We start from the raw sequence: 233323 nt of genomic DNA on the forward strand, positions 1-233323 counted from the left end.
TGCTGATGGCACTGCATCTGGAGGTGTAGGGACAGGCTCTGTTACCACAGATGCTTGGGTTCTGCTCCTAAGAGCTTCCATTCTACCCCGGAGGGCTCACTGCTGATCTGTTGTCTCTCTTCCAAGAGTGGGCTTCAAAAATAGAAAAATCTGTCCACCTTGAACTGGGAAGCCAAGGAGAAATTTGTAAACACAAAATCTCCCAGAGTGGTCTTTCTGGAAGGATAAGTTCAAGGTGCCTTTGTCTTCCCTACACCTTTCCACCACTCTAGGCCTTGATCACCTCTCCATCTTTCTAGGACTGCTATTGAATATGGGCCTTATCGCAAGGGAAAAAGAACCGGTTCAACTCAACCACAGATGAGCCAATCACACACAGAGGGCAGAACGAAATCCACATAGGCACCAGCCACCCCACGATCCAACAGCAAGGCCTGAGGGCCCCTCCCTCTTTCTCGTCTTTCCCTTCAAGTCTCTTCTGGCACCATCTTTGTGACAACAGAGCTGGCTGACCTCTCTCTAGGATCTCATTTTGCCCTCTTAGGATTTTTTTTCTTCTGTCCTTGCTCCCCAGACAGGAGTGGAGTCCACCAGCCTGGCGCCTTGGCTGTGACTCTTGAACATGCCCTGATCCCTCCATGCTCTAGCTTCCCTTGGAATTCTGCTCAGATATGGATAGTGGCACCATCTCAACCCCTTTCTTGGAGGTGGTGGGGGTAGAAGGCAGGGGGGTCTGGCTGGGAGGAAGGCGGAGTCGGAGCTGACTAGAGGGCGCAGATTCAGCCCTGCTGTGGAGAACATCCTTGTGCTGCCCCACAGCAGGGCTCCACCCAGTACCTGGCACGCCCGTGTGCACCCCTCTCCCTGCCGCCAAGTGGCGGTCGTGAGCATGTTCAGTGGCTTTGGGTTTGCTGCAGTGCCAGGGTCTGGGATGCCGTTCACGTGCCAGTGCAGCGCTGCCAAGCGTGGCGGCATCTAGTTGGTTGGGTGCCAAGCGGTAGGACCCAGGTGGTGATGGAGATGAAATGGGGCTGGGGTGGAAGGAGGGGGGAGGGGCGGAGGGCACTAGGGAGAAGACCAGACATCTCACTTGTTAGAGTGGAGCATCCAAATGGGATCCACAGCAAGGTGCCCTTCTCATTCCAGACCCCGGCTAGCAAGCAAGCCCTTCCCTCCCCCGCCACGCCCGCAGAGTAACATATACAGACCAAGCGAGAGGATCTGGCCATCTTTAGCAGGAAGCTGGCTGGGGGCCAGGCGGGACTGCCAGCCTCTCCATCCTCCTTCCTTGGGGTCTTGGCAATGGCGTGCTTTCTCCTTTGTGTCCTCACGCCTCTCTCCGTCTGTCGCTCTACTCCCCATGCCTAAGAGGGAACGGGAAGGAGGTCCTGGCAGAAAAAAGTCTGTGTTCCCAAACAACTCTCTCTCTCTCTCTCACACACACACACACACACACACACTCTCACACTCTTACACCCAACATCTTGCCTCTTCCCTTCTCACTCCTGGCACAACAAGCCTCTCAACCAGATTGGCAAGAGGCACTGCCACCCTCCCCTGCTCCACACAACACCAGAGCCCGTGCCAGGCTCCCTGGGCATTGCCAGCACCTACCCGCCTCCTGCTGGGTCCCCTTGCCTCTCAAAGGCCGGCCTGCCAGCTCAAAGAGTCTCCCTGGGGAGCAGTGGCACAACCTCTCCTCTTGGCTCTTAGAAGCTCTCTGGGCACTTGCCTGGCCTCTCCCTCCACCACTTCACGTTCCCAGGCTGGAAGAGAACTAACCACCTCACAGTCCGACCAGTTCCCAGAGCTGAGCTCTAGATGGACAGCGACATCAGAAACATCCCTGCCCCTCCTCTCTGCCTCTTGGGGCCCGTTCCCGCGGCACCCGCTTGGAGCGCCAGACTGACGGATGTGATGCCAATGGCTCCTGGGTACCGAGCCTTCCTCCCAGAGCACCAGGACTCCCGCCACTGCCCCCTCCCCATTTGCCCCCTTCCATCTCCACAGGCACAAGGGTGGCAGCTGCAGGGCCATGCCTGTAAGCAGGCAGCATGGCAACTCAGGCACCTGCTTCTGCTCGCCCAGGCCCCAAACCTCTCCCCTCCTTCCACCCCATCCCTCTGTCCTTCGGGTGGGACACTAGACTGGCGACCGCAGTGCCAACCCCCACCCATGCCCAGGAGGCTCACATATAACACTCACTTCTGCGTACACATACGCACGCGCGCGCACACACACACACACACGGCCCCTTGAGTGCCAGGCAGCGGTGGCAGACACACAGCAATGCATAGTGACTGGTATACCCGAGGAGGCAGCCAGATTCGGCACCTGATCCAGCACCCATTTGGGATTGGGTGGGTAGGCAGGCAGGCGGGCGGGCGGAGGGGTGATGGAGGCAGGCGATGGCCCTAGGTTGGCAGCCGATGGAGCTGGGAGAATGGAGGGAACAGATGCTCTTTGCCCAGCCTCCCTCCCTCTCTCTCCGAGATCAGTGCCAAGCTGGGGGGATGGGGATAGGGAGGATGGGGGAAGGGTGGCATTTGGAGGCTGGCAGAGGGGGGAGCTGGGTCCGCCCAGGCTGGGCAGTGCCGGCACTGGCTGCTGCCTCTCCACTCTGCCATCTGTCTCGCTTCTCCCCCCACCCCCTTTCTCTCTCTTTCTCTCTCTCCTTCATCCACAGCAAAACGAAGAGAGGAAAACAGGGTCCTCATTCCGCCCACCCCCAACCTCTGCCGGACCCCTCTCATCCTCCCACAACTCACCACACTACACCACCACCAAGCCATCTGTGCTGTCTCCTTCTGGCTCGGTCACCTTCTTTCCTTCGCTTTCGCCCTCACACCAAGACGGGTGCAATGTTTTTAAAAAACAGATACATGTATATTTTACAAAGCAACTTAAAAGGAAAACTATTTTCTTTGGGAATGTCGTGTCCTTCTGAGTCTGGGTCCACAGTGCCAATGTTTATGGCAGGCAAAGGGAGGGCACCCTGTCCTCAGCTGGTGCCCATGAATCCCATGCCAGGGAGGAGGGGTGGCTGGGGTGGGGTGGGGGGGGGGGGGGGTACCGGGAGAGCTCTCTACTCTCTGCGCCTGTGGTGGTTTCTTTTTTTTTCCTCCTTTTCCACTTCCGGAGCAGATTCAAATAGATCTAGAGCCTTCCCCACCACCAGTTCCCAGGGCCCCTGTGCCCTTCTCTCCCTGCTTTTGATTTTATTCCTCGATCACCCTTTCCTTTTTGTGTATGAGTGTGTGCGTGTGCGTGCGCGTGAGTGTTTGCATCCATGGCGGTGGGCACCGTGCCAGCCACCGCACAGCCATCTGCGATGCCTTCTGCAGCCTCCGCTTTTCCTCCCTGCCACCTCCAGCCCCCAACTCCCCTGCACCCAAGCTCTCCACTCCCAGCCCCCAATCATTAATTAGCTACTGAATTAATTAAACCATGAATGCTAATTAACATTCCTAAAGGGCAGGCTGCCAGGCTGGGGGGACAGAAAGGGTGTGAAGAAGAGACTGGGATCGGGGAGGAGGAAAGAGAGCTTGTCTGCTTAGGAGCACCGTGGGGGCAGATGGAGAGAACCCAAAAGAAGAGGAAAGAGAAGGAGAACAGAATGATGAGACAGGGGCGTGGAAAATGGCATGGAAAACTGAGTCCAAGTGAGAGTGACCCAGGCTTTCCTGCCCGAATGAGACACAGCTTATTGCTCGTCCCCATCCAGCCTGGAGAAGGATCAGTATATATTCCTAGGGTGGGAGACTCTGGCTGCTTTTTTCCTGTCTCTTAGAGAAAACCAACTCCAAACCAGTCAACAGCTACTACCTGTCCATCCAACCACAATGACCCTCAGATTAGGTCACCAAGACGAGACTCCGGGCTCACAGGAGCCCTCTTGACTTGGCCTTCCCTACCCCTTGTCAAGGTGGGGGGCACCCTGTGAGCCTCTGCTGCTGGGAGACATGCAGCTGTATATGGGGACCCATGAGGGGTGTCAGTTTCACAGGAGTCAATGGCAGTTTGCTGAAGATAAATGACACTGCGTGCAGGAAGACTGTGACAAGGATTCCAGAGGAGGAAAAGTGGACACTCCTACCCACCTTGAAGACCAAGAATTTGGGGAAAAGACAGTAAGAATAATTTTGAGTTGTTGTTTTTAAAGAAAAAGAGATGCCAGTATAGCAAAACTCCTGAGGGTGCTCTATGACATGAGAATCTGATGAGATGCGCCTCAGAAAAATGGATCTTATGATCAAATTATTTGGGAAATACTCTATATTCTCCATCTTAAGAGATTCAAAATGTAGAGTGGTGTGTTAAAGGCGCTGAGAAATTCTGTTAAAAAAAAAAAGTGTTGAATGCTTTTAACCCCGACCTGGAACTCTGATTTAAAATCTTCCTAATGTAATGTACTTACTCCCACAGAAGCAGTGCCCCACTTTGGGGAAAGCTCTATCAAGTGCTCAGGGGTGGTCCTGGCCTGGAAGCCGGCAGCTGGACAAGCTGGCCCTAGGTGTGGCATTCCAGAAAGAAAGCACAGCGCCCAGGCTCCGGTCTTCCAAGTGCAGCGCAGCGAAGCACCAAACCAGCTCACGGAGGAGAAATGATATCACCCTTAGGGTCACAGACCTGTATCTTCAGAGCTGGAAAGACACCTCAGCAACCACTGAGTCTAATCCTTTCACTTTAGAGTAAGAGGAACCAAGACTCAGAGAGGTGAAGTGCTTTGTCCAAGGTAACAGAGTGTGTCCAAGGTCACTGAACATTTATGTTAGGACTGGGATTTTCTGACCTCTAGCTCTGCTCCTCTATTTTCTGCTGTTAAAATTTCAGGCAAGGCCAGCACAGGTTTTATCACAAACATGTTATCTAGAAGTTTGACCCAGACCCGCTTCTTCCTCTGTGACTAAGGCCTGGGCCTGTCTTTCCCACCCTGCCCTGGCCCTCATGGCTCCCTCTTCTAAACCCCGCCCCCGCCCGCTTGCCAGAACCCACAGCATCCACAGCCTTCAGAGAGTGTACTCCCTTGGGGGTGTGGATGGGTGGCGGGAGTTCACATTTTACAGACTCTCTCCAAGTGTTCCTGATACCCTGGGTTCACAACATCAGCTCTGAGCCATCTCTGCCCTCCCTTCCAGGACACCCCAACCCCACTACGCATCACTGGTATTGACCCCAAGCTTCTACTCCCATCACAGATTCCACCCTATCCTGGTCAGGAAATCTCAGATGTCTCTGGGACACCCCCTGCTATATTCCCAGCAACTTTCCCTCTTTCTGTCCTTCTCACTTCAGCACCTGCAGTCCCCAGGGTTGCTTGGCCTTGCCATCAGTCCTTAGGAGGATGGGCTGTCTTCAACCTGCAGGGACACATGACTCACGAGAGTGAGGAGACCCCAGAGCCAGCCTTGGAGACGTGCCAGGGCCCACAGCCCCCCGAGTTTCTGAACACCCATCCCTCTGCCACAGCATGGGCCTATCTTTTCCAGCATAGACCTTTGGGGAGCTGGCAGACAATGGAGATTGATGGGGTCAAGCACATCTCAAATGCTGAAGAACAGTATTAAACTGTGGGGTTTTTTTTTTGGCCACCCTGCATGGCTTGTGGGATCTTAGTTCCCCGACCACAGATTAAACCCGAGCCCTCGGCAGTGAAAGTAGGGAGTCCTAATCACTGGGCCTCCAGGAGAGTCTCACTATGTGAGAATATATAGGGGAATATGGGTCCTATTAAGGGCTTCCCCCGTGGCTCAGAAGGTAAAGAAACCCCTGCAATGCAGGAAACTCAGCTTCAATCCCTGGGTTGGGAAGATCCCTTGGAGAAGGAAATGGCAACCCACTCCAGTATTCTTGCCTGGAGAATTCCATGGACAGAGGAGCCTGGCATTGGGCTACAGTCCATGGGGTCACAAAGAGTTGGACACAACTGAGTGACTTTTACTTTCTTTCATGGGTCCTATTGTGTGAGTCTGGCCCAGTTCACAGCCACCCTTCCAAACTCCCCGATAACTGCACAAGAATGATGGCCCTCTTCACAAGATAACTCACCACACCATTTAAAGACAGAATAGCTTTGATAATTTTGATTTGCTTAAGAGATCGACATCCAAATTTGCACATCACAAGGTCCCTCGGAGCTCTAATCTCAGAATCTGTAAGTGCACGGGCTGACTCCTCTCCTCCTTCCCCCCACATGTGCCCAACAGGATGGCCTTTCGCCCCTGGGCTCACAGAGCCACTTCAGAGTGTGCCCCGCTGTCCAGCTGCTGGCTACGCCCCCAGCGGAAGAACGATGTGATAAAGGGGGTACAAAGTGGAGTCAACTATCCAACTAGGGTGGGCAGGAGGTAAGACCTAGACGTGGTCACGGGTCCCGTGGGCAGGAGGTAAGACCTAGATGTGGTCACGGGTACCCCCCACCTTTTTTTTACATTGTTTTATAGAAAGCATTTTAGGGCTGCTTTTATCCCTGGGGGACATCTCTGCTAAATTTTCCCCTTTCAGAGATCAGTGAGAGAGGCCAAAGTCCAACTTCCAGGGTCCTGGATCCCAAGCCAGTTCACTCTCCCTTCTAGTCTGTTTTATCTCCCCAACACCCAGGCACTGAGTCGCTGTCAGTAGCAGAGGCACTCCGAGCTGCAATATAAATGATGATTATTCTATTATCAAATAACATTGCCAAGCCTGGCCGGCTCCCTCCTACAGTGGCAGCAGAGGCAAGCTACAAAATTCAATATTGATAAAGCGTATATTGTCTTCTAGAACCATTATTCTGCCTGACAGCCACTCTCTAGGGCTCCCACCATTAGCAGCAAAGAAGGGAGAGAGATTGGTTAGCAATGGCCTCGGTTGGGGGGAGGACCCTCAGGAAAGATGAAAAGTCCTCTGAATCCACCACTTCCACAGCCAAACGTGAGGGTTAATCCCAAACAGAACTCCCCAGAAGAATCTAACACAGTGAACAGGAAGGGGGGGCCCCCAGCCTGGTCCCACCTCTGCCACTCCTTCAGCGCAGCCCTGGATGTCTGGTATTCTGGTAAGAAGAAGGGAATGAGCCAGAGGCTCCTTCCAGCACTGAGCTCCAATTCTGCAGCTTAGCCCACGCTTACTAAGGCTACTGTCGGTTTCCTTTTTGGTCCCAAGCATGAAAAGAATTAGGGTCACGGTAGTAAGTTTCCTAGGAAAAGGGCTTAAGACTTTGAGCCACAGACTGAAGGGCACACCCGATCTGCTCCCCACTGCAGGCCTGGGCACTGACTGTTCTCTGAGCCCTGTGCACTTCTTTACACAACTGCACAGCCAGCGGCCCATCCTCCTCCTGCCCTTTACTCAGGAGGTCTCCCATTCAATACTGACTCCTGACCCCACCCAAGCCCTTTACCCTGCTCTACTTTTCCCTTTATCCATTGCATTTGTTACCTTCTATCTGACTTATTATTTATTTTCTACTCTCACCTCCAGCAGGTAAACTCCACAAAGGTAGGGATCTTGGCTTTGTTCATGAGTGAACCCACCAATAACAGTGCCTGACACATAGGTGGAGCTCAAAAGGATTTGCTGAATGAATAAAGCTAAAGTTAGAAGGGTGCGTGTTTTAGTCAGCCCCATCTGACTAATTCCATCACTTGGGGTTGGGGACAGGGAGAGATGGGTCATCATTTCAGTGCTCTCTTACCTTCCGGCAAGATGGCTGGTGAATGCCCCACATCCTCCTGTCTCCATCACAGCCTCTAGAACATGCCACTCAGGAAAACCTGGATGTTTAAGTGGGATATTTTCTGCCAAACCCCAAGCACATTGCTATCTGGTGCTCAGTCAGGTTGCTAAGCCTTCCTCCCAAGACTAAACACCAACCTCTACAGCCCTGATTTTCCAGCTTGAGTAAGCACAGGAACCACCAGATAAGCTGGTTTACAGTGCTTATTCCCAAGCCACCTTCCTGGAGACTCTTGATTCAATAAGACAGGGGAAGGATCCAGAAATAATTAACAACACTCTCCACTCCCCAAGGTGATGGCAAGAACAGGTATTGTTTGGGCCACACCTTGAGGAACTCTGGTGCAGACTTACGCTATTAATAGATTAAGTGGGCTGTATTTCTGTTTCCTCTGCATCTCCCTAACTCCAGGATGTGGCTCTAACACCAGAAGAAATGGACCTGTGAGGTTGCTTGCCATTTTCTTTTCTACTAGAAACAAAGAATTAGCACGTTGGAGAAACATGGAAAGAAGGGAGGAAGTGGAGGAAGGAGCAGTGTGGAGTGTAGAGCTAAGGTAAAGCATGCCCACATCCCAGTGTGTTGACCCTGTACCTCACATCCTGCACAGCTTCTTTAGCAGTTAGGTTCGAAGTTTAAGTATCTTACCTTGGAAAGTAAGCAGGTAAAAATGAGCATGTCTAGAATGATGTAATCATCTGCCTCTGTCCATTTTATATGGAGAAATCCAGCAAATATACCATGGCAGTGGCCTGGGCCTGAGCTCAGCTGGAGTGCCTCCAATTACTGGGTCCAACATACACTCCTGCCCAACAGGCTCTAATGGACGGGGCTGAAAGGGACTCAGTATTCCAAACACTGAGGCCTCTGCTCCCTGGGGCAACTATGACTGTCCAGGAAGGGTAACTGCTAAGCACAAGCAATCAGACCTCAGCACAGAGACTCCTGGATTCTCTAGGATACAGGCCTGGGAGAAGAGAAACACGCCAGGAGCAAGAAGGGATATCATGGCCATCCCAGGGTCCGAGGAGCAGCATGAGGGCTCTGGGAGCCCAGGGTACAGCATCTAAGAGGAAGACGCAAACAGAGACAGGGGACACCCTAAGGGCTTCTTTAACCCCTGTTGTCTTTCTTCTACTCTTCAGGAACTTACTAGAGACAAGCATTACTCATGCCCATTCCACTGAGTCACTCAGACATGATCTGTTAGGTCAGACCCCAGGACTAGGGACTGAAAAGGAGCCCTCAGTTCCCTCTATACCTCTGCTAAGTTAAGCTCATAATTATCTGTCATCTGGAGGTCTCCTAAGGCCAAATATTAATATATTTCCTTCAATAACGACAACAATCATAGCAACCAACATTTATTTGGCACGCCCTCTACATCAGGAACTATATTAACTCATTTAATTTAACAGCTGTGTGAGATAGGGACTATTATCACACGCATTTTACAGATGGAGAAACTGAGGAAAGAAGAGGTTAATGATAGGGAGGAGCTCCAATCAGGCAGCTTGGACTCTGGAAATCATTCTCTTAGCTCCTTTGCTCACTCACTGCTTCTGGGCTTGGGGATGGGATGGGATTTGCCCCAGGTGACAGATTTAAGACTAGGTCTAAGGGTTCTGAATCCCAGAAAAGAGCTGAGACTCAAGTCCCGACCACAAAATCGAAAAGCAGAAAAGAATTTTACCGGGAGTTCCCTGGCAGCCCAGTGATTAAGACTTGGTGCTTTCACTGCTGTGGGCTGGGGTTCAATTCCTGGTTGGGGAACTAAGATCCCATAAGCTGTGTGGCACGATTTTCTAGTCAGTAGAGTCCACACACCCTCTCAGTTGGGGGAACTTTCGGGCTAAGTTGGTTCACTAGTATCCTATTCTAGAAGCTCCAACCCTGGGATACTTCTGGTTCAGTGGGTCCCATATTTATACTATTCACTATCATTTGACTAATGAGCACTTATTCTACTCCAGGCACTGGGCTACACCTGCAAAAAAGCAGCAGTGAGCGCATGGGACCAAGAGCAGATTGTTGCTGAGCAGCATAAAGTATAAGACGCAGACAGGAGAAGGTCCAGAGGTGTCCTGTGAACACCACATTAAAAAACATCAGTGTTACTCTGCAGCCTATTAAGAGCAACTGAAGGAGTTTAAGCAGGGGGATAATGGTAAGATTTGTGCTTCAGAGAGATGACTTTGGTATTTAATTGGAGGCTAGATTTGAATGATGCAGGGGTAACTGGAGGTTGTGGCTGGTAGAAGTTAGAGCTGATTAGGAACTGAAAGAGTGGAAACTGAAATAGGAAGGGGAAATAGTTACGGCTTTCCTTAACTGATGGCATACAGGGTAGAGTGGAGAGAAACATCCAGATGATGCTCAGGTTCTGTGATCAGGACCTGAGCTTGAGTGATCAAGAAGATAATGGAACCATCTCCTGGGAAAGTGAATACAAGAAGTAGATGAGATGGCAACATGACGAAGCTGGCTTTAGAAATGTTACGCTCAAGTCTGTTGGATCATCCAGACAGAGATACCCAACAATCAGATGAATGAATATAGGGGTTGGAAGCTCAATAAGACATATGAACTGAAGATAGAGATTTAGGAATTATTAGGAAATTCATGGAGTTGGAACCTTGGGAATGAATGATATCACTCTGGGAGAACATGTAAAGTAAGAAATGAAGAGGAGGACAGACTCTTTAAGATATCTTAACATAAAAGGGTGGGAGAAGTTGCTTGAGCCAAAAGAGACCAAGAAAGAACAAAGGGACAGAGACTAAGGGGAGAGTGTGGGTCACAGAAGCTGAGGGAGAAGCATTTCTAGGAGAAGCGATCAACAGGTCAAATGCTGGGGTCAACTGGGTTCGGGCAAAGCCCAAGATCTTCTAACCACTTTAATCTATACACGTCCCCAATCCCCAGCTGTTGACAAAGAACGCTGCTTAAGACTGCTGTGTTTCATGATCTCCATTTTAATACCACTAAATAACAAAACCTATTTATTTATTCATCTTGAAGCTCAGTAGAGAAGCAGTTGTGCCCCAAAGAACACCCAGGGCAGGGTCACCTGGAAGTCTCCTGAGGGCCAAGGCCCATGTCTGAGGAAGGAGCTCATGCAGCAGACCCAGAACCCTGAAAAGGTTCCTGACTGAGGACAAACCCCTGGGCCTCAGTTCCCTTGTCTGAAAAGTGGTTGTGAAGAATATCTGAGCTAATTCTCCCAATGAAAACATCTTATGCTGTGGCTGACACTTGTTTAGTTGCTAAGTCATGTCCGACTGGTCTTGCAATCCCGTGGACTGTAGGCCACCAGGCTCCTCTGTCCATGGGATTTCCATGGCTGACAGTTCAGATCAGATCAGATCAGTCGCTCAGTCGTGTCCGACTCTTTGCGACCCCATGAATCGCAGCATGCCAGGCCTCCCTGTCCATCACTAACTCCCAGAGTTCACTGAGACTCACGTCCATCGAGTCAGTGATGGCATCCAGCTATCTCATCCTTTGTCGTCCCCTTCTCCTCCTGCCCCCAATCCCTCCCAGCATCAGAGTCTTTTCCAATGAGTCAACTCCTCGCATGAGGTGGCCAAAGTACTGGAGTTTCAGCTTTAGCATCATTCCTTCCAAAGAAATCCCAGGGCTGATCTCCTTCAGAATGGACTGGTTGGATCTCCTTGCAGTCCAAGGGACTCTCAAGAGTCTTCTCCAACACCACAGTTCAAAAGCATCAATTCTTCGGCGCTCAGCCTTCTTCACAGTCCAACTCTCACATCCACACATGACCACAGGAAAAACCATAGCCTTGACTAGACGAACCTTTGTTGGCAAAGTAATGTCTCTGCTTTTGAATATGCTATCTAGGTTGGTCATAACTTTCCTTCCAAGGAGTAAGCGTCTTTTAATTTCATGGCTGCAGTCACCATCTGCAGTGATTTTGGAGCCCAGAAAAATAAAGTCTGACACTGTTTCCACTGTTTCCCCATCTATTTCCCATGAAGTGGTGGGACCAGATGCCATGATCTTAGTTTTCTGAATGTTGAGCTTTAAGCCAACTTTAGGAATCACCAAATAAGTGCTAATTAATATTCCTTGTCCTCCTTCCTTCAAAGGCCTTAAAGACCTTTAAACCTGTCATGATTCTTACAAGCTAAAGAGACACAGGGAAAGCCAGCCTTAGAGAACTGACGTGCCTTCCATAAAGCCACCCAGAAGATGAGCTGCCGAGCCAAGATGAGAGCCTGGGGCTGCTAAGTCTCAGTCGAGGATTCTGGCATCCACAGCACACAGACGCCCAGAATCCTTTCATGAGTAATCCCTCACTCAATAACCATCACATCTTACGTAGATCTGAAGTTTATCCATAACTGGACAAACCTGTAGACTTCACTCTAGAGAATCTGAGCCCTCAGAGCCCTCCTGGCCCCCCTCACCACAGCGGAGCCCAGGACCAAGCACAGGAGAAAAGGAACCCAAGAGTCCTACCACCCACATCACTTTTTCCATATGTTATCTACGATTAGCTTTGTCCATGACCTGAAGCTTAGCTTAGCTAAGCAGACTTCCAAGACCCTTCTGCTCATCAGAACCCCCTTTCAGACAGAAGACAAGGCCCAAGACTGACAATGTCTTGGCTCACTCTGATCACTGTATTCCTTCCTCAGTTTCTGAAATGCCAACCTAAAGTGTGCCATAAGGCAATGTTCAGTAGGCAAGCCCTCTCTGCTGCTGCTGCTAAGTCCCTTCAGTCGTGTCCGACTGCGCGACCCCATAGACGGCAGTCCAGCAGGCTCCGCCGCCCCTGGGATTCTCCAGGCAAGAACACTGGAGTGGGTTGCCATTTCCTTCTCCAATGCTGAAAGTGAAAAGTGAAAGTGAAGTCGCTCAGTCATGCCCGACTCTTAGTGACCCCATGGACTGTAGCTTACCAGGCTCCCCCATCCATATAAATGTTAGTTAGTGATAATGCTGTAGAGAAAAATAAAGCAGAGAAGGGGTGTTGGGGTCTCTACATAGAGAGAAGGGCAAGGGGCAATTTTGAATGGAGTGATCACAGAGAAGACAACATTTGCCCAAACATCTTTCTCAGAAATAAAGATAGAGTCAACTCAAAACATAATCTGGAAGTCACAGAGCCTTTCTTGGCCTCAGTTACTTCACCATGTACTGTTATGAGATGTGAGATGCCTATGTTTTCAGTTCAGGCCACATGGGGTAGAGAAAAGTGCCTTGGATCATGAATGACAGACAAGACCTGGGTTCCATGCACACTTCCACCACTTACCAGCTGGGTGAATTTGGGGGACTCAGCGCATTTTTCAGTTGCCTCATCTATAAAGAAGGACTAATATCTATCTACCTATCTATGTCTGTCTGTCTATCACAGGAGAAGCCTTTTTCAGTAGCATGGGCCAGACTAATGATGGCATTCTGCCTTTAGTTCACCATCTCCTCCCAAGGATCCTAAAGTTGAGGGAGATTTCTTTAATTTCAAGGGATGCAAATCACTTAACCAAGGTCCTCAGAAATGACTTTCCTATGGCACTTCCCTGGTGGTCCAGTGGTTAAGACTCCAAGATTCCAGTGCACGGGGTATGGGTTCAATCCCTTGTCCAGGAACTAAGATCCCATATCCTATGCGATGTAGCCAAAAAAAAGTATTAAAAAACACACACACAACTTATCTTTCATTGATCTTACTCAAACAACTATTTATTAAGAGCGTCCCTGGTGGCTCAGTGAAGAATCTGACTGCCAATGCAGGAGATGCAGGTTCAGTCCCTGGGTTGGGAAGATCCACTGAAGAAGGAAATAATAACCCACTCCAGGATTCTTGTCTGGAGAATCCCGTGGGCAGAGGAAGGAGCCTGGCGGGCTACAGTCCATGGGGTCGCAAAAGAGTTTACACGACTGAGCGACTAACACTTGCTCCAAGTAAAGAGCTACAGAGTACTTATTAAAAAAGAAAAAAAAAAAAAGGACATCATTATTTGTAACTCAATTCCTGCCATTAAGTTGTTTTAACAGTAATTACTAAACATTCACCCTTCCTTTTTAGGTCCTACAAGCTTTGCCCTGAACTGTGGCCATGGGCTTTTGGGGTCAAGGAAGGAGTTTGTATGTCTGATTCCCATATTCAATCTGCACACGACTGGGGCTCATTAAAAGTTATTCTCTAGGTAAGAGCTTCCCTGTAGCTCAGACAGTAAAGAATCCACCTGCAATGCAGGAGACCTAGGTTTGACCCCTGGGTGGAGAAGATCCCCTGGAAAAGGGCATGGCAACCCACTCCAGTATTCTTGCCTGGAGAATCCCATGAACAGAGGGGCCTGAAGGGCTACAGATCATGGGGTCGCAGAGAGTTGGACACGACTGAGCAACTAACACTACACTACTGCCACTAGGTAGGAGGCATGGATGAGAGCATGTGAAGACTGTCCCTACCCCTGGGTGTGACTGAACAATGCTATTAAGGCTTCTGCTCCACCAAGAAAATTCCTCTCAGATGCCAGGCTGTGCTTGTTCCAGCATAAACTGCCCTCAAGAGTTCTGCATCCACCACAGTATCAGGTCTTTGTAAGATTTTGAGTCCACAGACAGCTAAAATGAACCTCTCCATGGCTACCACCCAGGCCAGGACAGAGGCCCTGAGATCTCCCTGATTAATGGATCTGCTCAGTTCATCTCACATAAGGCCACATAGAAATGGTGTGCTCCAGCACACACTCTATACCACAGTGACCATTTTAGCATGCCTGCCTCCTTTTTTTTCCTTTAATAACTTTATTTATTTTTGGCTGTGCTGGGTCTTCATTGCTGTGTGGGCTTTTCTCTAGCTGAAGCGAGCAAGGGCTATTTTCTAGTTGCAGTCTGCGGACTTATTGCAGCGGCTTCTCTTGTAGAGCACAGGCTCTAGGGTGCACAGGCTAAGTAGTTGTGGCACACTGGCTTAGTTGCTCTGCAGCATGTGGGATCTTCCTGGATCAAGGATTGAACCCGTGTCTCCTGCACTGGCCGGAGGATTCTTTACCACTGAGCCACCAGGAGAGCCCCTGACTCCCTTCTAGACGTGAATTCCTCCATGAGGGCTGGTGTCTTCTCTCAGCACCTGACAATGCCGAATGGAAAAGACTGGCTGCACGCCTAGCAAATGCCGCCCACTGCAGACACCATCGGAGAAGGCAATGGCACCCACTCCAGTACTCTTGCCTGGAAAATCCCATGGATGGAAGAGCCTGGTGGGCCACAGTCCATGGGGTCACTAAGAGTCGGACACGACTGAGCGACTTCACTTTCACTTTTCATTTTCATGCATTGGAGAAGGCAATGGCAACCCACTCCAGTGTTCTTGCCTGGAGAATCCCAGGGATGGGGGAGCCTGGTGGGCTGCCGTCTATGGGGTCGCACAGAGTCAGACACGACTGAAGCGGCTTAGCAGCAGCAGCAGCAGACACCACACGCCCCAGTGGCCCAGGCCTGGAGTGTTCCCTCAGGCCTTCTGCAGGCAGATGCACTTCTCTTACCTAGGCTAGGTCATGGCATTTGGGACCTGGGAGGATACCATGAGAAAGCAAACTCATTAGCAGTGACTAGCTGATTTCATTGTTTCATTGTCTCCTAACAAAAATAAGGCTTTTTGAGAAGGGGGGTGGGTATGAAAAAATAAAATATGATCCAGAAAGGCAGGTAAAGGTCTAGAGCAGAGGGTGCCAGTGACGTGAGTTCTGGCAGCCATGCTAATCAGCACAGGATCCAACAGTCCCTGACACAAGCTCAAGAAGGAGAGTGGGTGAGCGTTCCCGACTCCCTTCATCCAGGGCAAGACCTGTGCAGAATCTGGCCATAAGGGAGCCATAGATTCCCAGGCTTAGCATCTTCTTGCTGAGACCAGAGCCTCAGCCTTGGACATTCCAGTTTCACCCCCTTGTACCATTTTTTCCCTCTGCAGATTGCAGAAAAATCTCAGAGTCCAACTGCACGTTTTCCTCTCAGCAGCTCCTGGTGAGCAGGAGACAGAGGTAGCCCATGGGACGCTGGCTCCAATCAGCCTCATCCATTTGGTCCCGGCCAAGCACAGCTGGCGGGAGCGTAACAGGAAAGAAGGGAGGCGCTCAAAGTGCATTCCTCACCCTCAGAGCTGGAGCTGGACCCAGCAACACCAGTTTGCTGCCAGTTTTGTTAAGCTAGTCAACGAAGCCCCTCCCACTGAATACCGCCTCTTGTCCTGTACTTCTGGAGGGTTTCTGCCCCAGTTTGTCTCTCTACACCCAAAGAAGAGCAAAGAATAAGTAATGGAGGGAGAGGGGAGAGGAGCATTGGTAGCATGTTTTTTTCTTTTTCTACTTAAAGAATGAATGGGTTTTCCCCAGTGGCTCAGTGGTAAAGAATCTGCCTGCCAATGCAGAAGACATAGGTTCAATCCCTGATCCGGGAAGATCCCACTTGCCTTGGAACAACCAAGCCTGTGTGCCACAACTATTGAGCCTGTGCTCTAGAGGCTGGGAACTACTGAGCCTGTACCACAATGAGAAGCCTGCACACCACAACTAGAGAAAAGCCCTTGCAGCAACGAAGACCCAGCACAGCAAAAAATTAATTAATTAATTAATTTTTGAAAAAAGACTACATTGTGTGGTGGTAGAAAGAAAACTGGGCTAAAAGTCTAGAAATCTAAATCTGGGGCCTGGTTCTGCTACTCACAAGCTCATGAACTTATGCCATCCACATCACTCCCTGAACCAGTCTCTGCATGCAAATGATGGTGCTGGTCCATGTGACAACCACATGTTCAAAGTACCTTCAATAAGCAAAGGAAGCAACTGAGGCTCAGAGCGACTTGCCAAAAGTATGCAGCGAGGGAGTGGTTGAATGTCAAGGTCAGGATTTTTCAGATCCCCAAACCCATTAAGCCACACGCCACTGTTAAACAACCTCTAAACTTCCTTTCAGCTCTAATGCTCTGGAATTTCTTGAATGACCCCTCCCTGTCACTTTTTTTTCCTTCATCAGTTCATGGCACCAAGAGTTGAAAGCTAAATTATCTAACTGCTGTATGGTCATTAAAGGCAAATACAATAAATTATTCAAGGACACCCCCTCACACACACACACACTAAGATCCCCAGGGCTGCAAGAGCGCCTACCCCCTCCATATACTTATACTTCCATTACTTACAAGGAAAATAATCATGGAAGGCCTTAAGGAACAGAAAGTGAAAGTCGCTCAGTCATGTCTGACTCTTTGTGAGTCCATGGAATTCTCCAGGCCAGAATCCTGGAGTGGGTAGCCTTTCCCGTCTCCAGGGCATCTTCCTCACCCAGGGATGGAACCCAGGTCTCCTGCATCGCAGGCGGATTCTTTACCAGCTGAGCTATCTGGGAAGGAACAGAAAGTTTCCTGAACTCACCTGTCTCCTTTCTTTTTTCCTCTAATAATTACTTAGGGCAACTACTAAGGAAGAGTGTAACGTAGCAACAATGTTTATTTCTCCTCATTTACCTTTAGAACTGTTTGTTTCTCTTTGTTGTCTACTAATGCCTACTTTATGATCCAAAAGTCAGTAGGGCAGGCACACTTTGAGTCTGGGTGCCAGCCAAAGGTACCATATAATCAGGAGGCCTTTAGACGAGCTGGTGATGATCTTACCCTTTGGTGGCTTCCACTCAAGGTAGCCCGACTCAGCCATTCTAAACAGATCACAAATAGCAAATAACAGCAGCTACCAAACAAAATAGTAAAGCAGAAAATAAGCCATGTGTTAAAATCAAGTGTCATGTAATTCTTCAACTCTCTTCTCCCTGTGCCAGTAGGTAGTTGAGAGAAGTTATTCTGGCTGTAAACAGCGTTATGCCTAAACCAGGCATGGTATTAGACTGCAAGAGGGAGATGCAGACAGGCAATGAGGATGTTCCAGAAGAGACACACGATTTAGACAATTAGACTCTTTAAAAAAAAGAAGTCTGTATCTCAGAGAACAGGCCCAGAGAACAGGACGGAGGTCAAAAATAATAGGGGAAAAGTTACCCTAGAGTTTAATCAAAAGAGATCTGTCAATATTTGGCTTGTTCTGCAAGAGACCATCCAGGAGAAGCAATTAACATAAAGCAAATTCAGGGGAAGAGCTGTGGTGTGTCCTGTACTGGCAAGGGAGCTGCCACTCTCAAGGACTGCTGGTAGAAGTATAAACTGGCTTACTATCCTTTTTGGAAAGCAACTTCAGTCTCCATTAACATTTAAAACTTCTATCCAGCAATTGTAGGCATTTATGAGAAAAACTCAACACTCTTTACAACAGCAGTATTTCCAATGACTCCCATCATTAGGGAAACAGTTACATAAACTATAGACATTACGGAGCAGCGAAAAAATTGAGAAAGATCTTTAGGCGGTGATATGGAAAGATTTTTCAAGATATATCATTAAGATAGAAAAGCAAGTTATAAAACCCTATGTATAGTGTGCTCTTATTCGTGTAAAAATAAAATAATAACTATAAGACCCTCACAAGGGCTTTCATGGTGGTTCGATGGGGAAGAATTTGCCTGCTCATGCAGGAGACACAGGTTTGATCCCTGGTCCCGGAAGATCCCACATGCCTCAGAGCAACTAAGCCACAGCAACTGAGGCTGTGCTTTAGAGCCCATGCTGTAGAGCCCCGGGGCATCTCACCACTGAGCTCATGTGATGCAGCTACTGAAGCCCGCACGCTTAGAGCTTGGGCTGCACAATGAGAGAAGCTACCACAAGAAGAAGTCTGTACACTGCAACTAGAGAACAGCCCCTGCTCAGCACAAGGAGAGAAAAGCCTGCACAGCAATGAAGACCCAGTACAGTCAAAAAAAAAATACACACAAAACCAAGAATCTAGAAGATATACATGAATTCGATTATAGTGGTTATAAAAACTGGGGGGTGAGGATCAAAGGGGGTTTCCCTTATCTGTATTATTTGAAATTTGTTTTAGAAATGTATTTTTGTGTAGTAAATAATGATTAAAAAAAAAAACCTACAAATGAGCTAAAGAATAAAAGCCACCTTTATGTATGAAACAAAAGATGTTCTAGACACATTTTTAGTGAAAAAAGCAAGTTACCAAACACCAGGTATGGTATAATTTAATGATAGTGAATGAACATCAGCTTGGAGAAGAGAGGCCTGAGTTCAAATCTTCACTCTGCCATTTAACAGTCCCTGGATCATGGGTAAGCTGCTTAATTTTTCCAAAGCCTTGGTTTAAGGATTACCTAGTTCATGAAGTTTAAATGAAAATGTATAAAAAGTACTTTTTACAGGGCATGGCATAGATAAGCACTCAGTAAATGGTAGCAATTATTTGTATTAACAATAATAAATTTAGTATCAAAAATTGGTTCTCAGGGAGCATTTCCAAGAGAATCTTTATGATATATGATGATTGAGTCTTAACATTAATCAATATTATTTTTCAAATGACTAATTCTGTGAGTTCTAGTCATTAAATTTTAGAGCTGAAGAGAATCCCAGAAATTCATTTAACTTGATGGTTCCTAAATCTGGCTGCCAACAAAGGTCCATATAGTCAAAGCTATGGTCTTTCCAGTGGTCACATACGATTCTGAGGGCTGGACAGTAAAGAAGACAGAACACCAAAGAATCGATGCCTTTGAACTGTGTTGCTGCAGAAGACTCCTGAAAGTCCCTCGGACAGCAAAGAGATCAAACCAGTCAATCTTAAAGGAGATCAACTCTGAATATTCACTGGCAGGACTGATGCTGAAGCTCCAGTATTTTGGTCATCTGATACAAACAGATGACTCACTGGAAAAGTCCCTGATGCTGGGAAAGACTGAAGGCAGAAGGAGAAGAGGGCATCAGAGGATGAGATGGCTGGACAGCATCACCGATGCAATGAACATGAACTTGGGCACAGTCCAGGAGATGGTGAGGGACAGGGAGGCCTGGTGTGCTGCAGTCAATGGGGTTGCAAAGAGTCGGACACGACTGGGCGACTGAACATTAACAACAAAAAATCTGGGTACACAGGAGAATTAGTGAGAAAGCTTTAGGGAGGAAAACAGACATTACAAGGACCCACTTCAGACCACATTAGAATTTCTGGGAGGTGGGACTGTGATCTCTGTATTTACAAACTTTCATCCATACACGTGCTTATACATGCACAGGACACCTCTGGGAGGGGAACTGAGGGATGAAGGCGGTAGGAAATTTCATTGTAGTACCTACTCTCTTTTGTAGTGTTTACTTTATTTACCTACTCAAAAAATAAGTTATTTGAAAAAATAAATAATAAGCTCCTCCAGGGGCAGTTACTCCAGAGACCAGAATGGTGTTCTTTATCCTTTGCCCCTGAAATTTCATTTCAGAAAATTGCAAAAGATTTCTGTATAAAGATGTGGGTGTCCATCATAGAAGGAAAATACAACAAACCTGCAAACATACTAAATGTCTAACAAAAAGAAATGGCTTTATAAATTATAGTATATCCATGATGAGACATTACATGTTCATTTAAGCGTTTTTTATGTTGAGAGAGATCTTTATTTGCTTTACACAACATTAAAAATTATATATTATACACTGCGTGTGTGTGGGCTCAGTCACTAACTCATGTCCAACTCTTTTGTAACCCCCTAGACTGTGGTCCACCAGGCTCTTCCGTCCATGGAATTTTCCAGGCAAGAATACTGGAGTGGGATGCCATTTCCTTCTCCACATTAAGCACTTTAATCTGATTTTTTAATTGCATAAGAAAATGCGATGCAATATGAAGTGAACAAAACAGGATACAAATGTGTACAAGTAGCCTAGGGGAGTGGGAAGATGGTGAGAAATGTCTATAAAAACATAAAAGGAAATACAGTACATATGAAAACAAGCCTGTGCCCTTTACTCTTCACTCCACCACCTCTCCTCAGCCCTTGCCCCTCTTCAGAAACTGGCTTCAAATCCTGTTGAGGAAGGACTCCCTGGTAGTCCAGTGGCTAAGACTCCATGCTCCCAATGCAAGGGGCCTGGGTTTGACTCCTGGTCAGAAAAACTAGATCCCACATGCTGCAGCTAAGAGTTCCTGTGCAGCAACTGAAGAACCTGCATGCTGCAATGAAGATCACTGCCACTGAGACCCAGCACAGCCAAATAAATAAACATGTATTAAACAACAAATCCTACTGAGAAGCCGACGCCACATTATACTGAGGAGTGACCTCCCTTAGTCATCATAGAATTATCTTACTCATCATACTTTTGTAACTTTCTGTGTCCTCCATCCAGAGGACAAATACTTGCCGCAACTGGGAATGTCCCTGACTCTAAAGCAACTCTGACACCTTGATACGTGGCTCTATGCCAATCAACACACTTGCTGAAGAGCTGGGAATTGTCAGGCTTTAGGCTAGCGCTATGTGTACTTCACTCTAAGACCTGGATTTCTGCCCTCATGGAGCTAGCATCTCATCTCTGTGGACAGCTAAGACACACATACTCAAGAAAGAATAAGTAACAGTCTTGTTATTATTGTTTAGTCATTAAGTTGCGTCTAACTCTTTTGCGACCCAGTGGATTACAGCCCTCCAAGGCTCCGCTGTCCATGGAATTCTCCAGGCAAGAATACTGGAGTGGGCAGCCATTTCCTTCTCCAGGGGATCTTCCTGACCCAGGGATTGAACCTGCATCTCCTGCATTAAAAAGCAGGATTCTTCACCACCGAGCCACCTGGGAAGCCCAAGTAACAAACAGTACAAAAAGACCCAAAAGCAGCACGGGAATAGGTGCTACAAGGAGTTTGCACAGAGACACAGAATAGTTTACTACCCTTTATCGGATATTCTTGTATATTCTGTTTTCCCCCTGAACCAAAATGTAAACCCTTTTGATGTAACAATTCTATCTCATCCCTTTTTTTCACATCTAAACCTAATGCCTTGTGTGTCTGGCAGATAGTAGGTGCTTAATAAATGTTTCTTAAATTTATGATACTCTATGCTCTGTATGCTGCTGCTGTTAAGTCGCTTCAGTCATGTCCGACTCTGTGCAACCCCATAGACAGCAGCCCACCAGGCTCCCCCGTCCCTGGGATTCTCCAGGCAAGAACACTGGAGTGGGTTGCCATTTCCTTCTCCAGTGCATGAAAGTGAAAAGTGAAAGTGAAGTCGCTCAGTCGTGTCCGACTCTGTGCGACCCCATGGACTGCAGCCTACCAGGCTCCTCCACCATGGGATTTTCCAGGCAAGAGTACTGGAGTGGGGTGCCATTGCCTTCTCCAATGCTCTGTATAGTGAATATGCAAATTTTTGAGTAAAGTAATTACTGCAGTATGAATAACAATGGGAAATACCATCTAAGTGCACAGTGGTTAGGAGAATAGATAAGATAGAACTTGCTGCTGGTATATTTCAGACTGAAGAAGGTTGGGAAATGTTGGGGTGGCTGCTGTCAGGAGGCTCTGCTCACCCAGTGGAGCCCTCACAGACTTCAGTTCTTTAGTGAAGGGCTAGACAGGGGAGTCTAGATCTGCCCTGAATATAGTTTCCTTCACTCTTCAAAGGAGAAAAACAATGACAAGCAAGTTGTCCCTCTTTTTTCCAGCTTGGACCATGGTAGTGACCTTAACAGAGTCCTTGGCACCAGCTACAACACACCCATGTCGATCCACACCCCAAACTCCCTTCTTCTGCTCCATATATATCTCCAGTTGTTCTCCTATTCTCCTCTCCAGCCCTCTGTCAAGGACAGAAGCCACGCTAGTCATCAGAGAGTCATCTCTTTGAAGTCTTAGCTAGGAATCAGTGCTCTAAACCCTCCAGAGAAGCAATTATCTTCTTTGAAGAGAAGTCCCATCCCTAAAATGTTGACAGACCACAAAGATCAAACTCAAAGTTCACCCTGAATGCAAAGAGGAAAGGGAACTGAGAATGCACCCTGAATTCTCCTATCCTGGATTTTCTTGGTTCTCCAGGACACAGTATATATTTAAGGATGACTATGTCTATCTAGATCTGGCTTGGGGCAAACTTTAACCACTCTAGACAGATACGCATCTATCTCCCAAAGAGTTCTTTCACTAGAGCATGTCACTGCCTTGCAAGGAGGAAGTTTTCCTTCATTTCTAACCTAAAGTACTCCCATTAAAATTGATATTTGTTACTTTAGAAGATATTCAGGGCAGCAAATCGGCATCCTCTGTATCATTATTTCCTAGGCTATTCAAGCATGCTAATGTTTGCAACCCACAGCTCTACCTCTAACCTTTAGAAGCTTCAAGATACTCTCATTTCTCCAATGCTACCAATTATTTTCCTCTTCAGTAAGTTCCGCTTTCCATGATTTCCCATCTCTGTCTCTTCACAGCTCCCTCAGATTTCTTTCCACTCTTAGGCTGTTCTTCCCTCTTCAACCCTTCAGCCTCCTTCCCCCTACCTGCCCATCCCTAAGATTCCCATCCTGAATGGACAGAAGCCCTGCTTTATCACCTCCTACTTTTCTGACCTAGCATTCTTCCCTGTAGGAATGTTAATTAGCATGTGGGATTTAATTAATTCAGCAGTTAATTAAAAATGGGAGAGAAAGAGTGGGTGAGGAGGTGGGCGGGAAAGGCAGAGCCCGTCTCAGTGCAGAAGGCACTGCAGATGGTTCTGGGTTGGTTGGCACCATGCCACCGCCCTCCAACCCCCGCCCCAACAGCACGCACAGTGAGGGGGAGGGGCAAAAGTGAGGGGCATAGCCTGGCAGAGCCTCTAGACAGACTCATTCAGTCCTGCCGCCGCTTTGTGCTGGGGAGAGATAGAAAGGGGGAGAAAGCGAGAGAAAGAGCGGGAGAAACGAGGACAAACCACAGTCAGGAAGAGCAAAAGAAGTGGGTGTCGGAGCCAAAGGACTGGGAGAAGCAGAGCGGTTGTTCATCCCCAAGAGAGGCAGCGTCTTGGGGCTCCCTGGCTCCTGAAGACCATTGAGGACAAGATGGGAAAAGACTGCCACTCATCCTCTGGAGAAAAAGGGATCGTCTATTCTGACAACCAGGGACCCACTCTGCAGCCATTCCGCCCCTCACATGCTGCTTCTTCAGTATGAGCAGGTGATGAGGAAGATAGCTAATGAAAATGAAAGATGGGGGTGTGGAGGGAGTGGGCACAGATGGGCAACGGTGAGCAAGTGGACGAGGAGATTTAAAGGAAGAGGAATGAAGGGTATTCGTGAAGGGAAGGCAGAAATGGGACTAGATGAAGGAGAAGAAATAATGGAAAAGAAAGAGGAGGAAGTCAGGGGCAGAGCCACGCTTTGTTTGCCAAGAAGGATGAAGAGGGCTGGAGTGTCTGTGCGGAGGACTTCCACACCTGATCTCGCTTAGCCTAGGTCAAGAGGAGGGACAGCGACACTGCAGGGAGGGGCGGGAGCAGATCCTCCTGAGGGTCAACTAAGGCACTGGAGACGGGGGACTAATCCCGAAAGATCTTCCTAAATTCTGGATACTTCTGCCAAACCAGGACATCATCAAAAGCAATGGAGAAAAGCTTCCAAGTGAACAGAAAAGGAGGCTAGGATGACAGGAGGCTGCAGAATCCGATTCCTGGAGCTCCAGCAGGGAGATGGGTGAGGAATGGGATTTTTAGCAGCACCCAACTGGCTCTTACAGGATCCATTTGAGGATCTGAGGGATGAGAAAGAGAGGGAAGGCTGGGTTTCAGAAAGCACCCTTTTGGTGGGAAGCATCTAGGAAGCTTTGGCACTTAAAGCCTTGGGAGGGAATAAAAGGGCAAGTGAAGTCTGCCATCAGTGATAGATTACTTAAGGCTTGACTGAAAGAGACTGAGAAGGAGGGTGTGAAGCCAGACGAAGCTTCTCTGGTGTTAACTGCCATAGAACTGAATGCAATGCCAGACAAGGGTCACTGTAACTAAGAGACAGGGTTTTCCTGGCTAGGAATTCTGATTTGATCTCTTTACCACCTAGGGCTTCCTGCAAGAGCTAGCAGTGACTGAATCGAAATTGGGAGAGAAGAAGTAGACATTCAAGGGCTTTTTATTCTCCAGAGTTCAGCCGTGGGGCTAAACTCAAGGCTGGCAGATGAGACAAAGCCAGTTCTCAGAGTAAGCTGCTACAGGCTCAGTCCAAGTGGAAATATGTGAATGCTTTCTGAGCTTATTTTTTTAGCCTAGGCTTTCATTAACAACACAAACTGTAAGAACATGTAATAGAGGCAGCGGTGATGGCTTTACAGTAGAAAAATTCTTTAAGATTGAAGATGATCAGCACTAGCAGGAGGAAGAGGGTGCGCCACAGAGCCTTTTATTTTATTGATACCAAACCCAAGAGTTAGTTGAAAAGGAGCAGGAAGGCGAAAACGGAGATGTCAGAGCTCCGGGGCCACCACCGTGTGCTATCCAGTCCTGAGATAATAAGGGGGAGAAGGCTTAGGGGAAGGAGTATATTAGCAGTAAAGTCGAATTAAAATCTGGAATGGGAAAGAGAAACCAGCAGTTTAGAAATTTTCTGCCTTTGGGAATGTCAAGGCCCCTCCAATAGGCTGCACTGTGCAATGCCTGAGGGAGTCCCAGCCCTTCCCAGGAGCCAGGCACCTGCTCTGCCCCACGCCACGCCTGCCCTCAGCAGTGGCCAAAACTGGCTTCACTACAAAACTTGTGTGGCTGGCTCCAAAGCGGTCAGTGAATTTGGGAATGAAATGGGAACACTGGTTTCTGTGAGGCAGTCAGCAAAAAGTCAGACCCAGATATCCAAAAGGATGTGGGTTCTAACACCAGCTCTGCTAATGACTTTACAGTTTTGGACAAACCACTTCTCCCTAAGTGAAAGAAAACAAAACTTTTAACCAACACAAATCTTAGCTGCAATAACCATAAGCACCTAGATAAGATATAGTTAAAAATTTATAACTCTTGGAGAAGGTACCAAAGCTGAAAAGTCCCTACCATTCAGGCAACAAATATTTACTGAGCCTTGCTTTTAAAAGAGGGACTTGGGAATTCCCTGGTGGTCCAGTCATTAGGACTCATCACTTTCACTTTTTGGGGGCCCAGGTTCAATTCCTCATTAGGGAACTAAGATTCCACAAGCTATGTAGCACAGACAGAAAAAAAAGAGAGAGAGAAAGAGGGACCTTAACGGGTTTCATCTTTCATCGTCTAAGTTACATGAGTCCACAACCCTAACTAGAGTCCCTCAGACAGGGTGAAGGTCTCTGAAAAGGACAGCATGAAAATCAGCTGAGGAAACAAAGAGACCACTGGTCTATTTGCCTCGATCGACATACACACCTCAGGAAGGCGGGAGAGGCAGGCAGAGGTTTCCATAGGTACCTCCAAATCTCAGGCAATAACGTGAAGGATGTGGAGTTTTGAATTGTGGCTCTTTCTAGGGCTCTACCTTGCAGGCAAACGCTGCCTGTCTCCACAGTCCAGGAGTCAGTCTTGACTCACACAAGCATGGGAAATAGAAACCAGTCATTCTGAGGGTGCCCATTTAAGCTAAGAAAGGTCTCTTCCCGCCCGGGAATGAAGGAAAGAAGCCACACCATCCATCTTGTGGACAATTCCTAGGTCATACACAAGGCAAAGACTCAATACTATTTTTCCAGGGAGCTACCAGGATGCTTTTAATCCACCAAAATAACTCAGTAAGTGCAAAATGAGCCATCCTAGAAACTGGGTAACCCTCCAACCAACAACAGCACTGGCTAGCTGAGGGACTGTTTTGGTCACACACTGAATGAGTGGTCTCCAGATAAAGCTGAGGAGCAAGGCGGTGCAAGAGTGAGGGGACTGTCTGGTGACTCTGGATTATATTCTGGAAAGGTTATGGCTGAGTGGGGCAACCCCATAAACTTGGCTGAGATAAAGGACAGACATGGAATGACAGGAGGAAGTAGTGGCAAGACAGAAAATGAGACCCTGCAGTCAGAATTGTGCTCAGTAGTGACCAGACAGCCAGGGTGCCCATCAAGTAGGCCCAACAGCTGCCCTGGTGAGGACAGGACTCAAAAGATCAAAAACAGGACATTTCCTAAGGACCACAGAACAGGTTTTAGGGTGTAGCCTTTCTCCAGATTCTATAAAATACAAGGTAACAAACACACAGCTATCCTTAGCCATCTAAACCAAAAGTTTTTGGATGAAGCCCTCATAATATGAATTTGTGTGACTCCCCATCTCCTTTTCCCAGCACGTGGAACCAAATTTTATAGATTGAGGTAACACAGTGTCCCTCGTCAGGTTAACTCTATTTAAAATCCAGGCACTGAACAGACCTGAACAGCACAGGGTATCTTTACTTTCCCTTTTCCATGCATTCTCCTGTCTCGGCCCTCTCCTGACCTCGCCCTCAACACTGACCCATGAGTTCCTTGATGCTGCCCTTTCCTAACCCAGCCTCACTATGGCCCCTTTTCATTAGGAGAGTCCTCTGAAAGATGCCCAGGGCAGAAGAGATAAAGAAAAATAAAGGGAGTAAGGAAGTGTGTGGTCTGAGATAGGGGAATGAGATGAAAATCCTGCAGACAGACAGAGAAAGAGAGAGAAATAGAGACAGAGAAAGCAAGGGAGTTGGAGCAGGGGGGAGGGGAAGAAGATGGCACTGCGGAAAAAGAGCGCCACAAAATTAATTTGAGGAAGGGAACAGTAGAGGAGACGCTGGTGGAATAACAATCAGGCAGTAGAGGGCTGGGGGAAGGGGGAGGGCGCCGTGGGTGGGGAGGACCCTCCGCGCAGAGCTACAGCAGCACCACCTATGGGCATGGCGGAGGGTTACAGACAGCAACAAAAGAGGCCCCCGCCTGGACACGCAAGCCTGGGGCGCAGGTGGGGAGGGAGAAGTCACGGCTTCCGCCCTTCAAGCCTCTCAGTAACACAACACGCAGGCTACAAGAATACATTCTATGCGGTTCTGGGAAGACAGGGATTTAACAAGGCGGGGGCCGGGTGGGCGGTGGGCACAGACAGAGAAAACTCCTGGCTTTTTCCATTCCAAGGTTTCCCTCTCAGAACTCAAACAGTAGACAAGAGAAGGGTAAGGAAGAGGAGGAAAGCCAGGTACTGAAGGCAGCGTGAGCACCTGCTTCTCCCTTCATTAGCTGGAGAGAGGGTTTTCTCTTTATTTCCAAGTGATTTCCTTTCCCCACTAGAGGCTGGAGTGCAGCTCCCTCCCTGGGGCACTGGCCGCCCCTCACTCAGCTGCTTCCTCCCAGCACTGCCCTGAAACTCCCAACCGTCATTAGAAACCCCCAGGGAGCACTGAGCTCTGAGAAGGGAAGGGAAGGGTCCCCCTACCCAACAGGCCTGGGTGGGGTGGGGGACCGCGGAAGGGTGGAAGAGAATGAGAGAGAATGCAAAAGCTCTGCAGAGGGAGGGGAGAGAGAAAACGTGGTCTGTTGTGCTTTCAGGGAGGAAGAATCCTTCATATTTTTAATAATAATAAATACATGAAGACAGATTTGCCAGCATTGCTCTGGCTCCTCGGGAAGTGTGGGGGAGGGGAGCCAATGCAGCGGCAGCACCGACCAGTATCTCCCTGCCCCTCCCCCACTACATAGGCTCAGTATTGCGGCTCCCCCTCCCCCTCCAACCGCAGTCCTCCCATCAGAGCCCACCCTTTCTGTGGTCCCTTCGCACAGCTCAGCCCCTCCCTCCTCCACCTCTCCCTACTCCCCTAGCCCTAGACTCAGTCCTTTCAGCACGCGTCCTCATTGAACACGGTCTCACTCTAGCTCTGAGACGCTCTAGTACCCACCTCACACTCCCCTAATCTGAGGCCCCGCTCTTTCCTACTAGTGCCCTTCACAGCTGATACACAACACCCCACAGAAGTAAGCCGGTACATTTCAGCCTTTCCCAGATCCCACCAAAAGGGATTGCTTTTCTCCCCATTTTTATTTCAATGTGACCTCCTTTCTCACAACCTTAAATATAATGGCCATCAAATGTGCTCAGGGGGTGTCAGGGCCTCGGGACTAGGTAGACTACTGCCACCTATTGACCCAAATTTGTTCAAGATAGACCTTTAATACGCTTCTTACACAGTGGCACTCTGTTATTTCAAAAGCATCAATAGCTTAAACATGCAAAGGCATGGCTCTTGGGGCTTCTCTGAGACCCTCTGAACAATGAGATCAAAGAAATACAAAAGCGAGACTGGGTAGAGAGCCAGAGCAACGATGCCTTTCTCCATGCAGAGGCAGAAAAAGAGCCTGAACCCAAGGAATGAAAAGCAACTTCAAGTCTCCTCAAGGGTCTGGAAGCAAAGAAAAGTAGGGGTGAGGGTTTTTCTCAAGGGCTGTTAAAAAACCTCGTGCATCACAATATGAATTATGTTACCAATAGAGCAGAAGGCAGGATTTCACTCACATGCCACCATCAAGCTGGACAAATCCTTGGGTAAGTCTCAACATGAATCTGAGGTTTACACACCTAATAGATTACAGGGAGTATGGGGACACTGAGGAATGCTGCTGCCTCTCACTGAATCCATACCAATCAGAACTGGAGATTGAGCAGATAAACTGGGCTATGCAAAAGGGCAGGTCTACACCAAGCAGCTCAGTGGATTGGTTCAGCTCTGTACCTTCCAACAACCCAAGGCAAGGAAAGGCTTGCGCTCTCCATGGTGCTGAAAAAGGATGTTATGGAGTCCTCATAAACATGTTCTCCTAATAAGTTAAGACTGCTGCATACTCCTGAAAGACATTTCCCAAGCCCTCATAAAATCATAAAAGCTTCAGAGGCAAGAAACAGGCCTTGATCAAACCCTCTTCCCTCCCCCTCAGATGACAATACTAAGGCAGAGATGCTAAAGTACTTATCAGTACTGGATAAGTAGTACTGATACGAGAGAGTAAGTACTCTATTGCTGGGGTACAGCTCCCTCCGTGGGGCAATGAACTCACTCAGCTGTTTCCACCCAGCACTGCCTTGAAATTTCCAACCCCCAGGGGTCCCCCCACCAAAGAGACCTGGAGGTCGGGTGGGAGATAGGGTAGAAAGAATGAGAAAGAATGCAAAAGGCATGCAGAAGGAGGGAAGAGAGATGTGATCAGTGGTATGTGCTGTGCTTCTGGGGAGGAAGGATCCTTCACATTTTTAACAGACACCACATGATAAAACTGAGCAAGTACTCGTGTGCACCAATGATATACCTTTTAGTGAATGTAGGAAGTGATGCATTCTTTGCACTCATGAGACCTGACATTCATGTGGTCTGACCAGAGAACTAAACCTGAATAGGAAGAAGCGAAAGAATAAAAGCGAATGACAGCCATAAAGAAACCCTGAAATCTTAATTCTTAGCTTCCTTGCCATACTACTGTGAAAGTGATTTTGAAACTACATGCTATGGAGTTCTAACAGTTCCTAGGAGCTCCTCAGAAATCACAGGAGAAGTGGGCCATGAGAACACGAAGCTCTAGGACCCCTCAGTCCCACTTCAAAGGAACCTCACTTGTCTGTTTTACAGGGTGAAAATCCAAGCAAAATTTTGTCAACAATGTACTTTAAACATTATTTGATTACTCTGGTGAAAATATTCTCAGAAATTACTCACTTTTTGGTTGGAAACCTCTTTCAAATAGCACCTGTCATCTAGAAGGCCAGGGATAACAAGATTTCCTGAGATTAAAGACTGGATTGAATTCATATAAGATCCACAAAGGCAGGGCTTCTGTCTGTTCAGTTCACTCTTATAACACAAAGAGGCCAGAACAGTGTCTGGAACTTGTGATTTCTTTGAAGGCAAGGTCTTGAATAGAAATGGTATAGTAAGGAGGAGAGAGCTAGAGGTCATAAACTACCATCTTTGTTTTAAGGAAAAAAGAAGAAAAACAAAACCCTGAAGACGTTCATAAACCCAGGACACTTGGCCACCCTCCTCCTCTATTTACCAAAGCACTGGCTCATTAGCAACATAACCTTGGACAAATAACCCAGTGTCTACAGTTGTCTCATGATGACGACATGTTTTATAAGGATTAAGTATAAAGCACTTAGTTCAGTATATAACACAAAGTAAGACCTTAAAAACAAACAAAAAAAGAGCACCTCCTTTCCCTTGGTAGTTCCCACAATCCAAAAACCTTAACAAATTAGAAGCAAATGCCATAGCTAGTCCTAAAAAAGAATGTAATGGTCATAACCTCTTGTCTGGTTAGTTCAGCCGCAAAGGAAAAAGGCAGGCCCTGGGTACATCAGGCTTGCTCAGACCTGCCAGGGACTAAGTCAGAGACCCCAGCAGTAAGTGCATCTTGGTATTACCCATAAGAAACTCCTCTAGGCTCCTTGGTTTGCAGGAAATCTCAGATTCAGTCTAATACATTTATTTTTCAACTGAGGAAAACTAAAGGCCAGAGATGTCAAACATTTACAGAAGATCACAGAGTTAACAGAAGACAGTACTAGACTGTCTTTCTACCAAGCTATAGCTGACTGAAAGCAGACCCTGCCCCAGACCAGTGTAAGTCCAAATTCACAGGACTTAGAATCAACAAGGTTTTAGTGACATAGTGATCCAAATTATATCCCTCTCCATGACACATCATTAATTCCAAGGAATTATTTCTACAGACTCAACTCCCTTCCTATTCCTCATTTTCTGTATTATCCAAGGCCAGAGGGATCTCTCACTAACAGAAGTCATTCTTTGAACCGAATATAAGATTGCAGACATGTAACTTCTACCAGTCTCCTGACTTGGGCTGATGACTGTGGGATTTTTATTCTTTGGTCTGTTGGAGTTTTCTGCCTGCCTGCTTGTTGGCATTATTTCACAAGGTCTTTGTAAAAGGACTGGCTTTTACTAACTGGTAACTGAAGCCTTTGTTGAAGGAGCGTCAGCAAGTCAGAAAACCATAAAACTAGCCTGATTCCTTACACTCCTCTTATTCACTCTATTTTCCCTAGATACACTCTCTCAATAACTGACCTAAAGACTGCCCTGTTTCCATGATGTTTTAAAGAAAAACATTCAGAGAAGTGGAAACAAGAGTAACTTGGTAATGAGGAAAGGTTCCATTGAATAGTATTTGATTCCAGTCAAAACCAAAGGTTTTCTGAACCACTAATGCCATCTGGTGGTCAAAAAGATACACTGCCTGCGTGCACAGTCGTGACAGACTCTTTTCCACCCCATGGACTGTGGCCCTCCAAGCTTCTCTGTCCATCCGATTTCTCAGGCAAAGATACTGGAGTGGGTTGCCATTTCCTCCTCCAGGGGATCTTTCCTGATGCAGGGATTGCACCTACATGTCCTGCATTGGCAGGCGGGTTCTTACCACTGAGCCACCGGGGGATTCCCGTAAGATACATAGTAAATCTTAAAATGTCCATATATTTCAGATTATCTGTATTATCATTACATAAACCACACAGGAACTTGGGGCAACATGGGGGTGAAAGAATGTTATTACACTACTCTAATCTCTCAATATTTTTTGACTAAATAGCCAATTTCTAGTTTCTGGGTAACATATTTATCAAAGAAAACCATATAAAGCCAAACTTTCTTATTCCCCTCAAGATCTCTTTCCCTTTTCCATCACCCTGTCACCAGAAATACCCACACCCAGAGATTCCAGTCATATAGTACATGTGCAAAAGGGGTTTGAATTTGTTAAGTAAAATCAATTTTATTAATAAAGATCTTTCCACATGTCCAGAGTAAATGATTAATGAATTCCAAAGAAAAAACCTACATACAATGAAATTAGAAGTATCCCGGATGACAAAAATAAATTAAGTATGTACACCCATAATCACCGCCGCCTCCGAAAACCTGAAAGGAAGGGAAACCAAGAATGAGGCAAAGGACAGTTGGGAAAAACCAAAGAGACAGACAAAAAGACCATCTAGAGAAAAGGGCTCCTTAGGAGTGGGTCCCCTCGGCAGTACTCTGTATCCCCCCAGGATGAAAGACTAGAAGTAGGAAGGAAACTGACATTGGATCGCAGTTCCTTCAAGTGATGCTTTTATATTTACGTAAGCAAGCCTGCACAGGAGCTATGGGGACTTCAGAGACAGAATCCAGAAGTCTCTTTTGTGAATGACACTGATTTTCATCTTGGAAAAGAAAAAAAAATAAAGGCCCACATCTAAAGAGATTAATGCCCAGTATGGAAGAGATACTATAAAAGTTGGTAAGAACTAGAATGACAAATCCAGAGCTGGTATCTCAATTTATAAAGCCCACGCTGCATTTGATCACCCAGGTCTGAGGCATTCACTAACCTTTCTTCTTCCGACCTTTCTTAGGTATCTTCTTCCGCTTCTTAGCAGGATTTTGATCCTGGAGATGCACGGAGAAGGGAAGGAATGGCTGTGCGCTTTCAAGTGTTAGTGTCCCCTTCCAAGTTCCTCGTGGTAATAAGCCCACGTACACTTAGCTGAAAGCATGAAGGTCACCTCCCACCACTGGATCAGCACCTCACCTCGTCAAGATGAGGGGTTCCTCCTGTCAGAGCACTGATGTCACTGAAGTGCGTGAGGGAATGAAGCTGTGAGCTCATGACATTTGCTCGTTTTCGCCGTCCTTTCTCCCGCTTGCTGACACTTAAACGCACCATCATGCTCTCCTCATAGTTAATCCTGCAAGAGAAACACAGACACTGTCTCCAGCATGCTCAGTCCCCTGAGGCAGAAAGCTGCAGCCAAGAACCTGGCCCAGGTGTTTACTCAGCCATCATGCAGACAGTTCTCGAGAAATTCATAGCTAGCCACTATAGTATTTGCTGACGTGATACTATATGCTCAGTACTCAATGTTCAATGAAATGCTTTTGCTAAAACTTCCCTCCTCCCCACAAATGAACTCACAGCCCATCCACAGGAATATTTAAATTATTATATAAGAAAATTCTTTGCATTCCAGCTTCATAAACAGGATCCCCTACACAGACCCTCTCACTGTTATCTATCGACTGCAGAGATAGATACCTAGGCAAAGTTGACAAATCTGTGTTCAACAATTGCTTTTCTACTTTTCTTCCCTGAACTTATCTAAAAACCTGATTTTCTTGCTTTCTTCACAAAATAAAGAACAGGGATAGTGAAAGAGAACTTTAAAGCCTTAGTCTGTGGCAATGCATATTTTTTCCTCCATGGAGTGTTTGCTTAGCTTGAACAGCTTGGGTCGGGAGTGGGGGTGGGGGACAACATTTTCCCCCTAGTCCCCATTCTGTACTTCAAAACTCTAATTCTTAGAAATCATTAACCCAAGTTTAGTACTCCATTTCCTACATAACATGGGTTCTCTTGGAATCAGATTAATCATATTCATTCAAAACAAAAGGACAAGTCCCTACAGCATAGTAACAACTTCTAACTGCACCTGTGTTGATCCTCCTGACTCTGGCGAGTAACATGAGGATGCCGAGCATCTCGGATTTCCTCTGGAGCATCCGAGTACTGCTCCTTTAGCTCACGAATGACAGAGCTGCTCAACGCCCGTCTCTTGGCTCGTTCTAGGCGCTTCTTCTCCCGCTCAGCTTCTGTTTCATCTATGTGATTAAAAATCAGCAAGGGTTATCCCAGAACAGAGAAGAGAAACACAATTCACACAGAGGAAGCAGCAGCCACAGTTCATACCATAATGCACTGGAACCAAGCGTGGTGGGACGTATTTCTTAGCTGTTCCTTTTCCAGATTTCTTCCCTGAAGCCCCAGACTGGCCTTCCTCTGCTTCATCTTCCTCCTCATCCTCAGAGCTCAACTATAAGAGGAATATAACATCCACAAACTTAGAAAGAGTTAGTCAAATAAGTGACAAGGAAATCGAAAGCTGAAGTAACTGGGAAAGTGGGAATACAAACCACAGGGAAAAAGGGGAATCTCACATTCAACACTCTTAGGCACAAGCTGGGAGTCAACAGTAGTAAGAGAAATCCCAGGAGATCCAGGAGCACAAGGCTCACCCACATTTAGATCCCCAGGAAAATCAGGGTACTGCAGCCTCTTACCTTGCTCATCATATTGCTAGGATGAGGCTTAAAACGGAGTGGGTCATTCTCACCTACAATAAAAGATGCAAGAGATTTTACAAGACTTGGAATTTTCTGAATGGTCCCCAGAAAACCTTACAGTTTCCCCTACTTACTGAGGCTGCCTGTCACTGCAGTCTTGACCAATTTGTCAATCTGATACTTCAATTTTTGGTCCAAAGGACGAAGCTTTTCCAAAACCTAAAATGTGGTTAAACACCATTACATGTCCTTCCCCTAAATAAGCACACACCAAAAGTTCCTATTTTAAGCTGCCGGACAAAGCTCCTAAAATATGCAAAAAGTAGAGGAAATGAAAACAAAAATGCTTTTTCTCCATTTGGTTTCCTCATTAAACATGAGAAAAATGAAAAAAAAAGTGTTAGTTGCTCAGTCCTGTCCGACTCTTTGCAATCCCATGGACTGTAGCTCATCAGGTTACTCTGTCCACGGAATTCTCCAGGCAAGAATACTGGAGTGGGTTGCTATTCCCTTCTCCAGGGGATCTTCCTGACCCAGGGAACATGAGAACACCCACTTAAATGAGAGCGATCATGTCACAGTCCTGGAGTTCAGGATTTAGCAACTTAGAGCCCGTAAGATGCCAAATGCTTTGTACCGTGCGAATCTCCACCAGTCTAAAAACTGCAGGATGTCCCTGAAGAGAACCTCCTGAGGCTTTGTCCAGGATGAGATGGCTCAAATCCATAAGGTACATGAGCAACAGCTGATCTTTTACTTCCAAAAGGCTGAGACCCTGCGTTGAATCATAAGAGAAGCAAATTCAGTTTTAACCAGAGAATGAGGAGAGAGCCTAGGGAAAACAGGATAATTTCTTTCCACATTCAAGTTTTTTCCAAGCAATTCATGTAAAGTACCTAGAGTAGTCTCAAGAAGTGACTATACCTAAAATGGCCACAGAGGAAATTATGCTAATATGACAGAAACAAAGCTCACAGAATTATGGAAGACAGAAGAGCAGGAAAATCAATAAAGTACCCCCAAAATCTCTATAGCAAGGTTTCTCGAACTCAAGGGCTACTGCTATTTGGGGACAGATAATTCTTTGCTGTGGAGCACTGTTCAATCTACAGTGAACAGAGGAGGACTAGAGGGCACTCCACAGCAGCCCTGACCTCCACCCCCGAGCCCACCCCTCAAGTTGTGACTATCAAAAGTATCTCCACACAGTGCTGAATCTTAAATTAATTTAACCAAAACAGTCATCATGATTTTATAGTGATTGCTGAGTCACTATAGTGAATATATATCACATATAGTGAATATATGATTTATCCCCATATGATGAAATTATACATTACAGGTAAAAACAAGGATCTATACACAGTGACATGGACTTAATTCTATGTCAACACACTTTCTACCTACGCAGAAAGAGTGAATAATGTGGTTCAAATTGAGGAGGTGAGAAGTATGATACACATATTTTACATGTATAGAAAAATGAAGATAATACAATTAGCAAGCGCTACCCCTGGGAACTGCGATGAGGAAAAGGAAGAAATAGAGTGTACTATAAAAGTGATTTTCCATCAAGCACATATTACTTTTACAACAAACAAAATTTGTAAATGTACCCCAGTGGTTATCTCAGAATGGTGATTACACTGATTTTTTAAATTTTCTTCTTTGTGATTTCATGTATCTTTTCAACTTTCTAAAAATTAAAATGTATTACAGGGACTTCCCTGGCGGTCTGTTGATTAAGACTCTGCGTTTCCACTGCAGGGGGCACGGGTTCAGTCCCTGGTCAGGGAACTAAGATTCCACATGCTGCACAGGTAGTCCACCACCAAAGAAGTGTATTACATTACAGTGTATTATGACTTGCTGCTGCTGCTGCTAAGTCACTTCAGTCGTGTCCGACTCTGTGCGACCCCAGAGACGGAAGCCCACCAAGCCCCCTCGTCCCTGGGATAATCCAGGCAGGAATACTGGAGTGGGTTGCCATTTCCTACTCCAATGCATCAAAATGAAAAGTGAAAGTCAAGTGCAACTCCATGGACTGCAGCCTACCAGGCTCCTCCGCCCATGGGATTTTCCAGGCAAGAGTACCAGAGTGGGGTGCCATTGCCTTCTCCGATATGATTTGCTAATCATAAATTATAAGTGCATTCTTTTAAATAAAAAAGGTAACTTGTGTAAGCAGACTTAGGGTATAGTTAGAGTCTCATATGAGACTCAGATAAAATGGGAAAGTACTTTATAGCCTATCAAACACCTGATAAAGGTCTTTGATTCTCAAAGTTACTAAATATCTGTTCAATGAATAAATATATAGTGATCTAAGATACATGTGAGCAGCAGGCATTAAAATGCATAAAGCATCATACCCAGAATAAAGACAGCCAAGAATGTGAGAAACAGGATCTTCTGACATGCTTGGGCATTATCAAGCTTATGACTTACAAGAGTATGGGTTACAAGCATATAAGACAAAAACAAAAACAAAACGAGAAGCGAAGATTAAAAATGAGAAGAGAACAAAAATGAATGAAGAGAAAGAAATGGCAAAAAGATACTTTAAAAATTCATTTAGCTATCTTCCTAAAGCACAAGTCTGCTGTAAATCTTGTGTTTTAAAAACCTTCAATGACTTTTATTAACCTACTATAATGATTTCCATACTTCTGCTGACCTATGGAATGTCATGCTTAAATAATATTTTAGAACAAAAGTTCAATACATAAAACAGGCAACACAGTTCAAGCAGGTATGAGGAATCCAGAGATCCCTCATTCCTTCTATACTGACCTACACCCAATAATTCCTTGGAAACTTCAAGACCTTAATTTGAAAATCACTGTATTTAAGATACACATCATTTTCATAGTCAGAATACATCTTTAAATCAACAGTATCTTAGTATGTCACAGATTAATAAGCAGCACTTTTTCTTAGAATATAAAATAAGCAATATGCTCCCAATTAGCAAAATTTTGGATTAAATGAATACAGTAGTAACTCCTTAGTTGGCCTACAAGGCTCTTCATAGAGTGACTACTTTTCCAGTCATATTTTCTAGCCCTGCCCCCAAAACGCACACAAAATGTACAAAAAAGCACACTACATGACATACCTCCTTTCCAGAATATCATCACGTGTTAGGTCTTCGTGTTTTTGCACATGCTATTTCTTTCCATCCCTCTGACCCTTGTTTATTCCTCACAATCCTGCCACCTCCTCTAAGACGCCTAACTCCCTTTGCTCCCTGCTGATCATTTAATCTCACTCCTCAGTTTTCACAGCCGCTCACCATGACTGCTACTGTTTATACCTACTGCTTTCAGCTGCCTTCTCTACTAGACTTCAGCACAGAAACTGGATCTTATTCATCTTCAGAGCTCCAGCACTGAGGACGCACAACACACTCAATAAGTCTACAATGGATGGAACTGTTGAGAATATTAAGTCAGGAGATGCTTACTCTTCAATATGTCTTACCTTCTCTGTAGGATACGCTTTAGCCTGAACTTTTTTGGTCAGAGTTTGCACTTGTGCTGTGACAGCCATCACCTGAAATTAATCCAAATAAAACCCCTGGTCAGAATACAATCACAGCTCTGTGAGCTGTGAAGGACGAAACCTAAACAAGCCACCTAAAAAATACTGATATCTGAGACACTGCCTAAAGTACACCATCATCTTCTTTTCAGTCCGGGAAAGCACAGGAGAGGCTGTTTCTGATACTTCTTCAAAAAGAAGAAACAACTTTCAACCTCTTCTTAAAGTTAAAGAGACTGACTTACCAAACTAGAGGTAGGGGATGGGAACTGGGACAGTGGTCCTGAGTGCACTGCAGCTTTGTGCAGTTGAACTTGCAATGTGAGATCTATTAGTATATAACCGTATATCAGCTGGGCACCCAAAGGGCAAGTCACCTTTCTCATCATTGGTTTCCTTATCTATAGGAATAAAGGAAATTGATTCAGATGCTTTTTTTTTCTGAAGTTTCCTATATTCCTTTGGATGCAAAAACCAATTACTCTGAATTGTTGCCTGAAAAGGTTTTCATTAGATCATCCTGCTTTTAAGGTATCTGGTCATTCAAATGTGTACTCAGTCACTATGTGGTATCCAATTATTTTCGACCCCATGGACTGTAGCCTACCAGGCTCCTCTGTCCATGGCATTTCCCAGACAAGAATACAGGAGTGGGTTGCCACTTCCTTCTCCAGGGGCTCTTCCTTACCCAGGGATCCAACCTGAGTCTCCTGCATTGGCAGGCGGGTTCTTTACCGCTGAGCCTCCAGGAAAACCACATGCCCCCAAATCACCAAACTTCAGAGGTAAGGCAAACAAAGTCAGAGCAGATTTGCAACTAATCTATTCCAAAAGAGGTGGCATTACTCACCTGCTCCTGGAGGTTTTTCAAAAGTGCCACAGCATTTGGCAGGTCTGACTCCAACACCTCCTATGGAAGGGAGAGTAAAGAAAAGTCATTTCTTTCCTCAGGATCATAAGATGGAAGGTGTGGGGTGGAAAAGTCCCCTCTTTCCTTCAAACAGCCCAGACTTCCTGCCTTCCCCACTCCGATGCCCATGCAGCCTCCTCTCACGGCCGGCCAGCCTTTCACGTTATTGGAAAGGAGTCCCAGTCCCGTCTCCTTACTACGGTTGTGGCTGGGAGGACGCCTCGGTAGAACTATTTTTATCACCATCCTTCCCCCGCGCCAATAATTTGCCTCGGAGGAGAAAGGAAACGTCCACAATAGCAAGCCAAGCAAACACACGAAACTCACCGGAGCCGCCATCTTCACAAAGCCTGCCCCTTCCGGAACTGTACTTCCTGAGAGCGGACGTTGTCATGATAGACTTGAGAGGTCACCGCCGCTTGCAAATCTAAACCAATACGAAGAGAGGCTCTCTCATTTCCGCTTCCGAACAGGATGTACGGGAGGAGGGGCCGGATCCAGCCAATGGAATAGAACAACCGGCTAAACTCGTCAGACTTAGGAGGAGCTTTACCAATATAAATATGCTCTTGGATAGAGCCATATGATTAGTAGATTCAGTAGAATGGGTGGAGTTAAGCCAGTAAAAACTCGGCAATTGGTTGATTGACACTTCTAAAGGCCCAATGGGAAAAAGGAGTTAACTGAGCGAACAGAGAGCGTATTGGCTCTTGGATGCCGCAGTACCCGGAGTCTCTTTCAAGACACTTCCCTTGCGTTGCCTGAGCCTGCCGCTAGGTGACGGGCCTCAGCTTATCTCTGAGAAGGTGGCCACGTTATGGAGTGGCCATTCCAGGCTGGTGTTCCAACGCAGGCCGTGCTAGATTCTTCATAGACCCTCAAGGCGTTTGTGTGATCTTGGAGAAGTCATTTGATCTCTGAGCTCTTTTCATCTATAAATAAGAGAGTTGGGCCAGAGAAGCCCAGAGCCAGAATTTAGGCACAGAAGATAAGCACATTCACCTGCATGGTGACCATCTGAGGGCAACGCGTAAAGACCCCCTCAGCTGCCTCCTTCTACCAGTTAGGGGATGTGAAGGGGAGGATGCTTTACAAAATAAGCCAGTTCAGGTTTACATGACTTGCTTCTGGTCACACAGATTCAAACCCAGCTTGTGCATACGTAGTATTTCATTATGCGCTGCCTCATCTTTTCTTCAGTTCAGTTCAGTTCAATCGCTCAGTCGTGTCGGACTCTTTGTGACCCCATGTACTGCAGCACGCCAGGCCTCACTGTCTATCACCAACTCCCGGAGTTTACCCAAACTCATGTCCATTGAGTCGGTGATGCCATCAAACCATCTCATCCTCTGTTCTCCTCTTCTCCTCCTGCCCTCAATCTTTCCCAACATCAGGGTCTTTTCAAATGAGTCAGCCCTTTGCATCAGGTGGCCAGAGTATTGGAGTTTCAGCTTCAGCATCAGTCCTTCCATGAATATTCAGGACTGATTTCCTTTAGCATGGACTGATTGAATCTCCTTGCTGTCAAAGGGACTCTCAAGAGTCTTCAACACCACAGTTCAAAAGCATCAATTTTTGGGGGCTGAGTCTTCTTTATGGTCCAACTCTCACATCCATACATGACTACTGAAAAAACCATAGCTTTGACTAGACAGATCTTTGTTGGCGAAGTAATGTCTTTGCTTTTTAATAAGCTGTCTAGGTTGGTCATAGCTTTTCTTCCAAGGAGCAAGCTTCTTTTAATTTCATGGCTGCAGTCACCATCTGCAGTGATTTTGGAGCCCCCCAAAATAGAGTTTGTCATTGTTTCCACTGTTTCCGCATCTATTTGCCATGAAGTGATGGGACCAGATGCCATGATCTTAGTTTTCTGAATGTTGAGTTTTAAGCCTCTTTTTTGTCTTTTCTTAATACTTTCAAATATATCAGCTCACTCCTGCTTTTTACAGTCTGGTAAAGTCAGCTGTTTGGGTATTAATTATTCCTGTCCTCTGCCTTGGACTTCCTGGGTGGTGCAGTGATAAAGAATCCACTGGTCAATGCAAGACACCCAGGTTCCGTTCCTGGGTCAGAAAGACTCCCTGGAGATGGAAGTGGAAATGGCAACCCATCTCAGTATTCTTGCCTGGAAAATTCCATGGACAGAGGAGCCTGAAAGGATATAGTCCATGGGGTCTCAAAGTGTCAAACACGACTGAGCAAGTATGTGCATCATCTGCCTTGGGAAATAAGCACTGCAAGAGGAAATAATGGTCTTGAATTTTCCCCACAACTGTCGAGTTGATCTAGGACTAGAAATTAGATTTCCTGACTTGTAGCAGTCTTCTGAAAGTAAACAATGAGTAACTCCCATATCTCGGCAACTAGGGTGGGAAAATTCTGGTTTCTAAATCTTCTGCTGGACTCCCGAGGAAGGCAGGAGTTAAGTATCCAGTCCCCTTGCCTCTGAATCTAACATTTATTTGCTGTTTCAGGCCCAGTGGAAGCTCAGGTGCTTGATAGCCTACTCAGTTGAACTCTTTTCATCTATAAATAAGAGAGTTGTTGTTCAGTCGCTCAGTTGTGTCTGACTCTTTGCAACCACATGGACTGCAGCATGCCTGGTTTCCCTGTCCTTCACCATCTCCTGGAGTTTGCCCTAACTCATGTCCATTGAGTCGGTGATGCCATCAAACCATCTCATCCTCTGTTGTCCCCTTCTCCTGCCTTCAGTGTTTCCCAGCATCAAGGTATTTTCCAATGAGTTGTCTCTTCACATCAGACGGCCAAAGTATTGGAGTTTCAGCTTCAGCATCAGTCCTTCCAATGAATATTCAGGACTGATTTCCTCTAGGATGGACTGGTTGGATCTCCTTGCAGTCCAAGAGACTCTCAAGAGTCTTCTCCAACACCACAGCTCAAAAGTATCAATTCTTCAGCACTCAGTCTTCTTTATGGTCCAACTCTCACATCCATGCATGACTACTGGAAAAACCATAGCTTTGACTATATGGACCCTTGTCAGCAAAGTAATGTCTTTGCTTTTTAATATCCTGTCTAGGTTTAACATAGCTTCTCTTCCAAGGAGCAAGCCTCTTTTAATTTCATGGCTGCAGTTACCATCTGCAGTGATTTTGGAGCCCCCCAAAATAAAGTCTGACACTGTTTCCCATTGCTTTCCCATCTATTTGCCATGAACTGATGGGACTGGATGCCATGATCTTCATTTTTTGAATGTTGAGTTTTAAACCACCTTTTTAACTCTCCTTTTTAAAAAAAATTTTTTTTTGAATTGTGGTGATATTTATTTTGATAACAGAACAGGTCTCCACTCACCGGACCCTGAGCTAGACCCTGAGTAGGATGAAGCCCAGGTCTGGGTGGTGTGGAGCAGGAGCCCCACCCACCTGCAAATTCACTCTCCTCTTTCACCTTCATCAAGAGGCTCTTTAGTTCCTCCTACTCAATTAACCAATAGATTTTATACCATTTATCAAGATTTGTATTATGAAAAATTTTCCATTTCAACATGAATTTATGAACTATTCAGATCCTCAGCCCATTTTTTAATCAGGTAATTTTTTGTTATTAAGTTGTATGATTTATATTTTGGGTAAACCCCTTATCAGATATATGATTAGCAAATATTTTCTCCCATTCTATAGGTTGCCTTTTCATTTTGTTGATGGCTTCCTTTGCTGTCCAGAGCTTTTTAGCTTGTAATCCCACTTGTTTATTTTGTTTTGTTACCTTTATTATTTGCTATCAGATTCAAAAAATTCTTTGTCAAGACTCCTGTTAAGAAGCTTACTGCCTATATTTTCTTCTAAAATTTTTAACGTTTCAGGTCTTCCATTGAAGTCTTTAATCCATTTTGAGCTATTTTGTTATAGTATAAGGTAAGAGTCTAGTTTCATTTTTTGGGGTGTAGCTGTTTAGTTTTGGTAACACCGTTTATTGAAGAGACTGTCCTTTCCCTATTGTAGTAAATTAATTGACCAAACAAGTGTGGTTTTATTTCTAGGCCTCTATTCTATCCCATTGATCTATGTGTTTGTTTTTGTGCCATTATGATGTTGTTTGGACTACTGTAGCTTTGTAATATAGTTTGAAATCATGGACAAAATTAACATTTAACCAATTATCTGGGCACTTCATGACTCAGTCAGTAATTATACATGAAAATACACAGGCTCATTGATTCAAAAATCTATTTCTTTGAATTTGTTCTGAGAAAAATCTTTAAAAAAAAAGGAACTATGTATATATGTTTACAGAGACATTATAAGTTCAAAAACCTGCAAAGAATTAGAGAGTGATTGTTAATGGAAGTGGGTTTCTTTTTGAGGTGATGAAAATGTTCTAAAGTTAGGTAGTGATGATGGTTACCAACTATGAATATACTAAAACAACTGAATTGTACACTATAAAAAGGTGAATTTTATGGTATATGAGTTATGTCTCAATAAAGATGTTATAATACTATAGGCAATCTAAATATCAAATAAGTAATATTTCTTATATTATCTCTGTAGTCCACCAGGTTCCTCTGTCCATGGAATTCTCCAGGCAAGAATACTGGAGTGGGTTGACATTTTCTTCTCCAGGGGATCTTCTCAACCAACCCAGGGATCAAACCCTTGGCTCCTGCATTGGCAGGCAAATTCTTTAGCCTCTGAGCCACTGGGGGAGCTTATATTATCTCAGAAATAACAAATAGCTCCATTTATTGAGTGCTTATCCTTCCCTGGTGGCTCAGACTGTAAAGAATTTGCCTGCAATGCAGGAGTTTGATCCCTGAGTTGGGAAGATCCCCTGGAGAGGGAAATGGCAACCCACTCCAGTATTCTTGCCTGGTGATTTCTGTGAACTGGGGAGCCTAGTGGGCTACAGTCCATGGGGTCACAAAGAGTCAGACACAACTGAGTGACTAAATTTCACTTTCAGTTTTCATTGAGTGCTTACTCTGTGCAAGGCATTATTCTGAACACTTTACACATACTAATTCAATGGTTTTTCAACGTGTCGTCCTTGATCTAGTAGCACCTGGAATACAAATTCAGGCCCCCCACCCTGTCCTACTGAATCAGATCTCTGAGGCCAAGGCCTAAAGCACAGTATTTTAATAAGCCTTCTTATTAAAGAAGTATGATTCTGCAACATGGTCAAGGTTGAGTGTCTCTGTTTTAACTTGTTGTTTCATACTCATAATAAACCCATAAGGTGGGCAATATTATTATCTCCATTTGATAGATAGTAGTGGAATGTCTGCAGTCATAAAAATTAGAAAATCTAAGATTGCAGAAATATGGAATTCTGATGGCTAGAGCATGATTATGTACATACTATGTGTACACATAGCAGCCCTATGTGCTATATATGTATTTTTGTATGTATATATAAAATAGAAACACAAGCACACCTTGGAAAGAAGTTGAGAATTGATTGGGTAGGAGATCTTGTGTGTCATTTCTGTACTTGCATAGTTTCAACAAAGTTTTGTTTGTGTTTCAGGAACAGCCCTACTGAATTGAAAAGTACGTTCATAGAAGAACCACTGAGACTACTATATACAAAATAGATAACAACAACAGCCTACTGTAAAGCACAAGGAACTATATTCAATATTTTTTTATATTCAATATTTTTTATTAATCTATACAAATATAGATTATGTATATGTATATATGTATTATCGAATCACTGATATACACCTGAAACTAACATGACATTGTAAATCAATTATACTTCAATTAAAAATGCAAATTAGAAAGAACCATCAGAGAATCTCATACATTCCATTAACATTTTTATTAGTTATATATATTGTAATATTGCTGAATCTTTAATCAGAGCTATTTAGGCCTTTAAAAACTTGAATTTCCACATTTGAAAATGGAAAAAATATCAATATGCTACTCAGTTTTGAGAATCTACTGAAACAATGTATGTATAAGATTATAATTTATTATGGGCTTTACAAGTGAATGATGTTTTTAAATGATTCTTGAATATATTATTGGTGATTTCTCTATTAATAGTGGAATAGCTTTTTGGGTTTTTTTGTTTGTTTTAAAAAGAAGAGCCACTGAGCAGTGCCTGGAGGGGGCAGGCAGGAGAAATTGCAACAACATTAGAGAGGTGGGAAGGTCCAGGCTGGGGTGAGGATGCTCTGGAGGACCAGTCAGACCAGGAAGTGAAGAGCTAAATTGGGACAATCTGGAGCCAGTTTACAAAGTATCTTTAGGTGCCAGTCAGAAGTATTCAGGCTTTGTCTCCAAGACAACATGGAGCCCTGGAAGTTTCTATGAATGATAGATATATTAGACGTGGCACCTTAGAAAACTGAGACTGCCAGTCATTTGTTGAGAAAAGCAGCTAGAAGACTAGGTAAGGTTCTATTGCAATTATCTAGGCATGAGAAGGAAAGAAGGAGGTAGGACCTTCTGAAGGTAGAGTCTATAGAGTAATAGAAATATTGTTGGGTGCCTTTCTCCTGAGGTCCCTTCCCTTTCTCATTTCTGTTTCCCAGCTTCTCAGAGTAGTTCCCTGCATTCCCGTGACCACAAGTCTAGAATCTCCTCTGCATATGAATCTGAAAACACAATGTCACTTTTCCCAAGAAAAGTTATACCACCAATTCTATAAAATCAGATAACATCACCACCACCACACATGCCAACACCACCTTAAAACACATTAATGAGGTTCCATGCCTGGTTAAAATCCAGACCCCCTTGATTTGGTTTATAAGGTTCTTTTTGACCAGTCTTCACCCACCTCCCAGGCTCTTCTACTTTGGTATTTCCCAGTTACTTCCATTCTTTAGCTACATTGTGTTCAGTCACTCAGCTGTGTCCGACTCTTTGCAACCCCATGGACTGTAGCCCTCCAGGTTCCTCTGTCCATGGGATTTTTCAGGCAAGAATACTGGAGTAGGTTGCCATTTCTTCCTCCAGGGAGGACCCAGGAATGGAACTGGTTTCTCCTGCATTGGCAGGTGGATTCTTTACCACTGAGCTACCTGGAAAGTCCTTAGCTACACTGAGTATGTTTCGATTCCTCTCAGGTTATTGGACAAGCTGGGCACTCTGCCCAGCTCCTCCTTTTCTTGACCTACTCCAGCTCAATGAGTAGCTCACTGAGCTCAGCTCATCCTTGAAGTCTGACCTTAAAAGTCATTTCCTCCATTGAACCTTTCCTGACCTCGCTCTGTGCTCGAGGATTTCTTCCATCACAGTGCCTGCTACTTCCTCTGTTATGATACCTCACACACTATTCTGTCACTGCCTGTTGCCCCTCCATAGTAATCTGTGAGCTCCTGAAGTCAGCACTGTGCCTGCCACAAAGTTGGGGCTTAATCAATATTAGTGGGAATGAATGTTCATTCCTGGACTGTGGTGAGGCCTGCACCCATTAACATTATCATTCTCATTAACATGAGCTGAACAATCAAACTGGAAGGAGCGGAATCTAGAATTGTTAGACAGGGCGCACTGAGATGGGGGCAGATTCTGGGGGACATTGTCATTGCAGATGCTGGAAGGAAGTCCAGACCAGGCTGGCAGCAGATAAAAGGAATCAGTCTATTAAAGCAGTCAGAATTAGAAAGATATTCTAACAAGAGGGCACTGGAAATCCAAGCAGGCAAGTGGAAGCAATAGATACAACTTATTGAGCAGTCACTGTTTGTTGGACACTGGGCCTATAACTCCATTTTTTCCCCTTCTTTATTGAGGAGTATTTGACAAATAAAATTTGTATATATTTTTACAAAATGATATTTTGATATATGTATATATCGATGTAGTATGTATACACAATCAAGTTGACAATCTAATTAATGTATCTACCACTTTACATAGTTACCCTTCCTTTTTTTTTTTTTTTTTTTTGTTAGAACAATAAAGATCTACTCTCATATCAAATTTCAAGTACACAAAACAGTACTTTTTTTTTCAAATGTTTATTTATTTGGTTGCTCCCAGGGTCTTAGGTGAGGCACTCGGGATCTTCGTTATAGCACGCAAGCTCTTCAGTTGCAGCATGTGGGATCTAATTCCTTGACCAGGGGTGGAACCTGGGCTCCTGTATTGGAGTTTTGCTTCCTGCACTGAAGCTCAGAGTCTTAACCACTGGACCACCAGGGAAGTCCCACAAAACAGTACTTTTAACTACAGTGACCATGCTGTACATTAGTAAGATGACCAGAATTTACATCCTTCATATCTGAAACTTTGTGCCCTTTGATCAACATTTCCCCTCCCTCCCCAACCGCTTCGAACCACCGTTCTATTCTTTGAGTCTAAAAGTTCATCTTTTTTAGATTCCATACATAAGTGAAATCATGCAGTATTTGTCTTTCTGTATCTGGTTTATTTCACTTAGCATAACACCCATCAGTGTTATCCATATTGTCACAAATGATAAGATTTCTTTCTTTTAGAGCTGGACCATATCCTTCATCCATTCATCTAACAGTGAATGCTTTGGTTGTTTCCATGTCTTGACTATTGTGAAGAACGCTACAGTGAATATGATGGTATCTCTTCAAGACAGTGATTTCATTCCCTTCGACTATATATCCAAAGAAGGGTTTTCTGGATAATATGGTATTTCTATTTTTAATTTTTTGAGGAACCTCCATATTGTTTTTCATAATAGTTGTACCAATTTTTTTTTTATAACTTCATATACATAATCCTTAGACTTCCCTGGTGGCTCAGACAGTAAAACATCTGTCTACAATGCAGGAGACCTGGGTTCGATCCCTGGATCAGGAAGATCCACTGGAGAAGGAAATGACAATCCACTCCAGTACTATTGCCTGGAAAATTCCATGGACAGAGGAGCCTGGTAGGCTACAGTCCATGGGGTCGCAAAGAGTCGGACATGACTGAGCGACTTCACTCACTTACTTAGTTATACATAATCCTTAAACCAAGTACATGGGGTAGGTATTACCATCCACATTTTACAGTTAAGACTGAGAGTTAGTGCTGGAATTCAATAATAGTTCTTCTTGGGCCTGCGCTCTTTTCTCTACATTAGTGCTTCCCCAACTTTAACGTACATTAAATGACCTGGGAGGTCTTGTAAAACTGCAGATTCTGTTAAAATGCAGAAAGGTAACTCAGGCCTGGATTGGGGCCTGAGATTCTGTAGTCCTAACAAACTCCCACTGATGAAGCTATATCAGTCCATTGGATCATACTTTGAGTCATAAGACTCTACACGGTACTTCACTTTTTTCTAAGAGGGGTTAAGTAACACCTAGGTCACACAGCTAGCCTATAAGCCAGGGGTTTTGACCATAGGCCTCTCTGGTCAAAACCAATGCTCAGGGCTTCCCTGGTGGCTCAGTGGAAAGAATCCGCCTGCCAGAGTTGGATCCCTGGGTCAGGAGGAACCCTTGGAGAAAGAAATGGCAACCCACTCCAGTACTCTTGCCTGGGAAATCCCATGGACAGAGGAGGTTGGCAGGCTAACATCCATGGGGTTGCAAAGAGTTGGACATGACAGCAACTAAACAATAACGACAACGTATTCCCACTTAATGAGGATGTATCAGTCCGTGGATCATACTTTGAGTTATACGACTCTGCACAATATTTCACTTTTTTTCTCAAAGGGATTAAATAACTCACCTAGGTCACACAGCTAGTCCATAAGCCAGGGTTATTGACCACAAGCCTAATTGATGTCAAAACCTATGCTCTTAGTGATTAAGATATGCTGGTGAGTATGTGTACTCAGTCATACTGACTCTTGGAGACCCCATGGACTGCAGCCTGCCAGGCTCCTCAGTCCACAGGATTTTCCAGCAAAAATGGAGTGGGTTGCCATTTCCTTCTCCAGGGGATCTTCCCGACCCAGGGATAGAACCCAAGCCTCTTCCATCTCCTCCACTGGCAGGCAGATTCTTGACCACTAGCGCCACCTGGGAAGTCCTTTAAGATATTCTGTCTCCCTCTATTTGCAGGAAACAGGACCCCCAGCTTCGAGTCTGGGACCAGGGGGAAAATCCAATCCCTGAGAAGTAGACAAGCACCAGAGAAACTAAGGGGGTTACCAAGACAGGGCCTTTGCCAGAGGGAACAAAACCAGGGCTCAGTTACCCGTCTGGGGCACAGGGTGGGGCCCAAGTCTCAGGAACAAGATAGAAGCTGAGTTCCCAGAACTACAGAACAGTGGGAAGGATGACTTGATAGTGATACACCAAACGTGGGCAATAGCTTGTTCTACCCCTCCTGCCTGGAGCCTAAAATGGAGTGAAAGCCCGGAGCCGGACAGATCCTGCCTATGTGACAAGGTCACGCAGGAGAGGAGAAAAAGCTCACAGGGGCGGGAGCCACATCACCTCCACACTCTCCTCCCTGGGATCCTCAGCATGGCCTGGAGAGGCTAGGCCTCCCCAGGGCTCGCCAGCATCCTTTGGAACCACTGACCCTAGCCCCTGCATGCTCCCTTTCCACCTTCTCTTCTCTTGATTTCAAGCCTTCTTCCCACCTCGATCCTCTACAAACTCCCTGTTTAAAAGACAGGATGTTTCAATATTTCAGATCCTTATCCTATGGACCTTGTTCTGTCAGGATTCATAAAAGTTACCTTAAATTTTTCTTTTTCCATCACCTTAAATTTTGCCTTGCTCCCTTTGAATGGCCAGGGTATAGGTGTCTGGGAAGAGGCAGAAGCCAGCGATGCTTAGTATTGGCTCAGTCTGGGGTGTTTGGTGGGAATGGGGGGCCTGCAGGAGTAGCACAGAGCAGGATGAGAATAGGTGCAGGGTATTTCGGATGCCTCCGGCCTTGTATTTTCATAGCAGGAATCCAGCCATCCATGCCACACCAGCTGTCGGATCAAGGGCTGCATCAGAGTCATCAACTATATTAGGATCTTGGTCAGAACTTTTGATTGGCTTCTGGCTAGAGGTCATTTCAGAACTTCCACAACAAAGGGCAGGTATAAGTGTGACCTAAAGGATAGGTTACAGATCCCCCAAACAGAAAAACAACCAGATACATTTCTGAGCATGAAAAATGTGACAATTCAGAATTGGCTTTGCAAAATAAATGATCAGACATCATTATATCATTGCTACAGTTGTAGGGGGAGAAAATCTCTTTTTTATAGCAGAGACAGATATAGCCTCTGCCGTATTAGGAAATTTCTCATGACTCCAAAGTCCACCTGTACTCCTGCACTTCTGCCCCCAGGGGGGGTCCCTCGGTACAGTGACCCCTCCTCCAAGAGGAGGATATGAGCTGAGACAAAAAGGGGATGTTTGTTGGCATCTGTTACACATCCTCCTGAGCCTCTTGGACTCATTTTTTTAATTCATTTTGGCTCTTTTTTGAGATTTTATTACTGTTTAGCCTCTAGAGAGACTGGTACTCATTCAAAATGCAAGTTACTTGAGGAGGGACCCCTGGAATCATCCATGACCTAAGGAGTCTCCAAAACTACAAACATTCCTTTTTTTTTATATCCCAGAAAAAGAAAAATCCCCAAATGTGTATTTTACACACATATATATAGCAGTATATCTGGATGGATACACTCCCAACTTGCAGAATAGGACTGTGAATAGGGGAGAAGCTTTACCTTGCTTGCCTGGTAGAAGATTTATTGTTTGTATTTTTGAAGTATTAATAACAAGCATACTTTTATAATATGGGAGGAGGGAAAAAACAGGAACGGAGGGAGGAAGAAATGAGAATGATTTGAGAGACAGAGGAAAAGTAGAAAGACCAAAAAAAAAAAAAAAGAGGGAGGGAAAGAGGGAGGAAGGAAGGAAAGGAGAGAAAGACAGAGATTAAAAAAAAAAAAAACAACAGGAACAGAAAGAAAGAAAGGCCTCCTCCACCCTCTCCCTGAATAAGATCCAGGGAATCTCATCTATGTCCCTTACTCTGCAGGAGCAATTGGAGCCCTCATAGGAACAGAGAACAGCAGCTGTTTACCCTTTTTGGCACATTATTCATCATGCATTTATTTTATTTAGATTCATCAGAGTTGAAAGACCTCAAGATAAAAATATACATAATCACTTCTGGCCATTTAAAATATCAAAACAATGAACAATATTTAGAGACCAGAGGCAAGAGGGAGGACAAGGGGAAAACAAAAAAAGAATATATTGGGCAAGAAAGAAGCAGTAGTGTCAAGTAAATATTGAGAAATAGCAGTCAGCCTAAAAATCCTGGAAGCTGCTGCTCCCTGTCAAGCTATGACAACCTTGTTCCCTGGAGGCTGGGCCCAAAAGGTCAACATAGGAGCCTCTGTCTCCCTTATTTCCCCCAGATGCACACAGCTCTGCACAGTGGCTGCTGGAGGGGTTGCTCAAGACCCAGCCCTTTCAGGACCCACGTCCAGCTCACTGGTGATACGCAGGAACCTTCCCTAATGGCCCTTCCCTCTCCCTGCCCTGCCTCTGCATTCCCACATTTGGAGACTCAAAACTTCAGCTATTTTACCCATGTTAAGTGTTGCCTCTCTGGACCTGTGATCACGTGGGCCATGTGTTCATTGATCTGAAAACTCTTTGAGAACGAAGGGGCCTCTGACTTGCCTCTTTCCCCCGTGGAGCCTAGGTGCTGCCTGGTCCAAAGGGTGTGCAGTGACCTTCCTGTCCTCCTCCCGCCTTCTCCAGTGACAGTGCCAGAAGGCAGGAGGACCCTGGTTAGCAGATGACCATGCAGGCATGCAGGCATGTCTGTCTAATTCTAGCCAAGGGCACGGGGGGAAGGACGGAGCCCAGGGACCTGTGGCCTCTCCGCTAAGAGGACAGAGGGCTAAGAATAGGACAGGAGATTAGGGAGGGATTGGAACTGCATTGTTATCTCACAGGAATGGCGTTTGTTCGGGAGCGTTTTTTTTCCAAGCTCTTCTATGAGCCACCCCACCCTCTCCTCTGCCCAGTATCTGTAGGAGCACCCACCACATGTCTCTCACCACTTCTCTTTCCATCTGCTCTGCTCTCCGAAAGTGAAATCACTCAGTTGTGTCCGAGTCTTTATGACCCCATGGACTATATAGCCTACCAGGTTCCTTCGTCCATGGGATTTTCCAGGCAAGAATACTGGAATGAGTTGCCATTTCCTTCTCCAGGAGATCTTCCTAACTCAGGGATTAAACCCGGGTCTCCCGCATTGTAGGCAGACGCTTTACCGTCTGAGCCACCAATGTCCATCCATTCCCGGCCCCTCCTCCTGTCCCCGGTTCCTCTCCAGCCCCATCCTAATTCCTCATCATAAATTAAATTCCTGCCCCTTCACCTATTTTCCCTCCTTCTCTGCCCGGATCCGCTTCTTTCCAACTCTTCCCATAAGTCCTTCCCATTCATCCTTTTCCCCACCTTTGTCTCCTGCCTGGCCCCTTTGCCCACCACCTCTCCGCCTAAGCTTCCCACACTCTTCAGCTTGGAGTACCAGGTTTTCCAGGCTGCTGGCCTTTGCCTCCCCTCTCCTAACTTTTTTGGACCAGTATTTTGTCCACTTCTCCCTCTGTCCTGTGTCTCCTCTCTCGAAGCTGAACTGGACAAGCAGAGGCTGAGGCGGGCTGACAGCCTCCACTCTCCTAACAGCTAGAAGCCATCAGCACCAGACACCAGGCAAAGGGACACCTCTGAGAACAAGACCCAGGACATGCAGGCCATAGGAGACACCTCCCCGAACTCAGCCACAGCTATTCTTAGGAACATAGTACCACAAAAGGGCCTTATGCTCTGTGTCACCCTCCCAACCCCCCACCCCCCTACACACACAAGGAGCTGCTCTTGGCAGAGGCTGTAATCTCAGAGAAAAGGGGCCCAGGCACGGGAGGCTGGGCTGGACACTCTGCCCCCTGCTCTGACTTCTCAGCGCCACGAGGCTCTGCCCTTGAGACAAGGTCACCTCCCACCACAGCGCACAGACATACAGCTCTGCCGCTCTGCTCTCTCTGCAGTCTGAAACACCAACAGAGGTGAACCTCATCTCTGCCACCTCACCCCTTACTCTTCCGTTGCCCACGCACCCTTTCCTGGCTCTTCCCCACTCCCAGCAAACCAACTCCCTCCCTGTCTTACTTCCTCCCCACTCTTCCTGCTCAGTATGGGTCAGGCTCTTTTTTTATCTAGTCAGTCCAAAGTCCCACAATAACTGTCTCTTCTTTCCTTGCTGCAGGTGGGAAGCTGAGACCCCAGCTCTGGTCCCTTGAGACATCAAGGAGCCTGACCAGCTCTCAATCCCTGGTCTGGTTCATGGATCTGGTGTGACCTGGCAGTCAGGTTGCCAGCTGCCCCTGAAAAGCTCCCTCGAGAGGAAACAGCAGCCCGCTCCATAGCTCCTTTGTTGCAAATCAGACCCAGGGAGGTTGCTCACCACCCTCCCCAAGGGCAGGAAGCACCTTCGTGATGTGTGTACCTCTCTGTGTTCTTAATGAGTTTCTAATATTTGGATAGAAGTTTCGGGTGTATGTAGCAGAGACAGGAATCAAAGCCCTGCACTAAAACCCAGGCTTGCAAACCCAGCAGCAGGAATGCTGCCCAGCATTGCACGGTGGGCAGAGAGAAGGCCTCCACCTTCCATACTCTCAGAACACCAGCGAGAGCCCCGCTCCTGAAGACCAGCCATTATCCCACGGCAGGTTACGGGTTCAGACAGGCAGGGATACCTGTATTGTCAAGCCAGGAACATCATCTTTCCAGGTGAAATAAAAATTCTGAGGCATAAGCAAGCAGAAGCAGCTGAGTCACGGGTACTACTCATGTTTTCAGATCACTTTGTAGAGCTACACTTCTGCCCTCCAGCCCTGGGCTGGTCCTCATGCCATGGAACACAGGAGGCCCAGACGTTTCTCAGGCCAGTCGGGGAGGGCCACAGGATGAGAGTGTGGCTGCCCCCATGTTCCGCTGTGATCTCCCTGCATGCATCTCTGGGGATAAGGAGTGAGCAGGATGAGAATCCTCCCATTTGCAAGCCCACTTCATGGAGGCGGGCACCTCAACCCTCCAAGTACTTCCAAACTACCCCTCTGGCTTCCAGAAGGAGAGAAGCAAAAAAAAGAAAAACAGAACCAGAAAATGTAAAAGGGACTGGAGAACGAAACAAGGGTCTATTTTATCATCCCCCTTCACAAGTACAGGATTGTCCGATTTTCAAAACAAAACAAATCATGTTATTTGGCCTCTTCCCCTTCTGGTTGCTATCTAATCTCTCAGCTCACTGCCAAGCTCCTCAAATGCAGGGCTCACACCCACTGCCTCCACTTCCTGTTCACTCATCCTTTTCTTAATACCTCTCTGCAGCCTGGATCTGTCCTGAGACTGCAGAAGGCGGTTGCTCCAGGATAACCCGAGTTCCTCCTCTCTGCCTCCCTGACATTCAGTCTGTCTTTGGCATCTGACACCATGGCCACCTGCTCCTCTTGAAGAACTTCTTCTGGCTTCGAGGAAACTGCCCTTTTCCTGTGCTCCTTGCCTTCTCCGTGCTCTCCAGTCTGACAGCCACCCCCCGAGGCAGTCGGTCTCACGTACCAGCCCTGCCCACCAGAATTCCAACTTCCTACAAGGATGCAAACCATCTTCATCAGATTCCCCACTGTTACCTCCAACTCCCCTGAACCAAATACTCTGTCCTCTTCCTGCTTGTCTAAAAGCCTGCTCCCCTTTGCTGCTGCTCCCATCCTTCCCAGGATCACACACTCATGAATCTTCCTTCCTCATTTCCTGCATCCGATCTGTCAGCAAGGCATTTGATTTCTTCCTTAGACACTACCGTGTGTAAAACGGCTATTGGAAACTGCTGTATAACAGTGATCTCAACTTGGTGCTCTGTGATGACCTAGAGAGGTGAGATTGGTAGGGGGTGGGGGGTGGAGGCAGCGAGGCTTAAGAGGGAGGGGAAATATATATACATATAGTTGCTTCACTTTGATATACAGCAGAAACTAACACAACATTATAAGGCAATTATACTCCAATAAAAAATCAATTTAAAAAAAGGAAACTCTTCCAGCCTCGCCCTTTCTTTCCTTTTTGCATCTGCTCTCCCCACTCTTCTCCTGACTTTGATGGTTATCCTAGCCTCCTCTCTGGTCTCCTTGCTTCCAGCCTCTTCTCCCACCAAGGAAGAATGAGACAGGCTAGCAGCTGGGAGAGAGGCATTCCTGGTGAGTTCATCAAACAGTCTTGGCACTGGCTACAGATACAGCTCTGACTGTACCACAGGTGTTTTGCAGAGATGTATACATACCCACCCTGGAGGAGGGGATGAAAACTCACTCCAGTGTTCTTGTCCGGAGAATTCTGTGGACAGGGGGAGTCTGGCAAGCTACATCCATGGGGCTGCAAAGAGTCAGTCACAACTGAGCAATTAGCACATATACACACACACGCCCATGTTTGTGTAAAGTGTGTAGGCACATGTGCTTGTGTTCACTCACTTGTGTTTATGTGGGAGTGGGGGTGGGGAGACAGGTGACCATCCCAGGGAGGCCTGCTGAAGGGGACTTCGGACCAAAAAACACAGAGAACACCTTTTCGCCTTGGGAAGGAGTGGCTGATTTCTCAGCCTTTTGGTTCCTCACTGAGAATTACCATACACTCCTATTAAATCCTACGGTCTGTCTATATCCTGGGCTGATTCAGGCCTGACAGCCCCAGGATACTGCCCCAGAGATGCCTGTGATCAGAGCAGAGGGCCTCGAGTAGGGGAGTGGGGGTCTGTGCTGGGTCCCCAACTGGGGTCTGGAGCAGAGCAGGCAGCGCTCAGGGCTCCAGGTCTAACACCAAAGTGCTCAGCAGGTGCGGCTCTCTTTAGTCGCGGTGAGTGGGGGCTGTTCTTTGTTTCAGCGTGTGGGCTTCTCATTGCGGTGGCTTCTCTAGCTGCGGAACTCAGGCTCTAGAGTGTGCAGGCTTCAGTAGTTGTGGCAAATGGGCTTAGTTGCTCCATGGTTTGTGGGATCTCCCGGGACCAGGGATCAAACCCATGTCCCCTGCATTGGCAGGTAGATTCCCAACCACTGGACAACCAGGGAAGTCCTGGTCTTTAGCCCCTGACTATCCCCATGTTACAGATGATGAAACTGACTCAGGGAGGTTCCATAACTGACATCAATCACACAGCTGGGAAACAGAGGGGCTGCGTTTCAAAGTGGACCTTTGTGACCGACTCCAAAGCTTGCCACGGTGGCCCTCGTAAGCTCTCTGACCTCCAGCCTGGATCCAAACTATTCACGCCCCATCAAGCGTCTCTTTTAGTGAGTTGTGCCCCTCTAAACACTCCCCGAGGGTAAGATCTACCTTTCCCAGCACCCCAAACTAAACAGGGCCAGCCTCAGCCCCTTCCAGCTGTCCACTGTCTGTCGGAAAGCAGAGACTCTGGACAAGGGGGTGGGGGCAGGGTGCAGAGGGGCGCAAAGATTTGGAAGCCAGCAGGAAGACAAAAGAATGACAAGAAGGAGCAGCTGTTTGCAAAGGGAAACCTGAGACGGGCACAAAGCTCAGGCCTTAAGCCCAGGCTCGTGTGCAGCCAGGGTAGGGGTCTCCCCAAGGTCAGAGACTCTGGGGGCAGGCAGATTGGAGTGCTGGGCCCCACTCCAGGCTGCGTCCCCCCTCCCAAATGCGCAGACAACCGTGCCCCCTTCCTCTTCCTGGTCGAAGACCCCTGCCTATTTCTGCCGCTCTCCTGCTCCCATCCCATGGGTTTGGGGGCTCCTTTCTTATTTCCCTCCTTTCACACCGAGGTCTCCTTTAACTTGCCCTGCTGCGCCCCTCCTCCTCCCATTCCTGGTAGTAATTTTAGCAACTTTTCCTCTGAACTCCCGCTGGCATGTTCACAGCAAATGGCCCCTGCTTGGGCCTGACACTTGATCAGGGTGGTGACAGAGCCCAGACAAAGCAGTCACAATGCTGGGGAGGGGAGGGCAGGGGAGGCAGATTACCTTCCTTCCACTCCAGGCCTTATTTGGTCTACCTTGGTGAAGCTGTCCGCCCTCCAGCCCCTCTTTATTTATAGCATTTTGCTCTGCTCTTCTTTGTCTTATCTGCTATCACTCTAACACACCCTGCACTCTCCCCATGCACCCCCACACAGGGGGCCCCTGGCCCCTCACTCCTCCCACCAGGAATGTGCATGTGAGCAAAGGCACTGGCTCTAAGTTCAGGCCTGGATTTCACGTCTTCAAACAGTTGAGTAGAGCTGTGCGGAGGAAGGATCTTTATATTGGTCACTGTCACATCCTGATCGACTGAAATAATGCCTGGCACGTAGGTGTTCAATAAACACTAGTTGAATGAAGGAGTCAGCAAAGCTGTGGTCTTCAAACTGTAGCGAATAGAAGGAAGAGAATCCAGATGGAGCTAAGTGTAGGTGCCAGAGGGCTGAAGAAAGAGTGGGGATATTTAAGGATGTCAGACCCTCCAATCTGGCTTCAAACTGGGGCACTGGGGCAGCAAGCCTAGAGACCCGCGAGTTCTCTTTCCCTCTTCATAAGCTCTCTTGAGAAGAGTAACACTGTAACACCAGTAGACCGGATCCCCCCAACTCAACAGGAGGGGAACAAAGTACCATTGATTTACTAACTGTAGAAAAGGCTTCCCAGTTCCACACCACAGATGCTGGCCCGTGATGAAGACACTGGCTTTAAAATGGCTCAGCTGGCTCCCAAGCATCCTTTGTGAATCTCAGTTGCCTGCATCTGTATCTGAGCCCTGGGAACTCAGGGAGGGGCAGCCACTTTCGCTTAGAAAGCTCGAGGGGGTGGATAAAAAGAAACTCTGCCCTTCGTGGCCAGTCCCTGAGGTCCCTACCAGTGGACCTAATCCCTCAGCACCTGGCAAGGCCTGGTCGGGACCCTCAGAGTTTGTTCTGCTGAGCAGTGCCTGTAGGGGCTGCCTCAGCGGCTGCACACCTTGGCACCTGGGAGCTGCGCTGCACTGGCTGCACAGCCCCTGCGTTTCATGGTCGGCCTCCCATAGCCCAACTAATGCCGCCCAGACTGAGTCGTGGTTACCAGGCAGCCCCCACCAAGGCCCCCACCTGGATCGCCCTTCCCTGCTGCACCCACCGCACCTTCAAAGTGCACCTGCGCCCCATCCCCCTGCCTGCAGCTCTCCTTCCAAGCGGACAGTAATCAGATGGATCAGTCCGCATGCGCTGAAGAGTTGTGACTGGGAGGGAGGGGGAGCTTCAAACCAGACCACGCAGTGGTTGCCTGGACACGGAGCCAGTGAAGCTTAAACACTGGAGGAGCGTGGCATCGGCTGTGTTCTGTGCTCACGGGCTGAGCCCCAACTCCCTTTGCTCCCCTCCCCTGTGAGTGCTCCTCAGGCCCTCAGGAAAGTGGGAGATCTTTCCAGTCCCTCTACCCACCTTGCCTGAACACTAATCTCACCAGAGCTGGAGAGAGGTCACCCCTACAGAACACAAGCGGGGTGCAGGCAGGCACAGCCCCTCCTAGATCACAGCAGCTGTGTTGTCTAGGCCCTGAGGTGGGGCATTTAGTGCCTGTGGTCTGGGCTAGGAAAACAGGCAAAAGGCTCCAACCAAAGACATCCAGAGCCAGCCCTCCACACACAGCCCTCCGCACACAGCAGCATCCTGGGCTGCTCGGACCCCCAGCCCTCTTTCTCAGGCTCCTTCCCCAGGCTGGGCTCCATCCCCATCTCCTGAGCTGCTCCCCATCCTCCTTGAATCTTGCTGCCCTGACTGGCTGCATGATCTCAGAGAAGGCTTTTCCTCTCCCCATGAAGTGAAGGACTTGGACCCATCACTAAGGCCTGTCTGGCTGAGGCTCAGTGACCTCACACGCTGCCTGGCTGTCCAAGGAAATCAGTGCCTGAGCCAGAGGCCCCATCTCTAAGCTCCCTGGTCGTACGACTTGCCATTTGGCTGGGAAGCCTCCTTCCAGCTGCCCCCACCTAGCCCCTACCCTGGGTCCAACTCTGCTCTGGGGTTGCTCGTTCTCACCCCATCCCATCTCACAGTTGAGTGCAGGACCCAGGCCAGGGAGCAGAAAGGGCACCATGCAAGGGACCAGGCTGGTCCTGGGGGCAGGGGCCCCGAGGGCAATAGTCCAAGAGGGCGTGGAGGTGGGGGGACAGCCTGCCTGAGGTCATGGTGGTCGTGGTCAGTTCCCCCTCCCTCCAGCTGTGGAATGTGAGGCCTGGCCTGGGAGATATTTTGGCTGTACTTGGAGCCCTCCCCGCCCCCTGGAATCAGACCCTGCTCACTCCATGCCATAACAATGACGACCACTTCCAATTGTTTCCTAGCTGGAGGGGGGGAGGGGAGCACGGTTTGGGAAAGGAGGGGGGAGCCTGGGGGAAATGCTTCTAGTGACAACAGTCCTTTCTAAATCCGGCTGGGGACTGGGTGCAGGTGGGGGTGGGGGTGCCCTGCTTCCCCATATATACAGCCCCCGCCTGGCCAGGTCGGCTCCACAGCTCTCTCCTGCGCTCCAGTCTTCTCTCCTTGCTGCTCTCAGGTAGGGGCTGGGAGCTGGCGGCCCTCCTCTGGGATAAGGGGCCCAGGTTTAGGAAGGGGCTCCTCTAGGAACAGCACACTACATTCAGGGCTTCATGCAAAGCGTCAGGTCTGGTCACGGAGCACACACGGGCAGGTCTAGACATGTGTGTACGTGCCAGGGGAAAGGGGGGTCATGAGTTACAGGGGGAGATGTCTGGGTCTGACTGCAAATGTGAGACCAGAAGTGTGTGTGTGTGTGTGTGTGTGTGTGTGTGTGTCTGAATGTTTGGTGAGGGAGGCTGTGTGCCTCACTGCCTGAGACACAGAAATATCAACTGAGAGACGAGTTTATGATCAGGCCCGAGGACAAGCAGGAAGCGGCAAGAGGATGGCAGAGAACAATTATTTCAGAAGTTTGTGTGTAAAAGCTAGTTCTGTGAGGTTTGCACTGGGTAACTACCCACATTCACATACACAGAATGGCTCGTGTGCGCAGCCGGGAGTCAAGCCGGTGGGAGTATGTGTCCTCCCTGCAAAAGTTGCTCCCGGGCACAGGAACATGGTGTCCTGTCTTCGTACCCTTGACACGGTCTCTGTGCTGGGCACAGACTGAATGTACAGCTCTCCCATGTCTGTCGTGGAGCGCGTTCAGCTGTGCCATGGGTGTGTCCATGAGAAGATGCCCACGGGGGCTCCTCTCTAACAACGTCCACCACAACTGACCATAGAATGGGGACAGGATGGATGAGAACTGGCTCCAGAGTCGTGAGACTTGGGTTCAAGTCCTGGCTCCACCACTTACTGTGATGTGTTTTTGGACAAGCAAGCTCATGAACCTAGATTTCCTCTGCAGAATGGGGTGAGGACTGAGGAGGAGGACTGGCATAAAAATGCTCTGTAGGCTATAAAGCCCCAACCGTGTGACCACTGGTTGAATGTCAGGTGGCTCAAAAAGGCAAGGCTCACTAGACGGGGGAGGCCAGGGCAGGGCCATCAGCCAGGAGTGAGGAGTGAGGGGCTCACTGAGGTGACATCAAGAACCTGGGTAGGAAAAGCGAGAGAAAGAGCAGGACCAGAGAAGCCCACCATCACCTCCACCCCTGTTCAGGCCTTGGGGCGGAGGGGTGCTGAAGGGCGGGACTGGGTGAGGCAGGGACACAGCCCTGACCAACCTCCTTCTCTCCAGGCCCCTGCCACCTTGAGCCCCTTTCCTCTCGAAGGCGCGTTTGAGAAGCCAAGGTAAGGAGAGCCGATCTGAGAAGACACACAACTCTAGTTTCTGCCTCGCCTTAGGGAGCACGGCCTGGTGGCCAGGAGTTCTTACCTGTGATTAGTGAAGGAGTCAGGTAGTGAAGAGGTTCAGAGATGTGCGTAGTGTGTATAGTTAGCTTCCTGCTCCCAGAACCCCCCAGGCTGGACCAAGTTAGCCTCCGCCTCTGCCCCAATAGATTTGCTAGGGCTAGGAGATGAGCTGAAGGAATGAGGGACTCTTGGTGACCCCTGCTGACCCCTGCGCACTGTGTTAGGCTTTGGGGCTCCTGCTGCAGGGGAGAAGAGTGGAGGGGAGGGCAGTCAGCTTCTTCTCCCTCCCTTTGCAGCCGCAGCCATGGTGGACGCGGAGATGGCCGCGTTTGGGGAGGCCGCCCCCTACCTGCGCAAGTCAGAGAAGGAGCGGCTGGAAGCCCAGACCAGGCCTTTCGACCTCAAGAAGGACGTCTTTGTGCCTGATGACAAAGAGGAGTTTGTCAAGGCCACAATTTTGTCTCGAGAGGGTGGCAAAGTCACCGCCGAGACAGAACATGGCAAGGTGGGTGGCGGGGCCAGCGTGAGAGGCCACCCTGGATGCCCTCCCATGCCTGGGGTGCCTGGCGGGTGCCACCAGGATGTACCCCACATAGTCCTGGTTCTCCCTTCCTCTGGGTAGGGATGTACTGTCTCCAAATAGCCCTTCTCATCCCCAACATCCTGTCTATCTTCTCTGGGACCCTGGATTCTTTTCTCATGAACACGGTTCTTCTATAACCTGCCTAACTCCCATCCCTGTCCGTGGGCTGTTGCAGACAGTGACCGTGAAGGAGGACCAGGTGTTGCAGCAAAACCCACCCAAGTTTGACAAGATCGAGGACATGGCCATGCTGACCTTCCTGCACGAGCCTGCAGTGCTCTACAACCTCAAGGAGCGCTACGCCTCCTGGATGATCTATGTGAGTGCACCCCCGGGCATCCCTCTGAATCTAGTGGCTTCCTGCTCCATGCATGTCCACCTCCTGGAGCCCAGCGTGTCTGTCCTTTGTGCCCAGGCAGTACTTCACTCTGTCATAATCCCTGCATCCTTGTGCATGCTAAGCTGCTTCAGTCATGTCTGGTTCTTTGTGAGCCTATGGGCTGTTGCCCACCAGGGTTCTCTGTCCATGGGATTTCCCAGGCAAGAATACTGGAGTGGGTTGCCATTTCCTTCTCCAGGGGATCTTTCCAACCCAGGGATCAAACTCCTGTCTCCTGCTCGGCAGGTGGATTCTTCACCACTAGCACTACCTGGGGGTGCAGCTCTAATGACCTGAGGGCTGGGACTGCTCAGATGGACTGCGTTCATACAGTTTCCTTTCTCTCCCTCTCCTAAGACCTTTCTCTAACTCCAAAAACTGCCACCCCTCCCACTTCATCATTGGCAACTCACTTCTTTTCCTCCCCTAGACCTACTCGGGCCTCTTCTGCGTCACCATCAACCCCTACAAGTGGCTGCCGGTGTACAATGCCGAGGTAGTAGCCGCCTACCGGGGCAAGAAGAGGAGCGAGGCGCCGCCCCACATCTTCTCCATCTCCGACAACGCCTACCAGTACATGCTGACAGGTGACAGGCCCCAAGTGAAGGGTTTCTTGAGGGCCCCTCCTCCCGAGGGGTTGAGGCCTCTGGGAGAGATGCAGGGAGCTGGGGCAGGGTGGGGAGATGACAAAGCATCCTGTGCAACTCCTGACTTGTCCTCCCCATCTTCTCCCCACAGACAGAGAAAACCAGTCCATCCTGATTACGTGAGTGTGGCTACTTCCTGTTCCCTTCCACAATCTCCTTGAGCCCACCCCCCCATCAGGACCCAAGCCCCCACACACAGACCCCCAGTTCTTTTTCCCTCCACCTTCTGGTGCCAGCTCTGATGTCTTCTCTGGCCTTGACCCTGGCCTTCTCCTTGCTCCTCCCCTTCCTTTCTCCTCCCCATCCCTCTTATTTTTCCTCTCCCATCTTCTTTACTCATGCCCCTCTAACTCATCACGCATCTATCCATAAGCCTGGGAACACCATGTCTTCTTCCCCTCTTCATTTTCCTTCATTTTTCCCTTCAGAAACCCTCCCCATTCTTCCAGCCCCGCCCATTCTTTTCCAAAATGGCCTGGGCCCATCTCCTTTAATTGACCTTGCCCAGCCAAGACCATATTGAGCTGTGCATAGTCACTCAGTTGTGTATGACTCTTTGCAACCCCAAGGACTGTAGCCCACCAGGCTCTTCTGTCCATGGGGATTCTCCAGGCAAGAATACTGGAGTGGGTTGCCATACCTTCCTCCAGGGGATCTTCCCAACTCAAAGATCAAATTCAGGTCTCCCACCTGCCCAAATCCGCTTCTTCTAGCACATCTTTCCTAGTTGCTACCCTTGACCCTGTGTATGTCAGAGCACAGCTTTGTGGCTGGGATGCATATTATCTGGTGGCTTCCTGCTGCAGGGCTCCCCCTGCCAAATAAAGCTCTCCTGACTCGAGGCTTGTGGTCTCAAATAATGTTTGTTCACTGCCTAATAAGCCCGACTGTCCCAACAGCGGAGAATCCGGGGCAGGGAAGACGGTCAACACCAAGAGAGTCATCCAATACTTCGCGGTCATTGCTGCCATTGGCGACCGCAGCAAAAAGGAGCAGGCCACAGGCAAGGTAGGCCTACTGTCCTCCAAGGGCCTGTACCGCAGAAAGGGAGGAGGAGGAGGAGGCCTCTCACCTGCCATCCTTCTTGACCTCCGCAGGGCACCCTGGAGGACCAGATCATCCAGGCCAACCCCGCCCTGGAGGCCTTTGGCAACGCCAAGACCGTCAGGAATGACAACTCCTCCCGCTTCGTGAGTGGGCCCTGCCTTTGGACTTGGGATTTGGGTTGGTCAAGGGATGTGTCAAACAGGAGCTCTCCCTCAACTCATCACCACTTTTCTCCATGTCTCCAGGGGAAATTCATTCGAATCCATTTTGGGGCGACCGGAAAGTTGGCGTCTGCAGACATCGAGACCTGTGAGTGTCACAGATCTGCTAGGGCTCATCCTGACCCTGCCCTCACTCTAACTGTCTCCATCTCTCTCTTGTGTCACTGGACAGCTCTGCCCCTCAGGCTCTCTTCCTCTCTCCCTGTCTCTGTGTCTCTAGGTCTACATATTCCTCTCCTTTTGAGACTTCCTCTGGTCTGTCTCCATCTCTGTCTCTGCTTGTCTGTGTGTCTTTCTCTGGGACCTTCCTCTGCTCCTGGGACTCCGTCTCCGTCTCTATATCTGTGTGTGATCTCTGTGCGTCTGTGGGTGCATTTATCTCCCTCTCTTGTCTCTCCCTTTCCCTCTGTCTTGTTCTCTATATTTATCATTCCTTTTTCTCTATTTCCTTATACTTAAACCCTAACTTTTTCTTCTTCTCTTTCTTCTCCCCTCCTATTCACAGACCTTCTGGAAAAATCCAGAGTTATTTTCCAGCTGAAAGCAGAGAGAGATTATCACATTTTCTACCAAATCCTGTCCAACAAAAAGCCTGAGCTGCTGGGTGAGTCACAGCTACCAATTGAGACCAACTATTTCCATGGCAACCTGGTCCCCTCCACTTGCAGCTGCTTGTTGACAGGCCCTGAGTTTATCGCACTGCTGGATTCAGTTCTGTGGGATGCAGGACCCCATTAAGCCTTGTCATATGCTCTTTTGCAGGTCATGTGTCATGGCAGATAGCCCCAGGGAGGGCCAGGGGTTTGTGCCCCCATTCTAACGTCTCTCCCCCCACCCCCCAGACATGCTGCTGATCACCAACAACCCCTATGACTATGCATTCATCTCCCAAGGAGAGACCACTGTGGCCTCAATTGATGACGCTGAAGAGCTCATGGCCACTGATGTAAGTATGTGAGGACCCAGCTGAGAGGCAAGGGGATTGGTGGTGAGGGGCAAATGGGTCCAGTTCCCTGGCCTAGAAATCGAGCTAAGACCCTGGCTGTCTGTTGTTCCTTTGTGAGGGCCAGAATGTGTCCTGTGACCTGGGTGTGCTGGGATACAGGTGAGATTAGACAGTGACTGGTATTTTCAATCAAACCAGAGGGTTGAAAGCCATGGACAGAGAAAAGAAACAGACAAGCCAAAAAACAAAGCATTACTAAGGGAAAGGGGCGGGTGGTGGTCATGCAGCTGCCGTGGGGCCAGAGCAGGCTGTTAGGTGAAGAACAGGTATAGACACATGAGAGATCCAGGCATGGATGTAAGGGAAGGGCCTAGAAGAGGGACAGTGGTAGGAAACGTGAGTGGGTCACCCAGAGCAGCTCCAGAGAACAGCCTAAATGCTGACACCCGGCCAAGGCAGCCCACACCCACCCGGCTATTATACTTCCCAGCTTAGTTTTGGGGTTCCCCACTGGGGATGGGAGTCTCAGCACCCACAGAGATTCAGGAGATAAGATCTCGCTCAACTGCAGAGGGGTCTCATTTACCTTCCTTATTCCCTTTTCTGGGGTCCACCACCACGGGTCCTGTCTACAGAATGCCTTTGACGTGCTGGGCTTCACTACAGAGGAGAAGAACTCCATGTACAAGCTGACGGGCGCCATCATGCACTTTGGAAACATGAAGTTCAAACTGAAGCAGCGAGAGGAGCAGGCCGAGCCTGACGGCACCGAAGGTGGGAGCCAGGGGTGCAGGGAGCAGCTATGGAGCCATGAAGCCTTCGTCTGGGAGGAGGCATCCCTTTTCCAATTCTCCCATCTGCCCTTTCCTTCCAGAGGCCGACAAGTCGGCCTACCTCATGGGGCTGAACTCGGCCGACCTGCTCAAGGGGCTGTGCCACCCTCGGGTGAAGGTGGGCAACGAGTACGTCACCAAGGGGCAGAATGTCCAGCAGGTGGGTCATCTTCAGATGTTAAATGGCAGAGGGGCTGGCCCGGTGCAGCCGTGGGAGCTTTGCAATTTACTCTTCCCACCACTCCCTCATTCGGGTTTCTCCCCCACCTTCCAGGTGGTGTATGCCAAAGGGGCGCTGGCCAAGGCTGTATATGAGAGGATGTTCAACTGGATGGTGACACGGATCAACACCACCCTGGAGACCAAGCAGCCTCGCCAGTACTTCATAGGTGTCCTGGACATTGCCGGCTTCGAGATCTTTGACGTGAGTGGGGAGCCTAGGGTCTGGGAGAACAGGAACTCACTGGTTCACAGGCAGCCGCCGTTGGCCAAGCCCTGGGGAAGGCCGTGGGCTCCGCAGGGGTGGAGACAGCCACGTGTCTTCAGGGGGCACTCCCTCCCTGCCCTGACCGGAGAGAAGCCAGCCACACCCATTGCCAGGCTGGACGCAGCCCTGGGCTGACCCCTCGGGCCACAGACCCCTGCCTTCGTGACCCACTCCTCCCCATCCCCACCCTGCAGTTCAACAGCTTTGAGCAGCTCTGCATCAACTTCACCAATGAGAAGCTGCAGCAGTTTTTCAACCACCACATGTTCGTGCTGGAGCAGGAGGAGTACAAGAAGGAGGGCATCGAGTGGGAGTTCATCGACTTCGGCATGGACCTGCAGGCCTGCATCGATCTCATCGAGAAGGTGCAGCCTCGGGCCCTCTGCCTGAACTCTCCATTCACGCCCCACAGACATGAATGCCCCAGAAGAATGGCCGCCCCACCCTTCTGGGCATCGTGATCTAGCTAACAGAAGAATCCCAAGCCCTAGTTTCCAGAGCCTTGTGCTATCCCGGCCACCCAGGACAGGGTGGTCCTGGAGAGCTGAGTTCCAAAGCTTGAGAGTGGATGCGCAGAGGATGGGCACTTCAGGGATGGCCTCCCACACCAGTGTGTTTAGCGACCCTGGTTTACCCATCAAGGAGCAGGAAGTCTGAGGGTGGCACGGGGAAGCATAAGAGAGCACTTCTTTTCAACCGCAACATCTCAGGGATCTGGGCAATGGAGTAGGGTGTAAAGCACCTATAGCGTCCATGTTCCCAGACTTTCACAAAGGTCCCTTTGAAATCAAAGTGCCACCTTGGGAAGGTCTGAACAGGTGCCAGTCAATAGGTAACTGCTCAGAGCTGAAGTATCAGCTAATAGCCAAAGGGGCATCTCCATCGACACTAGAGCAGGCAGGGTCCATCTCCATCTGCTTGAAGCAGGCTCAGTGACACTCTCCCCTCTACCCTCAGCCCATGGGCATCATGTCCATCCTGGAGGAGGAGTGCATGTTCCCCAAGGCCACCGACATGACCTTCAAGGCCAAACTGTTCGACAACCACCTGGGCAAGTCCAGCAACTTCCAGAAGCCACGCAACATCAAGGGGAAGCCGGAAGCCCACTTCTCCCTGATCCACTACGCCGGCACGGTGGACTACAACATCATAGGCTGGCTGCAGAAAAACAAAGACCCGCTCAACGAGACGGTGGTGGACTTGTACAAGAAGTCTTCCCTCAAGATGCTCAGCAGCCTCTTTGCCAACTATGCTGGGTTTGACACACGTAAGTGGAGACTGGGACCCAGGGACCAGGAGCAGGTTTCTACTGTGGTTCTGAGGCAGGTCAAGGGCTAGCCCCCCACCACTTCCATGTTGGGCTGGGCCCCAGGGTTTACAGATGCAGTGAGAGAATTGGGTGGAGAAGTTGGAGCAGCCACAGTGAAGATCATGGCCTGCAACCAAATGTGGGGAGAGGGTGGGATTCCTCACCCGCTGCCCTGACTCTGCACATGCCTTCTCGTCCCCTTTACTTGACTCTCTCTTCCACAGCTATTGAGAAGGGCAAAGGCAAGGCCAAGAAAGGCTCATCCTTTCAGACCGTATCAGCTCTGCACAGGGTGAGTGTGTGATCAGCGCCACCCCAGCCCTGCTTGTCCCCTGCTTGGCTCAGCCCTGACTCCTCCCACTCAGTCTTCTCAGGCCCTTCCTGACCGTCTCAGCCCTGTCTTCTCTCCCCTGTATCTGCTGGCCTCGGCTCTTGCTCCTTTCTCATCTCCCCTGGCTTCTTTATCCCTTCCGCCTCCCGCTATCTCCTCCTCCGTGTCTTACCCTAGCCCTCCTTCACTCTCCAGCTCCTTGCCTTCTCTCTTTCCCTTCCTTCCCCTCTGCTCCCTTTCTTACTTCTCTTTCACTTTCTTAACTTCTCCCTCTTGGGTTCTGGGCCACAGGAGAATCTGAACAAGCTGATGACCAACTTGCGCTCCACACACCCCCACTTCGTGCGGTGCATCATCCCCAATGAGACAAAGTCTCCAGGTGAGCCCAAGAAGCCAGGCCCAGCCCACTGCTGAGATGCACTGCGCCAAGGTCAGGGTCTTTTAGATCACCTCTTGAGCTCCCACCTCGGAGATTTCCAGATCACATTCTTCCCCTCCCATTCCCCAGAGAGGCTCACAGATAGCCTCCCACCCTGGCCCCAGCGCTGCCCTCCATTTAGAACGGGTAGCTCAGGGTAATGTGTAACTACTTTGATGGACACTCCCTCCTAAGTGCCTTATAGCCCCTGATGAGACATGTAAGGATTGTTGTTCCCTTTCTGAATCATAAGGAGATGGAGGAGTTCAGGTGTCTGGGTTCGGGTGCCTGGCTCTGCTAAGTTCAGTGACCTTGATCAAGTCCCTTAACCTAACCAGGGCTTAGAAAATGGTCTATATTGGCCCTGGCTACCACCTATGAAAATAGGCTTAAACCATATAAAATAAGGACTGTGAAAGACTTTTGGTTACTCTCAAAATTTATAGCAAGAAAAAAAAATACTGACTTGCTAAGGTTACAGGCCAGTCTGTGACAGAGCCAAGATCAGAACCCAGAACCCTCGGCTCTTAGCCCCATGCTGTCCCCACCCACTCCTCTCCCTTCCCTCCTGCCGCAGGGGTGATAGACAACCCCCTGGTCATGCACCAGCTGCGCTGCAACGGTGTGCTGGAGGGCATCCGCATCTGCAGGAAGGGCTTCCCCAACCGCATCCTCTACGGGGACTTCCGGCAGAGGTGGGTACCGGGTGCGGTAGGGCTCAGGGAACAGGGGGAGCCTGGGCAGCCTTGGCAGGACGCAGAAACTGCGAGTGGCCTTGGATTCTGTGGGCAGAGCCGATCACTGCAGAACATAGGTGACATGGGGCACCTCCCTCCCAGGTATCGAATCCTGAACCCAGCAGCCATCCCTGAGGGCCAGTTCATTGACAGCAGGAAAGGGGCAGAGAAGTTGCTGGGCTCCCTGGACATTGATCACAACCAGTATAAGTTCGGCCACACCAAGGTAAAGAAAAGGAGGAAACAAACTGACTACAAGGAGACCTCTCTTGTCCTTTTACTTTATGGCTCCTTTCCTTTTACCAACCATCTCACAAGCATTACTGAACCACGTGCTAGCCCTCCCCATGGACCAGACAGCCCTGCTCCCCCATTCTAGCTCCAGCTGCCACTGACCTCCTTCCTCCAGTTCTTCCCGGCCTTGTTACCCTCCCTAAGATAAGCCCCTCTTCATCCCCCTCCTGCCTGTCCAGTCATGTCCACACACAACTTCCCTGCAGGTGTTCTTCAAGGCGGGCCTGCTGGGGCTGCTGGAGGAGATGCGAGATGAAAGGCTGAGCCGCATCATCACCCGCATCCAGGCTCAGTCCCGAGGTGTGCTCTCCAGAATGGAGTTCAAGAAGCTGCTGGAACGTAGGTGAGAGATGTTAAAGGGAGGGTCTCAGGCCTCCAAGGCCCAGGTTGGCTCAGAGCAGTGGAAGGAGAAATAGCACCCTAGACCTTCAAGTGACAAAGGGCCACAACACAGCTACAAACACCAGTGGTGGGCGTGGGGGCGGGGGGTGCCTCGCTGTCACAGTGCAGGATGGATGGAGGAGCCAGGGCCTCTGGGCAGGAAGGAGGGAAGAGGCTATCTCAACGCCCTTCTCACTCGGCTCCTGCAGAGACTCCCTGCTGATTATCCAGTGGAATATTCGGGCCTTCATGGGGGTCAAGAACTGGCCCTGGATGAAGCTCTATTTCAAGATCAAACCACTGCTGAAGAGCGCAGAGACAGAGAAGGAAATAGCTCTCATGAAGGAGGAGTTTGGGCGCCTCAAAGAGGCTCTGGAGAAGTCAGAGGCTCGGCGCAAGGAGCTGGAGGAGAAGATGGTGTCCCTGCTGCAGGAGAAGAACGACCTGCAGCTCCAAGTGCAGGCGGTGAGACCCTCAGGCCTCTGCCCACATCTCCCACACACCCTGCACCTCCCTACCTGGGGGATCACCATCCTGTGCCCTCATAGGCAGAGGATTCTGGAATTAACACTTCCAAAGGCCTCCACAGAGGTCTCTAGAGAAAGAAAGGGAAGGGGAGAAAGCATTACCTTAAAAATATAGGTTTTCCATCAGGATTTAACCTGGATCCATAGCTTAATAATTCTGTGACTTTGGGCAAATGATGTGTTATCTCTGGGTCTCCATGTCCTCATTTGTAGACAGGGAATAAAGTTGCCCATGTCACCAGGCTATAAATATGTAAAGTGCTGGCATCAACAAATACAGTTCCTTCCCCTTTGATGGAGGCGACCAGAGGAAGAGGGCCAGATAAAGAGACTTCTGGTTCCCTTTCTCTCTGCTCTCGTTCCTCAGTGCTCCTGTCACATTGCCCTAAATCTCCTCCCCTCTCTATCCTTCTGAGGTTCTTCTCAGCTGGGGAGATCCTGGGGTTGCCCTCTTACAGTGAAGGTGAAGCCTGTCCCTCCATGCTTTTGCCATCCACCCCATCCACCGAATAGCTTCCCCTCTGCACCTTGCCCTCAGGAACAAGATAACCTGGCTGATGCAGAAGAACGCTGTGACCAGCTGATCAAGAACAAGATCCAGCTGGAGGCAAAGGTGAAGGAGATGACTGAGAGGTTGGAGGACGAGGAGGAGATGAACGCTGAGCTCACTGCCAAGAAGCGCAAGCTGGAAGATGAGTGCTCTGAGCTCAAGAGGGACATTGATGACCTGGAGCTGACACTGGCCAAGGTGGAGAAGGAGAAGCACGCAACAGAGAACAAGGTGAGGGCAGCTCCCTTTGAATCCAGACCAAGTCTCAGGATCCTCGGACCTGAGTGTGGTCCTGGCCCTTGGCTTTGGAGGTCTCCATAGATGTCTCCAGGTTGGTGATGTCTGACCCTAGAGGGGATGGGGTTCTTGGTCAACAGGTGAAGAACCTGACAGAGGAGATGGCTGGGCTGGATGAGATCATTGCCAAGCTGACCAAGGAGAAGAAAGCTCTGCAAGAGGCCCACCAGCAGGCCCTGGATGACCTTCAGGCTGAGGAGGACAAGGTCAACACCCTGACCAAGGCCAAGGTCAAGCTGGAACAGCATGTGGACGATGTAAGTAGACTATCACAAGGGCCTAGATGTACCAAGTCCATCAGTGTCTGTGTGTGCATGTGTGTGTTTGGGGATGTGGGGTTAGAGAGTGCTCTCTCTCCTGATACTTTTAGAAGGGAACTGGGGAATAGACAAGGAGAGGGGTGATCAATTCAGAGTTATGTATCTCACCTTGCTGATGTGATCAACAGTAGAGATGGGCTTCTTTATTTCACTTGAGGTTCAAGCCTATATGTCTCCGTTCAACCATGGAATTTAGAGGGTTATCTCATAAGAACATGATAAATTTCCTTGGGAATTTTGTGAAGATCCTCGAGGAGGATCTTTGGACTTCTATGTTTTAGCCAGGATCTGGTCCTCAGTGATCACTGCTCCCATAGGTAGTCCTTTGAGTATATCTCTACTGAATCATTCTTTATCGCTCTGTGTTATCATTATTGAAGTATTGGTCCCAGCCATAGACTGGAAGCTGCCTTTAGGTGGAACTTGGTTTTATTCAGTTTTGCATCTGCAGTGCCTAGGATACGGCCTGGAACCCACTAGGTGCTTACAGGGTGCAGATTAAATGAAAGTAGCTTTGGGATTTTACCCTATAGTCATTCATTCAGTAATTTATCATAGTTACTGAGCATCCCTCCATGCTAGGCACTCTCACAGTCCCCTGGCCACATTTGGCCAATTCTGGGGAAGTATTCCCAAGTCTTGACACCTCTAAGGATCCCTCAACCCCAGAAAGAACGAGCTCCTAAATTATCAAGTCAGGATACTTGGCCTAAGGTCACACTGGTCCTTCTCTTCTTCAGCTGGAGGGATCCCTGGAGCAGGAGAAGAAGGTGAGAATGGACCTGGAGCGAGCCAAGCGGAAGCTGGAGGGTGACCTGAAGCTGACCCAGGAGAGCATCATGGACCTGGAGAACGACAAGCAGCAGCTGGATGAGCGGCTCAAAAAGTAGCGTGTTCCCTGCCCCATCACCCATCCTCCTCCCCCACCCAGCATCCTGGTCCATGCATGGAAGTACTAGCTGACTCAACAGATCCATCCTCAGAGGCAACAGCCTCATGCAGCCTCCATAAGAGGGTGCAAAACTGTGGGCAGAGCCTCCAGGAAGAGAGCTTTCCTCCCCCAGACATGCACATCAGGCCCCAGCAGGCCTCCCTGGCAAAAGTCTAACCCGGATCCCTCCAGCCCTCTCTTCCTGCTGGGCACTCGCCCCCTTTATACACAAGTCTCTTTGGAGACCAGTTGCATAACACACAGGAAAGTTCCACACAAAAGCCTCTCAGGAAAGTCCTTTCAGGTCCTTCACAGAGAGCCCAGAGGACCACAGAGAAACGTGGTCAGCCACCACTTGTGAGCAGGGTCTGGCTACTTCTTTAATGGCCTTGTGGTTCCAATTCTTATTGCAAGACCTTCCAAAATGTGTAGATCCACATTTCACACTTGGCAAAGAGTGAGTCTGCCGCACATATTCAGATAATCAAAGATCTTCTGTTGCTTTAGGGTCAGGACTCTGAAAGGCTCTGAGACTCATCCTGATCAACAGCCTCCCCAGAAAGTCTTCACACTTCCCCAGGCACAGTACTTGTTGAATGAATGAATGTATGATCCCACTGATCCTCAAACGACCTTTTAAGAATGGTACTTTAACCCCACTTACCAAAGAGGAAAGGAAGGCTTGGAAAGGTTACCAAATTGCCCAGAGTAACAGAGAATTAAAGACCATCAGAGCTAAAAGGTGCCTTTGAGTCGATCTAGTCCAACGCCCTCGTTTTACAGACCAAAGAAGGGAGCATCTCGGAGCCCAGGTCCTGTCCCTCCACCTGCAGTGCTCTTCCTGTTGTACTTCCCATTGAACTTCAGTCCTCCAGCAGGTGTTACACTTTCAAGGAGCCTACAGCAGCCCTGGAAGCTGGTTTTGTTTTTTTTTTTTTTTCCCATGAAATCCTGCTCCTCATTTGTTTCATTACCATCTCCAACCACTGACAGCCCCTCCTTAAGCCCGATCAGCCTTCCTTGCCTCACGGTCCCTTCTTCCTCGCAGGAAGGACTTTGAACTGAATGCCCTCAATGCGAGAATTGAAGATGAGCAGGCCCTGGGCAGTCAGCTGCAGAAGAAGCTCAAGGAGCTTCAGGTAAGGCCCCTGGGCTGGTCCGCAGCCTCCCGACCCTCTTCCACGCCGTTCTCGCCCAGCATCACAGGCACTGGCTCTGTGTCTGTGAAGGGAGATGCTGGCTATCACAAATCTCCCGTGGAACACTTCCAGGAGGGCCGGCTGATCCAAGGATGACATAGGAAGAGATCTGGAAACACTCACTGGTCTGGGGACAGAAATCCTAGCTTCCTAGGTCAGCTCTGGTGTAGCTGGTGACCGTGGGGAGCGCACTGCCAGCCTCTGGATCTCTGTGTCCTCTGCTGTTCCCCATGGCTTTTCAGGCCCCTTCAGCCCAGCTGGGCTGTGACTTCAGTTCTTACCTCTAGAGTGGACACTGTGTTGGCTCTTTAGCTGTCCGGTCAGACGAACCTGGCTCTCTCATTCCAACTTCAATTATTTTTGCCACAAAACTGCCTAAACTATCCCTGGAACACTGGTCCCTTTGTCCTTCTTCAAGAGCAACCACTTTCCTTCCCATAAAGAGAATGTAGCATGTTTTGGCCCAAAGGCAGGCTAACTCAACTATCCAAACCATCTCACTGAGGTGATCCTTTTATTTCTACTTGTCCCCTGGTGGGACTAAGCTGACAAGCCAGGAGCCTTCTAGAGCCCCTGGAGGGGGCTCCGATGGAGGGGCCAAGGGGCTGGGTCTGAGCCCCCTCCGTGTCCCGCCCAGGCTCGTATAGAGGAGCTGGAGGAGGAGCTGGAGGCTGAGCGCACCGCCCGGGCCAAGGTGGAGAAGCTGCGCTCAGACCTGTCCCGGGAGCTGGAGGAGATCAGCGAGCGGCTGGAGGAGGCCGGCGGGGCCACGTCCGTGCAGATCGAGATGAACAAGAAGCGCGAGGCTGAGTTCCAGAAGATGAGGCGGGACCTGGAGGAGGCCACGCTGCAGCACGAGGCCACGGCGGCCGCCCTGCGCAAGAAGCACGCCGACAGCGTGGCTGAGCTGAGCGAGCAGATCGACAACCTGCAGCGCGTGAAGCAGAAGCTGGAGAAGGAGAAGAGCGAGTTCAAGCTGGAGCTGGACGACGTCACGTCCAACATGGAGCAGATCATCAAGGCCAAGGTGGGCCCAGCTCTCCTCTCCTCTCCTCCAATTCCCTCCACGCGCCTCTGCTTTCTGTCCACATCTCCTCTCTTTGTCTTGTTCAGTTTCCTGCTTTCCTCTTCTACCCTGTTCTTGGACTCTTCCTCTATGCCTTCCTCTTTCCCTGCTCCTTTAATTGCACCGCTCGCACCCCATCAGCCCCCTGCATACACCGTATAACTCTCCTTCCCTTCTCAGGCTAACCTGGAGAAGATGTGCCGGACCCTAGAGGACCAAATGAATGAGCACCGAAGCAAGGCTGAGGAGACCCAGCGTTCTGTCAATGACCTCACAAGCCAACGGGCCAAGCTGCAGACCGAGAACGGTGAGCCCTACCCTTGTCTTCTGAGTTCCTGAGCCAGTCCAGGCTTGGGTATGCACACATCTCTCCAGAGAATGGGGCCTGAGGGTTAGGGGAGGGGTGGAGGAGAGAGGAGTAACTGACCCTCGAGAGTTGAGTGTGCTTCGGTGCCTCTTCAGGTGAGCTGTCCCGGCAGCTGGATGAGAAGGAGGCGCTGATCTCCCAGCTGACCCGAGGCAAGCTCACCTATACCCAGCAACTGGAGGACCTCAAGAGGCAGCTGGAAGAGGAGGTTAAGGTAAGGCCCAGAGTCAGGCCACTCGTCCAGCGTACTGGCTGGCCTTGCATCCACCACTTCTTTCCCAAGAATGAGGCTTGCTGTCTACCCAGTATTTTCCCATTTTCCAAAAAGAAAATGCCGAGACCCTACCATGTGCGTGTGTATGTGTGTGCACACAGTCGAGTCCAGTCTTTGCAAAACCATGGACTGTAGCCCACCAGGCTCCTCTGTCCATTGGATTTTTCAGGCAAGAATACCAGAGTGGGTTGCCATTCCCTCCTCCAGGGGATCTTCCAGACCCAGTAATCAAACTTGTGTCTCCAGCATTAGCAGGCAGATTCTTTACCACTGAGCCCCCTGGGAATCCCAGGCTTTACCATATGCTTCCTAATTCTACCTCCCATTCAGAGGCCTTCTGCCTTTCTGCAGCCATCTCTGGAGGGCATGGAGTAAGAGGTGGGGCTGGGGGGAATGAGGTGAAGAGAGGAAATAAACTAGAGAGGTGCGATGGCCTTGGCTGGGCATAGGTATGGGATGCAGGAACTGTACAAGTGGTCCTGGGATTTGCAGGGCAATCTGAAAACTGGAGGAAGAAACTCAACTGGATCCTATTTCGAGCACTTTGCTGGGCTCATTAAAAAGGGGAAAGAATATGAATTTTTAAAAAGGTCAGGGCTCAAATCCTAATCTGCCTCTTAAGAGCTTGGTGATCTTGGGGAAATTGCCTAATATCTCTGAGCCTCCATCTCCTCCGCTGTAAAATGGCGGTGAGGATGATAAAGCCTGCTGCGTGAGAAGCATGAGGGGGATGGGCACAAAGCATTTTGTAAACAGTGAGGCCCTGTATGGACTTTCTTTGTTAACAGTACTCGGTAAACTGTTCCAGGTCCAGGGATTTAGAAACAGGTGAGACTGTGGGAGGATGTTGAAATTAGAGTGAGGAGTCAAGCAGTGCATCACAGGGTAAGCTGAGCCCACCCCTCGGTGCCACCCCTCCCAGGCGAAGAATGCCCTGGCCCACGCACTGCAGTCGGCCCGGCATGACTGTGACCTGCTGCGGGAGCAGTACGAGGAGGAGACTGAGGCCAAGGCCGAGCTACAGCGCGTCCTGTCCAAGGCCAACTCAGAGGTGGCCCAGTGGAGGACCAAGTACGAGACGGATGCCATCCAGAGGACGGAGGAGCTGGAGGAGGCCAAGTGAGTCCCGGGCAGCCTGTCTCTGGCAGGGGCCCCTGTGTCAGCAGGCCGCAGCCCAGCCCACTGCTCCCTGGGGCCGGCTGCGGGGATGGATGCTTAGCTAGCTTTTGACAATGCAGAGGACCCTGCCCCGGCCCCACCTCCTTCTCCTCTCAGGGAAGCTTTTTGCTCGCGTTATGTTTCTCATCCGAATATAAGACGAACAAAAGGTTTGTCTGAGGGCAGAGTGCACCCACCTGGGGCAGGGTGCCATGGCAGGTGAGAACGGGGGTGCTGGGACTGCATGTGTCCTCCAAGTCTGCAAGCCTAGAGGCTGGCCAAGGTGGGAGGGCTGCCTCACAGAAGGCCCCCTGGGCGCTGTGGGTCTTCACACCCTGTCCCCCAGACTCTCCAACTGCCTTGTTTTCTGCCCCTGGGCCTGTCCTCAGGCTTCCCCAACAACACTTCTGAGTTTTCGAAGACTGTTTTCCACAAGACTCACCATGTTTCCCCTTGTCCAAATCCACACCCTCCATCCTTCCCACCCTCTCCCACCACTACTCCCCGGCCCTCACCAACACGGTTAGGAAGAAGCTGGCCCAGCGGCTGCAGGACGCCGAGGAGGCCGTCGAGGCCGTCAACGCCAAGTGCTCCTCGCTGGAGAAGACCAAGCACCGCCTGCAGAACGAGATCGAGGACCTGATGGTGGACGTGGAGCGCTCCAATGCGGCCGCCGCCGCCCTGGACAAGAAGCAGAGGAACTTCGACAAGGTGGGCCCAGGCTGAGGGCCACAGCTAGGGGGCAGAGCAGGCCGGCAGGCGGGAGTCAGGAACATCCCCCCAGGAGGCTGAGGCTAGGGGAGGCTGGGCCTAGGAGGGGCACCTGGGTCCCGGAGGTGGGGCCGGGGCTGCCCCTTGAGCCTCTTCCGTCCGTTGGGTCCCCGCAGATCCTGGCCGAGTGGAAGCAAAAGTACGAGGAGTCGCAGTCGGAGCTGGAGTCCTCGCAGAAGGAGGCGCGCTCCCTCAGCACCGAGCTCTTCAAGCTCAAGAACGCCTACGAGGAGTCCCTGGAGCATCTGGAGACCTTCAAGCGCGAGAACAAGAATCTGCAGGGTGCGGGCGCGGGCCGGGAGGGGCGGGGCAGGGAGAGTCCGTACGTGGCGCCGCCCCGCAGCTCCTCGAGGCCTTCCGGCCCTGGAGCAGGCAGCCCCCGACTGAGCCGCCCACCCCTCCCACAGAGGAGATCTCCGACCTGACTGAGCAGCTGGGCTCCAGTGGCAAGACCATCCACGAGCTGGAGAAGGTCCGCAAGCAGCTGGAGGCCGAGAAGCTGGAGCTGCAGTCGGCCCTGGAGGAGGCCGAGGTGCGCACACAGAAGTGGAGGAGGTGCAAGGGGTGGGAGAAGAAGCTGAGGACTAGGCTATGGTCCCTGTTCTCATCTCCCCGTTCTTTTGTTCACGGGTCCACCCTCAGAGCCTAGAACAGTGCCTGACACTTAGTAGGCACTCAACAAATATTGTGGAACGAACAAACGAACCGGTCACTCACTTCCCTTCACACATTTTACCTATTACGTCTTAGACAAGATTTCCTGTTTCACTCCCCCTCTTTTCACCTCTGCCTCCCTCTTTTGAGCTTTTACATTCTGTGCCTGATTGCCTCTGTTTCCTTGGCAACACCACTCTCTTCATTTTCTTCTTTGTCTTTATAGCTCACTCTCCTCTGTGAGAGCCTGAATCACCTTCTCTTAGGCCTTTTTTTTTTTTTTCCTTTCAAGTTCTCTTTTCTTCTTCCTCCTCCTGCTTCTTTGACTGAACCACTTACACCACTCTTGAGCTCACTTTGTATTCACGATTCATGGACAGCGCCCTGGCCCCATCCTGTGCCCTGACTGCCTCACACCTTCTCTTCCCAACCCCCTCCAGGCCTCCCTGGAACACGAGGAGGGCAAGATCCTCCGGGCCCAGCTGGAGTTCAACCAGATCAAGGCAGAGATGGAGCGGAAGCTGGCAGAGAAGGACGAGGAGATGGAGCAGGCCAAGCGCAACCACCTGCGGGTGGTGGACTCGCTGCAGACCTCCCTGGACGCGGAGACGCGCAGCCGCAACGAGGCCCTGCGGGTGAAGAAGAAGATGGAGGGTGACCTCAACGAGATGGAAATCCAGCTCAGCCATGCCAACCGCTTGGCCGCCGAGGCCCAGAAGCAAGTCAAGAGCCTCCAGAGCTTACTGAAGGTACACGGTGACTTTTGGAAGCAGGAAGTTGCCTCATCCAGAGAGGGGCAGTGGCATCCCATCATCACAGCACCAGCTCCCTCCTGCCCCTGGGCCATCACTGACCCCTCCCACAGGCCCTGCCCGAGCCACCACCACAGGCTCACTGCAGCATCCAGTTCAGCTAACAGCCTTCTGATGTGTTGAGCTCAACTCCCTCTCTCATGCCAACTCTCCTGATGCACAGGACACCCAGATCCAGCTGGACGACGCTGTCCGTGCCAACGACGACCTGAAGGAGAACATCGCCATTGTGGAGCGGCGTAACAACCTGCTGCAGGCCGAGCTGGAGGAGCTGCGGGCCGTGGTGGAGCAGACAGAGCGGTCCCGGAAGCTGGCGGAGCAGGAGCTGATCGAGACCAGCGAGCGGGTGCAGCTGCTGCACTCCCAGGTGAGCAGCGCCCTAGGGCAGTCCCAGAGTGGAGCACAGGCAGGTCTCTGCAGGTGAGTTTCAGGAGACATGTGTGGATGCTCAATGCTGCTTTTCCTGCTCTGCCCACCCCAACCCTCAGAACACCAGCCTCATCAACCAGAAGAAGAAGATGGAGGCAGACCTGTCCCAGCTTCAGACTGAAGTGGAGGAGGCGGTGCAGGAGTGCAGGAATGCCGAGGAGAAGGCCAAGAAGGCCATCACGGATGTGAGTCCCCCAGCCTGGCCTGCCTACACCAAGCCAGGGTTTTCTTGGGCTGGAAGACTTAGACCGAGTATCACTTCTCTCCCGTGTGCAGGCCGCCATGATGGCGGAGGAGCTGAAGAAGGAGCAGGACACCAGTGCGCACCTGGAGCGCATGAAGAAGAACATGGAGCAGACCATCAAGGACCTGCAGCACCGGCTGGACGAGGCGGAGCAGATCGCCCTCAAGGGCGGCAAGAAGCAGCTGCAGAAGCTGGAGGCCCGGGTGCGGGAGCTGGAGAATGAGCTGGAGGCTGAGCAGAAGCGCAATGCGGAGTCGGTCAAGGGCATGAGGAAGAGCGAGCGGCGCATCAAGGAGCTCACGTACCAGGTGCGGGCCCAGCAGCTGCTCCCGGACCGGGCCTTCTGCATCATGGCCCGAAGCCAGAGTGACAACCACCCCAGAGGGATGAAGTGTTCTCTCTTAGCCTCTTAGAGGGCAAAGAGCCGGAGTACAGCCTATGGCTACCCTGTTTCTACTCTGCCCAGCCCTGTTTTACCCTGAATACCCCCTGGCTCAGGGGGCAGTCTCTGAGCCTTCTGGCCTTCAAGCTCCCCATCAACATTCACCATCAACCTGTCCCTTCAGGACACACCCGGAGCTCCAGCAGAGCTCACCCAGCACAGATGACCAGAAAGCAAATATGTAGCCAAATCTTAGCCTGGCATCATCACCACCAAAATACACCAAAGCCATTGGAGTGAATCTCAGAACTTTTCAGTTACTCTGGGAAGCATAGACTTTAGCTTTCACGGTGTTTTCCAGAATCAGACTATCAGTTAGATTTTGTTTCCATTCCAGTCCAGAAAGTCGCCATCCCTCTATGCATACTTGTCCTTAACCTAGATCAAGTCTATGTCATTTCCCAGCAGTCCAGGAAGTCCCATCAGGCCTGCAGTCCCAGAGTTCCTGCCAGCTCATGCTGGGTTTATCCTCCGTGGGGCCCCAGGACCCCCAGGGCCCACTTCCAGAACAAGGCCCATGCACAATTTTGTGTACAATTTCAGGAGGCCCATCAGCTCCTTAGACTCTTTCTTGGCACATACTATTAAAAGTATGTATATGTTTTTTGGTAAGAAATTGTAAGGAGAACACAAGTGTTTGGTGAGGATCAGAAAGTTGAATTGGGTCAGGATATTACCTTCAGGGTAAAGCCGATGAATGCAGGAAGGGCCATACTGCTTCTTATGACCATGCCACACTCACTGCTGCCCACCCCCTTCCCCATGACCCCCAGACTGAGGAAGACAGGAAGAACCTGCTGCGGCTGCAGGACCTGGTGGACAAGCTGCAGCTGAAGGTCAAGGCCTACAAGCGCCAGGCTGAGGAGGCGGTGAGTGATCCTGCTGGGGCCCAGGCCTGGAGGAGGGGACCAGGCAGTCTCATAACCCTGGCTCCTCACCTCATCCTCCCATCACCCTGAACCCCCACAGGAGGAACAGGCCAACACCAACCTGTCCAAGTTCCGCAAGGTGCAGCATGAGCTGGACGAGGCAGAGGAACGGGCGGACATCGCTGAATCCCAGGTCAACAAGCTGCGGGCCAAGAGCCGTGACATCGGCACCAAGGTGGGTTTCCCCCACGGCAGCAACCCCTCAGCCCCTCAGACATAGCCCCTCACACCAGGATTCCTCCCCTTCACATACTACTGCACCCGAACCCCACAGCCCCAGAGGTGAGGTAACTCAGTCCTCCATGATTTCTAAGGTTCTTCCCGCTCTCACTTTCAATGATTTTGTGATTCCCAGCCCTATGGTGGTCAGCAGAAACCCTAATTGACACACATTTAGTGTGTCCCATCTTCCCCCAACTGCTATTTCCACTTCTCTTCCACCTGCTTTAGGCCTTCAGTCTTGTAACTCCCACCTAAGATGTACGTCCCAGAGGACCTTGTCCTTGTTGAGGCAGCATCCCTCCATCTAAGCCCAGGGCCCTTCCCTCCAGAGCCCTCCCCTCCACACTGACCCCTAGGACCCATCTCCCACCACCTCGGGGCCTCCCTCAGGCCACACTGTGGTACTCCCCACCTCAGTGCCCATCCCTGCCCAACACCCACCTCTCTGGAGCTAGTGTGGACTGTGCTTCCTTCCCAAAGGGCTTGAATGAGGAGTAGCCGTGCCACATCTTGGTCTGCCCCATCCTGAGGGTGCAACTGAAGCTCCCACTCCCGGAGCCTGGAGAGCTGCCCCTTTGGAAGAAGCAGAATAAAGCAATTTTCCTTGAAGTGAGATCCTGCCTCTAGACTCTTCTTCACAGCCTGCCAGCCACAGGAACACGAGGACACGACCACGGGACGGGGAGGGGGGCTCCAGGGGAGGAGGCCACACCCAGGAGGCCTCCCTGGGGAGTCTGGGAGGCTTCGAGCATCCTTGGTGTGGCACTGCCATGGTCTCCTGTCACCTCCTCAGCAGATGACACCTCTCCCGTCAGCCCTCTCCCTGGCCCAGAGACCCTGGGGGTTACAGGAGATTTAGAGAAGCCCTTAAAGCTCTCCCAGAGCATGTGAGCCCATCTGTGTTGACCTACGCCCCTGATCTGATCAACACCGCCCCTCACTGCTGACAGTACCCGGGCTGGGCCATGGGGAGGAGGTTTAGTGTGTGAGGGTGCCCTCCAAGGCATGACCCACTTAGAGTAATGAGCCCCCAGGCCCCATCCGAGGTGAGTGTCTGAGAGGGCACAGGACTTTCACCCGTAGCTCCTCCCCCTTCCAGACACAGCCTCCACTGTCTCCAACTACCTTCCCATCATGACCAGGAGAACTGCACTCCAGCCCACCTCCCATCTCCTCCTGGGACCAGGCCCGTGGTCCAAGACACTCTATTCTTCTCCCTCATTACTTCCTACCATAGCTTTTGGTATTGCTGGAAGATGGAGGTTCTTTGGCCCATTTAGAGCAGGTCATCTGAGGGGGAGGCAGGCAAATGAGGGAAGAGTCACGATGAGCAGGACCCCGGGGAAAGAAGGGCTGAGGAGGATCACCAGAGGGCTGGAAAGTAGAGGAGTAAGCTCCCTCTCAACTAAACAAGCTCAGTCTTCCACCTCCCCCAGACTCACTGCCACACCTGGGCTGCTTAGGGAAGGCCTGGACCACAGAGCACGGGGGCTGAGGAGGCCCTGGCCTGAATCCTTCCCAATGTGCTACACATGGCCACTCCCAGCCCCTCAGGGCTCTGAGCTCCCAATGCAGCAGCTAGAGTAAGTGCCCGTTCCAGGGAGGAGAAGAAGAGGAAAGAAGGGCAACAGGGAAGGAAAAAGGAAAGTCCTAAGCAGGTGGGCAGTGGAGAGAGAGGGAGAAGGTTCAAGAACATGGAGGATGGTGAACAAGGAAACGAACAGAGAGAAAATATAGAGGAAGTGAGGTGGGTGCCCTTGAAAGACCCACAGGCTTTCTCTTCACATCCTCCTCCACTTTCCCTGCCTAGCACCAGTCTTCTTAGGAAAGACTTGGAGAACAATGAGGAAATAAGTGGAGGAAACAGGGACACGTGTGAAAAGGGAGATGCAGGGGATACTCAGAGAATCCAAGCTTCCAGAGCAGAAAACAGGCAGAGAGAACAGCCAGCGACCACGCAGCAGACAGGCCACCAAAGGAGGGTGCTGAGAGGGGATGGGAGAGGAGACAGAGAGGGCGAGCCTTGGATAGAGAAGCCGGAAGAGCCAAGGGTCTGGTACTGGTCACAGGAAAGAATCCTGGGTCACCCTCAGATGCTGGCAAAATCAGGAAAGCAGAGAACAGTTAGGTTCAAGAAGAGTGGATGAAGACCCAGGAGCAGGACGTGCAGGCTAAGATGGGACAAGTAGAGGGTGAGCAGAGGCTGGGCTCAGAGAAAGGCAGAGACGTGTGGAAATACAGGCATGTCAGACGGTGCAATGGGCAGAAATATGGAGCCAGGGAGAACGGGAGCCCAGGTCCAGCTTTGAGACAGGGAACCAGGCAGAGGGGAAGGGAGACAGACCCAGAGAAGGACAGACATACAGGGAGCCAGGCAAAAGCAGGGCTTCTCTCCTCGGCCCCTTACCTGTGGCAGCAGTGTCCAACCGGCACGCTCACCCTCCAGGACTCCTAGCAGAATGAGGAGCTGCTTCGGGAGGACAGAGAGTAGGGATGGATGTGAGAGGGGGCTAGGATAGGGAGAGGATGGCAAACCAGACCAGACGGGTGGGGCAGAACCCTGGAACCGTGTTAAGCCCTCCCCTCTTCCCCCTTCCATAGGAGACAGTGGGAACCGCCTGTCTACCCCTCACCACCCCCCGACTCCATCTATACCCAGTCTGGCTCGCTCAAGACATAGGGTTCCCTGAGGACAAAGCCTAGTCTTTGTCACCTGGTTCTGACCAAGCCTGACCTGATGTTCCCAGCCCCTTATCATGTCCCCAGGGCAATGGGTACTAGGCAGTGACGCACTGGACCGCAGACTAAACCCCCAGCTTGCGTACTAGGTCCTCGAGTGACCTGGAGATGGGGACAAGTAGCTTTCATGCCAGGGGGAAATGAGTTGGCATATGCACCTGCAGGAGATGGGAATGTGGGGTTGACTAGGATCCCCCCAAGGACATGGATATAGGGTACAAGTCCCCTGGAGACAGATGTGTATTCCTGAGTCCAACAATGGGGCAGTGGAGGGCCCTAGGGAGTTGGAGACCATGGGGGAGAGACCACATAATTGGTGGAAAGCAGAGAAGTCGTCCTACCCACCTCCACACTCTAGAGCTATATTGAGAGGCGACAGGAGATAGTTTGGGAGGGGGAGCTTGGGAGCATGTTCCTGGGTGTGAGGGTGTAGGGAAAGCCAGGGCAGCGGAGTCTGGCTTTGTTTCCTGAACACAATGTCCACTTAGTCATAACAGGCACGGCTACTGCCTCTGAGAGGTGGCATCACTGGAGGCGGGGAGGGGGCCACGAGGGCCTGGGGCGCTTGGGGACACCCACCAAGAAGGACATGTGAGTATGAGCCCCACGAGGGTTGAGAGGTGACACCAGGGTTCTACCTGGGAAGACGGGAGCTGACTGCAGAGCCCCCACCCTGTGGAATGCCAAGCTTGGGGCCCAGCTGGTGTAAATCCCGGGGATTGCCAGGGCCCCAGCCAGCCTCAGCAGCACCTGCACCCTCTGGCAGCCCAGGGAGGCGGAAGGGAACACCGCCACCCTCACCCCTCCTGCCTCAGGCCCCAGGGATTAACGCCTCTCCCACCCCCTTCCCATCCCACATGGGAGCAGAGGATGGCAGTGAAGGGTAAAAGCGTCTACGTGCAAATGTGTGTTTGGGTGTGCAAAACAATGCAGAGGAAAATCTGCAAACTGAAGTATGTAAGTGTGGAAAACCCTCATGTGTGTGTTAAGACTGGGCATGGACCCGTGGTGGTCAAGTCTGGACAGTAGATTGCTGGACTGCGGGTCTGCGTGCACATCTGCCATGGTGGCATGGGGGAACTCCGTCTTCTGCTTGACAGGTCAGACAGTGGCCACTGTATCAGGAGCGTCGGGGAGGGGCTGGGGGCTCCGGGTGTGTCCCTAACGTAATGCAACCTCACGTTCCCAGGAGGACACCTGCCTGCAGACAGGGGAACACACAGAGAGGGCAGCACGAAATTCTTTTCCTGACAAAGGGAAACTGAGTCAAGGACCCGGGCAGTGGAGCCCCTCCCTGGGCATCCTGGCTCCAGCTGCCAGGCCCCAGCACCATGGGGCTCCAGGTCCAGAGAGGGTGGGGAGTTGCTCCCAGCCTGGGGCCATGTGAGGACAGGCCAGGGAGGAAAGGAGGAGGGGAGCCTGTAGCTGGGAGACAGGGGACAAGCCTCTGGTCTGCAGGAGAAGGTGGCCCTCACCCCGTGTGCTCAACTCCCCCTTCAGATTAAAAATAACCAAGGTAAGGGCTTGATGAGGGGGCGGCGGGGAGGTGGTGTGAGAAGTCCTGTCTTGCCACTATCTGCCCATCAGTCCTTTGGAGGGGAGGAATGTGCCCAAGGACTAAAAAAAGGCCCTGGAGCCAGAGGGGCTGGGGCAACAGACCTTTCATGGGCAAATCTGGAGGCCCCGGTGTCCTCTTGTCACCTCCAGAGCCAAGGGATCAAGGGAGGAGGGGCTGGGAGGAGAGAGAGGTGGAAGGGAGGGTCCCTCCGGAAGGACTCCAAATTTAGGCAGGGGGTGGGGGCAGCAAAATATAAAGGAGCGCGCTCCAAGGACAGGCTGACACTCCTCTGAACCAGGTAAGTACGGGGCTCAGGGTGGGAGCCCCCATCTCAAAGGGAATGGGCTGAGATCAGTCAGAGGCCCGAGGGTTCTTGCTCCAGCCCTGGGAAGTTGCCCCCGACGGAGGGGAGGTTCCCAGGGGAAAACCAGAACCCTCTTTTCTTCTACCGGCATGGCCTCCCTGGCTTTCGTCTCTTCCGTACGCTTTCTTCCCCTTTGTCCTTCCTTGGATGGCTTCCCTCTTGCAGTCCAGTTTTTTGTTTTTTTTTTTTTTCAAAGGGAGGATGGTTACAATATTGTGGTGGTTCTTGCCATACATCAACATGAATCGGCCACGGGTGGCTCAGTTTTATTTTTCCTCTTGGTTTTTGTCAGCACGTGTCACTATCACACTTCCTGGTCTGTCTCTCTTCCTGCCCCTCTTGGCTGTGTGTTCTAATCTCCTTGCATCTCTCTGTTTCAAACGCAGATTCCACACCCCACTCCTTGCACTTTTACCAACTCTGCATCCTTTCTTTCCTGTCTCTCTGCCTCTCACCTGCCCCTGACTGCCCCTTTCAAGTCTGTCCCGCTCGGTTGACTCTCTGGCTTGAGACTCGCAGGTTACTTCTCCCCAAGTGCTGCCTGCCTTGTTCTTCATTCTCCTTGTCTCTTCTTCTCTCTGCCCGGCTGTACCTCTGTGGCTCATGGTCCAGGGTCTTCAGGATTCTCTGTGAAGAGGTCACCAGGTAAGAATCACCCCAATTTTCTCCTGGAAGCCAGGTTGCTGGACCAGGGGCTCCTGTCTCTCCTCTGAGTAGCTCAGCACCTTGCCTTAGCAATCTCCAGTCCGTTCCACCCCACGCAAACCCCTCACAGATTTCCCTTCAGCCTCATATCAGAGGACGAGAGAGGGCTGGAGGCAGGCCAGGTGCTTCTCAGCTGGGGAGGTGGGAGTGACAGGACCCAGGTGGTGAGGAGATGGGGCAGGGAATGGGGACTGCAGAGGGCAAGGCCACCACTGAGGCCCGGGCCCTCCTGTCTCGGCCGCAGAGGAACGACAAGATGACCGATGCCCAGATGGCCGATTTTGGGGCGGCAGCCCAGTACCTCCGCAAGTCAGAGAGGGAGCGACTGGAGGCCCAGACACGGCCTTTCGACATCCGCACCGAGTGCTTCGTGCCAGATGACAAGGAGGAGTTTGTCAAGGCCAAGATCCTGTCACGGGAGGGAGGCAAGATCACTGCCGAGACAGAGACTGGCAAGGTGCGTGGGACACAGCACAGGGTGGTGGGTGCAGGGGTGGAGCCACGTGCAGTGGCAGCTGAGGGGCTCTGGAAAAGAGCCAAAGCCAGCGGGGGCTCAGGACGATCTCCCCTCAAGTGGCCCAGCATCTGAGTGAGAACTGACCATTCTTGTTGGATCTGAGCAAGTGTAACAAGGCCACCCCAGGGATGCCCACCCCTTGCCAGGGAGGATGCTGCAGGCAAGGAACCTCAGCTGGTTTCCTCCCCAGATGGGTTATGTAGCTAAAGAGGGCACAGACCGCATCAAATGAAGCTCCCTTCTCAAACCTGCATCCCTCCACCCTGTGCCTTAGTTTTCTCCACGGACCAACTCTCCCCAGCGCGCCCCAACCATACCAAGAGCAAATTTACAGATGAACACAAAGCAGGAACTCTTGAGCAGAATGCTCAGTCCAGGGCTGACGACTAGCACTCAGAAGCCCACAGCCCCTGGTCCCTCATGCCAGCTGTGAGAACTGCCACCAGTCAACAGCAGTGGCTCTGAACCGTGTGCCCGGTAGACTGACTGTCTACGAGTCCGACTGTCTACACTGGCTGACTGTCTCGTCCCCTTGAGGTGTGCAGTAACAGGCCACAACCACTGGGGACTTTAACTATGACCCCAACTCTGCCACTAGCAGCCACCATATACTGACAAATCATTGATCATTTGCTCCACTGTAAAAAAAATGCTGGAATACCTACTCACAGGATCTCATGATGCAAGGGCATGACAAACTGGCCAGTGGCAGTCAAACCATTTGACAGTGACCAGTGAAGAGTGTAGAGTACATGGGTGAGATGTTTCTCCAGCAGCAGCAAGGTTTGCCCTTAGCAATTGATGCCCTCAAGCATGCCCCCAAGGGTCAGGGTAAGATCAGAGAGCTTCTGCCCCCAGACCCTCAGGGAGGGACTGAAAGGTGATGCTCATGGGCAGAGTCTGGGGAACTGGCAAGACACAGGGACTCTAGGACAATCCATAAGAAGGGACAGAGAGCAGGAAGGTAAATTATCTGGCGTCATAGGAAGCTATGGGGTAGGGCCCAGGCACTATGAGAAAAGAGCCAGGGGAACAAGGCCAGGTCACAGCCTGTGTTCTGGGAGGAGGTAAGTGGGCAAGTCTAGAGAGGGTCCTGGAAGAAATGTCTGTCCTACTGCCCCTCGCCTCCACAGACGGTGACCGTGAAGGAGGACGAGGTGTTGCAGCAGAACCCGCCCAAGTTCGACAAGATCGAGGACATGGCCATGCTGACCTTCCTGCACGAGCCTGCTGTGCTTTTCAACCTCAAAGAGCGATACGCAGCCTGGATGATCTATGTGAGTGCGCCCTACACGCGGCGGGGAGTCTTCTGCATGGGGTCCAAAGTCGGCCAGGGCAACTTTCTCAAGGGGAGGGGACTGGAACTCTCCCTCTGCTCCCTCCCCATCCCTGGTTAGCTGCAGGAAGACAGGAGCCAGCTGGCATAACCAGGGACGCCTCTGCCTAGCACCACGCCTATCCCAGGCTCTCCCCTCCAACTTCTCGTGACTGCCCTGTCTCTTGTTTCAGACCTACTCAGGCCTCTTCTGCGTCACTGTCAACCCCTACAAGTGGCTGCCCGTGTACAATGCCGAGGTGGTGGCCGCCTACCGGGGCAAGAAGAGGAGCGAGGCGCCTCCCCACATCTTTTCCATCTCCGACAACGCCTACCAGTACATGCTGACAGGTGGGCTGGCGGCCCTGACATGTGGCCCCTCAGCCCAACACCATAGACTGAGGCCCTGAGCCCTGACTCCTCTGCCTCTCCTCTTTTCTCTTCCAGATCGGGAAAACCAGTCCATCCTCATCACGTGAGTGAGCAGCACCCATCCACAGAGGGGCCTGGTGTGGGGGAGGCCGAGGCTGATTCCTGGGGTGCTAGAGATGGTTGAAGGCTGTGGCTGCCAGGAGCTGGGCTCTCTGAGGAGAGCCAGAGTGACCTACGGTGATGGGCAGATTCTGCAAGGAGCTAGGCCCTGGGGGAGGAGATTCGATGGCTGGTACTCTGAGGGAAGAGGGTGCAGTGCTGAGCTTCAAATGGAAAACTGGGAATCTGGGTTCTGATGGGTCCCTGTTGCCTCCAGTGGAGAATCCGGGGCAGGGAAGACTGTGAACACGAAACGTGTCATCCAGTACTTTGCCAGCATCGCAGCCATAGGTGACCGTGGCAAGAAGGACAATGTCAATGCAAACAAGGTACGAGGTGGGCTGCAGGCTCAACAGAGGGGGTTAGGGGGCAGGCTGACCAGATGACCCCTAGCCGTGCCCTGGGGAACAGTGCAGACAGCATCCCTGAGCCCAGTGCCCGAGACCTTCCCGGCAGGAGACACATGCTCTGAGGTCTGAATATGGCCCTCTAGAGCTGCAGACCACCAGCAGTCCATCCCACTCCGCCCCCACCCTCCCCAGCACCGCCTGGAAGTGAAGCCCCACGCTCTGCCCCCTCTGCAGGGCACCCTGGAGGACCAGATCATCCAGGCCAACCCCGCCCTGGAGGCCTTCGGCAACGCCAAGACCGTCAGGAATGACAACTCCTCCCGCTTCGTGAGTGCACCTGACCACTGCCCACAGGCTTCATGCAGCATTGATGAAAAAAGGGGGTGGAGGTGCAGTTTTGCCAACAGTCTCCACACGTGGCTGACCATCCTGCATTTGGTTTTGGGATATCAAGTAACACACATGCACACTCAAACCCTCCCTACTCAACCTGGCCCCTGAGTTCTGAGAACTCAAGAAAAGAGACCCAGGGCCACCAGAGCTGTTCGTTGCAGAACCAAGTCATCGGGCTGACTTGGGTCACATTCTATATTTTTTTTATGACTGTTCCCAAAGCTCTTCCACGCTGTAAGTGGAAGAGCTGGAAGGAGGACAGCAGGGCTTTTGAGCCAATTCCCCAGCCTTCCATCTGTCTAGCAAGTTCCCAACCCTCTCTGAGCCCCAGGTCCTTCATCTGTGAGACCGAGGTAGTAGTCTCTACCTTGCTGGTTATTGGGAGGATGATGTGAGAGCATATCAGAGGCACAAACAGGATGCATTCTATTTTGTTTATGATACTAAACTGGGGCTCCAGGGAAATCATTTACATTTCCAAAACCATCCAGGGCATTCTGGATTGCACTGAGGTCCAGGATTTCCATCTATCTCTTCTAGCCCCCTCCCTCACTCTTTGTCCCATCTACCCCCAGGGAAAATTCATCAGGATCCACTTTGGAGCCACTGGAAAGCTGGCTTCTGCAGACATAGAGACCTGTGAGTATGCAGGGAGCCTGGCCCCCTCCTCGAGTCCTTCACCTCTGCCTTCACTCCTCGCTGGGTGCCATCTTCTGTCGACATTTCCCCTCCATCTCCTGTCTCTGACTTTAGATAAAGTCTCCCAGCTTTATCATTCTTTTCTCTTTAAACCCAGTCTTCCCCTGTCTCTCTCCACTTGTCATGACAGCCTTTCTCCCCTGACCTCCACCCTTTCGCTGATTGGTTCTCTTCCTTCCCACCTGCCCTCCCCCCGCCTCTCCTACTCCAGATCTCCTGGAGAAGTCCCGGGTGATCTTCCAGCTGAAGGCTGAGAGGAACTACCACATCTTCTACCAGATCCTGTCCAACAAGAAGCCAGAGCTGTTGGGTGAGCCCCGTCAGAAGTCCCTGCTGCCCCTGGCACCCCCCGCAAGCCCAGCAGTGCAGGGCGGACCCCTCCTCCTCCTCACCCGCCCCGCCCCCCTGCTCACCTGTCCCCTCCCTCCATCTGCCCGGTACCTTTCTCTTCCTCCACCTTGGACCCACCTGTGTCAACTCTTGCCTCCTATTCACACCCTTCCTTGTCTTCTTTCTCCTCCCCTTTACTTCTTTTCTCCTTCTCCTCTGCATTTGTCTCCCCCTCTTCCACCTGTCACCCCCCACCATCCTCTCTCCCCATGTCCCCATCACCCACTTTTCCTTTTCTTCTGGATCCTTCCCTCGGCCTTTGCTGACTGTCCTCCTCTCTACCTGCTCCCGCTCCTCCCTTCTCCCCACCCCTTCCCCCACTGCGCCCCACTCCTGTCCCCTTGTCCCTGGCCCTGCCCCTCGCCTGGACAGACATGCTGCTGGTCACCAACAACCCCTACGACTACGCCTTCGTGTCTCAGGGGGAGGTGTCCGTGCCCTCCATCGACGACTCTGAGGAGCTCATGGCCACAGATGTGAGTGAGGAGGCAGTGGGAGGGCTCCAGGGGCTCCTGGGCCACCCGCCCCATCACCCACTCTGCGTCTCTCGCCCTGCCCCAGAACGCCTTCGATGTGCTGGGCTTCACTCCTGAGGAGAAAGCGGGTGTCTACAAGCTGACAGGCGCCATCATGCACTACGGAAACATGAAGTTCAAGCAGAAGCAGCGGGAGGAACAGGCGGAGCCGGATGGCACGGAAGGTTCGAGGACAGGAGGGCAGGCTGAGAAGGCCTGGGGGGCAGCGTGTCTGCCTCTCGTGCAGGGACAGCACTCTGGGGGCAGAGTCTCCTCCATGCCATGTCCAAACGGGGTGCCTTTCAGTGATTCTTAAGGAGCAGCATTCACAGCAGCAATGTTAGGACCACAATACAGAAAGTGGGAGGAAACCCAAAGCAGAAGCAGGTGGTCAGAAGGTGGTGCCTTTTCCCATGGTGGGCTCTCCCCACCTGATCTAGACTCGAGGCTTTCTGTTCTATTACAACCTAGCCAGACACCACCCTCCATCCCAAACAGGCTGGATCCCAGAGGACCTGAGGCTTATGGTGGGCGAGGGCAGGGACATGGGAGAAGTGGGAAGACAGGAGGCACCTCACAGTCCAGCTAGTTTCTCAACCCCAGCTGCACCGAGCAGAAGTGAAATGGAGAGATTTCCTCCTGTGCCCAAGACTCCGCCAGGCCCAGGAAAGCACAGACCTGAGTTCTGAGTATCCCCGTCACTAAGGCAGTGTGTATGTGAGAGTGCCCAGCCCTCGGGAGAGCTCCCCACAGGCTCCCTGCCATATTCTGCTGGGAGACAGGAGGCCAGGGGTCAGGACACAGCTCTGGGCATTGGCACATCACCCACATCACTGGGTCTCAGCTTCCGCCTCAGTGGAATGGAGCAGTAGCCCTTCCCAGCTCCCTCTGAGGCTGATTCGAGAATCCCTTGAGAAGTAGATGTGAAGGTGTAAACAGGGCTGGAGAAATGCCTGAGAATATTCCTCTTGACCTACCTTCAAGGATCCCTTCTCTGTATCTATCTAGATCAAGTGCCAAACCTGAGTTTCACAATAGCATGTCACCAGTTATCATAAAAACTCTCAAAATTAAACCAAGCAAGTCTCCTCTAAATAGAGATCATGGGGCTTTCCAGGTGGTTCAGTTGTAAAGAATCCACCTGCCAGTGCAGGAGACACAGGAGCTGCAGCTTCGATCCCTTGGTTGGGAAGATCCCCTGGAGGAGGAATGGCAACCCACTCCAGTATTCTTGCCTGAAAACTCCCATGGACAGAGGAGCCTGGTGGACTACAGTCCATAGGGTTGCAAAGAGTCAGACACAACTGAGCATGCACACACACACACAAATAGAGTTCGTATGCTGGATAGCACATTTGGAGAGCTGAGGGTTGGTGGGCTGACCCACACACTGTTAGGAACCCTGATTTCCCAGCGAGTCAATTTGATGGACACATAGATTCACTGTAGAGCATGCCCAGTCCTGGGCTAGATCCTGGGACTGGGGACAAAGACAGCAAGGAGCAGAGGACATCATCAGCCACAGTCCCTGCCCTGAGAGAGGAGAGGATGCATGAGGGCAGGGGACACGGCTACAGCTGTGCTGGCACTGGGCCGGGTCCAGAGACATGCAGGAGATGTAAAGATGGAGGTGAGCAGGCAGGGTGGTGGGAAGTCTAGGGTGATGGAGGGGTCTCAGGCACACAATGGCTGTGTCACCACGGCAAGCCCTGTGCCCTTCAGGCCTCAGTTTGCAGCTGTTTAATGAGAGGGTTAGGACCTAGTGGCCCTGAGCAGTGAAGGACAGTCTATGGAAAGTGCTTGTTTATCCCTTTCTTTCTCCACCAGATGCTGACAAGTCCGCCTACCTCATGGGGCTGAACTCAGCCGACCTGCTCAAGGGGCTGTGCCACCCTAGGGTGAAGGTGGGCAACGAGTACGTCACCAAGGGGCAGAATGTCCAGCAGGTGTACTACTCCATCGGGGCGCTGGGCAAGGCGGTGTACGAGAAGATGTTCAACTGGATGGTGACGCGGATCAACGCCACTCTGGAGACCAGGCAGCCTCGCCAGTACTTCATAGGCGTCCTGGACATCGCCGGCTTCGAGATCTTTGATGTGAGTGGGGAGCCCCAGGCCCGGGAGAACGGGAACTCACTGGTTCACACAGGCAGCCACCGCTGGCCAAGCCAACTACAGGCCAGCCCCGGGGAAGGCTCCCCAGGGGTGGAGACAGCCATGTGTCTTCAGGGGGTGCTCCCTCCCTGTTGCCTGGCTGGACGCAGCCCTGGGCCGACCCCTCGGGCCAAAGACCCCTGCCTGCCTGATCCACTCCTCCCCGTCCCCACCCTGCAGTTCAACAGCTTCGAGCAGCTCTGCATCAACTTCACCAATGAGAAGCTGCAGCAGTTCTTCAACCACCACATGTTCGTGCTGGAGCAGGAGGAGTACAAGAAGGAGGGCATCGAGTGGGAGTTCATCGACTTCGGCATGGACCTGCAGGCCTGCATCGACCTCATCGAGAAGGTGCTGCCTCGGCCCCTCCACCCAGGTCCCTGCACCTGCCATCCCAGACGAAGTGGCAGCCCTATCCCTCTACACCCAGGAAACTAGTCCCCAGATCCCCCAGCCTCCCTCCAGGCCCTGCTTCCCCTCACTGTGACACTGTGGGCATACACAGGTCCAGCCTTTCCTTCTCTCCCAGCACCCAGGACTTTGTCCCATATTGTGGACCTGAAGAGAGAGATGCAGTGAAGGAGGGGACTCCTAGCCCCTCTGACGCCCCATGAGAAGCATCATTCGTGGAAAGGACCTAGGCTGAAACTAGACACATTGGCTTCCTATCCTCTTCCAGTTGGCTGAGGATAAGCCTGTCTTCAGGCCCTCTTGTCTATGGAGCTTCCTCAGAGGACACTCCTTGTCCTGACTTGCTTTCAGTGAGCCTTTGCGGAGGGAGGCAGAGCCCACAGCAACTGATGGTCCCCCAGCCCAGCCACGACCAGTCAGAAATAGGGGCCTCCCCCCACAAGCTTTGCCTAGTGATCCAGGGCCCTGCTCTTCTGGAGGCCTCGGATTCCCCTGAGATTGTATGGAAAAATATGTGTGGACTGGTGGGGGGTGGTGCATACACAAGTATGTGTGTACACAAATTCTGGGGAGGAAGTCTTGGGGTTCACCAAATTCTCAGTAGGATCCCTGTCCCAGGAAAAGTCAAAAACTGCTACACTTTCTGAAGTGCAGGACATCGTGCAGAATCTGAATCCCTCTAACCATTCCTTGGAACACCGTTCCCTGACATACAGGCACAGGTCTGGCCTGCCCTGCAGTCTGGCACCTCCCATCCCTTCTGTCCTGTCCTCATCCCGCTCTGGGGCAGGGACATCCAGGAAGAAGGGGCTGTGCTGTGAGCCCTGGGGGTAGGGACTGGGAGTACAGGGCTCTTCTTTGGGGCCACTGGGGCAGGAAGAGGTTCCCTAGGCCAGATCTGAACGTACTCAGATTTAGGTTAACGTCAGGAATGTTGGCTTCCTGTACCAGGACATGAGGTGGCAGCACGGGCTCTCTATGGCTTGCCAGATACACGGCTGCAATTTCTCCTCAATTGGGGTGTGGGATTCTGCAAGCCTGGGGATGTGTCCAGTAACGCTCTCCTCTCCCCCCTCAGCCCATGGGCATCATGTCCATCCTGGAGGAGGAGTGCATGTTCCCCAAGGCCACCGACATGACCTTCAAGGCCAAGCTGTACGACAACCACCTGGGCAAGTCCAACAACTTCCAGAAGCCGCGCAACATCAAGGGGAAGCCGGAAGCCCACTTCTCCCTGATCCACTACGCCGGCACGGTGGACTACAACATCATAGGCTGGCTGGAGAAGAACAAAGACCCGCTCAACGAGACAGTGGTGGGCTTGTACCAGAAGTCTTCCCTCAAGCTCATGGCCACGCTCTTTTCCTCGTATGCCTCCGCTGATGTCGGTAAGAGGGCAGCCCTCCACTGCCAGAGCAGTTCTGGAGGTGCAAGGGGCCAGGGGCCCACTGCTTCAAAGCACGTGATTCCAAAGGCAGGAGGGAGACTTCCCTGGTGGTCCAGTGACTAAGACTTCAAGCTCCCAATGGCGGGGTTGGGAGTTCGATCCCTGGTCAGGAAACTAGATACCGCATGCCTCAACTAAGAGTTCACGTGCTGCGGCTAAAGAGCCCACATGCCGCAACTGAGACTGGCACAACCAAATTTTAATATATATATATATATACTTTTTTAAAATTAAAAAAATAAAGGCAGGAGGGAGCCATAAGAGGGGGACATCAAGAGAGCCCACAGCAGCGCATCTGTGCCGTTTCTGTGGGAGTGTGATTTTGCCCTCTGGGTTATGGATGTTGGTATACGTGTTCTGCGCCTCTTCAAGACTCAGAGCAACTGAAGATCGGTGCCAGAGGCACCCGCATCACTGCAGCAGGCCTGGCATAGAACCATCCTCTGCAGGAGGCCGCAGTGAATGTGTAGAGCTTCAGTGAATGTACGGTAGAACAAATGAGCCTCCCCTTCAGAGAAGGAAGAGAAAGGGTGTGGATTGAAATGAGGAGGGTAAAATACAAGAAGAAAAGTAGAAAGTGGAAAAATGTAAGCATGGTGCGGAAGGTTAGAAGAGAGAGGGAGGAGAAAGCACTAATGTTATTTCAAGACCTACTGTGTGCCAAACAGTGGAGAGGCAGCATGAAACTTTGATCTTTTCTAATCCTCTCTATACCATTTAAAGGGAATGACTCTCCTCCTCATGGGAAAACGGAGACTTGGAGATAAATTGTCCAAAGTCACACAGCTAGTGAGCAGCAGAGCCCTGCCCCTGCTCAAAGGGTCTCCGATTTCAAGCCCTGGTTCATCATTCCTTCTCTTGTTACTAGGGGACAGCAGTAAAGGCAAAGGAGGCAAGAAAAAGGGTTCATCATTTCAGACAGTGTCAGCCCTCCACCGGGTAAGAAGGGCCCAGAGATACCAACAGACCTGTGGTGGGCAGACCCAGCCCAGAGCATTTTGTCTGCACCACCCTTAACCTGATGCTCTGAGTCTGGGGAGAAAAGAAGCTAGAGTTATGTCGTTGTTTTTGGCATGTAAATTCTACACAAGCCTGAATTCACATCATAAGTTATATATCACCTCCCAATCCCTTAGAGGGCTCTGGTGACAGGTTTTCTGGGGCCCGGGGTCAGGACTAAAGGGATGGTCACTGTGGCTCCTGACCTCCACTTCTCATCTGCCTCCAGGAGAATCTGAACAAGCTGATGACCAACCTGAGGACCACTCATCCTCACTTTGTGCGCTGCATCATCCCCAATGAACGGAAGGCTCCCGGTGAGTGATGCACAAGGCTCTAGTCTGGAGAGGGCATTTGGCATCCACTTGTCCTGAGGCTGACCCCCTGCCTCTCCCTTCCTGCTGCAGGCGTGATGGACAACCCCCTGGTCATGCACCAGCTGCGCTGCAACGGCGTACTGGAGGGCATCCGCATCTGCAGGAAGGGTTTCCCCAACCGCATCCTCTACGGGGACTTCAGGCAGAGGTGGGTACTGGGGTGCCACAGGGCTCGGGGAACAGAGAAACCCTGGGCAGCCTTGTGGGGAGAGGAGTCTGCAGCTGGTCTCAGATTCTGTGACAAAGTGTTAGTCGTTCAGTTGTGTCTGATTCTTTGCAACCCCACGGACTGTAGCCTGCCAGTCTCCTCTGTCCGTGGAATTCTTCAGGCAAGAATACTGGAACGGGTAGCCATTCCCTTCTCTAGGGGATCTTCCCGACCCAGGGATCGAACCCAGGTCCCCAGCATTCCAGGCAGATTCTTTACTGTCTGAGCCACCAGGGAAGCCCCTTGATTCTGTGGGCAGAGCAAATCAGTGCAGAACGTGGGTAACTCCAGGCACCTCCTTCCAGGTATCGCATCCTGAACCCAGCGGCCATCCCCGAGGGTCAGTTCATTGATAGCAGGAAAGGGACAGAGAAGCTGCTGGGCTCCCTGGACATTGACCACAACCAGTACAAGTTCGGCCACACCAAGGTGAGTCTGGAGGCCCTTAGGGTGGAGGTGTAGGATACCCAGCCACACTGAGTGGAACAGCTGAGTTCGGAAGGCAGACCCTGACTCCTGGCTTCCCGTGTCAACCAAGAGTTGGAACCCAGCTTCTTTTCTGTCTTGTTTTTCACATTTCACTCCCAGGTCTAGGGTATGCAGGTGATGGGGCCCTGGGAAGCTCAGCCAGGGTCTCCCACACTCTCCCTCCACCTTGGCTACCCTTCTCTGAGGCTGTGGCCCCCTTGGCTCTACCCCTTGCCCCCAGGTGTTCTTCAAGGCGGGGCTGCTGGGGCTGCTGGAGGAGATGCGGGACGAGAGGCTGAGCCGCATCATCACCCGCATCCAGGCCCAAGCCCGGGGTCAGCTCATGCGCATTGAGTTCAAGAAGATCCTGGAGCGCAGGTGAGGCTGGAGGGAAAGGGAGACACACTCTCAGAAATGTAAGAGGTAGACAAGCAGAGCCCAGAGGTGTGGGCTGAAAGACCTAAGTTCAATCCTGGCTCCATCACTTACTAGCTGGTCTGGACAAGTGACTTGACCAGTCTGGGTCTCATTTTGAGTTCTTTTTAAAAAAAGAAAATTCCCTGTAGGAAATGAAAATTAAAACTCCAGTGAGATACCATTTTAAAACACTAGACTGTAGCCTGCCAGGCTCCTCCATCCATAGGATTTTCCAGGCAAGAATACTGGAGTGGGTTGCCATTTTCTTCTCCAGGCAATCTTCTGGATCCAGGGATCAAACTGGGGTCTCTCACATTGCAGGCAGAATCTTTACTGTCTGAGCCACCAGGGAAATGTGTGCAATCTCTTTGGAAAACAATTTATCATTTTCTTTGAAAGCTGAACAGTTACATAGCTTTCCACTCCTGAGTGCATTCCCACAAAGAAATACCTGCATGTGTTCACAACATGAGACAAAAATGAATCTTTATAGCAGCATTGGTCAAAATGGCAAAGATCTGGAAACAATTTGAATTTTCATCTGCAGGAGAACGGGTAAACAGTAGCATACTTATTTGGGGAATATTATCAAGTAATGAAAAGGAGGGGACTATAACTACATGGTACAAATTTGAGCCTTAAAATCATACTGCTGGGTTAACAGAAGCAAGTCACAGAAGGATACGTATAGTGTGATGCAATTTTTATAAAACTCAGTAATAATTTTAAAATAGCGTCCTCCTGCAATGCAGGAGGTGCACAGGAGACCCACCAACCCAGGGAAGTTCCCTGGGTTGGGAAGATACCTCATAGGAGGAAATGGAAACCCACTTCAGTATTCTTACCTGGAAAATTCCATGGACAGAGGAGCCTGGCAAGCTACAATCCATGGGGTCGCAAAGAGTTGGAAGTGACTGAGCACACACACACATTGTTTAAAAATACATACACATATGGTTTAAATATTTTTGAAAGAGTTAAGAAATGAAAAACACAAGATTCAAGGTAGTGACTACTTCTGGTGAAAGGACGGGAAAGGGGATGGAGTAGAATCAATGAAGGCAATGCTCTACTTCTTGTCTGGGTGATGAGTTCATAGATAAATCATTTTGCTTCATTCTTCATAACTTACACATACATTATATACATTCTTAAATGGAAAATACCACATTCTTAACATATTTGAGGTTCTTAGGAGATTAGAAACACTGAACACAGTAGAGGTGCTATAATTGGTCGCTTCCATAGCTACTACTACCCCAGAAAGGAAGATATAAACTGCCCTTTTGTTGAATTGATCAATTAATAAACATTTATAGACAACTCCATGTTCAGTGTGGTAATGTTGGGGTGGGGTTGCCTATCAAGCCTGCCAGAGCAGGTTCCTGCCCTCAGGTGCCCACACACTTGTTCAGATGTGCTGGGATCCCAGTGCAGCTGGCCCCATGACTGGAAAGTGCTCCTTCACAGTGCGGCTCCCTGCCTCCATGCTCCTTTGCCAGGGATGCCCTGCTGGTAATCCAGTGGAATATTCGGGCCTTCATGGGGGTCAAGAACTGGCCCTGGATGAAGCTCTATTTCAAGATCAAACCACTGCTGAAGAGCGCAGAGACTGAGAAGGAGATGGCCAACATGAAGGAGGAGTTTGGGCGCATCAAAGAGACACTGGAGAAGTCGGAGGCTCGGCGCAAGGAGCTGGAGGAGAAGATGGTGTCCCTGCTGCAGGAGAAGAACGACCTGCAGCTCCAAGTGCAGGCGGTAAGACCATCTCTCTTTCCCCCTCCCCTGTATCCTAACCCATCTCATCATCAGGGACTATGAGTCTCCAAGCTTCAGCTCTCTTTAAGGCTCTGGATCTCTCCTCTGTTTCATTACCAGCTCTCCTCTCTGTCCTCTTCTCTCAGGAACAAGACAACCTGAATGATGCGGAAGAGCGCTGTGACCAGCTGATCAAGAACAAGATCCAGCTGGAGGCAAAGGTGAAGGAGATGACCGAGAGGTTGGAGGACGAGGAGGAGATGAACGCTGAGCTCACTGCCAAGAAGCGCAAGCTGGAAGATGAATGCTCTGAGCTCAAGAAGGACATTGATGACCTGGAGCTGACACTGGCCAAGGTGGAGAAGGAGAAGCATGCAACAGAGAACAAGGTGAGGGCAGCTCCCTTTGAATCCAGACCAAGTCTCAGGATCCCCAGACCTGAGTGCCGTCCTGGCTCTTGGCCTTGGAGGTCTCCATATATGTCTCCAGGTTGGTGATGTCCAACCCTAGAGGGGATGGGGTTCTTGGTCAACAGGTGAAGAACCTGACAGAGGAGATGGCTGGGCTGGATGAGATCATTGCCAAGCTGACCAAGGAGAAGAAAGCTCTGCAAGAGGCCCACCAGCAGGCCCTGGATGACCTTCAGGCTGAGGAGGACAAGGTCAACACCCTGACCAAGTCTAAAGTCAAGTTGGAGCAGCAGGTGGATGATGTGAGTAGGAACAACCATGCTTCCTTTGTCTCTCTCAGGTCAGGATTTTGCAGGCAACGCCAATGGCAAGGGGTTTGCAATCCCTAAAACTAATTTCCATCCCACCCGGGGCCCTTTTCTTGCTGTCCATGCTAAGTCACTTCAGTTGTGTCTGACTCTTTGTGACCCTATGGACAGTAGCCCACTAGGCTCCTCTTGTCCATGAGATTCTCCAGGCAAGAATACTGGAGTGGGTTGCCGTGCCCTCCTCCAGGGGATCTTTCTGACCCCTGGAGATAGAACCTGCAGCTCCTGCATTGCAGGCGAATTCTATACCACTGAGCCACCTGTGAAAGCCCCTTTCTTTCTACAGTTCTTCACTAGGCTGGGTCTCTGAGTCCTTCATGTCTGCCGGGATGATTCTGCTGGCTTGACTTCCAGTCCCACCGGACTTTGGGTTTAGAAGGGAGCAGAGGGGATGTATTGTGGACCTCAGGTTTTCTACACCTTGTTCATTTTTACTTTCTCCACCAGCTGGAGGGATCCCTGGAACAGGAGAAGAAGGTACGCATGGACCTGGAGCGAGCTAAGCGGAAGCTGGAGGGTGACCTGAAGCTGACCCAGGAGAGCATCATGGACCTAGACAATGACAAACTGCAGCTGGAAGAAAAGCTCAAGAAGTAGGAGCCTACGGAGGCCGGGAGGGGCCCTGGGGGTGTCTTGCCTGAGGGTTAGAGCTCAGGGTGCTGCATAGCCTCTGGCCAAGGCTGCCCAGGGCACAGCGGGAGCAAGCAGGTCAACCACAGCCCTTCCCCTGCCTTCACTCTTGGGGGCCAGAGGGAGAGGAGTGGTCCTTGCATGCAGAGGCAGGAGGAGAGGATGAGGGCAGAGAAAAGAAAACTTCCTGTCCCCTCCTTCTTCTCCAGGAAGGAGTTTGACATTAATCAGCTGAACAGTAAGATTGAGGATGAGCAGGCACTGGCCCTTCAGCTGCAGAAGAAACTTAAGGAAAACCAGGTGAGGTTCTTCTGGGTGCGGCCACCGGGGAGCTCAATGGCGGTGAGACAGCTGGGACTGCAGGAGCTGCTTAGGGTTCTAGACAGTATCTAGAACTCTGAGCTACCCAGAGGCCCCGTGAGCCCTGACTTCCAGGCACCTGGGAACATCAGCCTTCCCCCATTAGACCAATAATGTCTTATTTCATCTAGGCTATCTGGGGAGGTGGGTGGGGATCACACTTAACTAAAACAGCTTCTCTTGCTGAGCTATACTCTGCCTAATGGGTTTTCTCGTGCTTAGTCGCTCAGTCATGTCCAACTCTTTGTGGCCCCATGGACTGTAGCCCGCCAGGCTCCTCTGTCCATGGGGATTCTCCCGGCAAGAATACTGGAGTGGGTTGCCATGCCCTCCTCCAGGGGACCTTCCCAATCCAGGGATTGAAACCAGGTCTCCTGCATTGCAGGCAGATTCTTTACCATCTGAGCCACCAGGGAAGCCCAGTGGCCTTTCTGCCCTGGGACCATTGGTAGGGCTTGGTTCTCTTCTAACCCTTCCTTTGGTGCTTCTTTCCCCTCATGGGGGTGAGAAAAGCCTTCATGGAGCCCCTTCTCATGGGGAGCTCTGTTCTTATTCTTCCCAGGTACTTGCCTTGCCACTAACGGGGGCTGAATCCCCACAGAGCACTTGAGTCAACTCCTGAGACCTTGAGCAAGTCACTTCCCCTCCTGCACCTCAGATTCTCCTCTCATCTGTAAAATGGGACTAATGACCCCTGCCTTGCAGAGGACCGGAAGAGATACTGTATAGGAACCCACTTTGTCAACCAGGAGGCTATGTATACATGTGATTTTAGTATAGCTCAGGTTACAGAAGTCAGCCAGCCCCTTGCAAGAAGATGTTCTTTTGTCTGCCCATGGCTTTCTCATCCCTCTGCAGGAGGAGACTGAATTAACAGCCAAAGTCTCCCTTGCCTTTCACGCACCCTGAATTTTAATGTGCTTTTAGTCCTGTGTTTGTCAGAAGAACCCTGGAGGCAAGGGAGGCAGGTACTCTCTTCCTCATTTCAAAGTTGCATGACCACATCTGGACACAGTGACTCCTAGGCCAAGGGGACTCAGCTATTGACCCCCTCATTTCCTGAAGAGATCGCAGCTGGTGGAGAGGGCCAATATCCCCTCCGCATTCAGGCTGAGGGTCCAGGCCGCAAGTGACACGTGAACACAGTTCCACTCCTCTCCTCTGGGGGCTGCTCAGGGGCTGGCCTCTCTTCAGTGATGCTCTTACTTCCCATCTTCTTGGATGCCCCTTCTGGGTTTTAGCCAGAGCATCCCCAGGTTCTTCTACCCTAGGTTTGGGCAGCCTCTTGGACCCAGAACAACAGTGTATTATCCTCATCCGATCTTGGCAATGCACTGTGGCTCCTTCTTCTTCCTGTCCAAGCTCTTGCCCCATCCTGGGAGCAGAGGTATGGTGGCCCTGTCTCTCCTGCTCCCAGGAGCCCCCATAACCACAGATGAAAGGACCCCACCAATCCTCCCTCTTTTGGACTTCCCTAGTGGCTCAGACGGTAAAGTGTCTGCTCACAATGCGGGAGACCTGGGTTCGATCCTTGGGTCGGGAAGATTCCGTGGAGAAGGAAATGGCAACCCACTCCAGTACTCTTTCCTGGAAAATTCCATGAACTGAAGAGCCTGATAGGCTACAGTCCATGGGGTCGCAAAGAGTCGGACACGACTGAGCAACTTCACTTTCACTTTCAAACCTCGTTTTTGCTCCTGGCTAGTCAGACAATAGATCAAAAGGTAGATGGGCCAAGGCTAAGGCCAAAAAAAATGAGGTGGGAACATGATACAAAAGAGGGCATCCTGCTAGCACCCTCCTGGCCTGGAAGGGAACAATCAAGCTGGAATCCAGCCATGGGCGTAAATACAGTAAGCTCCAGAGCTCGAGGAATAGGCTGATTAGAACTTGGTAGTTAACTCAGAAGATTATAAAAATTTTTAATTGAGGCATTTTGTTGTAAATATTTGTAAAACACAATCACCAGCTTTCCTGTCTTATCATTAGCAGAGTCTAGTGAATCTGTGGAATTCCTGAGATTCAGGATCTCAGGGGATCTCAAGATCCCTCTCTGAACACAGATTCTCAGGATTCAGGGCGAGAGATGCTCAGATTGGGTCTGAGATGCCCCTCCAGGAAATGCCTTAAAAGTATGGCTTCACCCAAATTCTTATTGGTAGTCTGTGCGTTATCAGATGTTTAGCAGCCTCCCTGGCCTTGCCCACTAAATGCCAGTAGCAACACCTCCTCTCCAAGTCATGACAATCAAAAATGTTTCCAGACCTTTTCAACTGTCCTCTGGGGCACAGAATGTCCCCTGGTGGGAACCACTGCTCCGCAGGACCTGGGCATCTTGGCCAACAGCCTTCTAGAGCCCTGGGAGGGGGCTCCAATGGAGGGGCCTAGGTGCTGGGTCTGAGCCCCCCGTGTCCTGCCTAGGCACGTATAGAGGAGCTGGAGGAGGAGCTGGAGGCTGAGCGCACCGCCCGGGCCAAGGTGGAGAAGCTGCGCTCAGACCTGTCCCGGGAGCTGGAGGAGATCAGCGAGCGGCTGGAGGAGGCCGGCGGGGCCACGTCCGTGCAGATCGAGATGAACAAGAAGCGCGAGGCTGAGTTCCAGAAGATGAGGCGGGACCTAGAGGAGGCCACGCTGCAGCACGAGGCCACGGCGGCCGCCCTGCGCAAGAAGCACGCCGACAGCGTGGCTGAGCTGGGCGAGCAGATTGACAACCTGCAGCGCGTGAAGCAGAAGCTGGAGAAGGAGAAGAGTGAGTTCAAGCTGGAGCTGGACGACGTCACGTCCAACATGGAGCAGATCATCAAGGCCAAGGTGGGCCCAGCTCTCCTCTCCTCACCCTCTCCTCCCTCACCGCCTCGCAGGGTACCTTCCCTCCACTTCGTCTCTCTGCCATCGCTCGTATTCTCACTCCCTTCACCACCCTCTGGTCTCTCTCCGTCTCACCCTTGCACCCACCTTGCCCTCCCTCTGCGTCTCCATCTCCTCACCACCTCTCCCTTCTTTAATTCATGCACCCTCTTCAGATTGTGGCCCTCTAGCCCCGCCCGTCGCCTCCCCTATCCCCCCACCTCTGTGTCCTCCCCCACCTTGGCCCACCTTTCCTCCAATCCACCCAACCCCTCCCACATTCACCTCTCCCGTGTCCCATACCGTCTGAAGGCCAACCTGGAGAAGATGTCCCGGACACTGGAGGACCAGGCCAATGAGTACCGGGCGAAGCTAGAAGAGGCCCAGCGCTCCCTCAATGACTTTTCCACCCAGCGAGCCAAGCTGCAGACCGAGAACGGTGGGTGCCCCTCACCAGGCCTTTGCCTGCCCCGGGGCAGAGCATCAGTTGCCCCCCTCCCTAGCCCACAAACCCTCCTTCCCACCTGCAGGTGAGCTGTCCCGGCAGCTGGAGGAAAAGGAGGCACTGATCTCCCAGCTGACCCGAGGGAAGCTGTCCTACACCCAGCAGCTGGAGGACCTCAAGAGGCAGCTGGAAGAGGAGGGCAAGGTGAGGCCAGCCGTGTGGGCAGTGGACAGGACTGAGAGCCACCCTGGGCAACCAACCTCAGGAATGGAGGCTGGAGTGAGGCTGGAGACTACAGATAGGCCTCCGAAATAGAAAGACTTTCAGGCCAGGTTCTTCTACTCTTCAGCTAAGCCACATTCAAACATCACTCCGTCCCTTAAAAAAAAAAAAAAACTTATTTGTTTGGCTGCACCAGGTCTTAGTTGAGGCATCTTTACTTGCGGCATAGGGAATCTTTTTTTTTTTTTTTTTTTTTGCACGTGGAATCTTTAGCTGTGGCATGTGAACTCTTAGCTATGGCATGTAGATCTAGTTTCCAGACCAGGGGTCAAACCCAGGCCCCCTGCACGGAAAGCACAGAGTCTTAGCCACTGGACCACCTGGGAAGTCCCCCTCCTTTCTTATGTGGGACGAGGTGGGCAAACTGGGAAGGTACCTCATGATGTTGAGATTCCACAACACCAGCCCTCTCACCCTGAAGGAGGCTGGGATTTGATTCAAGGTCATAGATACGAAAAGATCCGAAAAATGGGGAGAGGGTCTTCCCTCCCACCTTCCCAGAAGCTGAGCCCACTTGCTGGTTCCGCCCCTCCCAGGCGAAGAATGCCCTGGCTCACGCACTGCAGTCGGCCCGGCATGACTGTGACCTGCTGCGGGAGCAGTACGAGGAGGAGACTGAGGCCAAGGCCGAGCTACAGCGCGTCCTGTCCAAGGCCAACTCAGAGGTGGCCCAGTGGAGGACCAAGTACGAGACGGACGCCATCCAGAGGACCGAGGAGCTGGAGGAGGCCAAGTGAGTCCCTGGCAGCGCCCCACCCCAATTCTAAGAGAGGAAGGAGCAAGAGGACCTTGGTGGAGACAGGCAGAGTGGGCGTGGGAGGCAGATTTAAAAAGGCAGACAGGAAGTGGGGAGAAATGTGGTGGGCAACAGAGGTGCTTGGGAGGGAGCCTGGATCCTGCACTCTTGAGTGACCCCTGGCTGGCCCCAACTCACTTCCTGTGACGGGCGAGCTTTTGGCCCGGGTTATACCTGATGCTCACGTATAAGACGAGCAAAAAGCTTGTTGGTCAGAGGAGCTACCGCCGATCAGCCTGGGTGGGGAGGGGTGGAGACTGCCACCCAGAGGCCACCGCGGGTAGGGAGGAGAATCAGTTCACACGCAGCCTTGGCTCCCTGGAAGCTGGACTTCCAGAGCATCCCAAGGAGCTGTGGGGAGGGGCCTGGTTCTTCTCATCTGGCAGTTCTGGGAGGGGTGGTCCCAAGGCACCACCGTTTCCAGGTAGAGTCACACACACACACCCAACCACCCTGGGCAGGAAGAAGCTGGCCCAGCGGCTGCAGGACGCCGAGGAGGCCGTCGAGGCCGTCAACGCCAAGTGCTCCTCGCTGGAGAAGACCAAGCACCGCCTGCAGAACGAGATCGAGGACCTGATGGTGGACGTGGAGCGCTCCAATGCGGCCGCCGCCGCCCTGGACAAGAAGCAGAGGAACTTCGACAAGGTGGGCCCAGGCTGCGGGCCACAGCCAGGCGACAGAGCAGGCCGGCAGGCGGGAGTCAGGAACATCCCCCCAGGAGGCTGAGGCTAGGGGAGGCTGGGCCTAGGAGGGGCACCTGGGTCCCGGAGGTGGGGCCGGGGCTGCCCCTTGAGCCTCTTCCGTCCGTTGGGTCCCCGCAGATCCTGGCCGAGTGGAAGCAAAAGTACGAGGAGTCGCAGTCGGAGCTGGAGTCCTCGCAGAAGGAGGCGCGCTCCCTCAGCACCGAGCTCTTCAAGCTCAAGAACGCCTACGAGGAGTCCCTGGAGCATCTGGAGACCTTCAAGCGCGAGAACAAGAATCTGCAGGGTGCGGGCGCGGGCCGGGAGGGGCGGGGCAGGGAGAGTCCGTACGTGGCACCGCCCCGCAGCTCCTCGAGGCCTTCCCGCCCTGGAGCAGGCAGCCCCCGACTGAGCCGCCCGCCCCTCCCACAGAGGAGATCTCCGACCTGACTGAGCAGCTGGGAGAAGGAGGGAAGAATATGCACGAGCTGGAGAAGGTCCGCAAGCAGCTGGAGGTGGAAAAGCTGGAGCTGCAGTCGGCCCTGGAGGAGGCCGAGGTGAGGGCCTGGCTCTGCCTGGACCCCTGCCTCTGACCCTCTCCTACCCACCTACCATCACCCTCCTGTCTCTGACCCCCTACTCTCCCTCACCTGGGGGTGATGCTGACCGAAGACATACTCTATGAGATCATTTTCTTAGTCCGAAGTCATATACCCAGTACCCACTACTACCTCCAAAGCCAGAGTCTGCACAGAGGAAAATGCCACAGCTTGATCATGGATTTTTCTTTCCCACTGGGTTTATAAAGTTGAAACCTGGCCATCATAACAACTCCTCACACGGGGTGGGAGTGTCAGCTCCAGAGTCAAACAGATCTGAGTTTGAAACTTGGCTTGAGGACCTCCACTGTGTCATTGGGCAAGTTCCTTAACCTCTCTGTACCTCAGTTTTCTCATCTGTAAAATGGCATTAATTGTACGTACCTCGATCCCTGAGTTAGGAAGATCCCCCTGGAGAAGGGAATGTCTACCCACTCCAGTATTCTGGCCTGGAAATTTTCATGGACAGAGGAGACTGGTGGGCTACAGTTCATAGGGCCACAAAGAGTTGGACAAGACTGAGTGACTAACACTTTCATACTCTCATAAGATTTTTAGTTCAGTCACTCAGTCGTGTCCAACTCTTTGCGATCCCATGGACTGCAGCATGCCAGGCTTCCCTGTCCATCACCAATTCCCAGAGCTTACTCAAATTCACGTCCATTGAGTCGGTGATGCCATCCAACCATCTCATTCCCTGTTGTCCCCTTCTCCTGCCCCCAATCCCTCCCAGCATCAGGGTCTTTTCAAATGAGTCAGTTCTTCACATCAGGTGGCCAAAGTATTGGAGTTTCCGCTTCAGCATCAGTCCTTCCAATGAATATTCAGGACTGATTTCCTTTAGGATTGACTAGTTGGATCTTTTACGCATGACTATTATTAAACGAGGTAACGCACTTAAAAATTCAATATATATTAGCCATTGTTTACTGTTCATTTTTAAGAACCTGGGACTTCCCTGGTGGCTCAGATAAAGAATCTGCCTGCAATGCGGGAGATCTGGGTTCAATCCCTGGGTTGGAAAGATCCCCTGAAGGTGGGCATGGCAACCCACTCCAGTACTCTTGCCTGGAGAATCCCCATGGACAGAGGAGCCTGGTAGGCTAAGGTCCATGGGATCAGAGAGTCAAACACGACAGTGACAGTATAGCACAGCACAGGGATAGCCCTGAGATTTGGGGCTTCTGACTTTTTTCACTATAGGGTGAGGGACTTGGGAAACAAAGAGAAACATCTGAATTTGTAGTTGTAGAAATCCTTCCTTTTTCTATGATATTTTAGATGGGTCAGGATCATGCAATATTAATGTTGGAGCATCTTGGCAATTGTGAGGTCAAAACATTTCCTTGATGAAGGAACCCCAGGGTATCCAGCATGTCCTCCCCCACAGCACCCACGTGGCCTGGGATGCAGGTCCTGCCTCGCTGTCTCCAGCTGACACCTTGAACCCTCTCGGCCTCCCTCCCTGACGTGCCCTGTGCCCTGACTGCCTACTTTGGTCCCTCTCCCCTCCAGGCCTCCCTGGAGCATGAAGAGGGCAAGATCCTCCGGGCCCAGCTGGAGTTCAACCAGATCAAGGCAGAGATTGAGCGGAAGCTGGTAGAGAAGGATGAGGAGATGGAGCAGGCCAAGCGCAACCACCTGCGGGTGGTGGACTCGCTGCAGACCTCCCTGGACGCGGAGACGCGCAGCCGCAACGAGGCCCTGCGGGTGAAGAAGAAGATGGAGGGCGACCTCAACGAGATGGAAATCCAGCTCAGCCAGGCTAACAGGATAGCCTCAGAGGCCCAGAAGCACCTGAAAGTTGCCCAAGCCCATCTGAAGGTAAAAGAAGTGAGGGCTCTCAGAGAGGGATAAGTCAGGTTGCTCACAGGAGTGGTGAAGGCCGGAGGAAAGGGTCCTGGGCTAACAAATACGAGAGCATGGGGAGCACCAACCTCCTGGATTTGGAGGCTTGAAGGAGGAGAACTGATCAGGCCCTGGAGCGTGTTTTGGACCAATCCCGCCTGTGGGCCTGGAGACCTGAACGTGTCTCCTGAGGTTAACACGAGCTTTGTGACTATAGGGAAGGGTGTATCAGATCCCAAATGGAGGCCCTGATAGGGGCCTTCCCACATCACCCCATCCCTGGCAGGACACCCAGATCCAGCTGGACGACGCGGTCCGTGCCAACGACGACCTGAAGGAGAACATCGCCATTGTGGAGCGGCGTAACAACCTGCTGCAGGCCGAGCTGGAGGAGCTGCGGGCCGTGGTGGAGCAGACAGAGCGGTCCCGGAAGCTGGCGGAGCAGGAGCTGATCGAGACCAGCGAGCGGGTGCAGCTGCTGCACTCGCAGGTGAGGAAGCTAGGGGAAACCCGCTGAAGGCCAGAGATAGGATGTCTGGCAATGTTCTGAACTAGATGCCCAGAGAAAGCGTATGTCCAGCCAGGATCATACATTATTTCATCTCTTGGACCAACTTACATCTGTCAGTCATGGCTGCAGAACTACTACCTTGAGAAAGGGGTCTAAACGTAAAAGCCAGCCTCAATTTGCTCTATTAATGGGACTTTTGGAGTTTAAAGACAGCTTCCCTTGTGGCTCAGACGGTAAAGAATCTGACTGCAATGTGGGAGACCGAGGTTCCATCCCTGGGTCGGGAAGATCCCTTGGAGAAGGAAATAGCTATCCACTCCAGTATTCTTGCCTGGACAATTAATGAACAGAGTAGCCTTTAAGGCTACAGTCCATGGGGTCACAAAGAGTTGGACGACTGAGCGACTAACACACACATATATTTGCAAGTCAGATTCTCCGCAGAGCACCATTTTTCTGCAATCCCATATACACTGTTTTCAGCTATATTCAGCAATGAGTTTTTATGTCCATCTTATTGCACTGTCCTGTGGAATTCCGTTCCATAATCTAATACATATGGGAATGACATCACCCACTGACGTCATCCTCTCTTCCTTACCTCATTACATTCTTTCTATAACTACAATCTCTTCCAGGATACAGTCCTTTTAAAACAGTTGTACCTGTTTTTCTTGGAACTCCCTGCAGGGAGGGATTCCTTGGAATTTCCTTTCATTCCCCTACGTAGACATGTTACTAAAGAGCTCAGGAGTAGAACTACAGACTCTTTCCTGCTTGAAGTCTTCAGAGCTGAGTCATTTTACATAATGTCTACAGTACATATATTTTCATTGGAAAAAAAGAAAGCAGGTACAAAACAAGGAAAATACTAAAAGCAAGACTTTTTAAAAAAAGACTAGTTCTAATTTTCTCTGGATAAAGGTGTAGAATCATGTAACAAAAGTATATACATCCAACAGTTTTCTTTACCCTTATCTAGAACACCAGCCTTATCAACCAGAAGAAGAAGATGGAGTCAGATCTGACTCATCTCCAATCAGAAGTGGAAGAGGCAGTTCAGGAGTGCAGGAATGCCGAGGAGAAAGCCAAGAAGGCCATCACGGATGTGAGTCACTGCACCTTCCTGCCTCCCTGAAAGACTCAAACAGGGGCTCTGGGTCCAGGCCAGGGCACTGTGCTGTAACAACAGTGACTCTGCCATTCTGTGGGCTTGAGGGCCTCCAGGACCAAATGTCAGAATGAGAAAGAGGTGACTCTTATGGGAAAGAAGAGGCTCCCCCCGCCCCAGGCCCTGTTCTTTTACACTCTCTCCCGTTTGCAGGCCGCCATGATGGCGGAGGAGCTGAAGAAGGAGCAGGACACCAGTGCGCACCTGGAGCGCATGAAGAAGAACATGGAGCAGACCATCAAGGACCTGCAGCACCGGCTGGACGAGGCGGAGCAGATCGCCCTCAAGGGCGGCAAGAAGCAGCTGCAGAAGCTGGAGGCCCGGGTGCGGGAGCTGGAGAACGAGCTGGAGGCCGAGCAGAAGCGCAACGTGGAGTCGGTCAAGGGCATGAGGAAGAGCGAGCGGCGCATCAAGGAGCTCACGTACCAGGTGCGGGCGCTGTGGCCACGCCCTTAGAAGTAGACGTGAAAACGTATCCCTTGCCCCACCTCCTGACCCACATGGGCCCCACGCAGAGCCCTCCTGCCACCTGCCTCTTGAAAAGCTGTCTTGGGATTAGTTTTCTTTCACATTCTCTGAAGACAAGTTGGCTTGAGTCTATGAATTTTTTTTTAGCAAAGGGAGAATCTGCTTCTACTTCTTGAAAGCTCCTGAACCAGAATTTTCCCAGATGTTTAATAACCTGAAGTGCTACCATGAAGGCTTCAGAACCGTCCAAGGCATCTTTCCACCAGCCTCAGAGGCAGGGGCGTTGTGTGGCATTTAGTGATAAAATCAGGGATGGGAAAAGACTCAGATCTTCCATGGAACTCCTGGGACAACAGATAGAAGGCCTTAGAGAAAGAAGATTCCAGAATGTTCTAAGCCTTCCATCTGCATAGCTCAGGGCTTTTGTTCTTACTTTCCAATATGCCTGGGCAGGAAGGACAAAAAAAAAGAGGTGTTGGTTCATTTTGACAGCTGGATATGAGAGGCATGGGAAAGAGGTACAAATGGAGAACTGCAGGTGTGTTGTGTGGGTGTAAATAGAAATAGCATCCTAGCAGAAGCAGTGATCAGGAGTGATCAAACGACATAGGAACCACTGATCCTGGTGCTCAATACCTGACCCAGAACAATACATACTGGGTTGTGATAATTAGAATGATATGGATTATGATAATCCCTTCTTTCTGCTTTCCTCCTGGGTCCTCTCTGGTCACTCTAGACCCACTGCTGAGAGCATCTGTGGTGCTCCGGATTAGATCTGGAACAGCCCTGATGTCTCCACATTATCAAATGAAGAAATCCCGTTTGGTTCCAAGCCTCTCCTGTTTCTTACCTCAGGGCCACAGCCCTGTTTGCTTTTTAGATCCTGTTGTGAGACCTTTGGCCTATAAGTCTCATCAGAGATGAAGTTTGTGCACAACCTCTTCGGCCTGGCCCATGGGAGGGAGGGGCGGCTGAGGCATGGGAAGAGAATGGGGTCGTGAGGGAGGGAAAGATGATTGCTCTTGCTCCTTCCCCCAAACTGGCCTCCTCCACCCATCTGCCCCCAGACGGAGGAAGACAGGAAGAACCTGCTGAGGCTGCAGGACCTGGTGGACAAGCTGCAGCTGAAGGTCAAGGCCTATAAGCGCCAGGCTGAGGAGGCGGTGAGTTCATGGTTTTCTCTACTTCCTATGTGTCAGAGCCGACAAGCGTCCACCCCAGTGGACCCGGACGGAGGGATTGCTGTTCACTTTAACTCTCAAACTCAGAGCTGTGGCAGGCACTCCTGAGTTAACAAAAGCAAAGCTTATTCGACCCAGGACCTACCCACAAGCTACTTATAATCCATGTACCAGTGAGCCCAAGAGAAGGCAGTGCAGCTGCCAATGTAGCTTGCAGGGCCAGCCAGTGCTGAAAGCTGGATAGTGGCAGGGGAACTGGGCCTGGAAAGGGGCCTGAGCAGGTACAGCACGGTGGGGAAGACATTGGGTGAGCACAGAGGTGCGGACGTGAGTTGCTGATGAGCATACGTGTGCAGGACCCCCCCAGGGGTGGGGGAGCGTCTGTCAGGGTAGCAGTTGGACAGGGGCGGTCAAGCTAGATTCTGAGGGCGGGGACCAGGCAGCATGGGATTCCTTTTGGGCAGTGGGTAGCCTGGATTCTGAGCACTGGGTAAGTCTGTGGAGGGTGCCAAGCCAGAAGCAGGACACTTTTGTTGCAGGAACATGGGTGATAGATGACAGCGAGCCCCTGGATTAGGAGCCTGGGCACCCCCTCACCTCATCCTCCCATCCCCCTGAACCCCCACAGGAGGAACAGGCCAACACCAACCTGTCCAAGTTCCGCAAGGTGCAGCACGAGCTGGACGAGGCGGAGGAGCGGGCGGACATCGCCGAGTCCCAGGTCAACAAGCTGCGGGCCAAGAGCCGCGACATCGGCGCCAAGGTGGGTCCCTCCCCAGGCCCTGCTACTCACCCCCATGGCAGCACAGCCCCAACATCAGTGGCCCCCAGAGTGGGCACTGCATCCTGTATGTGGTTAGTCCTGAGGGTCCCGCACCCCCCACATCTGGGCATCCCCCTCCTGCTCAGACAAGCCCCGTACAGGCTGGAACCTCCTTAGAAAGTCCAGTCCCACCCCACCTATACCACAAAGACCTCTAAAGGGGACCCCAAGATTCCCAAGGCCTGAGCCTCTCCCCCTAAGGGCATCTCCCTTAGGCCCCTGAAAGCCCTGGAGATTTCTCCCCACACCCTTCCTTCCTGTTCCCTCACACCTTTTATTCTTTCTCAGCAAAAAATGCATGACGAGGAGTGACCCTGCCTCCGAACCTCACTCCAGCTGACCTCCAATAAACATGAGTACCAGACTTTGCCTGAGCCTCTGTCCTTCCCGCCGGCTGGCCAGGAGCCGTCCTGGACTCCTTGGGGGGTGGGTGGCCTGGCCCCTGCGTCAGAGCTGGAGGAACCAAGACACCCCACATCTCCAGAGGAGGAACTGAGGACCAGAGGGGTGCAGCAGCCTGCCCCACCTGAGTCCCCATACTGCTCATCAACCAGCCACTGGGGACGAGAGGGAGGAATTTCACAAATGAAGAGCACAAAGACACAGGAGGGCAATCGGACCCCAGACGCCTAGACACGGAGTTGCACTGCTGAAACTGAAGCCCTCCTCCACCTACCCCGCCTCTGAAGCCACGGGGGTTAAAAGTGTCTTGTTCCCTCCAAAATGATTTCCCCACTGATGCTAGGAGAGGCTCAAAGCTGGCTGGGGATGGAGATGGGATGGCACAGGTGGCTGGAGCCCGGGTGTGTGGGCCCTACCTTCCCATAGGGCATCCTGAGACTGGAGCCAGCTGATGCCAAGCTGAACTGAAGTGCAGTATGGACCAAACCTGGGCTTTACGTGCCTCACGTTGAACCCTCACACATGTGAGCAGAGCACACACAGGCGCACACCACAGAGCACATCTCTGCTCCTTCCAAGCTCCCACCAGGGACAGGCTGGCCTGGGTCACACAACTGCTCAAGGGACAGGGTGGGTCCTGAGCCCCGTCTGCTAGCAAACCCCTGCCCCCTGCAGTGCTTTACAGCCAGGCTCTCCTGACCACCTTCTCATCCCTTCACTGCCCCACCCCCATCTCCTGGACTCCCCAGCTAAGCCCTTCTGATCCCTCCCCTGAGGCCTTCACCACCTCCTGTCCAGGATGTCCACCACCACCTGTCTTGAGAATGGCCTGTACAGAAAGTCCTGAGAACCATGAGCAAAGACCAAAGAAACACAAAATTCAGTCGGTTCTAACCCTGGAAAGGCCACCAGCCATGGTGAGGATCCAGGATGTGAGGACAGAACAGGACGTAGGGGGCAGGAAAAGCCAGACCAAGAGAGGCAAGGTGGATAGCATCGAGGGTAGCAGAGTACCTCTACCAGAGCTCAGGTTCGGGCAGGTTTTGGGGACCAGGGCCTGCATCTGGACAGAGCACCCGAGAAGGAAGACATTTCAGGGCAGGAACATGCGAGTGTTGGAGAGGGGCTATGAGCAAGTCAGCTTGGAGGAGCTCAGCCATTTGGGGATCTGCAAGGCTGTGCAGGGTCATCCCGGCCACACTGGGCTCTCATGGGCCGGGAAGGGCTGACTTCAAACTCCCCCTGAGCTGTGACTACCCTTCACTAGCTGGTCTCCTTTTCCGTCTGTGAGGCTCAAGGATGGGGGGTCTGCCAGCCACCTCTGAGTCCCTGGGGCCCAGCACGGGGTCTGTACACAAGATGTTCAGGAAACATCCTGCTGGGGTGCTGGCAGCCTGGGAAGGTGGCCCTACTGATGGAGAGACCTGGAAATGAAGCTGGGCCGTTTTTAATGAGCTTCAAGGGACTCAGTATAATATCCAGAACACCTGTTTAGGCATTAGGAGTGCTGGGCTCCAGCCCTGTGTGTGCGTGCTCAGTCACTCGGTCTGTCCGACTCTTTGCGACCCCATGGACTGTAGCCCACCAAGCATCTCTGTCCATGGGATTCTCTCAGCAAGAATCCTGGAGTGGGTTGCCATTCCCTTCTCCAGGGATCCTCCCAACCCAGGGATTGAACCTGGGTCTCCTGCATTGCAGGCAGATTCTTTACCGCTGGGCCACCAGGGAAGCCCAGGATCCAGCCCTAACTCTGTCACAAATAAAGAGGTCACGTCCCCTAACTGGGTATGTCCTCTCTTATGTGAGATGAGGGCATTGAACCAGCTGATATCTGAAGGCTTGTCCAGCTCCAGCAACAAGGGAATCTCCCTCTTATATTGGATGCTGACCTCTCCCTGGTGACCTGTGGGTCAAGTCCTCCCCACACCACCAGGGGGAGCTCTACACATGCCCCAGGCAAGCAACCCACTAGAAGGACTGGACAGGTGGGCCTTCATTCACCTGGGGAAGGCTTGTGCTTTTTCATACACAGGACCCGGGGTGCCCAGCCACCAGGCTCACCACAAGGTAGCCTTGCACCCAAGAGTCATGGCATGGAAATTCTGTGTTGAAGGATATCCTCAGCATCTTCAGTCTAAAGCCCCACTTGCTCATTCATTGTTCAGACCTGGTCCCAGAGAAAGGACCATGACCTGCTCCACGCAACATTCCCATGAATGTTCCTAGCATTCCTGATCTGCCTAATTTCTGAGGAAGAAAGAGAATCACCAGTAGGATTTCAGTCTTTTAATTTGGGAATGACCAGCTTCCTCCTGCACCCTCCCCTTAGTCCACAAAACCCCCTCCCTGGCCGAGCTTCATCAAATGCCAGACTAGCCCCCACAGACAAGTCCACGTGACTTCTCTCTCAGACTTGGCTCCATCACTGTAGGCTGGGGCAGTAGACAGTAGGCTAGGGAGCTAGTGAATCCAAAGGAGATGAGTCTGGGCTCCCCTGTCCCACTTTCTGGCTGGGCTCAGAAGCCAGGTATCCCCAGGGTCACTGCTGGTCCCCTGTGAAGATGGAGCCAGGTGGGGTAGGGCATGGGGGGGGGTAGTTGGGTTGGGGGGCAGGGGGCATCTCCTCTCCCCAGAGGATAGGCACTCACCCTGGGCAGCCCTGGGCACCATCTCGGTCCGGTAGATCTTGAAGGCATCATAGGCAAAGACAGAAACCAGGATGATGCCAAATACCTGTGAGAGCAGGAGGAGGATGCCACAACAAAGGCCAGCCAGCCACTGGACACCAGGGAGAGGGAGGTGGGTGATACGGGGCAAGGTGTGAGCCAGGCCCTGGGCGCTGACTTGAGCTTGGGGTGGACAGAGGCACAGGAAGTGTGCGACCATCAGCCGGAGGTCCCTGGGGGATGGGGGAAGCCGGAGAATTCTGCAGGGCTGGACTCACAAAAGCAGCAATGGCAGCTCCGTCCCGGGAGGTCACAGCCGCGAAGGAGACCACCAGGAAGATGATGATGGCACTGACACAGCGGAGGAAGTCCTGGGGGTTGGGGGTGCAGGGTCAAAGGGAAGCAGAGGGCAGGCGGCATCAGCCTGAGGTTTTCCAGGCTAGTCAGCGGCTTGACCCTCAGGTACTGGGAATCCCTACATGGAGATGCCCTTGGACACAACATAAGGCACTTGAGAGACAGAAAGCAAGAGAGAGCTCACACAGCTCCCCAGAGGAGGGACGCAGATGGACACAGGGACAGGGACCAAGATGAGAAGCCAAGGGGCTGGGCTGGGGCTGGACCTGCATCGGGGAGCAGTCTGAAGGATGGGGTCAAAGCCATGTTTGAGTATAGGACATGGGGGCTGGATTCCTTGCTTACCCAGGAAAAGGAGAGAGGCTAGAAGAGGAAAATTCAATGTTGAAAGAAGGGCCCAGAGTGGTGGGGAGGGAGGCAGCACGGGGTGGGGACCCTCACCAGACAGGGCCAGTTCATCCGATCGAATCGCTGGTAGTACTGGGTGGCATAGAGGAAGAGGAAGGCTAGTGTGATGAAGAACTCCAGCAGCGCGGCAGCCATGTAGGCAGAGATGGAGGCCGTGAAGCAGATGAAGATGATGAAGGTCAGGGCCTGCAGGGCAGAGGGTGGGCAGTTTACCAGGAAGGGGACACAGGCCAGGACAGGCCTTTGCCTCCCTCTTTCCAGGAAGCTCCCCCAGCCAGCACACTGCCTGCCTTCAGAGGTCTCGCCAACCCTGGTGGCAGGAGCCATGCCCAGGGCCTTTGCCCATCAAGGGCCGACTCCAGCCTCCCACCTCTGCCAGCCCAGGCTCCCCCTGCTCCAGGGCCCCAGCAGCCCCAGCAGTTTAACCAAGCTTCACGGCTCTGGGGAACACCACTCTATGAAATCCAAAAGAGAGTGGGTCCCCCTTTAGCACTGGGAACACCAGCCCCTCGAGTGGTGGGACATCAGCCTGTGCCCCCAGGAGGTACCCCATGCCCCATAATAATTCCAGGATGCCTAAAACTCCTCTAATAAGGACTAGAGCCCCTGGTTCCATGCCAAGAGGCAAGGATTAGAAGGCAGATGCTCCAGAGTGGATGTGCGTCCCCTCAGCTCTCAAATGTAGGATAAGGTATATGCCGAAAACTCAGGTTTACACTGAGGTCTTGCTAAGCGAATAAGGGAAGGTACTTTCCTGAGGACAGATGTTCACAGGGAGCAGGCGACAAAGTGGGTCTGCAGAAAGGCTGCCCTTTGGGGTAACTGAACTTCTTGGACATGCCAAGAAGTGGCCATCTAAGAGCCCGGGGAGAGGCCGGCTCGTGTTACCCCCGTCCCATCCCATCCCTGTGCCTCACGCTCCCTCAGTGTCGTCTAGCTTCAATCCTTCCTAAAGTCAGTGAAAGCTGCTGTCACCGCCTCCAGGTGGAAGAGCAACAAGAAGGCAGGGGAGGAGATGTGGGGAGGGTCGCTGGGGCAAGCGGGGTGTCTGAGAGCCGGGGGAGGGAGGCTGCTGAGGGGTGAGCCCTGAGGGGCCCGGGGCTGGGAGGTGAAGCTCTAGGCTGGGGAGGCGGCTGTTACCAGCTCAGTTTCCAGCAGGATGCCTTTGAGGGAGGAGAGGAAGGTCTTGTCCACCGCGAAGCCGTCGAGCCCTGCAGCTGTCCTCTCCTCGGGGGGCCGGTCGCGACGACTCCAAGCATTGAACATCTCCACGAGGCCCACCGGGTACAGCCCGCGACTGCCACCAGCCCAAGATGGAAAACAGGAGGATGGGAACCTGGCAGGACGGGGAAGCAGACAGGAGCAGGAATGGCACTGCGAGAAACCTCAAAGTGAAGCGGGCAGACCTGCTGTGGGGCCCCGGAGAAGGCGGCCGCGGGGTGCGGGCGGGGGGTTGCTTGCCCAGATAGGCCTTCACCCAGCTGCCCAGAGTGCCCTGCTGGTGCCTGCACTGGTCCACAGGAGGCACGTGGAGGAGGGGGGCGGGGAAGAGGGGAGGGGTCAGCTCTCCTACTTGGAGCCTGACCCCGCCCACCCGCCGAGGGTGGGCGAAGGGAGGAGGGGAGAGGGGGCGGACTGCGGAGAAACCGGGAGGAGCTGGGAGGTGAGCCGAGAAATGTGCCAGGCTAGGAGCCCCCGAGAACCCAAGCCTGAGGCAGTTTTCGTCCTCCCTTCCCTAACCTTAACCCTCTTCCTCATCATCCTTTCTCTCTTTTCCTTTCAGGGAGGGTGGGAGCTGGATCCCGGCCCAGGCAGCACCCCTCAGGACCAAGCTGTAGCAGCCAAAACTGAGGACAAAGGCAGATTGTTGGGGGGACAAGGGGGCGCTGTGTGCCTGCTGCAGTGCCTCAATGGGCCTCTGTTTCTCCAGTATGCCAGGAGGGCAGCCTGACCCAGGGAGCCAGGGAAGGGGAGGGATTGGGGGACCACAGCGGAAACTCCGGAGGGCAGTAGGTGGGAGCTGACAGTGGGGAGGAAATGGGACCAGGCTGGGGACCACAAGATGCTCAGGCACCAGGGATGCCAAAGACAAATTAGGCCACTTTTAAGTACAGATTATTTATTTGAACAATTCTCTCCCTGCTCAATAACAGCCTCTTCCTTAGCAGCATTCATGTCAAAAGACTAGCAACTCCACCAGGAGGTTTAAGGTCGATGCTCCAAAGATGCTCCAAAGTCGATGCTCACTAAGTGTTTGATGAATGAAGGAAAGTGAAAGTCGAAAGTGAAGTCGCTCAGTCGTGCCCAACTCCTTGGGACCCCATGGACTGTAGCCTACCAGGCTCCTCTGTCCGTGGGATTTTCCAGGCAATAGTACTGGATTGGATTGCCATTTCCTTCTCCAGGGGATCTTCCCAACCCAGGGATTGAACCCAGGTCTCCTGCATTGTAGACATACGCTTTACCTTCTGAGCCACCAGGGAAGTCAGTGAACAAACTAATGAATTGAAGGGCTCTCCACTGGCGAAGGGAAAAATATCTGAAAGTGCCTGTGCTGCACCAGGGCAGCTGGGGGTGGGAGGAAAGAAGAGACAGACATAGCAGAGCTTTGAAGACCTTTCCCAGGAGGAAAGGACAGGATGCCAGTTTCCAGGGACCATAACCAGCCACTACTGCCTTGGATTTGCCCTGCATTTCTCACCCACTCCAAAAAGTGCAAAGTGCAGTCCCCCCATGGTCCCCCATCCTGTCCCAAGATCCTGCTGCTCCGAGTGGTCCTTTGGAGGGGCTGTGCCTTCAGGTGTCCTGGTTCACCACAGCAGGTGGTTGTCCAACCAGCTCCAGTGTTTGCCCAGGGACCAGCCATGGTCGGCACAGCTAGGCCATCACACGGGGCCGCACGCACACGCAAGCCAAGGAGACACGGTAGAGCCTGCGTTCCAGGCAGTAGCCATGGTGGTCGCCCTGCTGTCCAGGGCACGGCCGCCGGTAGAAGACGGTCTGGTTGTGGTAGAGCAGCTCTGAGTTTCCCAGGGGGTCCATGTGGGAGCCCGTCTGCAGGCTGACACAGTGTGGACACAGGCAACGTGCGTGGTACAGATCCTGCGGGAGCCGGTTCAAGTCTCTGTCCAACCTGTGGGGCGGCAAGAGTCAGGCCCTGGAGGGAGGCTGGCCAGGAGCCCGGGGGGCTGGCCAGGGGCAGAGAGGACCCAGAGTGGAAACACCAGGGCTGCTGTCAGTTCTGTGGCTTCGGTTCCAGCTCTGGTACCCACAAGCCAGGTGGCTGTGAACAAGTCACCCCCTCTCCCCTGGGATTTATTCTCCTGAACTATGAGGGTCGGGGATGGAAGAGTGACTTTCCAAATGGTCCTGGAGCCCTGAGGGAGGGGCCAGGTGGGGAGCTCCCCTGGGGCCTCTACCAGACCAGCTGTGGTTCCATGTGATACATATGCTGGGTTCTAGCATCAGGCTGCCTTGTGTGCTTGTTAGTATATATGTATTTTTTTAATTTTAAAATAAAAATTGCTCTTCTATCCAAGTATAAGAAAGCACGAAATGAAGGCTGACAGTCTGTCTCCCACCAGCCCCACTCCCCTGAGGGAGCCACTGTCTGCCATGTCCTGCCCGTCCTCCAGATTCCAACTGTGCATTATAATAAGCACATGTTTGGGTGTATGGTAAGACTTATTAACTTATTCTGAAAAGGTTTCATAGCCCCCAGAAGATGTGAAAAGTCAGTGCTCCAAAGGTCTGTGCTCCAGAAACTCAGTAGGAAACAGCCAATAGGTTGGAAAACCATCCTCCCAACAGACAGGCCTTCGCAAACTGGGGCTCAGCTAGTGTAGCATCTCCCAGAGTGGATTCCCTGATAAACGCACTGTAGCGGAAGGGGTCTGGGGTCAAATGATTCTAGGAAGCATTGAGTTTAATGGGGTCTTCTCTGCAGACTTCTCGCTGTGAATGTGCTGAGCACGCTGAGAACCTCTAAGGGGGTGGGGACTGCAGCATTTTTCCCCCCACTTACTCGACATCATCACTTTTTTTCTGAGGAACAGCTTGTGTGACACATGTTGCAAAGCATGTCGGGGAAGACCAGCCCAAGTGGTTATCAAGGGTTCACAGCCCAGGTGTCTAGACCCCGGCCAGGTCAGCCGTCTGGCACCCAGCCTCCCCAAAGGGGTTCCCAACCTCTTTAGATTTAGTCTAGAAGCTAGCCAGCCTACTGAGACCACTTCAAAGCGTAGTGGCCTGGAGTCTCCATCCTGGATCTAGTCTCAATCAAAGCTGGCCCCCTCCCTAGCCAATGACCTTCTCCTTTAATCCCCAAAGCCAAGGCTAAGCCAGAAATAGACTTACAGTGGGTGGAAACACAGATACCCCAAGAGAGTGCAAAACAGGAGGAGAAATATGTTTGGGACCCCTAGAATACTAATTTTTAGTATTTTAATTCATTGTCCCAATTTCAGTACTTTCTAATATTTGTTTACATCATGACATAAATAGAGAATTATAATATGTGGCAGCACATGGAGAAAGAATAAGACAGCTCATGATCAAAGACAACCAGCCTGGAGGTCCAGCCACCCAACTGTCCCCCCAGAGCAGAAAGAGGGTATAATTAGAACCCATTCATGGCTCAGAACACTAACATTTGGTATTGGGCTGCTTTGTTCCTATATTGTACATTATTCCCTGATATTTTTGTTAGAAAAACAAAGCCATTGTAGGGGAAGGAAAAGGAGAAGGGAGAGGAGGAGGAAAGATAGAAAGGGAGGAGGAGGGGGAGAAGAAGTAGAGGAAAAGGAGAAAGGAAGAAAACCTAAATTTTCTGTACTGTTTAGATTTTTCACTATTTCGTATGATCTGCATCATTAGGCTATAGAATATTATTTCATTTTACAGATTGAAAAAAAACTCAGCTTTGAACCCCTGAGCGATTGGCCCAAGGTCACCAAAAATGTGTCAGGGCTAGACCTTGTCTAACACCCAAACTTGATAACCTCCCTGAGGTAAAAGGGGGACAGATAGGCTGGAGTTGGCTGGAACTCCCCTGGTCCCTCACACACATCCTGACCAGCACATGAGCAGGCGTTTAGCAGGGGGCAGGGGCTGGCAGACTCACTCATATCTCCAGGGGGCGATGGAGCGGCTGTTGAGGGGTCCATCCCTGCTGGAACGGCAGGGTTCTGGGTGGTGGGCGAGGCTGGTGGTCTCTGGGGGAGGCATGAGCACACTGTTCCACTTCAGCCACTCCTCAGTGGAATTCTGTCCTTTGCTGGGGCAGCAGCTGGGCCAGTGGGTGCAACACCTCTGGGACCCCAAACAGAGGGTGTGGGTTCCCATGACCATTGCCAAGAATGCCATTGCCTGTAGGAAAAGGCTAGTGAGAAAACTGCTCCTGCCTAGTCTGGATGCCCCCTCCCCCAGCTGTTCTCTGAGATTCTAATTCATGCCCCATCTGGTCCGCAGCCCCAAAACTGAGAGCTCCCTCCATCCCCACCCACATCTCTGCTCCTGCCTCACTCAGCACCGTCCCGGCCAGGCCCCTGCACACTTACCTGGTACATGCTGGATGCTGCTTGCCAAGCCTCAGTGCCACGCTGGCTGGACAGTAAGCCCTTGTGGAAGCTGTTTGACTGGAGCAGTTTAGGAGTCCTGGTTTTATTTTCAGCAAACCTGTTTTGTTTATTCAAATTTATTTCCACTACCTTTTGGAGGGTGTGACTTGAGATTAAAAAACAAAACAAACCCCTAAAAAAAAAACTTGTAAGTCTTTCCAAAAGCTGCTTTAAATGCTAGACTCATGGAAGTTGTGATTAACATCATCGTAAGCCTATTGAGTAAACTTTGTTCTTTGCCCTTTACTGGGCGTGGGGTCAAAGTAATAGTATCCTGTTATCCCGTGCCTTGGGGAACAGGCATTATGAGAATTCTGTTGGGTCACTTAATACCCGATACTAGGGAACATCACTCGGACTCTCTCTAAGAGGCCTTGCTGCTATAATCCCTGCTGCTCCCACCCAGGGTCTTGTCTCTTCTCTTCCCTTTCTTCTCAGATGTCCTCAGGATCCTCCACCTTAGTAAACATTTCCCTCTGTCTGCTTGTTCTCTGACCCCTTCCTCATCCTCCACGAGCCCAACTTCTATGACCACAATCATCTATGACTTCCCAATGTCTGTTATTTCTCCCCAACTTCCCCTTGCCCTCCCCAAGGGCCACCCACTCCCATTTCTGTACATCCCCTGACCTCCTCTGGACTCAGGATACAGGCTTAATCCCATAGGCTGCCAGGAGGGCCTTGACTCCAACAATTTGTTGGCTGGATGTGCAGGGTCTGACGGAAGAAGTGCTGAGTGACTGTTCCCATGGTACAAATGAGAAGACAGAACCAAGAAGAGAGGCAAGGTGACAGCCTTAGCTAAGAGCCAACAGAAGTACCCAGCTCCCAGATCAGCCTGCCCCACCCCTACTCACTAGTTTAGGAGCATGGCAGGGGGAGCTGCTGCTCTCAGGCCGTGGGGTAAGGCCGTGCGGTCACAGGTCCATGGACCACTGTCGGCCAGGAGAGGGTATGTGTGCTCTGGCAAGGTTTCAGCTGGGCCTGGCCGCAAAGACACAGGTCAGTCAGGGGCCACCCATCCGGGGGGCTCTCTGCCTATTTTGCTCCAATCTTTTTCTCTGCATCCTTGTTCAACAACTCCCCTCACCCCCTCACCAACCCCGCCCCCGCCACTGCGGACTCCAACACACTCATATACAGACACCGTCTCTAGAGTGATGTTTCCTGATTTGCATGTGCTTTCCCTTAGAAAATACTCCTTTGGTAACCAACGACTCAGGAAATAAACAAAGGGAACCAGGAATAACTCAAATGGCAGAGCGATAAGGAATCTTTTGAATGCTTTAGGGCAAAGCAGCCCTAAAACAGAGGCATGATGAGGTCAGAGGGCATTCGGAAGTGGGACAAGCTGATCTGGTGAGTTCTGAGGGGCCTGGAAGTTGAAGGGCGGTGAGAGCTTAGGGTCAACAGGTGATGGCTAGGAGAGCAGGGCCACTTAGGAAGAGCAGTGGGGCCAGGAATACATTGCCCCACTCCCACTGGCCCACTCTCTGGCCCTGTGCTCCCACACCCTCTCACTTCCATCCGCCCCCTCAGCTCCTGAGATCATGTGCCAGGAGGGTGCCAAGCCCTGCACATGCATCAGCTAGTTTTACCTTTATAATAAAACCATGAGATGGAAATTACTGTCCCCATGTCAAGATGAAGAAACTGAGACCCAAAGAAATTGAGTAACCTCATCAAGTTTGCACAGTTAGGAGGAAGCCGAACTGGTTCCCTCCCAGCCCTGAAAAACTCCAAAGCTAAGTTCCTGGTATGGAAATGCCACACTGTGGTGACCTCTGGATGGAAGGGAAGCCCCTGCTGTAAGGGATTTCCTACTCACCCAGGTGTGGGCTGGACAGGTCTCACCTAAACCTGCTCAAGGCCACAGGGCATTCCTGCCCACTCAGGCATTCAGCCAGCTGGCTGGGATCCACAGCTCTGGCTACCTCTCCCCCAGCCTCAGGTCTGCCCCATGGCCCCCAGAGTGGCTTCTGGTGTTCCCAAACAACCCCCAGCCCCAACAAAGGCTTTGCGGGGACCTTCCAGAAGTGCTGGATCCCTCGGGTTTCCCCCAAGTCGAACAAAGTCTCAGAGGCTGACACAGGCCCAGACCTCCTGATCTTGGCCCCCATCCAGGACAGGATGCTTGAAAGCGCTCACTTGCTGATGCTGCAAACGACACACACTGATTGCATGGGATGTTTCCTCCAGGAGAGGCTTTTGGGTTGTCCCCCTGCCTCCGTACCATGACTTCCTCTAAGAAAACTGCTGAGGGACATTCTCCCCTGTGATGACCAGGCCTGACACACAACCTGTCCTTTGAGACACACACCCCTGCCCCCCCCCGCCCCCACCCCCGCCCCCGCCCACCTCCTTGCAGTTGCTCAGCCTCCACCCTTATCTCAGGAGCAGCTGTGGGTCTCCTCAGGGTGACTCCCTGCCATGAGAAACATTTTCCAGAGGGTTTTCCTCTTGGGGTGACTAAGAATCCCTGAGTCACTTCAGCTTCCAGGGAATCCCTGGGGGTGTAGAGAGATGGCGGTGGCCATGGGGAGAACGTGGAGGCAGAAGCAAAGTTCGTCCAGTACCTGATATCAGGGGTGCCTCCCTGCCTGGGGCTGACCTGGCAGCCACAGGGGAGATCTGAACATGCTACCCCAAGCCACTGACACGAGGTCAGCCCCTAGCAGGAAAGAACAGGGAAGATGTGAAAAGGGGCATCCCACCTGGGCCAAGAAAGCCTGAAAGATGCTACGATGGCTGTCCTTCCCTTCCTCAGAAAGTCATTTGAGTTCTCATCCACTGTCTTGAAGTCCTGCCCCTGCCTCTGATCCGCTCTTCACCGAGGGCCCTCTCTTCTCCTTGTTCATAGAGATGGGCATGCTTGGTGGGGAGGCTGAAGGGAAAAAGGGCAACAAGGATGACCGCAAAAGTATCTTCCTGGTGGCTCAGACAGTAAAGAATCTACATGCAATGTGGGAAACCTGGATTCAATCCCTGGGTTGGGAAGATCCCCTGGAGAAGGGCATGGCAACCCACTCCAGCATGGTTTCCTGGAGAATCCCACGGACAGAGGAGCCTGGTGGGCTACAGTCCATGGGGTCACAAAGAGCCAGACATGACTGAGCAACAAACACAAAAGTGCCAACCAGCTTAGCAGCCCCTGAAACAGTGCTGGAACCGAACCGCAGGGCTCAGCAGGGTCGTGGATGCTCAGGTGCACTCACCTGAGGGGCCGGTAGGGCTGCAGGGGGTTAAAATGCAGAAATACTTCTGCCCCCTGCTGGTAAATAGATGCTGTCCTCAGCCCTGGAGCACCCCTACACCTCAACCTCCCTGTGACCCCGCAACTGACGGGAGACTGCCTGGCCCAGATGGAGGCCTTCAGAACAGACTCCCATAACCTGATAGGGACACCATGATGGCACTGGTTGCTAATTATTTATCAGATCAGTTGCTCAGTCGTGTCCGACTCTTTGCGACCCCATGAATCGCAGCACGCCAGGCCTTCCTGTCCATCACCAACTCCCGGAGTTCACTCAGACTCACGTCCATCGAGTCAGTGATGCCATCCAGCCATCTCATCCTCTGTCGTCCCCTTCTCCTCTTGCCCCCAATCCCTCCCAGCATCAGAGTCTTCTCCAATGAGTCAACTCTTCGCATGAGGTGGCCAAAGTACTGGAGTTTCAGCTTTAGCATCATTCCTTCCAAAGAAATCCCAGGGCTGATCTCCTTCAGAATGGACTGGTTGGATCTCCTTGCAGTCCAAGGGACTCTCAAGAGTCTTCTCCAACACCACAGTTCAAAAGCATCAATTCTTCAGCGCTCAGCCTTCTTTACAGTCTAACTCTCACATCCATACATGACCACTGGAAAAACCATAGCCTTGACTAGACGAACGTTTGTTGGCAAAGTAATGTCTCTGCTTTTGAATATGCTATCTAGGTTGGTCATAACTTTCCTTCCAAGGAGCAAGCGTCTTTTAATTTCATGGCTGCAGTCACCATCTGCAGTGATTTTGGAGCTCAGAAAAATAAATTTATAGGATCACCTTTAGTTACAAAGATTCCCCTGCCTTCAAAAGGAGTCTGCCTTCAAAGAGAACCCATTCTTGCCTGGGAGACGTGCAGAGAATCAGAGTGAACAGGACAAAAAACTCAGCAACTCCCTCCCCTAGCCAAGGGCTGGTTCCTCCCCAGGTGGGCCTTTGCCTTTCTCAATCCTACAGTCATGGCTGCCCTGCTCATTCATCCATTTGCCAAGCATTTATTGAGCACCTACTAGATGCCAGACACCATTCTAAATGCTAGGAAGGCAGAGGAGGACAAGTCAGATAAGGCTCCTGCCTCATGTCTTAGGGGGAGAGGGATGGTAAATAAGGAAACAAGGTAATTTTTGATAATAGTAAGTGCTATGAAGAAAGTGAAACAATGTTAAGAGATAGGGAATTACTGGGGGTGGGGGATTGGTAGAGGAAGAGGGCAACTTTAACTTAAAAAGTCAGAGAAGGCCTTTCTGAAGATGTGGAATTTGACATGATGATGGAAAGGTTCTGGGGAAAGATGGTCCAGGCAGAGGAAAACAGGACAACAGAGTCCTAGAGGTGGAAGGTCTTGGCACATTTAAGAAACAGAAAGGACAATGTGGTTGGAAAACAAAAGCTAAGGAAGAGTGTAGAATGAGAGGAAGTGAAGAAGCAGGCAGGGGGATTTCAGTAGCTAAGACTCCTTGCTCCCAGTGCGGGGGACCTGGCTTCAATCCCTGGTCAGGGAACTAGATCCCATGTGTCACAATTAAAAATCTCAAGGATGAGGATGAGATCAGCTGGAGGGCTCTGCTGGGGAGGGACATGAGTGGGAGAGAAGACTGGGACCCAGAAAACCCAATGGAGGAGTTCCTTCCTTTCTACTCCATGAACAATGGCAAAGGCAAGGCCCGAAGTCAAGGGCCCCCATCTGAGTCAGCCGCCCACCCAGGGTCTTAGCTACCCATCCAGTCTGGGTTTTTTTCCATCCTAACCTGGGACCCAGAATCCTCCCTGAACAAGTTAGAATCACTTTAAACCTCTGTTTGCAAAGGAGAGGGCAGAGATGAGTCATAAGGACAAGGAGAAGACTCCACCTGCCATTGACACAGAAACGCTTGGAGCTTTCCTGAAGGTACAAGCTGGGGGTGGGGGTGGGGGTGGGGTCATGGGGAGCCAAGGTGAAGAGGGAAAGTCATCGTGATAAGCACTTCACATGTATTCACACCTCACCAAAGTCACTATTCCAGATGAATAACGGAGCTTCAGAGATGTTCCAGAACTTGACCAACTTCACACAGCTGACAAACCCCCCCACCCCCACCTCTCCCCAGGGCTTCCTGGTAGCTCAGCTGGTAAAGAATCGTCCTGCAAAGCAGGAGACCCCAGTTCAATCCCCGGGTTGGGAAGTTTCCCTGGAGAAGGGATAGGCTACCCACGCCAGCATTCTTAGGCTTCCCTGATGGCTCTCAGACAGTAAAGAATCTGCCTGCAATGTGGGAGACCTGGGTTTGATTCCCGGGTCAGGAAGATTCCCGGGAGAAGGGAATGGCTACCCACTCCAGTATTCTGGCCTGGAGAATTTCATGGACAGGGGAGCCTGTCAGCCCACAGTCCATGGCCTCGAAAAGGATCTGACAGGACTGAGCGACCTTCCACTTCACTTCACCTCTCCCCAAGTCTGACTGACTCCATTCCCTGCCTGGGCACTCCAGAAGCACAGATTCATTTTCCTGCAGGTTTGCACTCTGCTCCCCTCACCAGGGACTTCCCTGGTGGCTCAGATGGTAAAGCATCTGCCTATAATGCGGGACACCCGGGTTCAATCCCTGGGTTGGGAAGATCTCCTGGGGAAGGAAATGGCAACCCACTCCAGTATTCTTGCTGGGAAAATCTCACGGATGGAGGAGCTTGGTAGGCTACAGTCCATGGGGTCCCAAAGAGTCAGACACGACTGAGCAACTTCACTTTCACTTTCCCTTTTCCCTCACCTAGCTACAGGCACTAGCTAGACCCTCAGCTACAACGAAGGCAGTGAGCCTTCTTGCCCACCTCCCAAACCACCATTCTGCCAGGTCCCAGCACTTCCTTCCTGCTTAGTCTTTTCCAGTCTCTATTTCCCGAGCACCAGTCAGAGCATTCATCTTTAGAACTGTGTTTCTTACCCACCTCCATCTTGAGCCCCAATTTGCCTTGGCAGTCCTCTGGGCAGAGATTATACCCGTCACTCCCCAGTAGCTGACTATCTGTATTCCAGGCAGCTAGGCCCCTAGGGCTGGGGTCTGAAAGAGGCTGGACCAGGCTGGAGCTAGAAAAGGTGCATCTGAGAATGCATCTGAAAATTTAAAAGTTCCTCTCCCATCCCAAAGGAGTCTGAGTTTGTTCATAGGCGCCCAAGCAATAGGAAGAGGAGGGCGCTGGGGCAGGTGTCTCTCCCTCCCCTCCTGGCAAATGCCTGGACTTGTGGCTCTATGGAATGTGGAGGTGGGGTGGATGGGAGGGGAAGTAGGGAGCCTCTATCCAAGGCCTCACGTTCTCAAAGGGCCTTAAATTAGACTTCAGATATTATCTCTAAATGAGGCTATGCATAGAGCCATTGTCTATTGTATTTGAAGTGTTAATGCGTAAAACGTAAATATTGAAAATATGCTACAGCTTTTCAATCCAGATTGGCATCTCATTTTTTTTTTTTTAATTCTAGGAACCTCAAAAACAGAAGGCGGCTTTTCCAGCGTCCCTGAGGGGGCTTTGAAGTCTTCTTTCCAAGAGAAAGAACGCGGGGAGGGAGTGGGGAGCTGAAGGGATGCCGGCACGCAAAGGAGCAATAATAGGGCCGACAGGTGTGAGGACCAGAGCCTCGTCCTTTCAGCTCCTGGGGCTCCAAATCCCAGCTTCCCTGAACGAGTCCTGCCCTTTTGTGTCCGCAGTGACCACTTCTACTCCACTTGGCAGCAGGAGTGAGCCAGAGTGAGGGCAGGGGACAGGCCTAGACTGGCAGAGGCGTCACATCCCGCCAGCTCGCCCGCCCCCAGCTCCGGAACCAGCCGCTCAGGCCTCACGTTCCCTCGCCCGGGCTAGAATCTGTGTCAGCTCCAGACCCCCGGCCGGCCATCCTGCGGAGGCCACGCTGAGGGAGCAGAGAGGCTCCGTTGAGGACCCCAGAAGGGCGGAGGGAGCGCGCTCCCTCCCAAAGGAAAGACAGTTGTGGGGCTGATGAAAGGGAAGCCGAGAGGCGCGGGGCTGGCGGGCGAGAGCGGGGGCGTGACGGGGAGACGAAAGCTCCGGGGAGGGAGAGAACCGGACCACCTGGAGGTCCGCCGCGACGTCAGGCTGGAGCTGGAGGGGGAGAGGAGCCGGGAGGGGGCGCGCAATTTAGCCCGAGGGTCCTGAGCTGAAACTCAACACCCGCCTTTGGAGGGCTCGTCCCCCTTTCTCCTCCGCCCCTTCCCTTCCCCTCCCCTCCCTTTTCCCCTCCCTCCTTTCTCTTAATCCCCGGGACTGAGCCCCGCGCCGGAGCCGAGAGGGCCCGAGGGGAGGAGAAAGGAGCTGCACCCAGAGGGCGCCGGGAGCCTGGGAAGGGGAGGGAAGGGGAGCCGCGAGCGGGGGGTGAGCCTGAAAGCAGCGCGCGACCCCCGGACCCTTTCCAGCCCTCTCAGTGCCCCCCCCACCCCACTTCCAGGCGAGTCCGCAGGACCCTAGCCGCTGCGCCTCCTTAGCCTTCTGTTTGCTCCTTGTTTTGCTTTGTGGCCTTTCTCTCGGTTCCCAGAGACACCTGGGCTGCCACGAGCCCTGGGGCGCTCGGAGGGGCCCCGCCAAGGGTGCGTGTAAGCGGGGCGGCGGGGGCCAGCGTCCTGGGCCAGGGGGCCGAAGGTGGGAGCGGGAGTGTTGGCGCCGAGGGTTGGAAGGGGCCGCGTGGGGAAGGCCGTCCCGCCCCCTCGAGCCCGGCCCGCGTGCACGTAGCGAGGCACGGTCCCGGCGCCCCCAGACCCCGAGGCGCGCTGCGAGCAAGTGTGCGTGCTCGGGAGCTCGCCTTGGGGGCTTCGAGCGTTGGGGCAGAAAGCCGCCACTGGGGTCGTCCAGCCCAGCCTCCCTACTCTCCGAGGCCTTTGGCTCCAGCCTGGCCTCCGCTGCCAAGTCGGGCGACTTTGAAGAGAGACAAACTTCTCGATTTTCACTACCCCCGCCCCCTCCCTCGCAGCGGGGCTGCTGCAGAGCCCCCGACGCCCGGATCTCAGCCCTGGGAGCACCGCTCTCCGGCGCGGCTCCGGGTGGGGAAGGTTGGCCCCTAAACTAGTTCGTCCAGCCCGACCGCCCCGGCGGCTTCTCCCTGCCCCCAGGGCCGTCCTGAGCGGCCCGAAGAGGCGTCGAGCGCAGCCCCAGCTCCCACCTCCTCGCCCGTCCTGGCACTGGAAGGGAGCTTTGGGCCCATGCGGACCCAGGGTGCCCCCGAGGCCTAGGACAGGCAGCTCCGGGGCCTGGCCCACCCTGCAGCCGCCGAGAGGCCGCGGGGACGGGGCAGAGCGCGCGCCCTTGGATGAGGTCCCGCAGCGACGCCCCGGCCCGCCCTGCTCCTCCTCCTGCCCGGCCAAGCTGCCTCCCATTTGGGGAGTTTTGTGGGTTTTCTTTCTCCTCCTCCAACCTCTGGGGAGGCCACGATTCAGGCGCCGCAGCCGGGGGCCGCCTCCATGGTGCGGGTCAGCCGCTGCTGAAGTCAGCGAAACCGAGCCTGGCCTGGAGCTGGCCGCGAGGAAGGCCAAGGCCATGGCCATAGCCACGTCGGTGAGTCCAACCAGAGAGAGGAGGCTGACGGGCAGAGACCGCCACGGTCTGTCCTGCACTCCTGTCACTTTTATTTCTGCCTTCTCTTTGTCTCGCTCCTTCGTCCCTTGCTTCTTCAGGAGACTGTGTCCCCCTTCTGGCACGTTGGTTTCCCTTACCTCCTCTCGCCTCTCATCCCTAACTCCTACTGGGTCAGGCCTCCCCTTCTCTCCTCCCCTTCCCATTCTCCTCTCTTTCTTTCTGGAGGCTGCCCCTGGAAGGAGGGGAGGGGGCAAGCTTGAGTCTCCTCTTCTATGGGAGGGAACCGATGGCCACTGGAGGTTGGCAGGGGTTTGTGATTGGGAGGGCTGTAAAAGGTTGAAAGGGAGCTGAAAGAATGGAGGTGACTCCAGGAAAACCGGAGGGCAAAAGGCCCAAGGAAGCCCTGCTCTAGAGGAGGGATGGAGGAAAGGAGGGGAAATAGAGTAAAAGATGGAGACCAGGCAGGGAGCAAGGGAAAATAGAGAGAGGAGGGGAGGTTGATGTCACCCAGCCTCTGGCCACTTTCCTGGGACTGGGGACAAAGGGAGGAGACAGCTGGCATGATGGGACAGTGGGAGGAGGCCTCCCAGGAAACGTGTGGCTCACTGCCACCCCTCTTTAGGGCAGCCACTCCCTCACAAGTCAGCTGGGCCCCTGAGGAGGGAGTAGAGCTGGGGTGGCCACACCCATCATCAATCTGTCTATCAGCGACTCTAGCAGGATTCCCGCAATTGCAAGGGAGGTTTGATCCCATTGGACAGAATTGTAATTGAACACAAGGAGGAGCTCTTCACAGCCCCGCCCCTGCTTTCTGTCTTGTACTCCTGTAGACTGAATCCCAGCAACTGTATCCCGTTTCTACCCTTCGCTAGGCCCTAGGATGCCCAGGGAAATCGGAGCTGCCACCTGTTTACTGGACTCCTCTGAATGGGCATTCTAGGAAGGAGGATTGTGACGCTGGGAAGAGAAGCATGGCTGCTCACCTCCTCCCACACCTCTCAAGGATGAGTTAGATGTTCACTCCTTCTCAGACCAAACTCCTTTTAGCTTCTCAATCTATATGATGGGGAGAAGACTCTAGTTCAGAGCCAGAAAGGGGGAGAGGGGGTACTCCGACATAAAGATGTTGCCTCAGGAGCCAGCTAATCATCTTTATAGTCCCAGGAGGTAGATCTTTCTTTTTGCTTGGAAGGGGAAAGTGTTGGTATTTATACCCGTGAAACACACAGGACCCTGAAAACAGCTAATCTTCTTCGAGTATTTACTGGCCCTAAACTTTGTCTTGGTATGTCCTGGTTCTTGATGCATTGTCTCATCCAGTACTCACAACAACTCTGAAGCTAGTACTGTTATTATCTGAAAGTGGATATTCAGCTATGGATATGGAATTCTACAAAGAAGGAACCTGAGTCTTGGCGAGGTTAAACAGACTGCCCAAAGTCACCCAGCTCGAAAGCAGCAGAACCAGGACTCAAAACTCAGGTCTGTCTGCCTTAAAAACAATGCTCTTAACTGCCTGCCTGGATCCAAAACACCAATTTCTAATTTATAGTTAGAAAGAAAAGTGCCAAGCTAACCAGGAATTTGTGTCATCTGGCTAGCATGTTTGCTTTCTGTGGCACAATTGCCTTTAGAAGCCAAAATGTAATCAGAAAAGAGTTTGATGAATTTGGAATCAGGCAAGAAGTCAGTTTGTTGTTAATCTCATCCAGCTATAAAGGGCTGGACAACCTCTCTACCTGAGGGAAATATCAGTCAAGAGGAGCATGCACTCTCCCTGGCTGAGCAGGCCATCCTTCCCCCAGTGTCTGTTGACCAAATGCAGCCTACCCGATGGAGAAGTTTCACCATATTCATCAATCCACATGGATTACCTGCTCAGTACTAACTACTCAGCGCCTAACTACCTGTTTTCTACCATCTCTGTGTAAGCCACTAGCAAACATATCGGAAGTGGAATATATTTTAATAGTGTGAGTGGCTTAAGCCTGATTCTACCAAACGACTTGGTAGAACCAGAGTCCAGTGATGAGTGACTAGTAAAGGGAACTTGAACATCGTGAAAACTTCCTATGAACTTAAATCATGTTTGAGCTATGGATCGTCTTTTTTTTTTTGAAGTGTAGTTTATTTACAATTATGTGTTAGTTACTGCTCTACAGCAAAGTGATTCAGTTATACATATACACACATTCCTTTTTAGTATTCTTTTCCACTATGGTTTATCATACAATATTCCATATAGTTCTCTGTGCTCTACCCTAGGACCTTGTTCCTTATCCGTTCTATATATAAAAACTTACATCTGCTGACCCCAACCTCCTATTCCGTCCCTCTCGCAACCCCTCCCCCTTGGCGCCAGCAGTATATTCTTTACATCTGTGATTCCATTTCTGCTGCACAGATAGGCTCACTTGTGTTATATGTTAGATTCCGTGTATAAGTGATGTTGTATGATATTTGTCTTTCTCTTTCTGACTTCACTTAGTATGATAATCTCTAGTTGCATCCACGCTGCTACAAATGGCATTTATTCATTCTTTTTATGGCTGAGTAATATTCTACTGGGGGTGTGTGTGTGTGTGTGTGTAGTTTATGGCTAAGTAGTATTCCGTTTCATGGCTGAGTAGTATTCCCTTATAGTAGAATTCCATAGTATTCCATTCCATTCCAATACTGAGTAGTATTCCATGTGGATATATACACCACATCTTTATCCATTCATCTGTTAATGGACATTTAGGGTGTTTCCATGTCTTGACTATTGTAAATAGTGCTGCTATGAAATTAGGGGTGCATGTATCTTTTTGAATTATAATTTTGTCCAGATATATGTCACAGGCCCTCTTGACTTTACTACTGTTACTATACAAGAAGAAAAAAGTAGATCCTTTCTTTTTGGCCATGCCACACAGCTCACAGGATCTTGGGTTCCCTAACCAGGAATTGAACGTGGGGCTCGGCAGTGAAAGTCCAGCATCCTAACCACTAGGCTACCAGGGAACTCCCCAAAAGTAGATCCTTATGCTTGTGGTTGTGAAAAACAGTGTGAGTGCAGCCTCTGGAATCACACAGCCTGGAGTTCAAATCACATTGCACCAGCTGTATGTCATTGGGCAACATATCAACATACCAAGCTCTCTATTCCAATTTCCTTTCCAAACAGGGATAATGATGACTCTTCCCTTATCAGGTTGAGGATTAAATGAGATGAGATGATTAGTGCAAACACTTGTTCAGTGTCTGGATATATAATTTGCAACTTGGTGTCTGTGATTTACCTGAGCCTATAGTGTCCAGGTGGCGCTAGTGGTAAAGAACCTACCTGCTGATGCAGGGGACACAAGAGATGTGGTTTTGATCCCTGGGTTGGGAAGATCCCCTGGAGGAGGAAATGGCAACCCACTCCAGTATTCTTGCCTGGAGAATCCCACAGACAGAGGAGCCTGGCAGGCTATGGTCCATAGGGTCACAAAGAGTTGGACACGACTCAAGTGGCTTCGCACACACGCACATAGCTCTCAAAGGAAAAAGCTTAGATATCCCCACCAGGAGAACTGGAAACAGTCTGATAAATCTTTGCTCTTGGTTGGGCCACCAGCCCCCCTACACAAACACACACACACACACACACACGAGTGTATATACTTTTCTCTTCATGGTAACTTCAGCCTCTGCTGGTAGAACCTTACTTGCTAAGACAGAACAAAACAATTGCTTTGGTTTCTGTTTTCTTCCCTATTATGCCGAGGCTCTGTCTGGGCTGGACTTCTCCCAGTCTCTCTCAGAATGAGGTATCTCTGCAGCTGCTTAATCTAACCTGCTTGTAGGGGATACTGACTGGGAAACAGGGAAGGTGATGGAGATTCCATGGGAGACCTTTGCAAGATTTCCCTGTGTAATTCATTCAGCATACGTTCATGGAGGACTGATTCCAGGTCAAGCCAATTGCAGGGGCTAGGAATATAATAGTCCCTTTTCTCACAGGGCTAACAGTACAAGGGAAGAAATGTATTTTTAAAAGTAAGTAGACAAATAGTATGGGCTTCCCTTGTAGTCTAGCTGGTAAAGAATCCACCTGCAATGCAGGAGACCTGGGTTCGATCCCTGGATTGGGAAGATCCCCTGGAGAAGGGAAAGGCTACCCTCTCCAGTATTCTGGCCTGGAGAATTCCATGGACTGTATTGTCCATGGGGTCGCAAAGAGTTGGGCACAACTGAGCGACTTTCACTTCACTTCACTTCAGACAAACAGTATAAACTAATGTGAAGGAAGTAATAGGTGGAGACAGACACAGAAGGAGGTGGGGAGAAGAGTGAGAAGGAGACATTATTTATTTTTTGGCCATGCCCTGCAGAATCTTAGTTCCCTGACCAGGGATTGAAGCTGCATTATCTGTATTGGGAGCATAGAATCTTAACCACCGAACCACCAGGGAAGTCCCAGGAGAAGGAGACATTTAAGAAGAACTGAAGGGGCTTCTCTGGTAGCTCAGTGGTGAAGAATCTGCCTGCCAATGCAGGAGACTTAAGCTCAATCCCTGGTCTGGGAAGATCCCACACACCTCAGAGCAACTATTGAGCCTGTGCACTGGAGCCTGGGAGCCTCAACTACTGAGACCATGTGCTGCAACTCTGGAAGCTCATTCACATAGAGCCTGTGCTCTGCAGTGAGAGGAGCCACTGCAGTGAGAGTCCCGTGCACCACACCTAGAGAGTAGCCCCCGCTCTCCGCAACGGAGAAAAAACCTATGCAGCAATGACGACCCAGCACAGTAAAAAATAAAGAAATTGAAGAACTGAAGGATGAAAAGGTCCAATCAACTGAAGAGTCAGGGAAGGGTAAAGGAAGAGCAAAGGCCCTGAGGTGGGAAAGAGCTTGTCTAGATCAAAGAATAGAGAATGCAGGGAATGGCACTGAAGCCAGGCCGGGCCCATCAGGAAGAGCTAAATCGGGAGGTCAGATGTTTAGCTTGAGGAAACCAGGGAGCTCTGTATTTTGAGCAGGGGTAACGTGACCTGATGATGTGTGTGAAGACCCCTCTCCCTGCTCCCACCTCACCCACCAGGCCCAGCTGGCCCGGGCACTGTACGACAACACAGCTGAGTCCCCGCAGGAGCTGTCCTTCCGCCGAGGGGACGTTCTACGGGTGCTGCAGAGGGAAGGCGCTGGTGGGCTGGATGGCTGGTGCCTCTGCTCCCTGCATGGCCAGCAGGGCATCGTGCCTGCCAACAGAGTGAAGCTCCTTCCCGCTGGCCCAGCACCCAAGCCTGGCCTCTCCCAGGTGCCTCCAACCCAGCCAGGCTCACCACATCCAGCCCCAGAGCATGGCAGTGAGGACCAGGAGGTGAGCACAGGAGCCCCCCAGCCCTGATCCTGGACAACCCATTCCTCTCTGCTGGTGCAGTGGGAACAGGAAGAGCCCTGAGACCCCCCAGCTCTGCACTGACTCTGCTGTTCAAATCCTGTCTGCCAAGTCTTTTCTGGGCTCTTTCTCCACTGGCACAGGGAGGGGGATGGAAGATGTCTAAGCTCCTCCCAGGCGCACACTATGATTCCCTGCTCCCCACTCCACCTGACCCACCTGCCTGTCGATCCCCCCCAGTTGTACGTGGTGCCACCCCCAGCTCGACTCTGTCCTACCTCGAGACCTCCAACTGGACCCTGCCCACCCTCCCCTGACCCCATCTACAAGGTCCCCAGAGGTGGTGGGACCCAACTGGCTGCCCCTGGAGCTGCCTTGGAGGTGAGGGCTAGGGGTTCATGTGTCTGTTGGACAGAGGACAGATGGCTCTCGAAGATGGGTTAGGGGAGTGGGGAGCCCACTGCCGAGCCTGAGAGTAACTAACTTCTTCCTCTGCAGGTCTATGACGTACCCCCCACTGCCCTCCGAGTTCCCTCCAATGGCCCCTATGACTCCCCGGCCTCCTTTGCCCGCCCTCTGGCTCAGGTTGCCCCCCAGTCCCTTGGAGAGGATGAAGCTCCCTATGACGTGCCTCTGGCCCCAAAGTCACCATCAGACCTGGAGTTAGATCTGGAGTGGGAGGGGGGCCGGGAGCCAGGGCCCCCCCTCTACGCTGCCCCCTCCAACCTGAAACGAGCATCAGCCCTCCTCAATCTGTACGAAGCACCAGAGGAACTGCTGGCAGATGGGGAAGGCGGGGGCGCTGACGAGGGCATCTACGATGTCCCCCTGCTGGGGCCGGAGACACCCCCTTCTCCAGAGCCCCTGGGAGCTTCGGCCTCCAGTGACCTGGACACCCTGGCCCTCCTTCTGGCCAGAAGCCCCCCACCCCCACACAGGCCCCGGCTGCCCTCAGCCGAGAGTCTGTCCCGTCGCCCCCTGCCTGCCTTGCCTGTGCCGGAGGCCCCCAGCCCTTCCCCGGCTCCTTCTCCTGCTCCAGGCCGGAAGGGCAGCATCCAGGACAGGCCCCTGCCCCCACCCCCACCGCGCCTGCCTGGCTATGGGGGTCCCAAGGTGGAGGGGGATCCGGAGGGCAGGGAGGTGGAGGACCACCCAGCAGGACACCACAACGAGTACGAGGGCATCCCAGTGGCCGAGGAGTACGACTATGTCCACCTGAAGGTGAGCTTGCCTCAGTCAGCCCCCAGAATGCCTCCAGGAGAACAGGGGTCAAGACCTGAGGTCCCAGAGGCAGACCCTGGCTTCCTGCATTCCTTTCTTTCCCTCTGCTGAGCTTGCACCCTGTGGCCTGGGACCCCTGTACTGGACCACATCATTTGTATCAGTGCCGCAACCCAACCTGGGGTCCCCAAGCTCTCTGACCTGCCACTAGGGCTCTCCCAGACCCAGAGTCAGGAGGCTGCTGATCCGATGGGAGGAGAGACCTTCAGGAGGAAGTGGGAGTGGGGAGGAGTGGGAAGACCCCGGGGGCTGCCTTGCCCTGCTCCCCTACCCCTGCACTGAGGCCCTTATCCCCTACTGCAGGGCATGGATAAAGTTCAGGAAGCCAGGCCTCCAGATAAGGCCTCCCCAGGGGATCCTGAGCAGCTGGAGAGGGAGCCGCCAGAGCAGCAGGTAACCGGTGTGGTTGGTGCTAGAGCAGCAGGCAGGGGAGGAGGAACAGGAACTTGGAAGAAGGGGTGTTCTTAACTGAAGCATCAAGGGAAATATATTTAGGAGGGGGGTAAGAGTTCAGTGAAACAGGACAGTTGGGGTGGAGAGGAGTTAGAATCCAGAAAGGAGCTGGAACTTAGAAAAGGATACCAGGAATTCAGAAAGAGGAAAGAATGTGTTGGAGAGGAGTCAGAAAACCGAGCACTCAGGGGAACAGAGTTGCTGGGCTGGGTGACTTCTGAGGCTCCTTCCAACTGTGAATTCCTGGGTTCCTAAGAGACCTAGCTCTTAATTCCAGCTCCACCACTAAGAAGCCAGGGCCTCTGAAGCCGCCAGTTAATCTCTCTGGGTCTAGGAAAATGAGACTATCTCCTCGACTCATGGTCTAGAATGGTCCTAATCACCATAGCTACCAACGGTCACGTTTGTACCAAGCGCCAGACCCTGTGCTCCGTACATTGCACCTGTCAGCACTGATCATAGCCATAGTCAGCACTCATACGGTGCTTACAGTTTGCAATGCTGTGTTCTCAGCTCTTTCTGTGAAGATCAACTAATCTTCACTGCAGCCTTAGGAGGCAGAAACAAGAACTGCACTATCCAGTGTGGTAGCCACAAGCCACATGCAGCTACTGATCCCCAAGTGTGACCAGTCCGAACTGGAGTGCACTGTGAATATAAAGTGCACGCTAGATTTTGCAGACCTAGTATGAAAAACAATTTCAATAACTTTTATATTGATTACAGTGTTGAAACTACACCATTTTCAATATATGGAATTACAAAATATGTACCAATTTCTTTGTAACTTTTCTAACGTGGCTACTTGGAAATTTGAAATAGCATGTGTGGTTGGCATTATGTTTACATTGGACAGTGTAGTACTAGGCTCCCCATAGATAAAGAAGATAAAGGAGATAAAGGAATGATGACATTCAGAGACTTGTTTTTGAGGTTGTTTGAATCCAGGTTTATCAGATGTCAATTCTGGGCATCTTCCTGTCACTCACTAAGAGAATCTAAATTGTCTGATAGGCGAAGGTACAATTTAAAGGGGTTGAGCTCAGGGAGAAAGGAAGGCATGAGGAACAAAGGGAGGGAAGGAGAAAGGAAATAAGAACGGAAGTGGCACTGGCCAAGCAGTCCCGCTGAACACTCTTCTCGCCCTTAGGAGGCCCTGTCCCCTGGGGAGTCACTGGTTCTGCCCACTGGAGATCTACAGCTCCTGCACTTCTACGCCGGGCAGTGCCAGGGCCACTACTCAACACTGCAGGCGGCTGTGGCAGCCCTGATGTCCAGCACCCAGGCAAAGCAGCCCCCGCACCTCTTTGTGCCCCACGGCAAGCGGGCGCTGGTGGCCGCTCACCGCCTGGTGTTCGTTGGGGATACCCTGGGCCGCCTGGCAGCCTCTGCCCCTCTGCGAGCACAGGTCGGGGCCGCGGGCACAGCACTGGGCCAGGCATTGCGGGCCACCGTGCTGGCCATCAAGGGGGCTGCCCTGGGCTACCCATCCAGCCCTGCAGCCGAAGAGATGGCGCAGTGCGTGGCGGACCTGGCAGGGCAGGCCCTGCAATTCACCACTCTGCTCACCAGCCTGGCCCCCTGAGCCCCTTGTCTCTGCTCTGCCCTCACCTGCCTCCCAGAGCCGCCTCCAGTCCTCAGGTGGCTGTTTTCGGGACTATGAGACACGGAGGCATCTTTCCCCCTACTGCCCTTTCCAGGCATCTCAGCCTCTCACTGAGGCCCTCCTCCCCTACCCCCACAGCTTTTTGTATGAGCCATTTTGTATAAATTATTTATATTTAATATTATTCCCTGCTTTGTCAGGGGCAGGCACCAGGCCCTCCAGGGACCTTCCTCCTCCCTCAGCCTGGGGTGGAGGCTCTTGGGCGCTGCAAGGCCAACCCCTCTGGAATCTTAACCCCACAGAGAGCCAAGTAGCTGAAACCTAGAGCCACCAGGAGCCCCTTTTTTGTCCTGTGTCTTGGCTTTGGAACATCGGCGCCTCCCTGTTAGCCGAGAGCAAGGGCAGAACGTTGGCAGCCCGGAGTGGGAAGGTCTGGGAGAGGCCAGAGGACTCCTCCACGCAGAAGCAGGAGAGCTGGGCCTCTGACATGGTGCACCTCAATAAACCGGGCTTTCTGGTTCCCCGACTCTGCTTCCTGGGAGCCTGGGGGGCAGGCCCGGCACCCTCGGCCAAACTGCTGGGACACACACTGTGGGCAGTCTGCCCTTAGGGTTTGTGGGGAAGTTCTGCTGTTTCTCCAACTGTTCATCTAGCAGGTTCTCAGTTCCCATGATGTGCCAGGCACAGTTCTGACGGTCCATTGTGGGGGTGGGCTGGATAGAAACAAGTCAGCTGAAACAAGTAAATAAAAAAAAGGAACCTGCCATAGAGTTGATAGTTGCTGGTAATGAAATGAACAGGGTGATATAGATGAGTAGATGGGGAGAGGCCATTGGAGACTTTAGACAGGCTTGCTGGGGAGGTGGTATCTGTGCTGAGACCCCGAGGATGAGAGAACCAAGAATAGTCTGCAACGTAGCATTCTGGGAAGGCAGGCCCTGATTCCTGACCAAGGCCTCTCCTCCAAGACCGATGTCAGATGATGTCATCAGAGAGGTGCACACAGCGGAGGGAGGCCATGAGGGAGCCTTGATGGTGCCCTGCTGAAGAGGTCACCCCAGCTGTGCTCAGCTTTGTGCCATAGGACAACTCTGACCCACTGGAAAGGACTACTGGGTGCCCTCTCCCTTAGGTTAACCCAAGAGGGTCTAGTCCCTTAAACTCCCCTTCCCAACTTCCTGCTGACTGTCCTTCCAGACACACCACCTTTTAGAGGAGCTGAGGGGCCAATGAATTCAATGTGTTAGAAGTCCATAGTCCACAGGGCCTTGGTGAAATTGATGGGCCATTCACCACAAGGGAAGAAGTCCAAGCCACAGATCCATCGCTTAAGCTCTGCTTTCCCAAGATTCTACCCTGGCACAGTGACTGGACTGGAGGTACCCCAAAATTCAATCACAGTCAGTCCCTTGGCCCTTCTCCCCATGCATTTGCCTCCTCCATTTGAGGTTCTTTGTTCTCATTTCACTCTCAAAAGAAACTCATTTCCAAAGGCTGGGGCCACCAAAACTCACCTGTAGGTGTTGGCATTAAAGACGTAACAGAGGCCATCCTCCACCACCTTCCAGAAAGAATTTCTAGAGATCAGCCTGGAATTAGAGTCAGAGGTCTCAATGCAAGCTTCCGTGTACCTGTGTCTGCAGGTAAGTCCTGTCAGATCCTCAGAATCCTAGTTTCCTCTCTAATATGAGAAGGAACGTAGTGATCTCCCAGGGCTGTTGTGAGGCCCTAACAAGATACTGCGTGTGAACAGCCCAGCAACGCAGAAAGTTACGTGGATTGCAATTCCAGGATAGACATGAGGAGACTAGCAAATAAATCCCCAAGGAATGTTGCCTGTGACAGCACCAAAGTAAATACTGAAGAGATGCTGAAATGGGTTGGGTGGGGGCGGGGGGGGAGGTTGCTTATTGCGTTAGAAGACTTTCCCATATCTGGAAAATTTCTGAACAGAGGGGACAAATTAGAAGTGTGGTTCAGTGGAGACAATATGGAATGGATTTCCGTCTTGAGATTGACAGGACATCCTTTTCAACACTTACCTGGGATTAGAGAATGAAGAACCTATTAGAAATCAAATCTCAAAAAAAAAAAGCGCAAATCAAATCTTGAGAAGTGCATTTCTAACTTTAATGTACATATACCTGGGGATCTGGTTAAAAATGCAAAGTATCTGAAAACAGCCTTTGATTCTACATTTCCAGCAAGTTCCCAGGTGATGTGGATGTTCCTGGTCTGTAAATCATACTTTGAGTAGCAATTCAAGGAGTTAGGAGAGACTTCTCTGAGGCAAATATGCTTGAACTGACAGCTGAAGAACTTGACTAAAGTAGAGGAGACTTCTAGGCATAAGGACCAGCTTATGCAAGGGCCCTGTAGCACTGGAAAACCTGAAAGAATGTCAGTGTGACTGGTGTGCAGAATTTGGAGAAAGAGAGAGAGCTGCAGAGAGTATGGGATCACTATGAGGTCTAGAATATTGCATTTACCTTGACGGTAGAAGACGCTGATGGTTGTTAAATAGGAAAGGAGCACAAACATCTGTATCTTGAAAAGATCAGTCCATCTGCATTATGAACAGATAGGGAGAAAGGATTGGAAACAAAGCAGATACAGAGCACCGGTTAAGAACTGGGAGGCTAAAGCAGTCTGCACAACAGGTATCTTGACTAGTGGTGCCAGAGATAGATGGAAAGAAGCAGAATATCTGAGAACTACACAGGAAATAAAATGGATAGGATTTTGTAGAGGATTTGACATGGGGTGGAGAGTGGGGCTAAGGAAGAGGGCACTCTAAGGGCTGTCACCTGAGCATCTGGCCACAGTTGGATGGTGAAAGTGCCATTCAGTGAGGAAAGAAGAGCTAGAAGACAACCTAGTTGGGGGGATGGGGGAGACATGACCATGAGTTTGGTCTTGGACGTATTGACTTTGAGATCCTTGTGAGTCATCCAGGGTAAGAAAGCAAATAAGAGGTGGCTTCAAGGGTCTGGGGCTCTGAAGAGAGGTGGGAACTGGAGATGTAAATGTAGGAATCAGGTTTATATTGGCTCATATTATTTATACTGAGGGTGATGGAAGCTGTGGGCAGAAGTGAGATTCTGAGGTGGAGAGAACAGTATGAGATGAGAGGAGGACCTAGAATCAAGCTTCCAAAGATCACAGGCACTGACTGATAGTGAGGAGAATGAGTCTGTGGTAGAGAAAAGAGTAGCAAGAGAAAGAAAATCTGGAGAGTATGGGACCTGGCAGCCAGGGAAGAAAGAGTTTAGAGGAAGGGGTAGCCAACAAAGCCAAATGCTGTTGAGAAATGATGGAGACTCAGCCAGGGTGGGGGTAGTGAAACCAGAGAAGTGGTCTTGTAGAGGATTAAAGCCAAGGCTGAGTACAGTGCCCAGTGCAGTCCACCATATGCATGCATCCTTTCCAGTATACCTGTCTCTCTCCTCAGTAAGCCACTCCGATATCGGTCTTGTCCATCCTGTTATCCCCAAAGCCCAGCACAAGGCCAGGATATAGCAGACACTTAATAAATTGTACTGATGAGTGAGTGGATGGATGGATGGATAGATGGATGAGGAGGAAGAACTGGAAGCAAAGAGGAATCGCTGGCACCTGCCTGGGATGTACTATCCTCTAGTTATTCCCTTTATACCGCAATGGCCCGCAGACCCAAGAAACAGAGACAGAGCCCCATCTTCTCCTTCCCCTGGGTCCTGGCCCCCCTTCCTCTCTCTGACGAAGAGTCTGGACCGAAGGTTCTGCTGACGTTGGAAGGGGAGGAGAGTCTGGAGGAAGGGGAGGGGAAAGCGGCGCAGAGATCGCAGAGACGGAGGAGGCGCCCGCGGCTGCAGAGCTGCAGAGCGGGGTCTCTCGGCTTCTCTGTCCGGGCAACGGGCGCGCCACTGGGCCAGAAGACAGCGCATCCTTTCCGTGCGGGCCGCCTGGGCCCCTGCGGTCGACAAACTGGCTCCCCGGGTGGCCACCGGGACCCCCGAGCCCAATGGCGGGGGCGGCAGCAAGATCGACAGCACTGTAGAGATCACCCCCAGCCCCAACGGAGTAAGTGCCCGCGCCCTGGGGGCTACGCCATCATCTCCCCGCACCCCCGGACAAGCGCCTGGCATTTTCCTCCCGTGCATCCCCCGCGGCAGACCGCCTTCCTCCCGCTCGCGCCCGCCCTCTTCCCTTACCCTGCGGTTTTCTCCGCTTCACCCTTCTCCTACCACCCATCCAACCCCCACTCCCACCCCCAGCAGGTCGGGACCCTTGGAGATGCGGTGCCCACGGAGCAGCTGCAGGGTGAGCGGGAGCGCGAACGCGAGCGGGAGGGGGAGGGCCACGCGGGCGGCGACGGGATGGGCAGCAGCCTGTCGCTGGCCGTGCCCCCCGGCCCCCTCAGCTTCGAGGCGCTGCTCGCCCAGGTGGGGGCGCTGGGCGGCGGCCAGCAGCTGCAGCTCGGCCTCTGCTGCCTGCCCGTGCTCTTCGTGGCGCTGGGCCTGGCCTCCGACCCCATCTTCACGCTGGCACCCCCGCTGCATTGCCACTACGGGGCCTTCCCCCCCAACGCCTCCGGCTGGGAGCAGCCCCCCAACGCCAGCGGCGTCAGCGTCGCCAGCGCGGCCCTAGCCGCCAGCGCCGCCAGCCGCCTCGCCACCAGTACGGACCCCTCGTGCAGCGGCTTCGCTCCGCCGGACTTCAACCACTGTCTCAAGGACTGGGACTATAACGGCCTCCCGGTGCTCACCACCAACGCCATCGGCCAGGTGAGGCGGCCCGCTGGGCCGCGGGTCTTGGGGCGGGCTGCGCGCCACCAGCGAGGGGGTCTCACACCCGCTCCTCCCTCTCACGTCCCCAGTGGGATCTGGTGTGTGACCTGGGCTGGCAGGTGATCCTGGAGCAGATCCTCTTCATCTTGGGCTTCGCCTCCGGCTACCTGTTCCTGGGCTACCCAGCAGACAGGTGAGGGCTCAGCAAGTAGAGAGGAGGGCTTGCTAGGGAGGCTGACCCAGGCAGCTAGCCTTTGCAAGAGGCTGAAGAGGCTTTGTTCAACTCTGCAGTGTCCTCTGGATTTCTCCCGTTCATTGACAGGTGGCCCCAGCACTGTCTCAACTTCACTCTCCACCAAGAAATACTCTTACCATACCTCTTCCACACAGAATAACTCTCCCCGCTCTGCCAGTCCCACATCCATGAATCAGTGGCCCCATCCCTCCTGACCAAAACCCCTAGGTCCGCAGAAGTCCTAACTCCTCCTCTATTGTCCTGTTACCACCAAGCTCCTCCCTTGCCATCTTCATAGATAATCCCTGTTAACAGTACTGTCTACCTGGACTGTTAGCTCTGTCTCAGTGGCCTCATTCTTAAAGATCATTATGTTAATTTCTAAATATCAACAGCCCCATTCACACTGACCAGTAGCTCAACTCTTCAAACAAATGACCACCCTCTTGGGGAGGGTCCATAGTTTAACCCCCATGGATCAATGACCACAATAGCACCCCTCACCCCAGGCTAATAGTCCCATCCTCACAGATCATTAGTGCTCTCAGATCCTCTCAGATCAAAAGTCTCATTTCCAGGAATCAGTGGTTTCATCTCAAAGATCTACAAACCCATCCCCACCAACCAGCAGCTCTTCCCAGGGGTCAAAACTCCATCTCTGATCCTTGACACCATCACCACTGACCAGGTGCTCCATCCCTGGGGATTATTAGACATTTCCACTGGTCTACAGTCCCATCCAAATGGCTTTATAGTTCAACTCTCATGGCTCAAAGGCAACCCACCATTCAATAATCCAGTTCCCTAAAAACAACACCTATCCTCACTGTCCAATAGTCATACACCCCTGTGGGCAAATGATCCTAAACCCACAGATCAATAGCCATCAGTGGCCTCATACCCACAGACCAGTAGCATCATTCCTCTGGAGTAATAGCCTCATATCCAAAGACCTAAATTCAGTCTCCTAAATTCTGTAGCCTGAGCCAATAAGCTCAACCCCATGGGAAATGGTCTCACCCTACTGGGTCAGTAGTTTCACTCTCAGGCATCAGTGTCCCCTTCCCAGTGACCAGTGACCCCAGTCTACATCCACATTACACCAATGCTCTTACCCCTAAAAACCAGTAGCCTAGCCTCCAAGGATCAGGAACCCTGTCCCCACTGACTCACAGTCTGTGACCATCACCACTGACCAATAGTCTCTCTTTCCTCTGCTCTGTGACCCCATGCTTACTGATTATCCATACGGATTAATAGATTCATCCCTACTGGCCAATAGTCCCATCCATCTTGACTGAAATATCTACCCCAGGAATTAATAGCTACATCCCCAAAGATCAACTGTCCAATCTTCAGAAGTTAGTGATCAGCCCCACTGATTAATAGTCCTATCTCATGGATTAAGAGCTCCACTCTCATGGATCAATGGCTCCATCTTCTGGTCAGTGACCCCATCCCACTGACCACTCCTATGGATTAGTAGACCCATGTCCCAATCCCATGGAAAAACGGCTTCACCCCCCAAAATCAATTACTCAGTTCCTGAAGATCAAGAGCTCCATTTTCACTGACCAATACTATCCCCATGGACAAGTGGCCAATGGCCTACCTCCTTAGATCAGTAGTTCCAACCCTGTATGTCAATGAGCCCATCTCCTCTGATCAGTCTGAGCAAGACAAGCTCCATCCCCACTGACCAATATCTGTATTCCCAAGATCTCTTGGATCCAATTCCCCTAATATCCCTAATATCCCATCCCCACTGATGGCTGGTCTCACTTCCATGAAGAAATGCCTTCATCTCTGACCAATAGCCCTGAGAGTCTGTGGTCTCATCCCCCACAGAACAATAGCCACGCCCCAGTGCCCAGTAGCCGGGGTCCCCATCTTCCCCATCTCCTGTAGCCTTAGTCCAACCCTTGTCCCCTGGGCCTCATCCTCGTGTCTCTATCTCTAAAGTGGACAGCTGGACCCCACACAGCCACTCCTCTCACAGGGAGTCTGGGTGACCAGAGGCTCTCCCTGCTTTCCAGGTTTGGCCGACGTGGGATTGTGCTGCTGACTCTGGGACTGGTGGGCCCCTGTGGAGTGGGAGGTGCTGCTGCAGGTTCCTCCACGGGTGTCATGGCCCTCCGATTCCTCCTGGGCTTCCTGCTTGCTGGCGTTGACCTTGGTGTCTACCTGATGCGTGAGTGGCACCCTTCCAGAGCTCCTTCCCTAGGGGCTCATGCCTGCCTGTCTGTATCCCCAGGTCATTGCCACTGCTCCTTAGGACCCCCTCAGTCCCTTCTTCAGCTGTCTGGAATCTTGGCTCTTTCTGGCCAGGCCTTTAAAGGATCCAGGGGTCTTGCTTCTCACACACCCCTTTCCTTCCCTGATCTTTAAAGCTTTCCTTGCCCTGGACTTACTGCTGTCAGGAAATGAGCCTTATTTTAAAAATGAAATCCTGAGTAGCTGTACGAGCTTGAACAAGGGTTAATGTGAAAGTCAAATAAGAGGTCTGATGTGAAAGGGCCCAAAAACTGGGAGTGCTGAGCCCCCACAGGGACTCTGAGCCTCAAGCCCTCCCAAGTTTGAGCAGGAGAGAGGAGAGGTCCAAACAGCCTCTCCACTCTGCCTTAGAGGTTAGTCTGTGGGAGGCAGTGGCTGCAGCCTCCACGCAGGGTCTGACCTTGCTCTCTGTCCTTCTCCCTCCCTCTCCCCTCCTCTCTTCCACACCTCCTTCCTCCCGGCCTCTCCTCCCTGTCCCTGCTGTATCTCCAGGGCTGGAGCTGTGCGACCCAACCCAGAGGCTTCGGGTGGCCCTGGCGGGGGAGCTGGTGGGGGTAGGGGGGCACTTCCTGTTCCTGGGCCTGGCCCTTGTCTCTAAGGACTGGCGATTTCTTCAGCGAATGATCACCGCTCCCTGCATCCTCTTCCTGTTTTATGGGTCAGTATCACCCTCTACTTGTTGTCTGGCCATTCCCTTCTCTACCTCCTACCTGTAGCTCTAGCCTGCAGACCCCTCCTCTTCTCCACTGACCCTCATCCAGGCCTGCTCTAGCCCCAGCCCCTCAGAGGTGGGAGTTTTCCATCCTGGGTCAGGAGACGGGAAGCCTCACAGTGCATCCCCTTCCCCCTCCCCCAGCTGGCCTGGTCTGTTTCTGGAGTCCGCGCGGTGGCTGATAGTGAAGCGACAGATTGAGGAGGCCCAGTCTGTGCTGAGGATCCTGGCTGAGCGGAACCGGCCCCATGGGCAGATGCTGGGAGAGGAGGCCCAGGAGGCCCTGCAGGGTAAGAGACAGGGGTCCCACCCATGTAGGAGGACCCTGAGTGCTCAGCTGTTCCTTCTAACAGCTCCTCTCTCTCTCCCAAGACCTGGAGAACACCTGCCCTCTCCCTGCAACATCCTCCTTTTCCTTCGCTTCCCTCCTCAACTACCGCAACATCTGGAAAAATCTGCTTATCCTGGGCTTCACCAAGTGAGCCTTGTCAGGGCCAAGGGCCACGCCGGTAGCTAGGATGGGGGCTGGCTGGGTGGGAAAGGCCTGAGGACCCCTGCAGAGGGCAACCAGGGTGGTGAAAGGCTGCAGGTGGCAATGCAGACACCACAGACGCTGTCCTGTGCCTCCCCGCCCTGTCTCACAGCTTTATTGCCCATGCCATTCGCCACTGCTACCAGCCTGTGGGAGGAGGAGGGAGCCCATCGGACTTCTACCTGTGCTCCCTGCTGGCCAGCGGCACAGCGGCCCTGGCCTGTGTCTTCCTGGGGGTCACCGTGGACCGATTTGGCCGCCGGGGCATCCTGCTTCTCTCGATGACACTCACTGGCATTGCATCCCTGGCCCTGCTGGGCCTGTGGGATTGTAAGCACCCTCCCTTCCCCGCATTGTGGGCTCAGCCTAGGAACCCCAGCAGAGGTGCCCCACATGGACTCAGCCACTTCCCTCCCTTCCCTGGCTCAGGCTTCCCAGGACCAGACCAGATCCTGCCCAGATCTTTCACAACCCTCCCCCTGGCCACACACTCCAACTGATCAGTGAATGCCCAGACACACCCGGGTAGGGATCAGAAGGGGTGACGGCAGAGACGAGGCCAAGCATGATCTGCCGCCTCCACTCACACGCCCCGTCTTCGCCCTCCAGATCTGAACGAGGCTGCCATCACCACCTTCTCTGTCCTTGGGCTTTTCTCCTCCCAAGCTGCCGGCATCCTTAGCACCCTCCTTGCTGCCGAAGTCATCCCTACCACGGTCCGGTGAGAGCAGGCGTGCTGTCAGGGCAACCTCTGAGGACAGGGCCTGAGGGATGCCGGAGGAGCGGCTGCTGGGGAAGGGTGGGGATGAGGCCCACAGCCGCAGGCTCAGGGCCTTGTCGTCTCTCCCAGGGGCCGAGGCCTGGGCCTCATCATGGCACTGGGGGCGCTCGGCGGGCTGAGTGGCCCAGCCCAGCGCCTCCACATGGGCCATGGGGCCTTCCTGCAGCACGTGGTCCTGGCGGCCTGTGCGCTCCTCTGCATCCTCAGCATCATGCTTCTGCCGGAGACCAAGCGCAAGCTCCTGCCGGAGGTGCTCCGGGATGGGGAGCTGTGCCGTCGGCCTTCCCTGCTGCAGCAGCCCCCACCCAACCGCTGTGACCACGTCCCGCTGCTTGCCACCCCCAACCCCGCCCTCTGAGCGATCTCTGAGCACCCTGGCAGGAGGCTGGCCCATACCGAAAAGTAGCACAAGGCCCTGGCAAGGAGAGTGGGAGGACTGAGTGAGCGAGGCAGGGCTGCCCACGAGGCTCAGAGGCACCTCGGGCCAGACACGAAGGGGCGCTCAGGGGGCTGCCCTCACCCCATCTCCCCCCGCTGCTGCTTGGTGTTCACTCCCTTGGCTAGAGTCAGGGGGCAGGGAGAGAGCTCCACACTGTACCACCAGGTCTGGGCTCCATCCTGTGCCCAACCACATCCTCCCAGACCTCATTCTTTCTTGCTCTATCATTCTGTTTCAATAAAGACATTTTGAATAAATGAGCATACCATAGCCTGGACTTCCCTCCCTTCTGTTGTCCTGTCTCTCGGGGGAAGGTTTCTCTCAGTGGAATCCAAACCATTAACCATCCCCCTCTCCTTCCCTGTGCCCTGTCCCCTCTTCCCACCCTGCCCCCACCTCCATGTTAACTTACAGACAATTACCACCCCTTACTGATTGCTTGCTCTGCTGCTAGGACTGGGCTAGGCACTTCACAAACTTCATTTAATCATTTAATCCTCGCAACCTTGCAAGGTAGGTGTCTGGATCTATTAAAGTTTTTGTTGTTGTTTTTGCAAGCAGTAATAACTGACTGACTCTAATGAACTTAGAGCAACAAAGCGAATTTATTAGAGGGATTTGGTGGGGCAGGCTGTGGTTCTACCCTATGCGGAAGCTCATGGGGTAGAAGGAAAAGCAGAACTAGTAAAGGCCAAGAACCAGAAAGGGCAAGAGAGTCAGTGACTGGCTAGCTTGCCTATCACAACCACCCCCACCCCACCCCACCCCCATTACTGCCAACTGTAGAGGGGGAAGCAGTCCCTGAGTGCTGCTAGAAGACTGGGTGTTGTCCAGGTAAGAACAGTGGATGCCCACCACAGTACTCTTCTTCTTTTACAGATGACAAAACTGACACTCAGGGACTCAATAACTTGCCCAACATTGCAAAGTTAAGGAGTAATCGCTGGGATGTAATTGGATCCTGGAGCTGGTGCTCTCTAGTGATGCACACTGTGGGCACCTTCCCCATCCTTCCAATCTCTGTACACTACCCTTGGAATCAAGCAGAGAGTCTCTAGCCCCCGCCCCCGCCTGGGGAGGGGGCAGTAGGAGACGTCTTCCACCTCAGTGCTAGGGCCTGCCTCTGAGTAACCCTGGCCTGGCTTTGGGCCAATCTCTCAACCTCTAGCCTCCTTCAAGGGCTGCTATGAGTATTAAACAAGATAATATATTGTATGTGCCTCAAATTATCCCACTAGATGGTAAGTTCCTTGAGGACAGGAACTTTGTCTTACTCAACTTTGAAACACCAGAGCCTGACCCATGATAGCTGTTCAAAAAGTTGTATTTGTTCATTCTTTTGGCAAATCTTTCCTGTGCCAGATTTACAGACCAGTACTATCCTGGATATTAGGATTTCAAGGAGCTTGAAATCCACCTAACACTGGGAATATTAATGAGGAAGAAGACAGCAGTGGTTGGAGCATCGAAAGGCTGCCTCTTGAAGGAAGTGGGACTCAGAAAGGCAGGAAGACCTCAGGCAAAGACCCAGGAGACAGGTACATTGTTTTCAATTCAAAGGCCATAAAGCAGGGGGCTTCCCTGGTGGCTCAGTGGGAAAGAACCCACCTGCCAATGCAGGAGATGCGGGTTCATTCCCAGGGTCAGGAAGATCCCCTGGAGAAGGCAATGGCAACCCATTCCAGTATTTTTGCCTGGGAAATCCCATGAACAGAGGAGCCTAGTGGGCTACAGTCTATGGGGTCGCAAAAGAGTCAGACACAACTGAGTGACTAAACAACAAGGAGAGCAGAGGCCTGGAGGGAGGAAAGGGTGAGGCGGTCCTAGAGGAGGAATTCTTAGGAAAAGCAAGTCTTGAGGCCAGCCTCTTCCACGTAAGGGAGGCCCATTACCCAATTCCTGCAGTTCCTATCTCCTTCCCCTCTGCCAGTCCACATCCCAGGCCCAGAGTGCTGGGACTGAGCCATGCTTCTGAGTTCTCAGCCACTGGAGAACTCATGGGAATCCTTCTCATTTAATCTTCACAATACCCTGAAATAGGTAATAGTAGTTTTATCCTATTTAGCTACCAAGGGAATGGAAAAGAAAGAAATGGAAGGAAGTGCTGTGAAAGGCAGAGCCAGGACTTAAACCCAAGCTTTCTGACTGTTCTACTACCATAGTTCCCGCACAGCTAGATGTTCTGCATCATACATTCTGCCCAACAGTGTCTGTGCCATCTGAACTGACTCCAATGTTGACTTTTTTTTTGGCCATACCGTGTAGCATGCAGAGTCTTCATTCCCTGACTGGGTATATCAAACCTGCACCCCCCTGCAATGGAAGCGCAGTCTTAGCCACTGGACTGCCAGGAAAGTCCCAATGTTGACTTTTTAGCTCTGAGTGGTCAATAACACAAGAGAGCATACTCATCACTGCCTCCAGAGATTCTGCGAGAACCAACAGAATGGTAGATAAATACACTTTGGAAGATCCCATGTAAAGCCAAGGAGTTACTTATATGATCTCCAAAGCACACTGTGAGAAACAGTGTCAAAGAGGCATTTCAAAGAACACATTCTTTGCATACCGCTAAAAAAAGGTCCAAGTAAGGAAAATAAAAATATTCAGGAAGCTAGCGCAGCTCCTGTAGCAGAGTAGGTAAGAGACAGCCAGCCTCTCTGACTTCAAGCAGAGAGGTAAAGGCAAAAAAAATGGTAGCATTTGGGAAGCATCAAGGAACCACAGGGAAAGATACAGTCCCTCCTCCCCAAGCAATTCATGGTCTATGTGGAAAGGAGCAACGTGTGTAGCTGCAACTGGCACCTTGTCAGTTGCTCTAAAATTCACCAACCACGTGATCTCCTTGGATCCTTATCAATACCCCACGAAACGTTATTTTCATGCTTTTTCAGATGGGGAGACTGAGGTTTGGACCTCAGTCACTTTTGCAGTGACTGGTAATGAGTAGCCAGATCTTGAGAAATGAGAGCCTGCAATCTTCTTACTGCATAGTTTACTTCTTACTGCATAGTAAATAATTCTAAACACCATGAAAGAAAGTATTACTCTGTAATATTAAATTGAGAAGGTACCCCCAGGAGCCTGGAGATCATTTTCAGACAAACAAGGAAACAACTACTTTCCCTGAAGAGGTTGTACTGATGAAATATGAACTGCTTTAGAAATGCTTTCTAAGTAGCTGGATTCACAACTAAAAGCCACAATGGATTATTGAGGGAGAGATTAAAAAGATATACAGGTTTACATTTCTAACCTTAAAAAGTTACATAAAGTGGTATGAAAGCCACTTCCATTCAGTCAACCTAGCCTGGCTACCTTGCAACTGATTTTTACTGATTATCCACTACTTTCTGGTGCTGCCTCAGGTCTGGGGAGCATGGTCCTGGCCTGCAAGAGCTCAGAACACTGGGGGATAATTACTGTCCTATACAGAACATGCAGAGAAATGGAAGAAGTGCTGTAGCACCTCAAGGAGGATTGGATGTATCCTATTGGAGGAAGTCAAGGAAAGCTTCTCAGATATTTGGATTGGACCCTACAGGTAAAGTCTTGAGCTTGCCAAGGACAGAAAGAAAGAAGAAACAGTGCAAAGACTAGAGATATGACAGAACATGGTGTACATGGAGAACACAGAATGGGGAACATGGTATCCACAGAGAACCATGGAATGAAGGGCATCTGTGAAAACCCACAGCTAACACCGTACACCGAAATCAGATTGATTATATTCTTTGCAGCCAAAGATGGAGAAGCTCTATACAGTCAACAAATACAAGACCAGGAATTGACTGTGGCTCAGATCATGAACTCCTTATTGCCAAATTCAGACTGAAATAGAAGAAAGTAGGGAAAACCACTAGACCATACAGGTATGACCTAAATCAAATCCCTTATGATTATACAGTGGAAGTGAGAAATAGATTTAAGGGACTAGATCTGATAAACAGAGTGCCTGATGAACTATGCACTGAAGTTCGTGACATTGTACAGGAGACAGGGATCAAGACCATCCCCACGGAAAAGAAATGCAAAAAAGCAAAATGGCTGTCTGGGGAGGCCTTACAAATAGCTGTGAAAAGAAGAGAAGCGAAAAGCAAAGGAGAAAAGGAAAGATATAAGCATCTGAATGCAGAGTTCCAAAGAATAGCAAGAAGAGATAAGAAAGCCTTCCTCAGCGATCAATGCAAAGAAATAGAGGAAAACAACAGAATGGGAAAGACTAGACATCTCTTCAAGAAAACCAGAGATACCAAGGGAACATTTCATGCAAAGATGGGCTCGATAAAGGACAGAAATGGTAGGGTCCTAACAGAAGCAGAAGATATGGCAAGTAGAGGTGGCAAGAATACACAGAAGAACCGTACAAAAAAGATCTTCATGACCCAGATAATCACAATGGTGTGATCACTCATCTAGAGCCAGATATCCTGGAACGTGAAGTCAAGTGGGCCTTAGAAAGCATCACTACAAAGCTAGTGGAGGTGATGGAATTCCAGTTGAGCTCTTTCAAATCCTGAAAGATGATGCTGTGAAAGTGCTGCACTCAATATGCCAGCAAATTTGGAAAACTCAGCAGTGGCCACAGGACTGGAAAAGGTCAGTTTTCATTCCAATCCCAAAGAAAGGCAATGCCAAAGAATGCTCAAACTACCGCACAACTGCACTCATCTCACATGCTAGTAAAGTAATGCTCAAAATTCTCCAAGCCAGGCTTCAGCAATACGTGAACCGTGAACTTCCAGATATTCAAGCTGGTTTTCAACAAGGCAGAGGAACCAGAGACCAAATTGCCAACATCCGCTGGATCATCGAAACAGCAAGAGAGTTCTAGAAAAATATCTATTTCTGCTTTATTGACTATGACAAAGCCTTTGACTGTGTGAATCACAATAAACTGTGGAAAATCCTGAAAGAGATGTGAATACCAGACCACCTGACCTGCCTCTTGAGAAATCTGTATGCAGGTCAGGAAGCAAGTTAGAACTGGACATGGAACAACAGACTGGTTCCAAACAGGAAAAGGAGTACATCAAGGCTGTATATTGTCACCCTGCTTATTTAACTTCTATGCAGAGTACATCATGAGAAACGCTGGGCTGGAAGAAGCACAAGCTGGAATCAAGATTGCTAGGAGACATATCAATAACCTCAGATATGCAGATGACACCACCCTTATGGCAGAAAGTGAAGAGAAATTAAAAAGCCTCTTGATGAAGGTGAAAGAGGAGAGTGAAAAAGTTGGCTTAAAGCTCAACATTCAGAAAATGAAGATCATGGCATCTGGTCCCATCACTTCATGGGAAATAGATGGGGAAACAGTGGAAACAGTGTCAGACTTAATTATCTTGGGCTCCAAAATCACTGCAGATGGTGACTGCAGCCATGAAATTAAAAGACGCTTACTCCTTGGAAGAAAAGTTATGACCAACCTAGATAGCATACTGAAAAGCAGAGACATTACTTTGCCAACAAAGGTCCGTCTAGTCAAGGCTATGGTTTTTCCTGTGGTCATGTATGGATGTGAGAGTTGGACTGTGAAGAAAGCTGAGCGCCGAAGAATTGATGCTTTTGAACTGTGGCATTGGAGAAGACTCTTGAGAGTCCCTTGGACTGCAAGGAGATCCAACCAGTCCATTCTGAAGATCAGCCCTGGGATTTCTTTGGAAGGAATGATGCTAAAGCTGAATCTCCAGTACTTTGGCCACCTCCTGCGAAGAGTTGACTCATTGGAAAAGACTGATGCTGGGAGGGTTTGGGGGCAGGAGGAGAAGGGGACGACAGAGGATGAGATGGCTGGATGGCATCACTGACTCAATGGTCTTGAGTCTGAGTGAACTCCGGGAGTTGGTGACAGACAGGGAGGCCTGGCGTGCTGCGATTCATGGGGTCGCAAAGAGTCGGACATGACTTGAGTGACTGAACTGAACACTGTACTCATCAGTGAGAGTCTGAAAGCTTTTCCCCCGAGATCAGGAACAAGACAAGGATGTCTGCTCTCACCACTTCTATTCAACGTTGTCCTGGAGGTTCTAGCTGGAGAAATGAGGCAAGAAAATGAAATACAGGCATACCTGGAAGATACTGTGGGCTCAGTTCCAGACCACTGCAATAAAGCAAGTTACACAAACTGTTTGGCTTCCCAGTGCATATAAAAGTTATGTTTACACTGTATTGTAGTCTATGAAGCGTGCAATAGCATTCTATCTATAAAAGACAATATACATACCTTAATTAAAAAATACTTCATTGCTACAAAATGCTAACCATCACCTGAAGCTTTGCTGAGTTGTAATGTTTCCATTGGTGGAGGGAGTGAAATATTGTGAGAACTGCCAGAATTGCCAAAATGTTACACAGAGACATGAATTAAGCAAATGCTGTCTGAAACTGGTGCCAACAGTCTCATTTAAGGCAGCGTTGCCACAAACCTTCATTAAAAAAAAAAGTAATTATCTTCAAAGTGCAATAAAGCAAAACCCAGTAAAATGAGATATGCCTGTAAAAAGCACCAAAGGAAAAGATGATGTAAAACTATATTTGCAGGTGACATGATCTTGTATATAGAGAATCCTAAAGAATCCACACCAAAAAAGAAAACAACCAACACCTTTAAGAACTAAATAAACAAGTTCAGCAAGGTTACTAAACTTGAGATTGAACTTGAAGGACACAAGATCAATATATAAAATGAACTGGGGTATTCTGGGTTTTTTTTTTTTTTTTTTGGCCACACCATGCAGTTTATAGGATCTTAGGTCCCCAACCAGGACTGAACCTGGGCCCCCAGCAGGGAAAGCTCAAAGTTCTAACCACTGGACCACCAAGGAATTCCCAAGATCAGTTCGATCTTTATTTTTTTAACTGTATTTTTATAATAACTGCAATGAACTGTCTGAAAATGAAATTAAGAAAAGAATTCCATTTAAAATAGCTAAACCCCAAATACTCAGGAATAAATTTAATAAAAGAAGTGCAAGACTTGTACACTGTGATAGATTGGAAGACTTCATATTGTTGAGATGCAACCTTCTACAAATTGATCTATAGATTCTACAGAAATGTATTTCTCTGCATGGTCTGTATAGGACAGTAATTATTCCCCAGTGTTCTGAGCTCTTGCAGGCCAGGACCATGCTCCCCAGACCTGAGGCAGCACCAGACAGTAGTGGATACTCAGGAACAGTCAGCTGCAATCCCTGTTAAACTCTTAGCTATCATTTTTGCAGAAACTGACCAGCTGATTCTAAAATCCACGTGGAAATGTAAATAACCCAGAACTGCTAAAACCACCTTGAAAAAGAGCAAAATTGGAGAATTCATACTTTTCACTTTCAAAACTTATTACAAGGGGCTTCGCTGGTGGCTCAGTGGTAAAAATATACCCGGCAAGGTAGGATACACGGTGTAGATCCCACAAGCTGTGGAGCCCCCTGAGCCACAGCTACTGAGCCTGTGCTCTAGAGGCCGAAAACCCCAACTACTCAGCCCATGTGCCACGAGAGAAGCCACTCACTGAAATGAGAAGCCCATGCACTGCAACGAAGCGTGGCCTCCATCCACTGCAACTAGAGAAAAGCCCTCGCAGCAACAAAGACTCAGTACAGCCAAAAGTTAAAAAAAAAAAAAAAACTCCAGTAACGAAAACACTGTGCTACTGGCACAGACATATAGATATGTGGGACAAAACGGAGCTCCAGAAATAAGCCTGCACACTTACAGTCAACCGATTCTCAACAAGAGTATTAACACCATTCAACGGGGAAAGAATAGCCTTTAAAAAAAATTATCTTTATTTTTTTTGGCTGCACTGGGTCTTCGTTACTGCACTCAGGCGTTCTCTAGTTGTGACGACTGGGGGTACTCTCTGGTAGCGGTGCCGGGGCAGAGCAAGGGCTCTAGGTGTGTGGACTCAGCAGTTGTGGTGCAGGGGCTTAGATGCCTCATGGCTATGGGATCTTCCCAGACCAGGGATCAAATCAGTGTCCCCCTGCATTGGCAGGCGGATTCTTAACCACTAGACCACCACTGAAGTCCAGAATAGCCTTTTAAACAAATGGTGCTGGAATAAATCCATCATTTGCATGCAAAAGAATGAAGTTGGCCCTCTACTCATACCACACACAAAATTAATTCAAATGGATCAAAGGCTTTATATGAGAGCCAGAACTATAAAACCCTTAGGAAAAAAACATAAGCATAAATCTTAGGGACTTTTGTGCTTCAAAGGACACTATCAAGAAAGTGAAAAAGACCATCCACAAAATAGGAGAAAATGTATTTGTAAATCATTTATCTGATAAAGGTCTAGTATTCAGACTATATCAAGAACTCTTACAATTCAACAATAAAGACAAATAACCCAATTAAAAGGTAGGCAAAGATTCTTACTAGACATTTCTTCACAGAAGATATACAAAAGGTCAGTAAGTACATGAAAAGATATACCCAAGAGAAATGAAAACATATGGTCACACAAAAACTTATACACAGATGTTTGGAGCACACATTCTTAATGGTCAAAAAGATATGGAATATCCCAAATATCCACCAACTGATGAACGGATAAACAAAATGTGGTGTATCTATATAGTTGATCCTTGAACTTGGGGGTTTAGGAATGTCGACCCTCCATGTGGTTCAAAATTTGCAAAATTCTTACAGCCTACCCTCCATATCATAGGTAGCTCTGCATCCATGGGTTCAACCAACCATTGACCATGTACTACTCTAGTACGTATTTACTGAAAACACCCACATTTAAGTGAGCCCATGCAGTTCATGATCAACTGTATAATGAAATATTCAGCCATAAAGAGGAACGAAGTATTGGTAAACACTACATGGATGAATCTTGAAAACATTATGCTAAATAAAAGCAGCCAGGTGGAAATGGCCATGTATTATATGAGCCCATTTATATGAAATATCCAGAAAAGTCATATCTGTAGATAAAGTGTATTAGTGGTTGCTTGAGACTCAGAGGAGGGAAAAATTGGGAATGCTTGCTAATAGGTATAGGGTTTCTGTTTGCTGTGATGAAAATGCCCTAATTAGGTAATGCACCATTAGGTAATGGTGATGATTACTCTATATGTATGTACATATATATGTATAAATTATATGTTTACTATAAATACATGTACTAAATATTGCTGAAATTTAAGTACACTTCAAAGGCAAATTTTATGGTGTAAGAATTATATCTCAAAAAAAACACAAATAAATCCATAGAGCCTTCTGGTGGGATGAAAGTCAAAAGTCAGAAATATTGCAAGCTTTCTTCAGCAAATAACACAATTTCCTTTACTTTAAAAAAATTTTTTTTTTTTTACATCTTTTTAAGAATTTTTATTTATTTGGTTATGTCAGGTCCTAGTTGCAGCACTCAGGATCTTTAGTTTTAGCATGAGGGATCCAGTTTCCTGACCAGGTATCAAATCCAGGGCCCCTGCACTGGGAATGTGGAGTCTTAGACACTTAGACCACCAGGCAAGTCCCTCAAGTTCCTTTAGTGTCCTTTAGTATCTCCTTTTACTGTGACAAATTTGAGCACCTAGAACAGTGCCCAGTACTTGGTTAAATAGTCAAATGTCTGTTGAGTCAATGATTACCATAGGCATAAAGGAGGAGAAAAAGGCATTACCTGGGTCAACATTTTAAAACTAGATAATTTGAGAAAGGTTACTCATCTAACCATATAAAACCGAGGAAAGCTATGGCATTATGGGAAAAAACCCAGCCACTGCTTTTTTTCTATTGCTGGTGACAAGTCAGGCAAATTCTGAGAAAGCACTGGGCTGTCCTCATTCATTTTGTATCACACATTGCCTCTGATTCAGACTCATTCCAGAGAAATCTTAAGACTGGCTTCCCTTCTCTCCTCAAGGACACTTTCTGCCTATAGAATCCAAATGAGATTGGACTTATTCTTGCCCCTTGGTTAAGAGAGTTTACTAGGAATGACTGACAGAAAACCAATGTTTTTCAAGGAAAGCAACTTGCTTCCCAAGCTACTTCCTCTAAAATCACTGAAGATGATACATGAATAATGAAGAGACTAGGTAGAATAGGAAATTTAATTCTTGTAAGGATAGGATTAGCAGGTCCAGGATAAAGGGACCATCCAAGGTGAATTAACACTTTCTGACCACCTAAGTGGCAGGTGCTGTGAGGCCATACAAAGGCACAATCCATGCCCTTGAATTTTTAGTCCAGTGGGGTAACAGGGACGGAATCATTTAAATTATGAAACCATTAAATTCAAAGAGAGGAGCAATTTGCCCTGAGTGCAGACGTGATTCTTTCTGCCCAGGAAATCAAGTTAGTTTCCTGGCTGTGGTATTTGGCTTATACACCTTGGCTTCTATCTTAGGATTTGAACAGATATGATACGCATAGCAGGCTAAACAGCATGAGCAATACATGAAAATAAAGTAAAAACTCAACAAGAGTGCACAGTGTATCAGATGTGCAGCAGGATGTGGCAGGAAAAATCAATCAAGATCAAATTGGGAGAAACCTTAGTTCCACACCTCACAGCATATGGGCCTTTCCGGAAACATGAATTGGAGCCACCAATCTGTCGTACCACTACAATGAAGGTAAGTGAAAGTGAAGTTGCTCAGTAGTGTCCCACTCTTTGCGACTCCATGGACTGTAGCCCTCCAGGCTCCTCCATCCAGGGAATTTTCTAGGCAAGAGTACTGGAGTGGGTTGCCATTTCCTTCTCCAGGGGATCTTCCCGTGGAGAAGATCCCCTGGAGAAGGATCTTTACCTTACAATGAAGGCAAGAGTTGTTCAAACAGTTAAAGCAGAAGACATATAGGATGTTGAGAACTTGACTGAACACAGAGAACTATAAAAACTAGGGTTCAAAAGGGCTTCCCTGGTGGCTCAGAGGGTGAAGCGTCTGCCTGCAATGCAGGAGACCTGGGTTCGATCCCTGGGTCGGGAAGATCCCCTGGAGAAGGAAACGGCAACCCACTCCAGTATTCTTGCCTGGAGAATGCCATGGACAGAGGAGCCTGGTGGGCTACTGTCCACTGGGTCGCAGAGAGTAGGACACAACTGAACAACTTCACTAAGGTTCAAAAAAGCAACTCACCCTCCCAAGATCAAACAAGTTTACAGAACTTATATATCAACTTACTGCCCCCTGGTGGATAGACAATACCTCCCCAGCATTAGGAACATCAAGCATTAGGATGTTGCACATTTTCCTAAGTTACTTATCCAGTCTCTTGCTAATCAGCCTCTGAAATTTCCATACTCAGCTTAGAAGACACTGTTCTACTTCAATATAGAGAAGACTCCCAAATATCTAACAAAGGACCTAACAGCAGGTAGTACAAATGATCAAATGCTCAATTACTGGATGGTCAATACTGACCTGAAATTTCAAGCCATTTCAGAGGCAGACGAAGGCTCCATGAATATGGAAAGCTGTTTCTTTAACCTAAGATTATAAAAAAGAGCATCTACATCAATCATGAACAAAACATCCTAGGAACAGAAGGGAATGGTTCAATAAAACAGAGGTTTAAATATTTAGAAACCCTGTAAGTAATGCAGCCTACAAAGGGTTGGGGCGTGTGATGCAGTACCCAAGGACTTTTACTTGGAATATAAAATGGAGAAATCAGGTTATTAATATTACCAAGCAGCTAAACTAAAGGATAGTCAATGACTAGTTGTCCTAATGGAACCACCCAAAATAAGTTAGCTGAACATATTAAGTGGCCACAATTTGCTAGAGAAGACAATGTAAGCGTTGCAGTTATCATTAAACATTAGTTTTCATTTTTTGAGGGTACCTTGGGGTGGAGAAACCAAGAAAGGCTACCCAGACCCCAATGTAAGAATCTAATGCTGGTATGGGTAATTCATTTGTACATAAATGTTACTAGCCATTCTTTTATATTCCCAGGCTCAGTTAATTCACCTCTCAAATGCCAAACAAGACTGCACGATTTTCAGAAAACTCAAACTAAACACATAATGTTCCTGCTAGTTGTAATTTTAACTCCTGCTCCTTAATTTAGGTCGCAATTTCCCCTCCACACCACCAGCATTTGCAGAAATGAGAATTAACAGCCATCTGGGATTTAAGAAAGGACAGGTAGATAAATAATCCATACACCCAAAAGGCCAAACATTTTTTATTTTCAAAAACAACTTTATTCATGACACATATTAAAAAAAAAACTCCCACCCCCTGGAAATGAGCTAAAAAAATAAACAAAATCCACCTCCCACCTCCCTGTTCCCACTTCCTCCCATTCCCTCCAAATAAAAGGGAAAAAAAAAGGCAAAGAAAAACAAAACAAAAAAAAACTGAAAAACAAAAAACACCCCAAAACCCCCCAAAACAAGGTAGTGCATTCCCCAAGGGGAAGGGGAATTTACACTGGAGCCGCTGGGAGCGGAACGGAGATCTTCCGGCTACAGAAACCTGCAAAGAAAGACACTCAAAACAGAAAAAGAAACACAAAAGGAAACAAAATAGATCACCAGGCAATCTGGAGGGGCAGGGAGCCAGAAAAGAGGGGCAGGGTGGGTGGTAGACCTGGCAGGACAGGAGCAGGCAGGAGGGGACTGTGAAAGTGAGGAAGATGGAGGGAAGGTAACAAGCAGAACAGTTTGGTGTCCTTCCAGAGCCCTGGGTAAAAAAACCCCTCCTACCACCCATGCCCACCTACCCTTGAGCAGCCCCCAAGGGGGCAAAGGGAAACAGGGAAACAGGGGAGCAGCTTGCGCGATTGAGACGTGTCCATGGCGAATCCCCAGAGTGAATGAGCAGCCCCCTGCCCCACTCCCTGGGCCTTCCCCTACTCCCCAAAGCAGGTCCCTCCTCAGCAGTTAGTTATGGGATTATCCCCCCTTCCACAGTATATCTTTTTTTTTAAAAAATATTTTTTTTTTCCATCAAGGTCATCTTCTGTTTTTCTTTTTTTTTTTTTTTAATTCTTTTTTTTTTTCCTTCTTTCCTCTTTTTTTCCTCTCTCTCCTCCTAATACACACTTTTTTTTAGTAAGGGGAATACCATGATGTCGCTCTAGCCCGGCCCCTGGAAGAAAGAAGGAGAGTTAGGTGTTAACATGATCACTAAAGAGTTCAGCACAAGCCCCTCCCCCGTGGGCCCTCGCCCCAGTTTCTGTGAAGGGAAGAGGGGAAAGAAGTTGCCAAGTCCTAAAACTGATCCCCACAATCCCAGAAACAGTGACACACCTGGCAAGTGGGAGGGGAAATTAACTGTTATTACTTCGCCAAACAGTGGCAATAAAAAAATAATCTGAGACACAGGGGCAAGAAAAAGGACTCCTTGTTTATCCAGTTTTCAGTTCTCCATAGCTCTTAAATGCAAGGCTCTCACCAACAGATCTTCCCTAATTCCTCCAGGGAGCAGAGAGGCAAATCTTTCGAAAAGCCAAGATCTATCCACCTAATCCCTCTATTTAAATGTACAAAGATGGAAGTGCAGTAACAACATGGATGCCACACCAGGCCCAGCATGCGGGTTAACCTTGCAAAAGCCTGGCTAGTTATTAAGAGTGTAACTATCCTGATCCTCCCACACCGCGTTCCAGGAGGATCAACTAGCCTCTGGCTTTCTTCAACCCTTCCCTATCTCTGGGAAAGGAAGCAAAGGTCCAAGCAGCACTTTCACTGCTCTGAGGCCCTGTTCTTCCCGGGCCTCCTGTGTAAACATTTTCACTGTCATCAACTTTCATGGAAAAAAAAAAAAAAAAAGGCTGGGAGAAGCAGCATCTCTCAGAACAGAGTGGAGAGATCCAGCCCTTATCACCAATTCCGGCTCCAGAAAAAAGATGAGACTGGCCGCCTGGCCTGCAACTACCTTCCTCACCCTGCACAGGCAGGAGACCAAGTCCCTGGAACCAAGGGGGAGGGTAAAGGAGGGAGGTTCCTCAGGTGAGGAGAAAAGGAAGGGTTCATGGGAGGCGGGGGAGAGGAGCAGCCCATCTATCCTGACCTGTAGACGCGACCCCGGGGCCTGCTGTTAAAACCACTGTAGAATCGAGAGCGGGAACTGTTGTAGTTGGTGGTTCGGGCACGGTATCGGGCTCGTGGGAAGCCTCGGTCTGTTGTGCTGATGCCTGGTCTGTTGGTTCGTTTAGGGATCACCTGAGAGTGACAAGCGCGACAGAAAGCCTTAGAGTAAACCCGGGGCGTTTACTGACAACCAGAACGATGGGATGGGGCTTACCTTGATCTGTCTTCCTCTAAATAAGGATTCATCTAAGGCCAGGGAAGTCCTCACTGACTCTTTGTCTGAGAACTCTATATACGCAAACCTGAAAAGAGTAACTGTCACTTTATCTGAGGTCAAAAACAGTAGCTCATAGATAAAATCCAGTTTGCAGGCATGCTTTGAGCACAATGTGTTCACATTTTTAACTACTTGTCCAAAACAATTCTTAATGGAATTCTTTAATCAAAATTTGCACCTACTCCTGGAAAATTATAAAATAGGATACAAAGGGCCCTGGATGTCCAGAGGGCGGAACAAGGTAAAGCCAAGCAGAAGCCGCCCCTCCATTCTAGTTCATGACCCCCACCCACACCCAGCCCTCATCTTTGTTACCTCTTGGGCCTCTGAAAGCAATTTTTAGTATAATCCCTGATACATAACATTAACGCTGTATCTTAAAAAGATGAAGACTACTTACTTTAACATACAGTTAACTTACTGCTCAATATAAAGCATGATTTACCTACTTTTTAACTGTGATTAAAATGACCTCAATTTCCCCACACTTACCCTTTCGGATGGCCACTAAATTTGTCACAGAGTATAGTTACGCGGTTGACTGAACCACAGCCATGAAAGTGTGCTTCTAGCTCTTCTGCTGTTGCACCATAGTCCACCTGTTGGGGGTACATTTCACAGGCAATAGGCAAACTCCCATCTCAACAGATACCCTGCCAAGCCTTTGGGCTGAGCCATCTTTCCGACCCCATGGACTGTAGCACAACAGACTCCTCTGTCCCTGAAAATCTCCAGCCAAGAATCCTGGAGTGGGTTGACATTTCCTTCTCAAGGGGATTTTCCCAACCCAGGGATAGAACCCACATCTTTTGAGGCAGCAGGACTCTTTATCACTAGTGCCACCTGGGAAGCCCCCATATACACCAAAGCACATCAAATCTAGTTCTCTAAGGGACTCTTCTTCTTCCAACCCCACAGCCTCTGCTAATCACCATTAACCTTCACCTCATTCTAACCTTCCCTCCACTCCTTAAATCCACCACCTATCCTGGAAAGTTTCCATCAAGACTCCTATTAAATAATCTCCCAAACTAAGAGCTCCCCCAACCCCAATCAAGGCCCTCATACATACATTGCCAACATAGATGGAACGGGCATCAGCCTCCATCTTCTCCTCAATGGACATGATCACTGGGCCAGCTTTGAAGAAAAAATAATCAGAAAATAACCCTTGTTTTCTACTTGGGCAATATATGCACCACTACCACCACCATTAGCAAAGGTAAAGATTTTGGTCTGTTCAGTTCCCTGCTGTACCCGTTACCTAGCAAAGTCTAGCACATAGTAGGTGCTTATTAAATATTTGACAAGTTATGGAACAGATGAATACATTCTTAAATTCAAAGAAAACAGTACATGAATCCCCTCCTGCTCCCAAATCAAGTCCCTATTGTACCCTTGGTTGAAATGATTTGAAAAATGAACAAAATTAGGTGGGCTGAGACTGGACATTTCGAGATTAGAGGAGAAGCCCCCTGCAGCTGGGCATTTTCTCTTAGAACTCCTAACTAAAGGGTCTCCGACTGAACGAAGAACTATTAGACTTGAAGGTCAAACACCAGCTGGCAACCTCCACAAAGAGTAGAGGAAGACTAAGAACAAAGAGCAACACATTTGTAACAAGGACAAAGGGAAGCACAAGACTACCATCACGAAAACATAGGCCTTGTCTCACAAAGGTCAGAGAAACGCACAATGGACTATAACCACGGCAACTGCCCAGTAATTGCTCAGACAAGCAGCTCCAAGGTTCCGAGTATCTAATTCCATATAAACCGTACTCTCATAACCCTTCCCATCCGAGGACCTGGGCTCCGCGTGCAACCGCCAGTTACTCACCATTGCCCGGAGGTGGACTCATATTCATCTGCTTCTCTACCTCGTTCTGTAGCTCCTTTAGCTTCTCAGCTTCTTCCTCCATCTCCCTAACTCGAGCTTTGATCGCTTCCAGCTCCTACAATGAGTGGGGAGGGTATGGAGAAGAGCTTAAGAGGAACCAACGCAGGGGCTCTGCCCTGCTCTCGATCCGCGCGCGGCCCCAGCCATGCTCGGCCATTTCCTTCGCCCCACGCGAGGGTCGTGAAGAAAAGAAAAGAAAGCTACCTTTTTTAGTACAACACTAGGCACCCATGACGCCGAAGTCAACCCGGCTGGGCCCCTTCTGGCGGTCGAGGCTGCGTCCCCGGCCCGGCCCCAGCCACGTTATTCCCCGCCCACCCCCACCCCCCTCCCGCCTCCCGCCTCCCGCTCGCCCGAGCTCTGTGCCTCCCGTGACCCGGCCGGTCGCCGGCCTCCTCGCTCGCCCTCTTTCCCTCACCGGGTCCTCAATGGCGCCGTCCCCCGGGTCACCCTCGACCAGTCCCGACTCCTCCTCCTCCTCCTGATTGCCGGGGGCTCCCGAGCCAGGCCCAGGGCCCGGAGCTCCCGGGGGGGCGCGGGGCCGGGGCGGCTCCTCTTCGGGCTCGGGCTCCGGCTCGGGCTCCAGCAGCAGCTCCTCAGGCTCCAGTTCCTCAGACTCCAAGCCGTTCCCGTAGTCCCCTGCGCCCCCCGGGGCCCCCTCCCCGGCCTCCCCACCGGCCCCGGGCACAAGATGGCGCCGCCGCCCCGGCCCGGAGCCCCGACCGCCCGCAGCCCCCGCTGCTGCTGCCGCCGCCGCCGCCGCCGCCATCGCCGCTCAGACTGGGGCCCGCCGCCCAGCGATTGGAGAGCTGCGCCGGCTTCGCCGAGGATTCATTAGTCAAGCAGCCTGCCCGTCACCATGAGCTAGGGCTCCATTGGGGGATATTACTTGGCAATCAAATAAGACCCCACCTCTAAGGCGGGGAATTGCGCCAAATTCTCAAATCCCGGTAGGGGAAGTCGGTCTGTCAATCAACACACGTCCCACCTCCTCTCAAGTCCTTAGGTAACAATAACGCCAAGCTGTGACGACGTTACTGCTTCTCCCCCGCCTAAGGGCGGATCTGCGAAGTATAACGCTCGGTGATTGGCCGCTGGCAAGGCGACGGCAAAGAAACAGTCTTCCGATCGCCTCGCCGAAGTGGCCCAGTCTCAGATGCCAATTGGCTCGCGAGATTCGAAGAGCTGACACCCATTTCGCGACAGGTGAACCTTGCCCCCGAACGGACTGCTGGGCTCCCATCGAGGGAAACCCGAGGTCACATGACTAGTCTTTAGGAGGTCGCCATCTTGATGCTGCTGGTTGCCAGCTAGTGAGCTCTTGGAAGGTAGAGGCCGGAAACTGCGGCGATTTCTGGAAACCGGTCTTTTATCAGGAATGCACCAGTAGATGGGCTGTTGCAGCAGAGGGTTCTGAACGGCGCTGTCCAGAACGGAGTTTACCTTTCCTACCTAGGTTATTGGCACCACTATCTATCCACCATCCGTCAGGTCTCCCCAAACCAGAAAGCAGGGAGTAATCCTCACTCCAGTACCAGTCATGAGTCCTCTATGTGCTGTCTTTGTGCACAGGCATACTTTCCAAGCATTCTGTTCATGCCCCAGTTTCAGCCTGTTCTTCTCTTATTTACAGCCCCTTAATGGATCAGCTTCCAATGGGTCATGACCCCGGTTCACACCAGATAAAATCTCAAAACTCCTTAGCTAGATCTTAGAGAACTCCAGACCAGGCTACTTCGTGAATGTTATTTCCACGCTTCTCATTCCAGTGGGTGTATCTGTACCCAGGTCTGTGCCTCTGCATATGCAGTCCCTCTTCAACCAGAGCAAGCCTCATCATCACCTCCCCTGCGAAGCCTTTCACTACCCTCCCTCCTCTGCCATCACAAGCGGGCCTACCTCCTCTGAACAGTTAATCATTTTGTGCAGCCTTTCCTAGCTAGTGCTTGTGAGAGCTTGGAGATGAAAGGCTGGTCTCTAATTATATTTGCATCTCCACCTTAGGGCAATATGCCTAGCACATAGTAAGTGTCCAGATAAATGTTTGTTGACCAGAAGATACATTGACGGGAGCTGGGTGTCACCTTTCATCTACCACGCTTTCCGAGATTTCAGACCCTGGTTCAGACCCCAGAGGAATCCCACCACACCATTGCACTCTGAGATACCAATGAAATCTAGCCCTGCAAGACAGGGTTGCCATAGTTTAGTGGTGCTCCTCTACATTTATTAAAAAGGAAGGAATGGCGGTGCTAAGTTGGCAAGAGGGATAGTTATAGCCAGACCAAGCTACAGTTTGAAAGCCAGATTCACCTGAGCCTAACCAAATAGTTACTGAAACAACCTGGAAGGATATGCATAGCTTGGTAGGGGGTTTTGGATAAGAGGAGATTCCTGTTAGCAAACCAAAAAGTCAGAGCTTCACAGTATACCCCACTCTTCCCCTCACCCTCAATTTTTTTTCCCCCCACACAGATCCTTACCTCAGGAACAGGAGAACTTGGAGCAGTCACAGTTGCTTAAAATTTCACCGAAAAATACTTCATGAACCATCTCAGCTTCACTGGTCTGGGAGAACTAAGTTTAGCACCAAAGACAAGCTCTAAAAAACTGAGTTGGCTGGAAGAAAAATCTTTTCTACTGATTTTAACTAAGTCAAGACTTGGATGTTCATTGGTACCTAGTTTAAGAAAGCCAATTAAGGGAAATGGGATTTTTAAAATAATGCCTTTAAATCCAATTTTGTTAAGCACTTGATTTTGTAACAGGCACCATCCTAGACTCCTTATTATGTTATCTCATTGGATTCTCAAAACAACATTATGAAGTAAGGAATCACAAAACCATAATCTTTTTTAGGGATGAGAAAAGAATGAAGTAATTTGTCCAAGTCACAGAACTAATCAGAAGTGAGCAGGGAATTCAAAACCAGATTTAAAAGCTCAGATCAAAATTGCTATAAGGTCTGTTTTAATATACAAAGAGAACATTACGTACGATGCTGAAGTTGGAAAAAGACTTAAATTCCAACAATAAACAAATGTTTAGGCAACCTATAATTACATCATAAGATTATGCACTGGTTTTTTAAAAAAAGGTTTACACTGTGATAACTTGCAAAAATTTTTGTTAGGCCAGAAAGCAGAATGTAAAATTGTATATAAAATGTGATTAAAGCTATGTATACCTGGTTTAAAAAAAAAAACATAACAACTTGGGCATTGAGGGGAAAAATGAATAAGAACCAAGACAATCTTTCTATGGCAATATGCAACATATTTTTAAAATACTGAAATTTTTAACCCAGTAATTGTGTTTCTTCTAATCTGTTCTAAAGAAATAATCTAAAACCTAGATAAAAATTTGAGAATAATGATGTTCATCAAAGTGAAAAAAAATATAAACTTGATTGTCCAAGTGGGCATTTTTCAGGAAAATTATTATACAAGCATATATTGTAATTTTATAAAGTCATTATGTCTTCAAAACGTGTAATGACAAGGAAAATGCTCGCAATATAATGGTAAGCAGAACGGCAGTATACAAAATTATGTATACAGTATGATCACAAAATATAAGCAGAGACAACAGAAAAGAAATATACCAAAATGTTAACAGTGATCCTCTCTGGATAGTAGGATTATGATTGATCTTCTTTATAATTTCCCATGTTCTATGATTTTTCCATAATTATCAAGTAGTATTTTTATTTAAAATTTAAAAAACACTCCAACTTCCCAACTTACTCAATAAACATTTACTTTTACAAACACATTTTTAAAAGATATTTGAATGGTGATTTGTAAGATACTTTCCTATTAGGCTGTAAACGGTAGAAGACAGGGGCACCTTCTTAATTATCTTTGCATTGCCACTGGCTACCACTGTGCTCAATAGGTGCTAACTGAATGGATGATCTTCTGTAATAATCTTTTTAATATATATTTAATTGGAGGATAATTGCTTTACATGTAATAATCTTATATCCTGCATTTGTTGATGCATAGAGAACATCAAAGAGATGTTTTCCTCTGTGAATGAATTTTTAAAAAATTGGTATGTAATGATACAAGGTTCACCCATTATAAATATACTTTTCCTTCAGTGGAAGTGAAAGTGTTAGTGGCTCAATCCTGTCCTACTCTTTGCGGCCCCATGGTCTGTCCATGGAATTCTCTAGGCAAGAATATTGGAGTGGGTTGCCATTCCCTTCTCCAGGGGATCTGCCTGACCCAGGGATCGAACCAGGGTCTCCTGGTTTGATTGCAGGAGATTCTTTACCTCCTGAGCTACTAGAGAAGCCCCCTTTCCTTCAGTAATAACCTGTAAACAGAAGGCCATGGAGTTTCAGAACTATAACTCAGTGATGTTGTGCCCTAGGAGGAAAAATGCGTTAAGGAAAGTGAATGGTCAGTCTAGTTGAGAAAAGGAGAATTAAATCCGTAAAAATGGATGAGGGCATGTCCAGTTCTGTCCAGAAGGGAAAAGTTTTCTCACTAAACATATAAATACTTAGGTTCCTAATGTAGTTTCATCCCTATTTTTAACTCCTGCTTTGAAAATTCTACCTTGACTGCTGCAATAATTCCCTCTAATCTATAAGTACATTGTTTAATATGGTAGCCACCAGTCACACATGGTTACTCTGAGCACTTAAAATGTGAAATGGTCTGAATTGAGATGTACTGCAACTGTCAGATATACACTGAATTTCAAAGACTCAGGATGAAAAAGTGACTAAAATGACTTAATAACTGTTCAACATTAATTACAGATTAAAATTATAGTAGTCTTTATATACTGGGTGTAAAAAATACTATTAAAATTAGTTTTACCTGTTTCTTTTAGCTTTTTTTAATGAGGCTACTAAAAAATGTAAAATACCTATGTGGCTTGCATTCTGTTTCTATTGGACAGTGTTGACACAGAACCTTGGAGCCTTGATCATTTACTTACCTCTGTTTTGAGTCCATTCCAATTATTTTCTAATGCAGAGTCTGCCCTGGCCTACCTTAACTCCCTAGGTCCAACCTTGAGGGGAAGTGGGGTTGCCATTAGTGAGAAGGAGCCTCTGTTGGGCTGCTTAATCTCCATTCTGCTAGGTTAACTTTTGGAAAACTTTGTGCCCTGAAAACCTTGTTTTAATATGCTGTACCTTATGAAATGTGTTCCTTATCAAAATTTCCAAAAATACTGATAGCAAAAAAAATAAAATTACCCATAAAATCCACCATCCAGAGATAATCACTAATATTTTGGCATATGCCCTTCCTCAAACTTTCAATACACAAATAGATATAGAGGTATATATATGTATGTGTGTGTATACATATTTTTTTAGCAAAATGGGATCATACTGTATATATTGTTTTCTACTCTATTTTCTTTTTTACCTAATAAGATACAGAAATATTCTTCCATGTCAATAAAAATATTTTTCCAATTTCATTTTTCATGACTTTATTCAGAAGTTACCTTAGAAATTAGGACTTTGCTGATCACTCTATTTATCATTGAAACCTATACATACACCTTCCCAATCCTACCCTAATGAATTATTTTTTCTCCATAGCATTTGCCCCTAACATGAAATGTTATGTTAGTTAATGCTGTGAAATTTATTTATTTATGTAGGTAGATAGTTATTTAGCTTTATATGTTTCCATTACTAGAATACAAGTAACATGAAGGCAGAAATTTGTGCCAGTTTGTTCACTTCTCTAGCTCGGTGCCTAAAACTGTCCTCGGCACACACAGGATGCTTGAGTGTTTGCTGAATGAATGGATTAATAAAAAACTATATCATATTCCATTATATTATCTGTTTTGGTTGATTTTTTAAATATTGTTATTTTATTTACATCTCACCTGTAACCACATTTAAGACAGCTTTTAAAGTTTTCAAAGGATCTGCTCTCAACTAAAAACAGAATATCTATAATCCATCCATTTGTTAGAAAGTATAACTAGATGTTGCCCAATTTTCATCAGAAGTGGCATTTGGAGAAATAACATTCACAGAGAACTGTGTGAAGAATAAACCATCCATCTGTCCATCTAGATAGTCTAAAATGGAGCCCTATTTTAAACTATGGCATCAGAGCATATTTGGGCTAAACTGTGGTGATTCTGATAGAACAAGCTCAGGACCTACTGAATCCCCCTCTGGTGTTTCTGCAGGCAACGGGAGTTTAAAACTCAGCATCGTACTGCTATTAGGCATTCTAGATGGTGATGTCCACTAATGGCACTCAGTGTCTTCTCAGAAGAGCCACAAAACTTTTTGCTACCTTGAGGAACTGAAAAGTTTTATAAATTCTAAAAGGGATGTGAATCTCATTGTTCACCCATTTACCTTAGCTGCCAAGAAGCTCAGAGTTGAATTCATAGCCTACCTTTAGTATTTGGCAATACTGCTTATAGAATGCTTTTCTGTGTTAATTTTCCTTTTGCTGTCATTTTATTATAATATTTCAATTTTCCCTTTACCCTTACTTCAAAAAACTGTATTTTCCTATTGTTTTGTCTTTTGTATTATAGTAAAATATTACAAATGCTTTTTGGAATTAGGCAAATTATAAACCAATCAAACCACAGTAGGAATAAATACACTAGCTAATATAGCCTGGTGATAGGAACTGTTAAGACCATCTAATTCCCTTTTCCCAAAAGCCATGCTCACTAAGCCACTCTCTGATTTTAATGGCTTGTCCTGTACATTTTTCTATATAGAGAGAATAGAAATGCAACAGTGCATTCCTCTAAGCAGTGTATTTCTCACTGCAATTTAACACATAAACCAAATACCATGTTATTGCATTGGATTATAGAAAGACTAGAAACTCCCACTTGTAATTTCAAATTAAGATAGTATTCTTGTTAGATATGACTTTGATATGGTCCTAGACTAGAAGTACAGAGGGATAGGCTAAACAATTCTATAGATCCCATCCAGTTTAGCAGTTCACATTAAAACGGCTGAAACCAAATATCTAAGGGGACCAGGAAAGTAAACAAGGGCTCCATTTTTGCCAGACTTAAGTCTGAAGAGGTAGCAGGATATTGAGAAATGTTCATCATCACACACTTCTGATCAGGGGCTAAACCACAACTGGGGACTTGATTCCATCATAAAGATTTTTGATAGGTTTTCTTTGTTTCGTTTTGGGTTTTGTTGTGGCTATCCCAAAGCACCATATACACACGCCCTCTCAAGGCTTGGGTTGGCACAGATGCAGTTCTTGGCTTTGGCATTTGGCCGAGATGGGGTGGAGGAACAACTCTGATTTTCTTTTGGCCCTGCTTTCAGGATCTGAGTTTCCTGTCCTGGGATCAAATTCAGGCACTTAGGCAGTGAAAGTATGGAGTACTAACCACTGGACTGCCAGGGAATTTCTTCCTTTTTTTTTTTTTTAATTTTTTATCTCAATATTTTCCCAAATCCCTATTAATCTAATTCTTGGCCTTAACAAGGTCATGATGAAATGATTAGATCAAGAAATGTCCTGACCGCAGGCTATATAGTATAGAAGTCACAAACCCTGCTCAGTCCTTCTCATTAAACTTCTGGGCTTTATTTATTTTTTTAATACGACCATTACATATTACACAAAAATAAAAGTCAAATGAACTTGGTATTTATAAATTATTAAATAAAAATACAGGAATATATATTTATATTTATAGAGCTTTTCTTCTCTTCTAAACTAACCAAATCTGTTCTCCCGCCGCTTTATGATTTTAAAAAAGTAAAATAGTGTATGCCCCAGGATAAGTGGGGAGTGGGGTTAATAAGTGCAGGACCTAGCTGCCCTACTTCTGCTCCTTCCTTGGCCTAAGCAAAGTCCATATTTGTCCCTTTGGGCTCTGGAGAGCAAGAAACACCCTCTCCACCTAGTTAATCTCTGAAAAATGGCAATAAGATTTATTTCCCTTATTTTTTAAAAAATGAAATGGATTTAAAAATTGGGAGCCATACTCAGCCATCTTGGCCAAGAGCTAATCCCAAGGAACTATATGGCTCTAAAAGAGAGTCTCTAGTTTTCCCTGACAGAAGAGTCTCTGGGGTTTCCATTCCCTCTCAGGCTAAGAAGGGCAGGACATGTCAAAACTGCCCTCTGTGGTCCCATCCAAGCTATACCTCTGGAAATCCAGCCCACGCCCTTTTCCCTTTCAGAAAACAGCCTCTCCTTCCACCCAGGTGTGAAGGCCTCCGAGCAGGGCTTTTTGGTAACTGACCATGGTCCCTGCCTCCCCTGTTTGCTACAGGCTCCAGGAAAACTACGAGGGCGAGACGTTCTGTGGTAGGGGGCGGGGGAAGTCTGCCCCAAACCTGGGGGAGCACAGGCTCCAATTTGGATGGTCTAGTCAGTGGTTTTCCAACTTTCTTCTTTTTTCAGCAGCAAACCCCTTAATGCAAATAAAATCTTACCCTGAACCCCGATATGTAAGACAGCTACAGGGGAGCTGTTCTGTTTGAGGGCAAGTCGCCTAGCCTGCTCAGCAACCCAGCTTCGTCTCCCCCAAGGACTCCTGAGGCAACCCCTAGGAAACTTCAGGGTCCTGCCAAGCAGGTGGAAAACCAATGGCCTAGTTTGACCTGAGCAAGTCAGAGACCCCCCAACACACACCCCAAAACTGCCTGCCACAGACCAGCTCTGAGTGCCTGGTACCAGCATACTCACAACAGACCAAGTGGCCCATGCAGTCCACCACCTCCCCTATAAATATCATTAAAAAGTGCAGCCCTCCTCAAAAGCAAAAGTCTGAGCTAAACACCTGAGGCCAATTTTGGTCCCACGTTTTCGTGAGTACAACTGTGTCGCCACATTCTAGGACCACTGAAAATCTCCAAGAGTCAACCATGGTCTAGCTAAGCAGGTCAGTGCTCAGGATCAAGGGCAGGGTTCTAGAGCACTGTGTCAGAAGAAGTCAGCATTGGAAAGCAGCAATTTTAGCACCTTGGAAAGTGCAGCAGTGAGATCTGGCTCAGGACATGCATCTGGAGTGAACTCAACCATGTCTTTCTCAAAAGAAAAAGCCGTCATCTGAATCTGTTCTAGATGACTGTGCGCTCTGAAGTTAACGTCCTCAGACTCTGAGGTACAGACAAGTAACACCCATGCAAACAGTGTGGCTTCCAAGAAGATAGCAATGCTTCTAGGTCATGGCAGGTACTCTGGAACCCAGACACCTGGCCTTTAATGAAGCAGCACCACTGCCCACCACATGGACCAGGCCAGCCACAGAGTTTACACGTCACCCTCACACGCATGGTGTTCAGAGCTGGAATGTTCCTCTCAAGGCATCCACAGTCGTTCCGAGACACAGTGCAGGACCAGACTGTATTCCAGGTCTGCATTTACATCCACACACTCAAAGGGAAAATTAGTTAAAAGCCCCAATTTAGAGTTTAAGTTTGGATACAGAAGGTCCCAGAGATATAGGGAACCCTTTAGGCACCAAGGCGCCCCAGTGGGAGAGGAGGGCAGGGGCAGCTCCAGCTCCCAAAGCCCCCACCCACCGCAGGCTCCACAGCCCTGCCTTTCTGTCAGAGCCCAGGAGGCAGCAGCAAGTGTGTTGATGCACAAGGAAGGGGGATGATGAAGGAACAAGGTCAGCTATAGAACTGCTCTTCTCTCCAAAGCCCTGCTGACAACTTTCTGCAAAAAAGCGGCCAGAGCCCTCAGCCTGGATACAGTGTTTCTCCCTCAGCCTTGAGGCAGCAAAACAAGGGGGAGAGGGAGGGGAAGGTTGGGAGGAGGGACAGAGAGCTACCCTTGTTCTCACCACTGCAAGAGGGAGTGAATGTTTTCTCTTCAAGGAATCTCACCGCCACCAGATTAGACAAGCAGCCCAGCATGCACCCTCATGTCTCAGCAGCCCTCAGTCACAGCACTTCTTCCTAGCCCCTGAGAACCCCGAGCTCCCGTTCCAAAGGGATGTGCCTTCTGTATTTACCCCAAATCCCACTTATTGAATGGAGATGCCAACCCCCTCTGCAAGTCCACCTCCCTCAAGGCAGCAAATCAAGCTCCAGGCAGAGTTTCCTGTGCCTATACCTACAGGCATGATCCTTCCCACCTCCCCCAAGCCCTGGAATGACTCCATCTCCTGACTTTCCAAATACATTCCACAATGTCTCCAGCTCACTCTTTCAACGGCCTGCCTGGCACACTCAGCTCCCTCACACGCCACCTTTCCCCTTCCAATTCCCGTTCCATGCCCATTCTTTTCCCCACTTCTTCCAAGGGCATTCCTCCACTCTGCTCCTGCTCTCCTGCCCCCCAGCCACACCTCACCCCACCTGGCCCTGGACTTTCTCACTTGCTAGCAAAAAAGGCCCCTACAGTTACCAGGGCCCCCAGTGCCACAGCCCCCGTCAGCACTGTCCTCACTGAAGCCCAGTTCCCCTCCCGCAGACGCCGCGCCTCCTCCAGGGCCCCGTCCCCGTATAGAGCTGTGAACTCCGCCTGTGGGAGAGAAGGGAAGCAGGAGAGAAAGAAGGAGAAAGGGAGATCAGGAGGGGGAAAAGTGGAGAAAAGACGAGAGGAAGAGCTCCAGTTCCGTCCACTGCAAGCACCACCCCACCCCCAGCCCCTTGGATCCCCCATGAGCACCTGGCTCATTTGCCCTTCTCTACCTCAGGTGAATCCCATCTGAAATTTCCCTGGCCAAAAATTCTGCTCAGAACTGGCATCCTTTGTCAAGGCTTGTCTGGCCCACCCATCCCTGATCCCCGACCCTGCCCATGCCATGTACTCAGACGTAAAAAATTTGTGATGGTTGGATGCCATTTCTGTGCAGGCACTACCTGGCTACTGTGTGTTCTGTCCTCTGCTTTGGATCATGAGCCCACCAAATGATGAATGCATGGCAGCCCTGGAGTGCAGGGTTCAGAGATGCCCATAGTGAGGGCACCTGATTCCACCCAAACAGGCAGACTTGGCCCCCATGCCTCATTCCCAGCACAGCTGCCCCCCAGCTCCAGCCAGAGCCCCCCGTCTTCCCCCTGGAAACCAACTTTTCAGAGGGATGTGCAGAGCAGCAATCAGGAAGGTTCTTACCCAGCCCCCACTGCTGTGGATCCAGTCAGCCAGCCTCGTCTCCAGGTAGGCCACCATCCACTCCTGCACTTGTCCCACAAGTGGCTCCATCTCCTTGTTGACACTCTCAGCACACAACGCGGCTCCAAAGACAAAGAAGGCCACAAGGCGGCCCCAGTTGGGGCCCCCTTGGAAGAGTTCATCAGAGACCTGGGTGAAGCGTTGCTGGGCCGAGCCCGGGGTCACATGCAGCTGAGCTGCCAGATCGGAGAAGGTGCGCCGGAAGCGGGTCTCGAACTCATCTCCAGCTGCCCGCATGGCTTGGTGTAGCGGGTCAGCTGCTGGGCCCTCCCCGGGGCCAGCTCCACAAACATACCCCTTCTGCCTCAGCTTATAGCCCACAAAGTCTGCCACTAGAGCCCGTGTGTCTGGGGCCGAGGCTGGGGTCGCCATCCGGGCGGCTGTTGGAGTCAAACATAAAAGACTGGCATGAATATAGGGTCAGAGGCCTAGAAGGAGGTATTTCAGGTTTGGCCAGCCCATGAGACAGGCAGGGAGGTGAGGGGAAATCTCAGAGACCTCTGGGCCGGGAGGGTTAAGAGCAAGGAAATTAACCCATGGCGAGGGGCCCCACGGCCAGAGGGGCTGGCCCTTAAATTCGTAATATGCCAAATTCAATATAAAACAAGTAAATTTCATCTAAAATACTTTAGATTCTTTCCATAACAAGACAACAGCAGCTCTATGACACCCCTACAACCCCTCCCCCTCCAGTACACACCTTTTTGGCTAGAGGAAGGGGCTTGGGGCCTCCCCAGGGGCAAGATGCAAAGATGCTGGCAGAGACACAAGATGGGGGAGGAGACAGGGGCCGAAGGGAAAGGAGGAGAACCAAAGGATTGCCTGGGACAGAGAAGGAAGGGGACACTCACCCAGCCTGGATGGCAGCTCTTAGGACCCAGCACTGGTGGCAAGGAGCCCCCAGCTGGGGCCTTTCATCCTCCTGCCCAGCCTGGAGCCCTGGGAAGGGGAGGGGAGATCAGAGCTAGGTGGGGAAGACTAGGAATCAGGGTCTGGGCTGAGAAGGGCTGGGGTCGCAGCTCCCGGGACCAGGCCCCTGCCCCCAACGCTCTACCAGCTGTGTGGCCGAATCCATGTTTAATGACTGTCCTCCCGGGAAACCCAGGGCCAAGGGCTTCCTGCCGACACCATCTCTGCTCCCGGCTCCCCTCAGTGCAGCCCAGAGGCCCAGCTCCTCCCTCACCCCCACCCTCAGCCAGGCTCCAACCCCGCCTGCCTGCCAGGTTAGGGATCTCACGGGTCAGGCCGCTGCCGGGATCCGGCTGTTTCCTGGTGCAGGAGCTGGGAGGGAGGGAGACAGGGAGGAAGGGAGGGAAGGAAGGAGGGAGGAGAAAGGGGGGGCGGGAGGGAGGGCCCGGCGCCGGGTGATGATGGGGCCCAGAGATGCGTCCAGAGAGAGGGGCGGGGCTGGGACGCAGGCTTGGGAAGAGCCACAACTCAGGAAAGGAGAGGGCTGCTGGAGGCCAGGAAGAACAGGGCCAGGAGGGCATCGAGGGCCAGGCAGGGCTTCTGACCCTGGAGGCTGTGAAGAGAAGCCGGCTGGGCCTCATGAAACCTTGGAGTAAATTCAGCATTTCCAGAAGGTCTCTGACGTTCCATGCACTTGTTGAACTCTTCCAGCCCTGGAGTGGGTGCCCAGAAAAGAGAACCGTTCCCATACTGGTGGGAACTGCCTGCCAGGCGCCTTACCCCGTGGGACTGGCAGACATGACACAGACAGCAGACACTTCCTCTTCTCTCCAGGACCTTTAACCCAGTGGCCTCTGTGTGAGCTGGGGCTTTAGCCAAGCATCGGGGAGCCAAGACTCGGATATGCGAGCAGTTTCTGCAGGTAACTTTTCTTCATCTTCTTTCTTCCTTTTTAAATAATCAGATTGGTTTTCTTTTTAATTCTTTCTACCCAGTGCATGAACTTACTCTCATTATGAAAAAGTCAAATAATATAGAAGTGTAGAGAAAAAAACACCAGTCCTCAGTCCCTCTGCTGCTCCCAAAATTCCACTTCCCTCCTGCAAGTTGCTAATGTCAAGGTTGACGTTTATCCTTTCAGATTACATATATGTACACACATACATGAATGTCTATTATTTATACCAGGCAGTATGTTTACACAGGGTGTGAAGCCACCTGACTACAGCCGATCCACACAAGGGCACCCTCAGGCATTCTGGCTGGGGCCCACCGGCTCTTGCAGCTGGCACATAGTACAGCTCCATTTGGAGGACTCTCCAACCAGACCAAAAGAGGTAACCCAATTCTCCTTCCCTGCTGGTTCCTTTGCTTCTACCTCCAGTCCAAGCCTTGGTATTCCCATCTGCCCCAAACTAAAGAAGAAAGGTATTTTTTGCAACGATGGTAACAACTAACACATTTTAAAGACTTATTTAGGTATTAAATGCTTTCTTTACATGCTTAATATTTTATCCTCACATTGGTCCTTATGTTGTGTTATTCTCATTCTATGGATGAGCAAAGTGAGGCTTGCAGATGTTAAGTAATTTTCCCAAAGCCACATACTGAGAAGATAGGCCTCAACCTAATTGTGATTTGAAAGTTTGTCTTAACTTTAACATTGTACTGCTTCAAGGTCCCTCTTTGCTTCCGGTAATCAATGTTGTTATCATGCTGTTTATGAAGCCAAGCCAAATCCACACCATTTACAAACCCAAACTCAGTTCTCCCCAATACTCTGAACCTAGCATCTATTTCGCTCCTTTATGACTGTATCCTTTCAACCATCTGCATTTCTTCTTTGCTCTTGGAATAGTCATTCCAGATGCCATCAGCAAGGGTGCCTCCTTTTTTAGAGAATAATCTAGTCCTTCATTTGCAGTCTTGATTTCTTCTAAGATGTTTACTTGAAATAAAAACACTTTTAAGTCTCAGGATCCAAACAGATTTCTCTCTGCCTGGCCCATTCATTTATAAGCTCCGTGAGAGCAGGCACTGAATCGTACTCACTTTTATGTCCTCATGGCCTAATAGACCTTCAGTAAATGTTGACTGAAGAAATCACTCGATGCCTCTGGCCAGTTATTGGGCAGGCCCAGTCAGATGTTTGAAGATCATTGCAGTGGCTACTTAAGAAACAAAGACTGCTGGACCAACACAAATTACACCAGGTCCAAGGCTGTGTGCCTCAAGGATCTTCTCAGACCAATACCACAGAGCCAAGGAATGGCAGCTGAGACAACAGAGCTCTTCTCAGAAAACCCCGGGCCATGTAGGCTGACACTGAACCTTACCTGTTCCGTCAGTGACATATGGCACCAGAGCAAGGAAGACAGTTTTAAACTGCTTTACTACAGCACAAATTACTGTAGCATTATTTCATACCCTAAAATATGAACAGAATGTGTTTTCTGTGGATTACATATGTATGTGTAAAAGAAGAAAATAAAACTCAGTATATCACTTTAAAAATGAGTCCTGGTTAAGGAGCATTGCTATGCTTAATACTGGAGTTAAAATGCCAACAGAAATAAATTGTTTAATAAACAGTATATGTCTCACTATTTATTTTCAACTTAGTCACTTGTGATTTTACAGTTGAACTCCCTTGTTGCTCTAGAGATTCCATTTCTACTCTAACATTCCATATTTCAGTGCTTGGATAGTTAATTATTACCATGAAATGTTTTAATCCACTTAATATAATTAAGGGTATAAAATAGTAGACTCTAGAACGGAACTGCTGAGATTCTAATTCCAGCTCCCCAAATATTAATTTATGTGCCCTTGGGGAAGAGACCTACCCCCTCCTTCAATTTTCTCATCCATAAATTAGGCATAATACTCCCTCTCCTATAATGAATGTACTATATGAGTTAGTGTTTGTAAAACAATGGTACCTAGCACATTGTAAGTGCTACATAAGATCAGTAGGGAATTAGAAAAATACTAAACAAAACTTCACTTTTTTCCACAAATACAGAAAAAAAAAATGGAGTAAAAAGCAGCTCTGTGCTCTTCTTGGAGCTCTCACTGGAACTACAACTCCACAGTCCCAATTCCAAGAAAGATATGTGATGATTCATTCAATAATTTGAAGGCCTACTATGTGCTGAAACTCACCATGAATCAGACACAGCCTCTGCTGGTCAAAGAGCTTACAGTTAGGTTAGAGATCAGAATTTTAATCCACTTTTTCTTACAGATGAGAAAACTGAGGTCCAAAGAAGTTGTGCCTTGCTCAAAGTCACACAGCTGAATAGCACCAGAGGTGAGACCAGAAACTAGGTCTTTCCACAACTCTCAGCTCAGAACTCTTTCCAAAGGGCCACCCACCTATCTGAGCGCCACATCTCAATTTCTATTTGAGACTCTACCTAGCTTTTGTGACTTTCCCATATTTGCACCCACCACTACCATCCTCCCAAACCTGGAGCCTAGGGTTTAGGAAAGAAAACATTGAGCACAGAAGAGAAAGTTTCAGGCTGGGCGGTTTGAACCTTCCTCTTAAAGAAAAGATTGCGCTCTACTCCTTGCGTTAACTCTTCCGGCGCCGGAAAGGCTGAGGCCGTTAAAAAGAAAAAAAAGGAAGAGTGGTCCCACTCTGAACCGATAGAGTGGAGGGCCCGCCTCCTGGTGCAGCAGCATCAATGATAGATGGGGAGTCACTTGTCACAGGGCTGTGGGCGGGGGCCAGGCCCCGCGAGGGCCGCGGGACCGGAGGGTGAGCGCGGCTAAGCGCAGGCTCAGAGGAGACAGCCTGCAGGAGGTGATGGTCAAAGACCCTGGGAGAAGGTGGCCAGTGGGAGGAAAGGTAGTCACTTGGAGACGAGGCAGAGCTGCAGGAAGTGAAGGATTCTGGAGGTGACAGCAAGGAAAGCACACAACTGCGAGGGGTGGCTGAAGCTTCTGTGCGAACACCGGCCGGGTGCGAGCTAGGAAAGGAGGGCAGCGCGCCGGCGCCGCCGGAGGGTCACGCCCGGGCGTGGGGGGAGTGCCATGTCTCGCGAGCGGCACCCCCGCACCGACATCCCCCGCAACCTGAGCTTCATCGCCTCACTGACAGAGCGCGCCTACTACCTCAGCCAGCGGCCCAGCCTCGGGGAGGAGCCAGAGGAGGAACCGAGCGAGGGAGGGACGCGTCTCGGGGCCCGATCCCGAGCTCCAGGTCCCAGTCGGGGGCGCCGGGCTCGTTCTGCGCCCGCCGGAGGCGGCGGGACCCGGGCGCTCCGCAACCACAGCCCCGATACCCGTAAGAGAGTGCGTTTCGCTGACGCGCTGGGGCTGGAGCTGGCAGCCGTGCGCCGCTTCCGCCCGGGAGAGCTGCCCCGGGTGCCCCGCCACGTGCAGGTCCAACTGCAGAGGGACGCCCTCCGCCACTTCGCGCCGTGCCAACCCCGCGCCCGAGGCCTCCAGGTAGGCGGCAGGGGCACTCCGCTTCCCCAGGACTTCCTCAGCTTGGCCTCGGCGGAAGTGTGGGAGTGGATTTACCTAGAAGCACCCATCTCCATTCCCAACCCTGGGCTTGCTCTCTCTCACCCGCTTTGGGGTTCCCTTTGGCGAGTTCCCTAGGCCACTCTCCTTGCTAACCGCACCCCCCCCCCCCCACCGACTGCCCGGACGCCAAGGTCGGCCTCCGATTGGTCCGGTGCCTCACCCTGACCCCGCCCCCGTTCTGCCCCCGCCCCTCTCCTTCCCCCGGCTCCCTCTTCCCAGCTCCTCCTTTCCCTACAGGAGGCGCGCGCCGCCCTGGAGCCGGCCAGCGAGCCGGGCTTCGCCGCCCGCCTGCAGGCTCAGCGCATCTGCCTGGAACGCGTCGAGGCGGGCCCGCTGGGCGTGGCCGGGAGCGCGCGCGTGCTGGACCTGGCCTACGAGAAGCGCGTGAGCGTGCGCTGGAGTGCAGACGGCTGGCGGAGCCAACGAGAGGCGCCCGCCGCCTACGCCGGCCCGGCCCCACCCCCGCCGCGCGCCGACCGCTTCTCCTTCCGCCTGCCGGCGCCACCCATTGGAGGGTCCCTGCTCTTCGCCCTACGCTACCGCGTGACTGGCCGCGAGTTCTGGGACAACAACGGCGGCCGTGACTATGCTCTGCGTGGGCCGGAGCACCCGGGCAGTGGCGGAAACGCGGAGCCCCAGGGCTGGATCCACTTTATCTGAGACGCAGGCGGCCGACGGCGGAAAAAAATCAAAGGCACCAGGAGGGTTGGGAGATCCCAAACATTTGCCTGAGAGGAATGGGAGAAACCGGGATTGGCGGGGAGCTGTCCTAAGGAGTCAAGTCAGGGAGGGCGAGGAGAATGGGAGAAACCAAAGGGGTGTAGGGAGTGCGTGGACTTAAAGAAAGCCGAGGAGACTGGGGGGTGGATGTGAGTGGATGAACCCACGTCATAGAAAAGAGAGACGGAAGGGATGCTGGAATATTAGGAAAGAAGCAAAAGGACGATGGTGACGTTCTCTTCCGTGAGTGGGTACTGGGAGAAAGTGAGTAGGTGGGTCAGGCCTAGGTAGTCAAAGGTTGAGGACACCTCTTTGGTACTCAGGAGGTATTTTATGTGAACTAGAAACATACCGCAGTTGAAATCATTTAGATTGCTGGTTCACTCCCTCTTACTGGTCTTTGCCACCCCAGGTCCCACAGCCTTGCTGTCCTAGCTTTAACTCAGCCATAATTACCTTGCTTAAGTTCCAGGAATTTGGCCATTGCTCCCCAGCCCCCGCTTTAATGACAGGATTCCCTTGTCATCCCTGCAATCCCTGGTTTCAGTCTCTGATGACTGGCTGGGGAGTGATGGCAGGTAACAGTCAGAGCTCCTTCCTCCAGGCAGCCGTGGGATGAAAATGAAAGCAAAACCAACTCCAGGCCTTGTAGCTAAATAATGTGGTGCCTAAGGGGTGAGTGCAATCCGGGGCTTCCAGAAAAATGCCAGCCTTACCTTTCTGGGTGCCTTCTAATGACCTCTAAGCACTTTATGGATTGTATTTGTGAAGGGACACGCGAAACACGGGACTCTTTCTGCCTCAGAAGAAAAGGAAATCACTGACTAGCTGGATAACTTTGGGCAAGTTACTTCACCTCTCTGGGCCCCAGTTTCCTCCTTGAGAAACAGCATTTGGATTAGCTGATCTTTTAGGCCCCTTCTTGCTCTGACATTGTATGATGATCTGTGAGGGGCAGAGTGTGGATTAGAAGCCACATTCTCCAGCCTGCAGTTGGAGTGCTTACAGTTCAGAACACACAGCACCCCAAGCGTCTGGTTGGGCCTGAGAATGGTCCTCCAGTTTTTGACACATGTTCCAGAGCCCAGGAAACATCCCATAACCAGCCTGAAGTCTCAGGGTATTCCAGGGCCTCTTTCAAACCACAGCGCATCCTCTGCCCCCTTGCTTTTTGCTCTTGCCCCACAGACTTCCAGCCTGGGTGCTATGAGACAGCTTGGGGGAGGTGCCTCTATTGGGGAAAATGATGCTTGGGAGCCCCTAAGATGAAACAGTGTTGGGGACTTTCTTGAGGTTAAAGGATTATTGGTATAAGAAATGGGGGAAAAAAAGAAATGGAAAACATTTCAAATAAACAGAGCAGCTTGAAAATTAAATGGTGCCAGAAGATAGCAGTCTGTTCCATACCCTGAGCAAGTGAATGGGAAAGCTGGACTCTCCTACCCATTCCCATTCATGCTTTATGTCTCCTAGTTAACCTCTGCTGGGTGTTTGTTTTTTCGCTCCTTTCACCCTGTTTCTAAGCTCTTCTCTTTCCTTCTGCCCCTCTCACCATTTTCATTTTCTTTTAGCATGTAGGGTATTTACCTTCATTTCCTCTAACTCCATCTGCCTCCCTCTTCATCCTTGTTGATCTCTGCTATTTCTTCTCCCTCCAGAGGAGTGGAGAACCTGCTTCCTTTTCTCCAAGACCATGGTTGGTCCACTTTCCTCTCTCAGGCTCCTTCTTGACAGTCTCCTAGAAGGGAGAAGAAGCAGTTCCTGATGCTACAGATGAGCATGGAGTTCCCAGGTAACCAGCTCCCCCAAACCCATTTCTTTCTGTTACTGATTTCTCAAAAACTTTTGGATTCCCCTTTTACCATTCAGTGAGAGAAGGTAGACACACATGTGCCCATACATGCATTCAGAATAGAGTATGGGGCTTATCGTGCCCCTCCTCTCCAAAACCCTAATTCTTTTTTTTTTTTTTTCAAAACCCTAATTCTTTAAAGAAAAAAAAAGGTTAAAAGAGAAACCCCAAGTCACTCAAATGCCCATTTAAATGTTATCCTTATAAAGAAAGAATTTCATGTATCTTGTGGATCACCTTCAGGTCAGAGTTCCAGCAGAGTGAAGAGACAAAGTGTACTGGAAGCCACCAAGCAATGCACTTTTTAGTCACCAGTGAAGAACCCAAGGGAGGATAATGAAGCGGGAGGGTTGCTTATTGTGTATGCATGACTGTTACCTTGTATTTAGCAATCTCAAGAGCCCACATTATTTATCCACTAAAATCTGGTGCCTTGCATGCATTATCTTCCTCAAAACAACCCTATGAATTGAGTAATGTTATTCTTGTTTTAGAGAGAAAACAGTTCAGAAAAGCTCAGTAATTTATTCAAGATCACACAACTAGTAAATGGCAGAGCTAGGGTTGTGAACGCAGGAGATCTCCAGAGCCTCTGTGCATAAGCATGATTCCATAATATTTTCCTTTAAAAACAAAATTAAAACCTTGCCATTAAAAAAAAAAAAAAAACCAGAAACCCTTGCCACATATCTCATACTAGGAAAAGACCAGTTTCTAATTGTGCTCTGCCTTCCCAGTGTCCCTAACTGGCTTGGGAAAGGCAAAGCACTGAGGGTCCCAAGCTTCATCTGCTCCTTCCAGAAGCTTGCTGCTGCTTTCTGTGACCCTGTGATCAGCAAGGAACCACTTCGCCTGCCTGCTGGAGAATTTAGGAACCCATGTGAACTCCAGCCTTCCCATACACTGGGATTCTCTTCTGGCCCTAGGTCGTCCACACCTGTTGACGTGCTACACACCTTCTTACCCTCCCTCCCCACCGCCCGACTCTAGCCTTGAATTGCCCAGTTCCCTAATATTTGCACTGGAAGGGTTCATGAACAGGCTAATTGCTGGATGGTCTGCTGGATGGTCGGTCTCCTAGAGCCCGAGTAATACTAAGGGCATAAATGCAAATGGACCTGGGGTTAGGGAACCAAAGAGAATTCATTGTTCTTGAGCTTTATCTCTAAGAATTACCATTGCTCACCCATTCCTCTATTCTCAGCTTTATAGAGCCAAGACATGAGTCTTGTGGTTTTTCCATACAGAGTTGCCACAGGGTAGTGGTGGGAAGGTGGTAAGCTGTAAGTCAAATCTGACATGAGAAACACTAGGAATTCGGCAGAATCTTTAGAAGTGTGTCATGTATTAGGCACAGGACTTTCCTGTAAAGCCTGATGACTACGAACAGGAACAGGTGAGGGTATAACCTGTCAGCCATGGCCTGGGAAGTGCCATATGAGAAACCTGTACCATGGTCACGGGCTGGGTCCTTGAAGCAACACAGCAGGAACACTCTTGCCCTTTCCTCTCTCATCCAGACCTCAGATGTCCCTCCTACATACTCTTCCTGTTCCTTTGTTTTCCTTTATGAATGTAGCTCATCATTTATCTTTTTAATAAGCCCTAACTCAGCTTTCCAATCTTATCCCACATTCCCTTTCTTCTAACTCCTGTTTCTCTGGAGCTCCTCTGGATCTTGGCAATCCATAGATCACAATTCAGAGACCTGAAAAGGCTTGTCTTCTAGATTCCTCTAGAGATGAGGACACAGGTCCAGAGTTGAGAAGGGACACCAGCAGGGTCAGAGAATTTGTTAGTACAACTGCAGATGGGACTTAAACCCAAGCCTCCTGACCACATTCTATTCCCAGGCTACCGAAGAGTCCTCTCTCCACAGGGACAGACCCATGATTTTTTTGGCAAGGGATACATCAGAAGTGTTTCATTTTCTGCTTCTAGTTTCCATTCCCTACTGCATTTAGGCAGAAAGAGAAACAAAAGGGACCAGTATATCATTAGCCTTGGCACTTGTTTCAGTGATGTTGCTGAAGAACAGTGAAGTTGCTAAAACAAAGAAACAACTAGATAATCTACCCATTGAATAGCTAACCTAGAGAGGAAATAAAAGTGTGTTCTGTGAATCCCCCCAAACCACTGTTCTCACCAGACCCTCCCCGAACCTCCCCACCTCCTTCACAGCGCAGCTTGGTACTCTGGACCCCATACCTGCTGGTATTGTGCCTCATTTCAGCTTCCTCATGCAACTGCCCTCCCTTTTGAATAAAAGACCTCATATTTGAAATAAAGCTGAAATTTGAAAAGAAAGTATAAGATGTTGATAAGTATTATTTTGGGGGGGCTGAGGGTGGCAAGAGACCCAGAGGCAAGATTTCTTCCTCCCTCTCACCCCTCATTGCTTGGCCATCTCATTTCTTGAGATGGGAAGGAGATAATGGAGGAGTTGGACAGCCCTGTTACGAGACACCCCTATTGTATGACACTACCATTCTGGGCAGTGGTAGGGAAAGTTACCAGGCCTGGTGCTTAGCTCCCCTCTACCCTGCACCCAGAACCAGTTGCTGCTGCAATTAAAGGGAATACCTCAGGTAAAAGGTTTCCCCTTTGGTGGGGTGCTCTTAAGGGATCATCTAAATTACATTCTGCTCCTTAGGCAGTAGAGGGAAGATCAAAGCCCCTTTGTCAAGGGTAACCCTAAAACAAAGAACAAGAAGCATAATGGAGAGGAAAAGCAAAGACCTTTGTCTAATACAAAATGAAGTGACAGAAATAGATACTAAAGGGAAGTAACCTTGAAAAAGACTGAGTTCTAAAATAGTTATTGACTCCCACATCACCTGAATGATGAAAGAGTCCAATTACCCTCAAAGTAATGAAAGGACATTACTTTATAGGGAAGCCCTAGCCCTAGATTAATCAGATGCCATGTCATTACATCATAATGGCCAAGTTGTGATGTCACTGCAGAGTACCCACTCTTTAGTACACATTGTAACTGAAACCAGATATGCTGAAGAGTAGAATTGGCATGAGGAGCAGACACCCAAGGAGAGGTAACTGAGGGCTTTCCAGGGGTTCCCTCCATGGCTTATTGCCTAGGGTTGCTCCATGGCCCTAATGTCTTTCTAGACTTGTCACATCTTCGTTTGGTAATAGGTTTGTCTGAAATCTTTCTTCTGCAAACTCCTTTATTGCAGCTTTTGCTATCCTAAGTCCTCCATACTTGGCAGCTGTGATTGGTCAGCCCTCCCCTCCAGTGTTTCTCAGGACAGAGCACAAAACATTAGAGCAGGGTTTCCCTAAATGGGGCAGAAACTCACCATATCCATTTCATTCCCAGGGATAGATCCAAGTTTTTGGTTGTCTGAAGCACACAACTTATGGACCCTTTTTTCAAGAAAAATAAAATACATGAGGCACAAGAGTGAATATATTTCAGGATGAGAAAAAATATAAAAGTTATAATTTTTAAAAAACTGATAAAGATCACAAAATCAAGAAAAACAAAATTTAAAAGTTATCTATGTGGCAAACCTAAATATTTTCCCCTACAATTTTGTTTTTGGCTGCACACTCTTTGATATCCAGTCTTTTAATATGATTACATATAATTTTTGCATAAAGAGGTAATTCCATCACCATGATCACTTAAAAAAATTTTTTTTGGATCATTTAAAAAAATTTCACCTTCACACCTTGTAAGTGAACAATTATGTTCACATAATTGGGAGGGGAGGATTTTTGTCAAACTTGGGAAAACCCTACCAAATTTCTTTAGTATATGTGGTGTAAGATTTTGGAGCATTTTCAAATTTTGTAATAATGAATAACATAACTGAATTGTTGACATTAGTAGTATTCCTGGAGGCTGTATATTAGTTTGTTAGAGCTGCCATAACAAAATACTTAGACTGGGTCGCTTATAATATGGAAATTTTCTCACGGTTTTGAGGCTAGAAGCCTGAGATCCAGACGTTGGCAGGGTTGATTCCATTCTGAGGTTCCTCTCTCTTGGCTTGTGGAGAGCCATCTTCTCCCTATGTCTTCATATGGTCTGTCCTACCTGCATGTCTACATCCAAATTCCGTCTTCTTATAAGGATAGCAGTTATACTGAATTGACTTACCCTAAAGACCTTATTTTAATTACCTCTGAATAGACCTTATTTCCAAATATGGTTACATTCTGAGGTACTGGGAGTTAGGACTTTGACAGGAATTTTAGGGGGACACAGTTCAGCCTGTAACATTATAAATACTATTAACCGTTCAAAGAAGTAACTGCAAATGGCAGATGTGTGACTCCTAAACCCAAACTAAATGTATTCCCAACTCAACTTCGTTAGTCAATCCCAAAATGCCCATGGCCTCTTCACTGCCACTGGACAAAAAGAGAAGGGTGATAGAGGGGAAGTCAGAAAGAGACATCGATCTTGACCAATTGCAGTTTGAATTTTTTTTTTTAATTCTACAAAAACATATTAACACATTGCTGAGACTCTTCCAGTGCTTTGGAAGAGATCTGTGCAAGAGAGGACTCTTAACTTCCTCCAGCTTCCTTAGCTATTGGGTAATTGTGTATCTGGTCAGTCCTGCTAATGTTACTGAGCCATGCAAAGCGGGAGGGAGTTTTCACTAAAGATTGAGGATGACGTGGTAGGTCCACATTCTTCAGCACTAGTTCCTGGAACTGCTTCGATGATCACTGACTTGCTAACTTCCTTCTCTGATAATGTCAAGTCTGGACCTCTTCCTCTCTTCCACTCCCCTACTCCAGTCCACTCCATCATCTTCTTACGTGTAAGGGTGAAACCAACATAAAAGAGGGAGTCTTCAGCCTGCTTTCCAGAACCAGGGCACAGGAATTTCTTTCCTTGGATGATTCTTCTCTTAAATCTTGGGTCTTTGACTCTTCTGCATACCCCTGACTTGGAAGTGTGTATCCTTCTGAGGCAAATGTGACTGAGTAGTCTACATTGCATAATTCCCAGCCCATGATCTGTGATGCCCAGAAGGACTGACTTAACCCCCCAGGAGCAGCCACTAAATTTTCACAGTTCCTGCCTGGCTTTCTAGCCAAACAAACTGAGTTCTTCCCACTCAATATCCAGCCTCATTGTTTGGATTAAAAGAATGAGCCCTCCATTGACAGCTGAGGGTTGTCACTGCCTAAAATGTTTCGCTTTTCCCTTTCTTCTTTACATACAAACCATTGGGGTTATTATAATAAGTCTTGAGTTTGGAGGTTTGTATATAGCACCGGCCTTGGCTTAAATCCTAAGTGATCAAAAGTTTCTAACTGTAAAGCTGAGAAGATTATTTCTGTTGCTTACTCCTATCATGCTTTTAAGGGATACTAGTTTGAAGGGCATGGCTCTTAGGACTTGGGATTGTTACCAAATGTACTGAGAGAAGGGAGGAAGGGGCAGATGCAGAGTCAACAGGAAAAGCTGAATTAGAGATACATTTCTCATGCTTGGCAACCTTTAAAGAGCTCTAGACCTTAGTGTGGAGCAATGAAGAATCAGAAGTATCAGTTATGATGGTTGACTTTTTACAGGGTATATGGGGAGTGGCGAGATATGTGGAATACAGGGCACCATTCTGAAACTGTTTTATAAATTATTTTAAGTATATAAGCTGCTGCTGCTAAGTCACTTCAGTCGTGTCTGACTCTGTGCGACCGACCCCATAGACGGAAGCCCACCAGGCTCCCCTGTCCCTGGGATTCTCCAGGCAAGAACACTGGAGTGGGTTGCCATTTCCTTCTCCAATGCATGAAAGTGAAAAGTGAAAGTGAAGTCGCTCAGTCGTGTCTGACCCTCAGCGACCCCATGGACTGCAGCCTTCCAGGCTCCTCCGTCCATGGGATTTTCCAGGCAAGAGTACTGGAGTGGGGTGCCATTGCCTTCTCCGAGTATATAAGCTATTGTGACCTAAATAAACAAGAGAAGACTATCATGAGAACAGAAGAGTCACTTCAGAAAGTATTGTTCCCAAGTTTTGGTCAGAAGACAGAATCCTAACTATACAAACTTTTGGCCCAGAATTTTGCAGTGTGTGCAATACTAAGTCGTTAGAAAGCCCGTTTTATTATAATCCCTTTCTTGACAGCAAAATCAAGGCCCCCCAACATGAGGCACAACTCCAGGTAGTCTTTACTAGGAGGGCCTGGGGGGGGGGCTGGCAAGAGCTAATGAGGTGACCCCCTCTAGAACTTCATCTTTGAGAACACCTGTCTGGTGACAACTGGACCCGGGAAGCGGCGGAAGGTGCCAGGCTGCTAGGATCATTTTTCTGGGTGGCCAAGACACTTGATCCATCTCGAGAACAAGTTAACGGTTGCTCTAGGTGCTTCGTTTACAGTTGACGCTGCTGACGGAGGTTTGACCCTAGGCTGGGAACGCTTGTCTCCTATACGAAACTGGCAAAGGGATACTGAAAACGTCTTCCTTCCGGAGGAAACAAATGGAGAGTAGTTGTAGGCGGTTTGGACAGTTCAGCAAACTGCTTTGAATTTCTTGGGGAATTCCAGGAGGAACATTGCCCAGCGTACCCCCGAAGATCCGGCGCCCACAAGGCGAGGGTAGGAGGGGGTACTGTTCACGGCATCCTAGCCCGGGGGGACATCTTCCCTGCCCCATGTAGCCAATAGGCATCCCGGCTGAGGCCCATGCAGCCAATAGCCGATTTCAACCAAGACCCACTCAGCCAATGGCCGGCCCAGCCCGTTCCGCGAGGGCCCGCCTGCCTGCTCCCACCAATCAGAACTCGGGCCACCTTGGCACCACCCCTGGAGCCCACCCCACCCATCCGCCCCGCCTCCAACTCGCTGGAGCAGGGCTGGGCTAGACGGGCGCGCTCTCGGGGGCGGGGAGGGGGGGCAGTCCCGGTCCTGGCCTTCCGCGCGGGTGGGCTCGGAGCAGGCCGCGCTGGGCAGCAACCCCACTCTCACCCCGGAGGCCCCCTGCCCTTTCTCCCCCTTTCCCCCCGGCCCATGGTGCGAGGCTGGGAGCCGCCGCCCGGGCTGGACTGCGGTGAGTGATCCCCAGCCCTTTCGACTTCCCCTTCCAGTCCCTGTACGATCTCCGACCTCCGGAGCCCCATCTCCGCGCTGGGGGGAGGAGGAGAATTCTAGGTTCGAAGTGGTCCGGTTCTCTCTCCTTTCTCCTCAGGACTTTTCGGTTCCCTGTTTTAACTGGGGGAGGGTGAGTGGGTGTATAGAAGGAGGGGAAGGCCGGGTTGGGACGCCCTTGGCAAAGAGAGGGTTGAGATTTGCCTGCTCCCTGGGGCTCATCGCCCCAAGTGCAGCAACTTTTTGTTCTCTGACCCAGTTTGGAGCCTTCTAGACTGCCTGCGAAATGGAGGATAGGAGAAACGTTTCCTTCCCAGGCCTCCCCTCCTCCCCTCCATGACTGCCTCCTGGCGACTTCAACACACGTACAGAAACCTGGCCTTATTCCTGGGGAGCATGGCCTTTGGGAATGAAAGGTTTGAGAGAAACTGCCCCTTCTGACCTCTACCCAGCCATACTCAGAAAACCAACCAGAAAAGTAAGAACCTGAGTCCTCAAAGGTTCCTGGTGTTGCCTCCTAATCAGAGACTTCTAAACTGAAAGAAGACTCAAGCTGAGACCTATTTGGTAATGTGGACCCAGATGATATGTTTTGTATGAACCCTCTTCTCACCATACATTTGAAGGGCTTTTTATGCTGAGGATAGGTAGATGGCAGTAATTGAAAGTAAGCCAGTTAAAGTTGGGAATTTTTTAAATGATGCATACATATCCTAAGCGTTGTCATTAAAAGTACATTCATCTCACCAATTTCTTGGGTAAGTGTCCCAGCGTTTTCTTTGTGTTTGCTGATTGGCAGTCCCAATTGTCTTTCTAATATCAACTACATAAGCAAATCTCTAATCTGGCTACACCCTGAGAACTTTAAAATAAACTACCTTCATCTGCCCCAATCCAGGCTAAGTAAATCAGAACGAGGTGGATGCCGCGTGTTAAGTTTCCCCGGGTAATTTTTCTAATAAGCCGTCAGACTGGAGCCACTGCATCATCATCTGTGATTTCCAGGTTTGGTTTCTTTAAAGTGGAGTCTGAATTTAAACACTTTTGAAGCAATATGAATGCAGAATACTTCTGAGATTTTTAAGTCTCCTAGCCCTCAGTCTTTTACAGTTTTCTTGCCTACTCCCAACTCAACAATTTTTTTAAAATGTGCATTTCTTTGTATTATGTCTTTCAAAGCATCTGACTTTTTTTTTCAGAAACAATTCTTAATGCACTAATTTTCATAGGTTTATAGGATGTTTAATTATATAGAGACAAACAAGGGGCATAAGCAGGTTTGGAATCACACACAACTGGCCTCAGCACATAGGGCAGCTGAAGGAAGCAGATGACTTTGCCATGCTAGAGAATAGACTACCAGCCTCTAGTGTCCAGTGCACTGTGGGTACTGATTATGTAATCCAGTGGGGGTCAGTTAAACCAAGCTCCTGGACCAATTGAACATCTTTCGCTTCTACTCTGTCCAGCTAATGGCACTAGTACCTAGTCCCTTCTAAACTAATTTACATTCTCTTTCAGGCTTCCAGCCACTCCTTCCATTCATTCATAAACTGTTTTCTTAAAGCACTTACGACCATTGCCTTTATTAAGTTCGGAGGACACAGGACAGAATTTCTAACAGGGGCTTCTGGACAATCAGCGAACCCCCTGAGATTATAATTTATAATCTGTAAATTTGAATGTTTGGGGCGGGGTGCGAGGTAAGTCATAACTTTCTGAAAACCTTTAACTTCTTATTTTCAAAGAGAGTCATGATCCACAAAGTGACAAGCACATGAATTGAGTATCACTAAATGTCCTTTAAGGCCCTGAAAACACATTTCATTCAGGAACATTCTTCAGTTCTCTGAATAAAGACTTAGAGAACTTAGCAGGCTCACATCTGGTCTTCACTTGAACTGTCACCTGTTTTAACCTTAAGCCTAGGCTCAAGATTTTTGTTTTTGGCCATACCATACCGCATATTTGATCTTACGTCTCCTGACCAGGGGATCATACTCATGCCCCTTACAGTGGAAGTGTGGAGTCCTACCCAGTGGACCACCAGTAAATTCCTAGCCAAGGCTCAAGTTCTGAAGATCTCTTTTTCCTAGCCTTGTGTGAACACCTACACTGCAAGTTTAAGGCAGCCCATTAATACTTTTCTGCCTTTTGTCCAGGGGTATGGAAAGCCCAAAGGGAAATAAGGGTGTTACCCTGACTCTGTACTTTTTATTGGTGACTTTAAGTAGCAGTAAGACATATCTGGCATGGTTACAGATTTAGTAAATTCAGAATTGATAGTACCACCATCACTGACAACTCTACCCAGAGGAGTCCTTATTTCTCCAGCTCTGATTTCTTTCTTTTTCTACTTTCTCCAAATGAGGTACAAGGACACAAGATGCTATAGTGTCTTCACTGTGCTTTTGATTACTGTAGGATCTACTCTCCTTGTTATAGTTCTCAAGAGCTATTCCCTGGTTCTAGTTTCCTCCTATATCAAAGCCAGATTCTTCCAGGGAGGTACCAGCTCTACTGCTGTGTCCTAATTTTAAGGCACCATTCTGTATCAAAAAGTCTTTTCACAACTTGTGTTTTGTGTTATTGAAGAAATGTGGATATATGCAGTATACCAAATATGACCTTTGCAGTACTGTTATACTGAACTATCAAGCCATGAGAATCTTAAGGATAGCAGACCACATGAATGAAAGCAACCTGTTTCCTTATTGGCTTATAGCTGCACCTGCCTTATTCCCTGTCTAGCAGTCTTCATCCTCACGCTGGACTGCTTTATTCCTTGTGCTACCTTTTCCTCACATCTAAACTGTTGCCATGGCCTTAGAAAAATAGGGCACAAATAAGGTTGAGTGGGTGTCGAGCACTGGATCATCAAGTATTCTCCAGCTTAGATGTGGTGGTGTTCCTGGTGGGCCACAACTTCCAAATGGTGGTTTTAAGTACCTAGCCGTGCAGGCACTTCCTCACAGCCACTCAGCTGTGTCTTGAGATGAACCTGTTGGGTAGCAGCAATCAAAATTCACCTGGCAGCAATCAAAAAGGATTTATATCTAAATTATAGATTCAGTTCTAAAGCAGTCATTTTGATACTTTTTTTTAAAAGCAGCAAAATCCTTTCTGGAATTATATCCAACTCCCCAAATATAAAAAGTACAAAATCAGATACCTTGGTTTCCCCCACTCCTCATTAGAATTAGGACTCTGCAATAACAGATTGGCTACAGTAATTTAAAATATTCCATCTTTGCCTCATTCCCCTGTTGTCTAGGAGGAGCATTACCTTATATCAGAGTCATCCCATGATGCTGAAGCAATGATAAAAACTCTAATTTATTGAGCCTTTAGTATAGGGATAATGTCAGTTGCATTTTTTTAGTCATAACCTTGCAAGGTAGATGCTGTTATGACCTTTTAATCTGATGGGAAACTAAGGCTTAGGCAAGCATTCTCGGGAGTGGTGAAGCTGTGATTCATCCCAGATCTGTCTCACCCTAGACCTCTACCTCTAACAGCTCTAGGCCCCGCCTATACGACACCTAGCACACAGTAGGTGCTCTGTAAAAACATATGTAACTTTACATACGCTCAACATTATCTTCAGTTTTTACACATGAGGAAACTGAGGGACCTGTAAGTTCAGACAGAACTGGGATTCAAACTTCCTATGTAATGCTGGCTTTAATCACATTCGTATCCACTATGCCATGCTGCCTCCACTTACCCTCTGAAGGTTCTCAAACTGTATTGCATTCAAGGTCTGCATGGCCTTCAGTTTGTTAAGATTTTCTTGTTAAAAGGGAATGGTGACATGCATTAGAATGCTGCCGAATTTTTCTGTTCATCATATAAAACTTCGGATATTACACTGCTCTATCTGTAACTTTTACATAGGCATGCTGTCCTCTCTGTAATGTATTAGAAGGACTATTTGTAAACTCAGATGGGAGTCCTCGAAAAGTAAAGGGTGACAGATAATGTTAGTCTCTAATGCCCACATAGGGAGCATTTAACAGGGAGTTGAGTTAAAACTCGGTTACAGGGAAGTCCCTGGTGGCCCAGTGGTTAGGACTCAGCACTTCCAATGCAGGGGGCATGGGTTCAATCCCTGGTTGAGGAACTAAGATCCCCACAAGCCACGTGGCAAAAAAAAAAAAAAAGGTCAAACTGGGGCCCAGAATTATTCTGGGAAAGAGCTTGGGCAGGTTTCCAGGAATGAAGCATAGTCAGAGGCTTTCTCTGCGGTCCCCACACCCATGTTGAGCCTGGGAGCCCTGGTGCCACTGGGTAGCTTGCAGGACCTGGCTACAGTTTATAATGAGCCTGCCCACTTGGTTCTAAGAAGAAAGCTGGACTGAAGAGATAAGAGCTGCAGGCCTCCGGCCCTGTGTGGAGGGGGCTATTAAGGTCTGAGGGAGCTCTCTAGGCTCCCTGGAGAGAGACTCAGCAGTTGGAAGAGACAAAGGCTGGGGAAGAGGGGAATAACCTTTGTTCTGTGGATGTCTTGGGGAAGGAAACATTCACCTCCCTCTACCCTCTCTGGACCAAAACCAAGGGGAACTCCGTACATCCCAGATCACTGACCCATCTCATCCTACTGAGACTTAGAAAAAAATTAAACTATCAATCACCTTCCCGCAACACTCCACCACCAAGAAGAAAAGGGAGCTGGGTAGAGGGACAGTGCTGTTCTACCTTCTCTACCTTCTAGATTCTCACACATTGTAGAGAATCTACATTCTCACACACGTTCTCACACATCCTAATCTTTCCACATTTTAGAGATAATCTAAATCTAGAGATAACTCAAGAAATAATCTGTTAGGAGATAAAGTGTTCTGAGATTACATACATCTCTCTGGTTTTCTAGGTGAGTCTTCATTCTGTCACTCTTGTTGCATGAACTTAGAGGGTGAAGTGAATTTGAATGGGAAAGATAAGGCTCTAAGGATGTTTTCCTTTTTTTTAACCTCAGAAATCAGGTTATCATCTTGGTGACAACACTCACTAGTTTTGTGACTTGGAATAATTTAACTTCTCTGGACTTTGGTTATTTCATACCTAAAGGGGGAATTATAGCAGGCTCTGATGATTTATAAGGTTATGAAAATTAAATGAGAAATTGTTAAATACTTTAAAAGCAATCCAGTACAGTACACATAGAAAATTGTTTTTGGAGTCCAGCGTTTTGTTTGGTAGAAATTGAGCAATGGCCTGAAAGGGGAACCCCAGTGATCGAGCTGTTTCTCTTCTTATTACAGCTATCTCTGAAGGGCACAAATCAGAAAGCACCATGCCTCCTAATAAAGAGGCCAGCAGTCTTAATAGCTCCCCTGCGGGCCTCATCTGCCTCCCTCCAATCTCTGAGGAGCTACAGCTTGTGTGGACCCAAGCAGCCCAGACCAGTGAGCTGGACAGCAATGAACATTTGCTCCAAACCTTCAGCTACTTCCCCTATCCCAGTTTAGCAGACATTGCCCTTCTTTGCCTACGCTATGGGCTGCAGATGGAGAAAGTCAAGACTTGGTTCATGGCCCAGCGCCTTCGCTGTGGCATTAGCTGGTCATCTGAAGAAATTGAAGAGACTCGAGCCCGAGTAGTCTACCATCGGGACCAACTCCATTTCAAATCCCTTCTCTCTTTTACTCATCATGCAGGGCGGCCGCCAGAGGAAATGCCTCCTTCTCCTGTGCCACCTCCGGAACAAGTTGGTCTTGGAATAGTGCCCCTGACTCTTAGCGAGCCCACCCAGATGAAAGGATTGAAGGTAGAGCCTGAGGAGTCACTGAGTCACCAGAAAGCAAAGGAGCCCTTGATGGTACCTGGCAGTGGGGCATTTCCCCACCAATCACAATTTTGGCAGGATCATCAATGCAGTGGCCTCTCCAAGGAGCAGGCAGGCAGGTGTCCCGACCAGTCACACAGCCTAGCTACTGCTTCCTGGAACCACGCCACAGCTGTCCACCAGCCCCGTGCTCGGGATAAGCCTCAATCCATCTCATTACTTGCCAGTAGTTGTAAGAAGGAGTCAGCATCTAATGTGACTCCTCCTTCCTCTACCTCTTCCTCTTTCCAGGGACTGGCTAATGGAGCTCCTGCCACCTCTAAGCCCCTTCAGCCACTGGGCTGTGCCCCACAACCATTGTCACCCAATGAACAGGCACTACCCCCACAGCTGGAGCCAGCCTGGCCCCAGGGGCTAAGGCATAACTCAGCATCAGGTAGGGTTGGCCCTGCAGAGTATCTTTCCCCAGACATGCAACGCCAGCGAAAGACCAAGCGCAAAACCAAAGAGCAGTTGGCTATCCTCAAATCGTTTTTTCTACAGTGCCAATGGGCACGGCGAGAGGATTACCATAAATTAGAGCAGATCACTGGTTTACCTCGGCCTGAGATTATTCAGTGGTTTGGTGACACACGCTATGCCTTGAAGCATGGGCAACTAAAGTGGTTTCGGGACAATGCAGTACCTGGTGCCCCTAGTTTCCAGGATCCAGCAGTTCCCACACCACCACCTTCAACCCGCTCCTTGAATGAATGGGCTGAGACACCGCCTCTGCCAAATCCCCCACCCCCACCGGATATACGACCCTTGGAGAGGTACTGGGCAACCCACCAACAGCTCCGGGAAAGTGATATCCCTCAACTGAGTCAGGCATCAAGGCTTAGCACCCAGCAGGTACTGGATTGGTTTGACTCTCGATTACCTGAGCCAGCTGAAGTGGTGGTCTGTCTAGATGAAGAGGAGGAAGAGGAGGAGGAGGAACTGCCAGAAGATGGTGAAGAGGAGGAGGAGGAGGACGACGACGATGATGACGATGATGTGATCATCCAGGACTGAGTGGGAGGCTGGGGGAGGGGAGGTCTGTTACTAAAAGACAAACCAACTGAGTAACTGTTTAAACAAAGAAACCACATTTTTTTTTTAACTTACCTTGTGGCAAAAAACTGAAAAACTTTGTGTTCTTGAGGATGGGGGACAGGGATATAGTAAGGGTAGACCAGGGAGGATGACCATGGAGTACAGAACGAGGTGGGGATCGGATGGGCAGAAATCTAGGCCTCCAGTCTCAGTGAGGGGCTTGCTGTGGGTCTGGGAAAAGGCTCTTGCTCTTTTCATATCCCTGTTCTTTCCCCTTACTGTTCTACAGAGAGGCTAGGCTTTGGCCCACAGCCATGGAGTTCTGTAAAGGAGGAGTAAAGTTTCTAATACGACTCCAGTCCCAGCATTTTCCCGGCATATAAGGCTGCCTTGCATCCCATTTCTCTCTGAGCACAAGTTCATGCATAATGCAGCTAAGAATGTCAGTTACGTCCCAGTCAATCACAAATACTTCCTCTCCTCATACCAGCTTGACTTTCTATGTTTTCCTGCTGCTTTTTGAATCTCACAGGGAGCAGAATGTTTTCATTTCTGATACTGGGACCACTATGCCTTGTACCTTTCCAAAAATCCCCATTCTGTTCACTGTTTGTCTCAGGGTAAATCTTCCCCCCGGAGCTTGTGAAAAAGTTTAATAATTGGGTGGAGAATAATTTAGACTGGATATTTATTGGAGGTGGGAATTAGGGGAGATGTCCTTTTAAAAAAGTAGAATTATAGATTACAGAGGGGTAGAGGAGAGGGAATGGTGTCTGCTGTTCGGGAGGACGGTGCAGATAGATTCCAGGTTTGGTTTTACAAACCTGACACTCCCTCCTGCCTAGTTTGACAGAAACTGATTTTTTAATCTTTTTGGTGTTGGTTTAATTTGTGTCCAGAAAAGAGACTTTACCCCCTGTTTATAATATCTGTCTTGGGGACAGAAGTCCTTGTTTTAGAGTGGTTTTGATCAGTTGGGGTCAGATATAAAGATATCAGTGGATTAACCATCTAGAAATAAAAGAGTGGAAGCCCCAAATTGCTAGACTAATAATAAAAAGGCCAAAAATAAAATTGTTTCTCTCTCCACTTTGCCATTTCTCTCCTTTAAAGATTAATGGAACCAAATTCATCCACTTTCTGATTTAGTATACTTTTTATTTTCAAAGCAGCAGGATATACTGAGGTAAAGTAAATGAACAAAACTTGAAATAGATCAGTACCTATTACTAGGTAGATTGCTTTCTGCACCTGCAACAGCGTAGGCTCTATCTCAGAAGAGGGGGAGTCTAGAAATGCCTTTAAAAATAAGCTCAGTTTCAGAAAGGGTAATGGGATCCTATTCAGCTACAAGGTCATTCCTAAGACCTAATTTATCTCTAGCGGATGCTATCTTCAATTTTCCAATATTTTCACTTAAGGTATACCTGCTATGGCCCACCCATTTAATCCCTCATTTCTACCCCTTACTACCCAAAGAAGAATAAATGTTTGATCTCAGTGGTAGTGTTCTTTGCTTATCCCACCATTTGAGAGTTTATGACGTCAACAGAGTTACAGTAGCAATAAAAGGGCATCCTCTTTGTTTCATTATCTGTATACTTTAGTAGGGCTTCAAGCCTGTGTCTCCAACTGTTACCAAACAGAAAGAAAGGAAAATCAACATATTTAACAGTATCTAGGTACAGAGGAAACAATAGGGAAATAGAAAAATTATAATAGGCCAAGGAACAGAGTTATTGCTTGTTAACACTGACAATGGGAGAATATATACAAAGCTAAAAAGTAAAATCCAGAAATAAAACATGGTTAATAAGTATATCACCCCACACCACCCCAGTGATGCCAAGAATTGTTTTTATAACCTTTGTTTCAAGTTTCAGGAAATAAGGGAGCTATCTGTATCCTGTGGGAGAGATAGTAAACATCTTCCTGAAGGTCTGACCTGATCACTTTCATAGGAAGTAATACAGCAGGTATAGGGTAAAGACTGAGAGAGAGAAAGTATACAATGAAACAGGGGTGTAGGCAGGGGTACATTTTCCAAGGGCATCACACCTAAGTGAGTATGAGATGCCTCTGTCCATACTTCAGCAGTATGCATAGGTGAGACCTTGAAGGTGGTCTATCTGGGAGTGTTCCATGCTTCTCTCCCTCTGGCTAATCCCATCTGCCTCTGTTGGTAGAGATTCTGCAGCACAGGACAGGAAGGCAGTTAAGGGCGTTTATAATAAAAAAGGGCAAGTAAGGCCCTTTTAACTCATTATATGATGTTTAGCATGACAGTAAACCATTGCTGTTGCTTCCCCATAGTTTTTTCCATGGCAAGAAAACTTATAAGATTTGATACATCCAGTGTGACAAAGGCTATGTCGCCACTTATGAAACTGGAATGTTTCAGTTGGTTTACAGTGATAAGGTAGAGTATTTCTAAAATCAAACTGGGGAAAGCTGGAACATGACTACCATACCCAGAGACCATTACCAGGGAGGCAGAATTATGTCTCTGGGTGAGTGGTACTTTCTTCAATAATTCTTAATACAAAAACAGTAATATAATGAATTCACATGTACCCATCACCCAACTTCAACAGTTAACTCATGGCAAATTTTCTTTGATTTCTGCTCCCTCACACTGCCCTGCTCCACTAGATGAAGCTAAAGCAAAACTAGGATAATCATTCAACTTTCTATCCATAAATATTTTAGTATGCATCTTCAAAAGATAGACATTTTTTTAAGACAGACTTTTAAAAAACAACCACAATAGCATCATGCCTACCAAAAAAACCCATTAAAAGCTCTTTAATCAAATGTCCACTAAATATTCAGTTTTCCTCAACTGTCTCATAAAATGGTTTTATACAGTGTACTCCAATCGAGATCCAACTGAAGAACATTTACTTGCAGATGGTTTATATGTCTCAAGTCTTTTTTTCACCTGTAGATTAATCCCTCCATTTACAAGGATCTTAGAGAGGCTTCCCTGGTGGGTCAGCAGTAAAGAATCTGCCTGCAAGGCAGGAGCCACAGGAGACGTGGGTTCAATCCCTGGGTCAGGAAGATACCCTGGAGGAGGGCATGGCAACCCACTCCAGTATTCCTGCTTTGGGAATCTGATGGACAGAGGAACCTGGCAGGCTCTCAGTCTGTAGGGTCGTAAAGAATCCAACACAACTGAAGCTACTTAGCATGCACACACACAGAGGGATGTTATTTCCCCCAGTGTTGCCTTTTAAGGCTTAGACCCTAATTTCTTGCTGATGAAAATAAAGGGCATTTTGAAGTCTGAGAGCAAAATATTTACCTACCTTTAGTAGGTCACCAGGAGCTTGGTCTAAATATTCTCAAAAACCCAAGACTTAAAAGTAAACTTAGAGCTCCTTACAAACCGTTCTTCTTGTTCCCATGCCCTTTTCCTTTTGTTTTCTGGATCAGAATCATAGTTTCACAAATTTACAAAACATTATTCTAGTTCTCTCTGGAGAAATGAAAATGGCTTTCCCTAGTTCATTCAGTATCTCTATCCAAAAGATATATTCCACTGAAAATCTTTATCTGTGAAACTTTGGTGAATGTTATTTGTGTTAGCATACTTATTAGGTTCACCATGGCCAAGACCTCTCAGTTTAAAGCCTTGCAGTAAGGAATCCACCTGACAATGCTGGAGACAAAGGTTCGATCCCTGGGTCAGGAAGATCCCCTGGAGAAGGAAATGGCAACCCACTCCAGTGCTCTTACCTGGGAAATCCCAAGGACAGAGGAGCCTGGCAGTCTACAGTTCATGGGGTCGCAAAGAGCCAAACATGACTTAGCGACTAAACAACAACTGTGTGACCTAATTTTTAAACCCCAAACCAGGAGGCTACTCTGACAGTAGAATAGAATCTTTGAAACTTAAGACCACTCTGAAAAATTACCACACTTGAAATCTACCTCCCTCTTCACTGGTTACATTTTATGACCTTAACAAGACACCAGAATGAGGCGTTTAGTGTGCAGGCCTAACTGAGGTTTTCATGTGCGGACAAGTTAGACTGGCTCACCTGTAGGACTGGTAGCTGGAAACTAGGAAGGCTCTCCAGTGTGGTTCTGTTCTGCCTCTGACCTTAAGGATGGAATGGGATGATGAAAGATAACTTCCTGGGGTATTTCCTCAGTATTGTTATTGATGGATCAGGTTAAATAAGTGGTTCTTAATCTGTAGTACACTACTCAGGAGAGAAAAGGCTGTTAGCTAAGTAACTCAAGAGGTGAGTTATAATGCCCATTATTTTCCTTTGAGGATGGGGTATTGACATGGAGGTCTGAGATTTGAATTTAACTATGAATAGAAAGACGTAAAGACAATATCAAGATTTTGGTGAGCTATGGAAGGTGACAGACCCTTATCGCAAGGACTGGTAGCAAAAGTATCTTGGAAAACATGAGAAAAAAGATGCTGGTTTATCATTTTCACTGAGCACTAGCTCCCAGCAGTGTTCCAACATAGGGATCTCAAAAGCAACAGAAAAAAAAAAAAAAAGCCAGTTTAATATTACAGGCAAATCTTCTGGTTAAATATTATAGCAGACTGGTATAAGGGATAAGATGAGTGAAAATTAGGCACAATCCAAAGCCTGCCTTCACAATCCAAAGTGAAGGAAATGGTCTTAAAGAAAATTAAGGAGTACAACTTGAGACAATGCTTTTCCAGGGTCTAGAATAGCATGTAAAAAAATCTCAACTTCTTTTCACCTTGAAATCGTCATTTTAGTATATATGTCAATAGTTGAAGCATCACTTCTTTAGGAATGTTAAATTAACTTACCTGAATTATTAGGGGTGAAGACTCTTGTGTGACCTGAATCCCCACTATTTAGAGACGGTCTGAAAGCAAAGACCCCCTGTCCAGAGGAGGCAGATGAAGCTCTAAAGAGGGGAAACAAGAGCATCAACAGAAAAAAGGAAAAGTTAAAGTAAAAGGCATGTGTAAAGGAAGAGCCTACACATTTAAGCCATAGAGGAAATAAATCCCCTGCTTGCAACTGAGAATACAAATAAATAATTTAGATGTGTATTAGACACAGTACTATTCAATCTTCTCTTTTGTTTACAAGGTAGATTATAAATTTCAGTAGTACAGTTCAGTGGAGATAATAACTCCAGGGCTGCCGGCAGAATGTCAGTGGGAACAGATCTCAAGTGAAAGGAAACACACTGTTACTTACCTATAAGATAGGCTGTGAGTAGAAGCTGGTGAAGGCGTTACTGGAAAGCATAAAAACGAGTCTGTGAGATAATCCATGAACTGAGAAGAGATACAGATATTCTGGGGCCCAGGGCAAAGGAACTAGGGATCAAAGATTTTCAGCATATATGTTTGGCTTTGAGGCTAAAGGCAAGTGAAAAAGCCCACAGATCACCTAGCAGCAGATCACTATGAAACTGTCTTTTCCCTTTCATGAGTTTGTAGGCCAGGATCATGAGCACACTGCCCTGATGTGCTCCAATGTATCTGTGCTTTGATTTCCCCTCTAAGTTGAAGATTACCAGAAAGAATGTCTAAACACAATGTGTCGTTAAATTGGTGACATCAGTAAAAATGGCAGAGTAAGGACGTCCACAGGGTCTCTCCATAAAAGGAATGAGAAATCTGGCAAAAATTGTCAGAGTGGACTTTTTTCAGAATTCTGGAAATTAACAAGTGGTTTTTAACAATCTGGGTAAAGTTTATTCCAGAAAAATAACTGAATGTGAGTAAGAACAGTGAGCTTTGTGACATTTTAACTTGCCCTAGTCCCACTTTTCCCTGTCCAGCTCAATGGAAGCATTGAAAACCAACAGTCTGGCCACCATCATAGGGGATGGAATGGGGTCAGAACTCTTTCAAAGCCTCATCCCAGAAAACTGTCATTACTTCACCTGTCTAGCAGTTCACTGGAAGACTTCACTTGCAAGGCTGCCTTTATTTGACCTGACTTGGTGCCAAACTGGCGTGCTGTAGTCCATGAGGTCTTAAAGAGTTTATGACTTAGCAACCGAACCGCAACAAAGTGCCAAACTCAACAGGACTTGGAGCTTAGAGTTCATGGAGCGGGAAAAGCCTTTTCCCCACGAGTGTTTGTTGCAAACAATTAGAGGCATTTGTTTAGGCTGCCTGAGTTGACTATCAATTAGAACAAATAAAAGGCTAATCAAAAAGCATCAAAAGAAAAGCTATGGGAATGAGTTATCTTCAGGGACTTTGAAAAGGAACAACAGGTTCTTGGGAATCAAGGCCATGTGCACAGGGCTATACGCATGCTCAGGAAAGACCTAAAAAGACCCTAAGCTGTCATCTTGGGCTTACATAGAGGTCACACAAGCAGAAAGGGAAGGCTGTGGCACAGGAGTCAACTGCCTGAGTGTTGAAAGTGCACTTCAATATACAGTCCTTTAGCACACACTGAGAGATTCATTGGTATCAGGTGTTTAAAGAAATCTCTGTCCAATCATTAGCTGACCACTAAGCTAACTGAAAAGAGACTTCAGTGGCCACATATGACAAAGAAAACAGATTTTATAGAATTAGTTTTAGAAAGTCACTAAACAAACAATGACAAACAACAACAACAAACTTTGGGAGGGGAGGAAGTATCTGATTCTTAGGGTTGCCATGTTATATTACTTAGCTGTCTGCTGCTGCTGCTAGGTTGCTTCAGTCGTGTCCGACTCTGTGCGACTCCATAGACGGCAGCCCACTAGGCTCCCCCGTCCCTGGGATTCTCCAGGCAAGAACACTGGAGTGGGTTGCCATTTCCTTCTCCAATGCATTAAAGTGAAAAGTTTAAGTGAAGTCGCTCAGTCATGTCCGACTCTTAGCGACCCCATGGACTGCAGCCCACCAGGCTCCTCCATCCATGGGATTCTCCAGGCAAGAGTACTGGAGTGGGGTGCCATTGCCTTCTATTTAGCTGTCTAGGTTTCAACAATTATAAGGCATGAGAGAAACAAGAAAGTAGAACCTATATAAAGTGAAGGAAAAAAGCTGTAGAAACTGTCTTTGAGGAAGCCTAGATACATTAGGTGGAGAAGGCAACAGCAACCTACTCCAGTACTCTTGCCTGGGAAATCCCATGGACAGAGGAGCCTGGTAGGCTGCAGTCCATGGGGTTGCTAAGAGTCAGACACAACTGAGCAGCTTCATTTTCACTCTCATGCACTGAAGAAGGAAATGGCAACCCACTCCAGTGTTCTTGCCTGGAGAATCCCAGGGACGGGGGAGCCTGGTGGGCTGCCATCTACGGGGTCGCACAGAGTCGGACACGACTGAAGCAACTTAGCAGCAGCAGATACATTAGGAGGGCATGGCAATCCACTCCAGTATTCTTGCCTGGAGAATCCCATGGACAGAGGAGCTTGGTGGGCTACAGTCCATAGGGCTGCAAAGAGTTGGACACAACTGAAGTGACTTAGCACACACATGCATGCACACACAGATACATTAGACTTTTAAGAGAAAGCCTTTAAACCAACTATTTTAAACATATTCAAATAACTAAAGAAAACCATGTCTAGAGCACTAAATGAAAGTATGACAATGGTCTCACCAAATAGAGAATACTAAGTAAATATAAATTCTGGAATTGATAAGTTAACTAAAATGTAAACTGCACTACAGATATGAGCAGGCATAAGAAAGAATCAGCAAATTTGAAGATAAATCAATTGAGATTATCCAGTTTGAGGAAGAGAAATAAAAAGGAATGACGAATAATGAACAGAGCCTCAGAGAACTTGATGAAATACCATCAAGCATACCAGCACAAACAAATGGGAGTTCCAAAAGGAAAACAGAGAGGACAAGGGGCAGAGAGAATTATCTGAAGATATAAGGGCTGACAACTTCCCAAAATGATGAAAATATTAATCTATGCATCCAAGAAGCTCAATAAATCCCAAAGATGATAAATCAAAGAGATCCATACCTGGATGCATCATAAACTGTTGAAAGCTAAAGACAAAAAAAAAAAAAAAGAAAGGAACCTTGAAAGCAGCAAAAGAGAAGCCATTTATCACATGCAAGGGATTCTCAATAAAACTGGCACTGATTTCTCTTCAGAAACCACGGAGGCCAGAACACAGGAGGATAACATATTCAAAATGCTAAATCAAACAATGTCAACCAAAAGTTTTAAACCCAGCAAAACTATCTTTCAAAAATGAAGGAGAAATTAAGATACTCCTTGATAATGGATAAAACAACTAGACAAGTTCAGCAAGAAAATAGAAGATTTAAACAACATTGTAAGGACTTTCCTGGTGGTCCAGTGGTTAAAAATCTGCTCTCCAATGCAGGGGAAACAAGTTTGATCCCTGATCAGAGAACTAAGATCCCACATGCTGTGGGGCAGCTAAGCCCATGTGTTAAAACTGCAGAGCCTACACTCTGGAGCCCAAGCCACAACCAGAGAGAAACCACAATGAAAGATCCTGCATGCCACAACACAGCTAAGATCTGTTGCAGCCAAACAAATAAATATTTTTTAAAACACAACAACACTATATACCAACTAAATTAACAGACATCTATAGAACACTCCATCCAACAACAGCAGAATATACACTCTTTTCTGTACCTGTACCTGGAACACCACTTGTACCTGGAACATTCCCCAGGATACACAATGCTTTAGGCCATACAGTTAAATGGATCTAAATCATACAAAATATGTTGTCCAACAACAGTGAAATGAAATTAAGATAAAAAACAAGAGGAAATTTGGGAAATTAACAATTATATGGATAATCAACACTGCTAAATAACTAATGGGTCAAAGAAAAAAAAATCACAGAAGTTAGAAAATACTTTGAGATGAATGAAAACAAAAACACAATATACTAAACCTTGAAAGATTCAGTGAAAGCAGTGCTCAGAGTGAAACATAACTGTAATCATCTATATTAAAAAAGTAGATCTCAAGTCAACAATGAAACCTTCCACTTTAAGAAACAAGAAGAACTAAACCCAAAAGCAGAAGCAAAGAAAAAGATTAGAGCAGAAATAAAGGAAATAGAGAATAGAAAAATAATAGAGAAAAATCAAGACAACCAAAAGTTGGTTCTTTGAAATGATCAACAAAATTCACTAATCCTGGGGGGGTAATGGAGGGATAAATTAGGAGGCTGGGACTAACATATACACACTACTATGTATGCTGCTGCTGCTGCTAAGTCGCTTCATTCGTGTCTGACTCTGTGCGACCCCATAGACGGCAGCCCACCAGGCTTCCCTGTCCCTTGGATTCTCCAGGCAAGAATACTGGAGTGGGTTGCCATTTCCTTCTCCAATGCATGAAAGTAAAAAAGTGAAAGTGAAGCTGCTCAGTCGTGTCCGACTCTTAGCGACCCCATGGACTGCAGCCTTCCAGGCTCCTCCATCCATGGATTTTCCTATGTATAGTTAGTTAAAATAGATTACCAACAAGGACCTACTGTATAGCACAGGGAACTATACTCATATTATACAATAACCTAAATGGAAAAGAATCTGAAATATATATACATATATCGCTGTGCTGTAAACCTCAAACTTACATGATATTATAAATCAACTATAGTTCAATAACAAATTTTTAAAACTCTTAGAGTTGTTTAAAACATTTGACTAATCTTTAGCCGGTTGTCCAAGAAAAAAAGATAGCCTTAAATAACTAAAATCAGGAATAAAAGAGAGTATTACTAACTTGACAGAAATAGGCTAAAACACCTACTCTTCAAAGGGGTGAGTATGAAAGAATCAGAGGAAGACTATTTGGTGAATTTCAAAAATGGCTATTTCAGGAAGAGATCTGTGAATTTAAAAATTGCCTCTTGGGAAAGAAAGGGAAATCCTCTCTGATAAGTATTCTCTATGGACTGACTAATGTCTTAAAAAACAGTAGTAAGAATACTAGTTCTAAGGGGAAAGAGACAAGAAATTAAGTTGGAGTTTTGCAGAGTATTTCTTCTCTGCAATATTTTTACGTCTGATCACATGGACCACAGCCTTGTCTAACTCAATGAAACTAAGCCACGCCATGTGGGACCACCCAAGACAGCCGGGTCATGGTGGAGAGGTCTGGCAGAATGTGGTCCACTGGAGAAGGGAATGGCAAACCACTTCAGTATTCTTGCCTTGAGAACCCCATGAACAGTATGAAAAGGCAAAAAGATAGGATACTGAAAGAGGAACTCCCCAGGTCAGTAGGTGCCCAATATGCTACTGGAGATCAGTGGAGAAATAACTCCAGGAAGAATGAAGGGATGGAGCCAAAGCAAAAAGAATACCCAGCTGTGGATGTGACTGGTGATAGAAGCAAGGTCCGATGCTGTAAACAGCAATATTGCATAGGAACCTGGAATGTCAAGTCCATGAATCAAGGCAAATTGGAAGTGGTCAAACAGGAGATGGCAAGATTGAATGTCGACATTCTAGGAATCAGCGAACTGAAATGGACTGGAATGGGTGAATTTAACTCAGATGACCATTATATCTACCACTGCGGGCAGGTATCCCTCAGAAGAAATGGAGTAGCCATCATGGTCAACAAAAGAGTCCGAAATGCAGTACTTGGATGCAATCTCAAAAATGACAGAATGATCTCTGTTCATTTCAAAAGCAAACCATTCAATATCACGGTAATCCAAGTCTATGCCCCAACCAGTAACACTGAAGAAGCTGAAGTTGAATGGTTCTATGAAGACCTACAAGACCTTTTACAACTAACACCCAAAAAAGATGTCCTTTTCATTATAAGGGACTGGAATGCAAAAGTAGGAAGTCAAGAAACACCAGGAGTAACATGCAAATTTAGCTTTGGAGTACAGAATGAAGCAGGGCAAAGGCTAATAGAGTTTTGCCAAGAGAACATACTGGTCATAGCAAACACTCTCTTCCAACAACACAGGAGAAGACTCTATACATGGACATCACCAGATGGCCAACACTGAAATCAGATTGATTATATTCTTTGTAGCCAAAGATAGAGAAGCTCTATACAGTCAGCAAAAACAAGACCGGGAGCTGACTGCAGCTCAGATTATGAACTCCTTATTGCCAAATTCAGACTTAAATTGAAGAAAGTAGGGAAAACCACTAGACCATTTAGGTATGACCTAAAACAAATCCCTTATGATTATACAGTGGAAGTGTGAAATAGATTTAAGGGACTAGATCTGATAGACAGAGTGCCTGATGAACTATGGACTGAGGTTCGTGACAGTGTACAGGAGACAGGGATCAAGACCATCTCCAAGAAAAAGAAATGCAAAAAAGCAAAATGGCTGTCTGAGGAGGCCTTACAAATAGCTATGAAAAAAAGCAAAACCAAAGGAGAAAAGGAAAGATATACCCATTTGAATGCAGAGTTCCAGAGAATAGCAAGGAGAGATAAGAAAGCCTTCCTCAGCAATCAATGAAAATAGAGGGAAAGAATAGAATGGGAAAGACTAGAGATCTCTTCAAGAAAATTAGAGATACCAAGGGAACATTTCATGCAAAGATGGGCTCAATAAAGGACAGAAAAGGTATGGACCTAACAGAACCAGAAGATATTAAGAAGAGATGGCAAGAATACACAGAAGAACTATACAAAAAAGATCGTCACAACCCAGATAATCACGCTGGTGTGATCACTTACCTAGAGCCAGATATCCTGGCTCTAGGTGAAGTCAAATGGGCCTTAGGAAGCATCACTATGAACAAAGCTAGTGGAGGTGCTGGAATTCCAGTTGAGCTATTTCAAATCCAGGAAAATGATGCTGTGAAAGTGCTGCACTCAATATGTCAGCAAATTTGGAAATCTCAGCAGTGGCCACAGGACAGGAAAAGGTCAGTTTTCATTCCAATCCCAAAGAAAGGCAATGCCAAAGAATGCTCAAACTACCGCACAATTGCACTCATCTCACATGCTAGTAAAGTAATGCTCAAAATTCTCCAAGCCAGGCTTCAGCAATATGTGAACCGTGAACTTCCAGATGTTCAAGCTGGTTTTAGAAAAGGCAGTGGAACCAGAGATCAAATTGCCAACATCTGCTGGATCATCGAAACAGCAAGAGAGTTCCAGAAAAATATCTATTTCTGCTTTATTGACTATGCCAAAGCCTTTGACTGTGTGGATCACAATAAACTGTGGAAAATTCTGAAAGAGATGTGAATACCAGACCACCTGAACTGCCTCTTGAGAAACCTGTATGCAGGTCAGGAAGCAACAGTTAGAACTGGACATGGAACAGCAGACTGGTTCCAAATAGGAAAAGGAGTATGTCAAGGCTGTATATTGTCACCCTGCTTATTTAACTTCTATGCAGAGTACATCATGAGAAACGCTGGGCTGGAAGAAGCACAGGCTGGAATCAAGATTGCCGGGAGAAATATCAATAACCTCAGATATGCAGATGACACCACCCTTATGGCAGAAAGTGAAGAAGAACTAAAAAGCCTCTGGATGAAAGTGAAAGAGGAGAGTGAAAAAGTTGGCTTAAAGCTCAACATTCAGAAAACTAAGATCATGGTATCAGGTCCCGTCACTTCATGGCAAATAGATGGGGAGACAGTGAAAACAGTGGCTGAGTTTATTTTTGGGGCCTCACTGTAGATGGTGATTGCAGCCATGAAATTAAAAGACACTTACTCCTTGGAAGGAAAGTTTTGACCAACCTATGACCAACCTAGACAGCATATTAAAAAGCAGAGACATAGTCTAGTCAAGGCTATTATTTTTCCAGTAGTCATGTATGGACGTGAGAGTTGGACTATAAAGAAAGCCGAGCGCTGGCTGAGTGCCGAAGAATTGATGCTTTTGAACTGTGGTGTTGGAGAAGACTCTTGAGAGATCCTTGAGAGATCCAACCAGTCCATCGTAAGGAAGATCATTCCTGGGTGTTCATTGGAAGACTGATGTTGAAGCTGAAACTCCAATACTTCGGCCACCTGATATGAAGAGCTGACTCATTGGAAATGACCCCGATGTTGGGAAAGATTGAGGGCAGGAGGAGAAGGGGACGACAGAGGAGGAGATGGTTGGATGGTATCACCAACTCAATGGACATAGGTTTGGGGAGACTCCGGGAGTTGGTGATGGACAGGGAGATCTGGCGTGCTGCAGTTCATGGAGTCTCAAAGAGTCGGACATGACTGAGCAACTGAACTGAATTGAAGAAGCCAGATACTCTTCAGGCTAACGTAATTGACATCTAGTTAATCTTCTTTTAGCTCTAACTTCTACTGCCATCTTGTGGCAATTAAAAAAAACCCAAAGTCAATTACTCAAAAGTTCTATCTCCTGACCAGAGGGTTTCAAATACTTCCTATTACTCAAGTTTCAATTTTCTCCTTATCAGTTTGAGAACAGAAATATTATTCAAAAGTAGTGTCTGGATACCTGGGATCACTGTATAGAGAAAAAGGAAGTAAAATGGCATTATATTATGCACAGAAAACCCAAAATCTGCTGGTAGTTTTACAGAATATGTTGGTTTCTGAAAACTTTTTTCTCCCCCTCTTACCAGTAAAAGAATCCCTCGGAGTGCTCCTTCCCTGAAGACCTCTGGCTCCCTGAGGGAAAAATAACAGGAAATAGATCCTGATTCTCTGGCTTCCATATTTCATGCTACATATACATTGAAGAATATGTTGTTCTCCCAGAGTGGGTAGTGCACAAGTCCAAGAAAGACCCACATTTTAATCCTTCCAAAACGAACATGATGGACACTGTTAATGTGGTCCACTATTTTCACCTCTATTCATTCCAAGCTATGAATCAGGTCTGCTTCTAATATCAGGTCTGCATTGCGAAAAGAGAGACAATTCATGCCAAAACCAATCGGTTTAATATTCTTGCTTTAATCTTGGCTTTCATTTAGCATTAGAAATCTCAGTCTGGAAAGACAATGTAAACATTACTTACTTGTCCCAAGTTACTAAAGCCAGCCATTCTATAAGGGGTAGACTCCACTGAGGAGGACCGACTGTATGAAGTGAAACAAAAACGAAAAGCAAATAAAGCTGGTATTAAACCTTTATAAAGTCTCCTCAGTCCCTGTCTCAGCCACATCTAGGCATTTCTTTCATCTTCCATCTTCTGCCAACAGTTTTAATGTTTCTGTGTAGCTTTCTACTCACCTGACCACTTGGCTACTATGCTGAGAAATGGGTCGTGGAGTAACTAAAAGGGAATAAAACAGAGGATGAAAAGTTGCCATTAATGGTGTGCCCTCTTTTGCATAGCCTGTCTGTTGCAAGTTAGTATCTGCGAGTTTGGCCTTTCCATATCATATATAATAGGAAAATCACACTATACTTTCTGAGAGGAAAGCATCTTCCTTATGGTTCATAGTTTATGAAAAAGGGTATTTATTTATCTCACGCTTATATTTGGGCAAAACATGGTCTCTACCTGACTGAGATGGAGACGTGATGCCCACTGGTCGAGGTGTGTTTAACCTGCAAGGAAGAAAAAAAACAAAGGCAGTTCTAATCTCTGTAAGCAGAACTTAGTGCCTGCCACCTTAGAGGATCAATCACACCATTTATTTATAAAAATAATAGCCTCCTCCCTGAGCATGGTGGAAGCAAGTTTTCCATATGGGTCTCCTTGGCTCTCCAGTTCCCTAAATGAAATCTTCTCCACTTCTCTATTCCCCGTAATAGAAGTTCTGAAGTCCTTTCATCCTTCCCTTAGTGCTTTACCAGATACTCTCAACTTTACGTACATCTATCCACCCATTTACACATCCACCATTCCCTCACTCCCTCCATCCCCTCTTCCATCTATCTACAAGCATTTATTTAGTGCTCATGTATCTTAGATCCTGAGGTTACAAAGATAACTAGAATGTGGTTTGTTTTTGAGAGGCTTAGTGGGAAGGCAATAAAAAAGCAACATTAAATGTAATAATGGGTGTATTAGAAGTACAGAGTATGCTAGAACATTAGACTTTAGCTTCTGTGAATCAATGGCCATGCTTTTTTAATCCATCAATACAGAGCTGATACTAAAAATATTTAATGATTGGTAGGGTACAGACATTTATAATTAGAAAAATTGGTGATGTACACCCAGCACCTAACACGGTACATCACAAAGAATAGGCAATTAATGAATATTTATTGAATAAATGAATAATAGAACATCTAACTCTGCCTAATAGTCTTGACAGAGGAAATGACACATGAGTTGAATTTTGAAGGATGAGTAGAATTTCATAAGATGACGGTCAAGGGTGAGCACTGCATTCAAGATTTTACATCAGTGCTTTTCAGTGAGTAACTCTTTCATGGTTAAGTGAAAGATAAATTCATAAACCATTTCCTCCACCTCAGAGCCCACATAAGAGTTAGAGCCAAGTGTTAAGAAAGGATAGATATTTTCAAAGAGGGAAGCTATGGCGCCTGATAAAACTGACCTGCTTCCTTGGTACCAACTTGGAGATTCCTGTAGGTGAAAAAAATGGGGGTGAAGGAAGCTTTAGCTCAAGAGTCCCCATCAATGGATCTTACTTGTCAGATAACTAAGCTGCAATGTCTTCTAGTTGTGGTTACTAAGATTTCCAATAGAAGAAAACAGCTGCAGTGTTTCCTTAGAAACACTTAGCTTTAGGGGAAGAAAATTTTAGTCTCTCTTCACAAAAACATATTGGGAATCCTGAAGACTGATATACATGGAGAAATATAGAGAATCTATGGAGAGAGAAAGGAAAATATAAGAGAAAGATCAAAAGGCATGCTATATAAACACAAAGAACACTCTTGGGAAGAGAGAAATGTCTAGGAAATAGAGTTTGATGGAGAAGAAGGGTCCTGAGTGCCTTGGGATTCTTGAAGAGAAATTTTAAGTTACAACAGATAACTCTTCTGTAAAAGAGCTTCCCCATGTGCCATGTCATGATTCATTGATGTTCGAGAATGGGTTACCACTGTGCTAAATTTTGTCCTCTCATCCCTTCAAGGTCTTCTGTGGCCTTGTCCATTTACTACAGTTATGTTTATTTTACAAACATTATCAATTAATACCTGCCATGGAAAACTATTCTATTCAGTCAGCTAGACAGATGGGCAAAATAGAGGAGAAAATAATAGTACGGAAAATCTATTTTATTCACCTTCCTGATGGCTTGAAATTTCTTCAGTTCTCCATTCTCTTTCCTTAAGACTGACAGCTCTCTAGGCAAAAGATGGAAACGGTGAGCTTCAGCAGGTCAGTGGAATAAAAAAAATCCTGATTTTTATTATCATCAAATCTAGTTAATGCTTCCAGAGAGATGTTTGCCACTATACAAGATAATTCTGACAGAGACCTAGTGATTCAGGTCAGCAATGGCAGGGTTGTGGTGGTGAGAAGAACCAGGTGGAGAAAATAAGCATCATTTGGTATGGTTTCAGAGGCTTTTATACAGAATTGCATCTCTTCTCCACATGCACCCCTGGCCTGAAGATGTCTGAACATTTCTGTCAGGGATTCCATCTTTTAGCTTAAGACTTCCAAAACACATCCTCCTACACGTAACATTTTAAATGCTATCTCCCATCATTATTACTGTGAAAAAGCCATGTCTGATTTCTCTGAAGAAGCAGTTTTTGACAGATGGAAGTAAAAGAGGAAAGCTATAAAGAGGGAAGAAAGAGAAAAAGAAAATGGAGACTGAGGGAACAAAATTCTGTACTGAACTTACCCAAGACAAACATAAACACACATGAAGCAATGTTCAGGCTTTGGAACCATAAGGATATACAGGCTCTAGCTTCCCTGGAAAGGGCTCTTGGGTAACCTGATTTGTCACTTACTTGTCCTGGTTGGTCAGTGTTTGCTGTGACTCCTGCATGGCTGCTTCTAACTCTGTAATTCTGTGCTTATAAAAGGCGATGAGGAGATCTGTTTGTTTCTTCTGGAAACTCCACACCTACTAGGGGAAAACAGGCCTTTGACATACAACCTCATAACTCCTTTCCCCTTACTTCCAGCAACAAACAGGAATTCTTCAATTCATACTCTATTACTGATTGTTTTCTTCTGGAGCATCTGACCTAATTCGAGGTTCCCCAAAACTAGGGAAAGCCAAAGCTTTATGTTTCCAGAATAACACCTTCCTAATATCTTAATGAGAATACTGACACAGATCAGCCCTTTTAAAATATAACCATTCATCATGAGCAAGAAGCGTGACAACCAACAACAAAAAAAGTTTCCAAGTTTAGAATTGGTTCTGACCTTACTCGTTTACAATTAGTTTGGACTCAGCTTCCACATTCCTAGATACTGGAGAGCACTGGTAACCAATTTATTTTCCCTAAGATACATAGAGATACTTCCAGGCTGTTTATACTGCTACAGTAGAGGGCAAAGAGACACAGACGGAGATGACTTTTCCTGAATATTATTTCTGGGCATGGGCAAATAATTTTATCTTTTGTTTTCATTCACCATTTGATGTACTGATGTGCCCATCATGGGATTACTGAATCAGATCAAAAGTTAATATTTAGAAAGCGTTTTAGCTTTGTCAGGCTGTACTTTTGAATACACAGCAGTATTTATGTCTCATCTGTTTCCTACCTATTCAAGCCATAAACCCTTTGTCTGAGGTCCTTCCTAGATCTGGTAGTTTTGGCCATAAACTTTTCATTCTTGTCTAATTTGCAAATTGCTTTTGCTACCTTACTAAAGAATTCTATTTCTGAATCTATACAGTCTCCAGACTCAATTTTTTACTCAAAAACAAACTAAACTAATTCTATATAGACAAGAACTCACTGTAGTCTATTTTTGAAATTGTTCTTATTTCCAATAAAAGTAAAAACATATTCAGTTTAGAAAATTTGAATAACGCAGAAGCAGAAAAAAAGGCACTCACTCCTGAGAGTCATCTAAAACGGCAAAGGATTAAGAAGAAATAGATACTACAGGTAGATATAATATATAGCCAAAAGCCAGTACCCCAAACATCCTAACCTACTCTTGGGATCAGTTTGTGATAAAATTGTTAGCATCAGGCTTGGGTCAAGAAAGCCCAAATCTTTCTCTAGACGGGTTACTCCTCCCCTAGTCCTGTGTGAAGGGGGAACAGACCCTCCCCTACTGTGGAATTCCAGGGGACAAGACTAGACTATTGGGGGAAACTTTTGCCTAGGGCTAAGCAGGCCTGCTTCACATACTTAACCAAAAAAACTAACACCCAAACCTCAGATCTGACCATTCCAAGAGGAAGAAACATCACTCAGTAAACAACCATAAGCAAAAAAAATTAGAGGAGAAAACAAGTGATTTTTCCCAAAGCTAGAGTACAAATGTTTGATCTATTTCAAATATATCTACTAAAGGAGATTCTAAACTCAGTAATGAATCTCAGTATTTTACAAATCTCAAATGTGAGCAAATTCATTATTCTGTCTCATTCAAATCCTTCAGCCTCATAAAAAGGTTATAGATTCTTTAGGACAAGTTTTGCCTACTTGCTTTTAGTTGGGATAATTTTATTCATATAACAACAGAGCAGATAGTAACAAAAGTAGTTCTGTTGATAACATTAAACATTGTATAATGCCAAGTGTTAAATATTGTTTATTTCCTTGGAACAATGCATGGAACTACCTACTTTAATACTCAGATTCCTTTCCTGTGTCTTCATATTAGGACCAGGTAAAGGCATCATCGTCTTCTCATGCTCTGGATTCCCACTCCTTTTAGAATTGATAACATGGGACATAATTTTTGTTTACTGTAGACTACTTTTTAAATTTCAGTTCTGAATTAGATCCAGTTAATGCCAAGAGGCTGGAAAAAGTAAGGAAGAAACCACTGAAAGATACTGACAGAGTCACCATACAGAAGTAAAGGTGAGCTAATTGGTTTCTTAAGATAAGACATATGATCCAATGTGGGTGTACATATTATTGCCTTAATTGAAAGTTGCCTTTTGTCTCATAAAATATATTTTGGAAATGAATAGTAGCTTGACCAGCTTTGTGTGTGTGTATGTGTGTGTGTGTGCCAAAGAATGGCTTTCCTAATTTTTACTTTTAAATGCCATTTTTTTTTAGTTGAAGATTTATATACCCATGCAATTTTGATGCTTTGAATATTTGTAGAAGAGTTGCTAAGTTTAAAAAATTTACTTTAAAAGCATCAGTAGGGACTTCCCTGCTGGTCCAGTGGCTAAGACTTCACATTTCTAATGCAAGGGGCCCAGGTTCAATCCCCGGTGAGGGAACTAGATTTCATATGCCACAACTTAGAGTTTGCATGTCACAACGAAGATCAAAGATCCAAAGAGCCACAACTAAGACTGTTGCTGCTGCTGCTAAGTCGCTTCAGTCGTGTCCGACTCTGTGTGACCCCACAGACAGCAGCCCACCAGGCTCCGCCATCCCTGGGATTCTCCAGGCAAGAATACTGGAGTGGGTTGCCATTTCCTTCTCCAATGCAGGAAAATAAAAAGCGAAAGTGAAGTCACTCAGTCCTTAGCGACCCCATGGACTGCAGCCTACCAGGCTCCTCTGTCCATGTGATTTGCCAGGCAAGAGTACTGGAGTGGGTTGCCATTGCCTTCTCCTGGGCTCAGCCAAATAAATAAATTTAGCTCAGCTGGTAAACAATCCACCTGCAATGTGGGAGACCCTGGTTCGATTCCTGGGTCAGGAAGATCCACTGGAGAAGGGATAGGTTACTCACTCCAGTATTCTTGGGCTTCCCTGGTGACTCAGCTGGTAAAGAATCTGCCTGCAATGCAGGAGACCCGGGTTCAAACCCTGGGTTGGGAAGATCCCAGTATTCTGGCAAGGAGAATCCCATGGACTGTGTAGTCCATGGGTTGCAAAGAATCGAACACGACTAAGCGACTTTCACTTTCATATAAAAAAAATTGGTAAATTCACTATCTATCTTAGGTACTCAAAATGTATTAGTTTCCCTTATCCATCTTTGGTGAAATTGACTCCCTTTTTCCTTAATATCTACAGGTCTTAGGTGCTGTTGTTGTTTTTTGGCCATGCCATGTGGCATGTTAGACCTTAGTTCCCCCTGCAGTATAAGCTCAGAATTTAACCAACAGACCACCAGGGAATTCCCATAAGTTCGAATTACATCTTAAGATAATCATATAGTTGAGAAATGTAAATTTATCCTTTCCAAGTATTCAGCTAAAAAAAATGAGAAGACAGAATTAAAATATCAGCATCTTGCAACTCAGTGAACTAATGAATCAATGTAAAGTTCATCAATTTCTACCATCACACAAAATGAGAGATAGAAAATCATTACATACCTCTTGGTAGAACACAGCACTGCTGTAAGTAGTCTTGTCTCATCCCCTCCCCTCAACTTAAATGGTTCTGATTAAGCCTAAATAACTATTAACTCAGAGAAAATATAGAGCACAAACAAGCATATTAAATGACTCCAGGTAGATACAGTGTGCAAAATCCATGCTATGAACAGCCTTACAGCACAAAAGACCATTTTCTTCAACAATAGTAAAAAAGAAACAAGAGGAAACTTACAGTTTAAAATAACCTTAAGAGACAAAATAGTCAACTCAGTTATATAGAGTTTATTGAAACCAATTAAAAGTTTTAAAATAATTATGAGACACTGAGGTAAACTTCCAAACTCATTCTATGAGGCCACCATCACCCTAATACCAAAACCTGACAAAAATGCCACACAAAAAAAGAAAACTACAGGCCAATATCACTGATGAACATAGATGCAAAAATCCTTAACAAAATTCTAGCAAACAGAATCCAGCAACATATTAAAAAGATCATACATCATGACCAATTGGGCTTTATCCCAGGGATGCAAAGATTCTTCAAGATCCACAAATCAATCAATGTAATACACCACATTAACAAATTGAAATATAAAAACATATGATTATCTCAATAGATGCAGAGAAAGCCTTTGACAAAATTCAACATCCATTTATGATAAAAACCCTCCAGAAAGCAGGAATAGAAGGAACATACCTCAACATAATAAAAGCTATATATGACAAACGCACAGCAAACATTATCCTCAATGGTGAAAAATTGAAAGCATTTCCCCTAAAGTCAAAAACAAGACAAGGGTGCCCACTCTCATCACTACTATTCAACATAGTTTTGAAAGTTTTGGCCACAGCAATCAGAGCAGAAAAAGAAATAAAAGGAATCCAGATTGGAAAAGAAGAAGTAAAACTCTCACTGTTTGCAGATGACATGAGCCTCTACATAGAAAACCCTGAAGACTCCACCAGAAAATTACCAGAGCTAATCAATGAATATAGTAAAGTTGCAGGATATAAAATTAACACACAGAAAGCCCTTGCATTCCTATACACTAACAATGAGAAAACAGAAAGAGAAATTAAGGAAACAATTCCATTCACCATTGCAACGAAAAGAATAAAATACTTAGGAATATATCTGCAAGCACTAAATGCTGGAGAGGGTGTGGAGAAAAGGGAACCCTCTTACACTGTTGGTGGGAATGCAAACTAGTACAGCCACTATGGAGAACAGTGTGGAGATTCCTTAAAAAACTGGAAATAGAACTGCCATATGACCCAGCAATCCTACTGCTGGGCATACACACCAAGGAAACCAGAATTGAAAGAGACATGTGTACCCCAATGTTCACTGCAGCACTGTTTATAATAGCCAGGACATGGAAGCAACCCAGATGTCCATCAGCAGATGGATAAGAATGGATAAGAAAGCTGTGGTACATATACACAATGGAGTATTACTCAGCCATTAAAAAGAATACATTTGAATCAGTTCTAATGAGGTGGATGAAACTGGAGCCTATTATACAGAGTGAAGTAAGCCAGAAAGAAAAACACCAATACAGTATACTAACACATATATATGGAATTTATAAAGATGGTAATGATAACCCTATATGCGAGACAGCAAAAGAGACACAGATGTAAAGAACAGTCTTTTGGACTCTGTAGGAGAGGGCGAGGGTGGGATGATTTGGGAGAATGGCATTGAAACATGTATATTATCATATGTGAAACAAATTGCCAGTCCAGGTTTGATGCATGATACAGGATGCTCAGGGCTGGTGCACTGGGATGACCCAGAGGGATGGGATGGGTAGGGAGGTGGGAGGGGGGTTCAGGATGGGGAACACATGTATACCCGTGGCAGATTCATGTCAATACATGGCAAAACCAATACAATATTGTAAAGTAAAAAATGAATAGATAAATAAAACTGAAAAAAAAAATACTTATGAGACACTGAGGAAACTGAATATTAACTGACTAATGCGATGGCACCCCACTCCAGTACTCTTGCCTGGAAAATCCCACGGATGGGGGCGCCTGGTTGGCTGTGGTCCATGGGGTTGCGAAGAGTCGGACACGACTGAGCGATTTCACTTTGACTTTTCACTTTCATGCATTGGAGAAGGAAATGGCAACCCACTCCAGTGTTCTCGCCTGGAGAATCCCAGGGACGGAGGAGCCTGGTGGGCTGCCGTCTATGGGGTCACATAGAGTCAGAAACGACTGAAGTGACTTAGCAGTAGCAGTAATAGATAATATTAGGGAATTATTTTATCATGACATGGTTATATTTAAGAAAAGAGTACCTATCTTTTAGAGACAGGCTCTGAAATATTTACAAATTAAAATGATATGATATCTGACTGGCTTCAAAATAATCTAGATGGGGTGGCAGGAGATGGGATTGTCCAGAAAAAGGAAGACTGGCCATGAGCTAGGAATTGGTGAAGCAGGGTGATGGATATAAGGAATAGGAAATACTAAGAGGGATAGTATGAACTCTTGTACTTTTGTAGCTCTTCACCATATTATACAAGAGACATTCAGAAGTATGAATCAATAACTAAAACAAAAGGTGATATGAAAAACAGAAGAAGCATGTATAAAGTATAGAAATAATAATTAAGAGGTGACTTTAGTGTGGAAGTCAAGTGTTCCAGGCACAGAGATACAAAACTGTTATACACTACATGGTGTATAAAAGAACTAAATCTACCCTATAGGTTAGGTAATAAATAACCTACATAAGAACTTATGTGGTACATAAAATGTGAAGTGGTAGCTGTGGATGACATTGGAGAGAGAAGATCTGGAGGAACCCCATCTTAAGGGAACTAGGTGTCACTCTGAAGGGTCGGAAGGAAACAGGTGATAGGACATCAAAGGGTTTTGAAAAGGCAGTTAAATGTTCAGATTTGTAACTGTTAGAGTAATTATGATGCTCAAAGAGATTTTTTTTTTCTAAATGCTTCTGTATCAAAAGCAGGGGACTTCCCTGGTGGTCAAGTGGTTAAGACTCCATGCTTCCACTTCAAGGGGCATGAGTTCCATCCCTGGTTGATGAACTAAGATTCCACATGCTGTGCAGTGCAGTCAGAAAGTTAAGTTTTGGTTTGAACAAAACAATAGTATTTGCTCTGTAATCAAAGCAATATTATCTCTTACACTGGGGCCTAAGTTCCTCAACCTGCTCAGTAGTGACAAAGAACTCAACTATACTGTTTCAGAAGTCTTATATGGTGACAGATAAACTCTTTCTTTTCAGGTAAAATAATCTTTGACTAAACAAAACCTTTCTTCAAAGGCATCATTGATTATCTCAGTTGTTCAATGTTTAAATTCAAGTGAAGGATGGGAAACTGGTCTGGTCTATTGATGAGATCGGGTCTTGACTTGATTTTATTCAAACGACTTGTATGGTAGTTATTTATGTACATTAGCAAAACATGACTTCAAAGTCAGGCAACTATCGATCAGATCTTTTTTGTATAGTTCTTCTGTGTATTGTTGCCACCTCTTTTTAACATCTGTTTCTGTTAGGTCCATACCATTTCTGTCCTTTATTGTGCCCATCTTTGCATGAAATGTTCCCTTGGTATCTCTAGTTTTCTTGAAGAGATCTCTAGTCTTTCCTGTTCTATTGTTTTTCTCTATTTCTTTGCATTGATCACTAAGGAAGGCTTTCTTACCTTTCCTTGCTATTCTTTGGAACTGTGCATTCAAATAGGTATATCTTTCCTTTTCTCCTTTGCCTTTTGCTAGAATATGGTCCTGCCCGTTTGTTTACAGACTGCCTATGGCTGCTTCTATGCTATAACAGCAGAGTTGAGTAGCTGCAACAGAGACTGCATGGCTTGCAAAGCCTAAATATTTACTGACCTTTCAAGAAATATTTGTCTATCCCAACACTAAACTAATAAAAGTCTTTTTCTGTATTTTCATTTATGCCTCTTGCTCTGAATTTGTCTTTCTTTGTGAATTTACATCTTTCCCTCTTCTCTCAGTATCTTCTCTCTCTTTATTTCCTATTTTACTGATACCCCATCTTATCTGTTCTGCCTATTTGAATTTACTTAATGGATATTTATTTTATTTCTTTTTTTAAAATAATTTTTATTTGACTGTGCTCAGTCTTCCTTGTTGCACGGGCTTTTCTCTAGTTGCAAAGAGCAGACTTCAGTAGTTGTGGCTCAGTAGTTGTGGTTCCCAGGCTCTAGAATAAAGGCTCAATGGTTGCGGCGCACGGGCTTAGCTGCTCCTCAGCGTGTGGGATCTTCGTGGACCAGGGATTGAACCCAAGTCTCCTTCATTGGCAGGCAGATTCTTTACCACTGAGCCACCAGGGAAGCCCTATTATATTTCTTAATTTTAAAGTGGAAAGGGCCCAACAAAATGGAAGAAAATGTTTGCAAATCATGTATCTGGATAAGGACTTGTACCTAGAATATATAAAGAACCCTTACAACTAATAATAAAAAGATAATCTTTTAAAAAAATGGGCAAGGGCAAAGTATCTGAATAGACATCACTTTAAAGATGACAAATAAATAGCCCATAAGTACACAAGAAGATGCTCAACATCAGTTCAGTCAGTCAGTTCAGTTGCTCAGTCGTGTCCAACTCTTTGCGACCCCATGAATTGCAGAACGCCAGGCCTCCCTGTCCATCACCAACTCCCGGAATTCACCTAAACTCATGTGCATTGAGTCGGTGATGCCATCCAGCCATCTCATCCTCTGTCGTCCCCTTCTCCTCCTGCCCCCAATCCCTCCCAGCATCAGGGTCTTTTCCAATGAGTCAACTCTTTGCATGAGGTGGCCAAAGTATTGGAGTTTCAGCCTCAGCATCAGTCCTTCCAATGAACACTCAGGACTGGTCTCCTTTAGGATGGACTGGTTGGATCTCCTTGCAGTCCAAGGGACTCTCAAGAGTCTTCTCCAGCACCACAGTTCAAAAGCATCAATTCTAAATGTAAATCAAAACCACACCATGATACAAGTTCATACCATTAGGATGATTATAATAAAAAAAGACAGATAAAACAAATGTTGATTAGAATTTGGAGAAATCAAAATCCTTACACACTGCTGGTAAAAATGTAAAATAGGCAAGCACTTGGGAAAACAGTCTGGCAGTTTCAAAAGTTAAACACAGAACTACCATCTGACCCAGTGATTTAATTCCTATGTATACATCCAAGAGATACGAATATATATGTCCACACAGAAACTTGTATACATGTGTTCATAGTGGCATTATTCATAATAATGAAAAGGTGGAAACAAATTAAATGTCCCTCAACTGACGAATGAATACATGAAATGTATATCCATCTATAGTATTACTTGGTCATGGAAAGGAATGAAATACTAATGAAGTTCTAATATTTTTACATGAATGAACCTTGAACACATTATGCTACGAGAAAGCAGAGCAGAATTCAGACAATAACAAATATATTATAAAATGTTAGAGATAAGATTTCCAATGAAAAATAAAGCAGGATAAGTAAACTTGGGGCTGCTATTTGAGATAAGTCAGTAAAAGTCTGACTGAGGAAAGAAAATGTGAGCAAAAGACAATCTAGACATTACTTGGATCAGTTATTCAACTTCACAGATTAGGAAAACACATTTTCAGACCTTGCTGACTTTACCAAACTGGCACTTCACTAAAGTGATGATTAACTGACCCTTTCCATGTATTTTATCTTGATTACTTGACCATGTGTAATTGGTCCCATGATTAGGTAGGTTAGAACTCAGACTACATATAATTTCTCTACTGATCATTAACTAATCCTTGGTTTAGTTATTAACCAAAGCTCTGCTCTTTCTCTTGTCCATGTGACCTTGTTTACATTTCTGCTTGAGTCTCAGCTGGATTTTATCTCCTCATAATGTTAAATAGTATCTCAAATATGATGGTTCACCCAAGCAGCTAAAAACAGGATGCCGTGAAAGCCCTCATTTCCCTTCCTCCATCTCCAGAGTCAGGACTGATGACATCAAAGGGGAGACATCAAAGAAAAATGAAATCTACTCTCTTCAGCCAAACATGACAAAGGACCATCTTCATGTTTAATAAAAGAATAACTCTCAAAATAATGAGAAGAATAGAGAAGAAAAACAGTGATAAAATCTCAAGAAACCTGCCCAGATAAGAATCCCATGAGGCCATGAAATGATCTTGGTGGAGAACTAAAGAATGAAAGTGAAAAACCGAAATTTTTACAATTTGGGAACTCTCTCAAATCTGTCCTGTCTCCTCTTCACCTCCTTCCACAACTCGATTGCTCCTGACTGAGTCAATAGCATGACAACATATCATGCATCAGGAAAAGAAAAATATCTTCTAAAGTTCAGACAACTAATTATAAATACTAAATTAAGAATTAAATATATAAGCATTACTAAGAAAGGTTATTGAAAAATAAGAATAGAGAACAAGAAATCCCTTCTTGAACTTAGGTCTATAAGCAAAACTTTGAAAGCCAGGCTGCTAAGTCCTCTACAGGGTCAGACCTATATATTCAAAGAAATTTTTAGAAGATTTACTAAATCTGCACAGAAGGATAATGAAGCTGCCTAGAGGCATCTTTACCCTCAAAAATAACTTAATAGAACTAGGAACTACAAGATTCAGCTACATAGTGTTTTTTACAGCCTATCACAGATTCTGGGTCAGTAAAAAGTTAATTGTTGAGATTTGTATTATCAGGGAAGAAAGCAAATAGGGCAGCCAATTTCTCCCCACTGTATACAAATGTATGAATGCAGTTTAAAGAGAACCTTTGGAAAAGAAATAAGATGCAATTATAACTTGCCTGGAAAATCAGAATGTCTTCACTGTTATTTCTCATACCTGAGAGATGTGACTAAAGTACTGCAAAGCTGTCTCCACAGGGTTTCTGAAGTACATCTTCTCCTGAGGTTTCAGCTATCAAGAGAATAAGACACATCACAATGGAATGAAATAAAATACTGGCAAATATGGTTAATGATGTACCACCCTTTCTAAAGCACCAGATAGAATTTCACTGTGCTAGGTAAGAGTGTGATCACTACTGAACCAGGAGATGTAGACTGTATGTCTTAATCCTCCTTACCTCACACTTCTGTGGCAGTAGCCACAAATCCACAAATAATTCTTCTATCTCTTGTTTACCTCCTTTTCCACCTCAGTTGTTATCTATGCATTTTGTTTCTTTTTTGGGGGCTGCATGGTGTAGCTTGGTGATCTTAGTTTCCTGACCAAGGATTGAACCCAGGTCTGCAGTGAAAGAACTGAGTCCTAACCACTGAACCGACAGGAAATTCCCCCCAACTTTCAGTTCATAGTCACTGCATTCTTTGTATACTTCCTATACACCAGGAAACAGGATAAGATTGTGACAGAGAAGGAAAAACTTACATTATCAGAAAGAGCCAGATACTTGCAGGCAGTTCCACAAACAGCACATTTTTCTAGGGAGGAAAGGGAAAAAAATGTTTGGTTCTCACGGGCATGAAGTAAGATTCTCCCAAAGTATGTGGCAACAGTCAAGCTGGCTAGCTAAAGAAAAGAGGTTCTTACTGAATTCAGAATGTCATTGTGCTAAAAAAGGACCTCAACTTGAGCACCATGCCAGAAATCAGCGTTTCCAAACTTGTATGTTGATAAGAAGTAAGGCTTTCACTCTGTACCTCTACCCATTCCTTTTAAATAAATTCCCAATTTTCTTCTACAAATAAGGGACAGTTGCCTCCCAGCAGTCATTGAGGGGTGTACATTTACTGTACTCTTGCCTGGAAAATCGCATGGATGGAGGAGCCTGGTAGGTTGCAGTCCATGGGGTCACGAAGAGTGGAACACGACTGAACGACTTCACTTTCCCTTTTCACTTTCATGCATTGGAGAAGGAGATGGCGATCCACTCTAGTGTTCTTGCCTGGAGAATCCCAGGGACGACGGGGCCTGGTGGGCTGCCGTCTATGGGGTCGCACAGAGTCGGACACGACTGAAGTGACTTAGCAGCAGCAGAAAGAGTACCAATGATCTCAACTTTAAGTTATTATTTTTTTATTCCATCTCCCTGACAGTAGGCACACACTGGGTACCTGAAGAAATTCTCCAATTATTCTTGCCCTGTTTGCACTTTGCTAGTATTCCTGGATATCATTTTGGAGCTCTCCTACCCTCATTGTCTAATTGACTCAACATGAAAGATTTGAGAATTAAAATTCCTAATTTTCCTTTGAAGTTGAATTTTTAGTGGTGGTGCTGGTTATTGATTAAGATAAATGCCATGTCAGGAGAAAACATCATATGACATGTGCTTCACTGAGACAAACTGCTCCAAAGTGAGCTGCTGTTAGCATAGTAATAGCTTTGTCACATTAGCAGAGAACTTAAAAGGGTCATGAGATTCACACCTCAAAAAAGCTTCTCCAGAGGTGAGCTAACCTGACTCTTTTTCCTTGGGGATAAAGTTTTCCGGGTCTTCCTCCTGTATTATTGCCAAAATCAGCTAGCACATCCAAACCATTCTTCTATTTAAGAAAAAGACAAAACAAAGAAACTGCCACAGGTCTCCATCACCTGCAGGATAAAGTTCAGGTTCTTTAGCCTGGTAGATAGAGCCTTCCATCATCTGGCCACTGCCTACCTCTCTAGCCTCATCTCTCACATTTCTCATCTTATTCTTTTATGTTCTACCAATCCCAACCATGTGTACTTCCCTGTACTAAGTTTTATGATGCTATATTCCTTTATACATGATGTTCTTTTAAACTAGAATTATCTACCCTGCCTAATTTGCTTGGCAGACTCCAATTTATTACTCAAAACTTTACCAAAGTGGCACTTCTTCCATGAAATTTTCCCTGATCAAAGCATCCTAAGTCCCTCTTCTGGACCTACATACCCAGAATACATACATACCTTGTAAGTATTTTAGCACTTAAATAAAAAAAAAAGACATATCTTAAAGTCCCACTTCTAAGATTTAACAGTTACAAGAACTTGGTCAAATCACCTCTTTGAATCAGCTCCCTACTTGTAAAGTGGGTCTATTAATAATTACCTCCTGGGGTTGTGTTAAGGATATATAAAATTAGTTCAGTTCAGTTCAGTCACTCAGTCGTGTCCGACTCTTTGCTACCCCATGAACTGCAGCACGCCAGGCCTCCCTGCCATCACCAACTCCCGGAGTTCACCCAAACTCACGTCCATCGAGTCGGTGATGCCATCCAGCCATCTCATCCTCTGTTGCCCCCTTCTCCTCCTGCCCCCAATCCCTCCCAGCATCAGAGTCTTTTCCAATGAGTCAACTCTTCGCATGAGGTGGCCAAAGTACTGGAGTTTCAGCTTCAGCATCATTCCTTCCAAAGAAATCCCAGGGCTGATCTTCAGAATGGACTAGTTGGATCTCCTTGCAGTCCAAGGGACTCTCAAGAGTCTTCTCCAACACCACAGTTCAAAAGCATCAGTTCTTCGGTGCTCAGCCTTCTTCACAGTCCAACTCTCATCCATACATGACCACTGGAAAAACCATAGCCTTGACTAGATGGACCTTTGTTGGCAAAGTAATGTCTCTGCTTTTGAATATGCTGTCTAGGTTGGTCATAACTTTCCTTCTAACAAAATCAGGACACGTGAAAACCACAAAGGTATTACTCACCACTATCATCATCGTCAATATTTCTAAATAAATTAACTTGACAGACTATACCACTTTCCATTAGAAATGGCTCTTGTTATCAACCAATTTCCCAATTTCTAGTCATCATTTTTGTTTTTCTCTCTTTTCTCTAGTCAGTCTGATAATTTTGTGGCTTTCCCTGCTACAGGCTTCAGAACATGGACAAGCACCTTTTGATGTTCAAATAATAGATATTCATTTGCTAAATCATTCTTTGTTAATGGATTCCTCCAATTTTCATAATCAACAGTTTCCTATTATACTCACAGCACATTTGACCTCCTAAGTGATATTTATTCCAAGTTACACAGAGAAATGGCTAATCATTATTTCTAAGTTTAAAACATTTTTGCCTGAATCTGCAAACAGTTAAGTCACTCACCCAGAATCACACATTTTTTACAGAAAATATGGCCACAGTTGGTGACAAAGAAATGGGCCCCATCTTTTCGGAAACATCGGTTGCAGTGAAACCAATCCATTCTGCAGCAAAGAGAGAGAACAACTCTGGGCATAACATAATTATATTTACTATAACATAATTATAGCTGTTCCAAAATCTACTTAATGCTTGCTCAGCTTCTGCTAACTTATTGGAATATGGGCATATTTTTGTGGAGTATTTCAACTGGTTGTAAGCTATATCTCTAAAGTGTAAAAAAGCAGACTGCAGAGTATGCAATGCCATTTTCTAAAAAGTATACATATTCAGAAAAGTAACAGGACAGTGATGATTTTTTTTTTGAATGGTGAGATTATGGATATTTGTTGTATGTATATGCTGTCTTTACACCGTTTTGTTTTCTAAGTTTTCTGTATTAATTCAGGTATTAATCTGTAATTAGAAAAAACAATCTTTAAAAAAAAGAACCATCTTCTTATTTCCTAATAGTTTCCTGTGATACAGCAAGATGGAGCAAGGAGGAGGTAGTGGACAAAATATAGAAGATCACATATTAACCACTTGGGACACATTTTATCTATGAGAAAGATGGTTTTTGAATGACGTCTCAGATTGTTTACATTTTCTTCTACTCCACAGAACCTCAGAATCATAGATCTAAAAGTGATCTTAAAAATCATTTAACGTTTTGTCCAATCCCATCCTTTTTTAAAAGATGCATTTGAAAAAATAAAAATAAAAGATGCATTTGATATTCATTGAACAGCAAGATTTGAAATGAAGAAACTGACATTAAAAATACAGAACTGATACAGATCTGTCATTAGTTCATATATTTAATGAATTTATGTTTAATTTCATGAATATTCTACAAGAATGAAACAGGTTTGATTTTAATTTAAAATTAAATTGGGGGAAAAAAACAAAACAGAGGGTAAATTTTCTTCCCCACTTATGTTTTTTCTTTAAAAACGTTATAAAGTCGTTTATGGAGACATTTGCTCAAAGGATGTTGGCTAGTTTGCGCCACACTTTAACATTTTTGTCACACAAGGGCAAGATTCAGGACAAAAACACTGAATAAATATTTCAATAGGGCTTCCCAGATGGCGCTAGTGGTAAAGAACCCGACTGCCAATGCAGGATCTGTAAAGAAACACCGGTTCGATCCCTGGGTGGGGGAGATCCTCTGGAGAAGGGCACGACAAACAACTCCAGTATGCTTGCCTGGAGAATCCCTTGGACAGAGAAGCCTGGCGAGCTACAGTCCATCTGGTCAGAGTCAGACACGACTGGAGCGACTAAGCATGCAAACGTTTCAACGCAAAGACATTACACAGAGGCACGCGCTTCAGATTTCTATTTGTTGCTCACAGAAACACTAACTTCTCCCAGAAGTGAATCTAAAGAACCACTGGAAAGGTCCCAGTTACAATGCTCCCAGTTAGGCGGAGTAAGAATTTTAATCAAATGGGTTGACCAAATGAACTCTTTCAAAGAAGAGCCGTTAACAGGGTTTGTGAGGGTAAGACTCGCCCTATTTCTAAGGGCGATGGAGATTAGGCAAAGGCTCAAATTTACCAATAGCTCTTTTTAAACTACATTCCCTACCTGTTTGACCGCAGTGATCCCGGAGGGCCTCGGATCTCACCGAAATCAACCAGCTCTCAAGAAGAGCTGGAAATGGCGGGAAAAAATAGAGAGTCTGGCACCAGCGAGAGACAAACAGCTGGGCGTGTCCCTCGACGGTGTGTGAGCGGCGTGGGCGGGGCCCGGGAGTGGGCGGGGCCCGAGAGACGAAAGTAGAGTCCGGGAAAATCTACCTCTTTTAAAATTGGAAAAAGATAAGATATATGGTCGAATCCCAAACGTGCTACTGTGCAAACAAAAAGGTGAAAACAAACCTAATAATATTCAAGTAGACGTAATACACTAGAAAAATGTGGTCACAAAGCTGATGAAAACTTTAACGTAATTTTTTTCTTCTCTCTTTTTTCACTTTATTTTCAAGTGAAATAAAATAATAAATGCTTTTAAAGAACAGTGTAAACCAGAAATAGAAAAGCTAAAAAGTGATTTGTATAGAATGAGAACTAACCAGTATCAAGGAAATTAAACAAATTTTTTTTCAGAAATAATGCTGAAAGGAGGACGGTTTTCCTAAAAAGAAAAATAAAAACTTTCAAGAGAAAGAGATATAGAGAACAAGCAAAGAGATTTTACACACACGGTTATTCCCGCAAGGAAAACCAGAGCAATGTATCAGAACAAATATTTAAAACAAAATTTTGAGAAATTTTTCCTGAAATAAGAACTAAGTCTACATATTTATTGCAAAGGAGAAAACTGACCCAGAACAGTCAAAACCAAAACATTTTCTAGTAAAGCTATTAAATTAGTCTTTAAAGATAAGGGGAAAAAAGATAAGGAAAACCCCTTTGAGCATCCAGACAACAAATACTAGCCATTTATAAGGAAAAGAAAAGTAGATTGGCATAAGACTTCCTTACAGAATCATTTTATGCTAGAAACAATGAAGATGCATTTCAAGGTTTTCAAAAAGAAAATATGATCCAAGAATTTTATGGCTCTGTTCAATTATAAAAGTAGCTGACCAAAAAAAAATGTGAACATGAAATTTTCTTGAGGAAGTCAACAAATGCTGATTTGCAAACTTCTTGATCTCAGAACTCTTTTAACTTTTAAGAAGTATTGAAAGGAATTCCCCAGTGGTCCAGTGGTGAGGACTCTGCGCTTCCACTGCTGGGGCACAGTTTGATCCCTGGTTGGGGAAGGAAGATCCTCTATCCCAGGCATGCTGTGGCAAAAAAAATATATATATATATTGAAGACTCCCTCCCTACAAAGTTTTGGTTTCTGTGGATTGTATCTATCAATATTCACCATATTAGCAATTAAAACTGAAAAGTTAAAAATATTTATTAATTTATTTGAAAACAACAATAATAAACCCATTAAGTGGTAACATAACCTGTGAAATATAACTATATGTTCCAAAATAAATATAATTTAGTGAGAAGAGTGGCATCACTTTTATTTTACCATTTTATAATCTCTTACTATCTGACCAGGCATCTGATGATGTCAGGGAGGCCTGGCGTGCTGCAGTCCATGGGATGGCAAAGAATCAGTCAGGATCCAGCGACTGAATAACACCGGCTACCTGGGCTTCCCAGGTAGCTAGCTCAGTGGTAAAGCATCCGCAGGAGATGCAGGAGATGTGGGTTCAATCCCATGGTCAGAAAGATCCCCTGGAGAAGGAAATGGCAACCCACTCCAGTATTTCTTGTCTGGAAAAGTCCATGGAGAGAGGAGCCCGGTGGGCTATATACCCCAAGGGGTTGCAAAGCCTTGGACACAACTGAGCATGCGTGTGTGTGTGTGTGTGTGTGTGTGTGTGTGCGCGCGCGCGCGCGCGCGCGTGCACACACACAATCTGACCTAATAGAAAGCAGCTGGATTCACACATGTACTTCTGCAATCACTCTGTTACAGTATACTGTTTTGGTTGAAGCGTGTAAAGATCTGGACTCACTCAAGTATGTAGCTGGAAAAGAGAGTAGTATTTCCCTAGAGCCTATTGTTCAGTCGCTAAGTGCTGTCCAACTCTGCGAGCCGGTGGGTCTCAGCAAGCAAAGTCTCCCTGTCCTCCGCTATCTCCTGTAATTTGCCCAAGTTCATAGCCATTGAGTTAGTGATGCTATCCAGCCATCTCATTCTCTGCTGCCCTTTTCACCTTTTGCCTTCAATCTTTCCCAACTTCAGGATCTTTTCCAGTGAGTCCACTATTCACCTATTTAGATTTTGTTAAAATTTTTCTTTGACACTACATCAACATTTAAGAAGTGGGAGTTTGTTAAAAGCTAGCTGCACTGTATCAATGAACTTGTCACGTTTTACATTTAGACCAAATTGGTCATTTGGAAAATACTAGTTCACTGAGTTATACACATTGACACATTTCATGAAACAATATTAAATATTGACACACTCATTTTATAATATTTTAAAATCACCTTTGTTACTCTCATTACCAATCTCACCAGAAAAATCTTTGAGTATTGGGAAGTAGTCAGGCACACAGTTACAGATACAAGTTTCTCAAAATTTTTATTTTCATCTGAAAGTTTGAGTTTTATCATTGGCAATAAGTATTACACTAAGTCACCTGTTTTCCTTGAAATGACAAACTCAGTTTGTATATTTTTGAGAAAATGTCTATCAAATACCCAAATCTGAATAAGTATAGTTTGTTAGTTGTTCTTTCAGGTTAAAAAGATGTTCCACTAAAAAGTGATTAGTTCAGCCCATAACTCAAACCATTGCATAGTTTTCCTAAATATAATCTTAATTCTACTTACACATTATGGGTCATAGAAAAAGGATAACACTTTTAAAAACATTTTATGAAATGAACTTAGTAAACAAATGATAAAGATTGCACACATATACACAAGAAAACCATATAACAATCTCACCTGTGAATATTGATTCAAAAATCTTAAATAAGATAGAAAATAGAGTACATTTTTTAAAGTATGACCAGGTGATGCTCATTAAAAAAAAAGATAATT

General features: G+C 48.5%; 12 protein-coding genes and 1 long non-coding RNA gene across 22 annotated transcripts; 7 read left to right on the forward strand and 6 right to left on the reverse strand.

Moving 5' to 3' along the window:
• Positions 1-32311: 32311 nt before the first annotated feature.
• On the reverse strand, positions 32312-39542 carry NGDN (neuroguidin). The gene is made up of 11 exons (XM_061430409.1): positions 39439-39542; positions 39052-39111; positions 38142-38213; positions 35296-35433; positions 34793-34877; positions 34656-34708; positions 34285-34408; positions 34028-34196; positions 33130-33286; positions 32930-32987; positions 32312-32477 (listed from the first exon to the last, which is right to left on the reverse strand). The coding sequence occupies exons 1-11, from the start codon at positions 39448-39450 to the stop codon at positions 32458-32460; spliced, it is 948 nt and encodes a 315-aa protein (XP_061286393.1). The 5' UTR covers positions 39451-39542; the 3' UTR covers positions 32312-32457.
• Positions 39543-59451: 19909 nt separating this feature from the next.
• On the forward strand, positions 59452-81260 carry LOC133255808 (myosin-7). The gene is made up of 40 exons (XM_061430411.1): positions 59452-59559; positions 60727-60779; positions 61139-61347; positions 61601-61744; positions 62235-62391; positions 62543-62570; positions 63351-63459; positions 63549-63641; positions 63744-63807; positions 64225-64323; positions 64562-64665; positions 65301-65439; positions 65540-65658; positions 65773-65922; positions 66180-66350; positions 66943-67252; positions 67519-67586; positions 67917-68004; positions 68621-68738; positions 68883-69006; positions 69281-69417; positions 69665-69920; positions 70521-70763; positions 70910-71086; positions 71890-72035; positions 73129-73219; positions 73917-74306; positions 74526-74652; positions 74808-74926; positions 75909-76105; positions 76672-76855; positions 77032-77197; positions 77323-77447; positions 78010-78318; positions 78545-78748; positions 78870-78995; positions 79087-79362; positions 80270-80365; positions 80466-80600; positions 81128-81260. The coding sequence occupies exons 3-40, from the start codon at positions 61147-61149 to the stop codon at positions 81143-81145; spliced, it is 5808 nt and encodes a 1935-aa protein (XP_061286395.1). The 5' UTR covers positions 59452-59559; positions 60727-60779; positions 61139-61146; the 3' UTR covers positions 81146-81260.
• Positions 81261-86192: 4932 nt separating this feature from the next.
• LOC133255807 (myosin-6) lies at positions 86193-112747 on the forward strand. The gene is made up of 37 exons (XM_061430410.1): positions 86193-86470; positions 87664-87807; positions 88040-88196; positions 88293-88320; positions 88594-88705; positions 88961-89053; positions 89695-89758; positions 90030-90128; positions 90581-90684; positions 90770-90908; positions 92551-92819; positions 93057-93227; positions 94366-94675; positions 95603-95673; positions 95963-96050; positions 96141-96258; positions 96624-96747; positions 97028-97164; positions 98706-98961; positions 99108-99350; positions 99497-99673; positions 100187-100332; positions 100579-100669; positions 103151-103540; positions 103889-104015; positions 104107-104225; positions 104840-105036; positions 105561-105744; positions 105921-106086; positions 106212-106336; positions 107894-108202; positions 108513-108716; positions 109720-109845; positions 110062-110337; positions 111447-111542; positions 112189-112323; positions 112672-112747. Exons 1-37 carry the CDS (start codon positions 86198-86200, stop codon positions 112693-112695), a joined length of 5892 nt encoding a protein of 1963 aa, XP_061286394.1. The 5' UTR covers positions 86193-86197; the 3' UTR covers positions 112696-112747.
• A 2309-nt stretch (positions 112748-115056) lies between these two features.
• On the reverse strand, positions 115057-117998 carry CMTM5 (CKLF like MARVEL transmembrane domain containing 5). Its single transcript, XM_061430413.1, has 5 exons — positions 117357-117998; positions 116250-116402; positions 115730-115822; positions 115434-115518; positions 115057-115338 (listed from the first exon to the last, which is right to left on the reverse strand). Exons 1-5 carry the CDS (start codon positions 117480-117482, stop codon positions 115325-115327), a joined length of 471 nt encoding a protein of 156 aa, XP_061286397.1. The 5' UTR covers positions 117483-117998; the 3' UTR covers positions 115057-115324.
• An 83-nt stretch (positions 117999-118081) lies between these two features.
• On the reverse strand, positions 118082-122355 carry IL25 (interleukin 25). Its single transcript, XM_061430412.1, has 3 exons — positions 121775-122355; positions 121339-121583; positions 118082-119349 (listed from the first exon to the last, which is right to left on the reverse strand). The coding sequence occupies exons 1-3, from the start codon at positions 121781-121783 to the stop codon at positions 119094-119096; spliced, it is 510 nt and encodes a 169-aa protein (XP_061286396.1). The 5' UTR covers positions 121784-122355; the 3' UTR covers positions 118082-119093.
• Positions 122356-129213: 6858 nt separating this feature from the next.
• EFS (embryonal Fyn-associated substrate) lies at positions 129214-139872 on the forward strand. 2 transcript variants are annotated; one of them, XM_061430419.1, is made up of 6 exons: positions 129214-130625; positions 135716-135994; positions 136253-136393; positions 136511-137233; positions 137597-137686; positions 138897-139872. In XM_061430419.1, the coding sequence occupies exons 1-6, from the start codon at positions 130608-130610 to the stop codon at positions 139329-139331; spliced, it is 1686 nt and encodes a 561-aa protein (XP_061286403.1). In that variant the 5' UTR covers positions 129214-130607; the 3' UTR covers positions 139332-139872. The 2 variants fall into 2 exon arrangements, with proteins under 2 accessions (XP_061286403.1, XP_061286404.1); XM_061430420.1 differs by lacking the exon at positions 136253-136393.
• A 3249-nt stretch (positions 139873-143121) lies between these two features.
• Positions 143122-149364, forward strand: SLC22A17 (solute carrier family 22 member 17). Its single transcript, XM_061430421.1, has 10 exons — positions 143122-143414; positions 143612-144118; positions 144211-144314; positions 146393-146547; positions 147123-147288; positions 147487-147632; positions 147715-147820; positions 147987-148204; positions 148484-148595; positions 148725-149364. The coding sequence occupies exons 2-10, from the start codon at positions 143711-143713 to the stop codon at positions 149011-149013; spliced, it is 1704 nt and encodes a 567-aa protein (XP_061286405.1). The 5' UTR covers positions 143122-143414; positions 143612-143710; the 3' UTR covers positions 149014-149364.
• A 12669-nt stretch (positions 149365-162033) lies between these two features.
• Positions 162034-166148, reverse strand: PABPN1 (poly(A) binding protein nuclear 1). Of its 2 annotated transcripts, none has more exons than XM_061430422.1 (7): positions 165703-166148; positions 165225-165339; positions 164458-164525; positions 163878-163984; positions 163323-163410; positions 163089-163240; positions 162034-162164 (listed from the first exon to the last, which is right to left on the reverse strand). In XM_061430422.1, the coding sequence occupies exons 1-7, from the start codon at positions 166051-166053 to the stop codon at positions 162125-162127; spliced, it is 921 nt and encodes a 306-aa protein (XP_061286406.1). In that variant the 5' UTR covers positions 166054-166148; the 3' UTR covers positions 162034-162124. The 2 variants fall into 2 exon arrangements, with proteins under 2 accessions (XP_061286406.1, XP_061286407.1); XM_061430423.1 differs by lacking the exon at positions 165703-166148 and adding an exon at positions 165489-165594.
• A 255-nt stretch (positions 166149-166403) lies between these two features.
• Positions 166404-168517, forward strand: LOC133255820 (uncharacterized). The gene is made up of 2 exons (XR_009739052.1): positions 166404-166490; positions 167760-168517. It is a non-coding gene; the product is annotated as an uncharacterized LOC133255820 (long non-coding RNA).
• BCL2L2 (BCL2 like 2) lies at positions 167757-176782 on the reverse strand. Of its 2 annotated transcripts, none has more exons than XM_061430428.1 (2): positions 176351-176782; positions 167757-167861 (listed from the first exon to the last, which is right to left on the reverse strand). In XM_061430428.1, exons 1-2 carry the CDS (start codon positions 176780-176782, stop codon positions 167769-167771), a joined length of 525 nt encoding a protein of 174 aa, XP_061286412.1. In that variant the 3' UTR covers positions 167757-167768. The 2 variants fall into 2 exon arrangements, with proteins under 2 accessions (XP_061286412.1, XP_061286411.1); XM_061430427.1 differs by lacking the exon at positions 167757-167861 and adding an exon at positions 172837-175756.
• A 1372-nt stretch (positions 176783-178154) lies between these two features.
• Positions 178155-185099, forward strand: PPP1R3E (protein phosphatase 1 regulatory subunit 3E). 3 transcript variants are annotated; one of them, XR_009739051.1, is made up of 7 exons: positions 178155-178241; positions 180567-180632; positions 181428-181777; positions 182096-183253; positions 183350-183420; positions 184237-184370; positions 184674-185099. XR_009739051.1 is itself a non-coding variant. In XM_061430425.1 (4 exons), the coding sequence occupies exons 1-4, from the start codon at positions 178223-178225 to the stop codon at positions 182516-182518; spliced, it is 858 nt and encodes a 285-aa protein (XP_061286409.1). In that variant the 5' UTR covers positions 178155-178222; the 3' UTR covers positions 182519-185099. The 3 variants fall into 3 exon arrangements, 2 of the variants coding, with proteins under 2 accessions (XP_061286409.1, XP_061286410.1); XM_061430425.1 differs by having other exon boundaries at positions 182096-185099; XM_061430426.1 differs by lacking the exons at positions 178155-178241; positions 180567-180632 and having other exon boundaries at positions 181058-181777; positions 182096-185099.
• A 2289-nt stretch (positions 185100-187388) lies between these two features.
• Positions 187389-199458, forward strand: HOMEZ (homeobox and leucine zipper encoding). Of its 5 annotated transcripts, XM_061430416.1 has the most exons (4): positions 191378-191466; positions 191764-192071; positions 193026-193207; positions 196769-199458. In XM_061430416.1, exon 4 carries the CDS (start codon positions 196801-196803, stop codon positions 198346-198348), a length of 1548 nt encoding a protein of 515 aa, XP_061286400.1. In that variant the 5' UTR covers positions 191378-191466; positions 191764-192071; positions 193026-193207; positions 196769-196800; the 3' UTR covers positions 198349-199458. The 5 variants fall into 5 exon arrangements, with proteins under 5 accessions (XP_061286399.1, XP_061286398.1, XP_061286400.1 ...); XM_061430417.1 differs by lacking the exon at positions 193026-193207; XM_061430418.1 differs by lacking the exon at positions 191764-192071 and having other exon boundaries at positions 191403-191466.
• An 88-nt stretch (positions 199459-199546) lies between these two features.
• On the reverse strand, positions 199547-230535 carry RNF212B (ring finger protein 212B). Its single transcript, XM_061430424.1, has 15 exons — positions 230340-230535; positions 228708-228808; positions 226057-226109; positions 225508-225582; positions 215156-215271; positions 214474-214534; positions 213778-213806; positions 212769-212815; positions 212495-212537; positions 212280-212340; positions 211879-211927; positions 203580-203619; positions 203180-203280; positions 202416-202477; positions 199547-200560 (listed from the first exon to the last, which is right to left on the reverse strand). Exons 2-15 carry the CDS (start codon positions 228805-228807, stop codon positions 200495-200497), a joined length of 903 nt encoding a protein of 300 aa, XP_061286408.1. The 5' UTR covers position 228808; positions 230340-230535; the 3' UTR covers positions 199547-200494.
• Between the last annotated feature and the right edge of the window lie 2788 nt (positions 230536-233323).

The sequence above is a fragment of the Bos javanicus genome, chromosome 10 (assembly GCF_032452875.1).
Source record: "Bos javanicus breed banteng chromosome 10, ARS-OSU_banteng_1.0, whole genome shotgun sequence".
NCBI lineage: Eukaryota > Metazoa > Chordata > Mammalia > Artiodactyla > Bovidae > Bos > Bos javanicus.

Bases quoted from the DNA above. Each gene is read 5' to 3' on its own strand.
- NGDN (XM_061430409.1), bottom strand. The intron at 34,197-34,284 runs GTATGAACTGTG...TTAATCACATAG, and splicing joins CTTGGTTCCAGTGCATTATG to ATGAAACAGAAGCTGAGCGG. The intron at 32,988-33,129 runs GTGAGGTGCTGA...GTGCATCTCCAG, and splicing joins GAACCCCTCATCTTGACGAG to GATCAAAATCCTGCTAAGAA.
- LOC133255808 (XM_061430411.1), top strand. From the start codon at position 61,147: ATGGTGGACGCGGAGATGGCCGCGTTTGGGGAGGCCGCCCCCTACCTG. The intron at 65,440-65,539 runs GTGGGAGCCAGG...CTTTCCTTCCAG, and splicing joins CGAGCCTGACGGCACCGAAG to AGGCCGACAAGTCGGCCTAC. The intron at 71,087-71,889 runs GTAAGTAGACTA...TCTCTTCTTCAG, and splicing joins TGGAACAGCATGTGGACGAT to CTGGAGGGATCCCTGGAGCA.
- LOC133255807 (XM_061430410.1), top strand. From the start codon at position 86,198: ATGGGGACTGCAGAGGGCAAGGCCACCACTGAGGCCCGGGCCCTCCTG. The intron at 98,962-99,107 runs GTAAGACCATCT...CTCTTCTCTCAG, and splicing joins TGCAGCTCCAAGTGCAGGCG to GAACAAGACAACCTGAATGA. The intron at 112,324-112,671 runs GTGGGTCCCTCC...ATTCTTTCTCAG, and splicing joins GCCGCGACATCGGCGCCAAG to CAAAAAATGCATGACGAGGA.
- CMTM5 (XM_061430413.1), bottom strand. From the start codon at position 117,482: ATGTTCAATGCTTGGAGTCGTCGCGACCGGCCCCCCGAGGAGAGGACA. The intron at 116,403-117,356 runs GTAACAGCCGCC...TCTGCCCTGCAG, and splicing joins TCCTGCTGGAAACTGAGCTG to GCCCTGACCTTCATCATCTT. The intron at 115,823-116,249 runs GTGAGGGTCCCC...CCCAACCCCCAG, and splicing joins GGATGAACTGGCCCTGTCTG to GACTTCCTCCGCTGTGTCAG.
- IL25 (XM_061430412.1), bottom strand. The intron at 119,350-121,338 runs GTGAGTCTGCCA...GCCGCCCCACAG, and splicing joins ATCGCCCCCTGGAGATATGA to GTTGGACAGAGACTTGAACC.
- EFS (XM_061430419.1), top strand. The intron at 137,234-137,596 runs GTGAGCTTGCCT...CCCCTACTGCAG, and splicing joins ACGACTATGTCCACCTGAAG to GGCATGGATAAAGTTCAGGA. The intron at 137,687-138,896 runs GTAACCGGTGTG...TCTCGCCCTTAG, and splicing joins GGGAGCCGCCAGAGCAGCAG to GAGGCCCTGTCCCCTGGGGA.
- SLC22A17 (XM_061430421.1), top strand. From the start codon at position 143,711: ATGGGCAGCAGCCTGTCGCTGGCCGTGCCCCCCGGCCCCCTCAGCTTC. The intron at 144,119-144,210 runs GTGAGGCGGCCC...TCACGTCCCCAG, and splicing joins CCACCAACGCCATCGGCCAG to TGGGATCTGGTGTGTGACCT. The intron at 147,289-147,486 runs GTCAGTATCACC...CCCCTCCCCCAG, and splicing joins ATCCTCTTCCTGTTTTATGG to CTGGCCTGGTCTGTTTCTGG.
- PABPN1 (XM_061430422.1), bottom strand. From the start codon at position 166,053: ATGGCGGCGGCGGCGGCGGCGGCAGCAGCAGCGGGGGCTGCGGGCGGT. The intron at 164,526-165,224 runs GTGAGTAACTGG...TTTTCTTCAAAG, and splicing joins GAGTCCACCTCCGGGCAATG to CTGGCCCAGTGATCATGTCC. The intron at 163,241-163,322 runs GTAAGCCCCATC...TGTCACTCTCAG, and splicing joins TTAGAGGAAGACAGATCAAG to GTGATCCCTAAACGAACCAA.
- BCL2L2 (XM_061430427.1), bottom strand. From the start codon at position 176,782: ATGGCGACCCCAGCCTCGGCCCCAGACACACGGGCTCTAGTGGCAGAC. The intron at 175,757-176,350 runs GTAAGAACCTTC...TCTCTCCCACAG, and splicing joins TCCACAGCAGTGGGGGCTGG to GCGGAGTTCACAGCTCTATA.
- PPP1R3E (XM_061430425.1), top strand. The intron at 180,633-181,427 runs GTGAGACCAGAA...CCTCACTGACAG, and splicing joins ACAGCTGAATAGCACCAGAG to AGCGCGCCTACTACCTCAGC. The intron at 181,778-182,095 runs GTAGGCGGCAGG...CTTTCCCTACAG, and splicing joins CCCGCGCCCGAGGCCTCCAG to GAGGCGCGCGCCGCCCTGGA.
- HOMEZ (XM_061430415.1), top strand. From the start codon at position 187,438: ATGCTGAAGAGTAGAATTGGCATGAGGAGCAGACACCCAAGGAGAG. The intron at 187,484-196,768 runs GTAACTGAGGGC...TTCTTATTACAG, and splicing joins GAGCAGACACCCAAGGAGAG to CTATCTCTGAAGGGCACAAA.
- RNF212B (XM_061430424.1), bottom strand. From the start codon at position 228,807: ATGGATTGGTTTCACTGCAACCGATGTTTCCGAAAAGATGGGGCCCAT. The intron at 212,538-212,768 runs GTAGAGACCATG...ATTCCCTTTTAG, and splicing joins CACGTCTCCATCTCAGTCAG to TTACTCCACGACCCATTTCT. The intron at 211,928-212,279 runs GTAAGTAATGTT...TTTTTCCCTCAG, and splicing joins GCTTTAGTAACTTGGGACAA to GGAGCCAGAGGTCTTCAGGG.